Genomic DNA, 288,358 nt, shown 5'->3' with positions numbered 1-288,358 from the left:
ATAATAATACAAATGAGGAACTTGCTTCATAGTTTAGTCATGTGTATGAGTCTCAATGGGCACACCAGCCCCAAAACAAAGATAAGAAGGCAGGAAGGGACAAGAAAACGGGACAAATGGAAACAGGGAACCTGGGGTGGAGAAGTTGACACATTGCAGGGTTGGCAACCAATGTCACAAAACAATTTGTGTATTAACTATTCAATGAGAAACAAATTTGCTGTGTAAACTTTCACATAAAACACAACTTTAAAAAATTGAAAAGCTTGGCAATACATTTTGCTACCAAGGTTGTGGGAAGAACAATGGGAAGAAAGCACTCTTCTGCATTGCAGGTAGGAATACGATATGCCCCAGCTTCTACACAGTGGGAATTGGCAATATCATACAAAACTGCTTATTATCTACCCTCTGACTTAGGAGTCTCATTCCTATAAATTTATCCCAAATATATGTCTCCAACAATATGAAAATACGTGTGCAAGTGCCTATTTATTCTAGCATTGCTTATAAATGCAAATTTTCAAAACTATCTAAATATGCAAATATAGAAAGCTGGTTAAATAAGCTATGATACAAACACAATGGAATACTATGTAGCTAAAAAAAGAGAGTTACTCCATCAACTTGTTGGAAGAGGTCCGCATTTGTGCCCATTCCAAAGAATAGTGATCCAATCAAATGCAGAAATTAATGAACAATATCATTAATATCATATGCAAGTAAATTTTGCTGAAGATAATTTTTAAAAAGATTGCAGCTGTACATGGTGGGGGAACTGACAGAAATTCCAGCCTGATTCAGAAGAGAACTTGGAACAATGGATATCATTGCTGATGTCAGATCTGAAAGCAGAGAATACCAGAAAGATTTTTACCTGTGTTTTATTTACTGTGCAAAAGCATTCAACTGTGTGAATCATGACAAATTATGGATAAAATTGTGAAGAATGGGAATTCTAAAACACTTAAATGTGCTCATGTGGAACCTGTACATTAGACTAAGAGACAGTCGTTCAAACAGAACAAGGTGACACCGTATGGTTTAAAATTAGGAAATGTGTGCATCAGGGTTGTATCGTTTCACCATACTTATTTATCAGTATGCTGAGCAAATAATCCGAGAAGCTGGACTATACGAAGAAGAATGTGACATCAGGACTGGAAGAAGTCTCATTAACAACCTGCATTATGTGGATGATACAACACTGCTTGCTGAAAGTGAAAAAAAGAATTGACATCTTTGAATTATGGTGTTGGTGAAGAATATTGAATATTCCAAATTATTACTCCAAATTATTATGGATTATCATTATTATTCCAAATATTCTCCAAATTTCTTGGCATGGATGAGTGAGCACCTCTAGTGCTACATCCATTTGTTGAAACATCTCAGTTGGTATTCTGTCAATTTCTGGAGACTTATTTTTCATCATTCCCTTCAATGCAGCTGGGACTTCTTCCTTCGATATAACTGATCATATGCTACCTCCTGAAGTGGTTGTATGTTGACCAAACCTCTTTGGTAAAGGGACTCTCTATATTCCTTGCATCTTCTTTTGATGTTTTCTGGGTCCTACAATATTTTCCTTGTAGAATCCTTCATTATTGCAACTCGAGACTTGAATTCTTTCTTCAGTCCTTTCAGCTTAAGAAATGCTGAACGTATTCTTCCCTTTTGGTTTTCTAACTCCAGGTCTTTGCTTAAGTCATTATAATACTTTATTTTGTCTTCTCGAGCCCCACTTTGAAATCTTCTGTTCAGCTCTTTTACTTCATCATTTCTTCCTTTTGCTTCAGCTACTCTACATTCAAGAGCAAAGGAGTCTCTTCTGATATCCATTTTGGCCTTTTCTCTCTTTTTTTTCTTCCCCACCTTTTTAATGACCTTTTGCTTTCTTCATATATGATGTCCTTGATGTCATCCCACAACTCTTCTGGTCTTCAGTCATTAGTGTTCGGTGGATCAAATCTATTCTTGAGCTGGTTTCTAAATTTCAGTGGGATATACTCAAGGTCGTACTTCATCTCTCATGCACTTGTTTTAATTTTCTTCAGCTTCAACTTTAACTTGCATCTGAGCAATTGATGGTCGGTTCCATAGTGGTCCTTGGCCTTGTTCTAATTGATGATCTTGAGCTTCTCCATTGTCTCTTTCCACAGATGTAGTTGACTTGATTCCCGTGTATTCCATCTGTCAAGGTCCACATGTATAGTCGCCATTTATGTTGTAGAAAAAAGCTATTTGCAATAAATAAATTGCTGGTCTTGCAAAATTCCATCATAAGATCGCTAGTGTCATTTCTGTCACCAAGGCCATATTGTCTACCTACTGACCCTTTTTCTTTGTTTTCAAGTTTTGCACTGCAATCACCAGTAATTATCAATGCATCTTGACTGCATATTTGATCAATTTCAAACTGCAGAAGTTTGTAAAAATCTTCAATTTCTTCATCTTTGGCATTAGTGCTTGGTGTGTAAATTAGAATAATAGTCATATTAACTGGTCTTCCTTGTACACATGAATATTATTCTATTACTGACAGCATTGTACTTCAGGATAGCTCTTGAAATGTTCTTTTTGGTGATGAACGTGATGCCATTCCTCTTCATTTTGTCGGCATAGTAGACCATATGATAGTCTGATTCGAAATGGCCAATACCAGTCCACATCATCTCACTAATGCCTAGGACACCAATATTCAAGCATTCCATTTCATTTTTGATGATTTCCAATTTTCCTAGATTCATACTTTGTATGTTCCACATTCCAATTGTTAATGGGTATTTGCAGCTATTCCTTCTCATTTTTAGTCTAGCCACATCAGCAAATGAAAGCCCCCAAAACTCGACTCCATCCACGTCATTACTCCACTTTGAGAAGGCAGCTCTTCCCATTTGTATTTTGAGTGCCTTCCAACTTGAGTGGCTCATTTTCCAGTACTATATTAGGTAAAGTTCTGCTGCTATTCATAAGGTTTTCACTAGCCAATTTTTTAAGAAGTAGATTGCCAGGTCCTTCTTCCTACTCTGTCTTAGTCTGAAAGCTATGCTGAAACCTGTCCACCATGGGTGACCCTGCTGGTATTTGAAATACCAGTGGCATAGCTTTCAGCATCATAGCAACATGCAAGCCACCATAGTATGACAAACTGACAGATGAGTGGTGGAGATAGATGAGAGATAGATATAGACGATAAATAGATAGATAGATAGATGATGGACAGATGGATGGATGGATGGTTGAATGGTTAGAGAAAGATGGCTGCTGTTGAGCCAACTTGAGCTCATGGCAACCTTATGCACAACAAAAGGAAATGTCCAGTCCTGCATCATCTTCACAATCACCAGCATATTCAAATCCATCATTGTGGCTATCATGCCAGTGCAGCTCACTGACGGCCTCCCTCACCCTCTCTGACCCTCTCTTTCACCACACATGATATACTCCTCCAGTAACTGATTTCTTCTGATGATGTGTCCAAAGCAAGCAAGTCCAACATTGTTCTGCTGTGATCCATGAGGTTTTAATTGGCTAATTTTTGGAAGTAGAGTGTGAAACCTTTCTTCCTACTCTGTCCGTTGAAACCTGTCCACCATGGGTGACTCTACTGGTGAAATACTGGTGGCATAGCTTCCAGCATCACAGCAACACACAAGTCATCACTGTATGACAAACTGACAGATGAGCAGTGGCATGTGTACTATAGGATTGAACAAATGAGCAAACTTGTTGATGGGGTTTGGAGTCCATGTTCTTATTGTGGAAGAAAGGAGACATAGATGCATATAGATAAAGTAGTGATAGATATAGCAATAGAGGTAGAGATTTCGTAGCTCTGTGCACTGAAAGGACTTAGAAGCAATAAACATAGCTACAGCCAGGTCTTGGTTTCTAAATACCATTCCCCACTAAAAGGAAACAGAACTCCTTGGAGAAATGGCTGAATTCAGGGCTGGACATGGAAGTATAATATAAGCCAGATGTCTTGCTGCTCCAAGAAATAAGGAAATGCTGTAAAAAAAAAAAAAAAAACATAATGATGATGATGAGAACATAGCAAAAGGATGGAGAAACCATTCTGAAGGGACTCCAATTTGCCACAGACATGATAATTTGAGCATGAAAAGACATAGGCTAATAATAAACTATAACTTATTGAATAAAATAGGAATCTATGTATCAATACTAACGATAAATAGATGATAGATTGAGAGATAGATGATGATGATTGGTAGATAGATGGTAGATAGGTAGATAGACGGTAGATAGGTAGAGACAGACAGACAGACAGAGACAGAGACAGACAGACAGACAGACAGACAGACAGACAGACAGACAGATAGATAGATAGGTAGATAAAGAGAGGTCTTCCTGACAGTAGAACGCCAACTGATAAACCTGGAGGGAGTGGAGGAGTTTGAGAATCAATGGCAATAGCTACTATTCAAGGGAGTAACAATCGAATAAAATCTGGGTCCTGATCTATTAATTGCTGGGAAAAGCCCAGTAATCTCCCAGTTCCAGAAACTGTGCTGAGTGTTAAAGACATAAAAGTAGCAAGCTCTGGTGGCACAAGTGTTAAGTGCTCAACTGCTAACCAAAAAGTTAGTGGTTCAAACCCCGCTAGCAGGTCCACAGGAGAAAGTCTGAGCAAGCTGCTCCTGTAAAGATTACAGCTTCGAAAATCCTATGAGGCGGTTCTATTCTGTCACATGGGGTTGCAGTGAGTTGGAATCAACTTGACAACACCCAGCGACAACAGTGATTTATCTAAGAACTAAAGAGGGAGATGGAATATGGTTAGGAATGAAGGAACTTCTCATTTCTTTCCCAGCTTGAGAGTGAGTAGATAGTTAAGGGGTTAAGAAGGAACTAATGGCCACTCAAGGAGACCTGGTGGCACAGTGGTTAAAGCATTTGGCTGCTAACCAAAAGTTCTGTGATTCGAATCCACCACCCACTCTGTGGGAGAAAAATAAGGCAGTCTGCTTCCGTAAAGCAGCCTTGGAAACCCTATGGGAACATTTTACTCTATCCCATAGGATCAGCTATGAGTTAGGAGTCCAGACTCAGGGTGCCAGCTCCAGGGGAAGGCTTTCTGTCTGTCAGTTCTGGGGAAAGTCCTCGTCATTCAATCTTCCCTTTGCCTAGGAGCTTCTTGGCACAGGGATCTCAGGTCCAAAGACACACTTCGCTCCCGGCATGTCTTTCTCGGAAGTGTGAGGGCCTTCTCTCTGATCGCTTCTCTCTTTTATATCTCAAAAGAGATTGACTCAAAATACAACCTAATCCTGCCTCTTTGATATAACTGCTTCTAATCATGCCTCATTAACATCACGGAGGATAGGATTTACAACACAGGATAATCACATCAGATCACAAAATGGTAGACAACTGCAAGATATTGGGAATCATGGCTTAGCCAAGTTGACATACATTTTGGGGGAACACAATTCAACCCATAGCACCTGGGTTTATATAGTTCTAGAAAACCACGTCCTCCTTCCTTCATTACCCTCTTTTGACTTGATCCAGATTCTCTTCTTGTACTTACTTTGGAAGTTCAACAGGGCCACTTACATTGGATATAATTCAGCCAGTTCTTCCAATTACTTCTTTACATTACCATTATAATAAAGGAAATGGTTTGGAGTCCCATTCAGTTATATATTTGCATAGGCCTGCTTTTTTTTTTTTTTTCTTCTTGGTGGCAATCCTTAATAACCTTAAAGTCACTTGTTTTTGTCCAAGTATTTATTATACTTCATCTGTTCGAAACTACGTAACAAGTAGATAATCCTTGCGTTATATCTTGAGATGCCAACTGGCATTGAGCTATTTCTCACTGTTGGTACTTCTGTTTTAGCTTCTTGGCACAGGTCTCTTTTCTCAGATTATTTTTTATTTCAGTACTCTTGTTTCTAACGTGCTATGAGACCTACTTTTACATGTTATCTTACTTCCTTTCAAATGGGACGCACCCATGTCTTTGTTCTGTTAACACTGGGTGCTGAGGTACACCAGACACTTTATCCAATTCAAGAAACCAAAGCAGTTTGAAATCAGATAAGCTTCCAGAAGAGATTCAAAAAGGTAGACGTAAGACACACTGACAGGGCATTGTTGAACTGTACCCTAAGTTTATGCCCACCGCTTCACATACTTGAATTAAGTTTCAAGTAACCCATGATCAACCTTGCTTCTAACAAAGGCAACTGTATCACCAGAGACTGTAAAGACATGAATTGCTCCTTGACTTTCTGAACCAAGATTTCATAATTCAAATAATGCTATACATGTCAAAGAAATGTAACAGTCATAAAGTTCAGAGCCAAGACAGAAGAAATTCACATTGGTGAGAAAATATTAAACAACCTGAAGGATGATATCAAGAAGATACCTTTTAAGATGATTAATATAGCTGCTGACCCATGAAAAAAATACCACATCCAGAGGAACCACATAGAAGTAAATAATAGGAACTTCTAAAGCTCCAAGTTTTCATCCAAGATCAGAAAGATAAATATGTGAAATAAAATGGCTGTAGAATGTTAACTCTTTAACAATTGGGCTGAAATATCTTGCGTTAGAAAACAAATGATTCTGGAACAGTAAATCTCAAGGCCTCCAGATCATGTTTTTCACCTACCTATGAACAAGGGCCACATTGCCAGTTCCCTGTGAAACCATTTGTTCTAAATAGTCAAATCTTTTCCCATGATTTTTTTAGATCATCACTACTCATGTTTTTCAAGCATATTTTGCCCCCCCCAAAAATTATTCTGACTGCAGTTTTGGTTAAACATACTCCTTTCTGATAGAGATCCTTTGCAACCAAGCCCCTCGCCTTACCTGCCTATAGATTCTCCTTATCCTTAAGAACTTATTACTCGTTTTTCTCGAGTCTACAGTGCAAAGAAATGAACATGAGAAAAGTGAAGAGTATATATCACGTTAGTACCTAAGATATTTCCTAGGGTGCCTAACCATCAGAACCCCAAGTTTTCTTCCTACAACTAGATTCTACACAAATCTACCCACTATGAGCCCTTATTCTTGAACAAGTGTTCTTCACCAAATCTATCCTATCATGCCCAGGCCCTTATTTTATCTTACTATCACTAATTATATAAGAAACAGTACAAACATCCGTTCTATGGTGGCCCATACACCAAAGAAAATAAAACAAATTTCTGCTAGCTGAACCAAGCATTACTGTTGAATAGAACATCGTGTTTTGTAGGTCTAGACATCTCTAGAAAACTGCTTCTCATCTGTCAAACTCTATACCTATATCACAGGTATTTTATCATTACTCAGTGAACATATAAGGTAGCAAGGCTTATGAGATCCCCTCAAGATCCACCCCATCTCCATACCTCCTTGTTTGAGGTATACCTTTCATATCCTACCAATAGAGGACCATGCAAGAGGAAACAGAAGTTTAGCTCCAGGGTGGTCCAGAAGCATCCTGGCAATGGTACAGGTCAATACCAGAAAGTGGGTTTTGGGTCCTATGTGGCAAATTCATTATCCTTCTAACACCCCCAACCTTGATCAAATTGTAAGATTTTCATGGACAAGTTGGAAACCCATCCCTTCTATTCCTCTTTTCCTTTGTATGTTTAAAAGAAAAAAAAATTTACTAAAACAGTAAGGCCCCAACAGAGAACATAGTTGAGCTAACTCCAAGAAACAATGCTTTTTAAAACAACAATAGAGGAGAGATTGTCTCTATCCTGAGATCAACCTGATATTGTAGAAACCCACCTAATTTTTCAGGGTTTGAGGAAATATTCATCATCTTCTGCATCCTGTCTTTTTCCTTATGCCTGTCTAATGCCCCAAGTTATATTTATTCTTCCTTATGCCCACCTGCCTCACCTAGACCTCTGTGCTTGGGATCCCTCAACACAAATCTGCTTTCTCCATTCCACTAGTTTGTCTCAGACACTGAATTGTTGCCTGCACCTTCTAACCATAAATTTGCCTATAAGCTCTATAGGCATTATATAACCATCGAATATTTCACCCTCATAGATATTTTAAAACAGGTTTAAAATCTTGCTACATTCTTCCTCTAGGTTTTCTTAATACCAGCCTTAACATCAAAGGTAAAATTTCTGAACGTGTAAGACTTAGGTCTTTACATTTAGTTTTAGTAATACTTCTACACAACATCTCTAAATCACTTCTGCCTCAGGGTTCACCACTGGTCATTTACAGTGTGAATGGGGAAATATGCAGTGTTTTTGCAAATGGTACCATATTCCAGTGGAAGATGTAGTGCCCAGGGCCCCTCATTCTGTCTGCCTCTGGTTTATGTCAAGCTGACAGTCTGCAGGTCAGTTCACTCATCCTTAATACATTGTTTAAATATACAGTAAAAGCAATACTCATAGAGTGGTATAAATATCATACCCCTAAATTACAATGGTTTTATTTAAATACTTCCATCCTTTACAGAACTCATGGAGATTGCAATGTTCCAACAACTTATTTAAACAGACAAAAAGAAATGTTCTGAGATGGATGATGCAAAAAGCAAAATATGACAAGAGACATTATTACTTTTTTTTTTTTTTTTGCCTCCATTCTAGCATCACTGCCTTGCAACTTTTGGGGGAGTGGGGAGCATTATTGAGCATATAGATCATTCTAAGGCATAAAGATCTGCTTTATAAAATACTTCTATTTGTAAGGCCCTATCTCTGCCCCCATTGAGGATGTCTAAGGTGGTGTTGGCAAAGAATATTGAATATCCATGGACTGCCAAAAGAACGAACAAATCTGTCTTAGAAGAAGGACAGCCAGAATGCTCCTTAGAGGCAAGGATGGTGAGATGTGACTTACATACTTTGGACATGTTGTCAGGAGGGATCAGTCCCTGGAGAAGGACATCATGCTTGGCAGAGTACAGGGTCAGCGGAAAAGAGGAAGATCCTCAACGAGGTGGATTGACACAGTGGCTGCAAAAATAAGCTCAAGCATAACAACTATTGTAAGGATGGTGCAGGACCAGGCAGTGTTTCATTCTATTGTGCATAGGGTCGCTATGGGTTGGAACTGACCTGACGGCACCTAACAACAATAATAACAAGGTGATGAAAAGAATAGACATTGATGTCAGCAACACCAGACTACATTCATCATTAAGGCAGCTAGGCAAAGAATGATATCTCCACATGCAGAGTGAAACTACTGAGAATGTTAATTTACTGTACTAACTTCACACCTAGGTGAGTTAGTATAACACAATCAGAAAGTAATATATATTATTATTAACCACAAGTCTCGCTGATGAAAACGACTTCCTGTTTTGATTCCTTTACAGTCTGACTATGCTAGTATCAAAACAATGTGCAGTTTACATTGGCTCTAGGAAGCTCTGAAAGGAAAAAAAAATATTTTTATCCCTAAATTAACCTAATATTAGACTTAGCTCAAAAATTAGAGAATAATTTGTTGAGACTCTTCTGTTAAATGTTTATCTAAAATATTCCCCCAAAGCCAGGAGGCATTAAATATTTCCTTAGAATATGAGAGTTTCTAAAACTGATACTTGTAGTTCTGTTACAAAAATTACTACAGCACTTATCATTATACATAAAGGGTAAATTTCATATGGAGAGAAATAAGAAAATAAAAATAAATGCATATCTCAATGTTTCATTTAGTTTAGTCATTCGTACTAGATATACTACCCCTTCTCTTATGAGGATTCTGATAAAAATGGTAAAATGAACATAAATCCACAAGCTTGGTTGCAACAAGGCACATTAAAATCATTTTTCTTTTAGGAGGAATGCATGGCATATCTTACCAGATAGTTTCAGTAGACGAAGAGCTTCTGACATGAAAAATGGCCCCAGAGAGTCAATAGCATAAGGTAACAGTGAGTCATAAACCAAAACTTCGGTTGAAAGCTTCAAAAACCCAAAGAATTACCAGTGAATAACATTTAAATCCATTGATATGAAAAGAATTTTAAGTATTTTTCAAATGCAGATGTCTAGAATAATGAATTAAGTGAATTCTTGACTTTTACTGAGAACTTTTAAAAATAAAACCCAACTCCTGATGATGGTTCAACAGCAAAATGTATTGAAATTCAATTGTTGTCAAGTGGGGCCCCCATCCTCTGCTTTTTGTAATTGTGGGCAATCACTAGACACAACATTTTCCTGAAGCGTAAGCCAAAGCTCCAGATGCCTGCCCAGATTCTATCCTTTCCAATTTACTTTGACATTCTCAGTTCCTTTCATAGGAAATGAACATTAGCCTCTTGTGTATCTAGCTTCTTCAGTGATATCCCGTCCAAAAGACCACTGTCATAAACCAGCCAGTTCTTACCTGACCCAGAACGTAATTGAAATGCAGCTCTACAGGTGTTTGGCAGATAAACTAAGAGAGAAAGAAAAAAAAAAAAGAGAGAGAGAAGCTCCTGCAGTTTCCATTTTCATTCTACAACCCCATTGTCTGGTGCTTAAATAGTTTTTTCCCTTCCTCTTACTGAATTTAAGTGAATGTTAAAATAGTTAATAAAGTGAGACCCCATTGTAATTTTAGCCATTTACTAAAATCTGCCATGTTGGTTTTTCTTTTCATCATTTTGCCACCCATTCCACATTCTGGCAAGGACTTCCTTACAGTTTGACATGATGAGCTGTGGCATCATTCATGGATGCATGGCCAATGTAATACTGTGTAAGACATGGCCAAGACCTCGTCCTGAAGGCTTCAGAAAAAAAAAAAGAATTACGGTTTTGTTCCTTACACACGAGTTACCTCTGATACACTTTCTTTATGAGCTTACTGGCAATTCTAGAAACAAATGGACTATTTGTTCCTCCACGGGAGTTTTCAAAGCCACAGGATAATGGTTTCAAAGGAAGGAAGGGAGAATGATGAAATAACAATCCTATTACCCTTTCAAGGAGAACAACTACCAGCATATTTCAACTGGGTGGTCCAATTGTTACAAATGAATATCTATTTTTTATTTGCTGTTGGACATGTGATTTATTCCACAAAGAATTTTGAGACAACTTCAAAGGAAACATATAACATACAAGATAAAATAACTTTATAACACATAAGGAAAAAAAATCAAAAAGAAAAACTAAGGGGGAAAAAGTAAGAAGGAGACAGGAATTCAGTAAATAAAACTCATGAAGTCTTTTGTCTTGCTAAAGGCATGCCACAGATTATTACTACAGTAAAACCTGTGAGAGCCAGGACTCAATGGGACTGCCTTATTTTTCCTGGTCTTGCAAGTTTTCCACCTTTTGCAGGGTGCGTCTCACCACTTTCCTATCGCTTTTTATATTAGTGGAAAATAATTCAGTTTTCCTACTCTGACAGGTTTCCACCTTATACAGATTCTAGCTGTCACATATTTTATTGTATTAAAAAAAAGAAAAAAAGCATTGCTATTGAATCTATTAGACTAATAGTGATCCTACAGGACAGCGTAGAAGTGCCCCACAGAGTTTTCAAGGCTGCAGTCTTTACAGAAGCAGACTGCCACATCTTTCTTTCATGGAGCAACTGGTGGCTTCGAATCCCTTTTAACCACTGCCACCATGGTTCCTTTTTACTGTATTATGAATTATTAATTAACTATAATTAGTAAATATACAAATAACAAAAATACTGCTTCTTGAGAAAAAAATTTTTTTTTTTTTTTAGAAAAAGAAAGTAGGATTCAAGGGCTATGAGAGTTTTTGAAATAAAGACTGTAGAATTCTTTGTAGAACAGCCATTGTTGTCACTAACAGATATATTCATTTTATGTTGGAGGTAAACATACGTATGCTATGACTGAGATGACATGTTGCATCTCCAAATGCCTAAGCACTAAATCTATCTTGAAAGAATAGCTTTATTGTGAGTTTACATCTATCAACTAAGTTTCAGTATGAAAATTCCCAACACATAGAAGCATTCACTATTTGAATCCTGAAAGTTGACATCCTAGTATTTTATGCCAGCAACAGACGAGCACTGGCACTATCCAATAATACTTGTAATCTAGACCCAGTTCTCTGACCATTGACTGGAGAGCCATTTCTCGAATACCTATGGAAGGAAACTCACCATTGAAATAAGCAGAGGGGAAAAATTACTCCCTGTACCACAAGAGCAGTCAATACTCCTTTGTGGTTTTGGATGATTTATTACTGTGCACCCTGAAGTTGGCACCTAGGAAACTGACTCATGTTCGTAGAGCTGTGCTATTCAAGCCCACTGTGCATGAAGTGTTCAGACATGGCAGAGTAATTTTTCAAAATCACTCGTTGCTGTCTCTCACTTTCCCCTAAGTGGCAAAGAGTTGAGAATTGTACTGGCTCTTCCCTTGTTTCTACTTTCTCTATTATCAAACTGGACATGTAGAAAATTGGACATAAAGAGTTCAACTTATTTTAAGTGTCTCTTGAGGTTTATTTATGCTATTCTACCCTTCAATGATGACCACACAGAGAAAGAATCACGGGCCTTTCTACAATAGCCAAAACACTGGCAACATTTTAGGCTAATGTTAAAAAATCCATCTAAAGGTATAGGTGGTTTGTATTGGCCTTCTTCTCGGCACAAGTGTGGTCAGATATGACTATGTTCCAGGGCACATCAACCTATTGAGTAGTGTCCTTGGAAACATAATGCTTCATTTCACAGTCCACAGTTGAAAATTCCAAAACTTTTCAAAGATTGGCTCCAACCCAAAGGTAGAATATGTCACTAGAAATTCAGAAAATGGCCAAATTCTCCTGGTTATGGGTGAAACACCCCAGTCATTAGGAAGTTAACAAGTGCTGAAGCATACCTCCAGAACTTCTCACTTTCATCTCCAGAGTCGTCCTTGATGGATCAAGATAACAATCTACCTATGTACTCTCTCACTCTTATCCAGATTCACTCACCTCTCCTCTGTATCCATGAAAGTAGAAATAACCAACATCTTCCTAGCCAAAGCTAATCAAAACACCAATAATAGAAGGGAAAGACAACACACAATACAGGGGAGGTCAGCACAACTGGACTAAAACAAAAGCAGTTTCCTGAATAAACTGAATGCTTCGAAGGCCAGCATAGCAGGGGCAGGGGTCTGGGGACCATGATTTCAGGGGACATCTAAGTCAATTGGCATAATAAAATCTATTAAAAAAACATTCTGCATCCCACTTTGAAGAGTGGCGTCTGGAGTCTTAAACGCTAGCAAGCAGCCATCTAAGATGCATCAATTGGTCTCAACCCACCTGGATCAAAGGAGAATGAAGAACACCAAGGACACAAGGTAATTACGAGTCCAAGAGACAGAAAGGGCCACATGAACCAGAGACTACATCATCCTGAGACCAGAAGAACTAGATGGTGCCTGGCTACAACCGATGACTGCCCTGACAGGGAACACAACACAGAACTCCTGAGGGACCAGGAGATCAGTGGGATGCAGACCCCAAATTCTCATAAAAAGACCAGACTTAATGGTCTGACTGAGACTAGAAGGACCCTGGTGGTCATGGCCCCCAGACCTTCTGTTGGCCCAGGATAGGAACCATTCCCAAAGCCAACTCTTCAGACATGGATTGGACTGGACAATGGGTTGGAGAGGGATGCTGGTGAGGAGTGAGCTTCTTGAATCAGGTGGACACTTGAGACTATGTTGGCATCTCCTGCCTGGAGGGTAGATGAGAGGGTAGAGGGGGTTAGAAGCTGGCAAAATGGACACGAAAAGAGAAAGTGGAGGGAGACAGCGTGCTGTCCCATTAGGGGGAGAGTAATTGGGAGTATGTAGCAAGGTGTATATAAGTTTTTATGTGAAAGACTGACTTGATTTGTAAACTTTTGCTTAAAGCACAATAAAAATAATAAAAAAAGAAAAACCCAATAATAAAAGCAGTAGCTTCTATTTACAGGATGCCTACTATGTGCCCGGAACTGTACTAGATGTTTTATTATGTTTTTTCATTTGGTCCTCATAATAGGTTTATGAAAGTCATATTATTAACCAAAAGTCAGAGAAGGAAAGTCATTTATTCAAGATCACCCAAATAGTAAGTGGTTAGATTTTAAAAAGTTAAGTGTGAGGCTATAAAAAATTTCTTTCAACTCCCTGGAGAAAGATGCCATACAAACTGTAAATTACTTGAAACTCCTGAAAAGTTTTCCCACAGTATTTACAGAGCAACCATTAAATTATTAGGGAATATAGTTAATGAGGCATGGAAGGACACATGGAAGAGACAAGGTCTACCTCCAGCCTAGACAAGCTGAATAGCTTGGCATTGTGTTTTTGAGTCTGTTGCAAATTGTGATTTGGTAAGCCTAGACAAATTAAATAACAGCCAACTAAGTTTCAGTAATCTTCAGCTCTTTCCAGCAAGGTGGGGACCCATGGAGCATAGTCTATAGTCATTTGTTCACTCGTACTTCGAGCTAGCCCAAGCTCCCTGAAAACACTCTATTTATTCCAAGGAATCCAGCAAAACTCTATTCAACTGAGGGTTTAGTAAAAAGCCTACAACTAATCCACATGCTCTGACATTTTGGCTGTGGGTTCACTGGGAGCTAGTTTGGGAGGTCAAAGCTTACACACAAGGGAAAACAAAACATGCACAAATGTAGCTGAGTCTTCGTCCCAACGCAGTGCTGGAAACCTCATGTAAATATACAAATACACTGAGCTGAATTGTGAAAGGAGACATTTGTTTTACTAACACGAGTTGGTATGGTGCAAGATTTTTCTTGGCAAATAAACAGAACACAATAGAAAAATTTGTAAACAATGAAGTTTTCTGACAATTTTTTAAAAACTGAATGAGCAGCCTTCCCAAAAGGTTTAAAAAAAAAAAAAAAAAACTCTTCCTGTTCCTCAATTCCGCATTAGATACTACTCACATATAATCACTTTAAAAGTCGAAGCAGATGAAGAAATATGGCTCAAGGATCAGGAGATCTTGTTAGAAGGATCATTTGGTCACTATTGAGCTACACTGCCAAATGTTCAACTTGAGAAAATATGTAGGCCAACCCATACTAGCCAAAATGAGAAGCCTCTCCATGATGGTCTCTTGCTAGAGTTCAGGAGGTGAAGAAACCACTCCTCTTCCCAGAATTCTAGTGAATGTAGTCATCATCACAGTGACGGAGGTTCGAATGCAGTAATTGCTTTGATTACCAAATGTTACTATAGAGAACAAATGTTCTTGCTTAAACACAGGTTTCATAGGGAAAATGTTGGCTGAAAGTCAAAAATACCAAGGAGAAAACTCCCCAAAGAGAAACTGTATGGTGTTGACTTAAGAAATATGAGACTAGTATGGTCACACCTCTCCCCTGTGCAGACCCCAGACCAAATGGGCTAAGTCTGTCTTCTAGCAACACGTACATCTTGTTGTGCACTTGGTCATTCAAAATGGTTGGACACGCACACACACCATCATTCTGAATGTAGCTGGAACCATCTGAGTGCCTGACTCATTTCACTCCTTAACGTGCTGAGTACGTTTACATCATGTGCTGAAGGTGCAAAGAACTATGAATTCTTTTCTTAGATCAGTTTATGTTTAAGACAGTTTTTAAGTGCAAACTTCATACACTTTTCGATACTTAGTTGTATAAAACTGTATATAAAAGGGAGTCCTGGTGGCACAGTGGTTAAAGCACTCAGCTACTAACCAAAAGGTCGGCAGTTTGAACCCACCCGCCTCTCTGTGGGAGAAAGATGTGGCTGTCTGCTTCCATGACAATTTACAGCCTTGGAAACCCTACAGAGCAGCTCCACTCTGTCCTCTAGGGTTCTGTGAGTCAGAATCGACTCAAGAGTAGTAGGTTTTGGGGTTGGTATATATAAAAGATACACACAGTAGATTTTGGTATCCAACTCCAATTCCTCCTTCCGAAGAAACTGGTAATAGCCCTTAATTACTGTGACTAAGGGAATAATTCTGGTATAATCCTAGCTGCTCCCCTCTGTGACCCACACTAGGTTTACTCCAGCTATGTATCATGGAACTCCCCTCAAGTATTAACTCATTCTTTGTAATGGCCATAGTCCATGGTAAGGATTTTCCATAATTTGATTAACCATTTCTCTGTTAATAGGAATGAATTTAGTTTCCTGTCTTTTGCCGCTTAAAATGATTCTATCCATTTAGAAGTAAAGCACCAAAGAAGATACATGTAAAAGCTTAATCTGTATAAAAATCCCCAAATGGTCTTTCTACTGCTACTCCTGCCCTTTTACATTCCATTCTTCACAAGCAGCCAATGAGCTATTAAAATAATAAATCAGCTTATTACATTTCCTTGCTCAGAAACTTCCAATAGCTTCCATTCACAAACAGAATGAAATCCACAGTCAACCAAGTTCCCTGTGATCTGGTCTCTGACCACCTCTCCAACCTCATCCCCTACCGTTTGCCCCGTACTCAACCCACTATTCGCATTCACTTTCTTGCTGTCCTTCAACTGCACCAAGAACCCTCCAACTAAGAGCCTTTGTAATTGCTGTTTTCTCTGCCTGAATCCACTCTGCCCAGAAGTCACTTGGCTCCCTCCTGCGTTTGACAGAAGTTCCCTCCTCGCTGATGCCTGATCATCATACTTAAAATAACCCCTTACCTTGCTATGTTTATCTTCCAATCACAAATCGCTACCTAATATTATACTAATTATTTATTTTCCTCAATTGTAATGTAAACTTCACATTTTGTCCACCACAAAGAAACTGTTCCTAGAACAGTGCCCGGCACATGTTGTTGTTAGGTGCCATCCTGTCATTGCCAACTCATGGCAACCCTATGCACAACAGAATGAAAGGCTGCCCGGTCCTGCTGTATCCTTACAATAGTTGCTATGTTTCAGCTTGTTGTTGCAGTCACTGTGTCAATCCATCTCACTGAGCATCTTCCCCCTTTTTTGATGATCATCTACCTTTAAATTACATGAGATCAAGTCTCGCCATCCTCGATTCTAAGGAGCATTCAGGTTGTACCTCTTCCAAGAAAGAATTGTTCATTCTTCTGGCACTCCATTCAATATTCTTTGCCAACACCATAATTCAAAAGCATCAGTTCTTCAGTCCTCCTTATTCATTGTCCAGCTTTGGCATACATAGGAGGGGATTGAAAACACCATGGCTTGGGTCAGGCACACCTTAGTCCTGAAAGTGATATCTTTGCTTTTTAACACTTGAAAGAGAACTTTTGCGGCAGATTTGCCAAATGCAATGTGTCATTTGATTTCTTCACTGCTGTTTTCATGGGTGTTGATTGTGGATCCAAGTAAAATGAAATCCTTGACAACTTCAATCTTTTATCTATTTATCATGATGTTGCTTATTGGCCCAGTTGTGAGGATTTTTATTTTCTTTATGTTGAGGTGTAATCCATACTGGAGACTGTAGTCTTTGATCTTCACCAGTTATTGCTTCAAGACATCTTTGCTTTCAGCAACCAAGGTTGTGTCATCTGCATAACACAGGCTGTTAATGAATCTTCCTCCAATCCTGCTGCCCCATTCTTCTACATATACTCCAGCTTCTTGGATTAGTTTTTCAGCATACAGATTAAGTATGGTGAAAGAATACAACCCTGATGCACGTCTTTCCTGACTTTAAACTACTCAGTATCCCCTTGCTCTGTTTGAACAACTGCCTCTATGTGCAGGTTCCTCAAGAGCATAATTAAATATTCTGGAATTCCCATTCTTCCCCATGCTATCCATAATTTTTTATGATCCACACAGTCAAATGCCTTTGCGTAGTCAAGAAAACACAGGTAAACATCTTTCTGGTATCCTTTGCTTTCAGCCAGGATCCATCTGACATCAGCAATGGTATCCCTGGTTCCACAGCCTCTTCTGGATTCAGCTTGAATTTCTGGCAGGTCCCTGTCAGTGTACTGCTGCAACTGCTTTTGGATGATCTTCTGCAAAATTTTACTTGTGTGTGATATTAATGATATTGTTCAATAACTTCCACACTCTGTTGCATCATCTTTCTTTGGAATGAGCACAAATATGGATCTTTTTGAGTCAGTTGGTGTCATGGATTGAATTGTGTCCCCCAAAAATATCTGTCAACTTGGCTAGGTCATGATTCCCTGTATTGTACGATGGTCTACCATTTAGTTATCTGATGTGATTTAAATCCTATCACTATGATGTAATGAGATGGATTAGTGACAGTTAGTTATATTGAGGAGACCTACAAGATTAGATAGTGTCTTGAGCCAATCTCTTTTGAGATATAAAAGAGAGAAGCAAGCAGAGAGATATGGGGACCTCATACCACTAAGAGGGCAGAGCCAAGAGCAGAGCACGTCCTTTGTACCTGAGGTTCCTATGCCGAGATTCTCCGAAGACCAAGGGAAGACTGATATATCACAAGGACCTTCCTCCAGAGCCGATAGAGAGAGAAAGCCTTACCCTGGAGCCAGCGCCCTGAATTTGTACTTCTAGCCTACCGGACTGTAAGAAAATAAACTTCTCTTTGTTAAAGCCATTCACTTGTGGTATTTCTATTACAGCAGCATCTAGATGACCAACACAGTTAGAGTAAGCACCTCCAGCTTTTGAAACATCTCAATTGGTAATCTGTCAGTTTCTGGAGCCTTATTTTTTGACAATGCCTTCAGTGCATCTTGGACTTCTTCCATCAATACCATTGGTTCTTGATCATATGCTACCTCCTGAAATGGCTGACCAATTCTTTTTCATACAGTTACTCTGTGTAGTTCATCCATCTTCTTTTGATGCTTCCTGCATCATTTAATATTTGCCTATAGAATCTTTCAGTATTGCAGCTCGAGGCTCGAATTTTTTCTTCAGTTTGAGAAATGCCAAGCATGTTCTTTCCTTTTGGTTTTCTCACTCCAGGTTTTTAACATTTCATTATTCTTTACTTTGTCTTCTTGAGCCATCCTTTCAAATCTTCTGTTCAGCTCTTGTATTTCATTTCTTCCATTCGCTTTAGCTACTCTACATTCAAGAGAGAGCTTCAGAGTCTCGTTATATCCATTTTGGTCTTTTCTTTCTTTCCTGTCTTTTTAAAGACCTCTTGCAATCTCCGTTGCCATTTCTGTAACCAAGACCGTATTTTCCAACTACAAATCTTTCTTCTTTGTTTCCAGCTTCCACATTTCAATCACCAGTAATTATCCATGCATCTTGATTGTATGTTTGATCAGTTTCAGACTGCAGAAAAGTTGGTAAAAACTTCAGTTTCTTCATTTTTGGCGTTAGTGATTGGTACATAAATTTAAATAATAGTCGTATTAGCTGGTCTTTCTTGTGAGCGTATGGATATTATTATATCACTTTCAGCATTGTACTTCAGGACAGATCACTAAATGTTCTTTTTGAACATTTGCCAACCCCATTCCTCTTCATTTTTTCATTCCCAGCATAGTGGACCATATGATTGTCCAATTCAAAATGGCCAATACCTGTCCATTTCAGTTCACTAATGCCTAAGATTTCAATTTTTGTGTGTTCCATTTCATCTTTGATTACTTCCATTTTTCCTAGATTTATATTTCATACATTCCATGTTCTGATTATTAACGAATGTTTGCAGCTCTTTCTTCTCATTTTGAGTTGTGCCACATGAGCAAATGAAGGTCCCAAAATCTTTATTCCATCCACATCATTAAGATAGACTACTTTGTGGAGGCAGCTCTTCTCCAGTCGTTCTTTTGAGTGCCTTCCAACCTGAGGGGCTCATCTTCAGGCACTATATCAGACAATGTTTTGCTGCTATTCATAAGGTCTTTGCTGGCCAAATTTTTTCAGAAGTAGACCGCAAGCTCCTTCTTCTTTGAATGTCTTAGTCAGGAAGCTCCACTGAAACTTGTCCACCATGGGTGACCCTGCCGGTATTTGAAATACCAGTAGCATAGCTTCCAGTATCACAAAAACACGCAAACCACCACAGTATGACAAACTGACAGATGAGTGGTGGCCTGGCACATACCAAACCAGAAACCAAACCCATTGCCATCATGTCAACTCCAACTCATAATGACCCTATAAGACATAGTAGAACTGCCCCAAAGGTTTTCCAAGGTGTGGCTGGTGAATTCAGACTGCTGACCTTTTGGTTAGCAGCCAAGCTCTTAACCACTGCATCACCAGAGCTCCTGGTCTGGTATATAGCAGGAGGCAGATAAATATTTGTTGAATAAATGAATAAATAAATGGATGAAAAGGGTTAAAAAAAAAAAATAGAACACATGTAGATTTTTAATCTTTTGGAAGAGTTGTTCTTGAAGGCATTTATACCTAGATTGGCTTCAGCTTGCATTTCATTTTGTGTTAGTACTTTATGTTACTAAATCTTCTCTTCCAGCACAGACGGTTAAATTTTTCTATAAAGACTTATTATGCCATTTGTACTATTGCACCTAGTTGCATGAGTTTCCATTTAATTTCAACCTTTGTGGTCTTCCTGACCATGAACTGCAGAGTTGTTCATGATGGCTCATGACAACACTGGAGAGAAAAATACTCTCATCTAAGCCATGTTCTATTCCATTTTAGCAGGTAGTATCAAAAAGAATCTTGAAAATGAATGCTGGGTTGTATTGTCTCATTCCTTCTCATTTTCCTGTGAATCTAGTATAATTCAAACGATAGGCACTACCACGTCTCCTATTTACAATTTTTCATAATTTGCCTACAGATTTAATGAGTCCCTGGGTGGTGCAAGTTAGTGGCTTAAGTCCACCCAAAGGGGCCTTGGATGAAGGACTGACCATTTACTTCTGAAAAAAATCAGCCATTGAAAACCCTATGGAGCACAGTTCTACTCTGACACACGTGGTCACTATGTGTCAGAATAAACTCAATAGCAATTAGTTTTGTTGTTAACTGGTATGGAACAATCATTGTACGAAATGGGAAGTAGTTGAGGATTGTATTAAGCAAAATATAAATTGTTGTGTGCCATCGCATTGATTCTGACTCATAGCTACCCTATAGGACAGAGTAGAACTGCCCCACATGGTCTCTTAGGCTGTAATTTTATGGGAACAGATTGTCAGTTCTTTCCTCCTGCTGAGCGGTGGCTGATGGATTCAAACCCAAGACTTTTCAGTTAGCAGCTGAACACTTAACCACTGCACCACCAGGTTTCCTCAGAATATAAGCAGACAGGGTTGACTCTAAATATTTTTAGTGGAACAATCTATCGGCTGACTTGGCATGATTTTACTGTCATTTCTGCTCCCAGGGCTTTCCTTGAGAGGCAGCAAATTGAATTGATTGCCTGCAACTCAAGTTCTGTGGAATCCTATTTCTTAAACTGTTCAGACTCAGAGAAACCTCCTAGGGAATGTAAGGATGTAGTTCCACCAGATGGTAGAGAGAGACCTTGGATCCATATGAGAGCAACCAGCCTGTGAATCCCTTCACCATGACTAAGGCAAATAGTGGAGATGTGCCTTTCTTCGTTCGATTTCTTTCTCTCTTCACTCCTACTCTTCCTGGAGGCATCTCTGACGTTCGTTATAACTTGACTTCATCAGAATCAAGACGCTGACAAGGACAGTGAAGTGGAATACATACATTTATTTTTATTTATCAAACAGTTATGTAGCTCACTACTTGCCAGAACACGCTCAGCATTTCTCGAGCTGAAATAACAGAAGAGAAAATCCAAGCCTCGAGTTGCAATACTGAAGGATTCTACAGGGAAAATATTAAACAAAGCAAGAAGCATCAAAAAAAGATGAAAGGTCAAATGGGAAAAGAAACAGTCTTTTTAACAAATGATGCTTGTAAAACTAAATGTCCCCATACCTCACACCATACACAAAAACTAATTCAAAATGGATCAAAAAACTAAATATAAAGCCAAAAACTATGAAGTTCATAGAAGAAAAAATAAGATCAATGCTAGAGGCCCTAATACACGGCATTAACAGGATGCAAGCCATAACCAACAACTTAACAAACTCTAGAAGATAAGCTAGATAACTGGAATATTCTAAAAATTAAACACATGCTCATCAAAAGACTCCACCAAAAGAGTAAAAAGAGAACCTATAGACTGGGGGGGAAAAACTGGCTATTACAAATCAGACACAGGTCTAATCTCCAAAATCTGCAGGGAAATTCAACACCTCTACAACAAAAAGACAAATAATCCAATTAAAAAATGGGCAAAGAAAATGAACAGACACTTCGCCAAAGAAGATATTAAAGCGGCCAACAGACATATGAGGAAATGCTTGCAATCGCTAGCCATCAGAGAACTGCAAATCAAAACCACAATGAGATACCATCTCACCCCGGCATTACTGGCATGAACCAATAAAACAGGAAATAACAAATGTTGGAGAGGCTGCGGGGAGATCGGAACTCTTATGCACTGCCAGGGGGAATGAAAAATGATACAACAATTTGAAAAACGATATGGCGCTTCCTTAGAAAGCTAGAAGTAGAAATACCATATGATCCAGCAATCCCACTCCTACGAATATATCCTAGAGAAATAAGAGTGGTCACAAGAATAGCACATGCACGTCCATGTTCATTGCAGCATTGTTCACAGCAGCAAAAAGATGGAAACAACCTAGATGCCCATCAACAGATGAATGGATAAAGAAACTGTGGTACATACACACAATGGAGTATTACGCAACGATAAAGAACAATGATGAATCTGTGAAGCATCTCATAACATGGATGAATCTGGAAGCCATTACGCTGAGTGAAATAAGCCAAACACAAAGGGACAAATATTGTATGAGACCACTACTGTAAAAACTCATGAAAAAGTTTACATACAAAAAGAAACAATCTTTGACGTTTACGAGGGAGGGTAGGGGTGGGGCTGGAAAAACACGTAATAGACAATAGATAAGTGGAAACTTTGGTGAAGTGTAAGACAGTACACAATATTGGGGAAGCCAGCACAACCTGTGCAAGGCAAGGTCATGGTAGCTCCATAGACACATCCAAACTCCCTGAGGGACCAAATTGCTGGGCTTAGAACCCTCAGGACCGTGGTCTTGGGGAACATCTAGCACATTCTATTTTGGTGTGTAGCATTTGGGGTCTTAAAAGCCTATGAGCGTCCATCTAAGATACTCCACTGGTCTCACCCCTTCAGAAGCAAGAAAGAATGAAGAAAACTAAGCATACAAGGAAAAGATTAGTCCAGAGGACGAATGGACTACATCTACCATGGGCTCCATCAGACTGAGTTCAGTACAACTAGATGGTGCCCAGCTACCACCACAGACTGCTCTGACAGGGATCACAAAAAAGGGTCCCTGACAGAGCTGGAGAAAAATGTAGAACAAAATTCTAACTCATAAAAAAAGGACCAGACTTACTGGCCTGACAGAGACTGAAGAAACTCCGAGAGTATGGCCCCTGGACACCCTTTTAGCTCAGTGATGAAGTCTCTCCCGAGGTTCACCCTTCAGCCAAGTATTAGACAGGCCCATAAAACAAAACAAGACTAAAGGGGCACACCAGCCTAGGGCAAGGACTAGAAGGCAGGAGGGGACAGGTAAGCTGGTAATAAGGAACCCAAAGTCAAGAAGGGAGAGTGTTAACATGTCGTGGGGTTGTTAACCAATGTCATGAAACAATATGTGTGCTAACTGTTTAATGAGAAGCTAGTTTGTTCTGTAAACCTTCATCTAAAGTACAAGTTAAAAAAAAAAAAAATAGATGAAAGGAATACACTTAGTCACTATACCAAAAAGAACTGGTCGATATTCAGCCATTTCAGGAGAGAGCACATGGTCAAGAACCGATGGTACTGAAGGAGGAAATCCAAGCTGCACTGAAGGCATTGGTGGAAAACAAGGCTCCAGGAATTGACGGAATACCAAATTGATGTGTTTCAACAAATGGATGCAGTGCTGGAAGCACTCACTCATCTGTACCAAGAAATTTGGAAGACAGCTATTTCGCCAGCTGACTGAAAGAGATCCATATTTGTGCCCATTCCAAAGAAAGGTGATCCAAAAGAATGTAGAAATTATCATACAATATCATTAATATGACAAGCAAGTAAAATTTTGCTGAAGACCATTCACAAGAAGTTGCAGAAATACATTGACAGAGAGCTGCCAGAAATTCAAGCTGAATTCAGAAGAGGACATGGAACAAGGGATATCATTGCTGATGTCATATGGATCCTGGCTGAAAGCAGAGGATACCAGAAAGATGTTTACCTGTGTTTTCTTGACTACGCAAAGGCATTTGACTGTGTGGATCATAACAAATGATGGATAACAATGGGAATTCCAGAAACTTAATTGTGCTCATGGGGAATCGGTACACAGACCAAGAGGCAGTCTTTCAAACAGAATGAGAGGATACTTCATAGTTTAAAATCAGGAAAGATGTGTGTCAGGTTATACCCTTTCACCACACTTATTCAACCTCTATGCTGAGCAAGTAACCTGAGAAGCTGGATTACATGAAAACACCGCATCAGGATTGGAGGAAAACTTATTAACAACCTGAGTTATGCAGATGACACAACCTTGCTTGCTGAAAATGAAGAGGGCTTGAAGCACTTAACTGATGAAGATCAAAGACTATAACCTTCAGTGTGGATTACATTTTAACACAGAGAAAACAAAAATCTTCACCACTGGATCGATAAGCAATATCATGATAAACAGAGTAAATATTGAAGTTGCCAAGGATTTCATTTTACATGGACCCACACTCAAAGCCCATGGAAGCAGCAGTTGAGAAATCAAATGACATACTGCACTGGGCAAGCCTGCTACAAAAGACCTCTTTAAAGTGTTGAAAAGACTAGGATGTGCCTGACCCAAGCCATAGTGTTTTCAATCGCCTCACATGCGCACGAAAGCTGGACAATGAATAAGGAAGACTGAAGAAGTATTGATGCTTTTCAATTGTGGTGTTGGCGAAGAATATTGAATATACCACAGAGCGCCAGAAGAACGAATAAATCTGTCTTGGAAGAAGTACAGCCAGAATGTTCCTTAGAAGCAAGGATGGCAAGACTTCGTCTTACATACTTTGGACATGTTATCAGGAGGGACGGGTCCCTGAAGAAGGACATCATGCTTGGTAAATTAGACGGTCTTCAAATAGAGGAAGACTCTTAAGGAGATGGATTGACACAGTAGCTGCAGCAATGGGCTCAAGCATAGCAACGATTGTGAGGGTGGTGTAGGACTGGGCGCTGCTTTGTTCTGTTGTATATATGGTCACTATGAGTCAGAACCGACTTGACCGCACCTAACAACAACTTGTCAGACGCTGCTCTAAGCACTTTAAAATATTATCTCATTTTATCCTCACATCAGTCCTACAAAGTCAGAGCTATGATTATTATCTGAAGGAAAGAAGTAATTGATTTGTCCGAGTCACAAAGCTAGAGGCCAGCAAGCCAGGATTTGAACTCTAACAGTCAGACTCCATGTTCATAACCACAACTATGCTGCCCTATGAAATATTTGCCCCTGACAATGAGAGGAGAGAAAAGCAAGCTCTTATCCAAGCTTTTTCTAATTCAAAGAGCTATTTGCAAAAATTATCAATTAAAAAAAGAATAGCAAAAAAAGGTAACTGCTATTTTATATGTTAAAGCATGTCTGCAGCTCATTCCAACATGAGGAGAAAACTTTGTATTTGAAGAAAAAATGGGTAAAATAGTAAGGCTTAATGCCCCGGATTTGGAATACACCACAACTATTTGCCTGTAATAATTTCACTTGCACTGCTAATTAAAAAAACTTTCAGTTCCAAAGAGTAGTTTCATTTCGCAGGAACACCCATTTATAAGCCTTGTAATCTATGATTAATTCCTATAGGATTTTATTTATGCCAATTTGTCCAAACATGATTAGACTAGGTTTGTGTTGTAAACACATTTGATTGTGTTTCATTAAGAATATGAGCTCGATTTTCTTATTAGTATCTGATATTGTTTTATAGTTATTTTTTAGAATGTCCTGTACTATGGGGAATTTGTTTCATGCCATGTAATATGAGGCAGGACTTGAAAAAGGGATTGTGTGCTTAGAGAGACGAAAATGTTAAGGAGAAACTGTTTATAAAATATATAAACTATCAGTGATGAGTTGGAGAATATCATCCCACTAGCTGGCATTTTATAGTTCCTCTTCTCCCACAGTCCGAGATCTCAGACAAGATCTGCTCTTATTCCAAAAGGAAAAGTATGGTCACAGGTTAACTGGTGGATAGCCTACAGTTTTGTGGCCAGTCTGTGATACACTAAGGACTTAGATTTTCTACTATTGTAAAAATCTGTAAGAAAAGATCTCCTGCCTTGCCAAATCATACTTTTAAAGTGAGTTCGAAGAAATGTCTATATGAGAAAAACTGTAAAGTTCCCTGAAACTCACGAAAGTGGAATAAATGGAAAGATATATCATAATCTTGAAGAGGACACCACATCATATAGATGTCATTTCTCCCTACATTTATTTATAAACTGAATAAATAAATAAAAACTCTCAGTTTTTTTCAGAAGCTGTATAAGTTGGTTATAAAGTTTGGAAGAATATATGAACGACAGAAGTCAGCAAATATCTAAAAAGAAGAGCCAAGAAAGTGCTAGCCCTACCAAAAGTTAAATATATTTAAAAAAAAAAAAATATTTTAAAGCCTCTATAATTAGTGTGAGACTGAATCATGAATAAGTAAATAGACCAATGAAATAGAAAATCCAGAGATAGACTAAAGCACATATAGAAGTTTAATACATAATAAACATAACATTACAAATGATTAGGGCAAAATGAGCAGTTAATAAATGATTTGGAGATAACTGGAGACTCATATGGGGAAAAATGTATCCAGGCCTCATACCGTAAGAACAAAAACAAAGCCAGTTGCCATCAAATCACGGAGACACCGTGTGTGTCAGAGTAGAACTGTGCTCCCCAGGGTTTTCAATGGCTGATTTCTTTCAGAAGTCTATCACCAGGCCTTTATTCCTAGGTACCTCTGGTTGAACTCGAACCTCCAACCTTACAGTTAGCAGCCAAGCATTAATACCATTTGTACCACCCAGGGACTCCCCTCAAACCATATACCAGTATAAATTCCAAGCAAATTTGGATCTTCATGTCAAAACATACACCATGGAAGTGCTGGACACATAACATGACTGAATTTCTGAATAATCTGGGAGTAGGGGAAAACTTCATAACCATGACTCAAAGCCCAGAAGCAATAAAGGAAAAAAAAAAAAACCCAACACATTTGCCTTTATAAAAATAATAGTGATAATCATTTTTGCAGAAAAAACTTCATAAGAAAAGTAAAAAGACAAATGACAAACTCAGGAAAATATTTGAGAAAAAAAGGCTAATATTCCTAATACAAAAAGATTGTACCCATCAAAATAGGTTAGTTTTTGCTGTGGTAACAAATACACCGAAAGACCCAGTGATCTACAACAACATGATTTCTTACTCGCACTACATACTGATCAGCAGGAGGCTCTATAATCGCATTCCCTCAGGGACCCATACTGATGGGGGCATCTTCTCAACACATGCTTCCATGATGACAGAGGCAGGGGAAAGAGGGCATGGCTAAACATGACTGGAGATTAAAGCCTCTGCCAAGGAGTGAGGCATGTCACTCCTGTTCCCATTTCATTGGCTGAAGTAAGTTGTTTGGACACCCTGTATTCTACAGGTGGAAATATATAACTTCGTGAACAGTAATAACAAACCCCACGGAGTGTTTCTAGCAGTGAAAGCAAAGAAGGGAAGGCGGGAGGCAGAAAGGAAGGAAGGAAACCCCATGTGAGAAATAGTCAATAGATACGTTTACAGCAGGACTTTTCAACCTGGGAACTACTGACACTTTAGGCAATAAAATAAGAACAGTATAATCCTTTGTTGTGGGGCTGTCTCTTGAATTATAGGTTGTTCAGCAGCATCACTGCCATCTATGCACAAGACGACAGTAGCACTAAACCCCAGTTGTGACAACCAAAAATGTCTCCAGATGTTGCCAAATGTTCCCTGGGGGAATAAAATAACTTGGAGAAGAGAACCTCTTGTTGACAGAAAATAATATGCAAATGGCCCCTAAACACATGGGTATATGCTCAACCTCACCCATAATAAGAGAATGGCAAACCAAAACTATAAGATACCACTTAGATTTAATAATACCAAAATGATGGTCCCCATAATATCTTTGCAAGGCTATAGGGAAACAGACACTTTCATGTGTTGCTGGTTGTCTTGGTTATCTAGGGCTGCTGTAACAGAGATACCACAAGTGGATGGCTTCAACGAAATGAAATTTATTTTCTCACAGTCTGAGTCTGGTAGGCTAGAAGTCCAAATTCATGGCATCAGCTCCAGGGAAAGGCTTTTTCTCTCTGGCAGCTCGGGCGGAAGGTACTTCTCATCAATCTTCCCCTGGTCTAGGAGTTTCTCTGCACAGGAACCCTGGGATCAACAGACGTACTCTGCTCCTGGTGCTGCTTTCTTGGAGGTATGAGGTCCCCCTGTCTCTCTGCTCGTTTCTCTCTCTTTTATATTTCAAAAGAGTTTGGCTTTAGACACAATCTAATCTTGTAGATCTCATCAATATAATGCTACTAATCCATCTCATTAACAGCATAGTGATATGATTTACAACACATAGGAAAATCACATCAGATGACAAAATGATGGACAACCATACAATACTGGGAATCATGGCCCAACCAAATTGATAAACATATTTTTGGGGAATACAGTTCGATCCATGACACCAGTAGAAATGTAAAACAATACCCACGGAAGGAAATTTAGCAATATCTAGCAAAATTACATATGCATTTACCCTTTGATCCAGGAACTCCACTTTTAGGAACCTGTCCCAAAGACACACTGGCAAAAATATGACACAACATATGCACAAAACTTTTCATGGCAGTATTGTTTGTAATAGCAAAGGATTGGAAACAAAGCCAAATGTGCACCTACAACACTGGTTGAATAAGCTACGGTATATGCGTGCAACGGCATCTTATACAGCTAGGAAGAGAATGAAGAAGCTCTCTCTATACTCCTATGTGTGATCTCCAGAATATATTCAGTGGAAAAGGCAAGGTATAGAAAAGTGTTTATAGTATGCTACCTTTTATCCAGAAAAGGAGAGAACACAAGTATACGTATTTTTATTTATATATGTTTTTTAAATGAAACAATAGAAGAATAAACTAAAAAATTTAAAAGTGATTACCTATAGGCCGAAAGAAGGAACAACAGAAGGGCATAGCATTGGAAGCCAGGCCTATCTGAATGTATTTGATTTTAGGGTTTTGATTTTGGAACCATGTAAATATTTCATATAAATAAATAAAATTTTTCTAAAAAAAGTAATCCCCCAAATTTAAAAACAACTATGCATAAATGTATAACAAGTTGACAGCGTAACCACAGCCCTTGACCATCACAGTCCACCCCTTGTCAACTTGGCACCCGTACACATCTCCTTAAACCATACACAATTACAAAGTCATACTTGCACCTAACATGATAGAACTAACATGCATATAACTGAAAATGCATTAACCCTGTTTACATCTTATATTTTATAAGTGAAGAAAATAAACATATTTGATACATACATACAAGGAAGAAATACTCATAACAATTACAGTTCTTGTTTCTGCAATTGGTCACATGGTCATGATTGATATTTAGAACTACCTTCTTTTTTTTTTTTTCTTCCACCAGCCATTCCATATTCCCTTTGTCCTCAGCAAGCACCACAAGCTACTTGTGGTTCTTTGCTTGGTGGGGTGACCCAAACCTGAATGGTCTGGGCCATTAATAGTCACATTAGAATTGGGTTGCTGTAGTTTTCCATTGACTTTAATCACAGGGCCTGGCAATACTAAGAGGTGCCCTAAGAGAACCCTTATATTCCAGACACTTTTTTTCATCTCCATGAAGCAACAACACTCTGATATCCCCTTAGTAGTCAGGGTCAATCACACCAGCCAGTATGGTAACTCCCTTTTTTGCTTGTTGATCCAGAGGCATAAGGAGCCCAAAGTGGCCAGGTGGCATTCTTAACTCCCAGTTCAATGGAACCTGTGTTGTGTCTCCTGGTGGGAGCATTCTTCCATTGGAAGGAAGACCTCTAGACCAGCAGAGCATAGAATTACGGGGATAGGAAGCAGATATTTTGCTAGTGGGTCATTAGGAATAATAGTGAGTGATGCCACTCCCATCTCCACCCCCTGATTCGTGGACCCAAGAATCCTGGCTATGGGAGAAACAGCACCATCTATTGGACACTGGTTTAGAGCATATACAGTCTCCTGCAGGACATTGCCCCAACCCTGCAAAGTGTTGCCACCTAACTGGTGCCATAATTGTGTCTTTAGAAGGTCATTTCATCATTTTTTTTTTATCAAGCCTGCTGCTTCAGGAAGATGGGTAACATAGTAAGAACAATGAATTCCATTACAGTGGGCCCATTGCTGTACTTCATTTGCTGTGAAGTGAATCCCTTGATCAGAGGCAATGCTGTGTGAGATACCATGACAGTGGATTAGGCATTCTGTGAGTTCATAGATGATAGTTTTGGCAGAAGCATTGCATGCAGGGAAGGCAAATCCATATCCACAGTAAGTGTTTAACCCAGAAAGAACAAAATTCTGCCCTTTCTATGATGAAAATGGTCCAATGTAATCAACCTGCCACCAAGGTGCAGGCTGATCACCTTGAGAAATGGTGCCATGTTGGGGACTCAGTGTTAGTCTCTGCTGTTTGCAGATTGGGCATTCAGCAGTGGCTGTAGTCAAGTCAGCCTTGGTGAGTGGACGTCTGTGTTGCTGAGCCCATGCATAACCTCCATCCCTGCCACCATGGCCGCTTTGTTCATGATCCCATTGGGCAATGACATGAGTGGCTGAGAAAAGAAGATGACTGGTTTCCACAGAATATATTATCCTATCCACCTGATTGTTAAAATCCTCCTCTGCCAAGGTCACCAGTTAGTGAGCATTCACATAAGACACAAATATCTTCACTTCTTTGGCCCATTCAGAGAAGCCTGTCCACATACTTCTTTCCCGTACCTCTTTGTCACCAATTTTCCAAATGTGTTTATTCCAAATCCCTGACCATCCAGTCGAACCATTGGCCACAGCCCAGGAATTGGTATACAATTGCAAATCTGGCCATTTCTCCCAAGCAAAGTAAACACCCAGGTGCACTGCTCAAAGTTCTGCCCTTTGGGAGGATTTTCTTTCACCACTGTCCTTCAGGGAGATCCCAGAAAGGGGGTGCAGTGCTGCCAATGCCCACTTTTGAGCAGTGCCTCTATATTATGCAGAGCCATGTAAAACAGGTATGAGTTTCCTCTTCCTTGGTCAACTGATCATAAGAAACTTTCCATGAGGTCATAGATGCAGACTGGGAGAGGGCAGGTAATGTGACAGGAGTGGACACCATGCGCTTCTGAGTCACTTCCTCATGCAACTTACTTTTGCCTTCGGGTCCTGTTCAAGCCTGATCTTGTATAAAACATTTCCATTTAATGATGAAATACTGTTGTGCACATCCAACTTCATGACTCTCTGGGTCAGGCAACACCCAGTTCATAATGGGCAGCTCAGGCCACATAGTGATTTGTAGCCCATAGTTAAGTGTTCAGTCTCTACTAAGGCCCAGTAACAAGCCAAAAACTGTTTCTCAAAAGAAGACTAGTTATCTGCAAAAGATGGCAGGGCTTTATTCCAAAATCCTAAGGATCTGCACTGATTCACCAGGAAGGGCCTGCCAAAGACTCCAGACAGCAACTCCACCTGCCACTGACACTTCAAGCACCATTGGATCATTCGAATCATATGGCCCAAGTGGCAGAGTGGCTTTCACGGCAGCCTGCACCTGTTGCAGAGTCTTCTCTTGCTCTGGGCCCCACTCTAGCAGCTTTTCGAGTCACTTGATAAATAGGCCAGAGTAACACACCCAAATGATGGATATGTCGTCTCCAAAATCCAAAGAGATCCACCAAGTGTTGTGCCTCCCTTTTAGTTGTAGGAGGGACCAGATGTAACAACTTACCCTACACTTTTGAAGGAGAATTTCAACATACCCCACATAACTGGACTTACAGGAATTTCACTGAAGTGGAAGGCACCTGAGTTTTTTGTGGGATTAATTTTACCAATAAGTCCACAGTCATTGACATTTCTTTCTTACTAGGTCCAGTCAGCATAATGTCATCAATGTAATGGACCAGTGTGAAGTTTTGTGGAAGAGAAAGGCAATCAAACTCCCAGCAGACTAAAGTATGACATAGGACTGGAGAGTTGATATACCCCAGAGTTAGGACAGTGAAGGTGTATTTCTGGCCCTGCCAGCTGAATTCAAACTGCTTCTGGGGTGTTCTTCAAAACCAGAATAAAGAAAAATGTATTGGCCAGATCAATAGCTGCATACCAGGTACCAGCAGATGTATTAAAATGTTCAAGTAATGAAACCACATCTGGAACAGCAGCTGCAATTGGAGTCGCTACCTAGTTAAGTTTATGTTAATCCACTGTCCAAGATCTGTCTGTTTTTTGCACAGGCCAAATAGATGAGTTGAACGGGGATGTGGCAGGAATCACCTCCCCTGCATCCTTCAAGTCCCGAGTGGTGGCAGTAATCTCTGCAATTCCTTCAAGAATGCAATATTGCTTTTGGTTTACTATTTTCCCAGGTAGGGGCAATTCTAATGGCTTCTACTTGGCTTTGCTACCACATTAGCACCTACTCCACTTGTCAGGATCCAGTGTGGGGGTTCTGCCAGTTGCTGAGTATATCTATTCCGATTATGCATTCTGGAACCGGGGAAACCACTACAGGATGGTTTTGGGGACCCACTGGGCTTACTGTGAGACGAACCTGAGCTAAAATGCCACTAATAACCTGATCTCCGTGTGCCCCCACTCTGACTGGTGGGCCACAGTGACATTTTGGGTCTCCTGGAATTAGTGTCAGTTCAGAGCCAGTATCCAGTAGTCACCAAAAAATCTGATTATTTCCTTTTCCCCAGTGAACAGTCAGTCGCATAAAAGGCCATAGATTCCTTTGGAGAAGGCTGGGAGAAAGATTCACAGTACAAATTTTTGGCATTGTAGTTGGATCCTTCCTCATGGGGACCCAGCCTCCCCTTCATTCAAGGGGTTGTGGCTCTGTAAGCTAGCTCAAGCCTGGGAATTGAGTGAAGAACGATGACACTCTGAGAGTATGTCCAACAGGCTGAAAGGCTGTAATATCAATGGGCCAGAATTAGCGGAGATCAGTTCTTTTGGAGTGTAGCATACCTTTTCTGGGTCACACTTTGTACTCCACCTTTGGATCTGCTGGGACATAAGTCTCTTTATAGGTCTAAAAGCAAAAATGGGTGGTGGAGGTGGATCCTGGGAACATCCAGCAATGCCTTGAAACGCATCTACCTCACATGATGCCCTAAGCAATGTCCCAGGCGCCGCCCTAGGTGATATCTTAGACAAAGACTTTTCAGGCACGGCTGGTTAATCTCATCAGATGAGGGTAGAAGGGATATGGTTTTACTGGGGAGGGTGGCTTGGCAGATAAAGATGGCATGATCTTTTCAGATGGGAGTAAGTGGGCTGGTCCATCAGCACAAGTGATTCAATGAAATTTAGGGGCTCAGTGCCCTCATCTTCCTGGTTATCTGCCCTTATGTTCCCATCCCAAGTTTCAGGATCCCGTTTTTTCCCCAATCAATGCCCTCACTTTAACTTTAGATCCCATTCAAGATTGGGAATTCATTTGGCACTGTAACTCAGCCACTCTTCAGACAAGACTCTGGGCTTGGTTTTTGGCAATATCAGCTCAGTTACTACAAGAAATCAGGCTTTTTGTCACACAAGTGACAAATTTGAGATCTTTTATGTGGTGCTTGAGTTGTGACTCTAAAGCCCTAAGCTCATCTCTTTCTTTCACCACTTTGTCTAGCAAAAGTAGGACCAACTAACCAGCTTCCCTATATGCCTCATTCTTCAAAATTGTAGAAAAGTGTCAAATGCAATCACTCAGAGTCTTGCTTCTCACCAATACTTGATCTATTGGTGGTGATTTTTGTGTATTAATATTATCTCCTCATGTCATGGATTAGCAGCACCCTTTTTACTACTAGAGGCAGAGACATTAGCACCTTTAAGACTACTCAAACTTGAGAACCAATTTAGAAAAGTCATCCTTACAATTTTGTTTCTCTAGAACCACTCTTGGTACAAAATGTCTTAGGCTATGTTATCTCTAGAGAAGCAAAACCAGTGAAGCGTGTGTGTATGTATATATACAGAGAGAGAGAAAGAGAGATTTATATCAAGGAAATGGCTCACACAGTTGTAGAGGCTGGGAAATCCCAAGTCCATGTGTCAGGCATCAGGGTAGAGGCTTCTCCTGACTCACATAGCTGCAGGGGCTGACGAACCCAAGACTGGCAGGTCAGATGGCAGGCTGCCTGCTCACAGGCTGTGGAGGCCGATGAATCCCAAGATCAGCAGGCAATCTGGCAGGCAGCTGGCTGAAGTCCCAAGAACCAAAGGTCAGATGATGACAAGCCGGATGCAGGATCCAGAGCAAGCAAACAAGGTTTGCCAGAACATCCATATGTGCACGGAATGCAGGCCACACCCCCAAGGAAACTTTCCTTACAACTAATTGGTTGATCAGAACACATCACATCATGGAGGATGGCTACATCATTACATAACTACCAAATTACATCATTACAGAAATGCCAGACACTAAGATTCATGGCCCAGCCAAGTTGACACATAGCCTTAACCATCACACCAAAGAATCAGTGTTATTTTTTGTTAGGTATAATAATAGTATTGTGATTATAATTTTAATTCCATATGTGCTAGCAATACCTACTAAAGTATATATAGATAAGATTATACAAAGTCTAGGATTTGCTTCCAGTTGTAGAAGAGGAGGAAGCAAGGGATGGGGGGGAGAGATAAAATTGAAAAAATGTTGATCATTATTGAAGTTGAGTGATGGATATACTGCAGTTCAGTATACTAATTCTCTCTACTTTTATGGGTGTCTGAAAAATCCCATAACAACAACAAAAAAAAAAACTAACACCCTTGGCTGGGTTAAGAGGTGATTTTATCAATCATCCACTATACCCAGAACCTCTGCAAACTGATCTTCCCTGATATGAATATGCCTACAAAGCATATATTTCATATACTTGACACACTCATGTGAACTGTGTTCATCTCCAGTCCTCCTTACTCATTGAGTACAACCAATTCTGCACTGTCCTCAGGCCAAGGAAATAAAGGATTAAGTATAGTCATAAAAAATAATAGACAGTGCGTCAGCTGGTTCCACAGCCTGGTGACATCATAAAAGCATTTGGGGCCAGCCTGGCTTAAGGTAATATTCTTCGGATGTGAAGTGTGTTTGCCAGGGTTCTTAATGCGGATGTTCCAGAACAATGGCAATATTTAAATGTCAAAGTTGAATGAAAAATGAGACATTTTCAAGATTCATAAACTGGATTTACAATCCCTTTCTGGCACCACTGCTTTCTCTATGGACCACATCAGAGAAGGATCTCATTAGAAACATAATACCCAGACAGGGTATGTGAGGACTTTGCAATCCTCTGATGTTCCAGGGCTAGTGGGCTGGGCATGCAAACAACAACACTATCAAATGATCCCCAAACAATATCTTAAAACCCTTTAAGAAACATTTGGTACTATTGAAAAAAGATCATGACAGCTGTAAGAACACTGCCAAGCCATTTTTCAAATGACAAAAATTAAACTTTTGAAAAAATATAGTCATAGAAAGCACAGAGTTTGGAGTCAGACACACCTGCATTCAAATCCCATGTTATTCCTAGCCCAGATACATATCCCTTGTGCAGGCTGTTTAACTTCTCTGAGCCTCACTTTCCCCATCTGTTAAGTGGATAGGAAAATGTTTATTTCTCAAGGCTATTGTAATGATTAAAGAAAATTTTACGCACGCATACAAGTGCTTAATAAAACACATAATGAATACCAAATAAATAGGAGCTATTATAGTTATAGTTACAGAAACACTGGTGGCGTAGTGATTAAGTGCTATGGCTGCTAAACAAAAGGTCGGCAGTTTGAATCCACCAGGCGCTCCTTGGAAACTCTGTGGGGCAGTTCTACCCTGTCCTATAGGGTTGCTATGAGTCAGAACTGACTCAACAGCAATGGGTTTTTATTATAGTTACATGAATTGGAGTGACGAATTGTTTTAGCCAATTAAGATGGAAGGCTCTAAAACTACTTTGCTGTAAAACTAGAAAAAAGGAATTCAATATACCATTTTAAAGAGTGTTTCAGATGCATAACAAAACATGAACATTTTATGGATCGTTTATCAATGCTGAATACACACCTCCTCTTACGTGGTGAGAACAGATATCTAACTCTACAAGCAAAAGCCAGTTACATTGCTGAAAATGCCTAGGGTGAAGCTTACAATTGGTGGGTCAGTGAAAACTTCAGTTCTCTATTTCTGATGACTACTTAATGAAAATGCCATTGATCCATTTGCCACATCACCTTGATGGCTTCCCATCAATTCCTTCCCAGCCTGCTGAATAATTCCCATGGCAATGTCTGCCTTGTGTGCTCATTCTTTATCTCACCTCTAAAATACATCTGTCTTTTCTTTGTGTCACAGAAAAACTTTTATATAATTTCATAAATTATTAATATGGAAAATGCAAGCTAAGAAAACAAGTAAACTACAACTTTACAAGGCAATGTAAAAAGTGCTGTGATAAAGGTATACACTAGAAGTAATAGGAGTACATAGAAAGAGCAAGTAAACCAATCTAGGAGAGGGCAGAAGGCTAAATTCAAAAAGACAAGTAGGAGTAATCAAGATAAAGGATAGTGAGAAAGTTTTCCAAACAAGAGGAAGAGCATTACCAATCACTGCAACACCTCCATTATCTTGCTGTCCTAGTGTCCCTTTCTCCAACCAACACCTTGTATTATTCTAATTCACCCCAGCCAGTATCCTATCAACATTTTTTGACCAATACAAATTTTCCTACCCGTTGATCCTACCACTTTTACCCTGTTGCCCTCCTCCTGTCTTTCCTTTCACTTGTTGTTGGTAGCTGCCATGAAGTCATCTACAAACCATAAGTCAGCTCTTTCTCTCCCTCTTCCTCTTTCCTTTCCCTTTCTTTCCCTTCCTTAACAATTAGGCCCTAAAGGCATTACGTGAGGCAGAGTAAGGTAGGCATTTATGCCTGATTGGAGAACTATGGTAGCCCAAAGTAGGGTATCAGAGCCCTAAGTGGAGTAAGTACAGTGTACACCTAAGAAGCCTTCTTTTTGTGTTGAGTCAGAGTTCTACTGAGGGCAGAAGTAGAGTGAGGAAGTCAACCATACAGAGAAGGGCCCAGGATAAAGAATCAGGGTCCAAGTGGGGAAAAGAGGGCTTCAACATGAGAGAGCAGTCCAGCATGGAATATTGGAGCCCAAGCAGGGTGAGGAAGGAGACCACTTCGGGTGTGAGGGATGGCTAAACATGGGCTGCAAAAGCCCATATAGGAAGAGGAAGACCTTCACAAAGGAGTATGAACAGGCATAGCCCACGTGAGACAGGGAGGGTATTCACACAGGTGAGTGACCAGGTACAGAGGTCAAGGCCTAAGCAAAACGAGGAGGGTGTCAATGCAGTCAAAGCCCAAGCAAGGTGAAGAGAACATCCACGTAAGAGGGGCAGACCATCATAATTTATTGGAGCTCCAGTGTGGTCAAAAGAGCATCTATCCAGAGGAGTGCACAGCAACAGCAATGGGTATTTAGATATCTGCTAGAAGATTGATCAAATAAGGCAACATATTAAGGATATACATAAAGATAGCAGTTTTCTCACTGTTGGAGAAAGGAGTTACAATCATGGAAAGAGAAAACCAGAACCCCACGAAAATGGGGTTTGAGTTGGAAGTATTGGTGTGAACTGAAGATTTTCAGTATATATAAATGTACAAATAAATAAAATTGTAAATAAGTATATAAATGTATATGTTGTTATGGATTGAATTGTATCCCCCCAAATTGTGTGTCAACTCTGCTAGGCCATGATTCCCAGTATTGTGTGACTCTCCACCTTTTTGTCATCTGATGTGATTTTCCTATGTGTTGTAAATCCTACCTCTATGATGTTAATGAGAGAAGATTAGAGGCAGTTATGTTAATGAGGCAGGACTCAATCTACAAGATTAGGTTGTATTTTGAGTCAGTCTCTTTTGAGATATAAAAGAGAGAAGCAAAGAGAGAGGCAGAGGGACCTCATGCCACTAAGAATGAAGAACCTGGGAAGGAGCACATTCTTTGGACCCACGGTCCCTGCGCTGAGATGCTCTTAGACCAAGGGATTGATGACAAGGACATTCCCCTAGAGCTGACAAAAAGAGAAATCCTTTCCCTGGAGCTTGCACACTGAATTCAGACTTCTAGCCTCTTAGGCTGTGAAAGAATAATCTTCTGTTTGTTAAAGCCATCCACTTGTGGTGTTTCTGCTGTAGCAGCGTAGACGACTAAGACATGTGTGTATATATACATACATATGTTTGTGTGTGCAGTTGAATTTTTTAAAAAATTAAAAATCCAGCTGTACACACAAATTTTTTTAATACTTTTAAAAATTGCAAATACATTTACAAGAAACATATCAAAAACATAAGGACATAATAAAACTGAAAGTAAAATTATTGGAAAAGATATACTATGCAATTACTAAAATAAAGAAAACCAGGAACGAATTCTGAAGAGCGTTATCTGACATGTGAAAGACTTAAGATTGAGCCAGAGTGATGAGTTAGATAGTAAGAGGTAAAAACTAGTCCAGGAGCAAGACGGGTCAGGGGTAAGAGGTACAGTTCCTGTAGGGGACCCTGGGGAGTCAAAGACTGCAAAAATTGAAATTAAGAATTGTAAAAGTTTAATGAAAGCAGTACAGTTCCCTCAACTGTGATTTGGGTATTTTTTTGTCTGAGAGAGGGCAGTTGACTGCTCGTGTAATCTAGCACAAGGTGGCATTTACCTTGGTAAATTTACCAAACCCAGAATCTTTTTAATCTCAGAAATAACAGTATCCCAGAGTTTATAAGACTCAGAGAAAATTACTCTGACAAAACTCACAAAAGCCTGGTTTATAAAACCAATATGACAAAAATGCTCTGGCATTTTAGAGGCTTGGGTCAGGCTGACCAGCCTATTCTCTCCCTGTAGCTGCATTAAAAACCATTCTAGAAGACTATTTAATGAGCTTGGAATTCGTGTGTTTTTTCTCTACTCTTTTCCCTCACCCAAGATCCATTCTCCACCTTCCTTGCCTTGTCTTGTGCTCTGAGAGGTTAATCTCAATGGCCAGCATTCACCTTCCTTGCTAGAGGGTTCTGTTTGGGTTCAAGCACTGAGAGGTACCAACAGGAAATTAGAGGGTGGAAAAGAGAAAATTTGAGATGCTCCGTGTTCCTTTTTTGCTTGGTTCTACTTCTCTCACAGAAACTATGATCCTCAAGGTTACAGCTGCCACTGGGCACTTCATTAGCCCTGGCTGTCATTGGGCTCTCAGTCTGGAAACATCATTTCTTCCCTCTTGCCTCTTCAGCCTTAGAGGGGATAATACTTTCCTGCTCTTGCTAGTCATTGGAGACTACCTCAGTGCCTGTTATATGTCCCCTAAACCTGTCCATACCTTTGTAAATTTTTTCATTAGAATTATCTGGATAAAATTGTGTTTCTTGTGAACTGAACAAGTAAGTACAGTGTTTCTGAAATACTGAGCATTTCATACCCTGTTTAATGTGACCAGCCATCCCAGTTTACCCAGGACTGAGACAGTTTCTAAGATACAAGACTTTACTTTTTCAAACTGGGATGAGTTGGTCACCCTAGTCCTACTTGACTTTGACATATCTGCTTACTACACCCATATTGTTATTTACATAATAGTTTGTTAAAATGTACCTATTCATTTACTTATTACTTTTAATGGAAACTTTAAATCACTGCCTTAAATGGAAAATCAATGTAACTTGCCTTTAATAATTCAGTAAAACATATTCTAGAAATGAAAGCTAAGCAATAATATTAATTTTGGCTAGATATTGGTATTTCCCAAGGAACCTGAGCCTGAGGCCTACTCTCTTTGCTTAAAAGAAGGTTAATGGGTATAGGCATTAAACACATTGAAAAACCAAGCCAGTTGCCCTGCAAGTCAATTTCGGCTCATGGTAACCCCGTTAAAGATATACTAGCACAAAAATGAAACTTTCTGCTTGATTAAATCAGTAGGCCTGGAAAAAAAGTGTAAGTGGATAACAATCTCGTTGCCATACGAATCTCTGTTATTTGGTAATATGCATGTATCCCCTACTTCATTCTGCTTATGGCCTATGGTATATGTTCCATCCTTTGGGAAACAATGGTTGGATGGAATCGGGAATAGTTGTAAGTATGGCAGTTTGTGGTTGTTGTTAGGTGCAATCAAGTCAATTTTCAACTCATAGCAACCCCATGTGACAGACTAGAACTGCCCTATACGGTTTTCTGGCTGTAATCCCACAGAGCCGCTGGGTGGGTATGAACTGCCAACCTTTCAATTAGCAGCCAAGCATTACCAGGGCTTCTTGAGCATGGCAAAATAGGTAAGAAATCAGGAACTGGAGTCAGATTTGTGCTATAACTTCAGCTTCGGAAATTACTCTCTTAATGACCCTGGGAAACAATATTTCTAAACCTTCACCTTATCTGTAAAATGAGAAGTAATAATTTTACGAATTTCACAGAGTCAAGAGGATTAAATTAAATAATATACTTAGACCAGCTGTCAATCAGGGGCAATTTTGCCCCCCAAGGGACATTTAGCAGTCTGAAAATGTTGATTATTACAACTGGCAGGGAAATTGCTACTGGCATCTAGTGGGTAGAGGCCAGGGATTCTGCTTAATATCCTATAATGCACAGGACAATCCCACACAACAAAGACTTACTAGAACCAAAATGTCAAAAGTGCTGAGGGTGAGAAATCCTGACACAAATTAATGTCTTACTTATAGTATGCACACTATGAATACTGTATTATCCAGAGGGAGGAGGGGGAGGAGAAGGAAAAGAAGGAAGGTGAGGAGTGTGGCGAGGAGGCAGAGGAAGAATGATGTTGTATACAGGAGATGTGTTCACTGCAGCGACTTTCTGTTATGGTGGGTGCCAAGATATCAGGACCTGCTGCCATCAAGTGCACCCCTGAGCCCAGCCGCCAGCTGCCTTTTCATGTGTACAATTGTTTACAGGGTGACTCAAACAAAATTACAAGCTCGTGGGTCCTGGAAGAACAGTCAAGCACCTGACCAAAATGAAGTTTTTATAAGATAGGGAAAGTGGCCAAAGTCTTCTGTAACTCTAACCTGTGTCCACCATCCCCGTCCCATGAATATTTATCTCAGGCCTGAGAATAATAAATGTCGAGACCCAATAACCAACCATGAGGGCTGGTAGTTCAATCAGGCCACTAGCCTTGAAATAGCAAATCATCACAACTCAGGTCAAGTGGACCAGACATGCATTGAAAATGGACCATGGCACACTATTTAAACAGATTTTTCTGTAAAAGCTGGGAGGCCAAAAGACCTCTGATGATCCTTCAATCCAAAGGATGGTATGGCAAAGCTAGGGATGGCTAGGGACAAGAGAAGAGGGTGCTTTGAAGAGTATATAGCATCAGTGATGGTGCAGGCTTCTTCAAACTAAGCTTCAGCTAACCACGTTTTGGCAGAAACAAATACGGAAGCGAGGCTCTGCCAACAGAGGCTGGAGCCACAAACCAAGAACAATCTGCATGTATACATGATGTGGAAAGAACTGCTTGTCAGATGTTGGTTTTTCTCAGCCACAGCTTCACATGCAGTGGTATCATCTTCAATTATGAAGGACAGTTTGATTCTTTAACTACCCAGGCATGCAGGGAACTAATGAAGGATAATACTCTATGTTGACATATGAATGTCTCAGTGGGAAAGACCAATTAGGAAACGTGTCATTTAGGGTACTGCCTATACCTCCAGAATCAACTCAAACAATGTGTTTGTATGAACTGACATCTTGGGGTAATGGTTAAATGCTGAGACTCTGGAATCAGATAGAATTGAGTTTGAATAGTAGCTCCAGTGTCTACTGATTGTAATCTAGGAAAAGTTATTTAACTTCTCCAGGCCGCAATTCCGTCACATGTAGAATGGGGATGATGATAATAGTCACTTTGTGGATTTGTAGTGAGGATTAAATGTGATACTTCAAGTGGAATTCCTAACACCATACCTAGCACTTAGTAAATGCTGCCTGCCTTGTGGCATTTGGTGTCCATCAAAGAAATCACTTATTTCATTTTCACATGCCATCTCCTACATTTGAAAGCAAAGGACACAGGTTGTGTCAATCATATTACATGTTGCTAACCGTGAATTGGGGCACAGGGGTCCACATAAGCTAAAAATAGAACTGTAAACAAAAACAGCCACTTGCGAATTTGTTCATGATTCTACCCAGATGGGGATGGAGCCTCTCTTTAGTTTACTATATTTATTCAAATGTTTGTCTTTCTCCCGTGCTCTTTTTCACATCCACATTGCCACCATTTTGAGAAAAAAAAATTAAAATAAATACTTCTTCAGAAATATTTCTCTCTCATACACTTTTCTTTCTCTGCTTTGAAACTGGCCAGCCACTGTGGCAAGCTTCTGAAATCTCAGCAACAGAAGTTCCACTGGGAGAAGTTACTGCGGGAGCTCAGTCTCAGGAACTATAACGTGGGGAAAAAAAAAAACAAACATCTCTTCCTGGAAGTCAGAAGAGTCAGAAGATGCTGAGCTACCTCAAACATTCGAACACGACTGCCTCTACTGAAATTTGAAGGGCGCCTTGCTCCCTAAAAAAACACTCGATAAAACATAAGTCAATTTCACAGATGGGGCACAGTAGCCTAGGTTAGAATACTAGAATGAGAGAAAGGAAGGGAAGAAGCGTATAGTAGATTAGTATTTCTCCTGATTGTTTTGTGACTTGGAATGAATCAGTTTCATCAGTAAGGGAAACATAGGAGAACTGTCAGAATAACTAATACTTTTTGAGCATTTACTATGTGCCTGGCACTGATCAAAGTATTTTACATATATTAATTCACAACAATCTTATGAGGTGGTTACTACCACACCCTCATTTTGTAAGATGAGGGAAAAGAGGGTTAGAGGGATAAAAATCCCAAGGTTACACAGTTAGCAGTGGCAGATCTGGGCTATAAACTCAGGCAGTACAACTCCAGAGTTGTCCATTTTAGCCCTCACACTTACTTGTCCTGAATGAAAGTAAAGAAATAGTGTCTATTGGGCAGCATTAAAAATCTGGATAACAACCCATCTCACACAATAACATGATGAAAGACAAGAGGTATTCTCTCATCATGGTAACAATTTAAATAACTTTGCTTCTAATCAAAGATTAATGTTGTATTTCAAGGAGAGTAAAGAGGATTTTCTTAGTTCACTGGGATTGGAGAGTTAGACTACAAAACATTAAGAATTTGGTGATTATAATGGTCTTAATGGGTTTTTTTGGTGTTGTTTTTTCTTCTTCTTCTTCTAAGAGTTTAACATTTTTACCGGACAGGAAGAGGAGGTTTTCTTCAAGTAGTTTAACTTAACTATAACAGATTGTCTTAAATTGTTCTAACTTTTCATTGCCTTATTCAATTCACAAATTTCCCTTATTTCCACTGCAGTGAATAAGCCATAAACTCAATCTTTCTCATTGGCTCATAAGCGCCATCTAGTGAATAAGCAGAATAATTACAGAACTGTTCTTGATGGGGGGGGGGTCACAATTTAACCTGTAGTGATAAAGCCTAATACAGCACCCTTTTGTCATTGTTCTATAGCAGAATGAGATTTGATAAATACAAAAGTTATAGGTAAAGTTGAAAATTTATGTATTTCAAAAGCGTTATTGTTTTGAACTTTGAAGAAATTGAGAGTTAGCCTCCTTTATATTTTCAACCCCTAACTGGCCTTTCTCAATGACCTCGGGTTCCCAGACAGCATTTTAAGTGTCACATTCCACTGTACCAATATCCTAGGATGGTATTTTGAAACTTGTTGTTCTGTATCAGCCCACTATGCTCTACTGTTTTCCTCCTTTCCATTTATTAAGTATTAGCCTAACCATTCATTGAGCACGAATGACCTCTGTCCTCAAGGAGCTCACAATTCAACAGATTTAGGCTTTAGGGGAAAAAAGTATTACAGGTGTTATGATAGAGTAGAATCAATCAGTTCTAATCAGAAGGGTCCGGTAGAATTGGCTGCCATTTTGCAATTTTCTCAGAGGACAAAGAGCACGTCTGATCTATAGTAGAACCTCTCTCAGCAAACCTCCGTTTAAACAACTCACCACATTAACCGAAGCTCTCCATTCATTACCTCTGTTAAATATATTGACTCATGACTATTTTGCACAGAATGCTTAGTGCTAGATGGCTATTCTAAAACATTCATGCACTTCTGCCCTACCCGCTGAGTTGTATGCTTAACCCCAAACCCACTGCCTTACCAAAAGGCAATTGGGTTTTTTCCCAAACATGCTTGTACCAGTTTTACTTGTAGTCTCCCAATACTAATTACACAATTTAATTAAATGCCACATCAACCAGTCAAATATAAGTCCAAATACTGGTGTTAAATTAAGTGGGAGTAAGACAACTGTAGAATGCTGGGGGCAAATCATAAAAATCAAGAATGATGTTGGATTCAAATTGCTTTGAAAATGTTTTTAGGTTCTTGCTCTAATTACAAAAAAAATAAACCAGAAATCTTAGCTGATGGTTTGAGGAATGGTTATGCAAGAAAGAGCACAGCATTCCTAGGATCTCAGATTTTAAAAGGAAGTGAGCAAGAGATGATAAAGGCCCTTGTAACAAAGGACAGGAAACCCTTGGTGGCCCAAACCGCATGCTTGGCTGTTAACTGAAAGGTTAGAGATTTGAGTCCACCCAGAAGCACCTCATAAGAAAGGCTTGGTGATCTACTCCCCAAAAATCAGCCACTGAAAACCCTACGTAGAGCAATTCTACTCTGACACACACGGGGTCACCATGGATCAGAGTCGACTCCTAATAACTGACAACATGAAGAAGTGGCACAGGAAGTATAAGAATAATGTCAAAGAAAGCAAAAACATTAAACTATTTCAAGATTGTAGAAAAATGAGGATAATAAACTGGGCCTTGTAAGTTGTTTTTAGAGAAAAATGAGAGCATGAGTGGCGGGAGCCTGTGGACCATGGTAGATGGTGCCATACTCACAAGCAACAGAGAAAAAGTTGATCTCATTGAATGCTATTTTCCTTTCTTCTTTGTAAAATAGAGTGAACTTTATCTGGGAAAGGTAGAAGACAGGACGTCATAAAGGATTTCATAAGTCCTCTAAAATGTACCCAAAAGATTTGTACATGCTATTTGCAAGGGAAATTCCAAAACATTCCTTTTGACTGTTGAATCTGTTGTCAGCCATGTTTAAGGAATCAAGACAAACAGGGGAAATGCTAAAAGATAGATAGTGAGCAAGCATATTCCTGACCTTCCAAGAATGGCAAGATGTAGATACTACAAACAATTGACTGGGAAGTTGCTAATCATCCTCGGTTACATTCTAGAACAAATTATTAAAATCCCAGACTATGAACAGTTAAAAACGGAACAGTGTAGAGTGTGAATGAGAATTAGTTCACAGGAAACGAGTCCTATCAGAATTAATTCATTTTTGTTTTTGATATGTTTACTATGTTAGTCAAATATGGGGATGGTGTAGACCAGGCAGAGTTTCACTTATTATGCACGGGGTCATCATGAGCAGGAGGCCAACTAGACAGCAGCTAACAACAAGAACAACAACATTAGGTTGGTCAGCTTCTTGTTTCTGTGTGTTTTTAGAAGACATCTGACAAAGTTTCTGAAGATATCCTTCCGGACAAAAAGTGAAGAAACATGAGATTAATAGACTTATTGTTCTTTGTAAGTATATATTCCTGATTAACAGATCAAAGTCATACTGGAGAAGAGTCTGTAGCATGTTTTGTGTAGTTCTGACCTGTGTCCTACAAAATCTGGATATCTTTTTTTTTTTTTTTTTTTGCCCTCGATGTAGTCAATGAGAAAATTGATGCCATGTTGGCAAGAGTTGCAGGTGTCACAAGGTTAAAACAGACAGTCACCTGATTGGATAGTAGACTCAGGATACTAATCCAAATGGATAGAAAATAGACCAAAGTGAGCCTAGTTTAAAAAGAGGTTAAAACGTACAAGAGCATAAAATGGGAGAAAAATGTAGTATCAGTAGCACCTGTGGAAAAAGAGTTAAAAGGTTTAGTTAAGTTCAGTATAAGAAAAAGAAGTATGAAGAGAGTTAACAGGATCATGGACTATATTAATTAAGTAGTAGTACACAAGAGAAGAGATATTTTCAATAGCGTCTGGTCAATGGTGTCAAATGTTAGACAGAAATCTAAGAAAATGAGTTCTGATATTTACATTTGGTGGTAAGATGGTGATTGCTGACTTTCAAGAGAGTGATTTCAGCCAAATAATTAGGGTAGGAGCCAATGACAAAAGTGTTTGAGAAGTGAAGAGAGTGTGAGTAAAAGTAAATTAAATATTTGAGAGCTTTGGTAACGGAAAAGAAATAACTTTTAAGCAGAGAAGAGACACTAATATTGGATTAATGTTAAATTCTCCTGTTTTAAGGAAACTTTGATCATTTTATACAATTTAAAGCAAAAAAAAAAAAAACTGTAATTAAAACTCAAGAGCTATATGGTTAGTGTCCCTATATTATTATCTAGCTTTAACTATGCTTTCTTCTAATAATCAATAATTTATCTTGTACTTTACTTTAATTTTATGTTTATTTTATAAATAAGCATAGCGGAAAGATTAGTTCCGAACTAATATAGAAGAACTTGAATATGGTTTAGCAGAGTTCTTAGGCTAGTAAAAGGAAGAGGGAAGTCTACATCATGAACAGCTGCAGACAGAAAGACAATTTTCTGCAAAAACTCTTCAGATTTCACTGTCAAGAATCAACATCTCATCATAGGACAAAAAAGAGGGTCAGAAGATAATAAAGAATACAGGCAGTATAAAAAGAGGAGGACCAGAACCAAACCAGGCTAGACTACATACCTCATCATTTTCTAGCAAGAAAAGAGCAGTAATTAACACCAGAACTACAATGTGAACTTGGAGTTGAACTATTTGTAGCTTGTTGTATGGATACGCATACTTAAATACATAATAAACTCTCCAGCTACACCATTATGGAAAAAAAAAAGAAGCGGGGGCGGCGGGGGGACTCAAGCACAGCTTGCATTTAAAAATGGACAGTTCAGATCCTAGGAGTGAAGCTCATGATTTTTCTCATGGCGCAGCACCAAAATGACAGATTCTGTTTCTAAAAGGTGAAGAAATCTTTCGGAAAAATTAACTCTGCCAAACACATGCATGAAGTTAAGCAAATGTCAAATTGTTACATTAAACTGTATTTCTTTGCTTCTTTGTTTAGTATCCCAAAGAGTTCACAAATTACAAGTAGTTCCCAACTTAGCAAGAAGTTGTTTTCGAAAAGTTAGTTGGCAAATCAGTTCTATGACAGCATAGTGTTGTGGTTCAGAGAGTGGAGCCAGACCGCCCAGGATCAAATCCTGACTCCACCACCTACTTAATTAATTGGATCCTGATTCCCATATCTACAATATGCGATATCTACTCAAAGGATTGTTGTGTTGTGACTAAATGAGATATTACATGGAAAGTTTTGAGTACCATGCCTGACACTTCGTGAGTGCTCAGCAAATGTTAGCTATTATAATTAGCTCCGTGAATGTATTTCCATATAGACAGAATGCAGTAAACAATTCCTAGAAGAGGAGGATCGTATCATAGGGCTATGGTTATGGGAAAGCACAGGATGGAAATACCATGTCGCCAGGGATTTGGTAAACGTCTGTATCTCTCCATATGTATAAGAAGCATCTCCCTAGGTTACATCTCCCAAGGTGTTTGGCAAGATACATTTAAACTCCAAAAAACATGTTAAGCAAAACAAACGAACAAAAAAATCAAATTAAAAAAATTCAGTGATCAGATACAATGGGAAATGCTGTATATTATATCCTTCCTTCTTGGAGAGTCATAGTTACATATTATCATCAGTCCTGTGACTAAAAAAAAGAAAACCCTATTTAATTTTGTTTAGTCCAGCATTTGTCAAACTTCTATGACCATAGACGCCATTGTTCTCTTACCTGCTATTATCATCATACTTTAAGAAATGCTTCTCCAGGTCAATTACTTTCCAGATATTCTAAATTGGAGAATAAATAACAGTTGTCCCCAGGGAAAGAAAAGTGGAGGCTTTTGACCCACTTCTCAGAGAATTATAAAAATGCTATTCATAAGTTGAATGTTAGTTAAACCAGGATTGCCATTCTTGCCCAACCCATTCAAAGCCAGAAAAGCAATGTTAAAATAAAACCTGAAGCTCCACCACTTTCTTTTTTATCTTCATGTTGGTAAACCCACTATAAGCAACTTTTGTGTTTAAGTTAATTATTACAGATTTTAATGAAGATAGGTCTGAGAACTGCTAAGTGTGTTAAAGCATTATAGTTCTTCCTTAATAAATCTGAAATTGCTCAATTATAAAAGAAAGGGATACTTTTAAACTATTATTGCATGGAAAATAGGATTTTTTTTTTTTGAGGCTGATGTTTTTACAATGCATGCTAGTACACATATTAGCTCTACTTAGTTTTCTTGTTTCTGAGAACAGTTTTATTCATGAATTAAAATTGAAATAGGTCAGGCATTGTAAGGGAACCCACATTGCTCTGAGTCTTAGTTTCAGCACAGCATTCTTCGCTTTAATTTCTTCTGTTGAAATATCTCACGGAGCTTTTAGAATGTCAAGTGCCTGATCCTTCTGCCCAATAGTAATAAACATCATGTCCAAGCACAAGAAAGTCTACAGTGAAAAGGTAAGAGAATTGAATTGCTCAGATTCTAGGTTCATTCTTTCATTCATTTAACGAATATTTGTTGAGTACTTTGTAAGTGTCAGCATATATGCTAAGTATTAACAATACTATAGTGGGCAAAGATGGACAAGATCTCAGTCCACTTAGAGCTAACAGTCCCAGGGGTTGTAAATAGAATATAATTATATATAAACTATTTGGTACTACGAGAGCCTATGATGGGAGAATTGACTTAATTAGGGGTCAGGGAATGCTTTTCTAAGAAAGTATTGATACAGTCAAGAGCTGCAAGAAAAGCAGGAATTAATTAGGTGGAGAAACAGGTGAAGAGTCTCGAAGGCAGAAGCACACATGTAGGCATGGTTCTCTGGCAAGCAAGGCCCTGATACGCAGTCCCTCTCAGCTTGCCGTCTCCTAGGAAAGCAAACTAAGAAACTAATCCTGGCTCTATGGTGAACGACAAAGAATAGTGTTAGGTGTCCAGGGATAGTTACATATTAATTCTTGGAGATGGAAATTCTTAGCCTAGAAAAAAAAAAAAATCGTAATCTACACAATGCTGAAGTTTCACGTACAGGACAGGATGATAAGGAGGACACCCTGGGTAAGCGGGGCTCCCCAGTGTCTTCCTGCTCACACTGCCTAGAGGATCCACCATCTGTACTTCCACAGGATAAGGGGAAATGGGAATAATGGAAACAAATATGAAGGAAACTAAAGAGAAGTTGAGAAAGGGGAATAGTCAGAACTAAATTAATGGTTAAAAAATAAAAAAGAAGGAACATAGTTTGCTATTAACGTTCTGTATCATAATTGTTTCAGTGACCTATTGCTGAGTAACAAAGCCACCTTCAAACCACAATTTATTACCTCTCAGATTCTGTGTGTCAGGAATTCTGGCAAGGCACGGCTGTGACTCTCCTGTTTCATGTGATGTTGGCTGGAATCACTCATGCAGCTGCCTTCAGCTGGGAAGTTCAAGATGACCCGTAATCCGACAGGGCTCATCTCCACATTGCCTCTCATCATTCAGTCCAAGCTTCTGTACTGCTTCCAGTACATGGCAGCTGGGTTCCAAGACGGAAATTTCCAAGGGACCAACCCCAATGCACAAGCATTTACCAAGCCTCTGTATGTCCCTTGCTAATGCCTCATTGGCCAAAGCAAGTCACACGGTCAAGCCCAGCATCAAAGAAGGACTGATTGATATACGCAGGGACAGGTGCTCTTAGAGTTTCTGAAGCCAGTGTCAGCTTTTCTCTATATGTGTGCTTACACTATAAAAAAAAAAAAAATTTCCTCTTCCTTTTCTCATATCTGTAAATATTTCCACACTCCACTTCACATAGAAAATAGAGTTTACAAGTCCCTCATGGTATTACATTGTGCTCTTTGGAAAAAGCAATTGTTTATATCAAAGAGAACCAGTAACTGAATTCATCATTCAATTCATTTGTAAAAAAAGAGTGAAATGAGAGTCACCTAATTTTGATATGTGTTGCAGAAACAGTTGAAATGATTAAGTGAGATCTTTTGATCATCTCTACATTTCAATGACATGCCATCCCAATTCCTCATCACGGTGAATACCACAAATTGGCTGCATTAGCATTGGTGGTGTTAAAAGGACTGTACAAGCTAAGGCCCTATCTGGGAAGCAGAACAATTATGTGTGATAAGAAAGAAGAGGTTTACTAGAAATTAAAATTTGCAAAATTATGGCTGGTGGTGAAGAAGTCTACGGGAGGCTACTGAATGTTTCTAGTAGTAGGCCTGAATTGACTGTAGTGAGCAGAGCTGACAGTTGGGAAGAAGAGATAGACATGAACTAGGGGAGAAGAGGGACAAAGCAAAATGCATGATGACAAATTGGGACCCTTGTCTACCCCCAAATTCAATGATATAGGTGACCCACAGAAGCTGGTGATCTTCACCACACAGGTGTCCGTGAGCCTTCCTCAGGATGCATAGAAGGTGAAGGAGGAACTCAGAGGGCTCTGGTCCCAGCTGCTGCTCCAGACCAAAAAGTGAGCCAGGAGATTAGCGACAAGGTACAGCACCTGGGCCTCTAAACAAACCTTCAGAGCAAAACGGCTGCTGCTGCACTAGTCTTCAAATCCCATATAATTTCTCTTGGGGCTACTCTAACCTAGAATCAAACAGGGAAGGAAATTCAGGGAAATATACTTCTTCTAGCTCAGCTAAACTGACCCAAAACTGCAACAACAACTCTGCTTACCACTCATCAGAAATAGGGCTGCTTCTTTCTTGGAAGACTTATCTTCTGAGGTAGACACAGAAGGAAAACAAGACCCCAGACCTCAGAAGAAGGTAGAGAAACTGGTACTGTTGAATTGTTGTTGCCTGGTTTCAATTTACTCAATGTTTTCTGGGTAACTTGAGCCATGTGTAATGCAAAGAACAGAGAGTTCCTCTTCACTCAAGCTCTGACAAAGATGAGGTAAGAAATAGATTTGGAAAAATGCTGGGAATGTTACTTTTTATTTTTTACTTGAAAGGAGATTATGTAGTCAGTACCAAGATTGCCAAATGACTACTGAAAGGCAGTAAGAAAATTGTGACTATCTCAAGAGTTATGACCACAAGCCTCTTCTTACAATAACTTGAAAAATGATAAAGTCCTCCAGCACAAGAATTTTGTTTAAAACATTAATGAATATATTAATACAAAATTTATATTGCATTACATATTTGAAAGAATTGCTTTATTTGCAATTTCTTGATTTTGTGAATTTCTATGTTTTCTTCTCCATTTAAAATGCTTTTTCTTTGTCTGCCTAACAAACTCTTATCTCCCAAAACCTTCCTCAGCAAAGCCTCCCCATAATCCTCTACTCAGACACCACCTCCTACTCCAGGTAAAGATAAACATATTTTTCTATGAACTATCTCTGTAATTTGCAAATAGTTTAACTTTTGCAGTTATACAAAATTACAATTTTTGTTCTTATATGCATCCCATACTATACCATAAGCTTCTTGAGATCAGGAACCATGCTATACGTATCTATACCTGACCACAGCACGTGGCACACAACAAATAATAAATAGTAGTGCTTGTCATTGTCACTTGATTGTGTATTTTGTAGATGGGAGGCCAAACCAAATCAATAGTAGAGGGAACAGAATTCAAAGCATTAAGTACAAGCAATTTCTCACACCCCTTTAAAACCCTCCCCCCCCAAAAAACAACCCAGTGTCATCGAGTCAATTCTGACTCATGGCGACCCTATAGGAGAGAGTAGAACTCCCCCACAGAGTTTCCAAGGAGCACCTGGCGGATTCGAACTGCTGACCCTTTGGTCAGCAGCCTAGCACTTAACCACTATGCCACCAGAGTTTCCCCCTTTAAACAAGAAAATATAATTACTGCTACCATTGGCTTCTTTTGGGACCTCTTCTAGTTTGAATTACTTCTTACTCCACATACCTCCCCCAAAAAAATCTCATCTTAGAAACGCCAATGGACTCTGATTCTACTCCACCTTTGACATAGCCTACCTCCATTTTGAATCTCAAAAAACTATGCTAGTTGGGGTTTCATCTCATCTCACAAATGTGCCTTTGGTGCCTCTTCTTCCCAGGGACTTTTCACGTTCCATCTACGAAAAGTGAAAGGTCCCCCAAGCTCAGTAGTGGCCACTTTGCACTTCTCAGCCTCTATTCCACCTTGATAAGGCAGTCTCATGCCACAGGCTCAGCTACACTGAGAACACCTAGTATGCCAAATTCTACCTCATTGCTCCATGTTCTCCCTTGCAATCTATTCTATGTCAGGTGGTGTCGTGAAAATATCAAATCATGGCAATTTTAAACATGTTTATTTTCTTTGTTCCATTTGCTCAGCTTGCTTTATTTCTGCGGAGAAATTTTTTTTAATTATATATGTATATATACATTCCTGAGGAACAAAAAAGCAGATGCATAAAATAAAAACTGTGAAATTTATTGAAATGAAAAGGTGCTTGTAATTTAAGAAAAAAATGTAGTTAATTGGCAGAAGATATGATTTTTGCTCTTTCATCTGCCTCAGAATAATTATAGAAAAACTGTGATGTTTTGTGTTCCAATTTCTCCAGTGAAGATTACAATTAATAACATACACATTTTAAAAAAATTTCATGAGTAATACATTAAAAAAATTAGATGTGCTTGAAATGCTAACTTGTGCTCTAAATAAGATAATAAGTATTAAAAGGGCTGTGTTTTGACCTTTCTATCTTTGTTTCAGATGTGCTCCAGCTATGAATTAATAATTCTTTTCAACTATTTACTATAAATCTAATACCGGAGCACTGTTGATAAATTAATAGAATTAGATGATAGGGCACTTTATGTTCCTCATGGGTACAGGGAAAAATCTTCCCCCAAACAACTCAATGCCTCACTAAATTTTTTGAAAGGACAGATTTCTGAAGCAATTTAGTTTTGTGTCAGGAGATGAATTAAATGACTCTTCCTTAAAATTTCTTTGCTTGGTCTAATTCCATTTCAAATTACTTCAGTAATAGAGCACCACTTTCTTTGTGCTAATAACACTAGCATCCCATTCTCATAGAGAGGCTTTAAGAAATTGCAGCCGAAGTATAATTTGTAGTAGGAAATATTTGCCAGAATAGATTGAGGTTATCATAGCCTCCACCTTCCTTCTCATTCCATATTTCTTTAAACATCTTGGGACTTCTTTCATTTGGACTGAAGAAAAATTAGAGAATGCCAATGTGGAAGGATAACAGTGACCAAGACTAGATAGGACGATCTACAACTCAGTAGACACCAAACTGGACAGACGAAAACCAAAGACCTGACCCATCCCACCCAAACATTGACATTATGTCACTCACCTTGCTCTCTGCCCCTACTTCACCTCTGTATGAAGATGCGTCCCCAGGAGTAGGTCAAAGAGGAAATACCCTGCATTAAGGTCATGTTTCCATTGCCAGGGGAAATGAGGGCTCAAGACAGGAATTAAGTTCTGTTTTAGAAAGATAAAGTATTTTTGCACATCTCAGTTTGTGCCCTGTGAGATGTAAATCCACAACAAGAAGCTTTTGCCTGACTGGCTGTGAGATGGGAAGGTGTCAGAGGTTAGCCCAAGCAAAGAAATGCAGCAGATATGGTGCTAGAAAGCAAAACCCAGAAAGATCAAGGATCTGCTCCAAAGACTCCTTTACTCTGACTCTGAAATAGGAAGCACTCTGAGGGTTTCGCTTTTGTGTATGAGGCAAAAATGACAGCAGTTGCTGAAAGAGAAAATGGGCGGAAATGCAAGTCAACTGGGCAACTTTCATGGTGTTATATAAAAACAGCAGGCACTTGTTTGTTCTGTGAAGTTGTTAACATTTTTTCCTGCCATTTTGTAAATAGTCAGCATCTTATTGCTGAAAATATAACTGGTTTTTTAAAAAATATTTAAATAGTTTAGTATGACACGGTTCTTCCTTTTCATGAGTGCCATCCTTTCCTTGTTATGTTTTAACAGAAGTCAACAGACTGTCAAGTCTCACTCTTCCATTTTTTACTGCAGGATGCTGAAGACCCATAGGATGTGGCCTGGCACAAACTGAGTACTCATTAACTAGTAGCTATTGGGTTTGTTACTCTTACTCTCCCATTGAATGAGTGGGGAGGATCTATTCATCTACAATAGAAGAAGAAGAAGAAAAAAAAAAACCTCCTACACTCTAAGTGGACATGCATATAACCAGGAGAAGTTTGGAAAAAGTGAAGACAAACTTCCAGATGATGAGTCATAATCAAAAGTGAAGGTGGAACGCACATAAAAACAGACTCCCCCCACACCCTGCATGGCCATGTATTTATTATCTTTGTGCTTAATTTATCAAGGTACGATATATGCTAAAAATATTAAGTATGACCAAAAATGATTCATTTTGTAGAAAACATTAACACCTTTGTACTGATGCCACTACCCAGCTACTCTTCCTGGGTCCATCACAAAACTCCATCCTTTGGTGCTGCTTGTACAGACAGAAATCTGGGTAAGATGTTTTACAAAGAGGACCAGTCAGTATAGATACTCCGAAATTCTTACGTGTATAATATCCCCATAGGATTTTTCTGTTCCAGCCCTTGAATATTCTACTGATCTCATTTGCAATGATGACTTTCATCTTTAAAAAGACCATGTTTGGACTGCAGAAATGGCAGATGTTCTGTTACCTATATACTTACCATGATTAAAAAAAAATTTTTTTAAAGACCATGTTTCCAAAGTTACTAGAATCATACTCAGTGCTAACGAAGCAGATACTTCCAGACCAAGGGTGTGGACCTGATGTATCTGAGCTTCCATGCCCGTATATGTCCCAATGGAAAAAAACCCACAGAGCTAGCTATAATTTGCAAACATCCAGACCGGTCAGAGCTCATGCAGACAAAATTTTCCATGATTCAGTGAAGGTCTGAAAGCTTTAAAGGGTCCCTTTCTAGAAGGAGGGATTTCTGAATCATTGTGTTCCTGTCAACTCAGAGAATAGTGACAAAACATTCTAAAGAAAAAGCCATGATACTGTTTCATCCCTCTGGGGGAGAAAAATCTCTCTTCTGACAAAAAACACAAAGAGGTTATTTAATCACACTTTCTCCCATTTCTGTGGAGTCTTAGAGATGATCTTTCAGTTTTAACCCACTGATGTTGCTGCCTCCAAATATGTGTGTAGATAGCAACTAGAATCACAAGGTCTGAAGAAAATCAGCTAGGTGTGAGACCCTACTATATTAGTGTTAAACACCATATTCTTGTGAAAAGTGCAGTCCTTAACTGGGAGAAAGGGGGGAAGAAAAAAGACAAAGCTGGCTGATAGCCACTCATTGGCTTTGGGAAAAATCAGTTCCAGAAAGGAGCTAGTTTAGATTAAAAGTTCATTGGCTGAATCTACTGTAGAAGTTTCCAAGTTCTGCTTTTCCTATAGAAAGCTAAAGTAGAAGTAGGAGGATGTAAAAAATGGTCTTATTTCAATTTCTAAATGGCCCATTTCCATGTGTTTTACTTTTCCCTGTATCATATCACACCACTCATCTGTCAGTTTGTTGTACCGTGGTTGCTTGAGTGCTGCTATGAGGCTGGAAGCTACTCCACCAGTATTTCAAATATCAGCAGGGTCATCTATGGTAGACAGGTTTCAGGAGAGCTTCCAGACAAAGACAGACTAAGAAGAAAGGCCTAACAATCTACTTCTGAAAATAAGCCAATGAAAACCCTACGGATCACAATAGAACAGACTAAGAAGATATAGTGCTAGGAAATGAGTCCCCTAGGCTGGAAGGCACCAAAATACACAATGGCCGTAACAATGGACTTGAGCATAACAGTGGTGACAGGGACAGCACAGAACAGGGCAGTGTTTCGTTCTGTTGTACATGCGGCGTATGCTCTGACAATCAATATGACACGAATCAGAGCCAACTTGACAGCAACTAACAACAATACATCAAATCAATCACCGCTACGTGTTTTATGTTTTCCCAAATGCAACAGAATGGTGGAAGAAAAAGTGTAGTACATTTTCTTATTCCAGCTTAACAATAGGGGAAATATGAGCACCCCCAACCCCTACTCTGAATTCTCACTTCTCCTTTCACTTATCTCTATTACGGAGGAAAGGAACTGGCCACGATTGCCCCATGTGTCACCTGTATACCCCAAATCCACATCCCCTCCTCAATTTTTCTCAAAGCCCATGACAACCACATCTGCTCCCCACCATTCTATTGCTGCCATGTGTACTTCCCCTCTGCCCACAGTCACTTTGAGTAATGGGCTCACTTTTTCTGTCCTTTCCAATGCCTTCATGTCTTCGTTTTTCACAATGACCCAAACAATACAGCCCAAGCATCCAGCTCTTCAAAGGTCTAGTTTGGTCTAAGTATAAAATTTGAACTATCAAGGGCAAACTGGTCATCCATTAGGTAATCTTTCAATTAGCTTTATTTGTCACAAAGAGTTTCTGGTAAGAAATGGAAAACAAGAGTTTGAGGTTGCAATCTTCCGCATGTGCAACTACTTTACATAGAAAGAGGCAGGCATACGCTCTGACAATCAACATGAGAGAGATGTAGTATCTCCCTACCACTTAAGAGTTCAATCTTTTATGGTTCACCGTAATCATACCTATCCTGTATGATTTCCTACTATTCCCTAAAACAAACTACATATCCACTATGATACAACCATCTTTTTTCTACCACTATCTTAATCGTTATATGTAAAGGTTTCAAGTATTGGTCACTCTAATTACAGTCTTATCATCCACATCACTATTTTACCAGCATCCAAAAAATTTCCATCCAGCATTACAATGTGCATCATGTTAAATGTCTAAAATCACTTCAATGGTGAAGAAAAGTTTAATTCCTTAGCCCAACATGTAACTTCTCTTCATAAAATAGTTACTTATGATATTACTTAAGAGATAAGAGTTTAAGAATGGTAATCTTGAGTGCTTCAAAATTCAAATGTGACCATTTCTGCTGCTTTTACTAAACCAACACTTTAAAACTTTCACTTAGAAAACTTTTTTTTCCTCCTTGTTAATTAATCTAATTCTTCTTTCCCCTGAAAGTCTAAGAGCAGCTGGATTATGCAAGTTGCTGCCACTGGAGTAGAGGGTTTTTTTTGTTTTTTGTTTTTTTTTTACCATTCTGACTGAATAATATCTGTTGGCAAAGATTCTCAAAAGCTGGCAAGTGCTATAGATTAGATATTTGGACTATTCTCCTCAGCTATACAAAAGAGTTGTCCAATGTCCCAGCACTAAAATGCACAAAACTTATGCCTTAGGGAACTAGAAAATTTGCCTCCATATTAGGTGAACGTATGGGTTGTGACTTATTAATTATATAAAGCTTTGGGATCAAATTGAGCTAAGCCCTAAAACTGGCTGATATATAATATAGCCCATATTTGTGTTGGATGAGAGAACATAGCAGTATCTAAAAGTTAGAGTCATGACCTGCATGGGATTAGAAAGGCCAAGACCCTCTTTTCAGATTCATTACCAAGGTAAACCAAACCAAACCAGGTGCCATCAAGTTGATTCCAACTCACGGCAACCCCATGTTTTTCAGAGTAGAACTGTGATCCATAGCGTTTTCAACAGCTGTGATCTTTCAGAAGTAAATCACCAGGGCTCTGGTGCTCAGATGAATTCAAATAGCCAACCTTTCAGTTAGTAGCTGGCACCACCCAGGGAGTCAACTGAAATTCCCTAACTCAGTTTTCTCTTTTGCTGCATGAAAAGACTAGTGCTGTCTATGCCAATCCCTAGAAGAAAAAAAAAAAAAAGATTCTATCTAGAATGATAAAGAGGTTCTATGTACCAAAAAAATGTTTTAAAAAATTAAAATCAGGAAAAGAATACACACATACACACACACACACACATATTTGGGGCATTCTTTACTTAGATGAGTAAACACAAACTCCCAATTTAAGACAAACTGTTGTTGTTAGGTGCCGTCGAGTCGGTTCCCACTCATAGCGACCCTATGCACAACAGAATGAAACACTCTCCGGTCCTGCACCATCCTTATAATCATTGTTATGCTTGAGCTCATTGTTGCAGCCACTGTGTCAATCCACCTCGTTCAGGGTCTTCCTCTTTTCCACTGACCCTGTCCTCTGCCAAGCATGATGTCCTTCTCCAGGGACTGATCCCTCCTGACAACATGTCCAATGTATGTAAGATGCAGTCTTGCCATCCTTGCTCCTAAGGAGCATTCTAGCTGCACTTCTTCCAAGACAGATTTGTTCATTCTTTTGGCAGTCCATGGGATATTCAATAGTCTTCGCCAACACCACAATTCAAAGGCGTCAACTCTTCTTCGGTCTTCCTTATTCATTGTCCAGCTTTCACATGCATGTGATGTGATTGAAAATACCATGGCTTGGATCAGGCACACCTTAGTCTTCAGGGTGACATCTTTGCTCTTCAACACTTTGAAGAGGCCCTTTGCAGCAGATTTACCCAATACAATGTGTCTCCTGATTTCCTGACTGCTGCTTCCAAGGCTGTTGATTGTGGATCCAAGTAAAATGAAATCCTTGACAACTTCAACCTTTTCTCCGTTTATCATGATGTTGCTCATGGGTCCAGTTGTGAGGATTTTTGTTTTCTTTATGTTGAGGTGTAATCCATACTGGAGACTGTAGTCTTTGATCTTCATCAGTAATTGCTTGAAGACCTCTTTGCTTTCAGCAACCAAGGTTGTGTCATCTGCATAACGCAGGTTGTTAATGAGTCTTCCTCCAATCCTGATGCCCCGTTCTTCTTCATATAGTCCAGCTTCTCGGATTATTTGCTCAGCATACAGATTAAATAGGTATGGTGAAAGAATACAACCCTGACGCACACCTTTCCTGACTTTAAACCGATCAGTATCCCCTTGTTCTGTCCGAACAACTGCCTCTTGATCTATGTAAAGGTTCCTCATGAGCACAAGTGTTCTGGAATTCCCATTCTTCACAGTGTTATCCATAGTTTGTTATGATCCACACAGTCGAACGCCTTTGCATAGTCAATAAAACACAGACAAAATAGAAAATAAAAACTTGTTGTCATTGAGTTGATTCCAACTCATAGCAACCATATAAGACACAGTGGAACTGTCCCATAGGTTTCCAAGGCTGTTAATTTGTATAGAAGCAAACTGCCATATCTTTCTCCCACAGAGCAGCTAGCATGTTCGAACTGCCAACCTTTCAGTTAGCAGGTGAGTGCTTAACCACTGTGCCACCAGGGCTCCTTATGAGAATATAAAGGATGGTTAATAAGACTTAAAGACAAATCAACATTAGCATGTCACTATCTAAAGCATAATTCCTTTTTAGGTACCAGATTGTAGGATACAACGGTTTAAAAAAAAATTATAACTGAAGAGTAAAAAGATATAATGAATAACATAAAAATAAAAATAAGTCATATCTACCAGTTGTATGAGTTATCAAAAATGGAGAAATCAAAAAATAGGACAGATGAAAACAATTGTTTTTAAACTTTGCAATAATAAATAATCCCAAAAAACCAACATTTTGGAGTATTTTAAAAATTATGTCTCCAAAAACTCCTTTAAATATCATAGCCAATAAAGTAAAATAAAATAAATGTGAGCATAAATTTTCAATTCAATTAACACAATTGGAAGAAAGACATTATCCTAAATAGATTCATAGAAAAAATTTTTTTACTAAAACAAAAGCCAGCTAGTGAGTCCAAGTATGATTATTTTTACTTTAATTTGAATGTGGGAGCTATCGGAAGAACAACAAAAAAATTCCAAGTTACTGCTTTCCAGATATACCTACAACAACCGTGAGAGAAGGGAAAGGACATGAATAAAGATACTGCTTACCTTCTCATAATAGAACTTTCATGATAAAATTCAGTCCTGAGGTTATTAGTGACCTGAGATCCATTAACGAATTACGTGTATCACTAAAAAATTTAAAAGCAGTCTTTCTTGCTTTAAAATACACACAGGCACACACGCACACACACACATTCTGCTTTGAATCTCAGGCACAGCAAAAGAGAGTTGGTTACGAAACCAACAGATACTGAGTTGAAAATTGAGCAAAAAGGGATATTACAGTAAAAAATATTATACCAGCTATTTCTTTTTCTCGTTTAGAGATGGTCTTATTGTTATTGTTTAATTATCTTGAGAAAATTAGTACCAAATTAATTATATAGAGAGACAGATATTCTAAGTGTACATCACACATTCACCATATATAGAGAGCATATACAGAGCACAGCAGCAAAATTATGAAGAAAATCTAGACTTACTACAAAAAGGCATGATCTTTACTGGCGCTCAGATAAACAAAGAGGTAGCTAAAAAAATGCCACCATTTCTCTCAAATGTCATCAGTTACATAAGACCTCAAGATACACTCTAATTTGAAAAATCCACTCTATTTTGAAAAATCTCCTGAACAATTAAAACAGATTAATTTCATCTATTTCATAGTTGCAAGTCTTCCCCAGATGTTAATAACAGGCAGCACTATTCAATTTTAGCCTTTTGTCACCAGAGACAATTGCTACATGACTCTGTAAGTATGATGAATCATTTTATTAGTCAAATATTTGAATTCCACTCAAGTGTACTTAATAAAACAGCACTATACACATAAATTGAAATTTAAGATAAGATCTCTTATTGGAAATGGTGTTTTCAAAAAAACAACTAATAATGATTTCAAATTACATCTTTCATTGGTGTGCTAATGAAAATTCAAAGAATGATTTAATTGTTTCCAGCATCTCTGAAAGGTTATCTAGTCCTTTAATGTATTAAAATAGAAGTAATAAAATATACTCCTGAAATCTAGATTCTGAAGTACATATTTGAAACTTGAAACCAATTTGATATGATACAACTATGGTTAAATTGCAAGAAGACAGCTCAGGAGTCAAAAAAGTTTCAAATTAGCTCCATTTGGTGAAAAACCATAAACAAATGCAGGTGCATGTAATGTTTACATTGTGTTAGATTTTTCAAACCCATGTATAATCTAAGTCCTGAAATCCTGAACATTTAATTTCTGAAAACATTGCTGGCTGAGGAGAAATTAAAAAAAAAAACAAAAAACCAACTAGATTGCATCTAAAATGAGGCTGTATTTTTCTCCTTTTATAAAATATTTTTGATTCAGAGCACAGAAAGACATTGAGAACATTCAATCCCTATTTAAGACTGGGGGATCACTGATCTTGAAAAAACTCCTTTATTGGCTTTGCTTTCTTCAGACTCCTCCTATTCTTCCAAGAGTTTTCCTACAGATGCATATCAGCCATGTACACTGTATACATTATTTGGGTGTTCACACAATTGAAGAGGTGGCTTTGTTAGACAATGGCTTGGCCTTTCATAGTTATTTCTGGTAGGATTCTCTAATTTTTGACTGCAGTGCATCACATGTCTTCTTGGCATCGCCTAGAAGCATGGCGGTGTTAGGTTTGTAGAAGATTGGATTGTCTACTGCAGCATAGCCAACACCCAAAGACCTCTTCATAACAATGACCTAGGAACCAAAGAATAAGTGAGAGAATGTATTTTGCAGACCTGGTTAGGATGCGATAGGCACTCAAATACTGTGCTCACTTTGAACAAGGTAGGTACCACTCCTAATTATGTAATACAGACTTTTAAAATACACAAGGAGTATTTTTAAATGCATGTTTACACTGTATTAACTTCATTTTTTTTAAATGTGTCCATATCCTTCTATCCATTAGAGAAACAAACATGTTAACAACAGTTATCTCTAAATGATGATATTACAAGTGATTATTTTCTTCTCAGGGCCTTTCTCTAGAAAAACTATGTGTAACATTTTCTGATTTGAAAAATAAACATCTTTCTATGAATGTGCTAAAGAGAACAGACTTAATGCAAAAGCTTCCTTTTTTTTTTTTTTAAATACTAAAATATATGTAACTGCGTGGGAAAACAGGCCATGTTTCCTACTCTGTCACTTTACAAAGTGTATTATAAAGTTCCAGGACAAAAGCCCATTGGAAACAAAGAGAAATCCAGCCCCTCACAAGGACGGAGCTAATGACAAACTATATGCTCCTATAAAGCAAAACAGAAGGTATAGGTCAATCCATAATACTGATATATACACTTACAATTACACATATTACAGATATCGTTGTCATACTGACTATTAAGTCCAGCCTTAATGAAATGAAAAACCTATGATCTTCTATCCAGAAATGGAACCAGTGCAAATTCATCCCTGCCTTACACAACATTCGTAGTTATGTACTCTGTGAACTTCCAAATACTGATAAATGAGGCAATGATTTTTTATATACACGAGTTATTTCATATCTACTCCCTCACCACAAATACTGTCAGAAGTTTTAAACTCACCATATTTATAATAAAGAGAAACCAAACTAAAGGGGAAATATACATTATGTTATTATGATTTTTAAGATGTAGACACGACCTAGGAGTGGTAAAGAGATGTGCCCACTGCTGGAGCAGAGGAAAATTCACAAGCCTTCATGTTCTCTGAAATCTAGTAATTAGCTTTTTCAGAAGTAACGTGTGTGAGCAAAGCTCACTTGCCTATGCATTAAGTTATTATTTGGGTTTCTAAATCACCTTTCTGAGAGGCACTTCATAAGGACATACAAATTCCCTGTCAAAAAAATAAATGAAAGAAATACGCTCATTTTTGTATACGAAGGCGGTGATGCAGACTCACTGCCCCAGAAGGAAGCCATCAGTTTCACTGGACTGGATCTGGCATTTAGCCTTTTTTCAGCTGTGATTAAAGATTCTGTTAATCCAGTCACATAATCTTATTGGTTCTACATGTGACCAGGGCACATTCACTCAGTTTATCTGATAGCCACAGAACAGAGAGAAGCTGAACATACGGAAAAAAAAACCGTTGCCGTTGAGTAGATTCCGACTCATAGTAACCCTATAGGACAGAGTAGAACTGCCCCATAGGGTTTCCAAGGCTGTAATCTTTACGGAAGAGGACTGTCACATCTTTCTCCCATAGGCAGCTGGTGGGTTCAAACCGCCGACCTTTGGTTGGCAGTTGAACACATTAACCACTGTGCAACCAGGGATCGTTTGTACATAGGGGAACTAAGTCCTAAACATCCTTTAACTTGCTGGGCCTCCTAAAAGGCATCATAATTTCCCATCAAGTAATCAACGAAAGTTCTATGTATGTATTTTAAGTAATCTGACTATTAGAGCAAAATACAAGTCAGCAACTTTACCTGCTTGGATTTCCAGACCTCGAGGACTGGCATGCCTGCAATAATAGAGTTGGGGTCTTCTTGAGCTGCTGAATTAACAGTGTCATTAGCTCCAATTACCAGGACCAAATCAGTGTCTACACAGTAAGAGAAAAAAAGAGAAAATGTAAAACTCAAATGGATCACTTTCACTTCTTTTCAGACAAATTACAGTCATCCAACATTATAATTTTAACAACAAAAAATAATATTTATAGGACACTCACTGGTACACGGTACAAAGAGCTCTATCGAAGACAACTTAGCCAATGTCACACAGCTAAAAAGCAGTAGGTCCTACATGTGAACGTGAGCATTGTCTGTGCTATTATGCTTTCCCCCACAAGCAGATCTACCGAGTCTGAATTTACAGCTTTTATTATTCAAAAATGACCTTGCCAGTTGTACTATTTTTATGAGATTTACATCCCATTTTCAACTTTTATAATGACCACTTAAGATGCCCACCATGTTTAAAAGACAATGGTCTATGAGTCTCTACTGTCTTCAAGCTGTGTCCCTAATTCCTGGAACTGACTATTTCACACATAATTTAGCTGTGAAATTTGAAAAGGGGCACAAAATTAAATGGACTAAATCCTATCTATAAGGACTATCATATAAACTACCTTAGAGCTTTGCCAAAAATGCCATGTGAATCTAGACATGCACACGATTTCATTATTGTCTATAATAAACAATCATTTTTTTAAGTTTACAGTGGATACTTGCCAGAGGGAACAAACATGATCTTGAGCCAAACGTCATTAGCATTCAACATCTACCCAATGACAGCCATAAAGTACAGCATCTTATCTACTGATGGAAACCCTAGTGGCATAGTGGTTAAGAGTTTGGCTGCTAACCAAACGGTCCACAGTACGAATCCACCAGGTGCTCCTTGGAAACCCTATGGAGCAGTTCTGCTCTGTACTATAGGGTTGCTATGAGTCAGATTCAACTCAACGGCAATGGGTTTGGGTTTTTTGTTTTCTTTTTTAAATCTACTGAAGTCCTGTCAATTAAAAAAAAAAAACCTACTACATTGAACATGAACTGGTACAACTGGAAACCACTAAAATCTAGATACTAGCAGGTCTCAGATGCTAAATTATCAACAGAAGCAATTTTATAAATGAGGAAACTGAGGTTGAATACCAAGTTTAAGGTTACTAGCTAGTAAGAGTCAGCAGTTAGGTTCCAAATCCAGGTCTACTCAGAGTCTCAATCTCACCGTTACACTAAGCTGTACTGCACTGCTTCCCAGGAGCTCACCAGTCCTCCAGATCTTCTCAGAGAAACAAAATTTAGCCATGCTGCCTACAAATCTTTTGCACCTTATTCAATACTGTCTTTCACTTATTTAATTTTAACTGCATATTACACGATATGCAGGTATTCTTTATCTGACTGGAAGGTCTTCACTGACCCCAAGGTTTGTATCCTAAGTCTGGTATTGCTCTATTCACACTAAGAATATTTAAACTTCACCATTGCCCTCAACACTTACCTGGGAAATCATGGTTGATCTCATCCATCTCCAACACAATATCATATGGCACCCCAGCCTCAGCCAGCAGCACGTTAAGCTGACCAGGCATCCGGCCTGCAACTGGGTGAATTCCAAACCTAGACATGAAACACATGAACAGCTGGCCTTACTCGGTGGGCTGAAATGTGCAGAGACCTCAATATCACCTCCAAATCTGCACACGTTGTTCTTGGCACCTGTGTTTCTCCTGGTACTATCTGATCTCTACAGGCAGCAATAAAATTACTCCAGATACACGGTCAATCTACAAACATTAAAGTTGGAGATTCAATATCTAAGTATACAGAAACTATAACTTCCCTCAGGGGAAAAAAAATACAATTTTAGAACCACACTCTTCCACGTATACTTTAAGTGCAATAAACTTTCAACAACATTAATAAATAATGTCACCTCATATTTAATAAGCATTGTGTTCTCTCATGAAACTTCCTGATAAATCTTAAAATTTGAAAATGTATGTATGTCAACCCGGAATTAAATGTTTCCCTTGAAAAATCAACATTATTCCATGAAATGCATTTGGCTCCACATTCAACTTTAACCTTTATGTTCAAAGGTAGGAAAAAAAAAATACTGTCATATGCATGATATCAAAGGTCTGCACTCTTTCAGAGAGTAATATGAAGTAGTACTCCACAGAAGAAATGTGATGGTAAAACGCTGAAATGTTTAAAAGACAGGGCAAATAATACAAAAATCAGAGCACCATATTCTTATAAAGGCAAAGGAAACTGAAGCAAGTCAGAAATTTCAACCACAGACATAATGGAATATTTGACGTCCTTTAATCCAACCTCTCTCCCACTGTGTCGATCTCTGTCTTTTCAGCACCAGGCACAGTGGGTTCCATAAAAAGTGACTGAGCGGACTTCCAGTTTCTGGTCCAACATGTAAAGGGCCTAGAAGTTGTTACTCCTATCCTCAAAATAACAAGAACAACAACAACAACAAAAAAAACTGAACAAACTGAAAATCAGTAACTCTTCTTAGACCCAGCAGAGAACTGAGGTCACAAAGCAAACTGCCACCCCAAAAACTTGAAGGAAAGGCATTTACAGAGAATCACAGCTTACGAGGAACAGAAACAGCCACTGGAGCCAGCAACTGGTAGAAATACAGACAGTAACTGACTGGATACCAAGAGTGAAATGGCTTAAGAGAACTCCTGGGGGGTCTGCCTTAGGGGAGCCCCACACTATCTTGAGTTTTACCCTCCAGAAGCCCCATCGTGTTCTCAAAATAAAGATCGGGGTGGGGGAAATCAGCTCATGTTTCCCGGCAGGGAGAGAGAGAAGTTAACCGTTTTGAAATAACTCAGAGCATTCTGTTCTCTTTAACAAAGGCCTACCTGCACAGGAAACTACTTTACCAGAACCTAACCAACATGTGGAAACCTCGGTGGCATAGTGGTTAAGAACTACGGCTGCTAACCAATAGGTCGGCGGTTCAAACCTACCAGGCGCTCCTTGGAAACCCTATGGGGCAGTTCTACCCTGTCCTATAGGGTTGCTATGAGGCGGAATCAACTCAACAGCAACTGGTAACCAACATATGGGAAGAGAAAACTCCAAGTCCAGCCCCCGCTAGCCTTTATGTATCATCTAAAGTGGGAAAAGAAGTTGAGACGCACTAGTGAAGGTCAGAGCCCAGAGGTATAACCCACTAAAAGGCTGAGACCTAATCATAAGATTATAGAATGCTTCTCTCCCCTCATATCTTTTTTTAATTATTATTTTGTTGTTGAGAGCATACATAGTAAAACATACACCAAATGTAGTTTCTACATGTACAGTTCGGTGACATTAATTACATTCTTCAAGTTCTACAACCATTCTCGCACTACTTTTCTAAGTTGTTCCTCTGCCGTTAACATAAACTCAATGCCCCCTAAGGTTCCTATCTAATCTTTATAGTTGCTGTTGTCAGTTTGAACCCCTCTAGGTAGATCTTAAAAGAACACAATGTTCAAGGCAGACATTCTTTACTAGTTAAGCTAAACTATTGTTTGGTTTTAAAAAGACTTCAGAATATTTTGAGTTTAAGATTATCTCAGGGCAATAGATTCAGGGGTTCGTCCACCTTCCATGGCTCCAGAATGACTGGATTACATGCAAATTTGAAATTCGGTTCTACATTTCCCCCCTTTTGATTAGGATTCTTCAATAGAATCTTTGATCAAAATGTTCACTAATGGTAGCTGGGCATCATCCAGTTCTGGTCTCATGGCAAAGGAGGCAGTTGTTCATGGTGGCAATGAGCCACACATTCTATATTCTCTTCATATTCATGACTCTCCTTCTTCCTCTGTTTCTCCAGGCAAATAGAGACTAATTGTTGTACTTTGGATGGTGCTTGCAAGCTTTTAAGGCCAAAGTCACTACACAAACAAACTGGGAGGTAGAAAAGAAGCACTGAACACATTATTAGGCCAATTATACATATGTGGTCTTAGTAGCTTTTTTTTTTTTTTTTTTCGGCATTGTAAATATATCTATCAAACAACTTTTGCCAATTCAACTTTTTGTTGTTGTTAGATGTCACCAAGTTGGTTCTAACTCAAGCAACTATATGTACAACAGAACAAAAGACTGCCTGGCCCTGGGGCAGCCTCAAAATCATTGTTACGCTTGAGTCCACTGTTGCAGCCACTGTGTCAATCCATCACCTTGAGGGTCTTACTCTTTTTTGCTGACCCTCTACTTTACCAAGCATGATGTCCTTCTCCAGGAATTGGACTTTCCTGATAACATATCTAAACATAAGACAAAGTCTCACCATCTTTGCTTCTAAGGAGCATTCTGGCTGTGTTTCTTGCAAGATGGATTTGTTCGTTCTTCTGACACTCGATGGTATATTCGATATTCTTCACAAACACCATAATTCAAATGCATCAGTTCTTCAGTCTTCCTTATTAATTGCCCAGCTTCCACATGCATATAAGACTATTGAAAACACCAAGGCTTGGGTCAGCTGCACCTTCATCCTCAATGTGACAGCTTTGCTTTAAAGAGATCTTTTGCAGCAGACTTGCCCAATGCAATTCATCTTTTCATTTCTTGACTGCTGCTTCCACAGGCATTGATAGTGGATGCAAGTTAAATTAAATCTTTGACAACTTCAATGTTTTTTCTGTTTATATGGTGTTGCTTATTGGTCCAGTTGTGAGTATTTTTGTTTTATTTATGTTGAAGTACAATCCCTACTGAAGGCTGTCATCTTTGATCTTTATCAGCAAGTGCTTCAAGTCCTCTTCACATCTGGCAAGCAAAGTTACGCCATCTATATATTGCAGGTTGTTAATGAGTCTTCCTCTAACCTTGATGCCACGTTCTTTTTCATGTAGTCCAGCTTCGCGGGATTATACGCTCAGCATACAGATTGAAAGGGTATGGTAAAAAGATACAACCCTGACACACACCTTTCCTGATTTTAAATTACCCAGTATCCCCTTGTTCTGTTCAAGCAACTGCCTCTTGTTCTATGTATAGGTTCCACATGAGCACAATTAAGTGTTCTGGAATTCCCATTCTTCACAATGTTATCCATAATTTGTTATGATCCACACAGCCAAATGCCTTTGCATAGTCAAGAAAACACAGGTAAACATCTTTCTGGTATTCTCTGCTTTCAGCCAGGATCCATCTGACATCAGCAATGATATCCACGGTTCCAAGTCCTCTTCTGACTCTGACTTGAATTTCTAGCAGTTCCCTGTCAATGTACTGCTGCAGCCGCTTTTGAATGATATTCAGCAAAATTCTACTTGCATGTGATATTGTTCAATAATTTCCGCATTCTGTTGGATCGCCTATCTTTGGAATGGGAACAAATACGGATCTCTTATAGTCGGTTGGCCAGAAAGCTGTCTTCCAAATTTCATGGCATAGATGAGTAAGTGCTTCCAGCACTGCATCTGTTTATTGATATACAGCAACTGGTATTCCATCAGTTCCTGGAACCTTGTTTTTCACCAGTGCCTTCAGTGCAGCTTGGGCTTCTTCTTCAATACCATCGGTTCACGATTATATGCTATCTCCTGAAATCGTTGAACGTCGAGTAGTTCTTTTTGGTACAGTTATTCTATGTATTCCTTCCATCTTCTTTTGATGCTTCCTGCCTCATTCAATATTTTACCCATAGAATTGCTCAATATTGCAACTCAAGGCTTGAATTTTTTCTCTAGTTCTTTCAGCTTCAGAAGTGCTGAAAGGAGATCGGCAGGTCTTTCCTCTTAGTCAGTCTTAGTCTAGAAGCTCCACTGAAACTCGTCCACCATGAGTGAACCTGCTCACATTTGAATTACCAGTGGCATAGCTTCCAGCATTACAGTAACACGCAAACCACCACAGCACGACAAACTGACAGGCGAGTTGTAGACTGAACTTTTTACGAGTATACAACTTTGACAACACTTAAAATCATCAGCTGTGCCACCCTACCCTTAATCAGTGTGATTTTTCCATCATCGTTAACCCGCCTTGGACCTGTCCCTGCAATCCCTAGTAACCACTAATAAACTTTGGTCTCTATATATTTTCCTTCTGTTGTCTTTCTATATAAGTGAGGTCATACAATATTTTTCCCTTTGTGATTGACTTATTTCATTAAGCATAATGTCTTCAAGCTCCATCCATATTGTAGCATGTATCAAGATTTCATTTCTCTTACTGGTTTTGTACTATTCCATTGTATATATGTACTACATTTTGTTCATCCACTCATCTGTTGATGGGCATTTAGGTTGTTTACACCCCTTGGCTATTGTGAATAGTAGTACTGCAAAGAACATTGGTATACAAGTCTCTGTTAGAATCTCTGCTTTCAAGTTTTTGGGTATACACCTAGGAGTATAATTGTTAGGTCACATGGTAGTTCTATTTTTAGTTTTTTTGAGAGAACCACCACAGTGTTTTCCACAGCAGCTGTACAATTTTGCATTCCCACCAGCAGTGAATAAGGGTTCCAACTTCCCCACATCCTCCCCAACATTTTTTATTCTCTGTTTTGTTTTTAATCTTAGCCATCTTAGTGGGCATGGGAATTCCAGAACATTTAATCGTGCTCATGAGGAACCTGTACTTAGACCAAGAGGCAGTCATTCAAACAGAACAAGGGGATGCTGCATAGTTTAAAATCAGGAAAGGTGTGCGTCAGGGTTGCATCTTTTCAAAATACTTATTCAATTTGTATGCTGAGCATATAAATCTGTAAAGAAGGTGTGCTAAAATTTGTATAAAGGGGGCTGCTGGCATGCTTTGGCATTACCGCTAATATTATTGTTGTTGTGTTCCATCGAGTTGATTCCAACTCACAGTGATCCTAACGACAGGGTAGAACTGCTCCATAGGGTTTCCTAGGCTTTATGGGAGCAGATCACCAGGTCTTTTCTCCTGTGGAGCAGCTGTTGGGTTTGAACTGCTGACCTTTGGTTAGCAGCTGAGCACTTAACCACTGTGCCACTTTATTATGGCTAATACTGAGCCCTTAAGATGCGTTACGCAATTTGCAGAACTTTTTAAATTAAATAATGTAGCTGGGATTCAAACTTAGGTCTTTCTGCCTCAAGAGTCTGAACTCTTACCTACTATGCAATGTAGTATACTCCAGTTATTTAAGAGGTATTTTTGTGTAATTAACAGCTCAGGTTAACCAGCTGTGAGATATCGGGCAAGTTACTTAACAACTGTATCTTAGAGTAGTTGTGAGATTGAAGAAGTTATTATTTGTAAAGCATTTAGAACAATGCATGGCACATAGTAAGTGCTCAATAAATATTAGCTATTATTATAAGTCCATATCATGTCATTGCATAGGAGAGGTTTGAGAAATGCCTACTTATCTCTGCTGAATGGGTTAAATAAAGTGATAAAAAGCATATTCCATTTCAATAATCCAATTGACATTGTCTTTGAAAATAAATGAGATCCCCAAGAAGTTTCAACAACGCTACATGCTATAAAATCAGGAACGTATTAAATATCTCCATGAACAAATAGACACACAAAAAAATGCCTCTTGATGTGCACATTATCTACAAGGCAAAACCCTTATAAGTACCTTTCAAATGTAAGAAAGGTTGATTCTGCAAAATTATAAAGGTTAGTAAATGGGAGTTAATTGTATAGCATGTATTGTTAATAATTCACTGGTTGATTTTTCAGAAGTAGATCACCGTGGCTTTCTTCCTAGTCTGTCTTGGTCTGAAGTTCTGCTGAAACCTGTTCATCATCAAAGCAACACACAAGCCTCCACCGACGGACAGGTGGTAGTTGCACTTGAGGTACACTGGCCAGAAATCAAACCCAGGTCTCCCACAAGGAAGGCGAGAATTTTACCACTGAACTACCGTTTTCCCTGATACATGTAAACCATCACACATCCATGATACATATTTGGAACTTCATAATAAAGACTGGTTCGGGTAAAAATCATCAGTGGATGTTCAATCTCGGGGGTAAGGTTTGAGAAAGATCAGGGTATCTGCTTGGTCTTAAAGAGAACTCAAAGCAGTTTGCTCCCGTTCCCTTATGCTTACCTCAACAGAGAAAAAAATTTAAAGATCTTTAGTGTTTTCTCTGATAACTACTTTAATGAAGACTGGTCAATAATCAGACAGAATGTAGTTGTTAGAAATATAGCCACCTATAGAGTAGCCATCTAAGGTACTCCACTGGTCTCACACCTTCAAGAGCAAGGGAGAATGAAGAAAACCAAAGACAGAGGGAAAGATTAGTCCAAAGGACTAATGGACCACAACTACCACGGCCTCCACCAGACTCAGTCCAGCACAACTAGATGGTGCCTGGCTACCACCACAGACTGCTCTGAGCTGGAGAAAAATATAGACAAAATTCTAACTCACAAAAAAAAAGACCAGACTTACCGGCCTGACAAAGACTAGAGAAAACCCAAGAGTATGGCCCCCGGATACTCTTTAGCTCAGTAATTAAGTCACTTCTGAATTTACACTTCAGCCAAAGATTTGAGAGGCCCATAAAACAAAACAAAACTAAAGGGGCACACCAGCCCAGGGGCAAGGACTAGAAGGCATGAGGGGACAAGAAAGCTGGTAAAGGGGAACCCAAGGATGAAAAGGGAGAGTGCTGACATGTCATGGGGTTGTTACGCAATATCATAAAACAATATGTGTACTAACTGTTTAGTGAGAGACTAGTCTATCCTGTAAACCTTCATCTACAGTATAATTAAAAAAAAAAAAAGAAAGAAATATAGCCACGTGTATACTTTGACTGGAAACCCCGGTGGCGTAGTGGTTAAGTGCTACAGCTGCTAACCAAAGGGTTAGCAGTTTGAATCCGCCAGGTGCTCCTTGGAAACTCTATGGGGCAGTTCTACTCTGTCCTATAGGGTCGCTATGAGTCAGGATCGACACGACAGCACTGGGTTTGGTTTTTGGTTTGGTATACTTTGACTGGAGCCCTGGCAGCACAGTGGTTAAGAGCTCGGCTGCCAACCAAAAGGTTGACAGTTCAAATCCTATAGGGAATCCTATAGGCATTTCTACTCTGTCCTATAGGGTCACTATGAGTCAGAATCAACTTGACGGCAATGGGTTTGGTTCTTTTGGGTTTATACTTTCATTAGTAGGCGTTTGATTAAACAGATGGAATCCATATTTCTCTGTTTTCTCTCCAGCTAATACTTTCCTGAAATATCTAAAGAAATAGGTTACCAGTGTTAATGGTCCAGATCTCAGCCAAGAACACCTTAAATTGCAATTGTAATTTATTATGTATTTTAACACACTGTTAAGTGTACACATGTACTGACAGAATATTATAACTCAGTGTTCTTCTAAATACCATATGACAGAGCTAAAATCACTGAAAATATGCCCCCCAAAAAGTCCAACGGCCTATAATTAAATTCTGGGGCCCTGATGTGATTTTTTTAATAATGAGAACAAAATAATTTCTAAGAGAACTCACCTTAAAATAGAAGATTTTAGTTTGAAAAACTCATTTCACTTTACACAGATTCTTAGTAATACATCTAAGATATAAAATTGCATTATTAAGTAGCTGATTTCAACTGTATCAATTTCAAATCAACATTCCAAACTAATGCAGATGGTTTTCCCCCCATTCACTAAAAGGTACTCTTACGTGTATCACTGACTAGACCCAATGATAAAATTAAATAACTAGATTTAGTTTAGTGAGTTACAGCCTAAAATAATCAGAGGGTACTTGGACAAGATTCAAGAGAAATACAAAATACCTAACAACTTAAAAAATAACATACTCTAATTTTTAAAAAATCAACTAGTTAGAAAAAAGGCAGAACTGTGATTTTCAAGCAGATCAAAAAAAAAATGGGACCTGACCGCATATTCCTCATTTTCACAGAACAGAAGAAAAGAAAATGGTCTTCAAATGCAAAAAAAAAAAAAAAAAGAATTAGAACTAAATTGCTTTAAAAATATGCTTTCCCTTTGTCTTCTTCACTAGAATATGCCACCATTCCCAGTTCCTTTGTGTGCCTTGTTATTTTTTTCTTGAAGCTAGACATCAGAATTTTACAAGGTATTGGCTTTCTCAATTCATCCAATTACATGGTGCTTTTGACATTTTTTTTTTTTTTTTGACAGCACCAATTTCTACAAGAAACGTTTAGGAGGTCACCATCTCCAGACATTGATTGATATTGCCTCTCCCTCTCTGTGATATTTCCAGCTCAAGTCAGATCAAGGTTTCAGTTTTTCAGAGGTACCTGAACAGATCTGAAAACACACTAATCAATCAGGAAGGCACAGTCTTTAATCTTTGGGTTACCGCTCCCTCCCCTGCTCTGTACCAGGAAAGTACGGAGTGAGGACACCCTGAACAGTCTGCCTGAGAAATCTGTGCATTTAGTTTCAGAGCCAGAGACCAGTGGCCCAACCCAGTGCAAAGGAGCTCCATGTGCAGGCTGTTGGTGCAGGGTGACTCCTGGTCCACTGGGGCCATCCCTCTGCTGTGCTGGGTGGGGAGAGGTGGGGTACCCTAAACAGTCCATCCAGGAGATCTGTGCTTTTTGTCTCAGAGCCAGAGATCAGGGCCCTTCCCAGTGCACAGGAGATAGAAGAACAAAGTAGGGGGGCTGATACTTCCTGATCTCAAAACATTACAAAGTTATCAGAGTCCAAACAGTCTGGTACTGGTATAATGATAGATATAGATCAATGCAACAGAATTTAGAGTCCAGAAATAAACACAAACATCCACAGTCAAATGATTTTTGACAAGTGTGCTAAGTCCATCCAATGGGGAAATAATAGTTTCTTTAATAAATAGTGCTAGGACACCAGAATTTTCACAAACAAAAGAATGAAACTGACCCCATACATCACATCATATACAAAAACCATCTCAAAATGGATCAGATACCTAAATTTAAGAGCTAAAACCATAAAACTCTTAGAAGAAAATATGAGTAATGCTTCAGGACCTAGTTTTTAACAATAGATTCTTAGATGACACTGAAAGCATGAGCCACAAAAGACAAAATAGATAAGTAAGACCTCATCAAAATTAAAAACTTCTGCTCATCAAAGGACTTTATCAACAAAGTGAAGAGACAAGCTACAGACTGTGAGAGAAATTTTGGGAACCATATATCTAATATGTGTTTAATATTGAGAATATATAAAAAGTTGTACAACTTAACGATAAAAAGACAGATCTACCAAAAATGAGCAAAGGATATGAACAGACATTTCACCAATGAAGAAATACAAATGGCCAACAAGTACATGAAAAGATGCTCAACATCATTAAACCAAAAATACGAAATGCATTGCCATATCGAGCCGATTCCAACTCATAACAACCCTAAAAGACAGAGTAGGTTTTCTAGGCTGCAATCTTTACAAAAGCAGACTGCCACATATTTCTCCCATAGAGCAACTGGTGGGTTCAAACCACTGACTTTCTGATTAGCATCCGAGCACTTAACCACTGTGTGTCACCACGGCACCTTTTCAATGTCATTGCTGTTGTCACGTGCCATCGAGTCGGTTCCAACTCATAGCGACCCCATGCACAACAGAACAAAACACTCCCCGGTCCTGCACCATCCTTAAAATCGTTGTTATGCTTCAGCTCATTGTTGCAGCCACTGTGTCAATCCACCTCGTTCAGGGTCTTCCTCTTTTCCACTGACCCTGTCCTCTGCCAAGCATGATGTCCTTCTCCAGGGACTGATCCCTCCTGACAACAAGTCCAAGTATGTAACACGCAGTCTCGCCATCCTTGCTACTAAGGAGCATTCTGGTTGTACTTCTTCTAAGACAGATTTGTTCGTTCTTTTGGCAGTCCACAGTATATTCAATATTCTTCGCCAACAGCACAATTCAAAGGAGTCAATTCTTCTTCAGTCTTCCTTGTTCATTGTCCAGCTTTCACATGCATATGATGCGATTGAAAATATCATGGCTTGGGTCAGGCGCACCTCAGTCTTTAAAGTGACATCTTTGCTCTTCAACACTTTAAAGAGGTCCTTTGCAGCAGATTTACCCAATGCAATGCGTCTCCTGATTTCTTGACTGCTGCTTCCATGGCTGTTGATTGTGGATCCAAGTAAAATGAAATCCTTGACAACTTCAATCTTTTCTCTGTTTATCATGATGTTGCTCATTGGTCAGCAAGCAAGGTTGTGTCATCTGCATAACGCATGTTGTTAATGAGTCTTCCTCCAATCCTGATGCCTCGTTCTTCTTCATATAGTCCAGCTTCTCGTGTTATTTACTCAGCATACAGAGTGAATGGGTATGGTGAAAGAATACAACCCTGATGCACACCGTTCCTGACTTTAAAACAATCAGTATCCCCTTGTTCCGTCCAAACAACTGCCTCTTGATCTATCAATTAAGTGTTTTGGAATTCCCATTCTTTGCAATGTTATCCATAATTTGTTATGATCCATGCAGTCGAATGTCTTTGCATAGTCAATAAAACACAGGTAAACATCCTTCTGGTATTCTCTGTTTTCAGCCAGGATCCATCTGATATCAGCAATGATATCCCTGGTTGCACGTCCTCTTCTGAAACCGGCCTGAATTTCTGGTGGTTCCCTGTCGATACGCTGTTACAGCCGTTTTTGAATGATCTTCAGCAAAATTTTCCTTGCGTGTGATATTAATGATATTGTTCTATAATTTCCACACTTGGTTGAATCACCTTTCTTGGGAATAGGCATAAATATGGATCTCCGGCATTGTTTCTATCAGCAAGGTCATATTTTCCAACTACTAATCCTTCTTCTTTGTTTCTAACTTTCACATTCCAATCACCAGTAATTATCAATGCATCTTGACTACATGTTCGATCAAGTTCAGACTGCAGCAACTGATAAAAATCTTCTATTTCTTCATCTTTGGCCCTAGCGGTTGGTGCATAAATTTCAATTATAGTCGTATTAACTGGTCTTCCTTGTAGGCGTATGGATATTATCCTATCACTGACAGCGCTGTACTTCAGGATAGATCTTGAAATGTTCTTTTTGAACATTCCTCTTCAAGCTATCATTCCCAGCATTGTAGACTATATGATTGTCCAATTCAAAATGGTCAGTACCAGTCCATTTCAGCTCACTAATGCCTAGTATATCAATGTTTATGCATTCCATTTCATTTTTGATGATTTCCAATTTTCCTAGATTCATACTTCATACATTCAGGTTCCGATTATGAATGGATGTTTGCAGCCGTGTCTTCTCATTTTGAGTCGTGCCATATCAGCAAATGAAGGTCCCGAAAGCTTTACTCCATCCACGTCGCTAAGGTCAACTCTACTTTGAGGAGGCAGCTCTTCCCCAGTCATCTTTTGAGTGCCTTCCAACCTGAGGGGCTCATCTTCCAGCACTATATCAGACAATGTTCCGCTGCTATTCATAAGGTTTTCACTGGCTAATACTTTTCAGAGGTAGACTGCCACGTCCTTCTTCCTAGTCTTAGTCTGAAAACTCAGCTGAAACCTCTCCTCCATGGGTGACCCTGCTGCTGTCTGAATACCAGTGGCATAGCTTCCAGCATCACAGCAACATGCAAGCAGTGCAACAAACTGACAGACACGTGGGGGTTCAATGTCATTAACCCAACCCACCGCCATTGAGTCAAGGACAGTGCAAATCAAAACCACCATGAGATTATCACTTCACACCTAGTAAGATGGCTATAATTAAAAACACAAAAAAAACAGGTGTTGGCAAGGATGTGGTGAAATTGGAACCCTCATCCATTGCTGATGGGATTGTAAACTGGTACAGACACTGTAGAAACATTTTGGCAGTTTCTCAAAAAGTTAAACATAGAATTACAGTATGATCTAGCAATTCCACTAAGTATATACCCAAAAGAATTGAAAGTAGAAGTACAAATATGCATACTCCAGTGTTCACTACAGCACGATTCACAATACCAAAAAGTAGAAACACTCTAAATGTCCATCAACAGACAAATGGATAAATAAAATGTGGTACGTATGTACAATGGAATATTGCTCAGTCATAAAGAAAAACGAAGTTCTGATACATATGCTACAACATAGATGAATCTTGAAAACATTATACTGAATGAAATAAGTCAGTCACAAAAGGATAAAGGTTGTATGATCCCACACATATAAAATATCAGGAACAGGTGAGTGAACAGAGAATGAAGTTTGTTAGTGGTTACCAAGGGCATGCAGGAGGGGAAAAGGTGCACTCATTGTTTAGGAGACAGTAGGCTTCTGTTAAGGGAGATAGAAAAATTTGGAAACAAATAATGGTGATGGTTGAACAACATGATAAGCATAAATAATGTCACTGAATTATACATGTGAAGAGCGTTGAAATGGCAAATGTTGTTACATATATTATGCTGAGCTGTATGCTTATAATTTGTGTGCTTTACTGTTTATATGCATTATACCTCAATAAAAAAAAAATTTTTTTTTCTCTGTTAACAATTGAAAACAAATATCTTACGTAGGCAAAGTTTCAGGCTATTTTCTGTGGGTCGAGTAGACAGAGGATCATTAACAGGAGTTGATATACCAACCACCACTTCTATCCAATATGGATTCAAGAGTATTTTTACATACAACTGCAAAGGATGGATGGCAGTGAATGTGATCAAGACAGTTACAGCAGCTGAGACAGGCCTTCATTTATGGGAGGTGGAAGAGGGATCTCAACGAATGGTCTTAACCACTAGAAAGAGAGAGACACAGCTTAGGTGGAACCCAGAATTTACAGAACCACTACATAGTATTGCTTTATCTCAACCCTATAGTGCTTATTGCCACTAATAGCTCATTTGTGCTCTTTTGAGATGTCAGTAGTCTTCTTGGACACCAAAAATTTCTCCTAATCTCCCAATCCTTCTGATTAGCAATAAGTATCTCCTGCTTCCCCAAGGACCCTTCCTCTTCCCAAAACCTGGTTGGTGCTGCTTAAGAAAGACTGAGAGCTACTACTGTACTGCATGACATTTAAGGCGTATATTAGTTTCCTATGGCTGCTGTAGCAAATTACCACAAACTTAGTGGCTTAAAACAATGTTTATTATATTACAGTTCTGGAGGTCAGAAGTCTGAAATCACTTTCACTAGGCTAAAATCAAGGTGTCAGCAGAGATGCATCCCTTTTGGAGGCTCTAGGAGTGAGTCTATTCCTTGTCTTTTCCAGCTTCGAGAGGCTGCCTGCATTCCTTGGCTCATGGCCACATCACTAAGCCTCTGCTTCCATTGTTCCATTTCCTTCTCTGGCTTCAACCTTCCTGCCTCCCTCTTACAAGGACCCGTGTGATTACACTGAGCCCACCCAGATAATCCAGGGTAATCTCTCCACCTCAAAATCCTTAACTTAATCACATCTGCAAAGGTAACATATTCACAGGTTTTGGGGATTACCATGTGGGCACCTTTGGGGAGCCATTGTTCAGCCTACCACAAGCTCCGTTTCCAGTCCTAAAACCACATGAACTATTCTAAAAGATTTTTGTTTTAGCTGAATAACCCAATATACACTTTGTGATTTATTTTTAGATTGCAATTTCTGTACCACTCTTTGATTCCAGCATTTTTTTGTCTGATTTTAATTTATTTGTTTTTAATGCTAACTTAGTCTATCTTTAAATTAATATACCTGCTTATCATCTTATGGTTTAAAAACTGAAGCATCGTGGACCAATTAGAAATCACAGATCTGTAAATGTATTAGTTATTATTATAAGTATTTTGATTAATTGCAGACTGCATGAAGATAACATTTCTGTTGAGCTACTTGTGAGGGGTAATCACCAAGCTAACCAAAATGTTATACCAAATATCTCAAAGGACAGATCACTTTATGTCTGTTTGTGTAACAATTTATTAGACCAAACTTTAGACTCCAAGGTTGGAGAAAAACACATGGAAGATTAATGTAACAGAATGCCAATATTTTGAGAGAAATAACAGAACATACTCATTTGTAGAGCTATATATGTGTACACTGACGAGTCAATATGAGTTTGTAACAACTCTGGCCCATGTAACTGGCTAATCCTCAAAGTATGTATTAAAATTAATTACATCAGACATTGGTTGGCCATGATTGCCAATTTCCAAGTACTAAGGGCCAAAGCTTATCAATGTTCCATCATCACATGAAGAATATCCAGGATTCCAACAAGAAAAGCCTACCAGCCTCTTAGTTCTTCCCTTTGAACCACGAAAATTATCATTATTATGCACATGCTTAAGAAAAGAGAGTCATCTGTCCCTGACCATGACAAGATTCTACAGACGGAAAATAACTGCTAAAATGAGGTCACGGAAAGATCTTTGTTTATGTAACTCTTCCTTACCATACTGCACCATAACAAATGGTTAACATGACTGTGCTCTCCAAACTGGGAGCTCCTTGAGTACATGAATCATGCGTTATTTATCAGTTCCCATCTTACCAGACACTGTACTACAGGGTTTCAGTTAAAGGGACGGAAGGAGAGAAGAGAAGAAAGGAGTTGAAACAATATCATGTGCTTTATAAGGTATATTGACATAAACTTTGTGTCTCTTTTTAGAGAAAGAATTTAGGGAAGTTGCAGTTAAGAGCTCTAGAGTGACACTACCTGCCTTTGAACGATTTATTTCTGTGTGTAGGAGCCCTGATGGTACAATGGTTAAGCAGTGAACTGCTAACAGAGAGGGTGGCAGTTCAAATCCAACAGCCACTCATGGGAGAAAGATGTGGCAATCTACTTCCACAAAGATTTACAGCCTTGGAAACCCTGTGGGGCAGTTCTACTCTGTCCTATAGGGTCACTTGAGTCAGAATCAACTCAAGGGCAATAGGATTTCTGTGTATCTCTATTTCCTCACGTGTACAATGGAAATAATAATAAAACCTCTTCAGAAGGTTATTACAAGATTTAAATGAGATAGTTCATATAAAGGCTATTCATAAGCACTTTAGACCAATTCCTGGCACATATATGTACATACAAATAAATAAAAGCTGCAATTATACTGTTCTTTTCAAAGATATTTTTAATACAAATACTTATCTGTCTTTTTAAAATAAATATTAATTTTAATAATCATTTTATATGCCAAAAAGCATACATTTTCACATTAAAACAAATGTTGGTTTAATATCACCATTTTCTAGGTTGGTTTTCTCATTTTTACCTTGAAATCCCAGTAAGAATCAATACAGTCCAATAAAAGCCAGAATTTATTTGTACTCACAACTACATCAAATATCTAGAAAGATGCTAAGCCAAGATGGCGGAACAGACAGAAGCTTCTGGCTAGCCCTCTTTACAACAAAGACCCGAAAAAACAAGTGAAACGAGTATATTTGTGACAAGCTGGGAGCCCTGAGCATCAAAGGCAAGCTTAGACAAAGAACTGAGGGGCGGGGGAGGAAGAGACCATTCAGAAGTGGAGAGGAGTTACCGGACCTGAATCGCGAGGAACCCTCAGGCACCATTCCTGGAGCAGCGGCAGCGGCGGGCTGGTACTAGCGTTCAGCCGCAGTTTCCTCAGGGAGAAGCAGCCAGCCGCACAGCCTACTCACACCTCCGGAGCCTGAGAAAAACGGCGCTCTCGGCAAAAGCTAAGCGCTCTCGGCAAAAGCTAAGTACTTGCATATTTTTCACCGTGCCCCCCTCCCCACGCCCAAGCCGGCTTCAGCAGCTGATTCCCTGGGCCTGAGATAGGCCGTGGTGAGCACCTAGAGCCATCCTCCCAGCCTTGGGGAGGGAAAAAGTTTGCAATTGGGCGGAAAAGATAATTTGCTAGCTCCATTAACCGAGGGAGCTCAGGGCAGAAGCAGCTCCTGTCCAGGCATAAACTGTCCATGGACCTTGGGCACCTTTCCCTTCTGCATGGACCTGTGTGGGCCTATTTCAGGAGAATGGGCCCTTGTTGGCAAACTCCAACCATTTCAGCTGTACGGTGGAGAGGTGGGTGTTTGACGTTTGACATTGCTTTGCCTACTAAACAAGGTCCTCACCTATCCACAACAGGGACCTAAGGACTGGTAGCTCAACTCAGGTCATTGAGCCACCTGCAACAGGGGTCCAAAGATAACTGGTATCTCCCAGTCCTTACTACCAAAAACTTTGGATGCCCATGGTCCCTCTGCAGAACCCGCCAAGCAGCACGGTCTAGGGAACAGGGACACGTTTTCCTCAGAGACACTCAGGAGTCTGTTCTCAGCCCCCTGACTTGCTCAGAGTGTGATCCCCTGCTGCAACCAGATACCGGTATATATATCAATCACCCCTGCCCCTCTAAGACTGTAGGGCAGAGCCTGTACCACACACTTGATGATCAGCTACCTGGAAACCTGAGCTGAATTCATACAAGAAAACTGAATGGACGCCTAGACTGATATACCTAATAACAGCTCTAGCCAGCTGGGGACAGGACATCAGAGCTCCAAAGGGAAAACAATCAAGCTAGCTCACTCAAGCAACCCATAGGGGTATACCAAAACAAAACAAAGCAAGCAGCTATGACACAGTAAGCAAGCATAAACTAATACAATAACTTATAGATGGCTCAGAGATAACACTCAATATCAAGTCACATAAAGAAACAAACCATGATCACCTCAACAGGCTCTCAACACAAAGAATCCAGGGATCTTCTAGATAAAAGTGCATTCCTGGAATTACCAGATGCAGAATACAAAAGTTTAATATACAGAACCCTTCAAGACATCAGGAAGGAAATGAGGCAATATGCAAAACAAGCCAAGGAACACACAGATAAAGCAACTGAAGAAATTGGAAAGATTATTCAGGAACATAATGCAAAGTTTAAAAAGCTGGAAAAATCCATAGACAGACAGCAATTAGAAATTCAGAAGATTAACAATAAAATTACAGAATTAGACAACTCAATAGAAAGTCAGAGGAGCAGAATTGAGCAAGTAGAAGCTAGAATTTCTGAACTCGAAGATAAATCACATGACACTAACTGAAGAAAAATCAGATAAAAGAATTTAAAAAAATGAAAAAACCTTAAGAATCATGTGTGGCTCTACCAAGAGAAATAACCTACGAGTGACTGGAGTACCAGAACAAGGTGGGATAATAGAAAATACAGAGAGAATTGTTGAAGATTTGTCGGCAGAAAACTTCCCTGATATTGTGAAAGATGAAAAGATATCTATCCAAGATGCTCATCGAACTCCAAATAAGGTAGATCTTAAAAGAATGTCACCAAAACATATTATAATCAAACTTGCCAAAACCAAAGATAAAGAGAGTTATAAGAGCAGCAACAGATAAACAAAAAGTCACCTAAAAAGGAGAGCCAATAAGAATAAGCTCGGACTACTCGGCAGAAACCATGCAGGCAAGAAGTCAATGGGGTGACATATTTAAAAAATTGAAGGAAAAAAATTGCCTGCCAAGAATCATATATCCAGCAAAACTGTTTCATAAATATGAAGGTGAAATTAAGACACTTCCAGATAAACACAAGTTTAGGGAATTTGTAAAAACCAGACCAAAACTATAAGAAGTACTAAAGGGAGTTCTTTGGTTAGAAAATCAATGATATCAGGTATCAACCCAAGACTAGGACACTGGGCAGAGCAACCGGAAGTCAACCCAGACAGGGAAATCCAAAAAAACAAAGCAAGATTATAAAAAAAAAGCTCAAAACAGGGTAATAGTGGTGTTATTATATAAAAGAGGACAACATTAAAATAATAAAGAGGGACTAAGAAATGTAATCATACACCTTCCATATGGAGAGGAAGATACAGCGATACAAAAAAATAAAAGTTAGTTTTAAATTTAGAAAAATACAGGTAAATAATAAGGTAACCACAAAGGAGACAAAATATCCTACTCATCAAAATAAAATACAAGGGAAAAATAGCAACTCAGCAGAAAAAAAAACAACAACAAATGTGACCAAAGGACAATATATAAAGAAAATCTACTCAACACATAAAATCGAATGGGAAAAAGAAAATGTCAACAACACACAAAAAAAGACATCAAAATGATAGTACTAAATTCATACCAATCCATAATTACCCTGAACGTAAATGGACTAAATGCACCAATAAAGAGACAGAGAGTGGCAGAATGGATTAAACAACAAGATCCATCTATAGGCTGCCTACAAGAGACACATCTTAGACTTAAAAACACAAACAAACTAAAACTCAAAGGATGGAAAAAAATATATCAAGCAAACAAAAATCAAAAAAGAGCAGGAGTGGCAATATGAATTTCTGACAAAATAGACTTTAAAGTTAAATCCATCAGAAAGGATAAGGAAGGACTCTATATAATGATTAAAGGGACAATACCCCAAGAAGATATAACCATATTAAATATTTATGCACCCAATGACAGGGCTGCAAGATACATGAAACAAACTCTATCAGCATTGAAAAGTGAGATAGACAGCTCCACAATAATAGGAGACTTCAACACAACACTTTCGGTAAAGAACAGGACATCCAGAAAGAAGCTCAATAAAGACACGAAAGATCTAAATGCCACAATCAACCAGCTTGACCTCGTAGACATATACAGAACACCCTACCCAACAGCAACCCAGTATACTTTCTTTTCTAGTGCACATGGGACATTCTCTAGAATAGCCCACATATTAGATCATAAAGCAAGCCTTGGCAAAATCCAAAACATTAAAATATTACAAAGCATCTTCTCTGACCACATGGCCATAAAAGTGGAAATCAATAAAAGAAAAAGCAGGAAAAAGAAATGGAACACTTGGAAACTGAACAATACCCTGCTCAAAAAGACTGGATTATAGAAGACATTAAGGATGGAGTAAAGAAATTCATAGAATCCAATGAGAATGAAAACACTTCCTACCAGAACCTCTGGCACACAGCAAAAGCAGTGCTCAGAAGTAAATTTATATCAATAAATGCACACATCCAAAATGAAGAAAGGGCTAAAATCAAGGAATTATCTCCACAACTTGAACAAATAGAAAGGTAGCAACAAAAGAAACCCACAGGCACCAGAAGAAAACAAATAATAAAAATTAGTGCTGAACTAAATGAAAGAGAAAACAGAAAAACAATTGAAAGAATTAACAAGACCAAAAGCTGGTTTTCTGAAAAAACAACAAAATTGATAAACCACTGGCCAAACTAACAAAAGAAAAACAGGAGAGAAAGCAAATAACCCGAATAAGAAATGAGATGGGTGATATTACAACAGACCCAACTGAAATTAAAAGAAGCATATCAGATCACTATGGAAAACTGTACTCAAATTTGAAAACCTAGAAGAAATGGATGAATTCCTAGAAACACACTACCTACCTAAACTAATACAAACAGAGGTAGAACAACTAAATAAACCCATAAAACATGAAGAGATTGGAAAGGTAATGAAAAAACACCCCAAAAAAAAAAAGCCCTGGTCCGGACGGCTTCACTGCAGAGTTCTACCAAACTTTCAGAAAAGAGTTAACACCACTACTACGAAAGGTATTTCAGAGCATAGAAAAGGATGGAATACTACCAAACTCATTCTATGAAGCCACCATATCCCTGATACCAAAGCCAGGTAAAGACACCACAAGAAAAGAAAATTATAGACCTATATCCCTCATGAACGTAGATGCAAAAATCCTCAACAAAATTCTAGCCAATAGAATTCAACAACGTATCAAAAAATAATTCACCATGACCAAGTGGGATTCATACCAGGTATGCAGGGATGGTTCAACATTAGAAAAACAATTAATGTAATCCACCACATAAATAAAACAAAAGACAAGAATCACACGATTTTATCAATTGATGCAGAAAAGGCATTTGACAAAGTTCAACACTCATTCATGATAGAAACTCTCAGCAAAATAGGAATAGAAGGAAAATTCCTCAACATAATAAAAGGCATTTATACAAAGCCAACAGCCAACATCACCCTAAATGGAGAGAGCCTGAAAGCATTCCCATTCAGATTGGGAACCAGACATGGATGCCCTTTATCACTGCTCTTTTTCAACATTGTGTTGGAGGTCCTAGCCAGGCCAATTAGGCTAGATAAAGAAATAAAGAGTATCCAAATTGGCAAGAAAGAAGTAAAAGTATCTCTATTTGCAGATGACATGATCTTATACACAGAAAACCCTAATGAATCCTCAAGAGAACTACTGAAACTAATAAAAGAGTTCAGCAGAGTATCGGGATACAAGATAAACATACAAAAATCAGTTGGATTCCTCTACACCAACAAAAAGAACATCGAGGAGGAAATCACCAAACCAATGTCAAGAAGCCCCCAAGAAGATAAAATACTTAGGCATAAATCTTGCCAGAGATGTAAAAGACTTATACAAAGAAAACTACAGTACACTTCTGCAAGAAACCAAAAGAGACTTACCTAAGTGGAAGAACATATATTGCTCGTGGATAGGAAGACTTTACATTATAAAAATGTCTACTCTACCAAAAGCAATGTATACATTTAATGCAATTCCAATCTAAATCCCAACGACAGTCTTTAATGAGATGGAGGATCAAATCACCAACCTCATATGGAAGAGAAAGAGGCCCCGGATAAATAAGACATTACTGATAAAGAAGAACAAAGTGGGAGGCCTCACACTACCTGATTTTAGAGCCTATTATACCACCACAGTATTCGAAACAGCCTGGTACTGGTACAACAACAGACACATGGACCAATGGAACAGAATAGAGAATCCAGACATAAATCCATCCACATATGAGCAACTGATATTTGACAAAGGCCCCAAAACAGTTAAATGGGGAAAAGACAGTCTTTTTAACAAACGGTGCTGGCATAACTGGATATTCATCTGCAAAAAAATGGAACAAGACCCATACCTCACTCCACGCAAAAAAACTAACTCAAAATGGATCAAAGACCTAAATATAAAATCTAAAATGATAAAGATTATGGAAGAAAAAATAGGGGCAATGTTAGGAGCCCTAATACATGGCATAAACAGTATACAAAACATTATTATGAATGCAGAAGAAAAACTAGATAACTGGGAGCTCCTAAAAATCAAACACCTATGCTCACCCAAAGACTTCACCAAAAGAGTAAAAAGACTACCTACGGGCTGGGAAAAAGTTTTTAGCTATGACATTTCTGATCAGCACCTGATCTCTAAAACCTACATGATACTGCCAAAAATTCAACTACAAAAAGACAACCCAATTAAAAAATGGGCAAAAGATATGAATAGATACTTCACTAAAGAAGACATTCAGGTAGCTAACAGATACACGAGGAAATGTTCACGATCATTAGCCATTAGAGAAACACAGATCAAAACTACAATGAGACTTCATCTCACTCCAACAAGGCTGCCATTAATCCAAAAGGCACAAGATAATAAATGCTGAAGAGGCTGTGGAGATATTGGAACACTTATACACTGCTGGTGGGAATGTAAAATGGTACAACCACTTTGGAAACCGATTTGGCGCTTCCTTAAAAAGCTAGAAATAGAACTACCATACGATCCAGCAATCCCACTCCTTGGAATATATCCTAGAGAAATAAGAGCCTTTTACACGAACAGATATATGCACACCCATGTTTACTGCAGCACTGTTTACAATAGCAAAAGCATGGAAGCAATCAAGGTGCCCATCAACAGATGAATGGATAAATAAATTATGGTATATTCACACAATGGAATACTTCGCATCGATAAAGAACAGTGAGCAATCTGTGAAACATTTCATAACATGGAGGAACCTGGATGGCATTATGCTGAGTGAAATTAGTCAGTTGCAAAAGGACAAATATTGTATAAGACCACTATCATAAGAACTTGAGAAACAGTTTAAACCAAGAAGAAAACATTCTTTTGTGGTTACAAGAGGGGGGAGGGTGGGAGGGTGGGAGAAGGGCATTTACTAATTAGATAGTAGATAAGAACTATTTTAAGTGAAGGGAAAGACAGCACACAAAACAGGGGAGGTCAGCAAAACTGGACTAAACCAAAAGCAAAAAGAAAAGTTTCCTGAATAAACTGAATGCTTCGAAGGCCAGCATAGCAGGGGCAGGGTTCTGGGGACCATGGTTTCAGGGGACATCGAAGTCAATTGGCATAATAAAATCTATTAAGAAAACATTCTGCATCCCACTTTGAAGAGTGGCATCTGGGGTCTTAAACGCTAGCAAACAGCCATGTAAGATGCATCAATTGGTCTCAACCCACCTGGATCAAAGGAGAATAAAGAACACCAAGGACACAAGGCGATGATGAGCCCAAGAGAAATAAAGGGCCACATGAACCAGAGACTACATCATCCTGAGACCAGAAGAACTAGATGGTGCCCGGCTACAACTGATGACTGCCCTGACAGGGAACACAACAGAGAACCCCTGAGGGAGCAGGAGAGCAGTGGGACGCAGACCCCAAATTCTCATAAGACCCAACTTAATGGTCTGACTGAGACTAGAAGGACCCTGGTGGTCATGGCCCTCAGACCTTCTGCTGGCCCAGGACAGGAACCATTCTGGAGGCCAACTCTTCAGACGTGGATTGGACTGGACAATGGGTTGGAGAGGGATGCTGGTGAGGAGTGAGCTTCTTGGATCAGGTGGACATTTGAGACTACGTTGGCATCTCCTGCCTGGAGGGGAGATGAGAGGGTGGAGGGGGTCAGAAACTGGCGAAATGGACACGAAAAGAGAGAGTGGAGGGAGAGAGCGAGCTGTCTCATTAGGGAGAGAGTAATTGGGAGTGTGTAGCAAGATGTATATCGGTTTTTGTGTGAGAGACTGACTCGATTTGTGAACTTTCACTTAAAGCACAATAAAAATTATAAAAAAATATCTAGGAAAATTCTAGATAAATTATATAGAGAATGTACGCTGAGACCAATATTTGTGAATACTGGACTCACTGGGAATTTGGCCAGAACTAATATTCAAATATGCATTTACTATGATAGAGTGAAATTTCAAAAGGCCATTATCACTTTTGATGTTTCAACAGATACTATTAGTCAAAAAAGTTCTGTTTCCTCAGTTAAAAGAAAGAAATGTCATCAAGTCAGGGTAATTAGTTCAATATCTTGAAGCAAGAAAAATTTCAATGTGTTTTGCTATTTTTCTCTCTCAAATATAAAAATGATAAAGTCATGAAACATTATGTAAATAAAAAAGCTAAGGCCTCAGTCACCAATAAAGAATAGTTTCAGGCAAACGCAATATGAGAGATGAAGGAAATCCCGTTTGATGGAGGAATATCCTAGATGACTATTGTACCACAGAGTCTCTGGGTGGCACAAATGGTTATGCTGAAAGGTTGGTGGTTTGAACCCACCCAGATGCTACTCGGAAGACAGGTGGGGTAGTCTGCTTCCAGAAGGTCACAGCCTTGAAAACCCTATGGAACAGTTCTACTACAGGTTCAGAGATCAAACAGTCCAGGTTGGACATGAGGATGGAGGACTCTAGAAGTAGCCAGGAAAAATAGACTGATGGATTATATGTGTTCTGAGCATTACTGAGAGACACTTTATATGTCTATAAACATTTTGAAGAGCCCTGGTGGCACAGTAGTTAAAGCGCTCAGCTGTTAACCAAAAGGTCAGTGGTTAGAACCCACCAGGCACTCTGTGGGAGAAAGATGTGGTAGTCTGCTTCTGTAAAGATTTACAGCCTTGAAGGTCATGAAAGCTCCACAGACACATCCAAACTTCCTGAGGGACCAAATTACTGAGCTGAGGGCTGTGGGGCCCATGGTTCCAGGGAACATCTAGCTCAACTGGCATAACCTAGTTTATAAAGAAAACGTTCTACATTTGGTGAGTAGTGTCTGGGGTCTTAAAAGCTTGTAAGCAGCCATCTAAGATACAGCAATGGTCTCACCCCATCTGGAGCAAGGAAGAATGAAGGAAACCAAAGACATAAGGGAAAGATTAGTTCAAAAGACTAATGGACCACAAGTACGCCAGCCTCCACCAGACTGAGTCCAGCACAACTAGATGGTGCCCAGCTACCACCACCGACTGCTCCAATAGGGATCACAACAGAGGGTCCCAGACAGAACTGGAGAAAAATGTAGGACAAAATTCTAACTCACAAAATAAAAAAAAAAAAAGACCAGGCTTACTGGTCTGACCGAGAATGGAGAAACCCCGAGAGTATGGCCTCTGGAACCCTTACATTTCATCATTGAAGTCACTCCTGAAGTACACCCTTCAGCCAAAGATTAGACAGGCCCATAAAACGAAACAAGACTAAATGGAGACACCAGCCCAGGGGCAAGGGCAAGAAGGCAGGAGTGGACAGGAAACCTGGTAATGAGGAACCCAAGGTTAAGAAGGGGAGAGTGCTGACATGTCGTGAAAGTGACAGTGTCACAAAACAATATACGCATTGTTTAATGAGAAACTAGCTTGCTCTGTAAACTTCATCTAAACTACAATAAAATAAATTTTAAAAAAGATTTACAGCCTCGAAAACCCTACGAGGCAGTTCTACTCTCTCCTGTAGGATCACTATGAGCCAGAATTAGCTCAACAGCAGTGGGTTTGGTTTTGGTTTTTTATAGACATTTTATTCCCATACAGTGCAGGAAGAATTAATGATTGGAATATAGAAAACCAAGCAGATGGTAAAGTTAGACAATTTTAGGTTCCAGGAATAACAAAATGTTATACAAAAATAAGTAAATAAATAAATGAAATCATAGTTTAAAAAAAAAAAAGAATAGTCCCAAGCAGAGTTCTAAAAAAGTTGCATAATCTACTCAAATAAAAAATCTAGATCTTCAGAGCCTTTTAAATGAACCAGGAAAGAGTACAAATTGAATCAGAGCATATACAAGAACTATTCATGAGTACCAAGTGAACTGGACAAAATTTGGGAAAAAAGCACTTCAATGAACAACATTTTTTTAAAGCCACTTTTATGATATATGATGATATAAACCCCACTCTTACAGTTTTTCACAATCTCACACTAGATTTTAGATACCACATGTTTTGGAAGGGGATACAACAACATGAATTCCCAGGATCATGGACTAAGGAGCCAATTTATCCAGACCAGGGTGCATTACAGCAGTTGTTCATAGACGTGTTACTATTAAAAGGTATAAAACACTCACCACACGGGTCCTACTACAACTGTTCAAATAAACTCCATTTTCCTTCTTGTACTATGGAAATACTTGATTTAGTTTACCAATAAACCATGGTGAAGATCCAAGCATCCCAATTCAGCAACAAGACAACAAAACCACAGGGACAACTAGGCCCCCTTTCTAAGGTAGAGTGTTTTTCCCATTTTACAGCCTCTTCCTATTAAAAACAGTGAAAAGGAAATACAGATTTAAATTTTTTTTAAAAAGTCCTTTACAACCTTTAACTATTTGGTTATATGTTTTGGGAGTCACTGTGCAAAATTTATTTCCATACTCAAGAGACTCAAGGAGTTAATCTCCCTTAGTTTACTGTGTTTTATATTTCAAAATAAACTGTATACAGGGCAAGATATAAACCAAACCACCAAACCCAGTGCCGTTGAGTCAATTCTGACTCATAGCAACCCTACAGGACAGAGTAGACCCACCCCACAGAGTTTCCAAGGAGCACCTGGCGAATTCAAACTGCCAACCCTTTGGTTAGCAGCTGTAGCACTTAACCACTACGCCACCAGGGCTTCCGGGCAAGAAATATTGATGGTATTTTTTGGAATTCTGCCTTCCAAATACCATCATCCCACAATTTTCCTAAATATGTTATTCTAAGCTCCTAGGGAACAAATCTGTCTTGGAAGAAATACAGCCAGAACGTTCCTTAGAAGCAAGGATGGTGAGACTTCATCTGACATACTTTGGACATGTTATCAGGAGGGCTCTGTCCCTGGAGAAGGACATCATGCTTGGTAAAGTACAGGGTCTGCGAAAAAGAGGGAGACCCTCAATGAGATGGACTGATACAGTAGCTGCGACAATGGGTTCAAGCATAACAACGATTGTGAGGATGGCACAGAACCGGACAGTGTTTCATTCTATTGTATGTAGGGTCGCTGTGAGTCAGAACTGACTTGACGGCACCTAACAACAACAAGTCTAGGAAGTTGACAAATTAACCAGGAAAAAGACATAATACAGAGGAAATAAAAGAGAACTTATTTGTTAACCTGCTTATCCCTCCTGTTTTTAAGCAAATATTTATAAATCAATAGAACCTTAAGGGTTAAAATGGATCTTGAATCTGCTTTAAAAGCAAGAGTCCTTTATTTAGAATTACACCAATTATGTGTTTATGGTGTTGTCACAAAACAGGCTGAGGATTCTACTGTGGAGGTAACAAGGAGTCCCTGGTATGGGTACACCTCAAGGACCTTTGGTGTTTCTTCTATGTTTCATGGGGCAATGCTCCATTCTGAGGAGGGTCCATGGAGGTAATAAAAGGATTTGCTACTATATTCAATATCATTTAAATTAATTGTACTTTTACCTGTGAAAATATGACAGGATAACTGAAAAGGCAGGTTTCTTTGGCTTATCAATCACATCCTGATCAGAACTTCTGATTGACAGTTATAGGTCACTTATTAAAAGCTCAAGGAAAAGCTTCTGCAGTTTGGAATAAAATCTTTTAAAACATGAGGGGAGCTGGGTAAATGCTATATAAATTATCTTTGGTGGTGAAAAGGCCAGGGACCAGCTGGGTGGGGCTAGCCTATCCATCTGTAGAGAAATATGGTAAAGAAGTGGAAAAAAAATCTTCCTTACAAAATAGTTGCTATCCATAGGAACTGACTAATGGGAAAGATTGTGGAATCAACTTCTCTGGCTAGGCTTCTTAGGCACAACAATAGACACCCGGCTTTCTGAAATTGTGAAAGTCCCTCTTAGGAGCAGTGGTTCAGATGGACTCACTCAGACAATTCTGAATGGAAAAAAAATAATGTTCATTTAATTTCCTAGAACTTTTCAGCAGTCAGAATTAGAGAACATTATGTACCCTTCTTTCTTTTTTTGAAGGCAAATAAGGTCTGAACTGTTACTCTGACTCTGAAACCTGGTGCTCAGCCATGGCCTTCACTTCTTCAGACAAAGAAATTCTGAAAGTTGAAGACCTCACCAAAGTGTCTCAGGGGCACAATTTTTCTGATACAGAATGAAAGAACCTATTCTATGAATGTGAGTGATGAAAGGTCTGACAGAAGGCTAACTTTACATTTTTCATCTCTATGTGTGACCTGTGACAGAGGCCACCCAAAGAGATGATAATTCATCTAAAGAGGATCAGGTCAAAAGACTTAGGGAAAACAGCAAAGGAGTCCTCTATAGAACCAAGCCACAATACTGCCTTTTCCACTCCATGGAGATTAATTATAGGCTGTGCATAAATCAGGCTTTTCCATCACAGAACTAAATCCACCTAAACAAGTTGCCATCAAGTCGATTCTGACTCATGGTTACCCCACATGTGTCAGAGTAGAACTGAGCTCCATATGGTTTGCAATCGCTGATTTTTTAGAAGTAGATCACCAAGCCTTTCTTCCAAGGTATCTCTGGGTAGACTTGAACCTCCAACCTTTCTGTAGCAGTCAAGCATATTAACCATCTGCACCACCCAAAGACTTCTCAAATCCAGATACCAAGCCCAAATTAGAATATATGATTACTGACTTTTTTATTTCAAAATAACCAATAAGACTATAAAGAATGGTATCTGAGGAAAAACTAAAATTCTATTTGCCACTAGAAAGCAAAGATGTTACTTTGAGAGCTAAGGTTCGACTGACCCGAGCCATGATATTTTTAATCACCTCATATGTATGTGAAAGCTGGACAACGAATAAGGAAGACCAAAGAACTGAGGCCTTTAAATTATGGTGTTGGCGAAAAATATTGACTATACCATGGACTGCCAGAAGAAGGAACAAATCTGTCTTGCAAGAAGTACAGCCAGAATGCTCATCAGACGCCAGGAGGGTGAGATTTTGTCTCACATACTTCGGACATGTTATCCCTAGAGAAGGACATCATGCTTGATAAAATAGAAGGTCAGTGAAAGAGAGAAGACCTTCAATGAGATGGACTGACACAGTGGCTGCAACGATGGGCTCAAGCATAGCAATGATTGTGAGGATGGCGCAGGATTAGGTAGTGTTTTGTTCTGTTGTTCATCGGGTTGCTATGAGTCAGAATCAACTGGACGGCACCTAACAACAATAATAACTAATGTTCTAGAACATTACATTTTGGTACATTACAGAGATTAAGTAAAAATTACACATAATTTATCTTTCTGTTTGAATAACATTGCTCTTCAAATGCAATGGCTAGTGGGCTCTACAATATGAAAATCATTATAAGCAAAATAGTGACGAATTTGCACATGAAATGAGAAGACAGGTTTTATTTATTTATACTCTGCCATGTTTACAAAAACCTCACTGAAGAAACTCAGCTGGAAGAGTTTATTATAACTAATACTAGAACTAGAAATCAAAAATCACTCTGATGGTTAGAGGCACCGGTTTCATCAATATCAAGCTCCCGCAGGGCATTAGAATGTGTGTGACAAGAGTTTCCAAGGAATGCGTCCTAGAAGTTACAGCTGGAAGAGGCTTTACAAAGCACCCAAAGTACAGGCTCTTAACATAGTCCTCTGTTCTTTCCATCATACCAAGATGCTGTCTAAAGCGGCCACTATAAAGCCAAAGGTAGTCTGGTCAACAGTCAGAATCTGGGATGAAGGTGGCCACTTTCTAGGAGCATAACATACTGGCAGTTATATACAATAGTCTAAACACAAATGTGAGTGAACACACATAACTTCCTTTGATTTTCCTCTTCTCCCAAAAGTTTTACTCATTTGACCAGCCACACAAATAATACCAATCTCTCCCACCTTACAGCCACCATGTTTTTAAGAAGCCAGGTTCAGTACAAAGTGCAAAGAAACACACTATATTCTTTCAGAAAATCAGAAGCACTGGCTAATTCATCACCAAATAGCGTTGTGCCAGTTGTAACTCTGAAACTATGCTACAATAATCTATGCTATAGATGTTCTTCCCATTTCAGTAGCACTGAACTGGGGACACGATGATGTTATAATGTCTCCAATTTAAAAGATCTTGAAGCCTATTAACTAACCTCCCAGGAAACACATAAGCTTCACAGAGTTAGGAATTTTTATCTGCTATAGCCACTCATGTATCCTCAGGGCCTAGAACAGGGCCTGGCCCAAAGTAGGCACTATATAAATATTTATTCAGTGAACGAATGAAAGACTAGTCATGTCTGAAAAGAAAGAATTGCAAAGCTGACATGAAAGTGCTAAATAATGTCTATTTACTTACCCAAATACTATATTATACATTTTATCTGGCCTAATTTCTATTCTCTTCAGGAGCATGTACTTTTATTAGTTTATAATTCTGCATGCCCTTGCTATCCTCTACCCAAGAACATAACAAATCCAAAAAGGCTGATCCTTTGTTCATTAGAATCACATTTAATATGTGAAAAGCAAGGAAATCCAAGTTAGATGGACAAAATACGTCATCTTCAAGCATCTTCAAAGAATGGGTTTCACAGCAAAAACAACATGTATTTAAATGAAACCATAAAAAGTATTAAACAGCAAATATCATAAAAAGCTAGATGAGTTCAGACAGAGGATAAAAAAACATATGTATATTTATGTTTTTAAAACATAAAAAATTTCATGGTATGCGTAGTATGAAAAGCTTAAAACATCTCCTGGGCAGTTAACTCCTCTCCTTTGCATTCCTTCCCTATTTCTACTCTGTTTGTTTTACCATACCATCACATTAAGCAGGAAACCCTGGTAGCGTAATGGTTAGGTGCTATGGCTGCTAACCAAAAGGTCGGCAGTTCAAATTCACCAGGTGCTCCCTGGAAACTCTATGGGACAGTTCTGCTCTGACCTATAGGGTCCCTATGAGTCGGAATTGACTTGACGGCAATGGGTTTGCTTTTTTTTTTAAATCACATTACACAGGATTCATTCATTCATTTGTAAAAGATTTTTCTTCATAACTATAAACTCTTGAGAGTTTATGCATCTCTGTATCCTCAGCACCTAGTAATAAATTTCTATTTGATACATTAATAGAAAGATACAGTTGAACATTAACGTGAAAGCAGCACGTAACATCAGTTAGTCAAAGGAGGTGAAACATGATTTCATAAATTCAAAAGACTTCTGTGATAATCTAAGCAATAATCCTTTATAGGAAGAAAATCAAGCAGTGACCAATTATAAAGAGAAAAAAACTGCACCCATTTCTAACAATTATTCATAGGGATCATTATCTTTGCTTTATAAGAAAGCCCTATAATATAATCAACCCAAAAATAGAGAAGTAGACAAAAAACATTGTCTGTGGCCTTGCACCAAAAGAATTGTGTAATAAAGTCCTTTTAGAGACCAAGTATAAGTTAGGTAAGTTGCACATGCATTCCAGGCAATTGTGAAGCAAAATAAATCTGATCACTAAAGAAGGACTAAGTCCATGAACTTTCACGACATTCTGAAATGAGCTCTTGTCGTGAAATGTCATGTGCTTCATTACATAATCTCAGCTTTTTGTGAGCATATTATGACTATGGCCAAAGTAAAGGAAAACGGGAATGTCTCTAAATCAATCATGGGCCATGAAGCCAGACAGACTGTATGACAGATGCAATTTTTCTTGGCACCACATGGGCATAACTAATTGATGGCAATCGTATGGCCACACTGGCACATTTCCATGGGGATGTGTGTGAATATGTCACCACATCTGGACATGAGGCATGCCGGGGTCCTGAGGCACAAAGACCTACTGAAACCAGAGGGCCGGCAGCTGCACTCAATGAACACCGTGGGAGCTCTACAGAGTGATGAAAGGACTAAATTACCGCAAACTGTAAATACAGACTTATTTCATTAAAATACGAGGTAACCGCTGCAGCCATCTCTTGTTCAAACAGGCATTTGCCTCTTTAAAAAAAAAGAACAAAGCTAGCATCTATGTATATATGTATTCCTAACTTCATAAAGAAAATTTGCATTTCTCCTGTGAAAAGATGATGACACACATAAAGCAAAATCAACAAAGCTTCTATAATTCCCTTTTTAAAAAAATCCCACACAGAAGCTAGAAAGAAAAATATGATAATCTACTGTCATCATGTTAGCAAAAATAATCCTCTTTAACTATGAGATTTACATAACTGTTACAGGGTCCATGTTGAAAATTCAGTATACTACAGTAAAAAAAATTTAACAATTTCTCCATTAATATGAAATAGGCAAATGAATATAAGTTTTCCTAAACACAAAAACTAAGCTGAGCAATCATTTTATTCCAATCCTACATAAAAAAATATTTAACAATCTATGTCAAAAATTATATGAAATGATGAAAAGCTCTCTGTTCTAGTCACAAAATTACTTCAGTAAAAAACAATTTATAACTGAGAAACTATTTCTATATGTAGACTTAAATACCCCCCAATCAATCTTAAGTCAAATAATTACCTTCTCGTGCAGTGTGAAAGAAATCTTCCTACCCCGGCAGTTAATATTGTGTCCTCATGGACAAAATTCTAACTTTAATCAGGTCAGAAACTAAGGATTCACTTATCTTATCACTTTTCCTTTCAGATCTTTTTTCTCTCTCCCTCTAATTCCTTTCCTTTCACATCCTGCCCTCCTTCAAGCTGCCTAACAGTATTTTAAAGGTCTCCAACTTTGCACCCAGCCATCTAACACTGGGCAGATTTTCCAAAATATCTGCCTTAACCTCGGCCAATCAATGGATAACAAGAGAGGTATGTCAAATTCACGACTCCCTTCCCTAGGGATAACTGAGACATGAAAGCCATCATTCTCTTGATTTTATTACAATCGCCACTCATCTCCTAAACATTTATGTGGGGACAGAAGGCACTGCTAACACATCAGGCTTTTTCACATGTGGATTAAATAAAGAAAAACAATTTCTCTTTGGGAAAATCAAAAAAGGTTCTTTTACACATGCTTTCCACTTACAGGTCTGCAAATACTCTAAGTGGCAAGACTATGTCTAAAAGAGAAAAACAGTTTAATGCCCTGTGTGAAAATAAGAACAAATAATTAAAAAGGAGACTTCTTATATGAAAACTTCTTTTAAGTCAGTGACTTTTCTCATCTTCTACCTTCAGTTCATCTAAGATTATCACCAAATATAGAAACCATCTATATCACACACCTAGTAGTGTATGAGTGGTAGCATTTTGACTCCATGTATTTGAAAAACACAGGCAAACTATAGATTAGAGGAAGGGAGGGCAAGGGGAGAAGAATGAGGAAAGAGAGGAAAAATAAGAAGGAAAGGAAGGAAGGAAGAAAATGCAGCTGCATATTAATATTGCTGACACTAAAACTTTTTAGGTTTAACTATCTGATTTCATTATCTAGGCCACTTTTACAACTATTAGTAGCTGGGACATTCAAGACAAAGATCAGGATTCTGTATCCAGTTCTGGTTTAAAACTCTGCTTAGTTCTAGGCGTACTATTTAATTTATTTTCCTATCATCTGTCCCCACCTAAAATTTTAAGAGCGATGTCAAAAGGAACTTTTATTAGGAAACATTAATACAGTTTTGTTAACAGATGTCAACACCCTGGTGAACTAATTCTGTTTTATGGCAGACAAAGCATTTTGCCTCTCTGACTTGCAGTTCTGTGTCAACGGCACTGCTAGTGAACCAGCTTGCCCACGACATAAGCAGGAGGTCTGCCAGGAATAACACCAGAGGGTCTCTTTGCTGACTCCTAAGTAACATCAGCATTCAGAATGGGGAGTCAAAGGTGAGCAGGACAAATGCAAAGTGTCACAATGGTCACCAAGTTCACCACCCAATAGCCCCATTTTTATGTTCCTCAAACTCTTTATCCAAGGTGCTGTAGAAAGACCTACGAACGTAGACTCCTCAACTTTGCCAATCTGTTCAATACCCCACCCAAGAGTTGAGTCCAGCACCCAAATGTCAGGTGGTAGGAGCAGCTGCTGCTCCAATTCGTATTTCTAATAACACATATTAGAAAAAGAAAATTTCATCAGTCTTTTCCACCCTGAGAGTTTGAAAGTTAAATGACCAAAACAGTAACTAGCCCACAGGTTTACTACTGGGTCTCATTCTTTAAAGCCCTCTCATTTGAGACCTTCTGTTTTTCTTCAGTGTGAAAAACAGAAGTCAAAAAGATACAATTTGACATGGTTCAAATACTTTGTTTGACCTCCTCCTCCAAATCAAATCACAGGGAAGCAAAACTTCTGCTTTATTTCCCCTTTAATAAATATCCTGGAATTTGGTATAGTAAAATTTCCCTTTCTGAAATAAATCTGTGTTTAGTACCACTCACGCTATTAGAGAGTGACACCAAAAACTAGGTAGTAAGATTAACCCTAGAAGAGGGTTTTCTATAACTACTTAGTTTCTTTACCTAGGATTACATATGTAAAATTCCACTTTAAAAGACAGTCATCTCCTTGATCTCGGGGAACATCTAGCTCCATTGGCATAACATAGTTTATAAAGAAAATGTTCTACATTCTACTTTGGTGAGTAGTGTCTGGGGTCTTAAAAACCTGTAAGCAGCCATCTAGGATACTCCATTGGAACAAGGAAGGATGATGAAAACTAAAGATACAAGGGAAAGATTAGTCCAAAGGACTGATGGACCATATCTACCATGGCCTCTACCAGACTGAGTCCAGTACAACTAGATGGTGCCCAGCTACCACCACGGACTGCTCTGACAGAGATCACAATAGAGGTCCCGGACAGAGCTGGAGAAAGATGTAGAACAAAATTCTAACTCAAAAAGAAAGACCAGACTTGCTGGCCTGACAGAGACTGGAGAAACCTTGAGAGTATGGCCCCTGGACACCCTATCAGCTCAGTAATGAAGTCACTCCTGAGATTCATCCTTCAGCCAAAGATCAGACAGGCCCATAAAACAAAACAAGACTAAAGGGGCATACCAGCCCTGGGGCAGGGACTAGGAGGCAGGAAGGGACAAGAAAACTGGTAATAGGAAATTCAAGGTTGAGATGGAAGAGTGTTGACATGTTGTGGGGTTGTTAACCAATGTCATACAACAATGTGTGTACTAACTGTTTATTGAGAAACTAGTTTGCTCTGTAAACCCTCATCTAAAGTATAATAAAAAAAGAAAAAAATAGTCATCTACTTACTTTTATTTCATACACGCATCATTACACACATTCCAAGCCTCTTGCCGAGAGCACCTACCTGACTTTTTTTCCTTGCTCGGTGAGCATCTTCACCAAATCAGCGATGGGGTACTGAGCTTTGGCTGCACAGAGACCATAGCCTACAAGAAACATTAAAAACACAGAAGAATGTATTTTATTTTGAAATTTTATGAACTAATCTCTCCCTTATCAAAACTTATTTCTATGCCAACGTACACAAGACTAAAAATGAAAGCAAACTTTGAGTCTGGACTTTTTCAAATATTGGCCTAAATTTGAAATTCAAAACCCAATGGGCCCTCCTCAGTCTTCTGTAATGTCTGATATGGCTGGGCACCCACCCCTCCCCACACATGCACACACATACACACACACACACTCATGTATGTGTTTTTAAACTACCTTCATTCTTGGCTTTGATGACCCTGCAGTCCTCTGATTCCCCTCCTAACTTTGTTACTGCTCTTCCTGTTTCCTTGAATAGTTGTTCTTTTTCTGTTCTCCCCTTAAATGACAAAGTTACCCAGGGCTTTAGCTTTATCCCCTCATACTCTCCTTGGAAAATCTCAGCCAATTCCTGGGCTTCAACCATCATCTAATGCCTCCCAATCTGACTCCAGCTTTGACCTGTCATTTAAACTACAGTATGGCATGTCTACTGTCCCATCTCCACCTCAAATTTAATGTCTCTAAAACAGAACTTAAAATGTTCTTCTTCCACCAAAAAATGGTCTCCCAACAATTCTGACGTTATTATAGGATAACCAAAGATTTCAGTCACTTCTCCTTTAACCCCTACATTCTGTCCATTCTACCTGTACAATTAATCTCACATTTGTGTCCACTTTTCTACCTCCATTTTTCCCAAATGCCAAGTCTCTGCTCAAGCTATTCCCTCTGCCTTCCCCTACCACCACCACCATCCATCACCATCCAACACCATATTATAGTTGTCTGGGTTTTTCTGTTTTGTTTTGTTTTTTACCTGGAGTAATAATAATGCTATTAGCTTCTCGAATCATGTCAATTGCATTGTCAAGGTTGATTTCTGTATGTGTGCCAGAAATTTCCATGGGTTTTCCACCAGCTGTTGAAGTGGTGCCATAGCCTCCAAGAATCACGTTAGCCAGGGAGCGATTCATTGCCTGGAGGGCAAAATCATCAGCTCTAAGAGTTTAATCCACGTAATTTTTTGAGAATTATACATATCTTGTATGCATTATATTCAGAATCATTTAAAGAGGTTTATTTGATCGTTTAGAGCATTTTTACCAGGTAAACTTGTTATAGCTTCTAAAATTTTTTTATGAAGGTGTCTAGAAAGCAACAGTATTTTTTTCTACCAGATCAATTGCATACTGACATACTTTCAGTAAAAGAGTAAATTATGATAAAGAAATCACTGTGAAATTACCAATAAAATTAGGAAATTAATACAAAATTCAGATCTACTTATTATTGCCTGAATACTGATTGAGCAAGTTCTACCTTCGTATTTATGTCTATTTCTCCAGAGTAAAAAGAGAACTAGAGAAAATGACAGGAGTAAGAAATTTTACAACGTGATCCTAGAGAGCCCTCAGGTGAATTCTGCTACCAACTTCAAATCTGTCAAGAGGCAAATGGAAGAATCAAAATAATAGGAGTCCATTTCTTTTTTTTTTTTTTTTTTCGGTTTTATTTCATTTAGAACTCTGCTGCCCTCTGCTGTCTAGAAAAAAAAATATGGGGGTTGATACTGTCTTATTTTTCAAATCAAATACAGCTACAGGAAGTCCTATGCTTAAGTTGCAACAGAGGTGTCTGGCTTCATCATTAGTCTCCTAAAATATTTTACTTCTAAAGAGGTAGAAGAATAAGCTTATACACTGTGTCTTTAACGTTTATACCCACCCTTTTAATTAGAAAAATAACCTCAGGAGAAAATAAGAGGTAGGCATTTCTTACTGCATATTCATTTACAATCACCCAACAAGGTACCATACAAACACCACAAATGAAACAGCTGACAATATGTGATCCGGTTTTTTGAAAAGACTTCTTTTGTAGGCCTCTGGAGATACAGCAGAACCTGGCGGCGCAGTGGTTAAGAGCTTGGCTGCTAAACAAAAAGTAGGCAGTTTGAATCCACCAGCTGCTCCTTGGAAACCCTTTGGGCAGTTTTATTCTGTCCCATAGGGTCGCTATGAGTCAGAATCGACTTGACAGCAGTGGGTTTGGTTTGGTTTGGGGAGATGGAGTGTCAAAAGAGAAAGGCAAGGGGCTAGATGCTTTGAGTCATCAAATGCATGTTAGGAATTCAAATCACAATTGTATGTGATCAAAACAGTCGTTCTATAGAATTATAACTGAACTTATCACTTCTGAAAGAATTCCAAAAAATTACTAAACCTTATTTTAAATGTTGTAATAAGCATATCAGAGCGCAGTGGGGGTTCAGTGGTGGAATTCCCACCTTCCAGGTTCGATTCCCAGCTGACTGATCTCAAGCTCAGTTACCACTTGTCTTTCAGTGGAGGACTGTATGTTGCTATGATGCTGAAGAGATTTCAGCAGAACTTCCAGACTAAGACGACTAGGAAAAAAAAAAGGCCTGCCAACCTACTTCTGAAATTCAACCAATGAAAATGCTACAGTTCAAAAGGGTCCTGGATCCGGCTCTCCACGACTTGGGGCTGACTCATGACAGCTAACAAGAACAATAACCGTATCACTGACCCATTGTTTCTATCAGTTAAAAGCTACAGAAGTGACAAGCTATTAAATATTTATATATATACACTTTATTATTTAAAAAGCACTTGGAGATCTTTAGTGATAAGTACCACGTGACGGAAAAAAAAAAAAACCTGCCACCCATTCAAGGATGGCTCAGCATGTTACCACCTCACGGGAGACAATTACGTGCTCTTCTGAAGTGGGACAGAAGCAAAGGCAGGGAGGAGATGGGCACAGATGAGCAGAGAGCCACACTTTAAAGGCAGCATGATGATCAAAATGTTGTCAGAATTTTTTTTAATTGTTCTTTCTTCCCAAGCTCATTTGTCCGATACAACATTCACATTTTACAAAGCCAAAAGTCTGGTAAATTTGTCCAAGATTAACCAAAACAAAAAACTAAACCCACTACCGTCGAGTGGATTCTGACTCATAGTGACCCTATAGGACAGAGTAGAACTGCCCCACAGAGTTTCCAAGGAGTGCCTGGTGGATTTGAGCTGCCATCCTCTTGGTTAGCAGCCATAGCACTTAACCACTTTGCCACCTGGGTGTCCAAGATTATTACATATAAAATAAAGCCTGGACTATCTTTACGTATACTACTAGCAGATAGAAGTGCCAGAAAAAAATTAATGCTTTCAATTAACAGCCCTGATCTAACATGAAATTTTAAATTAGTAACTCATCCTCCCACGCTGAATAAATCCATGGTGTAATGGATTGAATTGTGTCCCCCAAAAATACGTGTCAATTTGGTTAGGCCATGTGTGGTTGTCCTCCATTTTGTGATTTTCCTATGTATTATAAATCATAATCTCTGTCTGTGGTTAAAAGGATTAGGGTGGGATGTAACACCCTTGCTCAGGCCACATCCCTGATCCAATGTAAAGGGATTTTCCCTGGTGTGTGGCCTGCACCACCTTTTATCTCTTAAGAGATAAAAGGAAAGGGAAGCAAGTAGAGGATTGGGGACCTCATACCACCAAGAAAGTAGCACCGGGAGCAGAACACATCCTTTGGACCTGAGATTCCTGCACTGAGATGCTCCCAGTCCAAAGGAAGACTGATGCATCACAAGGACCCTCCTCCAGAGCCAACGGAGACAGAAGCTTCCCCTGGAGCTGGCACCCTGAAATCGGACTTCTAGCCTACTAGACTGTGAGAGAAAAAACTTCTCTTTGTTAAAGCCATCCACTTGTGGTATTTCTGTTATAGCAGCACTAGAGGACTAAGACATATGGTATAATGAAAATCCAAACAGACATACTTGAGACCCCTCAAACACTCAACACTTGTTGATTTTGATAAACCCTTTCTGGTTTTGAATTACAAGATTCTGAAATTAAGTTACCAAAAATATGTTTTACCAAATTATTGCCCTGAAAATTTAATTCAAAGGACTGTTTCAGACATTAAGCTATTCTAATGATCTGTAGCTAAAAAAGAACAGACAAAAACATACAAAGAGGCTCCATCATCTGCATCCCACAGTACTACAGAGAGATATAACCACTTCATCCTAACTTGGCTTAAAAGAAACCATCTCCTTTTTATTATAAAAATGAATAGAGAGGAAAGAAATTTTAAGGACATGTGATTGATGCGTACCCACTTCTGCTGGCATCTTAGGGGGAAAAAGGGAAACACACGGTAGTTTAACAATCAAAGCCAACTTGTTAAACAAGTATCCACAATTATATCCCATTACACTGATTCCATGTGGACTCTTCAAAACTATTTTTCATCTCTGAATTTACCATTGCAACATCATATTTTCAATAAATGTTTAGGATTTTGTTTTCTTTTTTTTTTTTTTTGCCTGCTGAAGTGATTAATGAAACTATTCTGTGACCACGGATCCAGAGATTGAAGAGTTCCCAGCTTCCAAGACAAAGTATTTGTAACACTGTCCAAGACTGTTCCTTTTAAGCTATTAAACCTTATAATGAAAATTATATGTTAATGACCCTCTGAGTCACATAATTCTAAGCACGGTGTTAAGAAATAAATCTGAAAACAAAAGAAAGGTCTTACTACAGACAAAGCCAAAGCAATAAGAATGTATATATCATTTAGACATCATGTTTGGGAAAGGAGAGCATCAACAGAAAAGAGGAAGACCCTCAATGAGATGGACTGACACAATGGCTGCAGCAATAATTGTGAGGATGGTACAGGACCGGGCAGTGTTTCATTCTGTTGTACATAGGGTCACTATGAGTTGGAACTTACTCGATGGCACCTTACAACCACAAATTCATCTCAATGTTTTTTGGTGCTAATTAATTATACTGCAAAGCAAAAAAAAACACTTTGTTTTTGGTCTGGCTTTTGAGTCACTTTATTCTGCTCTATTTTCACTTGAATGCAAAAATCAGAAAATTTACCCTGAAAATGCTGCTCCATTTCTGCAAGCCCTCTACTTTCCAGGCAATCTGGATGCTATGTGAAGTAGAGAGACTATAAAATCATAAAGAGGTTAATACAGTGAAACCTGTGACAGCGGGAACACAATGAGACTGCCTTATTTTTCCCGATCTCACACATTTTCTGCCTTTGATAGGGTGCAGTCTTACCACTTTTCTATTGCTCTCCATTAGTGGAAAATATTTGAGCTTTCCTTCTTGACAGGTTTCCCTGGTTTCGTTGTGTATATATACACGATAACTAGATATAAAGCAAATCATTCATTTGTGCTGGTCGTTTAGACACTGTCAACATTTCTCAATTTTTATAGTATTAGGAGTTGTGTAACCACAGCATTAGGCTCAGAGGACACCCAAAAGACTTTTTTGTCAGAACAAAAATTCAATTTTAGGAATTGCAGGTTAGCCACCTGGGGTGCATCCCATTCCCCCCTCACATAATAAAACCATTTTGTTCTGGTTTAGACTTGCAAGTTTACTTCAATAACTAACAAAATAATGAAGGTCAACATACTGGTACCACATTAACCCTAGTGTTCTGCCTGCCATAACGTATCCAGGTAAGATTCCAAAATATGGACTGAGTTAACAGATAAAACATTTATCCAATGTTTGTTTCACAAACATTATATCCATTTGAATGTGCCAGGTGCTAGGTCAGGCTCCATAAACACAAAAGCGAATAACAGATGGTGTCTTGAATATCTTCTCTGTAAAATGAGAATATTTCCTACCTCCATAACTAGTATGAAGATTAAATGATGGGGCTGAGGGTTGAGTACCATAGTCTCAGGGGACTTTTAGGTCAATTGGCATAACGTAGTTCATAAAGAAAATGTTCTACATCCTACTTTGATAAGTAGCATCTGGGGTCTTGAAAGCTTGCGAGCAGCCATCTAAGATACAGCTATTGGTCCCATCTCATCTGGAGCAAAGGCACGAGAAAAATATTAGCCCAAGGGACTAAAGGACCACATGAACCACAGCCTCCAGCCTGAGCCCAGAAGAAGTAGGTGGTACCTGGCTACTACCACCAACTGCTCTGACAGGGATCACAATAGAGAGCCCCAGACAGAGCAAGAGAAAAATGTAGAACAAAACTCAAATTCACAAAGACCAGACTTACTGATCTGAAAGAGACTGGAGGAACCCCTGTGACTATGGCCCCTGGACACCCTGCTAACTCAGAACTGAAGCCACTCCCAAAGTTCACCTCTCAGTCAAAGATCAGACAGTGTATAAAACAAAAACACATAAGAGGAACGTGCTTCTTAGCTGAATCAAATATACAAGATCAAATGGTAAATTCCTGCCCAAAAGCAAGACAGGAAGGCAGGAAGGGACAGGAAAAACCGACAAACAGACAGAGGGAACCCAGAGTGGAAAGGGGGAGGCTGCTGTCACATTGCAGGGATTGCAAGCAATGTCACAAAACAATTTGTGTATAAACTTTTAAATGAGAAACTAACTTGCACTGTAAACTTTCACCTAAACCACAAAAAAAAATTAAATAAGCTGGTATTTGTAAAGTATCCAGCATAACGCTTGCAGTATTGTACTCTGCCCAGTTACACACATCTATTTTTATAAACCTCCTTGAGCTGTTGAGCACCAGCCTTGAAAAGACAATTTCCTATAATAAAGACATAAAAGCTAAGAATCAATAAAAGTTAATGTAAAAATTCAGAAATCAGGAAAATTTCTATCTTCAAAATCTAAATGTGGAGGCGGGGCCAAGATGGCGGACTAGGTGGACGCTACCGCGGATCCCTCTTGCAACAAAGACTCAGAAAAACAAGTGAATCGATCACATACATAACAATCTACGAACTCTGAACAACAAGCACAGACTTAGAGAGGAAAACGAAAAAATACGGGCAGACAGCGACCGTTTTCAGAACTAGGAGCCAGCGTACCAGGCAGGTGACCTTCGGAGCCCAATCTGGGGCAGAGCCCAGGGGGGCAGACGGCACAGACAAGGGGCCCAGCCCTAGCCCCCCAAACCCATCCCGGGAGAGAGTCTACCTGGTTGGCGTGGGCGGCGTAGCGGCGCAGCCGGAGGGAGAAGCACCCGGGAGGCAGTGACTGATCTTGGAGCGGGGAGAGCAGCGTCCCAGCCAGGGAGCCGTCCCGCCGGGAGTTTGGCGGGAAGCGGGTGGGGCGCGAGCGGGGGGGGGGTCAGCTATATTTCCCTAAAGCGACCCCGGGGCGGGGCCCACACGTTCGTGCAGGGGGACGCTCACCCAGTTCGCGCGTGTGGCGCGGCGCACCGGAGGGAGAAGTCCCCGGGAGGAAGTGACAGGTCTTGGAGTGGGGAGAGCAGCGTCCCAGCTGGGGAGCCGTCCCGCTGGGATTTTGGCGAAAGCGGGTGGGGCGTGAGCACGGGGTCCAATTATATTCCCCTGAATTGACCCAGGGGGCGGGCCCACCCGTTCGTGCGGGAAACGCCCACCCAGTTTGCACGAGCGGTGCCGCGCACCGAAGGGAGAAGTCCCTGGGAGGAAGTGACTGGTCTCGGAGCGGGGAGAGTAGCGTCCTAACCGGGGAGCCGTCCCGCCCAGATTTTAGCGGACGGGGGCGGAGCGTAAACGCGGTGATCAGCTCTATATTCTGTGGTGCTACACTCCTAGCTCTCTGATCCCTCCCCCACCCTCCCCAGGTGGCTCCATTAACATCCGAATACCCGGAGCCAGAGGGAGAATTCAGATAGGGATCTGACTGCATTTTTTTTTAGCTGATTACCTGGAAAATCTAGTTTCCCAGAGATGGCTCGGAGACAGCAGTCCATATAAAACCACATAAAGAAACAGACCATGACAGCTTCTCCAATCCCCCAAACAAAAGAATCAAAATCTTTCCCAAATGAAGATACAATCCTGGAATTATCAGATACAGAATATAAAAAATTAATTTACAGAATGCTTAAAGATATCACAAATGAAATTAGGATAAATGCAGAAAAAGCCAAGGAACACACTGATAAAACTGTTGAAGAACTCAAAAAGATTATGCAAGAATATCGTGGAAAAATTAATAAGTTGCAAGAATCCATAGAGAGACAGCATGTAGAAATCCAAAAGATTAACAATAAAATTACAGAATTTGACAATGCAATAGAAAGTCAGAGGAGCAGACTCGAGCAATTAGAATGTAGACTGGGACTTCTGGAGGACCAGGGAATCAACACCAACATAGCTGAAAAAAAATCAGATAAAAGAATTAAAAAAAATGAAGAAACCCTAAGAATCATGTGGGACTCTATCAAGAAGGATAACTTGCGAGTGATTGGAGTCCAAGAACAGGGAGGGGGGGACAGAAAACACAGAGAAAATAGTTGAAGAACTCCTGACACAAAACTTCCCTGATATCATGAAAGACGAAAAGATATCTATTCAGGATGCTCATCGAACCCCATTTAAGATTGATCCAAAAAGAAAAACACCAAGACATATTATCATCAAACTCGTCAAAACCAAAGATAAACAGAAAATTTTAAAAGCAGCCAGGGAGAAAAGAAAGGTTTCCTTCAAGGGAGAATCAATAAGAATAAGTTCAGACTACTCAGCAGAAACCATGCAGGCAAGAAGGGAATGGGACGACGTATACAGAGCACTGAAGGAGAAAAACTGCCAGCCAAGGATCATATATCCAGCAAAACTCTCTCTGAAATATGAAGGAGAAATTAAGATATTTACAGACAAACACAAGTTTAGAGAATTTGCAAAAACTAAACCAAGACTGCAAGAAATGCTAAAGGAGATTGTTTGGCCTGATGACCAATAATATCAGGTACCAGCACAATACAAGGTCACAAAACAGAACGTCCTGATATCAACGCAACTCAAATAGGGAAAGCACAAAAACAAACAAATTAAGACTAATTCTAAAAAATAAATAAATAAACAAAATAATACACATAATAGGAAATCAATAGATAAACGATCACAATAATCAAAAAGAGGGACTAAATATAGAAGGCATTGAACTGCCAGATGGAGAGTGATACAAGGCGATATGGAAGGATACAACTTAGGTTTTTACTTAGAAAAACAGGGGTAAATAATAAGGTAACCACAAAAAGGAATATCAATTCCATAACTCAAGAAAAAAGCCAAGAAAAACGTAACGACTCAACAAACACAAAATTAAACATTATGAAAATGAGGATCTCACAAGCTACCAAGAAAAACGTCTCAGCACAAAAAAGCATGTGGAAAAATGAAATGGCCAACAACACACATGAAAAGGCATCAAAATGACAGCACTAAAAACTTATTTATCTATAATTACGCTGAATGTAAATGGACTAAATGCACCAATAAAGAGACAGAGAGTCACGGACTGGATAAAGAAACACAATCCATCTATATGCTGCCTACAAGAGACACACCTTACACTTAGAGACACAAACAGACTAAAACTCAAAGGATGGAAAAAAAATATATCAAGCAAACAATAAGCAAAAAAGAAGAGGAGTAGCAATATTAATTTCTGACAAAATAGACTTCAGACTTAAATCCGCCACGAAGGATAAAGAAGGACACTATATAATGATAAAAGGGACAATTGATCAGGAAGACATAACCATACTAAATATTTACGCACCCAATGGCAGGGCTGCAAGATACATAAATCAAATTTTAACAGAATTGAAAAGTGAGATAGACACCTCCACATTTATAGTAGGAGACTTCAACACACCACTTTCGGAGAAGGACAGGACATCCAGTAAGAAGCTCAATAGAGACACGGAAGACCTACTTACAACAATCAACCAACTTGACCTCATTGACTTATACAGAACTCTCCACCCAACTGCTGCAAAATATACTTCTTTTTCTAGTGCACATGGAACATTCTCTAGAATAGACCACATATCAGGTCATAAAACAAATCTTTGCAGAATCCAAAACATCAAAATATTACAAAGCATCTTCTCAGACCACAAGGCAATGAAGCTAGAAATCAATAACAGAAAAACTAGGGAAAAGAAATCAAATACTTGGAAAATGAACAATACCCTCCTGAAAAAAGACTGGGTTATAGAAGACATCAAGGAGGGAATAAGGAAATTCTTAGAAAGCAACAAGAATGAAAATACTTCCTATCAAAACCTCTGGGACACAGCAAAAGCAGTGCTCAGAGCCCAATTTATATCGATAAATGCACACTTACAAAAAGAAGAAAGAGCCAAAATCAGAGAACTGTCCCGACAACTTGAACAAATAGAAAGTGAGCAACAAAAGAACCCATCAGGCACCAGAAGAAAACAAATAATAAAAATTAGAGCTGAACTAAATGAATTAGAGAACAGAAAAACAATTGAAAGAATTAACAAAGCCAAAAGCTGGTTCTTTGAAAAAATTAACAAAATTGATAAACCATTGGCTAGACTGACTAAAGAAAAACAGGAAAGGAAACAAATAACCCGAATAAGAAACGAGAAGGACCACATCACAACAGAGCCAAATGAAATTAAAAGAATCATTTCAGATCACTATGTAAAATTGTACTCTAACAAATTTGAAAACCTAGAAGAAATGGATAAATTCTTGGAACAATACTACCTACCTAAACTAACACATTTAGAAGTAGAACAACTAAATAGACCCATAACAAAAAAGAGATTGAAACGGTAAACAAAAAACTTCCAACAAAAAAAAGTCCTGGCCCAGACGGCTTCACTGCAGAGTTCTACCAAACCTTCAGAGAAGACTTAACACCATTACTATTGAAGGTATTTCAAAGCATAGAAAAAGATGGAATACTACCCAACTCATTCTATGAAGCTACCATCTCCCTGATACCAAAACCAGGTAAAGACATTACAAAAAAAGAAAATTTTAGACCTATATCCCTCATGAACATAGATGCAAAAATCCTCAACAAAATTCTAGCCAATAGAATCCAGCAACACATCAAAAAAATAATTCACCCTGATCAAGTGGGATTTATACCAGGTATGCAAGGCTGGTTTAATATCAGAAAAACCATTAATGTAATCCATCACATAAATAAAACAAAAGATAAAAACCACATGATCTTATCAATAGATGCAGAAAAGGCATTTGACAAAGTTCAACACCCATTTATGATAAAAACTCTTACCTAAATAGGAATTGAAGGAAAATTCCTCAACATAATAAAGGGCATCTATGCAAAGCCAACAGCCAATATCACTCTAAATGGAGAGAACCTGAAAGCATTTCCCTTGAGAACGGGAACCAGACAAGGATGCCCTTTATCACCGCTCTTATTCAACATCGTACTTGAAGTCCTAGCCAGGGTAATTAGGCTAGACAAAGAAATAAAGGGTATCCGGATTGGCAAGGAGGAAGTAAAGCTATCACTATTTGCAGATGACATGATCGTATACATGGAAAACCCTAAGGAATCCTCCAGAAAACTACTGAAACTAATAGAAGAGTTTGGAAGAGTCTCAGGTTATAAAATAAACATACAAAAATCACTTGGATTCCTCTACATCAACAAAAAGAACACCAAAAAGGAAATAACCAAATCAATACCATTCACAGTAGCCCCCAAGAAGATAAAATACTTAGGAATAAATCTTACCAAGGATGTAAAAGACCTATACAAAGAAAACTATAAAACTCTGCTACAAGAAATTCAGAAGGACATACTTAAGTGGAAAAACATACCCTGCTCATGGATAGGAAGACTTAACATAGTAAAAATGTCTATTCTACCAAAAGCCATCTATACATATAACGCACTTCCAATCCAAATACCAATGTCATATTTTAAGGGGATAGAGAAACAAATCACTACTTTCATATGGAAGGGAAAGAACCCCTGGATAAGCAAAGCATTACTGAAAAAGAAGAACAAAGTGGGAGGCCTCACTCTACCTGATTTCAGAACCTATTATACAGCTACAGTAGTCAAAACAGCCTGGTACTGGTACAAGAACAGGCACATAGACCAATGGAACAGAATTGAGAACCCAGATATAAATCCATCCACGTATGAGCAGCTGATATTTGACAAAGGACCAGTGTCAGTCAATTGGGGAAATGATAGTCTTTTTAACAAATGGTGCTGGCATAACTGGATATCCATTTGCAAAAGGATGAAACAGGACCCATACCTCACACCATGCACAAAAACTAACTACAAGTGGATCAAAGACCTAAACATAAAGACTAAAACGATAAAGATCATGGAAGAAAAAATAGGGACAACCCTAGGAGCCCTAATACAGGGCATAAACAGAATACAAAACATTACCAAAAATGATGAAGAGAAACTAGATAACTGGGAGCTCCTAAAAATCAAACACCTATGCTCATCTAAAGACTTCACCAAAAGAGTAAAAAGACCACCTACAGACTGGGAAAGAATATTCAGCTACGACATCTCAGACCAGCGCCTGATCTCTAAAATCTACATGATTCTGTCAAAACTCAACCACAAAAAGACAAAGAACCCCAATCAAGAAGTGGGCAAAGGATATGAACACACATTTCACTAAAGAAGATATTCAGGCAGCCAACAGATACATGAGAAAATGCTCCCGATCATTAGCCATTAGAGAAATGCAAAGTAAAACTACGATGAGATTCCATCTCACACCAACTAGACTGGCATTAATCCAAAAAACACAAAATAATAAATGTTGGAGAGGCTGCAGAGAGATTGGAACTCTCATACACTGCTGGTGGGATTGTAAAATGGTACAACCACTTTGGAAATCCATCTGGCGTTATCTTAAACAGTTAGAAATAGAACTACCATACAACCCAGAAATCCCACTCCTCGGAATATACCCTAGAGATACAAGAGCCTTCACACAAACAGATATATGCACACCCATGTTTATTGCAGCTCTGTTTACAATAGCAAAAAGCTGGAAGCAACCAAGATGTCCGTCAACGGATGAATGGGTAAATAAATTGTGGCATCGATAAAGAACAGTGACGAATCTCTGAAACACTTCATAACATGGAGGAATCTGGAAGGCATTATGCTGAGCGAAATGAGTCAGTTGCAAAAGGACAAATATTGTATAAGACCACTATTATAAGATCTTGAGAAATAGAAAAAACGGAGAAGAACACATACTTTTGTGGTTACAAAGTGGGGAGGGAGGGAGGGAGGGAGAGGGCTTTTTATTGATCAATCTGTAGATAAGAACTGCTTTGGGTGAAGGGAAAGACAACACTCAATACAAGGAAGGTCAGCCTAATTGGACTGGACTAAAAGCAAAGAGGTTTCCGGGATAAAATGAAAGCTTCAAAGGTCAGCGGAGCAGGGGCTGGGGTCTGGGGAACTTGGTTTGAGGGGACTTCTAAGTCATTGGGCAAAATAATTCTATTATGAAAACATTCTGCATCCCACTTTGAATTGTGGCATCTGGGGTCCTAAATGCCAACAAGTGGCCATCTAAGATACATCAATTGGTCTCAACCCACCTGGAGCAAAGGCAAAGGAAGAACACCAAGGTCACACGACAACTAAGAACCCAAGAGACAGAAAGGGCCACATGAACCAGAGACCTACATTATCCTGAGACCAGAAGAACTAGTTGGTGCCCGGCCACAATCAACGTCTGCCCTGTCAGGGAGCACAACAGACAACTCCTGAGGGAGCAGGAGACCAATGGGATACAGACCCCAAATTCTCATGAAAAGACCATACCTAATGGTATGACTGCGACTAGAGGAATCCTGGAGGCAATGCTCCCCAGACCTTCTGATGGCACAGGACAGGAACCATCCCCGAAGACAACTCATCAGGCATGAAAAGGACTGGTCAGCGGGGGGGGAGAGAGATGCTGATGAAGAGTGAGCTAATTAAATCAGGTGGACACTTGAGAGTGTGTTGGCAACTCTTGACTGGAGGGGGGATGGGAAGATAGAGAGAGAGGGAAGACGGCAAAATTGGCACGAAACGAGAGACTGAAAGGGCTGACTCAATAGGGGGAGAGCAAGTGGGAGAAGGGAGTAAGATGTATGTAAACCTACATGTGACAGACTGATTGGAATGGTAAATGTTCACTTGAAGCTTAATAAAAATTAATTAAAAAAAAAAATCTAAATGTGTGACAGGCTTGTTTTTGTTGGTTTGTTGCTTATTTGTAATAATATCTAGGGATAGAGGCTGTGCAATGAAACAAGTGCCCCCATGCATCACTAGTGAGAGCTTCAAGTGGTGAATCCTTTGGCCAACAAAAAGATCTTATCCAACATAGCCAAGTAATATCTGCCTATACAAACAACTCAAATGTCCATCAACAGCTGAATGGATAAACAAAAGGTGGTATACACATACAGGCGAATATTATTCAGCCATAGAGAGACATGAAGTTCTAATACATGCTACAACATGGACGAACCTTGAAAACATCATGTCAAGTGAAGTAAGTAGGTCACAAAAGGTCAAATACCGTATGATCCCACTTATATGAAATATCCAGAATAGGCAAATGCATCCCCCATGTGTCTGTCAGTTTGTTGTTCTGTGGGAGCTTGCATGTAATGTTGCTGTAACGCTGGAAGCTATGCCACCAGTATACAAATAACAGCAGTGTCACTCATGGCAGGCAAGTTTCAGCTGAGCTTTCAGACTAAGACAGACTAGGAAGAGCAACCTGGCAGTCTACCATCATGCTTGGTAAAGTAGCGGGTCAGGGAAAAAAAGGAAGATGCTCAATGAGATGGATTGACCCAGTGGCTGCAACAATGGGCTTAAGCATAACAACAATTGTGAGGATTCATATGCATATGTTCGAATACATTCTGTGTTTTTTTGTTTGTTTTCCTAACCAGGCAGGTAGTTTTTCGTCCTGTTGTACATAGGGACCAGGCAGTGTTTTGTTCTGTTGTACACAGGGTTGCCATGGGTCAGAATTGACACAATGGCACCTATCAACAACAGGCAAATGTATGGAGACTGGAGTTTACTAGTAGTTATGAGGGGTGGGAGGAAGGGAGAAATGGGGAGGTATTGCTTAAGGGGTACTAAGTTTCGTTTGAGGTAATATAAAATATCTGGAAATAGAAAATGATAATGGTAGCACTACATGGTAAATGTAATTAATGTCACTGAATTGCATACTTAAAAATGCTTAAAATGACAAATTTTATGTTATATATATATATCATTTATATGAAACATCCAGAATAGGCAAATGTACAGAGATCAAAGTGGATTAGAGGGCAGGTTAGGGGGAAAGGGAAAAGTTACTGTTTAAGGGACACTAAGTTTTGGGGAAGTTTCTAACTGTTGCCGAGCTGATTACAGCTTGTGGAGACTCCATGAGTTTCTATCAAAGGTGATAAAAAAAAATTGGAAATGGATAGTGGTGATGGTTGCATAACATAGCAAACGTAATCACTGTCACCGAGTTGCACACATAAAAAGAATGAAATGGGAAACGTTCTGTTATATATATTTTTATTACAAGAAATGGAAAAAATCTGATCTACGGAAATAATCAAAGAAGCACAAGGAGGAATACTGCAGCAAAAAAAAAAGCTGAAAACAACTATAAGGTCCAACATATGGATTTGGATAAATAAATTATGGTATATCTAGGTGATATAATAACACATAGATGCTAAAAATCATTAATTAGGAAAAAAATAGGATATATTCAAACATGCATATGGAAAAAAGGCTAGAAATAAGAATATTGAATGTTAACCATTAAATGGTAATGGGATTACAGATTTTTTTACTTTCTTATAGAAATCTTGTTTTATATAAAATATGACTATTTTCTTAACAGAATTCTTGGTTTTATTCCAAATTTCCTACATTAACAACCTTTTACAACTAGGATAAATTTTTTTTTAAGTATGGCTTCAACTGTCCTTGAATCCAAATTAATACCATTTCTTAGCACAGAGTATTAATCTGCCCCAATATGATATTTATGGTCTCAGACAACTATAAGAACACATTGTCTGTTACAGGAATAAACAGTATTTGTGGTATGCTGATGGCAAATGGCATGCTGCAGGTACTGGATATAGAAAAAAAGAAAAGAAAGAATTAGAGAAACAGATCAAGAAACAGGAAGAAATTAAGAAAAAAGTATATTATTACAGAAACATATGTAAAAACAGAACTTTCAACCAGTGCTTCTTACTGTCTTATTCTAGCTACTGTTATAGCCTGTTACTGTTAAGAGTTACCATACTTATTGTAAGTAACAATAATAGTAAAAGCAACTAAAATGAAGAAGGAAAAGGAGTGAAATAAATGATAGACAAGTAGTGAGGAAATGCTGCTGAAAAATGTAAGAACCTAAAGAAAACCATTTAAGAAAAAACAGGTAAAGAAGATAACCATGATGATACTCCAAGAACTAGATACAAGCTCCTTCCACCAAAATCAGTATGCCAAGGGCTTTGTTAAAACTCAAATTCTATCATTTAATTTTTTTTTCTAAATTTTATTTAGTTTGTTGTTGTTGAGAATTGTTGTTAGCTGCCGTTAAGTCAGTTCCAACTTATTGTGACCCTATGCTGAGAATATACACAGCAAAACATACGCCAATTCGACAGTTTCTACGTGTAAAATTTAGTCACACCGATTACATTCTTCGAGTTACAGAGCCATTCTCACCCTCCTTCTCTGAGTTGTTCCTTCCTCATTAACATAAACTCAGTGCCCCCTAGTGTTCCTATCTAATCATTCAAGTTGCTGCTGTCAATATGGTCTCATATAGATAGTTCTTAAAAGAGCATAATGCTCAAGGCAGATTTTTTATCAATTAAGCTCAACTAGGGCAATGAGTTTCAGGAGTTCATCTACCCTCCATGGCTACAGAAGGTCTAGAGTCCATGAGAACTTGAAATTCTGTACTACCTTTACCCCCTTTTGATCAGGATTCTTCAGTAATGGTAGCCGAGCACCATCCAGTTCTTCTGGTCTCGTGGCAAAGGAGGCAGTTGCTCAGAGAGGCAGTTAGCCACGTATTCCATATCCTCATCCTATTCCTGACTCTCCTTCTTCCTCTGTTGCTCTAGGGGAATAGAGACCAATTGTGCCTTGGATGGTCGTTTGCAAGCTTTTAAGACCCAAGTCACTACCCAGAGAATTAGGAGGTAGAACAGAAGCACTAAACATTATCAGACAAATTAACTGGGATGTCCCATGAAACTATGACCCTAAACCTCCAAACCAAGGAACCAAATCCCAGGAGGTATTTGGTTGTATATAACCTTAGCAGCTTTGTTTTTCATTGTTGTAAATATATCTATCACAACTTTTACCAATTCAACTTTTTACAGGTGTGCAACTTATTGACAGCAATTACAATAATCCGATGTGCAACCCTGCCCTTAATCAATGAAACTTTTCCATCACCATTAACCCCCTCCTTTCCCCCCTCCCTCCTGCCCCTGGTAACCACTAAGAAACTTTGGTCTCTACATACTTGCCTTTTGTCTTTTTATATAAATTAGGTCATATAATATTTGTCCTTTTGTGATTGGTTTATTTTGCTCAGCATAGTGCCTTCGAGCTCCACCCATATTGTAGCATGTATCAAGACTTCATTTCTCTTACTGGCTGAGTAGTATTCCATTGTATGTATATATCACATTTTGTTTATCTAGTCATCTGTTGATGGGCATTTAGGCCGTTTCTACCTTTGGGCTACTGTGAATAGTGCTGCAATGAACACTGGTGTACAAGTCTCTTTTTTAATCTCTGATTTCAAGTCTTTTGGGTATATACCTAGATGTGGAATTACTGGGTCATATGGTAGTTCTATTTTTAGTTTTTTGAGGAACCACCACACTGTTTTCCACACCAGCTGTACCATTTTATATTCCTACCAGCAATGGATAAGGGTTCCAATTTCCCCACATTCTTGCCAACATTTATTATTTTCTGAGTTTTTGTTTGTTTGTTTGTTTGTATCTTAGCCATTCTAGTGGGAGAGAAATGGTATCTCACTGTGCTTTTGATTTGCATCTGATGACTAATGACGCTGAACATCTTTTAATGTGTTTGGTAGCCATTTGAATGTCCTTTTTGGTGAAATGTCTATTGAAATCCTTTGCCCATTTTATGTTTGGATTATTTGTTGTCAAGCTGTCAAAGTTTTATATATATTTTGGTTATTAGATTCTTGTCGGATATATGGTTTCCAAAGATACTCTCCCAGTCAGTAGCTTCTCTTTCCACTTTATGGTAAAGTCTTTTGATGAACAAAAATTTTTAATTTTTATGAGGTCCCATTTATTTATTTTGTCTTTTGCTGTCTGTGCTTTTGTTACTATATTACATAATTCACTGTTAAAAGTTAGGCTTCACAGTGTTGCCCCTGTTTGTTCTTCTAAAAATTTTATGGTTTTAATTTGCACATATAGGTCCTTAATCCATTTTGAATTTGTTTTTATGTACAGCGTGAGACATAGATCCTGCTTCATTTTTCTGCATGTGGAAATCCAATTTTCCCAGCACCATTTACCGAAGAGACTCTTCTTTCCCCCATTGAATGGACTTAGCACCCTAATCAAAAATCAGTTGACCATTGATGTGTGGGCTCTCTCATTTAATTTAAAAATCAGTTTTCTGACAGTTTTATGACCTCATTTATACAAAAGACAAAAGGCAAATATGTAGAGACCAAAGTTTCTTAGTGGTTACCAGGGGCAGGAGGGAGGGGGGAAAGGAGGGGGTTAATGGTGATGGAAAAGTTTCATTGATTAAGGGCAGGGTTGCACATCGGATTATTGTAATTGCTGTCAATAAGTTGCACACCTGTAAAAAGTTGAATTGGTAAAAGTTGTGATAGATATATTTACAACAATGAAAAACAAAGCTGCTAAGGTTATATACAACCAAATACCTCCTGGGATTTGGTTCCTTGGTTTGGAGGTTTAGGGTCATAGTTTCATGGGACATCCCAGTTAATTTGTCTGATAATGTTTAGTGCTTCTGTTCTACCTCCTAATTCTCTGGGTAGTGACTTGGGTCTTGAGTCTAAGTACTAATGAAAATCTGCTGCCCCCTGCTGGTCATTCAAATTCACCACATGAAGCAATGTCAAACTCAAACCAAAAACCAAACTCACTACCATCGAGTTGATTCTGACTCATAGAGACCCTATAGGAGAGAGTAGAACTCTCCCACAGAGTTTCCAAGGAGTGCCTGGTGGATTCAAACTGCCGACCTTTTGGTTAGCAGCCATAGCTCTTAACCACTATGCCACCAGGCTGTAGCTCTTAACCACTACGCCACTAGGGTTTCCAAAATCAAACTGCGGGTTAAAAACTCATGTTTACACGCTAGCAAGCAGCCATCTAAGATTCATCAATTGGTCTCAACCCACCTGGATCAAAGGAGAATGAAGAACACCAAGGACACAAGGTAATTATGAGCCCAAGAGACGGAAAGGGCCACATAAACCAGAGACTACATTAGCCTGAGATCAGAAGAACTAGATTGTGCCTGGCCACAACTGATGACTGCCCTGACAGGGAACACAACAGAGAACCCCTGATGGAGCAGGAGAGCCGTGGGATGCAGACCCCAAATTCTCATAAAAAGACCAGACTTAATGGTCTGACTAAGACTAGAAGGACCCCGGTGGTCATGGCCCCCAGACCTTCTGTTGGCCCAGGACAGGAACCATTCCCAAAGCCAACTCTTCAGACAGGGAGTAGACTGGACAATGCGTTGGAGAGGGATCCTGGTGAGGAGTGAGCTTCTTGGATCAGGTGGACACTTGAGACTATGTTGGCACCTCCTGCCTGGAGGGGAGATGAGAGGGTAGAGGGGGGTAGAAGCTGGCAAAATGGATAAGAAAAGGGAGAGTGGAAGGAGGGAGTGAGCTAACTCATTAGGGCGAGACCAATTAGGAGTATGTAGCAAGGTGTATATAAGTTTTTGTGTGAGAGACTGACTTGATTTGTAAACTTTCACTTAAAGCACAATAAAAATTTTTTTTTTAATTCATGTTTACAGAAAACATTATTTCTAGTACAACTCATAGGGTCGCTATGAGTCGAAATCTACTCGACGGCAATGGCTAGTACAACTGAATAAATTTTTTTTCTTAATATTGTTTTTTAATCTTAAAGTCTGACACTTTTCAAACATGAGACACAAACCTCCAAATTTCTAAATGTCTCTGAACAACCTGAGTGATTTAATTTCTAAACCTCTTAGCTTGTTTTGAATTTACACCATCAAATCCTTTGTTTTCAAGTGTGGTCAAAGAGACAAAAAATAATTCTTTACCATAAAGAGGTAACTTCAGCGTTCCAATTATAATGAGAGTTTCAGTTAAAGCCTAATTCAAACCCCCAACCTTTCGGTTAACAACCAAGCACTTAACCACTGCGCTACCAGTGCTCCTAAGGAAAACACTGAGTTATAAAACAAGTTGGATTTTTACTAATGTAATGACAGAATGAAGGTGGACTAACTATCCTTTTTCTGCCTGAATTACTTACCAGTATAAAGTCACATACTGATGTCACTCAGTGTCATGCCTGTACTTTAGCAATCACTCAAAACTATTATTTACAGCCTAAGATCTATCATTCGAAATGTTTTCTAGTCAAACCTTTATTCTATCATTCAAAATGTTTCTAGTCAAACCTTTATTTGCAGGGTATTTTCTTGCCATCAAGAAGAAATCAGAAACAAAAAGGAAGCTAGGAAGCATCTACGTTACTTTTTTCTTTTCTTTTTTTAAAAAATCATGCTGACCATAAAACTTCAAGATAGGTACTCTCACAGATGACCAGTGGGAGTGTTAATTGGAACAAGCTTTCTGGAAACAATATGCCAATAAGCGTAAAGAGTCCATAAAAATGAGAACATCCTTTCACTTCCAGGAATCTATCCTAAGACAAAAATCAAAAAAAAAAAATCCCAAACATTTATAATGGAAAAGAGAAAAGATAAGCAAACAACCTAAAGCATATAGCAGTAGGGAAAATTAAATAAGTTTTATATATCCACATGGTGAATTAGTCTGCAGTACCTTAAAATAATATTTTAAAAAGCATTTTTAATGACAGAAAAGTATCAAAATGGTACATAAGACTTAAAAAATTGAATGTAAAACAATACACAATATGATCAGACATACAAATACATACATAATAAACTAAGGCTTTGAACCAGTACATTCCAGGTCAAACTGCTGCTAAGAATTTGCTTTTCCACCCCCAGATATACTGAATCCGAATCTACAGTTTAACAAGATTTCCAGGTGATTCTTATGTATAATTAATTTTGAGAACCCCTGCTGTACTAATGAAAACCCTGGTGGAGTAGTGGTTAAGAGCTACAGCTGCTAACCAAAAGGTCGGCAGTTCAAATCCACCAGGCACTCCTTGGAACCTCTACCGGGCTGTTCTACTCTGTTCTACAGGGTCTCTATGAGTCAGAATTGACTCGACTGTAGTGAGTTTGGTTTTGGTTTTTTGGTGCTCTACTAATGTTTCTCAGAATTGGCCCCTAACCAGGAGCATTAGTATCACCCAGGGAACTTGTTAGAAATGCAAATTCTCAGCAGCGGTTCAAACCAAGTGAACTGGTTCAAAGCCCTGTAACACACACAGGAAAAAGATGGAAGGAAATAAACCAAAATCCTAAAGGCTTATCTCCAGATGGAGGGAAGCATTAGAAGATGTTTATCTTTATACTTAATTTTCCTAATTATCTACAGTGGGTACTTTAAAAGCGGTCTTAGTAATTTATTCCAAAGAAACACTCACATTTCTGCTGAAGAGAATAAAAATTGGCATACTAATTTTTACTGCAAATGACAAGCAGCCCTTGTTTTCTGAGTATCATTTCATTTTCTTTCAAATACGTGTTTCTTACCACACACATGATGTACGACAGGATAGCACCAGAGGAGCCAATGAGGGCACCCACGATGGTCAGCAGGTTGTTGTTGAGCAGGAAGCCCTCTGCACACAGGGCCCAACCTGAGTAGCTGTTCAGCACAGTGATGACTACAGGCATGTCAGCACCCCCGATGGCGGCCGTCAAAGTCACGCCCTATGACAAAAACCAAAGCAGAACTCAAAATTAATAGCATAAAAACAAAACCTCTCATATTTAATATCTCAGTTCTTAATCATTAGAGTTTTCCAATTAACATACCACTATTTACATTTTTTTTTTATTTACATATAAGTTCCAGTTATGGTAATGGTCAAGTACCTTCTATCTGACCAATTCTCTCACAGATACAACAATTGTAAATGCTGGTTAAAAAAAAAAAAAAAAAAAAAATCCTTAAATAAAGGCAGTGACCAAAAGCAAGCAGAAACTGAGAAGGGTCTACCGCTACCACCAGCTGCTGTGAGTTGATTTCGACTCATGGTAGCCCCCTATGTTGCAGAGTAGAATTGTGCTCCATAGGATTTTCAAGGCTGTGGGCTGTGGGTCTACACTTAGAAAAAGAGTAACAGCGATAAGCAAACTTCCCAGTGTGCAGGGCTTTTAGCCTGAGAGCAAACCCCTGCTGGTGCCAAGTAGAGTGGCTAAAACTAAGATATAAGCTCACAGTGTTACTGGCTTGAAGATCCTGAGGACAAAGCATGGGGCGACTACTGCAGCTAAAGAGTAAGAAGGGAAACCATGTAAAGTTGCAAGCCAAAGAGAGAAGGCCCCAAATTCTGAGTATAAAATCTGCTTGACTCTTGAACTATGCATACATGGAATGAGCTCCAATCAATTCTGTTAAGGATAAAATAACAATGGATTTCAGCTGCCCCCACCATAGGGGAGCTGAACTTGGAACTTCAGCCTAGCCAAGATAACTGTCTACAAAAACAAACAAGCAAACAAAAATCAATACTCTTTGGAAGAATACAACAGAATCCAAAGTCTCTATTATGTATCATTCACAATGTCTAGGATGCAATCCAAAATTACTAAAGATCGGGAAGAAAAAAGGATGGTGGGGAGAAAGATTTCTGTTTTCTCTTCCACATACTCCTATATATTTTGTTTATGGCAATGTGAATGTATTCATGTATTAGTTAATTAAGCTAGAAGCAATCAAGGTAAGTCCACACCATATTTTACCTTACTTGGACGTTCTCATATGGCCAATAAGTATCTTTTAAATATCAAATACACTCTTCTCAAAAATAACAATTCTTCATGCTTTGTATTTTTGTTTTTGTTTTTAAATAATATTTTATTGCGTTTTTGGCATAAGTTTACACAGCAAATTAGGTTCTCATTCAACAATTTCTATATAAACTGTTCAGTGACATTGGTTATATTCTTTACACTTAGTCAACATTCTCATTATTTCCATTCTGGTTGGTCACTATGAGTTGGAATCAACAGTACCCAACACCACCACCAATATACTTAGAGCAAGAGTTAAAGAGGAAAAGAGGGATCAAACCTACGAATGGCGGCTTCACTGAACCTTCTCACTGAACACACAGGACTTACTAACTGCATTTCATCTTATATAATTTTTTGATTTAGTGTCATATCTTCCAAAGAAGGTAAGAGCAACTAATGGGCAAAGACCATCTTACACTTATTATATAAACCCCACAGCACTATACTGAAGGGTTTGTCTCACAGTAGCACCTAATGAATGGAATTAAAACCCTTGGTGTTTTTAAATTCCTGTTCACCAGCACAATGATCCAGTATAAAGACCCCAGTAATGGTGTCACATGTGCTCCAACTTTGAAAGAGAAATTAGATTGAGAGAAAAAGTAATTTTCTTCTCACACTTTTCTGTATTTTCCAGATTCTAAAAAGATGAATATGTAACATGATTTTAAATCATTTTTTTTTTCTACCAGGGGTGTTAAACATAGCTAGACTGTAACCCTATAACCTAGCAAAATACTCCCTGTTCCTCTCTAAGTACGTGCTTTCAGCCTCTGACTTCTTACCATGATAGCAGAGAGAGCCGACACAGAACCCAGACAGGTAATACCCATGGTAAAACTTGGATCCATCATGAATGGGATTATTCCACCCACACTAGCAGCTAGCAAGCCTGCATTGAGTAAGTGCCTTCCAGGGAGCAGAAGAGGGGCAGATTTCAGGATACCTAGAACCAAGCACATGGTATTCAGAACCTAGAATGTGTCATAAGAAACCCCCTCCACACACACCCACTCTCAAATATATGTTATTTAATTCTAAACTACCATAAGTCAATATTAGAACAGTAGCATGGAATTTAAAACATCATTTTATATCACTGCATACTGAAACACAAAAGCAAATTAGAGTTCTTACACATAACAAACATTAATGGAAATAGGAAAAGTATGGTTCAACTCAACTGTTCTTTTCATTACTTTGCCTAACAATTTTTTTACCCTTTGTCATGGAATCCGGAAAAGTGATTTTTTTCTTTTCCGTATTACCAACAGAGAAGTTGTTAAGTGTGGTTTTATTTACTTAAAACTTCAAAACAGAGTCCTAGCATATTAGCATTTCTGATTCTATCAACTGAGCCCAAGGGAGAAGAATCCTTGTTTGTTAGTTGGTTCTGAAGACAAAGCATGAGACAAGAATGTGCTAGGCTTGAAGCTGTTTTGTGATTTTTAAGTTCCATGGAAGGTCCTCACTTAATTTGAACGGCTTGATTACTGAGAGGTAAGACAAGGCTTTTAAACCATAAGGTCATCTTCTCTAGAGACTCACATTTTTGTGAAAACACTGAAATGTTTTTTTTTCCCTTCACTTCCATTTTCATGATGCTTGGCTTTAGCAGTGGCAAAAGTTGCCAAGAGAGCCCTAAATATGTATTTATTTTCAAAATAAATACTGAATACACAAGCATATTCAATAAGCGTTTTTCTATTCTAGAAAACATAAAAAGTTCATTTCTGTGAACTCTACAGAGGTATCTTGAACCAAGGATTCTAAGGATGTTATTTTGCTCGTATGCACTATCAAATGTCAACTAGTCCTTCTAGGCAAATGTCTGTGTACTAGTTTCCTCCCCTAGCTGTTTCAAAGAAAAAGCTTCAATGTTTAATGAGATTTATAAGGATAAACAAACGGAAGTCATCTTTATGGGGAAAACAAAAACTTTTATATATTTCTGAGTACCATACTAATAATACTCTTCACCTAACAGGTGAAATGGACTCCAAAAAAAAAACCCTAAATTATAAATATTTACCTCTGTTATGCTGAATCACTTACCCTGCAATTTTCCATAAGCAACAAGAGACCCACTGAACGTGACACCACCGATGTAAGTACCGAGGTAGGCCACAATCTTGGTGAGATTAGCTGCTGCATCCGTGGCAAAATGTGGATATTCTACAATGTACTCAGCTATACAAGTAAGCACAGCTGCCAAACCTACCAAACTGTGGAAAGCCGCAACTAACTGAGGTAAATCAGAAATCTGGATGCGCTTGGCAATTGTCAAGCCTGTTGAGAAACAAAGGCCAAAAAGAAATTAAAACTTGACAGATCTTTGAGAAGTAACAACAATAAAGGTCTCACTTAAAGGTTTCCACCAGTGCCACCAATAAATATTAATCTAGTTCCTAGTTTGGGCCAAATATTCTAGGGGCTCTACACAAGGTAATAAGATTGGCTATATATACCCCTTCAAAATAGTAGGTTTTCTCATCACAGCTAACCAAGGCCAAACTTAACCGAAACATACCGAATCAATGCTTCTTTCCCTTTCCCTTACAATTCTGAACACCCTCCTAGCCTAACGTTTCTTCGGATTGCTTAAAACTCCAGGTAAATCCCCTTGAGATCCCTTCACTGCACAAACAACCCACCCCTCTTCTCTATAAGCCAACACTTGCTCTTGATCACACAGGGAACAGATGGAATATGAAGAAGGCCTAGGTTTTCAGGTGCTTGAGCAGGAGCCAAGACTAGTGGTAAAGAAATACAAAAATCTGGGTAGGAAAGGTCCAAATTAGAAGACTCTAAAAAAGTTGCATGGCTATAGGTAGGTGATGCAGAAGCTGCAGCACACAGCATTTTCCTTCAAGTCCTCTCTGGGGACTGTCAAAGAGAGGACTTAAAGGGTTTCTGGGAAGTTAAAAAGAAGCTTAATATAAACGGTGTGCTGGTAACTGTTTAACAACCAGCTCCCCCGGGGGGGGGAAAAACTTGTGCATGTGTAAACACATACATGAGTTTTTACTGATAGAAAAGTGTATAGCACACAATTTTCAAGTAATAATAAAATATATGATATGCCTTATTATACATTCCATACAGCCAGTTGATTTTCATAGAATGCTTTCAAAGTACAACCTGTTTCTGTTTTTCTATATAGCACTAATTTTTAAGCTATCTTTTTCAAAAACGATTTTTGCCAAGCTTTTGTATCAGCAGGCAACCTACGTTTCCAACTGATAAATGAGTGTAGTTCTGACATGAACGCTGGTTGACGTTTTTATTCACATGAACAAGATGAATGCGAAACAAAGATCTATGTGAGAACTTCACTCATTAGTCAACGTGAGTGACTTCTTTGCTAGGCCTGGTAATAATTTGAAAAAGAAAACATTTCCTCGAATGTTTGTGCTATTAACAATGTCACAGCTACAGACACAACACATTTTTAAGCTGTGATATTAACACTTTCTCCACCACTTTCTTAGGTCTAGACAAACAACAAAACAATAAATCAAGCCCAGATTTGCACTTTTGTTGATGTATATGGTATAAATACCCACCATGGCCAATTTCAAGCTACCAGGGTGATGTCACTAAACGTGGAGGTGGGAAGAAATGTGCAGAAGCACACCATTACATAGTTTTCTACCACAGAGATACAATAGACATAAATAACATCAAGAGTACAGATGATAAAATCTAGTAAATTAATTAGAAAGTGACACATTTTTAGTATTATTACATTATTTAATATAATTTATTTAATTTTAAGTTTATATAATCTAATCTTTAGTAATGGCTATGTTTAATGACCAGCTCGAAAATTCCTAAAAATTTAACAATTAGCCCCAGCACCCCATTGAATAAGATTAAAACAGTGGTTTTTCTACAGGTATGTGTGTTTTTCAAGTTTTTAACAGGCCTATGAAGCAGAATCTTCTGCTGTTATTTACACCCAGCAGAACAAATGATGAGCCTATATCTTGCACAGACATAAATATTCCAATCCCCCATTCTATTGAAAGCTGCTGTGACAGAGCCAGTCAAGGAAAAGAAGACCTGAGTAAAGAGTGTTTTCAGCCTGCTCTTTTGGTTCAGTTGACACACTCAACATTTTAAAAAGTTTTGCATTTGTACAAGAACTATACCAACTGTGGTAGATTTTCATCAAAATAATAATCACTAGAGCAGCTGCCATTAAGGCAATTTAATTCTTTGGTCAATATGGAACTCAAACAGACATGTATATTCAGAAACAGAAGTGCTATTGAAAGGTCTTATTCCTAAGAAATTACTCAAAAATCTCTGAGCCTAACTGCCTTTAGGGCATGAGCTCAAATACAGGCAGAAGCCCATATGTGCTTACCAATGGTACCACCCAACGCCATTGCTCCAGACATCTGAGCTAACAACTCTGGGCATGGTTTTAGGCCTCCAAGGGTGGCTGCCAGACCTCCAGCAACCCCAATCATGCCCAAAGCATTGCCAAGACGAGCTGTTCCTTGGGTGGAAAGGCCAGCCAGGGCACCAACACAGCACAAACCTGAGCCCAGGTACATGATCTTTTCAAAGGAAAGGAGAGAGAGAGAGATTATCACAACCTATAGTCCATTAATGTAGGGAGAACCCCTTGTGAGGAAACATGATTCCCTAAGGACAATTTTAAATTCAGACAACAGAGAAGCCAACTGAGATCTTCTTTCAATATTTCAATACGTGTTCCTATACGCTAGCAATAGTAATGCATTAAATGCTTTAAACTGTACTTGTGATGATGCTATTTATGAAAATTGGTTTCTTCTGCATTTGATTTTCATACATGAATGCATATAAAAGTACCTAAATTTAAAAGGAGTTATTATGTACAAAAGTACAGGTAGGCTTAAGAAGCCAACTAGAGGGATCTGAAAATACTAGCACTGTCAAAATGCTGGAAAGGAGCCAGCCCTGATGCTGTAACTGCCAGGGACTGTGCCGGGACCTTTTCTCGTGTTCTAATTTAGTTTCACGAGAGTCACAGGAGGAAAGAATCATCGTTCTCATTTTACAGAACAAAGCTGAGGCTCTATTATAATTATATTTCAACCTGGAACTTTCGAAGTTCAACTTGATTGCTTCCGTTTTTCTATACAGCACTAATTTTTAAACTGAGTTGGCCTTCAACAAATGAATGGATAAACAAAATTCAGTATATGCATACAATTCAGCCACACAACGCATACAACTCATGGTACAACATGGATGAACCCTGAAAACATTACGCTCAGTAAAATACATCAGTCAGAAAAGGACAAATACTGTATGATCATGCTTTCAGGGAATACCTAGAATACAACAATGCATAGAGGCAAAAGTTTATTAGTGGTTACCAGGGGCTGGAGGGAGGTAGGAAGCGGGTAGTTATTACTTAAGGAGTACTGCTTGGGGTGATGAAAAACTTCTGGAAGTAAATAACGATGATGGTTGCACCACCTGGCAAATGTAATTAATGTCACTGAATCATACACTTAAAAATGGTTAAAATCTGGAAGAACTAGATGGTACCCAGCTACCACCAATGACAGCCCTGACAGGGGACACAACAGAGAGTCCCTGACACAGCAGGAGAAAATTGTGATGCAGAACTCAAATTCATGTAAAAAGACCAGACTTAATGGTCTGAGACTGGAGGAACCCTCGAAACCATGTTAACCCCAGATGCTCTGTTAACCCAGAACTAAAACCATTCCCAAAGCCCACTCTTCAAAGATTAGAATGGGCTATAAAACATAAAACAATACTTGTGAAGAGTTTGCTTCTTAGTTCAAGCAGATGCATGAGACCAAATGGGCAGCTCCTGTCTGGAGACAGGAGGAGAAGGCAGAAAGGGACAGGAGCTGGTTGGGTGGGCACGGGAAACCCGAGGTGGAAAACGGGAGTGTGCTGTCACATTATAGGGATTACAACTAGTGTCACATAACAATATGTGTATAAATTTTTGTATGAGAAATTAACTTGAGCTGTAAACTTTCACCTAAAGCACAATAAAGAAAAAAATGGTTAAAATGGCAAGTTTTTGTTATATATATTTTGCCACAATCAAATTAAAAAACAATAATTAATAAGTTGGCCCAATAGTAGCTCTCTAACAGAAGTTGGGGGGATAAGGTAACAAGTGATGATGCGTCGTGGGATTTGTAGAAATAAGTAGGAAAAAGATTAATAGTAGTTAATAATAAAACGCTTCAAATTTTTACGGATTATTCCATTGTACCCCTACAAAAATCCGGCAAAACTTATGGACAAAACGTAAACCTATGTTTGCACATTCAGTTAGCAGACAAATCCAGGGTCCTAATCCTTAGACCAGTGCTCTAATTCACCAAGATGTTATCAGGGTTACTGCTGTATTTGCTTAACAGAGGTTGAATTTTGGTTGACTATAATCTTAAATCTAACTGGGAAGAAATGACAGCAGCAAAAAATAAAAACTTTCAAAAGAGCCTCTTACTTGTTCAATGTTAAAGCCGCTGTACAGGGCAGCTAAATATCCTCCAACAAAGGTACCAGCAGGGATAAGATACAGGTAATTGTATTCTGGGGGATCGGTGGGACGTTTGAACATGTCCAGCATTCTCTGAGTCACCAGAAAGCCACCTGATCAAATTAAAGGAAATATAAAACTGGAAAAGGCATCTTATTGAGCAACATAATTATTTTTAAAGTGCTACAACTTTTCTATTATAAGTACATCTCTATCATCTAGGGTTAAATATAATTTTAAGTTACATTTTAGAACCATTAAAAGTGATTCCATTATTCAAGCCAGTTCCATTAGAAAGGGGAGAAGGGAAAACTCTATAAATAATTTCAGAAAGAAAACTTGTTATCAGAGTACAGAACCAACTGTTTCTGCATGACTAAAAGTAAATACCCATTCAAACAGCTTGGGAATGCAAAAGATCATAGATCATTAATTTTTTTCTAATATGCTATTCTATTTTTTAAACCCTATAATAAACGATAAAAGAATAAAATACCATATCAATAGGCACCAGGTTTCTTGGACACAGTAAAGAATTTTTAGCTACAAAATACCATCAAATGAGTTTCATACATAAGTGATGTGCTAGGCTTACAGTTTTCAAGAACAAACACTGGCTAGGGATAAGGCAAAGGGCTAAAATTTTATCTAAAATTATTCATTTCTAGATGTTACGGTGATAGCTCTAAGTCAATTTAATTTAAAACTATGCATTCAGTAACTTTCCAGTCAACTTGTAGCAAGACATCATTTTGTTTGTTTTGGGGTATGGGCGGAGTACTCTTTTATCAAAAGAGTTTCTAAAAGCTGCAGGTGGACAAAATAACTGATTTTCCCTCACCAAGAGCATTTATGGCCTAGACGAAGCATTTTTTAAAAACACGATTAAATTCTTAAAACCAGGATGTCTGTTTTGTATTGATTTTCATTCGCTTCTATATTTCCATTAAAAATAGCAACCTGGGGCCTTTCACTGAGGTTGTACCTGCAATGTTGACCGAGGATATGAATGTAGCAAGAGCAGCAAGGCCCTGAGAGGTTGTGGAAGGATACAAATGTCCTCCCATCAGCGCCAACCCACCAACTGCAGTCAACCCTAGAAAGAAAGCATCAGTATGGTGAATAACTACAGTAATGCTGCCAGGTCAACTGTCATAGCTGAAGGACCTCACATACACAGATTCATTAAAAGAAAGTTCTCAATATCAAAATGCAAGGCCGCTTTCTTATATCTTCATTAAAATGATATAAACAAATTTCCTGGTAAAAATGGTTGACAATACACCTTCACACCATTCTCACTGAAGTGCTGTTGTGGGCAAAGGATTAACATAACCCTTCCCCCGCTGCATAAGAATACGACCTGCCTTTAACTTTGTAGCTCTTTTCCCCTGGAAACCTGAAAAAGATATAAATCGTTACTAGAAAACACTGTTTATGGTAAAAAGTGACACTTGGTGGATAAATTCCATCTGAACTAGAAGGAATTATTCATAAACTATAAATACCTGATGGAAATACATTAGCTTTGGGCTTATCTGACCACAGTGACTCTTGGAACTGGACATGCTCCCTATGGAGACCTGAAAGTTAGGACTATGGAAATGTTATAAAAGACAATGAGTGGGATCATGAGGCCTCCAAGCCAGGGCAGCTCCCACACCTGTCCAATGTGGGTCTCATTCCCTCATACTTGAGCCATCACTGGGGGCCAAAGACAACAACTCTCGGGCAGCTGTGTGCAGTGATACAAAAACTCGAACCGAAGATCAACACCTGGTACTGCCCCGCTGGCACGCTGTTTCCTGTCCCACAGGCTTCACAGTGAATCTGATGCGTAGTCTTATACGACTGAATGTTTAGCTGAATTTAAGAACAGCCCCTAAGGATGTTAAAACCATGATTCTGTGAAAGACTGGTTTTCAAATTTTCCCAGTGGAATTCTTTTCTTAAAGGAACTCATAACTGAATGAAGTAACAGTAGATCTGCAGGGCTTGAAATGGGAGCCCCCCCGAAGGCCTGACGCTCCCATGGCCTCTTCTGCTTCACAGTCCCACCCCCCAACACCCTGTGGGAGCCCCTGCATCGTCCCACAAAAACCCCAGGCTCCAAGTAATACAATCGGAAAACAGAGACTTGTAAACCTCATTGAAAGCACTCTGAGAGTTGAACAAGACTATGAAAACCTAAAATGAGAAAACACAAAAGAGAAACAAACCTGAGATTGCGTTAGTCACAGACATCAGCGGCGAGTGGAGAGCAGGGGTCACTCCCCAGACGGTGTGGTAGCCCACAATGCCGGCCAAGCCAAAAGTGGTCACCATCTGAGAAAAAGCCAAATTGGGAGCAGCAATGCCCAAACCCAGTATAGAAGTGAGACCTAAAGAAAGAGAGGAAAGACTGTGAGCTGACATCCAACTACTCAATAAGATGAAAAGCACATATACACCCACACACAAACAAACATGTGGAACAGTCAATGCTTTCAAATTCTACTCTCTTGCCAACGGTGAGCAGATATTCTAGACATTTCATGATTGAGAAGTGGGGCAGGCTGCAGGGGGAGGTTCAAGGTATTTCTGGACAAAACCCAACTTCCTGACCACAACCATCCCCCTAAAACTGTAAAGATCTGGTAATATTTATGAGTCACCTTAATAACAATTTGTGCATTTTTCTCTGGGCAGCTCATTTTAACCTTCATTGACAATGCCACATGTGTTTACACAAGTATTTTTATTCCAGAATTACAGCTCTATAAAGAATCTACCAAAGCATCTTCTACTTGGGCAAGACACAACCTTTATAAGACAGGACTTCTATGAAGCCAATTTTATGTCACTCTCAGATTTGGGCAGGGAAGAAGGGTTTTAAAAGAGTAGGAAGGATTTCATTCACTCCAGCACCTCCCCAAAACATATGGCTTCCACCCACCCGGGACAGAAGTTTTGCAATTGCTCCTGAATCTGGACTGGACTAGACTGTTGGCCAGGGCAGTCAGCAAATGAGATTTTACAAAGAAAAGGGGAAAAAAAAATACAAATTAAATTAAGAATGTGCAGAATACAAACAGTCAGCTCTGAACATACATCTTTAATTATCGCCTTCCTTAATAGCTAACATGTGGATGGCCGTTCCACAGCAGAAGAAAGGGTTACCTAGTGGTCAATAAAAACGTAAGGATAGCAAGCAACCAAGGCGCTGGAACTTAACTTTCCTGAATAAGGTACCTTCCTTCCTTGGTATGAACGATCATTTTACAAGTGGAAGAGCTGGAACATCTAGGAACTGACATTAATTTTGGTTTAAACCACCAAATAGGACTGTAGTTTTAATTTATATATTCCTATCTACATTTAATATTTCCAGGACTCTAACTTGGTCAGTTACCCATCTGGAGGAGAGTTAGATAGCATATTGTTTTACCTTCCAGTTAAACATTATAGGAGCAGTATACAGTTATAACTAAAAATACGTTTTCTTAAGTCCTTCTTGATTCATATCCTGTCTCTGCTATTTGCTAGCTATGTGATCTCAGACAACTTACTTAACCTCTCTGTGTGTCAGGGTCCTCATCCAGAAAATTATTAAACCTCTCTGTCCTCATCTGTAAAAGGAAAATAATAATATACCCACCTCACTGCATTTTTCTGGGAATAAATGAGCTAATACATGTGAAGTGCATAGCACAATGCCTAGCACTGAATCAGTGTTAGCTATTATTATCACCACATTAGTCAAGAAGACTAAATTATCATAATCTGCAGTCCCTTGTGTGAGGCATCTAATACAGAAATCATACCTCAGGAGGTTTTCTTATCAACTGTTAATAAAATAATGTCTTTTCTATATCTTTAATAATATCGAATGCGATCTATCTATAGTCTCTATAACAGAAGAAGAGAAAGACAGGAAAAAAGAGAGAAAAAAGCAAGGCATTTGAAGAATGCTACTCAAACATACCCTAATGCACATATAAGAAAAATGGTTGTTTTTAATGTAAAGGAGAAAGTTCAAGGTAAAGAAAAACAAATATTAAGCCATCCTTTTATTCACTGCAACATGCCATTGTCAAAGCTACTAAAATACAATAAACCATGGCTCAACAAACATAAGAGAAACCAAGAAAAATAAATCATTACATATGCCTCGCTATATTTTCTTATAAATTTCAAAGAGAAAGGGAAATTTACAATCCCACTGATAATACTGTTCACGTACAATACAATAATCTAGTTGCCTTTTTTTTAAGTGAGTGCAAGTGGGGACACTGCCCCATCTCCTCAAAATGTTCACAACTAGAGGCTTTTTTCATCATTTTGCTGAGACTTGCTCTTTATTCAAGGAGAGCGACATATTTAGCTTTAAAACATCTGGACTCACATGGGATTTGGAGAACGCTGAGGCTACAAGAATTCTGTGCCTGGTGCTGGTCCTTAATTCTTTAAAGTTTTGTTTTGTTTTGTTTTGTTTTGGCTCTAAGCAGATCTAAACATTTTTTATTTATTCTATGAGAGAAAAACCAATTTAAAATCAAACAACCATATTTCAGACTGTAAAAATTAATAGACAGAATGACTATTTATCCCTATTTTATAATAATTCCTGAAGTGTTTTCATGAAAATTAATTAAAAACAAAAATTCCACTAAATTGTAAAAAAAGAGGTGAAAATCACAATACTGAGTATTCTTCGCTAGAATGTTAGTCAAACATTCAAAGGTTATACCTGGATCACAGTGTTTATTCTTCGAGCAAACTCTGGCTCCCCAGTCTAACCCAAATGTGCAGATAATCACAATTGATACTTTACAAACCACAAAAAAGCCATAACCACACTCATTTGCACTTGGATCAGCACATTCTGACGTACATCATTCAATATATTTGATGTAGTTAAAAATTTTAATGATGGTTTTTTAAATGTTTTCACAAAAGGAGAAGTATTAATAGCCTGTACATTGTTGCATATGCATTTATTCAGTATTTCATTAAAAAAAAAAAGAAATTTTTTTTTTTTTACGTGTACCGAAACGCTGGTGGCGTAGTAGTTAAGTGCTATGGCTGCTAACCAAAAGGTCAGCAGTTCGAATCCACCAGGTGCTCCTTGGAAACTCTGTGCGGCAGTTCTACTCTGTCCTATAGGGTCGCTATGAGTCGGAATCGACTCAACGGCAACAGGTTTGGCTTTGGTTTCTTGGTCTCTTAGATCAGGTAATCAGTTCCACAAAAGTGAGACAACTATTAGCATCTTTATAAAAATCTATCTTAACAAGCGTAATTACTAATGAAATCCAAAGGAGAACAACAGCATTCCGTTTACTAATTCTGGCAATTAACCCATTACCTTCAAATTTCAAATAATCAGGATTAAATCCTAACAAATGGGATCCTGACCTGCTGTGTACGCGGAAGCCGATGTCACTGTTTTCCTATAGGGAGTGATAGTAGCTGCTTTTTCAGCTTCCAGCTCGGCCACTGTCTTCTGTTTCACGGGAGCACCTTGAGGAATGTTCTTCGGCGTGGGAGCTGGGAAAATCACTTTGCCATCCTAACAGAAATTAGAAAATAGCATTTTTTTAAATCCAATCCCACCACTTCAAAAAACACAGAGAAGAGCTATACTACTGAAAAAAAAAAAAACTGGTCTGTCTTTTAAAAATAATTGTATGTAAATATAATAATTTACATAGTTTATAATACAAATGTATAATGTATGTGTACATAAATATGTTTGTATTACACATACATGTGTAGATGTGTAATTTGTGTGTGCATGTAACATACAAGGAAGAATACAGATCAGATCCTTAAAAGTGGGATGGGTTGGAGGAACTTATTTTTTTACTTTATTCAATCCTGTTTTATTTTGTTTTTGCTTCTGTTTTTCAAAAGCAGCATACATTCAGGGTAAGTCATGTGGGTATATAAATCTTTGTAACATTTTCCTTTAAATCCTTTTGCGTTTCTATTGGCATAAACTCAACAAATATTTTATTGGAATACATGTCAATTCCAAAACAGGATTCTGCCACACACAGAAATTCTCACACAAACTGTCACTGAATATACAGGAAGAAACAGATCTCTTTACTTACCTTCATCACTACAGTTCCTCTGATGACATGACCCATTGTACCAAAGTCAAAGTCATCTTTCACTTCAAAATAGAAATGATCTTTGTCAGGGCTGATGGCCTTCAGAAGTTTGGTGATGTTGTTGGAATACAAGGTGCTGGCCTGAGTGGCCATTCGACTGGGAAGATCTGTGTAGCCTATGTGAGTAACTCCCTAGATGAACAAAAATCCAATCAGAAAAGCCAACTACCCTATGCTCACTTTCTTTTTAGATAATTCTCAGTCAGGCTAAGTTTGAAATCATATGCCTTTATAAATATGCACACATCATGCAAACATAAACACATATTTAAAAGCGAGCTTTAAACACATCTATTTTTAATTTTGTCAGCTTCTAGCTTTTTTTCTTTATGATGAGGTGCAACCCATACTTTTGCCAATGCCTTCAGTGCAGGCTGGACTTCTATATGAAGAATGCAGCATCAGGACTGGAGGAGGACATGTTAACAACCTGTGATATGCAGATGACAAAACCTTGCTTACTGAAAGTGAAAAGGGCTTGAAGCACTTACTGATGAAGATCAAAGATAACAGCCTTCGGTATAGATTGCACCTCAGCATAAAGAATACAAAAATCCTCACAACTGGACCGATAAGCAACATTTATAAATGGTGGAAAGACTGAATTTGTGAAGGATTTCATTTTACTTGGATCCATAATCAACGCCCATGGAAACAGCAGTGAAGAAAGTAAACGATGTATTGCACTGGGCAATTCTGCTGCAAAAAAAACTCTTTAAAGTGTTAAAAAGCAAAGATGTCACCTTGAGGACTAAGGTGCACCTGACCCAAGCCATGGTATTTTCAATCGCATCATATGCATGTGAAAGCTGTACAGTGAATAAGGAAGAATGAAGAAGAATTGATGCCTTTGAATTATGGTGCTGGCGAAGAATATTGAATCGACTGCCAGAAGAAAGAACAATCTGTCTTGAAGGAAGTACAGCCAGAATGCTTTTGGAAGCAAGGATGGCAAGGCTTCGTCTCATGTACTTTGGACATGTTATCAGGAGGGATCAGTTCCTGGAGAAGGACATCATGCTTGCTAACATAGACGGTCCGCAAAAAAGAGGAAGACCCTCAACAAGATGGATTAATACAGTGGCTGCAACAATGGGCTTAAACATAGCAACAACTGTGAGGATGGCACAGGACCAGGCGATGTTTCATTCTGTTGTACACAGGGTCACTATGAGTAGGAACCAACTCAACGACACCTAACAACAACAACACTTTTAATTTTTGAAAAATTCCAAATCTCAGTTTCTCCAACTATTTCTCACGTGTCATGAAAGATGTGAGAACTGGTTCATAGATAGAAGTTTTTTGCTATACCTTGTGAACATAAAGTTCTCCTGGCTTAGTAGTTTCAAAGTTTCCGCCAGCCTCAGCAGCTAAATCCACAACAACTGAACCTTCCTTCATTGACTCAATCATCTCTTTACGAAATAAAACTGGAGCCTTTTTACCTAATAAAAACCAAAGAAAACAGTACAAATAATATTATAATTTTTTAACGCCCTATATTCTTCCAATTATTACAGTAGTCTCTGGGCATTCAGAAATGTAACATCTGAAATTTTAACTCTTTCCAAGAGACCCATAAAGTCCATAGCACAAGCGAGATGGGTCATTCTCTTAAGGAATCAATGTGATGAGTGTGTGCTGCAAAGGTGGTGTGCAGGAGAGAGCCATTTAGCTGGCGAGCAAGCCTTGCCACCTGTTCAGCATTGGCATCTCAGCACTGCTCTTCCCAATTGGTCATACAACCAGTACCATCCACGAAGAGATAAATATTTGCTTCTTTGTTTAAAAAAATGCATCACAGTAAAATATTAAGGAGCCTATGTTCTCCCAGGAAACCCTGGTAGCATTGTAGTTAAGTGCTACGGCTGCTAACCAAAGGGTCTGCAGTTCGAATCCACCAGGCACTCCTTGGAAACTCTATGGGGCAGTTCTACTCTGTCCTATAGGGTCGCTATGAGTCAGAATCGACTCGATGGCACTGGGTTTGGTTTTTTGGGGGGTATGTTCTCCCAAATCTGACAATTCATAAAGGTCACAAATGTCAAGGTCACAAATATTCAAGAGTAACTTATGAATTACAAAATAGAGTATTTCCAATCATCTTCACAAATGTCACCAAATTTTCCAAAACTTTATACCAATCTACCTTAATTGAACACAAAATAACTTCAAGCAGAAAGACAGGAAAGTACCATGAAATAAAAACAGGATACCACAACTCCAAAAGGGTTAAAAATCACTCCTATAATTTTGTTCCGCACTCAACAACTATTTTTTCTGTGCCTCTAGTGAGCCAGGCCTTATGCCTAATGCTGGAAACACAATACTAGATAAACAGAAAAGGTCCCTGTTTTCATGGTACATATTCTCCTCATGAGCTATTTCATATTTTAAGAAGTTGTTTTAAGAAGTTCACTAATTCTTACATATAAGGTAAAACCACAAACATCAGGATTTTTCAAGCTAAAATATGTTAAACCAGGGCTCACACTCTCAGTCATTATTGTACTCAAATTCCATAAAACAATCCAAATACCTTAGCCAAAAGAAGAAAACAAACTTGTGAGGTTGGCAGTATGAAAACAGAGAATTACTAGCCTGAATATTTTTATCTCTTCTTTTCAAAGTCTTCAACTCTGTATTTACAGAATCTTAGTAAAAACACTGTCAATTTGATAAATGGAAATAAGTTAAAAATAAAATTTGCACTATAATAATCAGTTTTAAATCCACTTGACTAGAATACACATGATTTATGAAAGAAAAATCATCTTTATTTGTAGCACATGTAAAAATAAAAGCTGTAAAGACGCCAAGTGGGAATTTATATAGTTCCTTCTTCTTTCTTGATTAAAGACCTTTATATTTCCAGGATAAAGTTCAAATCCCAAGTCTCCCATTACTGAAGGCTTTCATCCCTGGGTTGAAGCACTCTTTATAACATTAGTCTTCCTATTGCCCCATGGCACCTTCTGCTCCACTCACGCTGGGTTAGTTGCCACATAGTTTGTTGGATCATTTCTGGTTTTCTCTTTATGTCTTCACCAAAGAGCAAGAATCAAGAGACATTTTTCTGAAAGACAATATACCTAGCCCTGGTAGTTTCACCATTTCTCAAAATTCTTTGAAAGCATTTCTTTCCTCTATCCTGACCACTGTAGTTTAACAAAGCTACCTTGAACGCTTAACTAAATTTTACTCAAGCATGAGAATTTGAGGAAGCAAACCACGTACAACTGAGGGGTCTTCCCAAAATAAAAGTCATGTTGGTCAGCTCATCAGTGACTTAAAGCCATGATCACATGGCTGCATCCACACAAAGCGGCAAATTTAAAGTGCTAACCTACACTTGGAAACCCTAGCGGCATAGTGGTTAAGTGCTACGGCTGTTAATTCCAGGTTACTGTCATCACTCCCCTTCTGATCCAGAACCTCTTTTCTATTCCCAGCGTCTTATGCATTACAGCTTTCCCTCCACCTGACCTATTCCCTTCAGTCTTAGGTTGATGTGCCTGGAACTACTCTTGGCTATAGGCAAACTGGACCCAGATCCATACCCTTTAACTTCTGAGTGCACCAGCTTTGGTGCCATCAACCTCACAAATCTGATTTGGTATCTGATTTCTCCTGCCCTACAAATTCTGGATTCCTTTTCTTCTGAAACATCTATAGATAAAGATCAGTCCCTAGACTATAATGCTACCACCTTGTAGGACAGCAAGTGGGCAAAACCATTTAGGCTCTCTAGAAAACACTCAACATATAGCCTATTTATTTTCTTTGACTTTAATCAGTCAGCTTTCACAAAACCATTGTACAGGGGCTAATACAACTTTTAAAACATGTACATTTACATATTAACAGAGATAACTTGGGGGTTCTGTCCATATTAAAAAGAAAAAAAAAGTTGTTATTGAGTCAACTCCGACTCAAGGCGACCCCTGTGTATCACAGTAAAACTGTGCTCCGTAGGGTTTCCAATGACTGATTTTTCAGAGGAAAAACAGCATATTCTTTCACACAGAGTAAATTTATTTAGTGCACAATTAAATGACTGGAGGTGACCATTAAAAAAATTAAGTTAACAAAACTTACCTAAGTTACAGAGGAATATTTAAAGTTATGGAAAATGTTTATGATATACTTATTATAAGTAAAAAGCAGGCAACAAACAGTATTTATAGGAAGTTTCCATTCTATAATTTACATATACAGACTTATTTATATATATATTTATACACACACACAAATATGTATATGTGTATTTATATATACATATTACATATAATTAAATATAGTATATAATTTTACTTACATTTACTCTACAAGGATTTCATTTTACTTGTATCCACAATCAACACCCTGGAAGTAGCAGTCAAGAAATCAAAAGTCACATTGCATTGGGCAAATCTGCTGCAAAGGACCTCTCTAAAGTGTCGAAAACCAAAGATATCACTTTGAAAACTAAGGTGTGCCTGACTCAAGCCATGGTGTTTTCGATTGCCTCATACACACGTGAAAGCTGGACAATGAATAAGGAAGACAGGAGAACCGACACCTTTGAACTGTGGTATTGGAGAAGAATATTGAACATACCATGGACTGTCAAAAGAGAGAGCAAATCTGTCTTGGAACAAAGTACAGCTAGAATGCTCCTTAAAAGTGAGAATGGCTAGACTATGTCTCACGTACTTTGGACATGTTATCAGGAGGGATCAGTCCCTGAGAAAGGACAACACGTTTGGTAGAGTAGAGGGTCCACAAAAAAGAGGAAGACCCTCAACGCGATGGACTGACATAGTGGCTACAACAATGGGCTCAGGCATAACAATGATTTTGGGGATGGTGCAGGACCTGGCAGTGTTTCGTTCTGTTGCACATAGGGTTGCTCTGAGTTGGAACTGATTCAAAGCACCTAATGACAAGAGCCAACATAGTACATAAAAACCCATTCCCAGAATGAAGAACACCAAGGACATAAGGTGATTATGAGCCCAAGAGACAGAAAGGGCCACATAAACCAGCAACTACATCATCCTGAGACCAGAAGAACTAGATGGTGCCCAGCTACAACCGATGACTGCCCTGACAGGGAACACAATACAGAACCCCTGAGGCAGCAGGAGAGCAGTGGGATGCAGACCTCAAATTCTCATAAGACCAGACTTAATGGTCTGACTTAGACTGGAAGGACCCCAGTGGTCATGGCCCCCAGACCTTCTGTTGCCCCAGGACAGGAACCATTCCTGAAGCCAACTCTTCAGACATGGATTGGACTGGACAATGGGTTGAAGAGGGATGCTGGTGAGGAGTGAGCTTCTTGGATCAGGTGGACACTTGAGACTATGTTGGCATCTCCTGCCTGGAGGGGAGGTGAGAGGGTCGAGGGGGTTAGAAGCTGATGAAAATGACACGAAAAGAGAGGGTGGAGGGAGAGAGCAGGCTGTCTTATTAGGGGGAGAGTAATTGGGAGTGTGTAGCAAGGTGTATATGGGTTTTTGTGTGAGAGACTGACTTTATTTGTAAACTTTCACTTAACCTAGTGCCGTCGCACAATAAAAATCTTTAAAAAAAAAAAAAAATGCCATCAAGTCAATTCTAACGCACAGGGACCCCATGAGTTACAGAGTAGAACTGCTTCCTAGGGTTTCCTTAGCTGTAATCTTTTATGGAAGTAGACTGCCAGGCCTTTCCCCTGCAGCACTTCTGGGTGGGTTCGAATCACCAACTTTAGGTTAGCAGTTGAGCACAAACCATTTGTGTCACCCAGGGACTTATATACAAAAAAAAAAACCTGTTGTCATTGAGTCCATTACAACTCATAGCAAACTATACAGTTTATAGTAAATTCTATATAGCATAGTATGCAACCACACCAGGGTATCACTGAGTAGTGAGGCTGAGAATAATTAATTTTCTTCCTTGCGCTTTTCCTTATAGCCCAAATTTTCCAGAAGCGCTTGTTTTAATTTTGTAATTTTAATAAGGGCTACAGAGAATATGACAATGAATACAACAGTGCAGCTGCTTCAAGCACTCACATGTGGATCAATTTTTAATTATGGAAAGTACAGAAATAAAAATTGAAAACAGAAGGGAAATAATGGAGCCAGAGGAGAAGCAGGGTTGTAAATAAAATTCTGAATGAGCAAATCCTCAAAAGAATAGGTCAAGAGAAGGAAAGACTGAGAAGACGATTTCAAAATACTATCTTATCCTGATGGCCTAACAGGATAAAAATGTAGTATATGATAAACGTGGCATCACAAAAATGGAAGGGACAAAACAAACAGGATGATTAGTTAGGTCTCTGGGAGAAAAAATTCTACCCAACCCTGGTATCGTACTTCAAATTGAACTCTAGCTAGATAAAAATTAATTGTAAGAGAATCAACTTATACAGAAAAGAGAAAAAATAAAACTTTAGTGAATATTTCTCTAGCCTTTGTATAAAAACTATTTTGTAAATTTAAAAGCAATGAGAAAAATTATAAAGCAAAACATCAATAGACGTAAATATGAAAAATGTATATATAATCCTTAAAAAAGTTAGAAAATAAAAAGTGCATGGAAATTTAAATTAAAACACCAAGATTCTAATAGAAAAGGAACAATAAACAGGAATGGTAAATTCAAAGACAAATGGGATTATTTATAGGTGATGGCAGGTACAGGTGTGCACACAGATAGAAGTATCTACATGTACGTGTATGTACAGATATGTGTGTACACGCATATATATTCATAGAGGACACAGTTACAGATACTTCTCAGATATAACTAAACACCTTTCGAGATTGGTTTTCTGGGTTTGAAGGCTTAGGCTTTAGTCTCATGGGACAACACAGTCAACTGGCATCATACAGTTCACAAAGTATATGTTCTGCAATCTAGGGAAGTGAGAGGCTTATGGGGACTGAAAAGTTTGCAAATAGCCATCTGAGATACAACTATTGGTCTCTAATCATCCAAAGCAAAAGAGAAAGAAGGAAACCAAAGACTCAGAGAAGAAATTAGTCTACAGTGCTAAATGCCTACGTGAGCTACAGCTTCAACTACCCTGATACCAGAAGAAATAGATGGTACCCGGCTACCACCACCAGCCATTTCGATCAGGGCCACTATAGATGAACCCTGACAGAACAGGAGAAAACACAGAACAGAACTCAAATTCTTAAAAAGTCCATACTCACTGGACCTCCGGAGACTAAATGACTCCCTGAGAGTATCGCCCTGAGATAGTCTTTAAACCTAGAGCCGAAACTATCCTCTGAGGTCAGCTTTTAGCAAAATAACAGATTGGCAAACAAAATACAGGATATCACCCGTAAGTACGGTGCTCCATTAAAAAACCATCTGTACGATACCAAAAGGTCAACAATTACTCTAAAGCAAAGATGACAAGATAAGGGAGTAGGGAATCTGAGTACTGGTAAGGGAACAACAAGAACACAATTAAAGAGGGTGTTGATACATTGTGAAAAATGTTAACTAATGTCACTGAACAATTTGTATAAAAAAGGAATTTACAAATGGGAACCTAATTTGTTGTGTAAACTTTCACCAAAAACACAATAAAGTATTATTTAAAAAAAAAAACAAAGAGAAACAGGGCCATGGGTGATCTCTATTTTCTACTTTGTACTTTACTGCATTACCCACAAAGTCACACAGCATTTTTTAAATGAGAGAAAAGGTTTAGTTAGAAAAAAATTAAGTGCTCCCGCATAATCACAACCAGCTTCTCCTTAAGGCAAAGACATGGTTTAAAGAGTTGGTACTAAAAGAACTGTAATAACTGGGAAAAGGCATTAGGCCAACCGATTCACTTACCAGCTGAAAAGGCTTCACTGAAAGTTACATGCCCTCCCTGCTACAGAACATGAGGCGAAGCGGTTAGGACAGTCTTTCAGAGGGCACACCAAAATGCTTATAAAGGGAGACGGAGACATGACTCACAATGAATAATGAATAAGGAAGATGTGTCCAGAGTTTTCACAATGTATAACAAAGAAAAGAATATATGCAAGTTTACTACAAATCCTTCAAACATAAAGAGATGTTCCATATACCCCAGAGACAGCCTGGTGAAGGTCCTAGATACAAGAATCAGAGACAAGAATAAGCATGTCAGATATTTCAAGACATAACTGCAGAAAGAAACAGAAAACTTGATAAACCAAGACAGATAAATGGTATTTTTTTTTAAAGGTACAATTGAGCTTTCCCCTTTTGATTGCTCATTTCCTGTTAATTTTACCATTTACCTGCAAAGGATGGAATACACAAGTGGACGAGGACTGCTACATCTCCTCAAACCACTCCCCCCCCCCCCAAAAAAATGACCATGACAGAAAAAAAAACAAGGAGAGAAAATAAAAAATATTTCCTGGCACAATACAAAACTGCTGTTGAAAGATTTGGCATGAAATATTTCACTTCATGAAATATTTCCTGGTCCCTCTGGTTCATGGACATTAAGTTCCCCTGGTAAGGTCACTAAATTCCTCCCCACTGGGAGTTTCTAAGAGAATGGTAGGACACTCAGAAATCATCATTCAAATATTCATTCATTCATTGACTCAACTAATATTTATTTAGTGCCCACACTGTATAAGCTAAATAAACCAAAACCAAACCCAATGCCATCGAGTCGATTCCGACTCATAGCGACCCTATAGGACAGAGTAGAACTGCCCCATTGAGTTTCCAAGCAGCGCCTGGTGGATTTGAACTGCCGGCCCTTTGGTTAGCAGCTGTAGCACTTAACCACTTAACCACTGTGCCAGGGTTTCCATAGGCTAAATAGGAAAGAAAAATTTACTTACAGCTCTTAGTCATCTAGTGCTGCCATAACAGAAAAACCACAAGCAGATGGTTTAACAAAGAAAAATTTATTCTCTCACAGTCTAAGAGGCTAGAAGTCCGAATTCAGGGGGCCAGCTCCAAGGGAAGGCTTTCTCTCTCTGTCAGCTCTGGAGGACGGTCCTTGTCATCAACCTTTCCCTGGACTAGGAGCATCTCAGACCAGAAAACTCAGGTCCAAAGTGGCACTCTGCTCCCAGCATTGCTGTGTCGGTAGTATAAGGTCCCCAGCTCTGCTCAATTCTCTTTCCTTTTACCTCTTGTAAGATAAAAGGTGATGCAGGCCACACCCCAGGGAAACTCCCTTTACATTGGTTCAGGGATGCAACCTGAGTAAAGGTGTTACATCCCACCCTAATCCTCTTTAACACAACCTAATCATAGGAAAATTACATCAATCATGAAATGGAGGACAACCACACGATACGGGGAATCATGACCTAACCAAGTTGACACATATTTTGGGGGACAAAATTCAATCCATAACAAGCTCTAAAATATAGCCTAATATTTTAAAATTGCAAGAGGATATGTTCAAGGGGTAGTCAACAGTTTTACTACTACTAATAGCTTCAGCATTTAAAACATTCATCTAAAATGTTAATTACAGAGTTTCCCAACCAGTTTGCCATTATTTGGAGTGCGCACCCTGGTGGCGCAGTGGTTAAGAGCTCAGGCTGCTAACTAAAAGGTCGGCAGTCTGAATCCACCAACCACTCCTCGGAAACCCCAGGAGGCAGTTCTACGCTGTCCTATAGGGTCACTATGAGTTGGAATATGACTTGACAGCAACAGGTTCAGTGTTTTGGTTTTTTTTGTTTTTGTTTGGGGCGGGGGGGATGCCATAGGTTATTATAAAGTGTCCTTGAATCTCTATGTGCACCAAGAATTGACCACAGGTTGAATAAATGTCTCACACATGAGTACCGTTACTAGCTATATGTACATATGGTTGTATTTCAGATAAATTCATTTTTAAAGGTTACTGAATCATAGTAGCTTTTCATAATTATGTATTTTCTCAACAAATGGATACTAAAATGGAATTTAAAAAAGCATTAAAATTAGAAACTGCTAGAAAAATTACTAGTTTCTAAAAATACTTTAAACAATTTTTTGCTAGGTAGCAAAAGAATATATTGTTTGCTTCTCTACAATACTAAATTCAAAAATAATGAGTTAGCTTAAACTAAATACTAAGGGCTAAAGATTTACCACAAAAATATGCATTGCATTTTACCTCTCTAAATGAATCAGGCCTAACCTGATCATCTGAAACCAATAAATTCTGATTCTATCTCACCGGGAAAAAAAAATCAAGCCCTCATACCCACTGCCATCAAGTCAATCCCGACTCACGGCGACCCTACAGAACAGGGTAGAACTGCCCCATAGAGTTTCCAAGAAGCGCCTGGCAGATTCAAACTGCTGACCTCTTGGTTAGCAGCCATAGCACTTAACCACTACGCCGCCAGGGCTTCCCAAGCCCTCAAAGACAATTTTAATCTTACAAAAAAAAAGAAACAAAGAAATTAAGGAAACCACTAAAAATATGAAGAACAACAAAACACCAAGATGAAATGGGTTTACCACAAAATTTTATAAAGATTCCAAGGAACACTTAGCATTATTTACTAGAATTCTTCAACGGCATTTAATCAAATGGGGAAATTCCTAACTCCCTGGCCGCTAAGGCAACAAATTAGACAGAGCCTCAAGAAAAGCTTCCTGCTTTAACAAGAAGGTAATATATTTAACTACACAGTAGCAAAGAAATCAGTAATATAAATTATAGACTATATTCAAACCAAAACAGATTTCTCATGAACAAGTACTTAGAAGATAAGGCTAGTTTTTAATGTAATACAGTACATAAAAACCCAAACATACACTGACTAAATCTAAACTAGCGCAAGGAAAGACATCTTGAACTTCAATATTTACATGTTTAGGAAACTTCATTATAAAAACACAATTTTGCACTGAGCATTGCTGGCTGCTTACCCTGCATCCACTTCCTCCTCTTGTCACTACTCTAATTTCCATTTTCTCCACACAGTCCAGGAACTTCAGGAGAAAGGACCTCCGCTCCGCTTCACAGGATTCACCGGGTGGTGCAAACAGCTAACACACTCCTCTGCTAACCAAAAGGCTGAAGGTTCAATTTCACCCAGAGGCACCTTGGAAGAAAGGCCTGGACACTGACTTGGAAAAATCAGCCATCGAAAATCCTACTCTGACACACATGGGGTCACCTTGACTTGGTGCCGACTCCATGGCACCTGGTTTTGGCACATATGACAAAAGGGATCATTGATCATGTAATAGATAAGATGTGGCAAGAAGCTGCTAAACATGTGATTCAGGTTCATTACCTACTGTCTCTGATTTAGCCGGCCCTGTGGTACATAAGGAAACCCTGGTGGCGTAATGGTTAAACGTTACGGCTGCTAACCAAGAGGTCAGCAGTTCAAATCCGCCAGGCGCTCCTTGGAAACTCTTTGAGGCAGCTCTACTCTGTCCTATAGGGTCACTAGGAGTCAGAATCGACTCGTCGGCAGTGGGTTTGGTTTTTTTTTTTTTTTTTTTTGTGGTACATAAAGAACAACCCTTATGGAACTCTCTGTATTGCTAGTAAAGATACAGGCAACATGTTAATAAATATGAAGAGATTCTAACTTAAATACTCAAACAGAGTACTTTATATGTGAGTTCTATCACTGGAACTGGACAGAAACTTTCTCTTCATAATTAATTATAATTTGTATAAGAAACCAGACAGACAGACCAACAAATACTTGGCTTTCACAAATTGGACACCTTAAGATATTTCTAAATGTAACGCTTATGAAATAGGCTTAGTCAACAGCAAATTTTCGCAGATTGGACAAATCCCTAAAGGTCTATTGAAAGAAACCTAAAAACAAACTTTTACCCAATAAGTAAAGAACACATTTATAAAAAATTTGAAGGGACCATCTCAATAATTTACCTCTAAGCCAAAAAAAAAAAAAAAAAACCCATTGCCGTAGAGGTGATTCCGACTCATATCATAGAGACCCTATAGGACAGAGCAGAACTGCCCCATAGAGTTCCAAGGAGCACCTGGTAAATTTGAACCGCCAACCTTTTGGTTAGCAGTCGTAGCACTTAACCACTGCACCCCCAGGGTTTCCAATTTACCTCTAATAGCTGCAAACTTCTGTGTAGATAAAAATGAAAATTAGTAAAGATTTTACCAAAGCTTCATAACCTATAGGAACTCTCCAAAACAGAAAAACAATCCACCAAACTTAAATGTTAGCACAAATAAGGAAAAATATAGTATTCTTCTAGAAATTACAATATTTTTTCTGTTCCTTCCAACACGTTTAGATGTATATTAAATCGCTAAATATTGAAGCAACCAACATTTATTAAAAATTCTGATTTTACTATTCTGTTAAGATAAAATTAAAGTTATTTTGAAAAACATAAATCATTGTTTATTTTTTCCCCCATATCTTTTGACTTGGGTCAGAATGAGGTTAAGTAATGATAAAAGATTCTTAACAAAATGGATATCTTCAGAAAACTCAGCTCAAAGAACAATTAAGTCATGGTCCTCCCCCAGGGAAACCATACCAGATACCACCTAAGAGATGCTGGCTTTTTAATTTCACAAGTGGATTCATGAACCTGAGGATATCAGGGGCTGTCTTTATCCTTCCATTTAATCCTTGAGAACGTCTGGACTTTCTATCGCAAAATATCAGTACACTTCAGCTCTGAGTACCAGTCACAGGACCAGCCATCAACAATGGAAGAAAGGAGAATTACACTAATGCATACATTGGGTCCTATGCTGGGTTTTTTCTTCATCTCTTCCTCAAAACAACTCAGTAATGTAGAAATCTTGATCCCCATTTCAGAGATGTTCAGAGAGATAAATCAGCTATTAATCTATTCTATCTGCCTCTAAATTCACGATCATCCCACTGATTTCCAATGGATGGATTAAACACATGCAGACAGAAATTACAAAGTGGGGAAGAGGAAAGAGGCTGCTGGCTGCTCACCAAAATCCATGTCCTTTTCTTATTCCCGACCACTAACTAGGCAATGGAGCCCTGGTGGCGCAGTGGTTAAGAGCTCGACTGCTAACCAAAAGGCTGGCAGTTCGAATCCATTAGCCACTCCTTGAAAACCCTATGGAACAGTTCTAATCTGTCCTATGGGGTCACTATGAGTTTGAATTGACTCAACGGCAATGGGTATGGGTATGGCAGCTAGACATCACTTCCCAGCTCTCCCCAGAGTTAGGTTTAGCCATGTGACTGCACTTTAACAAAGGAAATGTGAGCAGGACTGATATGGGCCATTCCTTCATGCACCTGTCCATAATCACATGCATACTCCTTCATGCTCCTATGCGTTCTGGCTAGCTGAAATCAGAGACGATCCTCAGAGTGAACTGCACAGTCACATATGAATGATGGCAACTGTTGTAACCTGAGTTCCCGGATGTCCGTGTGAAGGAGCCCTGTCCCTCCAATCTTTAAACCTACCCATTACTGCTAAATGAGTAAGCGGCAAAAGTCTACTGTGTTTGAGTCATTATACTTTTGTGTCCGTTTGTTACAGCAGCTAACCTAGTCTAAGTAACACTGAAATACAAGAAAGTTTAGGGAAAGTGCCAAAGAAGGAAGTACAGAAATACATACAGTGGGAAATACCAATATGTTACCAGCAACTATATCGGATGCTGCTGTACCAGAGACAGCCTCAGCCTCCAAATCCTTTCCAACTCAGGGACAGTCAGGGAGGGGGCATCATGCTTCCCAATCCTGCAACATGCTTTTGGAGAAATAACAGACCAAACCAGAATATCATACGTGTCATAAATTTTCCTGACAGATAATTTGTTAAATTTGGCCCAGTCACTGAGTGTTCTCAAACACAACCTAAGAAGTCAAGACTAATTAATGGCAATGGAAAACTCTGCAATTCTGTCATCTTCCTCTTGATGACATGTTGCCCTGTGTTGAACGCTACCAAGAGGTGTGTACACAGCCTGTGGTTACCAACCCTTGACATTGTAACATTTAAGTATTTCTCTCTGTCCTTCACAATTCCCAAAACAAACGTGGTAAAGCAATATTAGAAAATTCCTTACAACCAATTTAAGGGAGGGAAGGATGGTAGATAAATCAGATAGTCAATAAAAAAGTTCTATCGTTCCAAAAAAGTTGGGAATCACTGATCTCCAGCACATGGTTTTGTCCTGTCAGATCCTAATGCTTACAGAAGGACCAAAAATGTAATTTGAGGAATTAACCCTTACTTTGGGGGGAAACTTTGTATAGCCATCGAAACAATATCATCTCTGTGGATTTTCACAAATGATGAATATATCGCTTGTATCAATTATTCTCTTGCCTGAAATTACAACTCTGAAAATTACTACATGAAATCATTCTTTTGTAATATATTTCTACTCCACATGAAAGACACAGGCAGTATGCGATGGAGAACCAATGTGGATGTTCCAGGAGACTGCTCACTTTCTCAGATATCACTTGTATCGATTATTCTCCTGCCTGAGATTACAAGTCTGAAAATTACTGCATGAAGTCATATTTTTGTAATATATTTCCACTCCACATGAAAGAGATAGGCAGCATCTGATGGAGAACCAATGTGGATTTTCAAGGTGACTGCTCACTTTCTCAGGTTCAGTCTCATAAGTGTAAGGCCCTACCATACCCAAGGAAAACACTCCCCTCCCAATTCTCAGGAGTCATGGGTCCTTTGAGGGGTATATTTTACAGGCCCTGATTGGTATAGAAAAAAAAAAAAACTAAGTACTGTTATCCTAGTCTGAATTGTACCTAAAAAGAGATTCAAATATACATGGCCTAGTTTTTTTTTGTTTTTTTTATAAGGAGCCCTGGTGGCTCTGTGCTTAGGCATTCAGCTGCTAAGCAAAAGGTCAGCAGTTCAAATCCACCAGCTGCTCCTTGGAAACCTTATGGGGCAGTTCTACTGTGTCCTATAGGGTCACTATGAGTCAGAATCAACTCGATGGCAACGGGTTGTTTTTGTTTTTTTCATTCATTTGTTCTTTGGTTTAAGGGGTTATAGGAGCCCTGGTGGCGCACTGGTTAAGAGCTCAGCTGCTAACCAAAAGGTCAACAGTTTGAATCCACCAGTCACTCCTTAAACACCCTATGGGGCAGGTCTACTCTGTCCTGTAGGGTCGCTATGAATCGGGATTGACTCAACAGCAAAGTGTTTAAGAGGTTATAATTTATAATCAAGCAATCAATGTCTTCCTGGCTCACAGAACACTTTCTAGTCCCCAGACATTCCACTACTTCCTAATTCTATCTCCTGGGAGGCTAGCTAAGCACCTCAAATTGCAGACTGGGCATGTGCCCTAGGTTTGAATAGTTTACGAAAGCTACATTCCTGGACTTCAGTTAGCCTCTGCAGTGCTCCTATCCAAAAGTAAGCCAACAGAGCCTTCTATCGATCTTTCCTTGAATAGATAGCACTGCAAAACAAAAGGGACTGTACCAACTGAGACCTAAGGTAGGCACTGAGATTTATTCATTCAGCAAACATTTTCTGAGTCACAACTGTGTACAAAACACTATGCTAAGCACTGGCCTAGAGAGAGATAAATCAGACCCTCCTGCTGCACTCAGAGGGAGAAAGGACAACTAACAGGTTATGGGCCTCGGCATGAATGTAGCATGAGGCACAGACAAAGCGCTAAGAGTAAAAAAATAAGTGTATTTACTCTTGAAGAAGAGATGGTGGAAACTATGCAGGACATGGTAATTGAGCTGAGTACGATTTCAAAAGGGAGGGAAGAACAGGGATAGCATTCCAAGCAGAAGGAACAATATGTGCAAAAGCATGGAAGTCTTTGGCCTGTTAATAGCAGCCAGCATTACTGAAACCAGTCCCAAAGAGTAACAAATTGAATTAACATAAGACCTGAAGGCTAATCCCAACTAGAAAATGGAAGGCTATGAATACCTTACCAAGGAAAGCAAACTTTACAGCACAGGTGATGGGGAATGATCCAACCTTCATCAACTTAGAGACCTTTATCTAATGATGCTGAGAACCCAAGTAGTCCAAGATACTATCATCATTGCTAAACAATAACCCAGGCTATTCAGTAGCCAGACAGCCCTGGTTGCACAGTGGTTAAAACAGTTGGCTGCTAACCAAAAGGCTGGCAGTTCAAACCCACCAGCCGCTCTGTGGGAGAAAAATGTGGTAGTCTCCTTCCATAAGGATACACAGCCTCGAAAACCCTAGGGAGCACTTCTCTGTCCTACAGGGTCACTATGAGTCAGAATCTACTTGATGGCAGTGGGTTTGGTTTTGGTATCCAGTAGCTATGGTTCAATTAAATTAATAGGAAAAGACCCGAGGCGAGGAAGGTGAGAGGAAGGAAGCTACATGACCATATGATGCTTTATGATTTTTTAGTTAGGTAGTCATCAGGAAAGATTTTAAATGTTGAAGGTTGTTCTGCTGGAACAGAATTCATGTGTGCTCCGTAGTACTCTTGATTTTTATTTGAATTTAGGTGTAATGTGCCTAACACACCCAAACCCGCTGCCGTCAAGTCGATTCTGACTCATAGTGGCCCTACAGGACAAAGTAGAACTGCCCCATAGAGTTTCCAAGGAGCCCCTGGTGGATTCGAACTGCTGACTTTTTGGTTAGCAGCCATAGCACTTAACCACTAGGCCACCAGGGTTTCCCGTAGTCAGTACTAAATCACTATGAAGGTAATACTAACCGGCTACAGAATTTTTTCATTCCACATAAGTACCTAGTTACCTAAGTGCAAAATATTTCATATCTACATAAATACAAGGTCATTGTTTTTTCAAGCCCGCTGACTTCTGCATACTTAGAAGGGATGAAAATTTACCACCTCCAGAAGGTTGCAACATGAAACTAGCTAAGTGCCCATGTCCTTCTCTTAAAGCTCCTGTCCATGCCAGGTCTCAGTCCAGCCTTTCTGTGGATCTCTGCCTAAGGAAGCCTAGCTTTGAGAATTTCTGACATTTGACTTAATCCTCTTTGGATCCACTCAAGGGAAACTTTTATGATAGAACAACCTCTACTCTGAGAGTCTTGTAGGAGCTAGGCACATCATCAGGTGACCCATGCAAAGCTCAGGACAGAAACCAGGTACAGTGTCAACTACACTAGCTTTCAAAGGGCATTTGTGCTTTCACTTCGTAAAATGAGACAAGCTTGTTTGTGGATCCTTATACTTGCAAAAAAAAAAAAAGTGTTTTGTTTTTTCTTTTAAATGGTCATACTTTCATTTTTCTGTCCCCTAGAGCTGGAACAGGTCTTTAAAAGATCATCTTCTTTATAATATTTTCATGAATTTTTTTTCTTTTTTAGCTTAAAAAAAACGCTGCTGTGAAAACAATCTCACAGCTCCTCAAAAAGTTAAACACAGTTACTGTCATGGATTGAATTGCGTCCTCCCAAAATATCTGTCAACTTAGCTGGGCCATGATTCTTAGTATTGTGTGACTGTCCACCATTTTATGTGATTTCCCTATATGTTGTAAATCCTACCACTATGATAAAATAAGATGGATTATTGGCAGTTACATTGATGAGGTCTACGAGATTAGGTAGTGTCTTAAGCCAACCTCTTTTGAGATATAAAAGAGAAAAGCAAGCAGAGAGACATGGAGACCTCATACCACCAAGAATGAAGCACCAGGAGCAGAGCGTCTCCTTTGGATCCAGGGTTCCTGCGCAGAGATGCTCCTGGTCCGGGGAAGATTGACGAGAACGGCCTTCTTTCAGAGCCAATAGACAGAGAATGCCTTCCCCTGGAACTGATGCCCTGAATTCGGACTTCTAGCCCACTGGACTGTGAGAGAATAAACTTCTCTTTGTTAAAGCCATCTACATGTGGTATTTTTGTTACAGCCACACTAAATGACTAAGACAGTTACCACATGATCCAGAAATTCCACTTCTAGGTAAATACCCAAGAAATATGAAAGTGTATGTCCACATAAAATTATGTACATAAATATTCAAAGCAGTATTATTCATAATAGGCAAAGGGTAGGAACAACCCAAATGTCCCTCAACTGATGAATGAATGGATAAACAAAATGTAGTATATCCATACAATGGAATATTACCCGACGATAAAAAGAAATGAAGTACCAATACATGCTACAATAAGGATGAACCTTACAAGTACTGTGCTAAGCAAAAGAGGTCAATCACAAAGGGCCACATATTACATGATTTCACTTACATGAAATGTCCAGAAGAGGCAACTTTATAGAGACAGAAAGGAGATGAGTGGCTGCCTAGAGCTGGGGGAGAATGGAGAGATTGGAGGGTGGTGGCTAAGGGGTATGGGGTTCTTTTGGGGGTAACGAAAATGTTAATTACATTGTGATGATGAAGGCAAAATTGTGAATATACTAAAAGCCACTGAATTGTACATTTTAAATGAGTGAATTAAACAGCATGTGCATTGTATCTCAATAAAGCTTAAAAAAAAAAAAGAGCACAGAAAGGTCCTTTTCTGAAACCAGTCTTCTGAGAGGGAACCCTGGAATACTTCACTAGTCAAAGGCCATATATACGTTTTATGGGCCCTGACGCAGATCACAGCTTCAGAAAAGGCTAGAAACAGGAAAGGATCAGTGAAACAAATTAATAAAAGTGAAATTTCCTTGAGACTATTGTATAATTTGACCTTTTACTAAAGTGTACATACAATAAAGTACTTAAAAAAATAAAATATTATGGTGAGGTACGCTCTAAAAGTTAATATATGTAGTACATAAGAAGTCTTGAGTTCTATCTCCCACTTCTAGCTTTATAAGCAATAATAGTTCTACATAAACAAAACCGTTGCCGTTGAGTCAATTCCAACTCATAGCGACCCTATAGGACAGAGCAGAACTGCCTCATAGGGTTTCCAAGGAGCGACTGGTGGATTCGAACTGCCAACTTTTCGGTTAGCAGCCATAGCTCTTAACCACTATGCCACCAGGGTTTCCATAGTTCTATATACTATGTTCAAATTATCCTCAATTCTTTATTAAGAGTATGAATTCTCAAATATTAACTTCACGGCCTCATTTACTTCACAAATAAATGCTTTAGCACCCTCTACTGGTCATTTTTTATATCTTGCCAGCCTTTTGGGATTAAAAAAAAAAAAATCACTCCCACTGGAAAATAGGAGATGGTTTAGTACAGGGCATTCTGAGGTTACCTGAGGGAGGGAGAAGACCAGGTAAAACTCCTCCTCTTCCCAACGTACAACTGCCTCTCCAAGGTCAGATGGTGGCTACACCCCAAGGCACACTACCCCTTCTTCAAAGCTATTTAACAGCTAAGCCTGTGCCTCAAAAGGAGGGACAAATCCTAAAATATCTCCCTGCCACTGCCTGTGTTCGAGCCTGGTGGTCAATGACGAGCACTACAAAACCTCCTCCCCTGCTCCACCGGCTGGCCAGACCTGCATCCACCTCCAGTGACCAGCCATATCTACACTCACAGATCCTTCCACAGGCTGAGCCCTGGTGACACCCCGAACCACCTCCTGCCCGTCTGCTTCACCTAGTCAGCTCTGGTGGGATGGGGGTGTCTGGAGAGACCTGCTCACCTATCACCTGGGTGAACAGGGGGAAAGAAAAAAGAGCTTAGAAGTTACTTCTTTCTCCTGTAAACTTACAGAAGGTACTGGAAGAGAACTTCTATCCCACGAGATTACAAAGCAACTTCTCCTAATTCCCCCAAGTCCCCTAGACAAAGTGAGACTCGTTTAGTAGGATCTAACAGCAGCAACCATAAACCTTTTAAGCCTTCAGTATTTCTGGATCTCTTTCTTTCTGAAAAAAAAAATTTTTTTTTTAGAGTCAATGTGGTAGCCATCATTCAATAACAGAAGGAAATAACAAGGAAGAGAAGAGGTAAGAATACAAAAAGTGAAGTTTCTTCACTCCTCAAATCTTGCCCAGATCAGGAATAAAAGCAAGCTACTGTTTTGCTTTTTTTTTTTCCTACTGTTTACTGATTAACAAATGCTTATTGACTTGGCATGTTCTTTAGAAGAGGATGTTGTAAAGGGGCTTAAAAGTAATTCCTGAGATCACATGTTTGTTTTTCACAGTAATTCCTGAAAAAAACAAACACCTCCAATAAAGTAATTAGAAACAACAAAGCATCATATCCATAAATAAAAAGTATACAGTTGAAAATCCATAAAGACACACACTTATGCTCCTCTCACATTTGGAAAAAACGATCCTCAAAATACCAATAAAATCACCTCTGGTAAAACGTCAGATGATTTGTACTTTTTTCTTCATGTATTTCAATACGGCCTGCAATTCCTTAACGTGAATATAGTATCTTTGCGAGGAGAACAGAAATAAACTAAAAATGAATTTATAAAGAGTTTAAACAGAGGAAACTACTTATAATATTATATGTAGAGTGTACTCTGTGAAGACAGCCATATAAAAATACACAGAGAAAAAAATACGTATATGAAATTCTTAATGACTTATCTCTAGGGGCTGCAACTAAGGGTGATTCCATCTGCCTTTACTGTGCTTTCTCTCTCTTTTTTGCACTTTCATAATATAAGGATAAATCTCTAAGAAGATTTAACTTACAGAATTTAACTTAAAGAAGTTAATTTAAACTTAAGGAATCTTTAAAGAAGTTAAAACATTAAACAATTTTTCACCCTAATTTTAAAAAATCACTGATAAAAGTACATTGCAGACAACATTTACTCAATAACAACATACCTGGAATAAGTGCTGTGCTGATGAGGATGTCTACCTCCTTACACTGCTGAGCAAAGAGTTTCATTTCAGCTTCAATGAACTCTTTGGACATCTCTTTTGCATATCCTCCTTGTCCCTCACCAGATTCCTTCAAGTCTACCTCCAAGGGCTCAGCACCAAGGGATTTGAACTGCTCCAAGGCGGCCGCTCTAATGGGATGTTGAAGAGAAACTAGTGGTTCAAATATAGTTTGTTTTTTAGGGCCCTGATACAGGAGCCAGGATCACTTACAGGGTTTTGTGTGTGTGTGTGTGTGTGTGTGTGTGTGTGCTTTAAGTGAAAGTTTACAATTCAAGTCAATTTCTCAGAAAACACTTATATACACATTATTATGTGACCCTAGTTGCTCTCCCTACAATATAACAGCACACTGCTTCTCTCCACCTTGCATTTCCTGTGTCCATTCAACCAGCTCCTGTCCCTCTCTGCCTTCTCATCTCGCCTCCAGACAGGAGCGGCCCACACAGTCTCAAGTGTCTACTTGAGCTAAGAAGCACACTCCTCACCAGTATCATTTTATGTCTTATAGTCCAGTCTAATCTTTATCTGAAGAGTTGGCTTCAAGCATGATTTTAGTTCAGGGATAACAGAGAGTCTGGGGGCCATGACCTCTGGGGTCCCTCCAGTCTCAATCAGACCATTACGTCTGGTCTTTTTACGAGAATTTGAGGTCTGCATCCCACTTTTCTCCTGCTCCAGCAGGGATTCTCTGCTGTGTTCCCTGTCAGGGTAGTCACTGGTGGTAACCCGGCACCATCTTGTTCTTTCGGTCTCAGGCTAGTTGAGACTCTGGTTTATGTGGCCCTTTCTATCTCTTGGGCTCATATTTTCCTTGTGTCTTTGATGTTCTTCATTCTCCTTTGTTCCAGGTGGGTTGAGACCAATCGACACGTCTTAGATGCCTGCTTGCTAGCTTTTAAGACCCGAGATGCCACTCACCAAAGTGGGATGCAGAACATTTTCTTAATATACTTTATTATGGCAACTGACCTAGATGTCCCCTGAAACTATTACATGTACATTTTTTAAAGAGAGCGAAGTGTATATAGTCAAAAGTGGACATTTTCTTCTGAAGTCTCCAGCTGGAATGTTTTTTTTTTTCTATAAGCAAGCTACACTTTTATGATCTTCCCCCCCCCCACCTTTGGTGTAAAAAAAAAAAAAAACTATGGCCAATTCAAACTTTTACTTAGGTAAGCTACAAAAGGAATTTCACTATTATCCGCTGCAATAACCAATTATGTTCCTCATGGGCCCAGTGTTGATGATGATGTGATATCTGACCCACGTTAAGATCTGATTTCATTCAAATCACTCAGGCTGAGGTTTTGTAAATGTCCATAACTTGTCCTTATTGGGAACTTTTCCCACATAAATGACTGTTTACTTAGAAATACTTTAATGAAGTGATTTTGCCCCCAGTCCTCATTAAATTGTGGTTATAAAAAAGCAATCTAAAAATGGTAAAATGTGAAAAGCCAACACACTTAAATTATGTAAAAATAAATCCAGTTTTCAAAAAATGCTAACCAAGCAGTGTATACTGGTTGGAAAAACCAGAGCCAACAAACATCTTAGCTCTGTAGTGGACAGAGTAGTTAACTCGCCAACATCCATTCCACTCCAGTGATCCCCAAACTTCCCAAACAATAATAAGTACTTAAGGTACATGTTAAAAATTCAAATTCCCAGGCTCCTTCCCAGGCCCACCGAATAACAATGTCCAACAGAGAGCCAGAAGCTGTGTTTTTAGCAAGAGCTGAAGGTCATTCTTGCCATCAGAGAAGTTTGAGAAATCATGGTTTGCCCTATCAGTGCCTGGCAAACCCTAGCCATTACCACGGTCAGGAGTGGGCATAAAAGGTAGGACATACAATCCATGGTTGGAGAAAAGGTTTTCCCTCTTCCTGCTTGCTTAAACAAGGAATCTTATAGCCCAGATTGCTCTGAGAGGTCAATTTGTGACCACGAGGAGAATCAGTCCTAGGATGAAGCCAGAGCGGAGGACAGCAGAGCAGGGAGATAGGAAGAACCTGGTTCTTGATAGCGCCAGTGAGCTGCTGAGTCTACTGTGAAAAGGGAGTGCTTCCCATGGATTTCCAATTAGGAGAGATAATACATTTTCTCATGGTTTAGCCAATGTGAGTTGGTGTTTTCTACTCCTTGAAGGCAAAGGGATCTAAGCTGAGCTATTTTTAAAAATTTTAGAAATATCTACTATTTTTATGAAATCAGATGAATTAAAAATTATATATATGTATAATATATGCATATATTCACATACAGAGATATATATTAAATGATCTCAAAAAGTACATTCATAAAAATCTAGAAGAAATTACACAAAAAATTCATTAGCAATTACATCTGGATGGTAGAATTACAAAAAGCATTTTTATTTTCATTCTTACATTCCTTTATATTTTCAATAATAAACATGTATAATTAGAAAAACATAAATGTTACTGTGGAATCTTTAGCAATTATATTCTTGTCCTCAAAATAATTTGATCTTTTAAAAATATTCTAATCTATCAAAACTTAAAATGTACATATTCTTTGAACCAGAAACTCCATTTCTAGAAAATCACCCTAAGGGAATCAGATGCTTCCAATATGTATGTTCTTTGGTATATACACAGCATTGTTCATACACACATCAACGTTCATTATATACTTGAGTTCTTATAAACTCTAAATAAAATTTGCGTTACGTAACAACAATGTCCAAGCTGCCTACTCTGTGCACAACTTAAACCAGTGAGACCAATATAACCTACTTAATTTCCAAGAGTTCGCCCAACAATCATCTCCAAGTCAAATACATACAATTTCCACCTTAATGCTATCCTCCTCTACAACGAAAACTTGAAGCAGGCCTGGAGGTCTTGAAAAGCTTCATGTCCGCAAGCATTAAAAATGAAAAGATAGAACTAATAGCATGCTTAACTCTGGATCACCTTGGATTGTGTCCTGGTTACTCTGGAAATGCCTTATTTGTCCATTTCAGCAGGACAGCTTTTCATCAGTATGTCATCTCTCTAAACTCCAGGTAAATACTGTAAACCACATTCTATTCTTGGCTCTGAGAAGTTACATTCTTCCCAAATCTGAATGGGTGCCTTTTTTTGGAGGTGGAGGGAATCATTCTATGTTCAAGGGAAGCAGTGGTATTATTCCTCTACTGCCCTCAGCTGATAAGAAAAAAACATTGCAACCTCAAAAAGGTACTGGAGCACATAAATGACAATATTCAATAAACATTTAATAAAATCCAATATCCAATGCTATCCATGAAGATTTTTAACTAAACTTCCCTTTAAAGAAATTCTAGGAACACGTTTATGTGTCTACTTCAAAGAAATATACAATGTAACATAATTAAGTGCTTTCACCTAACCAAAAACCAAACCCATTGCCTTTGAGTCAATTCCAACTCATGGCAACCCCATGTGTTACAGAGTAGAACAGCTCCATAGAGTTTCTTTGGCTATAATCTTTATGGAACCAGACTGCCAAGCTTTGCCTCCAAGTTGCCACTGGGTGGATTAGAACTACCAACCTTTATATTAGTAAATTTTAGTAGTCAAGTGAAAACTGCTTGTGCCACCCAGAGACCTAGGGGTTCTAAAATTATCAGAGAAAAATATTCAACTCTTTCTTTACTTTAAAAACAGAAGGCATTTGCATAAACAATGCAATAATAATAATTCATTTGTTGCTACTCTTAGGTTAAGTCCCCAGAGACTAACTGTTGCCTAGTCAGCTTTATCTGCTTCCACTCATTCAATGCAAGGCAACACCACCCTCAGTCTGTTCTCCAAGATGTCCCTACACCACCCCCTCTCGATACTCATAAACATCTTTGTTCGTGTCCTACCTAGTGCCTAAAAGTATTCTGAACAGAAATAGGACACAAAAGAGCAACACGCCAGGAACTCAGGACTGAGATAACTCTGGCCCCATAGCTGATCTACATAAAGAAACAGAATTGTACCCGAGTTGTTAGTTTTCGATTCTTTTGTTTATTTGTTTGTTTTTAATTATTTATGTTACACTGAGGCTTGGTCCTAACTCAAATTTTTTTTCTGCTAAATAATATACTTTTGCTTTAAGTTAACTTTTAGAAAGCAAAACATTTTTCAATGGAAAGAGTTTATCAAGCAGCTTTTAACGTCCTACATGAATTTATAAATTCTGAGAACAGCATAATGTCTCCCCAAAACGCAAAGGTTTCGCCTGAACACAAATAACTAGTAAAGCACTCACCTTGTGTCAAATCCTCGCACAATTGCACCCATCGACTTTGCTGCACCTGCAGAAGCAAGTCCAGCAACACCACCACCAACTATCAGAATCTAGGAAAGGAGACAGAACTTGTTATTATTTTTTTTTAATATCAGACATTATGAAAAATTGTAAGCTAATAGATTATGAAAAATTATAAACTATTATTATAAGCATTATAATCTGACGATCCTAAAATTATAACCCACATACATGCTGCGGCTGCTGGCAGTGACGGTGGTGGTGGTGGAGATAACGGTCAGTCCTGGATAAATGCACTGAGTGGACGGACCCTTCTTGAGTTGAACCACCACCGTTTTTAAATTGTCATCAAAAGAACAACTGCTAGTAAAGGTCAACAACTGTCATCTAAAAATAGCCTAATAATCAGCATCTCGAGGTAAAAGCTACATACGGAAAGATCAGTACTACATATACGAAAGGTTAACAGTAGTCTCTACTGTATAAACACTACTACTAAAATGTCCAGTGTGGCATTTAATTGTCTCTCCCCTCTCAAATCCTGCAGTTTTTCTATGTTCATAAAATATCAAAATAAGTTTCGAAGACAGGTACAACTCTTGAGAAACATCTACTTCAACCTCTATTTTCAGCTCAAGTGTTTCTGAAAGAAACAGCTGGTGATTAACCACATCACTTTGGACTTTTTTGAACCATCTGCACCTGAAACTGAAAGCAATGTAGCTAAACTCCATAACCATGTAAGGATCAGAGCCAAGAGAACCAAAGAATTTCTCATTAACAAAAGCCTCCTCCTCCTTCTAAGAAACAAAATAAAAACAGTGTTGTCTGCACTCTAGAAAGGGCCTTTCAGAGAAAAGCCCTGTTAAACTTCCAGTAAACAGTCAACTGAAGGCAACTCCTTGTTCCTATAGAAAATAATGCTGCCTACACAAACAGGGAAGCTTATAAATTCCCACCCACTCATCATGCCCACATCTCCTTTGCCTTGTTAAGAAGACTAGCCTAGTTAAACTGTGTTCCCAGACATTGTCTAAGAGATCTGTTAAGTTTTTGTTGATGATGATGATGGTCTGTTTGGGGGAAGGGGAAAGTCTGCAGAAGAGAGAACAAAGAAGGATGGAGAGGATGAAAGCAGGCTTAGGGCTCCAAGGCACCAACCCTGCAACCCTGCTTCACACACTGAAGCCCCACCGCTTCTGAACAAAAACAAAAACAAAAAAAAAGTTTAAAAAAAAAAAACACAGGACTAGGCCAAGTTATCCTGAATCAGCAAATAACAAAGGACTCCAAAATTTAAAAGGCAGAATCTCACAATATTAAAGCAATACAGGTCCTACAGTAGAAATCTGGGTTTTCCCTGTAGCATGGGGTAGACAAAAAGACATGGAGACAGCTTAGGTTCAAACCCTGACTCTGCTGCCAACTAGTTCTGTGTGACTTTGAGCAATCAAAATACCTTCAATGACAGAATCTAACAAAAGCACTGGCCACTGCCTGGAACATCATACACATATACTCAAAAAGAATAGGGGAAAGAGCAAGGAAAAGGAACTGCCTTTAGGAATGTTCTTGATTTCCAGTCATTGTGAACTGCTCCACCTCCTGTCATCCCTACCTCAATAAAGGGCACTAACCATGTTCGAGCCAAAACGCAGGGGTCATCTTGCATCCTCCCTGTGCCACATCTCCACCTCCAAGCCACTGGCAAATACTACTGGCTTTAACCCCAAAGATCTCCCAATCCATCCCCTTCTCTGCATCTCTGTTGCCACCATCTTCCCAAGGCGCTCCTTCCGCAATCAGTTCCTAACAGATCTTGCCTTCACTCTTCCTCCAACTATCCATTCCCCCACAGAACAGCCAGATTTTTTTTTTAATCCTAAATCAGGCATTTCCGTCACGTCCAAGAGAATCCAAACTCTACACCGTGACCTATCAGAGAGGCTCCACATGACCCTGCCCCAACCTCCTTCTCCAAAATCATCTCAGATCACGCTCCACCTTGCTCACCACACTCCAAGACCAATAACCATCCTTATTTTTCTAGAACACACTGAACTCGTTCCCACCTCAGAGCCTTTACATATGCTATTCTCTTTGCCTGAAACCCTAAATCCCTACTCATCACACTGATGTCTTCTTTCCTCCCATCCTTCAGGTCTCAGTTCAGATTTCAGAGGAGCTGTCCCCATCACCCTACCTAGAGTAGCTAGCTCTCCTTTCTCTCCTGTCATCCTTTTCCTTTATATCTTAAATTATCCTATAGACTTACTGGATTGCTTGTTTCCTGACCCTAGGTCCCACTAGAATATAAATTCTATGCAGCTGGGAGGTTGTTTGTCTTGTTAATGTCATATCCCCAGCTGTTAGAACAGTGCCTGGCATATTATAAGCTTTCCACTGATTGATTTTAGTTCATTCTAGAAAAGAACCTTCCATGTTTAAAGGAAATCCAAATAAAATACTATGCAATGCATCTTGACGAGCCCAACTAGGGTCTCGTTCTTCAATATTAGAAAAATATTTTTGACATCTAACCAAAATCCCTTAAACTGCGATTTGAATTCTCAGTAAAGACAGTTACTTTTCTACCTTTTAAAGGCTGATTGATGTCCCTTCCTTTAAGCCTGTTGTCTTTTGTTTTACTTTTTATCCTTTACATTTGCAGCTTTCCTCTCAACTTCCACATACTTCTAAAAAGAATCTAATCAAAGCCAAGTAGTGGATTTTTGCATCGAAGTACTCAGCCAGTTTAAGAACTGCAGCAAACTTTTGGCCACCACAAGTGCCAGATGTTTCCTTATGATTCTAAGAAGTCAAAATGTAATCATTTCGCATATCACATCTGTGTTGTTTGCTCTTACTTGCTAAGTATGCTGGCCCCCTCTTAAGCCAGGAGACTTTACAATCTTCATTTATACTAATTCTACAAGTTGCACTAGTTTTTTTCAAATTCAAATTCTATTCTGCATCAAATAAGCCACCCTCCAAGAACCTTTTACCACAATTTCAAGTGATAAAGTAAAAACATTTTGTAAAAATGGGGTGGTAGAGGCATCTGACCTCCTCTAACTTCACAAAGGGAAAGGAAAATCAAGATCAACAGCCCAAGGCTGACTGCTATGAGGCAAAGGTCAGACATACCTCCTCTCACCCAGCCTCTTTTACCAATTCTGACACCATCTGTCCCTCCTACGGTACACTCCACTTCTCTACTGAGTTCAGTAATTCGTTGCAATGGCCACACAGAATTCAGACAATCCTCATGATTATGGCGTTTATTAGGGAAGTAACAAGTTACAATTCAGGTTCAGGAACACTCAGGATACAGTTCTTCGATCAGGACAGCCTACAGGGCTGGCCCTTGGCCTGGCCTCTGCCCTGTTCGAGCAAGTGTTACAAATATTTTTTAGCTCTTGCCAATAAGTGCCCAGAGGCACCCCACTCTACCAGTAAGCCTTGGCCTGAAGGTGCTCAGCTCTAGCTCCATAGGTAGGCAAACCTGGCTCCAAGTATCCAGAGGCACACTACTTCGCCAGCAAGCCTCCTGCCTGAAGACACTTAGCTTTCTCGTTCTCTGGGCCAGGAAGCCCACTGCACCTGCTGGTATCCTATGGTCTCCAGGCAGTATTCTGCCTCCAGTGCCACCATTTCTCTGCCACTGCTTCTCGCTGTTTCTGGTGTTACAGCTCTCCCTCTATCTTTCATGTTACAACTCCTACTCTCTCTCAGTGTCTAGCTTTAAGCCTAGCAGGATGACAAAACTGACCAATCCCCTCATTAGGGTTCCATACACATCATTTGTATAGTCATACCCAGTCATTTTGTGGGAGTTAAAAAAAATATGACTAGAAGTGCCATATTAAGTAGTCACTGAACCTCACATCTATAAAGTAAAAAAATGCTGAATAGCCCTAGGTCTGAATCTGATGATCTACTATGTTTTGCCTAGTTACATAGCAACCCTAATAACAACATATTCTAATTTGCTACCAGTTTTGATTTATTAAATATTACTTTAAACATCTTATATCTCTTATAATGATACATTTTAGAATAAGCATGCCAAAAACTAAGTGATCTCCATCCAAAAGAAATCAGAAAATAGGACCAAAGGGTAAATGCTCCAGACAGAGCTGGGGAAAAATGCAGAACAAAATCTAAACTGCAAACCTAAAAGACTAGATTTACTGGTCTGACAGAGATTGGAGGAACACCGAGAGTATGGCCCCTGGACACCTTTTTAACTCAGTACTGAAGACACTCCTGAGGTTCACCCTTCAGCCAAAGATTAGGCAGGTCTATAAAACAAACAACACTACACGTAGCTCAGCCATGTGTGGAAACCCTGGTAGCATAGTGGTTAAAAGCTACGGCTGCTAACCAAAAGTTCAGCAGTTCAAATCCACCAGGCGCTCCTTAGAAGCCCTATGGGGCAGTTCTACTCTGTCCTATAGGGTCGCTATGAGTCGGAATCAACTCACGGCAATGGGTTTGGCTTTTGGTTTTTTAACCATGTACGTGAGGCTAAATGGGCACACCAGCCCAGGGGCAAGGACAAGAAGGCTGAGGGGACAGGAAAGCTGAAAGAACAAAAATGGAGAAGCTAAGGCAGAAAAGGGAAAAAGGTTGACACATCACAGGTTGGCAACCAATGTCACAAAACGTGTATTAATTGTTTAATGAGCAACTAATTTGCTCTGTAAACTTCCACCTAAAGCATAATTTAAAAAAAACAAAGAGTAAATGTTCTACGTCTTCATTCCTTAAAACCATATTCTTGGTGTCCTTTTTCCTCTTTCTTCTTTCCTTCCCTTGTCTCTCTTTTATACCTTTTGCTGGTTTTTTCTTGTTGTTGTTGTTAAACCTGGCCTGTTTTTCAAAGCAATATATATTTTTCAAAGCTACTATTACCTTCTTTCCATTTTTTTTAGATTTATTTTGTATGTGAACTCTAGGTTTATTTAACAAAGCAGGTAAGAGTATGAAGCACCAAGTAAGCTCATATCCTGTAGACAGAGAGGACACTAGGCAGGTAGACAGGTAGATGACATTTGAAGTCCTATTCCTGATACCAAAGGTTAAGTCCTTATATCCTTAAGTGTATTTGGTGTTGAAGGGTCACAATGCAATACTCCTGTTCTTTCACCTAACAATCCTTACCTTTGATCACTAACTGTCCCTCTCTGCTCTGAATCTACATTAAAGAAATTGCACTGTCTTCCTCAGCCAGATTCCTTAATTACCACAATCTCCCATTTTCTGCCCTCTTGAAGCAAAATTTGGCAAAAAGCAAGAAAACCAAGAAAGTCTTTTCTCTGAAACAAAATGTCGCAATGATTGGAAAACTCAAAATACGCTGAATGGCATCTCAAAGCTTTTTTAAAAAAGTAGGAAACAGGCTACACAGAACAAGTTAGTCTGATAGTCTCTAAGAATTCAAGTTAATAAGGCCAAATAGGAAAAAAAAAAATTAGAACTTCCAGAAAAGTCAAAATTCATTTTTTTTAAGCAATTTAAATGTTTAGCTTTGAGGCTCCATCATATATTTATTTGTATAAGCCACCAAAGTCATCACTATAGAGGTAACATATAACAAAAATTTTAAAAAACAGTATATTAAATCTATCCATTCTCTTGCCTTAGTTAACATTGGGATGAAACATTAAAAGTTTTGCCTACCTTAGCCGGAGGAACTTTTCCAGCAGCTGTGATCTGACCAGTGAAAAATCGTCCAAAATGATTTGCTGCTAGTACAACAGCCTTATAACTAAAAAAAAAAAGAAAATTTAAAGATTTTAGGCTCATAAGTTATCAGTTAAGCGTAGCTATCAAACAATAACAGCTAACGTTTATATAGCGCTTTCTATGTGCCAAGAACAGTTCTAAGCGCTGTATATATACACTTAACTCCTTTAATCTTCACCAACAACTTTATGGGTACAATTACTATCTTCATTTTGTAGGTGAGGAAACTGAGGCACAGAGACATGAAGAGACTTGACCAAGGTCACCCAGCTAATGGCAGAACCAGAAGTCTAACCCAGGCAATCTATCTAAGGAGGCACACTCTTATCCGTGATGCCACTGGCCCTTGATAATAAATATTTTAGAAGATCAGTTGCGATGGGGAAAAAAAAAAAAGAAGGAAAGACAAGAAAATGCTAACAGTGGTTTTCTTCAGATACTGGGACTACAGATACTTACAAACATTTTGTTTTACATTACTATATTGTCCAAATTTTCTTTAATGGCTATGTAGTACTTACATAGTGAGGGAAAAATTACTTTATAATTTAAAAGAATTGGGCTTGCTATATGCTCGCAAATACTTACATAATAAGATTGCAAGCTTAGGGAAGATAAAGTACTTTCCTTGACCTCTAATAGTTAAAAGCATGGGATTTTGAGATAGACTGACCTAGGTATCCTAGTTCTACCGCTGCCTAGCTTTACAACCTTGGGCAAACTTCTTTAACTCTCTAAATCATGGTTTCCTCATCTATAAACTAGAAACAAAAAGGATATCTATCTCTTAAAGTTGTTGTGAGGACCAAATGAGAAAATACACTTAGCATAACCCTATCACACAATGTTGCTGTTGTTAGGTGCCGTCAAGTCATTTCCGACTCATAGCGACCCTATGCACAACAGAATGAAATACTCCCCGGTCCTGCGCCATCCTTACAATCATTGTTATGCTTGAGATCATTGTTGCAGCCACTGTATCAATCCACCTCGTTGAGGGTCTTCCTCTTTTCGGCTGACCCTGTACTTTGCCAAGTATGATGTCCTTCTCCAGGGAATGATCCCTCCTGACAACATGTCCAAAGTATGTAAAACGCAGTCTTCCCATCCTTGCTTCTAAGGAGCATTCTGGTTGTCCTCCTTCTAAGACAGATTTGTTCATTCTTCTGGCAGTCCATGGTATATTCAATATTCTTTGCCAACACCACCATTCAAAGGCGTCAATTCTTCTTCGGTCTTCCTTATTCATTGTCCAGCTTTCACATGCATATGAAGCAATTGAAAATGCCATGGCTTGGGTCAGGTGCACCTTAGTCTTCAAGGTGACATCCTTGCTCTTCGACACTTTAAAGAGGTCCTTTGCAGCAGATTTACCCAATGCGATTCATCTTTCGATTTCTGGACTGCTGCTTCCATGGCTGTTGATTGTGGATCCACGTAAAATGAAATCCTTGACAACTTCAATCTTTTCTCCGTTTATCATGATGTTGCTCATTGGTCCAGGTGTGAAGATTTTTGTTTTCTTTATGTTGAGGTGCAATCCATACTGAAGGCTACGGTCTTTGATCTTCATTAGTAAGTGTTTCAAGTCTTCTTCACTTTCAGCAATGAGTCTTCCTCCAATCCTGGTGCCCCACTTGTTCTTCTTCATATACTGACTTATTAGTCACACAATAAGTACTCGATAAATATCAATGTTTTTAGTTATAGAAACAAACTCTGTAATGAAAACTAGGAAAATACACCATTTTTTCTTTAAGAAGATACTTTTGACATACCACACTAATTTAATTTCCTATCATTTTATACTTGAAAGGTACTTTTGCACATTCACATTAAGTAGTACATACTCTATCTTAATTTATAACGCAGCTTTTTAATGTTAAGGCCTATCTGCTAACAGGCCACAAAATCTTTTCCTGATCCTATTTCTATGAAATAATGCCTGATTAACAATTAATGCAAAAACATCTAACAGTCATCATTGTTATTTTGAATTAAATCATACTGAAGAAGGAAAACAATATTTTAGAGATTACGTAATTTGCTAGTCTTACTTCTGAATCCAAGTGATGCAAATTTTCAAACAGGAAATGCAATAAAGATTGAAAGGCCTCTATAAGAAATTAATTTTGGAATTAATGCTTTTAAAGATTCAGTTGCTACTTTGAAGAAAATAGCAAACATGAGATTGATTATACATGAAATAGACAAGAGAGCGTTGATGGTGAGAAAGAGTGATAGTGTCCTCATTTCTTTGGTAAGAGGAAAACAGCTCAGAACGAACATTAATGAACTAGAAGCAGCACATCTTCACTGTGATATGGCTGTGTGTATGAGCTAGATGATTTCCCACACATCGTGTTGAGTATGTATACTACATGATTCATTCAAACTATGCTCTTTGCACGTATCAGCTCAGGACATAAGATAATGATTCTTCCAATTGGGTTCCACAGACCCCCAAAGGTTCAAAGTTGAGCCCTAGTGGGTAGGCATGTTTCTGGACCACCATAACACACCCTCCCCCCAGCCAATTTCACCAAAGGCACTCTGCTCTTTTTCAATTTGTTTATACTGCCTTATAATAGTTAATTTGCTCAAAAGATTCTGGAGCTAAAACTCACTGGTTTAGAGCTAGTAGTTTTGGTACCCTTTCCCATATGTACATTTCACATGAGAGTATCAACAATACCTTAAAATCCACATTGTACGTTTTCTATATAAAATGTTAAGTCCCACATTGTTGTCATATTTATTTACTTTGCTTTTGTACCACATAAAATATATATTCAAACAAACCATTTGGCATACCAAAAGAAACCAAACCACTGCCATCGAGTTGATTCCGACTCATAGCAATCCTATAGGACAGAGTAGAACTGCCCCCATAGTTTCCAAGGAGCACCTGGTGGATTTGAACTGCCAAACCTTTGGTTAGCAGCCATAGCACTTAACCACTACACCACCAGGGTTTCCCCATTTGGCATATACCATTAAAATGTGTTTTTAAACTTGCCATTTTGGATTAGTGTATCTTATTCATATCACAAGGGAGCAACTCAGATGCAAAGTAGAATCCATGCCATAGTTAATATGCTACACCTAAAAAATAAAACCTATATCAAGCCATAAAAGGTTTTATTCATGTTGGTCTTCAGTTCTCATGCACCATTTGATTTTATAAATATTTTCTTTTGTTGGTGCCTCATTCATAACAGTAAGATGTCAACTACTAAAAGTTTTTGCGCTTAAAACCTAATTCAAATAGTTTCTTAGACAAGCTCATTTCAAAAGCATTAGCCAATGTTCACATTTTCCCCCCTCTACATGAGTGCAGCATATGTGCTGACTCTGCCTTACCCCTCAGCCATGGCCGGCATGATTACTCAATCATAGCCATGTTCCTCTGAGCAGAACAAGCCTTAGAACGCTTCTCAACATAGCGCTCCTGGCAATAAATGGGGAATGTGTTAGTGCTGGCAGGCAAATGATGCTTATTGCCCTCTCAGCCTTAAAGGTAAGAGGATATACAGTTAGTCTGACACCAGATGAATCCTGGCAGACATGTTCCCTATTCGTTAAATATTTTCTGAATTGTCCAGGCAAATCTAATTAGGATGGTAAATCTGCATGTACATGCATATGTATGTGTGTGCGTTGTGCGTGTTTGCGTGTGTGTGTGTGTGTGTGCGTGTGTGTACAGGAGCCCTGGTGGTGCACTGGTTAACCATTTGGCTGCTAATCAAAAGGCTGAAAGTTCAAACCCACCAGCCACTCCTTGGATACCCTATGGGGCAGTTTCACTCAGTCCTACAGGGTTGCTATAAGTCAGAATCGACTCTAAGGCAATAGATTTTTATTGGTATATATGTAAGTATATGCATATGTATACATCTATTAGGTTGAACCATATGAAACTACCAATATTCAACAATTTCTGACCTATAAAATGGCAATTTCAACCTAATACATATATGTATATATACACACATATGAAATACACTATATTTCTCATACAAATAATATGAGTTATTTCCTTTGATGGATAATTATATCAGTACTTCTCTTCTACCCATACAGTGCAACACACAGAATCATTTCCTGTCTGGTTATCATGAAATAATGAGTCAAAAATAATCCAAGTGCATTTTCAAAAGGCTGAAATCTCCAATTATTACAAGTAAAATCACTGCAAGAGAGAAGAGCTATAGTTAGAATGTTTCTGTAGCACTACTGTGCTTTTCTTTATACTAAAATGGAAATCAACCTACCCAGCAATGTTGGCCATGGAGCTTAGCGCGTCATATCCCTGAGCAATTGTGACTCTTGGAACCTGGTCCATTGCCAGGACGGTAGTTTTTCTTTCAGAAAGTTTACTTAGCAAGTCTGGATTTTGGGCTGGGTAAATAAAACTAATCAGTGTTCCTGATGTCTTTAAAAGGTCAGCTTCATGAACACCCAATGTGGGATTAACCATAGGAGCTCGCACCTGAAAAATAGTCACAGATGAAAAACATAAACTCTTTATTCATATTTTTTGGTAGACCGAACAATTTAGGTACTATGCCATGAACAAAATAATATTCTGGAAGTAAATCTTTCATCGATAAATTTCTAACTAAATTCTTAAGTAAGGTAAGACACACAAAGTTCTATACACTCTATCCTCTGACTGATGACTAATGGGCTGATTTAGGAGAAGAGCACACACCTGAGAAATACACAGTGTTGGACCAAACCAAACCCACTGCCATCGAGTCAATTCCAACTCATAGCAACCCTGTAGGACAGAGTAGAACCGCCCCATAGAGTTTCCAAGGAGTGCCTGGTGGATTTGAACTGCTGACCTCTTGGCTAGCAGTTGTAGCACTTCACCACTACACCATCAGGGTTTCCACAGTGTTGGACAGACTTGACAATTAATTGTAGAGCAGTGAAAAAATATATAGGTTCTACAGCAAACTTGTCCTCCCAAAACCTACTACTCTGGTAAGATTAAGAGACATTAAAATAATAGAAAATTTTTGTTATATGTTCGAGAATTTCAATTCTTGCTAATTTTGACAAGCATAAATACTCAGAGTAGTGAGGAGTTACGAACATTATAAACTAAAGTCTCCCTGGTAGTATGCATAATCAAAAACCAAACCCATTGCCATCGCATCAATTTCAACTCACAGCAACCCTATAGGGCAGAGTGGAACTGCTCCATAGGGTTTCCAAGGAATGGCTGGTGGATTTAAACTGCTGACCTTTTGGTTAATAGCTGAGCTCTTAATCACTGAGCCATCAGGGCTCCTGTATAAATTTACGTCATATCAAAATTCCAGATTAATATTTATAAAGGAACACATTTCAAACTAGTAGCCTTGCTAAATTACATTTAGGCAAAAAGCTAAAATACACTCTAGTATGTTAAGAAGTATCACATAAGCCAATGAATCATATCACATGTCAGAAAATTTCAAATGTCTACTTTTTAAAAGACAAATTTTAAAATTTCATTTTAGAAGTGTTTTATGTGCAAGTTTAAAATCAATCTTCAAGTAAAGTGTATCACTTCATTCGCTCCCAGTTTGGAGCTGTGCTTTTAGGCAAATAAACACAGAAAACAGAGGCTCTGGTATTTACATCTTAAAAGGAGATACAAATGCAGGGTCAATATTTTCCTATCACAGAATTTTACCTCAATTTACTCGTGAGACATCTTTGTTATTTCTATTTTGGTTGCTGATCAAATGATACCTGTGATTCTAAGTCGTGGACTTCAATTAAAGCTCTCTGACAAGACCTGTTTTCCTCAATGAAAATCTATAATACAGATTTAGTAAAAATTAGAGGACAACTTCGAATTGATTCTATTGGCTCCTATCAAATGCTCAGATGGGTCTATAGGCAACTGAGTGAGCCAAGCCAAAAGAATGTCTCCCTGCCTGTGTGCTTTGGATCACTAGTTCCTCGGGATATTAACAGGCTTGACTCAATAAAAGAGGCTCCAAGGTCAGGTAGTTTAGTAATGCTAGTAGTAAAGTTATACAAGTTTCTATATTACAGGATCTCTCAGTGTCTTTAACATGCTCACACATAATGTTACTCTTTAAAAGGGCACAGAGAATTTGCAAAAATTATTTGCACCCTACTAATTCTTTCTTGTGGAACATCGCAAAAGGTTTTGATCCCTAGAACATATTTAGTAATGGATTTTATTTATTCTTGTATTTTTTCTAGGCTCTTTTATGATATCGAGTTATATCACCAAGCATCTGTCAACTTAAATACTTGAAAAGCTTTATTAACTGAGTTAAATTTCTCTCTATACCATAAACTTTAATTTTTAAACACGGTTGGAAAAAAACAGTCTTGCATCTTCTGTAAAACCACTATTTAAAACCTCGTCAACTCACTCAGTGGACACTATATAAAAAAACTATGTAACTGATTCCTCTTAGAAATGAATGTAGTACAAAGCTTATCTTTCCTGACAAAGTGAGAAGCTTATTCTAATTTGACAGTTAGACTTATATAACCCGTATCTCTCTTTTTGCCTTGGTTGCAGGAGGCTCAGAATTTAATGCTCAATTCTAGCAGTCATCTTAGGCTAGATTCTTGATACAGTTCTCTCTCCATTCTCCTAGATGATTTTTTACTTTAGACTTAAATCTACTCAAGCATACGGAATTCTATGATACATCACCTTAAGGCCTTTTATTAAAGTAGGTGAGGCTACTCGCCACTCAGTCCAACGCTGCTTTCTCCAAAAGTCATGCCATCTCTAGAAACAGCATTTATGTCAGTGTAAATCACTGTGCCTCCTAGTTATCAGAAGACGACTGTACCTTCAGGTCTAAGCTGAGCTCCATGCCTTCTCTCCATTCTAACAGTAGTTTAGATGCTCACCTGTGCGTATTTTTCCTAGCCAATTAAAAGGCAATTTCCATACAGCAAATGTAAAAATGTCTGAAGATCACTTTTCCTGTTCTCATGGTTAAATATCTATCACACTGCCTGATAAAAGTCCTACTGGAACATAAAGAATATTCACAACATGTAACTGTTTCTTTAAAAAGGGCATCCTTTGAAAATATGGAAAGCTATGGCACCTATAAGAAAGTAATGTAATTTTGCCATGAAAAGATTTTGAAAAGTCAGCATGCTGTAAATGGGAGGAAGACGGGGATAATTACCTTGACCACCAAATCAGAAGCCAGCACTTCCTTCGTCCCTTGGATTTGAGCACCTGCTGCTCTATAGTGATCATCCGAGAACTTGGAAGCTTCACCTGCGCCTGATTCCACAACAACATTAAAACCCTGCTTGACCAACGCCTGAACACCTGCAGGAGACAATGCCACTCGCTTCTCATTCTGGAAAATCTCCTTGGGGACTCCAACAGTTAGTTGTTTGTATGGAATTCCTAAAAACAAAGGCAAAAAAAAATTAATTTGATAAAAATAAAAAAACAGTGTTTAATAACACTTCAGAAAACAGAAATGGCAGTCTGTTTTTCAAAATACACTGCATAGACAAACTGCTATTCAAAATGATGTTCCTGACTCATAATCAGGTTCTTTTTTTTTTTTTTTTTTTATAAATGATGGAAATTTTTTTATGCCACTCTCTTGAAAATTCTGAATATTTTATTTAACCAAATAGCCTTCTCAAGGAACATGACTAGATTGTTTTATCCTTAGGAAAAAAATGGGTTGAGAGACCGCTCGGCATGCTAACTCACCCTCTTCCAACTAACTCTCTGGGGTTATAGTCTCCCTGTCCTTACCTTTAAGGAAAACAGAATGAGCCCTTTTAAGAACACTCTGCACTAGAAATGGATGACCTGTCACACTCAAAGTCCCCTTCCTGACAATTTGGCCACAGGCGATTCCTCATAGATTTCCAAGTGTTATATCTCAAGACCTTACAAGCCCAGCTGCAACTGATTAGATCAGGGTTTAGCAGCTGGGTTAAAGATAATCATCTACAGGCCAGGCATGAGGAAAAGCAGCCCTTTAAGAAATGACCTTGCACAGGAACCCTGCCCAAGGACACTCCCTATTGACAACTGATTACTCAACCCAATCAGGTTCTCTCTTAGGGAATCTGAATGGGAGACTCACGGAAAGGGACAGGATGGGTCCCAAAAAACCCAGTGCCCTCGAGTCGATTCCGACTCATAGCGACCCTATCGGACATGCAAAAGCCAATGTAAGCAAAGCCATGAGGTCATCAAAAGGAGGCCAGCAGCAAAAGTGGCAGAAAGATCAGTAGTGGACATGCAGAGTCACAAGAATGGTGACTTGTTAGCACAGCTATGGAATCCGGAACTATACTGCACTTTTCTGAGAAGTAGATGAAGGGTTTCCGGGATTCCTAATACTTCCCAAAAATCCACACAATAAACCCTCATCACAAAATATAATATACTGGGTCTCTGTTCCTCCAACCCAAAAGACCCAGTATAACACAGGTCAGTTTTAGCTAATGGACATTAATCTTTTCTGCTGTTTTAATCAACATGTGGGCATAGATTTTTTAATAAAAAGAATCTGCTTTTCCTTAAGGTTTACTAAAGTTTAGGAAATCTACTTTTGCAACCTAAACTCCCACCAGTAGTATGGCAGTTTGTTGTACTGTGGTGGCTTGCATGTTGCTATGATAAGGAAGCTATGCTACCAGTATTTCAAATACCAGCAGCGTCAACCATGGCAGACGGGTTTCAGAGGAGCTTCCAGACTAAGACAGACTGAGAAGAAGGACCTAGCATCTACTTCTGGAAAAATTGGCCAGTGAAAACCTTATGAATAGCATCGGAACACTGTGATATAGTCCCAGAAGATGAGCCCCTCAGGTTGGAAGGCACTCAAAATACCACTGGCGAAGAGCTGCCTCTCAAGGTAGAGCCAACCTTAGTGACATGGATGGAATAAGGCTTTCAGGACGTTCATTTGCTGATGTGGCATGACTCAAAGTGAGAAGAAACAATTGCAAATATCCACTAATAATCGGAACATGGAACGTACAAAGCAGGAATCCAGGAAAACTGAAAGTCGTCAAAAATGAAATGGAACGCATGAAGATTGATATTCTAGGCATTAGTGAGCTAAAATGGACTAGTATTGGCCATTTTGAATGAGACAATCATATGGTATACCATGCCAGATGTTATGGATTGAATTATGTCCCCCAAAAATTTATGTTGTAAATCCTAACCTCTATGCCTATGGTTATAATCCCATTTGGGAATGGGTTGTCTTTGTTGTGTTAATGAGACAGAATTAGTGTAGGGCATATCTTGAGTCCATCTCTTCTGAGATATAAAAGAGATTAAACAAATAACCAGACCAGAGATGGGGGAGACAGATGCCAAGCCACATAAAGATCACCCAGGAGCAGAAGCTCAATTGCCTCATATGCATGGGAAAGCTGGACAATGAGTATGGAAGACTGAAGAATTGATGTCTTTGCATTACAGTGTTGATGAAGGATAATGAATATACCATGGACTGCCAGAAGAACAAATAAATCTGTCTTCAAAGAAGAACAGCCAGAATGCTCCTTAGAAGGGAGGATGGTGAGACTTCATCTTTCATACTTTGGACATGTTATCGGTAGGGCCAGTCCCTGGAGAAGGACACCATGCTTGCTAAAATAGAGGGTCAGCAAAAAAGGGGAACACCCTCAATGAGATGGTTTGACACAGTGGCTGCAACAACGGGCTCCAGGATAACAAAAATTGTGAGGATGGCTCAGGACCAGGCAATGTTTGTACACAGGGTCACCATGAGTCACAACCGACTTGACAGCACCTAACAACAACCTAAACTCTGAATACATTTTTTTAAAAAAGGAGTCAAATTATCTCTAGGGAGTAAGTTAATAAATGAGACCTTAGAGAGATTAAGTCAAACTAAAAATATTTGTATTTGAACATACTTAGATCCCACACTACTTAAACAAGAATAATTTATAGTAAGCCAAAGGCAAAAACATGCTGAATTTAACTCCCTATTTGACAGAGAGGAAGGAAAATAATAAGAATCTAGAAAGTATTTTGAACTGATGTACAAAGTCATGGAAACCCAGGTGGCATAGTGGTTAAGTGCTACGGCTACTAACCAAAGGGTCCGCAGTTTGAAACCACCAGGCACTCCTTGGAAACGCTATGGGGCAGTTCTACTCTGTCCTATAGGGTCGCTATGAGTCGGAATCGACTCGACAGCACTGGGGGTGCAAAGTCACATATAGTCATGCTTAACTCCTCTGGAATTCACTTATCAGACAACCCCAAATTATCTAGGCACTACATACCAGAAATCAAGGAAGCCACCAAAGACAACTGAAGTCAAAAGGCATTTAGGAGCCAACCTGAAGGGGCTCCTACTGGCCAAAGATGGGTCAATTTGAGCATCAAAAGGAATAATAATTAATTGCAGTGGAGTAAAACACATCTAAATAATTGCAATAAACACATTGAGTGCATGTTGATAAAAAATATATATTGTTTTAAACCTTCATTGTCAACGCTCGAGGAAGTAGCCTGTAGTAGACAGAATAACAGCCTCCCAGAGATGTCCACATCCGAATCCCCAGAATCTATGAATATGTCAGGTTCCCTGCAAAGGCAAATTAAGGTAGCCAGTGGAATAAAGATTGCTAATCATCTGACCTTAATATAAAGATATTCTACTGGATTACAGTGTAATCACAAAAAAAAAAGAGGGAGACAAAAGTCAGAGTCAAAAGGCTATTTAAAGGATGCTATGTTGCTGCCTTTGAAGATGGAAGAAAGGGCCACAAGCCAAGAAATGCAAGCAGCCTCCAAGGTAACTGGCAAAGGCAAGGAAACAGAGACGCCCCAGAGCCTCCAGATGGAATGCAGCCCTGCTGACACTTAATTTTGAGCAAATGAGACCATTTCAGACTTCTGGCCTTTAGGAGTATGGGATAATAAATTTCTATTGTTTTATGCCCCTAAGATTGGGGTCATTTGTTACAGCAGGAATTGGAAACTAAGATATAAGTGAAACAACTCTTTATTCCAAAAACTAGTAAATAATGGGAAAGAATCAAAACATTTATCTCGCCTTTCCAGAACTATCTCAGGACAACTAAATAAAAGAGGGAAAGTTTTTCTTTATAGAAAACTTCTAGCTAATAAATGAAGATGGAATAACAGAATGTCGCCATTTTGAAACCCATAATAAAACCTTGTATTTAATGATCCCCAAATGCCTGGCTGCTATAGCCTTTGGGTGAAAAAATGATGGAAACTTCTAAAAGATGAATCACAGTGACTGTGGCTAAACTCGTTGATCAAGTATCCTGACGCACTGCAACAGAAAGTACAGACAACCACCTATGAAGTAGTAGTGTCAAATAAAAACAAGCCTGAGTCTGTTAACACCTCCAAATCAAACTAAATGTTACAGAAAAATACAAGGGACAGAAAACCTGGCTAAACAACACCAAGAGATTCAATTAGCCAAAGCTAGAATGTAGGAAATTCTACAGGGCAACAACTAATTTCATCAACAAGTACATTAAAAGGAAAAAACGGGAGGGGAATCTGTGGATCAAAAGAGAGCTTAGAGAAAACGTAGCAACCAAGTGCTCTATGTGAGCCCTGTCTGGATCATTATTTGAACACATCAACTACTAAAAAAGAAAAAGAAACAATTGGGAAAATTTGCATACTGACTGAAATTACTTCTCATGCTTTTTAATGTGGTAATGAAATTATGGTTACAATAAGGGGGAAAAAATCTTTATCTTTGAGAGAGAGAAAATAATTATCTAGGAATTAAACAAGAACCAGAAATTAAACAAACCAAAAAAAAGGCTTATACATAGTCAACATAGAGATCTTGATGTCCATGCACTTACAAGGACACTTCTCAGGTTCTCAATGCAGTCATTTATTTTACACACAATTTTATCACACCGGATAATCTGGCTGCCCAGAGCAGTTTAACAAAAAATCTGACTATAAAGTTGGGGGCTCAGCGGGTACCTTGCCAGTAGCAACTTATCATTTGAGAACAAGAAAACAAGCTATAAAATGTATTAAAGATAGACATAAGAACTCAGAAAGCCTTAGAGTTTAGAGGTCCTCATTGCATAGACAAACAGCCTACAAGCTTAAATAATGAACGAAGGCATTATTCCATGGGGCAAAGTCCGCTGGTTGCCCTCAAAAGATTCACTCTTTTCCTCTGCCTTAGTATCAGAATTCCATTTTCAGCCAGGTAAGCTGCCATCTGGACTAAAAGGCTAAATGTCCATGCCTCCCTTACAGCTAAGTATGGCCACATGTCTTGAGTTCTGGCCAGTGAGGTGTAGACAGAAGTGTTGGGGGGTACTTTGGGTGAGACTGCTTAAAGGAAGCTGACTCAGCTTAGAAGGGCCCCCTTTTAGCCTCTGCAACCCCAGAACAGAAGCAATCAGGGGTTAAATATAAGGGGAAGGCCTTGTAGGCCACGGGAACACACTTTGGCTTTTACTCTGTATGACCTGGAAAGCTAGTGGCAAATTCTGAGTAGAGGAGTGACGAGACCTTACATTTCAAAAAGATTATTCTCACTGTTGCGCTCAGAACAGACTGTAGAGGGGCAGAAGTGAAAAGCACAGAGGACATTTAGGAGATCAATGCAATAATCCAGGTGACACATGATGGTGGCCTGGACCAGAATGATAACGATGGCAACAGTGAGAAGAGGACAGATTCTAGATATGAAGTAGGGCTGGCCTATACCTATAAAAGGATTTAGAATAACTCCAGGGTTTCTGACCTAAGCAACAAAGATGAAGTTGCCATTTACTGAACTGGGGTATTGTGGTATGGTATTACAGATCGAATAATACACTTAATTCCTAATTCCTGAGCATAGACGAGCCATACATGGAGTAATTCCCCCAATACTGACTAGGTAAGAGGAAGGGCTACTAGGAAAAACAGCTACTATGAGCAACGGGATCCCTGTACAATTCAATTGGTTTCTCTTTTTATTATCCTTTCTGTTAGCACCGGCAATCAGGAACTACTATACATGGAAAATATTTTTTAAAAAACACTCACTTGTTGATATAAAATGATCACTCACAAGCACCAGGCTTTAAAATCACATGGCTTTTCCTTCTATGTCTCATCAACGAATCTATTAGCTTGTATGACTTAAAAGTTTGACTTACTTACACTGAAGTGAGACTTTACCTGGTTTTACAGGGGCTTTACACCGCAGTGCCTGATGAGAGTGAAATGTTCGTAAAAAATTCTTCTTCCCAGGCAGAACCTTATAGGACCCCAAATTGTTAAATAATGTACATGAACAGCCAGTCACCACTGTCTTCAGTAGGTTCGCCATGTTGATATGAGCTCTCACTTTCTGAATCCCCAATTTCCTTCAAGGTAAATCACTAAGAGAAAAGAAAATAAAATGTTTATGCACTCAGCAAAAAATAATTTGCCTTTTATACATCAAAAACATAAAAAATACTAACACAAAGAGCTTGGAGTGTAAGAGTTTTACATGGACATCTACAGAGGATGTATTTAAAAAACTCTTTACTTACAGAAGATGCTTCAAAAGTTTGTTTCCAAAAGTTTTACACACAGAAAAAAATGATAATAATCTTTTAAGGTTACAAGGGAAGGAAGGGGTGGGGAACAGAAATCACTAACTAGATAGTAGGTAAGTGTTAACTTTGGTGAAAAGAAAAACAACACACAATATAGGGGAAGTCAGCACAATCTGACCAAGGCAGAGCCATAGAAGCATCCTAGACATATCCAAATACCTTGAGGGACCAAGTTACTGGGGCCGAGGACTGGGGAATATGTTCTAAAGGGACATCTAGGTCAACTGGCATAACATACATCATAAAGGAAATGCTCTACATCCTACTTTGGTGAGTGGCATCTAGGGTCTTAAAAGCTTTCAAGCAGCCATCTAAAAGACATGTATTGGTCCCATCACGTTCAGACCAAAGGAGAATGAAGAAAATCAAAGATGCAAAGAAAATATCAGTCCAAAGAACTAACAGACCACATGAACTGCAGCCTCCACCAGCCTGAGTCCAGAAGAAATAGATGGTTCCCAGCTACCACCTCCAACCCCTCTGACAGGGATCACAATAGAGGGTTCCCGATAGAGCACAACAAAAATGTAGAACAAAATTCAAACTCACAAGACCAAACCTACTGGTCTGACGGAGACTGGAGGGATCCCCGAAACTATGGCCCCCTACTAACTCAGAACAGAAGCCACTCCTGAAGTCCACCTTTCAGCCAAAGATTAGACAGGCCTATAAACAAACAATAACACACGTGAGGAATGTGCTTCTTAGTTGAATCAGTATAGGAGACCTAATGGGCAACACCTGCCCAAAAGCAAAGATGAGAAGGCAGGGACAGAAAACCCAGATGAATGGACACAGGAAACCTGGGGTGTAAGTGGAAAGGGGGAGACTGCTGACACATTGCGGGGGTTGCAACCAATGTCACAAAATGATTTGTGTATAAATTTTTGAATGAGAAACTAATTTGCACTGTAAACTTTCACCTAAAACAAAAATGCTTTTTTTAATTGCTTTCAATGCAGGTATTTAAAACTTGGAATCCATTTCCCACATAAACTGGAGTACTAAACTCACTGTTCAATTCCAAGACTAGGTCACATTAAGTCTATTTAATCCCTAATATAGCTGGAAATTTAAAAAAAAGGGGGGGGACACCATTGCAATAGAGTGGAGTCCCATCTTACATGAACGTTATCTTCTAAGCCAATGTCCAAGAAAAACTGCATATATTAAATGTTACCCTTGAATTTCCCTTAAATGGTCTAAAATACTGTACAGTACAAGTAGTAGCTTGTATCCTATCCAGTACAGCAGGATGTTCATCCTGTGAGACCCCCAGAAGTAAGGCTGACTGAGTAAACACAAGACTGATATTTGCCAAGTGCACATCTCGAGAAAATTAAACATGCATAGGATATGACTCTACTACAAAAAAATAAAGACCATAGTATCTTTATCACATTAGGCTGTGTTTGCAGATGTGGGCATAACTAAGAACTCTTCCATCAGTGGTTTTCACAAGTTGGTCAGTACCAACTTTTGCCAGCTCTATCTTACTGAATGAAAGGTCAGTGGTCTTTTCATTGTTATCAGTGGCTACCTCCATCACCCTCTTTGGCAGCTCCCCAGGAGCACCTGGTTTACAATCAAGAAACGTGTGCATCAGGGTTGTGTTCTTTCACCATAATTACTCAATCTGTATGCTGAACAAATAATCCAAAAAGCTGAACTACATGAGGAAGAACATAGACTCAGGATTGGAGGAAGACTCATTAAGAACCTGTGATATGCAGATGACACAACCTTGCTTGCTGAAAGTGAAGACTTAAAGCACTTATTAATAAAGATCAAAGACTACAACCTTCCATATGGATTACACCTCAACATAAAAAAAAACAAAAATCCTCACGACTGGACCAATAAGCAACATCATGATAAATGGAGAAAATGCTGAAGTTGTCAAGGATTTCACTTTACTTGGATCCACAGTCAATACCAACGGAAGCAGTAAGTCAAGAAATTAAACGATGCATTGCATTGGGCAAATCAGCTGCAAGAAACACAAAAACCAAAACCAAGACCTCTTCGAAGTGTTAAAAAACAAAGATGTCACCTTGAGGACTAAGGTGCACCTCACCCAAGCCATGGTGTTTTCAGTCACCTCATATGCATGCAAAAGCTGGACAAGGAATACAGAAGACCAAAGAAGAACTGACACCTTTGAACTGTGGTGTTGGCAAAGAATATTGAACATACCATGGACTGCCAGAAGAACGAACAAATCTGTCTTGGAAGAAGTACAACCAGAATGCTCCTTAGAAGCCAGGATGGTAAAACTTCATCTCATGTACTTTGTGCATGTTATCTGGAGGGATCAGTCCCTGAGAAGGACATCATGCTTGCTAAAGTAGAGGGCTAGCAAAAAAGAGGAAGACCCACAATAAGATGGATTAACACAGTGGTTGCAACAATGGGCTCAAACATAGCAATGATTGTGAGGATGGCAACGGACTGGGCAGTGTTTCGATCTGTTGTGCACGGGATCATTATGAGTTGGAACCGACTCAACGGCACCTAACAATAACAACAAGGACACATGGAAGGCATTCCCACCATCCTCATGATTCCTAATGTTCCTCCATCCTTCTCATCTTTCCTTCAAAGGTAAGAAGAAGCGGAAGACCTAGGACTCTATCAGTCAAGCTAAGCCAACACTGCCAAAGATGCCATTAGGCTTTGCCCATCTTGAGGGCCCCTGCACAACCTGCTGCAAGCAGACTCCACACTCTTCCAGCCTCCAGAGGAGAAGGATCTACTTCAGAACTGCTACCACCCCCTCCCTGAAGTAACTTCTTGCAAATAGCAGAAAGCAGTATTGGTAACAGAAATTCTCAATCCAGGTGGCGCTTATTCTTAAAATGCCTTTAATTCAACAAATAGATCAGAGGGGAGAAACTCAGAGGCACAGCTATTAGGAGCATCTAAAGAATCAAACTGGAGTAGGTCACAATACTTGGAGACAGAAAAGTCAAGGGATCAAAGAAAGAGATCACAGCCTCTGGGAGGGCTTAGAACAGGAAGAGAAAAGCATTCAAGACGGAGAAAATATGAAAAAATTATGCAAGAGTGAGCATGCAAAATGTGTTCAGGAATGCAATAAAAAAAATTATACGGCTATTTCTCTACATTCGAATAGCAAGTTTTACATTTTCAAAGTATTTCTACCCATGATATTTCATTTCAGTCCTAAAGCTTTTCTGAGTCCATAATTCAGTCACACATTCAACACATTCACTGAATTTAAGCCAAGAACTGAGGGAGATATAAAGATATATAAAAGATATTTCTTGTCTTGAGGGAACCCTTTTTCTACCATTACTGAATGCCCTAGTCCTTTCCATTCCTCCCCACTTACCCTAGTTTCTCTTCTTGGGTTATTGAAGCTCCCAACAATACAGCTCTAATGGGACTGACAAGGCTAACCCAGACATCATCAGCAAAAGAACAAAGCTAGCAATAATAGAGCCAGTGTTTTAAGTCAGCCACTCACTCACTGTTTGACCTGAACCTCTCTGAGCCTCAGTCTGCTCATCTATAAAAGGGTAGGAGAGCAGGTTTCCAGGACCCTTTCCATTCTATAAACTTTACGATTAGATGAGACATTGCAATGCTATGAAGCTCAAGTTCTAGTTCGTGGTCTGGAGTCTGGAAAACCTGCCCTCCCCACTTAAAAATTAGTAATCTGACGCTGAGCAGATCCCTGGCTCGAGCAACACACATCAGTAGGCCACAGTCTTTCAGAGACAAATTCTCACAAAAAATTCCACTTGATTCAAGCTATGAGGACAGGAGGTAGCTTACCGGCAGGAATCCACATCACTGAGCCTAAATCAAATAGAAATGGCACTGAAAGATATTTAGAGACTATCTGAACCATTTTATTGTTGGCAAGTACATGTTTACAGAAAGGATAATCCTCTATCTTAACTGTCACGTTTCCGCTATCTTCACTAACTCTTTCTGCTGTTTTATTATCCATGGGCTCCTATGCCTCTCAGCAGTAGTGGAAAACTTTGTAACTCAAAACTGAAAAAACAGAATACCATTTTTTTTCAAGTATGGCATTTATATGCCTTTAAAGTTATTTAGGTAACTAGGAAGCCCTGGGGGGAGAAATAGTTAACATCCTCAACACCTAACTGAAAGGTTGGCTGCTAACTGAAAGGATGCTGGTTCTAGCCCACCCAGAGGAACCTGGAAAGAGAGGACTGGCAATCTATTGCCAAAAAATCACCCATGGCAATCCCTATGGAGCACAGTTCTGCTCTGACACGCATGGGGTTGCCATGAGTCAGATTCGACTCCATGGCAACTGGTTTGGTTTTTGTTTTGATTTAGCTGACAATTTCTTCTATTACATATTAAAATCCTTGAGGGTAATCACCTGACCTAGAGAGGGAAGACACCACAGAAGTTGAGAGTGAACCTGGAGCCAGTTTGGGCTGGAAGCCTCTGATCTGCAACTTATTAGTTGTGTGACCTTGGCAAGTCACTTAGCTTCTGTAAACCTGATTTCCTCATCTTTAAAACGGGGTAATAACAGCACCCACCCTGTTGAAGGGTTGTTGCAAGGATGAAGATGATCACTACAGGTGAATTCTTAGAAGGGTGTAAGGCCACAATATCCTCCTTAGCTTTTATTATTTTTCACTTTGGTATCACCTCTGGCCCAGTACTTTGCACAAAGTAGAAGTCAACAAATATTTGTTGACTGAATGAATGAATAACTAGGACTAGGTAACTTTAAGTCTGGCACCTATGGAACACATTCTCCAAAGAGTTTCAGAAAATTCCCTTTGAAAAGGAAATGCCTATGTAGCCTTGTGGAAAACTGATTCCATCTGCAAAGGTGAGTGAGCAGCCTGAGCATACCTGTTGATAAGTCACGCTAAATTTTCCAATTAGAAGAAAAAAAAGATCTGAGGTTTGCAAATAAAACGGGAGCACTTTAAATAAGGGTAAGTGGACACTCACGCCCCACCGCTCCAAGCAGTCTGTCTCCTAAGACTCCTGACAGATCCCTTAAGGACTGCCCTGCACCATAGGACGAATAAAGGACGCCTGGAACCACAAATGAGTCACGCTTTCAAAGCGCGACATACCAACAAGGGCACCATACCCTACAGAAACCTAGGCTGGCAGGTGGAGTGACCTCGCCCAAAGCCACTGGTGCAACAGCCCCTGCCACCGAACTGCCACCAGGCTACCAGCAGCACGGGACCGCTATTTATAACCTTCCCCAGGAAGCCAATTTGCGGACACTGCAAAATAGTCATTCCGGCTCTGGAGTTTGAATCTGCCCTGCCCAGACCGCCCCCTCCTCTGCCTCTACCCCCTCGCCAGCCCGGGCCCCAGGGAGAAGCCTGCACCGACCACCACCACCCCACCCTGATATACACTCACAACTTTTGTTCGCCCCTGTGTCTCCAGCCGGACACTGCCCCAAACTCCCTCAGGGTTCAAGCACAATTTTCGAGGCATCCAGCTGCCCTATCTCTGAACGCACCCTCCATCTAGAGTCCTCTGTATCCCCTCCCCCCACATCTTGCAAGCTGAAAGGACCCCACACAACGCCTGGCGCCCCTCACAGCTCCAAGATCTGCACCTGCAAAGCTGCCGCCCGTTCCCCTGCCCCCTGCGGGGACCCAGTTCCCGAATCCGCCCGCCTACCCTCTTCCACGTCGCCGCAACCGGAGACAGAAAAGGGGGCCGAAGAGGTACAGTTGTCTTTCCCAGCCAACGCCTCCGGCCTGCGGCCGACCCGGACGGCGCCCCTCGGCCTCACAGGGGGCGCCGCGGTCCGCCGGACAGCGCTGCCGACCCGCCCCCTTCTGCTCCTTGACAGGTCCCCTTCCCCGTCAGCGCAAGCCCCGCGCCCCTTCCCTGGCTGCTGCCCCAGGCACGCGCCCAGGCTGCTTGCCCCGCTCACCTGGGCCGGGAGGCTGCGCTACTGTGCCCGGCACCGCGGGCCACAAGGGGACGCCGCGCTGGCAGACCCGGGCTTCGGCCCCACGGCCCTGCGCCTCCAACCCGGAAGAACAGAGCCCCAACCCCGCGGCAGTGATGTCCACGTGACCGCGGCGCAGCCCCCTACTGGGCCCGCACCCCGCTTCCCGCCGGGCCTTCTTCCCGCCGGGCCCCTTCCGCCTACCCACCGTTCCTCCGGCGAGAAAGTGACCTTGCTGAATGCCCGCCATGCACATAAAAGCCAGTTACCCCAGGGGCCCTTCACCTCTCCTCGGTGGCGGCCAAGACCTCTTTGTCTCCCGCTCGACCCGCGGCCCCCCGCCCCTCCTCGATGCTTTCCCTTGGCCCGTCCTTGTCAATCAAACCTGGTGCCAAACGCGGGATCTCGAGTTCTCAGGGATATATTTGTCCTCTCTTCCTGGAAGGCCAATTAATTACAAAGTGCGGTTTCTTTTCTTGTGTCCCACCAGAACAAGTAAGTTGGATAATAGAATTCCATTTTTGGTACCTGCCTTTCTGAGGCTTTCTAGGAAAAATCAGAACTTCTGTATCAGGAGCATACCCAAGGGAAAGAGGAGCAGGCCGGGGTGGTGGAGAGCGGGAATGGGGGAGCTGTTTTTCCATTCTGGCCAAAGAGGAGGAGTTAAATTCCTCTCAAACGATGTCAAGGCCCGAAAATTAACACACGTCTGCGTTCTTGTCTTCCAGCTTCAGAGCCGGCCTAGAGGAAGCCTTGTGCTGCTGCTGTTTATTCACATCCAGCTGCTGGAAAGCACCGTTGGTAGACATTGTTACGTTAGCTGGCTAGGCAGAGGCTGACTTCCACGACGGTATTAAAGGACCCCAAGATATAATGACTGAACTGTTCTCGTAGTTCTGTTAGTGCGCCGGTGTGTTCTGATTAAAAGTGGGAGGACGAAAATACAGAATATAAAATGGTTCATCTACCCAAAATGAGTCATCATGAAGGGTCATGATGATTTTGCTTTATATATTTAAGACAAGTAAAAAATGATGAATCTAAAAGTCAAAAGGGCAAGAAAAAGAAACGGTAGCCAGATTGCAAAAGAAGTAAAATTCTCTCTATTCCCTGATGACATGATCCTATACATAGAAAACCCCAAAGAGTCTCTAAGAAAACTTCTAGAGCCAATAGAGGAATTTAGCAAAGTCGCAGGATACAAGGTCAAAAACAAAAATCGGTTGGGTTTCTATATACTGGCAATGAGAAATCTGAAAGGGAAATTATTTCGTTTATAATAGCGTCTAAGAGAGTAAAATACCTAGGAATAAATTTAATCAGGGATGTGAGAGACTTATACAATGAAAATTATAAAACACTGCTGGAAGAGATTAAACAAGCCTTAAATAAATGGAAAGATCTTCTATGTTCATGGATTGGAAGACTTAATATTGTTAAGATGTCAATACTACCCAAAGCTATCTATAGACTCAACACAATCCTGCTCAAAATTCCAACAGCCTTCTTTACAGAAATGGAAAAACCAATCTTCAACTTTATATGGAAGGGCAAGAGGCCCAAATAGCTAAAGAAATGTTGAAAGAGAAAAACAAAGTAGGAGAACTCACACTTCCTTATTTTTAAAATGTATTACACAGCTACAGTAATCAAAACAGCCTGATACTGGTATAACAGTAGACACATGGATCAACGGAATAGAATTGAGAGTCCAAAAATAAATCCACGATCCCCTGGCCAACCTGATTTTTGACAAGGGTGCTAAGTCCATTACTGGGAAAAGAAGAGACTCTTCAATATAAGGGGTTGGGAAAGTGGAATTCTACATGCAGAAAAATGAAACAGGATCCATGCCATGTACAAAACAGGATCACAGCATACATAAAAATAATTCAAAATGGATTAAGGACCAAAATGTGCAAACTAAAACCATAAAATTGTTAGAAGAAAATGCAGGGGCAACACTGTCAGTCCTAGCTTTAGACAATGGATTATCTAATATAATCACAAAAGCACCAAAAACAAAAGACCGAATAAAACGGGACCTCATAAAATTTAAAAACTTTAATTCATCAAAAGACTTTACCAGAAAAGTAAAAAGATAAGCTGCCAACTGGGAGAATGCAGTGTGATGGATCAATTTTGTGTGGCCTTTCTAACCATTGTCTTGTAACTCCCACCCAAGTGATTGGACGGGCCTGTACAGATAGGGTAATTGTGGCCTACCAAAGGGACTGGTCAGTTTTGCCATCCCACTGGGCTTGAAGTGAGCCACCCTAAAGAAGGGGGAAAAAAAGATCCCACCACCACCAAGGAAGAAGAGCCAGCGCATCTTTTGGACCTGGCATTCCTGTACTGAGAAACTCCTAAAACCAAGAGAGAAAGAGCTGTAACACTGAAGACAGAGAGAAGCCATGGCAGAGAGCTGGCGGCAGACGACAGTGTGGTGGGCTTTCTAGCTCCTGGAGAGAGAAAGGTGAGTGCCTTTGGGCAGAGGCCAAGGGCCAGGGAGAGGTGTGACTGCAAGCACGGCTAGGAAGAGGCTGTCTTGTTGAAAACTGTATCCTGAGAGCTCCTGAGCCTGAATTGTAACTGTTACTTTCCTAATAAACCCCATAATTGCCAATTTGTCTGTGAGTTCTACGTGGCCATTATAATGAATCACCGAACCCAGCAGAAAAGTAGAGAGTATAGTGGGAGGGACGACTGGTGTCAGAATTGGTAAAGATGGTGAAGAGAGGAGGCATGTCTGACCTAGGCCTCTTAGGAATCAGCCTTGGGCTGTTGATCTTGATTCTCCTTCTCCTTTGTGAAGTTAGAGGAGGTCAGATGCTGCCCCCATGCCATTTTTACAGAGACTATCTTTGGAAACCATATATCCAGTACGATATATGGTTGCCTGGAGAAACAGAGGAAGGAGAGTCAGGAATAGGAGGAGGATATCGACGTGTGGCTAATAGCCTCCATGAACACCTGCCTCCTCTGCCATGAGACCAAAAGAACTGGATGGTGCCCAGCTACCATCACTGATCATTTTGATCAAAGAATCCTGATCAAAAGGGGGAAAATCTAGAACAAAATTTCAGATTTTCATGAGATTCTGTCATTTTGGAGCCCTGGAGGCTAGATGAACCCCTGAATCTATTGCTCTGAGATAATCTTTAATCCTTAAACCAAAAATATCCCCTGAAGACCATGGTCTCAGGGAATATCTAGCTCAATTGGCATAACATCGTTCCTAAAGAAAATGTTCTACATTCTACTTTGGTGAGTAGCATCTGGGGTCTTAAAAGCCTGTGAGGAACCATCTAAGATATTCCACTGGTCACAACCCTTCGGAAGCAGGGAAGAATGAAGAAAACTAAACGTACGAGGGAAAGATTAGTCCAAAGGACTACCGCCACTGACTGCTCTGACAGGGATCACAATAGAGGGTCTCAGACAGAGCTGGAGAGAAATGTAGAACAAAATTCTGACTCACAAAAAAAGACCAGACTTACTGGCAGGACAGAGACTGGAGAAACCGCAAGAGATAGAACCTTGGACACCCTTTTAGCGCAGTAATGAGGTCACTCCCAAGGTTCACCCTCCAGCTAAAGATTAGACAGGCCCGTGAAGCAAAATGACAAGGGGTACGACACCCCAGGGGCGGGGACTAGAAGGCAAGAGGGGACAGGAGAGCTGGTAGTAGGGAACCCAAGGTTGAGAAGGGAGTGTTGTTAACCAAGTCATAAAAAAAATGTGTACTAACTTTAATGAGAAACTAGTTCTGTAAACCTTCAACTAAAGTACAATAAATATATATATATTTATATCCTGAAGTCTTCTTAAAACCAAACAATAGTTCAGCTTAACTAGTAAAGAATGTCTGCCATGAGTATTATGCTCGTTTAAGATCTAGCTATATGGGATCAAATTGAAAACAGCAATTCAAATGTTTTCATAGGAACCTTAGTTATGTTAATGAGGGAGGAACAGCTCAGAAAAGGAGAGTGAGAATGGTTGTACAACTTGAAGAATGTAACCAATATCACCTAGTTATGCATGTAAAAACTGTTGAATTGGTGTGTGTTTTGCTCTGTATATTCTTAACAACAACAACAAAAATAAATTATAAAAAAAGAAAAGGCATAAGGGAAAATAGTAGCTCCATATCTTTAAAAAGAAATTAACCTCCTTTAAAAGTCACCTATATGAGACCAAACTGTCAACAATTACTTTAAAACAAAGATGAGACTGTAAGGGGCAGGGAAACTAGACTAATGAAAACGGAGCAACCAGAATGGAAATAATGAGACTCTTCACCCATTGTGAAGAATGTAACCAATGTCACTGAACAATATGTGTAGAAGTTGTTGAAAGCAAACCTAAATTGCTATGTAAACCTTCACTAAGAACACAATAACATTTAAGAAAGGAAGAAGAAATGAACTGCAGAGAAACCCTTACTTTGGGACTGTCTCTTGTGTTTAACCAGGACACAAGGTCATTCCATTAATTGGCTCCCACTGCAGTCCAGATGTGATGCAGACGTGGTGAAACATTGTCCCTGCCCTGAAAGAATTCACAGACAGGAAAGGAAACGGACCATTTTGTAAAATCGCAATGAGCCGTGAAAAAGTGCAACCCTACAGTCAAGTTCAAGAGACTGCAGTTGCAATGAGGCAGAAGTCATTGAAAAGGATTTAAAACTAAGCTCTTATTTTAAAACACCTTTACTTTTTTGTTGTTGTTTTTCTCTTTCGGGGCTTAAAAAATCAGTGTTTCCCAGCTGAGGACAACTTTGCCCTCCAAGTGACATTTGCAAATATCTGCAGACATCTTGGTTGTCACAACTGAAGGGAGAGGGGACATCTAGTGGGTAGAGGCCAACGATGCAGCTATACACTTTACAGTGTATATGACATCCCGTACGACAAAGAATTAACCAGCACAAAATGTCAATAGTGCTGAAGTTAAACCTTGACTTAAATAGATGCTCAATACATTATTTAATTTTATTTACTTATATCACATGAGAGCAAACCCAAAGATGACATACCACTTTTCACTTTTTCTGTTAAATAGTAAGCAGAAGTAGTAATTTATTTAATTCATTCAGCTCATTTGTCCAGCATAATTTGCTTCTGATGAAACAATTTGTCATTTGGAAGATTCTGTATTAGGCCTTAAACCCCAACACGTTGTTGCTGTCGTGCGCTGTCCAGTCAATTCCGACTCATAGAGACGCTATACGACAGAGTAGAGCTGCCCCACAGGGCTTCCTAGTCTGTAATCTTTATGGGAGCAGATCACCAGGTCTTTTCTCCCTCGGAGCAGCTGGGCTGGTTTTAAACTCCACCGTAGTAATTATATTATATTCATAGCAGGGATCCCCTAAGAAAAATGGATTAAATTCCAAAAGTTTGTTTATAAGTTGGTTACTTCTGAATTGTATATAAAATTTTTGCAAAGATTTTATCTCCACTAATAAGTTACAAGGCGTTTGTCCATTTTAATATTTGCTCCTTCATCCCTGGCTTTTTCCAGTTCCCAACTTAGAATAGTAACTTTCACATATATACAAATTTTTATTAGAGATTTTCTGTTACTGAATAATTTAAATTTGATTTAGAAATTAGAAAGCACATGAAAATATAAATGCTCTGAAATTAAGACTTTATAGTCACAAATGCTTTTAAAAAAATAGTGTTAAATATCTAGAATCCTACTCCATCAAAAAAGAGGCCTGGTGGTGCAATGGTTAAGCACTAAACTGCTAAGTGAAAGGTCAGCCATTCAAACCCACCAGGCACTCAGCAGGAGAAAAGACCTGGCAATATGCTCCTATAAAGATTTCAGCCTAGGAAACCTTATGGGGCAGTTCTACTCTGTCATATAGTATCTCTATGAGTCAGAATCGACTCAATGGCACCTAACAACAACAAGCCTATCGAAAGGAAAAAAGATGAGATCTTTGAAAGAAGGTAACACATCATTACGATCTGTTTTGAAACCTAACAACTGGAGAGATGTCCATAAATCAAAATGTAGACTGAGCCTGAGAAGGCATGGGATCAAAAACTAAACTCCAACTCCAACTTGTTATCCAAACTTAGCATCTAGTCAAAACCAGGCCAGAACACAGGTAATTTTAATGTCTTTACATTGTATTTGAGCTCTAGTGGCACAGTGGTTAAGCACTCAGCTGCTTACCGAATGGTCAGCTGTACAAACTCACCTGCCACTCTGTGGGAGAAAGACATGACAGTCTGCTTTGGTAAAGATTTGCAGCTTTGGAGATCTTGTAGGGCAATTCTACACTGTCCCACAGGGCCACTATGAGTCAAAATCAACTCAATGGCAGTTGCTTTGTTCTTGTGGTTACATTGTATTTATTATGTTAAACAGTTATCAGCAGTTTATTGTTTTAAACTTCTCTTTTGTAAGTACTTATAAAAAGTACTTGTAAAAGTACTTATTCACAAAATGAACAGCCCCAAAGAAAATTCTTGGACGCTGGTCATTTCTAAGAATGCAAACACTTGACAAGTTTTAAGGAAAACATCACTAACCTCAATCCCAACCCTCTTCTCCCAGACAGACCAGTCAAGACAATGTTTGACTTTAGGAAACAAATATTATGTAGTTAAATGTATATTATGTGATAAATGATGGTAATTGGCATCAGTTGGAAGAGGATCAAGGAGAACTGACATTAAACAACACAGTATGAATAACTGTCAACTCAATTAAGCTATGTAAGCAAAACCAGTTTGCATTTAGAATTATTGTGAGAATCTAAAAAACTGATTCTTAGCTTACCTTTGTGGATATTGTCCTCTTCATATAAAAAACAAAAAACCAAACCCAGTGCCGTCAAGTCAATTCCGACTCATAGCGACCTTATAGGACAAAGTAGAACTGCCCTATAGAGTTTCCAAGAAGCACCTGGTGGATTCAAACTGCCAACCCTTTGGTTAGCAGCCGTAGCACTAATTATGGAAAACTGTTATATTTTTTTTTAATTTATGAAGATAAAAAAATACATATTTGTATAATGTTGCCCTTTGGGGCCTGGAAAGGCGATAAGAGATAAGGGCATTCTGTGTGTTTTTTGTTGTTGTTAGTTGCTTTTGATTCAGCTTTTGATGCAGGGCCAGGCAAAGTTTAATTCTGTTATATATAAGGTCATTACGAGTTGGAGCCGAATGGCCCTGCACCATCTTCATGATCACTGGTATGTTTGAGTCCATTGTTTTGGCTATTGTGTGAATCCATCTCCTTAAGGGCTCTGTGTGTTGAAGGGTCCTAAAATGTAGATGTTTTTCTTTTTGGAGGTGAGGTTTGGGTTTACCAGTTTTTAAGTTTAAAAAATGAAATTTTGGACAATTCAGGTGAAATCTATTTTGTATCAATAATTGGAAGAATTTCCTTAATGATACACTTGTTTTGCTTTTTAAATAATGAACCTTAATCAAGTTCTCAGTTTTTCAAATATATGGTTATCACCATTATCAAACTACTTGATTATAAAGCCCCATAATAGCAGTTAGCATTCTTATAATATTTAACTTTTTAAATATTGCATTTGAGGAAACCCTCTAGCTCAAATATACTTTTTTAAAGTTTTGTGAAGCATCATCTCTGTGTAGATCTTTGTTTATGCTTGATGTTACCCATATCAAAAAAGCAAAAAATAGAATTTCTCACTTCCACTGGTTTTTGTCATACCCCCCTCCCATTCCTCCTACTTCTTTGACCATTCAGTCTCAGTTCTTCTAATACTAGTTTCTTAAATGCTCAAATGTTTCAAGTATTCCCTGGCCCCTTTTCCTTCTAACTCTAATGCTTGCTCCCTAACAATCCAACATCATTGATAACTACGACAACTTCCAAAACTCAATGTCCAGCCCAGATCTTTTTTCCTGAGTTCTAGACTCATGCAACCTGCTGGACAGTTCCATTGAGATGTCCACAGGTATGTCAAACCCAACATGAGAAAATTTCCTCCTGCTCCCTGTATTTTTAGCCTGATTGTATGAAGCTGTTTTATACCTCTTAGCCTTTTTACGTGCTTTTCCTTCAGTCTGCAATGCTCTCTCTGACATCCTTCTTTACAGATCTAGCTTTTGTTTTTTCCTCTGTGAAGCGTGTTCTTCTATTATTCCCCTGAGTTTAGCACGGTGCTTGACATATACGGTTGCTGGCTGCCACTGAGTTGGCCCTCAACTAATGACACACCATACACAGTAAAATCAGACCGTTGTGATCCATTGGGTTTTCATTAGCTGATTTTTTTTTTTTTTAAGTAAATCACTAGGACTTTCTTTGTTGTCTGTCTTAGTCTGCAAGCTCTGCTGAAACTTGTTTGGCATCATTGCAACACTCAAGCCTCCCCTAACAGATGAGTGGTAGCTGTGCTTGAGGTACATTGAGCAGAAATCAAAGACAGGTCTCCTGCATGGAAGGTGGGATTTCTACCATTCACATATGCATGTGAAAGCTGGACAATGAATAAGGAAGACCGAAGAAGAATTGATTCATTTGAACTATGGTGTTGGCAAAGGATCTTGAATATACCATGGACTGCCAGAAAAACAAACGAATTTGTCTTGGAAAAAAAGTACAGCCAGAATGCTCATTAGAAGCAAGGGTGGCAAGATTTCATCTCACATGCTTTGAACATGTTATCAGGAGGGACCAGTCCCTGAAGAAGGATATCATGCTTGGTAAAGTAGAGGGTCCGTGAAAAAAAGACCCTCAAGATAATGGGTTGACATAGTGGCTGCAACAGTGAGCTCAAGCATAACAAGGATTGTGAGGATGGTGCAGGACTAGGCAGTGTTTTCATTCTGTTGTGTATGGGGTCACTATGAGTTGGAAACGACTTGACGGCACCTAACAACACCAATGGAAGCCCTGGTGGCATAGTGTTTAAGTGCTATGGCTGCTAATCAAAGGGTCAGCAGTTCAAATCCACCAGGCACTCCTTGGAAACTCTATGGGGCAGTTCTACTCTGTCCTATAGGGTTGCTATGAGTCAGAATCGACTTGACGGCACTGGGTTTGGTTTTTGGCTTTGGAACCACACCAACAAAGCAAAAAACAAAAAACAGCCTTATGGACTCAAAGCTTATACAAAAATTAATTTGATTAACTCAAAATGGAATGTGGAATTAAATGTAAAACTATAAAATTTTTAGAATAAAAATAGCAGAAAAATTATTGGAACCTAAAAAAAAAAAACATTTTTTTAGGTTCCAATAATTTTTCTGCTATTTTTATTCTAAACATTTTTTTTTTTTAAGGCTGGGCAAAGTCTTCTTGGTTTGACACTAAAAGCACAACCTATAAAAGGAAAAATTGATAAATTGAACCTCATGAAAATTAAAAACTTTGGCCCTGCAAATAACCTGGTTAAGAGGATTAGAAAACAAGCTACAGACTGAGAGAAAATATTTGCAAACCATTTTTCTGATAAATGACATATACCTAGAATAGATAAAGAATTCTCAAAACTCAACAGTTTAAAAGCAAATGAAGAAACAACAGAAAGCGACATTCCACCAATGTCTTAGGCTGGGTTCTCTAGAGAACTAAAACCAGTAAAGCGTATAAATATAGAGAGAGACAGATTTATATCAAGGAAACAGCTCATGCAATTGCAGAGGCTGGAACATCCCAGGTCCACGGGTTAGAATAGAGGCTTCTCTTGATTCACGTAGCCTCAGGGGCTGGCGAACCCAAGATCCGAAGGTCAGAAAGCAGGGCTCCCTCTCTCAGGCTATGAAGATCAATGAATCCCAAGGTCTGCAGATAAGCTGTTAGCTCAAGTCCCAGGAGCCGGAGGTCAGACTAGCAGGAGGCAGACACAAGATCCAGAGTGAGCAAAAAAGCCAGAATGTCTGCTTATATTCGGATGCAGGTCACACCTCCAAGGAAACTCATTGGCTACTCACAGCAGATTCAATCATGGGAGTGATCACATATTAACACTGAGAATCATGGCCCAGTCAAGTTGACACACAATTCTAACCATCACAACTGAAGAGGAATATAAGTACATAAAAAGATATTCAACATCATTAGCCATTATTGTTGTTGGTAGTTGCTTTCATGTCAGCTCCAACTCATAGCAATCTTTGGAAAAACAGAGTGAAACACTGCTGTCCTCCATCATCTTTGTGATCATTGATGTGTTTGAGTCCATTGTTTCTGCTATTGTGCCAATTCACGTCATTGAGGATTTCCCTCATTTCTATTGACTCTCTACCAAACGTGATGGCCTTTCTAGCGATTGATCTTTCCTGACAAAGTGTCCTAAGCAAGTGAACCAAAGTCTCTCCATTCTCGCTTCTAAGGAGCATTGTGGTTGGATTAACCATTAGGGAAAAGAAAATTAAAAGAACAATGAGGCACAGCTATCAGAATGTCTAAAATAAAAATAACACCAATGCTGGGAAAGATGGAGAGAAACTGGGTTACTCAAACATTGCTGATGAGAAGGTAAAATGGTACTTTTTCAGTCTACAAAAGAGTTTGGCAGCTTCTTAAAAAACTAAACATGTGACTACCATACAACCAGTGATTGCACTCCTGGGCATTTATCCCAGAGAAATGAAAACTTAGATTCACACGAACACCTATACGTGAGTGTTCGTAGTATGCTCATTCTTAAGAGCCAAAAACTGGAAACTACCCAGATATTGTACATCCTTATCATGGACTACTACTCAGCAACGAAAATAAGTGAACTACTGATACAGCAACTTAGATGAATCTCCAAAGAATTATGATTAGTGAAAAAAGCCAATCTCAAAAGATTATATACTATATGACTCCATACATATAACATTCTTGAAATGACAAAATTATAGAAATGAAGAACAGATTAGTGGTCGCCATGCTTTAAGAGGGTTATGAGGGTAGGCGAGAACTGGGTATGGCTGTACAAGGGCAACATGAGGGATCCTTGTGGGGATGGAAATGTTCCTAACCTTGACTGTCAACAGCACCATCCTGGTTGTGACAGTATACTATAGTTTTGAATTATAGTGTTGTTATCACCAGGGGAAATTAGGTAAAGGGTACAGGGAATATTGCTGTATTATTTATTACAATTGCACGTGAATCTACAATTATTTCAAAATAAAACATTTACTTAAAAAAAAAATCTAGCCAGTATAGCAAAATATCAGTGGTAGAATCTAAATCGTGGGTATATAGGTGAGTGTATAAAATTCTTTCAAATTTGCTGTATTTTTTAATGTTTTCTTAATAAAACTGAAAAAAAATTGTCTTAACTATCACATCGTAAGGAAGGAGCTCTGGTGGCTCAATGGTTAACTACTCAGCTGCTAACCAAAAGGTTGGTAGTTCAAACACACTCAGCAGCTCCTCAGGAAAAAAGACCCGGCCATCTGCTCCCATAAAGATTATAACTTCGAAAACCTCATGGAGTTACTGTGAGTCTGAATAGACTCAACAGCACCTAACAACAACATCATTGTGTTATACTGACACAAAGTTCCCCTCCCCAACATCTGAAGGACGAAAGTATCATTAGATTCAACTCATTACAATCATTCCTAAGTGTCTCTTCTTCTGTGGTGTTAAGTCTGTCAAATGAGCTAGAACATGAACAAGAAATGAATTCCATGAAATGATTTCTTATCAATGAGGTTTTTCCGCAGTAGAGCATGCAAATGCTAATGGTTCAGATGGCCATCCTGAATTTGGGATAGAGGGTGTTTTTTCAAACTGCCCGTCACCTCAACCTCATTTTTATTCAGTGTTTGCAAAATTTATTTGGCCCACTAATTGGCAGCTTCCCCTTTCTGCTGATCTTTTTATCCGTGGAGTGGCTGCAGTACTCTTAAGGATTACATTGCTCAGTCTACTGACTGCTAGGTGATACTTTAGCTGCAATAGCCTCTCTGTGGTGGCATTTGAGTAGAGGACAAATTACAGTAATTTATGGCATTAACTCAAACATTTTAAGTTGCTTCAGGGAACAATTAATTTCATGGCTTAAATTTGGCAGACCTGAAAATTAACTATAAATCCATACTGATGTTTAGATTTCTTTGTTTCTTAATCTCCATTATGGGCTCAAGAGTACAAAAGCATAAGGCACACCACCTTAGCACAGTAAAAATAGCTAACATCAGCATAACATTTTCTGGCTAACAGGGCTTTCACATGTGTTACATTTGAATGCTTCAATAACGCTGAAGTACGTATTGTTATTCTTGTTCTAAAATGAAGAACCCGTGGCTTAAGGTGAACTGGTACATCTAAGGTCACACTAACAAGAGATAGAGCTGATACTTAAATGCAGAACTTCTGGTTGTAAGTTCATTGATTCCTTCCAGGGAAGAGGATCCCCTAGGAGGAGACACTAAGATGGCTGCCCTTAGGAATGGAGGTGCCAAGAGAAGCAAGGAAAACAGAGGCTCCTTCGGAAAGAGAGAGAGAAAGATGCCTCTGTGTACATCAAGAGTCTCCCTCATGTCCCCCTTCCCATTCATTTGCCTGGATAATGCCAATAAATTCTTCATTTCAGCTGAGACAAGAACTCCTCACAAAAGCCTTCCTCCCAAGGAGGAAGCCCTGGTGGTGCAGCGATCAAGTGCTCGGCTGCTAACCCAGAGGTTGGTGGTCCAAACCCACCAGCCGCTCTGTGGGAGAAAGATGTAGCAGTCTGCTTGTGTAAAGATTTACAGCCTTGGAAACCCTACAGGACAGTTCTACTCTGTCCTATAGGGGTTGCTATGAGTCGGAATTTACTCAACGGCTACTGGTTTAACAATAATCACCCAAGGTTGAGTTAGGTGCCCTCCCATAGGACTCAAGGCTTAGGGTAATTATGGTACTTACCACTCTATATTATTATTGCCTGTTTGTCTGATTCTTGCACTTCAGTGTAAGCTCCTAAGAGGGCAGGTATTTTTGTCTTATTCATGGATGTGTTATCAACACCTAACACAATACCTGGCTATATTAGTCAACGAATATTTTTTAAAAGGAAGAAAAGCATTGTGAGTACCCTGTTGGAGTTGAAACGGAAAAAAGATACTGGTTTTTTATCACATGCCAACAAAAAGGGCAATGAAGAGACTGAGCCACAGAGAAAGGAAACAAAACATGCCAGGAGCAAAAAAAAAAAAAAACCTCTTGCTTGACATTTTTACATTAAATGTTGATGCTTCTAGTTGCATTTTGTATGTGAGATTTGAACTCTGTAGGTCATCTGATGAATGATCATTTCCAGCTAGCACATTGCCTTGCTGCTGGCCAACAACCACTTCAGTTCAATTAGTTGTATTGTACAATTGATAGAATATTGCATGTTGTAATTATTCACTTATCTAAATTTTTTCATATTTAGAGTAAACCAAAAAACCAAACTCAGTGGAATAGTTATTCTAAAATCTTCAACTCTTATATCTCATGTTCTGACCACTACTTTCTTTCCTTCCAACGCACTCTCTTATTTCTCTCTTGATCCCTTTTTTCCTTCCAATCTATCACCTACTGTCTTCAACCCTTTTTCTATCTAGCAGAGGCCACAAACAGTCTCTCAGCCCCTTCTGTCTCTATCTCTTTGCTTTAGCTCTGTAACAAAATTACGCTTCCTCTAACAGGCTTCTCTTTTCCTACATCAGGTTGTCAAGAGTTTCTAGAGAAAAATCACAAAATTGTCCAGAGTATCACTCCTACAAATTCCTGGTCTCCAACCTCTGCTGGGCCTTCTGCACCACCCGGCAGTCCTCTCATGAACACATCCTCCTAGTCAGCTTCCTGTTCCAGGGCAGCTTTTGCAACCTTTGCTGCTTTTCTCCAGATCTGTCTTCTAAGTCCCTCACCATCATTCTCAGCAAAGGCATTTCCTCCTGTTTTACAGAGAGCATGGGGACCATCTTCAGTTTACAGTACTGCCTTCCTCCTACAACTCATTTGTATCTGCTTCTATTTCTTAGTGAAATAATTCATGTCCTATCCAAAGCCGTTCCTGCTGCCTGTGCTCTGACTCTGTGACCTGCCACCTCCCCTCGCCCTTTACTCCCTCACTTTTTCCTCTTTTCCCCAGTGTGTTCCTTTGCTTCATTGTCCTTTTTTTTTTTTTTTAATCTAACATACTCATGATTCTCCCGTCTTTTAAAAAAATTATAATAGCAACAAAAAATTCTTTAATATGCTTGCCGTCAAACCAGTCCCCTATCTCTCCGATTTGTTTCCCAGACAGGCTTAGGCTGTCCACACTCACTATCTGCATTTCCTAGCCACCTAGTTAATTCCTCAAGCAATTGTAATCTGTCCTAGTGTACCACCACCCCAATACCAACAAACATTTGCACCAAAAATCGCTCACAGATCTATATTCTTCCAAACACTAGTATCATTAGAGTGCTAATTTATTAACTTGTAGTGAGACATGCAACTCAAGAGATGCTTGCATCAGTATGACCACTTATTCCAGAGACAAAGTGTAGCATATCAGTTAAGCTTACCAACCCTGGACTTAACAGAACTGGGTTTGTTCATCAACTGTTTATGTGATTTTAGGCAAGTTAATTAATCTCTCTGAACTTGAGTACTTTTGTCTATAAAATTAGGGTAAATAGCAATGCCTACCTCGTAGGGTTGTTTTCAAGATTAAAGAAAATAATTAAATGAGATAATCCATGTAAGGTATTTACTTGGAACATAGTGTTAAACATTAGCTATTACTGTTGCTATTTTATTGTTCTTCTCAATATGCAAATTTAGATACTCCAATTATAATCACAAATTTATTTGGTAAATGTGGACATGGCTCTAAGAAAAAAAACAAACCAAACCAGTTGCTGTTGAGTTGATTTAGACTTGGGGCAACCCCATGTGTTTCAGAACAGAACCATGCTCCATAGAGTTTTCAAGGCTGTAATGTTTCAGAAGCAGATTGCCAGGCCTGTCTTCCAAGGTACCTCTGGGTGAGTTCAAACTGCCAACCTCTCAGTTAGTAGCCCAGCATGAGATAGTTGTTTATTCACTTGTTTAATGGCCTCAGGTAGGATATCCTTGCAGCAAGGACTGAAGTGCTCAAGTCTGTGGGCAGAGCCCCCCTTCATGGATCCTTTTGAATCCTACCTTTATTTGACATCTCTGCAACATTTGACACTCTTGGGCTCTCCCTCTTTAACCTTCTCTCCTCCACGAGCTTCTCTCAGTTTTACTCCCATTTTGGCTCCACCATCTCAGTCTGCACACACTCCTCTTTTTCAACTCAGACGTTAAATCTGGTGCTCCTCTTTTCTGCCTCTACACATTTTTCCTAAGTAATCTCATTTCTTCCTGTGGCTTCAGAGATCAAGCGTCCATCTCTAGGCAACATTCCTCTGAGCTCCAACCACATAAACTTAACTGCCTACTGAAAAATTCCATTTGGATGCTCCATGTACTAATTGAAATAGTCAAAATCCAATCAGCGAGAGTCCCTTCCTTTCCTGAACCTGCTCCACTCTGGTATTCCCAAACTTATAGATTCAGGCAACCAAATCAGAATCCTGGGAGTCAGCTTCATCTCTGGCCTCTCATTAATTGTTCACACACAATCTGTCAATTTCTTCCTAAATCTCTTACATTTGATCCTTTTCTCCAACTCTATTACCACTACTTTAGTGTTGTTAGTTGTTATTAGGTGCTATTGAGTTTGTTCCAACAAATAGCAATCCTATGTATAACAGAACGAAACACTGCCGGGTCCTATGCCATCCTCACAATCCTTGTTAGGTTTGAGTCCACTGTGTCAATCAATCTCCTTGAGGGTCTTCCTCTTTTTCACTGACTTTCTACTTTACCAAGCATGATGTCCTTCTTCAGGGACTTGTCTCTCCTAATAACATGTCCAAAGTATGTGAGACAAAGTCTTGCCAGTTTTGCTTCTAAGGAACATTCTGTCTGTACTTCTTCCAAGACAGAGTTGTTCCTTCTTCTGGCAGTCCATGGCATGTTCAATATTCTTCACAAACATCATAATCCAAAGTCATCAATTCTTCTTCATTCTTCCTTATTCATTGTCCAGCTTTCACATGCATGTGAGGCAATTGAAAATACCATGGCTTGGGTCAGGAACACTTAGTCTTCAAAGTGACGGCTTTGCTTTTTAGCACTTTAGAGAAGGCTTTTGCAACTGCTTCCATGGGCATTGATTGTGGATCCAAGTAAAATTAAATCCTTGACAACTTGAATCTTTTCTCCATTTATCATGATGTTTATTGGTACAGTTGTGAGTATGTATGTTGCAGTGTAATTCATATTGAAGGCTGTAGCCTTTGATCTTCATCAGTAAGTGCTTCAAGCACTCTTCACTTTCAGCAAGCAAGGTTGTGTCATCTGCATACTGCAGATTATTCATGCATCTTCCTCCAATCCTGATGCCTCATTCTTCTTCATACAGTCCAGCTTTTTGTGTTATTTGCTCAGCATACAGATTGAATAAGCATGGTGAAAGAATACAACCATGACACACACCTTTTCTGATTCTAAACCACTCGGTATCCCTTTGTTCTATTCAAATGACTGCCTTTTGGTTTAAGTACGGGTTCCTCATGAGCAAAATTAAGTGTTCTGGAATTCCCATTCTTTGCGATGTTATCCATAATTTGTTATGATCCACAGTTGAATGCTTTTGCATAGTCAAGAAAACACAGGTAAACCTCTTTCTGGTATTCTCTGCTCTTCAGCTAAGATTCATCTGACATCAGCAATGATATCCACCATTCCACATCCTCTTCTGAATCCAGCTTGAATTTCTAGCAGTTCCCTGTTGATGTACTGCTACAACAGTTTTTGAATTATCTTCAGCAAAATTTTACTTACCTTAGTAGCCATTAACATTTCTAATGGCTTTTCAGTAAAGGCCACCAAGCAGATCTTCCTGCTTTTACTCACATATACCTTATACCTACTGATTTCTAACTCACACATAATCTTAGCACCTAAAATGGTGTTTGGTGCCTAGTCATTTGTGTTAGTTGCTGTTGAGCTGTCGGTGACTCGTAGCAACCCCATATGTGCAGAATAGAACTTCGCTCTATAGGCTTTTCAAGGCTGCAACACTTTGGAAGCAGATCACCAGGCCTCTTGTCTGAGACATCTTTAGGAGAGGTCAAACCATCAACCTTCCAGCTAGTAATCAAGCGCTTAATCATTTACACCAATACAGGGACCCCCTAGCGTGTAAACAAAAAAAAATTTTTAGGCATTTAATAGATTTATTTATTGAATGAATGAACGAATCCCTATCTTCATGGAGTTTACAGTCCATCTTAGAGGTTAACATGAAACAGTAAGTACATTAGACTTTAGGGAAGACACATAAGATCCCAAGTGGCGTCCCCGGCTTTTCCTGACTGAAGGATGGGCTGGAGGTTGGAGTCCTGATCCAGACAGGAGTCTTAAGCGCTGACTGTTTGAGGTTACATTTCATTGTGGGCCCAAGAGACTAGAAGAGGAAGATAATTTACATAGATAAGACCCATGAGAACAACACATAAGTTAATAATCTCACTTAATGATGCCCCCACTGATTTACAATGATATATAAGTTGTCATGATGATTTAGGTAGGAAGCAATGATCTAAACTAGCCAGGAAAAAACTGGAAGTGATAGACTAATATGAAACAAGACTTATTTATGTATTTTGTTTTGGGGTTTTTTTTTTTTTTTTTGTCTGTCTTTTTTACTTTTCATCTAGGGATAATTACACATTGACTAGCAGTTGTAAGAAATAGTACAGAGAGATCTTTTATACGCTTCACCCAGTTTCCCCCAACAGTAACATCTTGTGTATTTGTAACACACTGATGCAATCCAAGAAACTTATGTTGATATGGTCCGGCAACCTTAGTTTTACATGCACGTATTTGTGTGTATGTGGTGGTGGTGGTGCTGGTGTTGGTGCTGGTGCTGGTGCTGATGTTGTTGTTGTTATTAGGAGCCATCAAGTCGGTTCTAACTCATAGCAACCTTATGTTGAAGGGAAGACCTTAATAAGATGGACTGACACAGTGGCTGCAACAATGGGTTCAAACATAGCAATGATTGTTGAGGTCTTTCCCTTTTTCCTGGACCCTCTAATTTACCAAGCATGATGTCCTTCTCCCGGGACTGGTTTCTCCTGATAACATGTCCAAAGTACGTAAGACTAAGTCTTGCCATCCTCACTTCTAAGGAGCATTCTGGCTATACTTCTTCCCAGAAAGATTGGTTCCTTCTTCTGGCACTCTGTGGTATATTCAATATTCTTCACCAACAACGTAATTCAAAGGTATCAATTCTCCAATCTTCCTTATTCATTGTCCAGCTTTAACATCCATGTGAGGCGTTTGAAAATACCATGGCTTGGGTCAGGCTCATCTTAGTCCTCAAAGTGACGGCTCTGCTTTTTAACACTTTAATGAAGGCTTTTGCAACAGATTTGCCCAATGCAACATGTCTTTTGATTTCTTGACCTCTGTTTCCATGGGCATTGATTGTGGATTCAAATAAAATGAAATCCTTCGCAACTTCAATCTTTTCTCTGTTTATCATGACATTGTTTATTGGTCCAGTTGTGAGGACTTTTGCTTTATGTGGAGGCTGTAGTCTTTGATCTTCATCAGTAAGTGCTTGAAGTCCTCTTCACTTTCAGCAAGCAAAGTTGTGTCATCTGCACGATGAAGGTTGTTAATGAGTCTTCCTCCAACCCTGATGCGGCATTCTTTATATAGCCAGTTTCTCGGATTATTTGCTCAGCATACAGATTGAATAAGTATTATGAAAGGATAAAACCCTGACACACACCTTTTTTAATTTTTAACCACATAGTATTCCCTTGTTCTGTTCTAATGACTGTCTCTTGGTCTATGTACAGGTACTGCATGAGCACAATTAAGTGTTCTAGATTTCCCATTCTTCACAATGTTATCTGTAATTTGTTGCAGTCCATACAGTTGAATGCCTTATCATACTCAATAGAACACAGAAACACATCTTTTTGTGTGTATTTAGGGCTGTGCAACTTTATCACATGTGTAGATTTTTAGGACTACCACACCTGTCAAGATACACAATAATTCTTCATCCTATCTTTTATAGCCAGACCTACTTCCCTCTCAACGCCACTCTGTCCTTCACCGGTGGCAATCATTAATCTGTTCTCTATTTTTAGAATTTTTTTCATTTCAAGGATATTATTAAGAAATGTAATCATACAGTACTTAATCTTTCGAGATTGGCTCTTTTTTCACTCACTATAATTCCCTTGAGATCCATCCAAGTTGTTGTTTCTATCAATTTGTTCCTTTTTCTTGCTGAGTAGTAGCCCATGGTATAGATGTATCACAGTGTAATCATCCATTTGAAGGACATCTGGGCTGTTTCCAGTCTTTGGATATTATGAATAAAGCTGCTATAAACGCTTGTGTATAGGTTTTTGTGTGAACCTAAATACTCCTGATAAATGCCCAGGAGTACAATCACTGGGTCATATGGTAATTGTATGTTTAGTATTTTTAAGAGGCTGCCAAACAGTTTTTCAGAGTGATAGTATCATTTTTCATCCCCACCGGCTATGTATGAGTGATCCAGTTTCTCCACATTCTTGAAATCATTTGGTGTTATTATTTTTTATTTTAGCCATTCTGATAGTTGAGTAGTGAAGTCTCATTGTGGTTTTCATTTTTATTTTCCTAATCCCTAATGATGTTAAATTTTTTTTCATGGGCTTAAATGCCACCTGTATGTTCTCTTCAGTGAAATGGTTGTTCATGTGTTTTGCCCATTTTCAAATTTAATTTTTTTTTTACTGTTGAGTTTTGAAAGTTCTTGATATGCTCCAGATATGTCCTGTTGAATATGTTGTTTGCAAATATTTTTACTCCATATTTATTGTATGAAAACTTTCTCACACCTTTTGGACTTATAAGGCTGCACTGTCTAATCCTACAAGATTTAATCCTGAAGTCACTTTAAGTTCTCCTAGGTTTCTGAAAACCAGTCTTCCTTCTACCTTCACTATACTGGTAAACCAAGTCAAGTCAGGACTTTCGCAAGTGGGTCCTACTACAGTTAAAAGCTGTTATGTTCCAAGTACTGGGCTAGGATATGAGGGCATAGAGATTAAAAGGCATTCTCTGACCTCGTTATGTAAGCCAAATATTAACAATCCAGTATACTAAGTGCTAAGACAGAGTTTGTCCAGGGTGCTAGTATCAAAAAAGAGGGAATCTAAGATTGGGCTGCTTGAGGAAAGCTTCCAGGAGGACACTTAAGTGGAGCCCGATAGGTTAAGAGGTGAAAGAGGTAAGATTTCCCAGGCAGCAAGGTGCATTTATAAAAATCATGAAGGCATGAAATAGCTACGGACATGAGGATAGTTTAGCAAGCATTGCTAAAAGGAGGTAGGGGGAGAATATGTGAGGGAGTGACACATGATTAAGCTAGAGAGAAAGGCAAAGGTCTTGTTCTGGGTGTAAGGGTTTCACTTCATTCTGAAAGCTATGGGGAGCTATTGAAAGATTTCTAGCAGTGAAGTGACATAATCAGATATGATTTGTAGAAAGATCATCCAGCAGCTGAATGGAGGATAAGTTAAAGTATTAATACTACCAGTTCTTCTCTTAAAAGTCAAAGCCTCCAGAGCGGTAAAGGCAGAGACAAATCTGGCTTCGGGAATTGGAAAATTTCATAGACCTCCTCGCGGAAGTAGGCAGAGCAACATTTCATGACCAGCTGAAAGAAGGAAATCTTTCCCATAGTTGACAGTGGTCCTGTTCCCATTTTACAATATATTTTCCGAACTCTCTGAATTTATTCTTCCTATTCACTACACATTAATAAGAAAGACATAAAGGTAGGGGAGGAGATCTTTTGATGATTCTCTTCAGGGGATTCCATACAGTGCTTATATTTTTTTAATGTGTCTGTGTGTGTGGCCTCTTGGCATTTTGCAATACCTAACACCTGCTAGTCAGCCCTATATCAGTCTGCAGGTGGATTTGAGCTTCATGATATCTTGGTACTTCTTCTGTAAAACGGGGATAATCAGAAAGTCTACTTCACAGAGTGTGAGGATTAAATGAAATAATACAAATAAAGCTCTTGGAACAGTGCCTGACACACAACAATAAACATTCAGTAAGTGGTGATTCAGTGTTAGAATTGTCGCCTTCCACGAGTAAGATCCAAGTTTGAATCCTGATAACATGTTCAAAGTACGAGAGACAACGTTTTGCCATTCTCACTTCTAAGGAGTATCAAGGCACAGTCACCACCCATCTGTCTGTGGTGGCTTGAGTGTTGTGTGATGCTCGTTTGCTCACTCTTTTTGAGCATACAGCTTGAGTCTTTCCTTTGTAACACAGAAGTCCAGGCAAGAAGAGACTGACGACCATATAAAATAATGGATGTTAAAGTACTTTGAGCATCAAGTCATGTAATTTTAAAATTGTAAGCTTGTCAGTCTAGCATTTGTAATACATGCTCAGTGCTATAAGATAGTTATTTTACAGATGGGGAAACCAGCTTACAGAAGCTAAATCCCTTACCCAAGATCACACAGCCAGTAATGGTCAAGACCCAGATTCATCTGAAGCTGCAGCAGACTTTAAAACCTACAAACCACATACTGCCTTCCTTCCCTGACTTCATTATTTTGGGCTAACATTAACAGCATGACTAATTTACTCACAATTATCCTCATTAAAGCCATTCTTCTCATTCATTTAGATCAAGACTTTAATTTTTTTTATTAGCAAGAACAGAAAGTGGTTAACATAATTTTTTGTTCCTAATTGGAATCATTGTCAAATGAAAAGACTGAAAAACATCATTCCAAAAAACCAAACCCAGCTTCTGACTCATAGCAACCCTACAGGACAGAGTAGAACTGCCCCTTAGAGTTTCCAAGGAGCACCTGGTAGATTCAAAGTGGTGACCCTTTGGTAGCAGCCATAGCACTTAACCACTACGCCACCAGGGTTTTTCTATTTCTCTTCCTAATCAATCTCTCTGTCCTGTAAAGAGTATTACAGTTTATGCTTAAAATACAAGGCAACGATTAGAATTTGTGGAGGTGGATAATCCAACAGAAGGAAAATGGATTCCCCCCCCCTTTTTTTTTGTCATTACTTAACCCTTCATTTGGCTTTAGCACCATCAGGCCTGACAAAAATATCATTTTACACTTAAATACCTAGAACTGCGCTGTTCAATGCAGTAGCCACTAGTCACGTGTTACTGAGCACTTGAAAGGACGCTAGTCCAAATACACATATGGTTTCAATTAGTAAGAACATTTCATTAGTGTTACATGTTGAAATGATAATATCTTTGATATACTGGGTTAAAATTTATTATTAAAATTAATTTCACCTGTTTGTTTTTGCTTGTTTGCTTGTGGCTTCTAGAAAATGTAAAACTACACAAATGGCTTGCATTATATGCCTATCGGACAACATTGGTAGCATATAAAAAGAAGGAAGAGTTTCATTCAACGGTAGTGTATTTTCTGAAAATTTCTGGAGGGGCAGAGAAAAGGGAAGATATTGAAGCTTGTGACAAACCAAACCAAATCCTCCGCGGCCCAATCCATTCTGGCCCTGTAAGGAAGCGGAGGCCTGCCCCGTAGGGTTTTCCAAGGCTGTAAATCTTCACAGAAGCCGACTGCTACATTTTTTTCTTCCACAGAGCGGCTGGTGGCTTCGAACCGCCCACCTTTCAGTTAGCAGCCCAGCGTTTTACCGCTGAGCCACCAGGGTTCCCTTCCGGAGGTAAGTACCTAACGGGAACTGAAAAGGGTAGGGGGCGTATTTTGAACGTACTAGTCCCCTCCCCCGCTGCTAACGAAGCAGGTGGCAGAGCTTCTTCCGGAGCTCGGCTTCCCTGCCAGTCCTGGGCTCTCGGCGGGAGCCTGGTCATTGAACACACCTGCGCGCCCACGGTGGTGCGCGTCCGCGAACCCTGGCGCCGGGGCCACACCCCCTCCCCCCGTATTTTTATTTTCCTGGCATCAACCGTCAGTCTCGCACTTGTCTCCTGAGAACCATCGAATAGATCGGGCCTAACTGGGGTAAGCGTCCCCATCTCCCCCCCGAGCCGGGCCCCGGGAGTCGAGATGCCTCCGCCCGGTCCCCGCTGCCCAGCAGGGACGTCCTGCGGCCGAGACGCCGCTGGCCGGGCAGCCTGCTGGACCGCAGCAGCCTGCCCTGCGGGACAGTAGGAATCGCAGCGGGCGCGCCCCGGGGCCTCCGGACCGCGGGGGGCCGCTGTGACCCGCCTCGCCCCCGCCGCGCCGAAGGCGGTGGCGCCGGATTTTAGGGGAGAATAAAAGCAGAGGGTAGCTCTGGGGGGCGGGCGCTGTGGAGTCGCGGGTGCTCAGCCTGCCGTCCGTTCCGCCTGAAGCGCGCAGGAGCGGAGCCGGGGCCCGCCGCCCTCCTCCTCCATGAGGCCCGAGTGAAGCGCAGCGGCAAGAGCCGGCCTGCGCTGCTTTCCCCCGCGGCCTCTTCCGAGCGCAGCGGCAGCGGCTCCGGAAGGAGGAGGAGCATGTCGGACGGTTTCGATCGGGCCCCAGGTGCTGGTCGGGGCCGGAGCCGGGGCCTGGGCCGCGGAGGGGGCGGGCCTGAGGGCGGCAGTTTCCCGAACGGAACCGGGCCTGCAGAGCGGCCGCGCCAGCAGCCGCCGCCGCAGCCCAAAGCCCCGGGCTTCCTGCAGCCGCCGCCGCTGCGCCAGCCCAGGACGGCTCCGCCGCTTGGGGCCCAGTGCGAGGGCCCCACCGGCCCCCAGCGGCCTCCCCGGCCCGGGGCGCTCCCAGGTACGGAGGAGCTCTAGGGAAACCCCGTCCTCCCGGGCCAACGCCTCCCCACGGGCCTTGCGCTCGCCGAGGGCCGGCGGACTCTCCTTCCACCCCCTCCCCCCAATTCCCCGAAAGCATCCCCCGAGGGGCCCGGGTGTTACGGGGTGGGGATGGGCGCGGGACGGGGCTTTGGAAGGTGGCCACTGGAATCCTTTGTGCGCCCCGGCTGGGGGAGGGGCCGGTGCGCGGTCTCGGAGTTCTGCCACCCAGGGGAGGAAATAAAAATTGCCTCCCCCTGCCCGGTCCTCTAAAGTAAGACGTAAGCCGAGCTACCACTGCATTTGAAACGGCTCCTAAATAAAAGAAAAACCAAAACCCTCAAGCATTCATTTGGGAGGCAGGTAACGCTCATAAATGAGCTACAGCCAAGTCTATTGTTCCTTTTTGCAGGCTCTTTGTGAGTATCCCGGAGATGACCTTACATTTCGTGATGATTTTTAAACTCTTAAAGAGTTAAAAGAGATGACTTTTTAGTATATACAAAGTCATTACACAAAAGAATGAACGAATCTAACACTCCTTTTTATCTTCTCAGAACAAGCGAGGCCCCTGAGAGCTCCACCTAGTTCACAGGATAAAATCCCACAGCAGAATTCAGAGTCAGCAATGGCCAAACCCCAGGTGGTTGTAGCTCCTGTGTTAATGTCCAAGCTGTCTGTGAACGCCCCAGAATTTTACCCATCAGGTTATTCTTCTAATTATACAGTAAGTACTCCTTTTTACTAAAACTCGGGGTTAACATTAACTGGAATAATGTGATTATTAACCGGTATGTTGGTGCTTTTTGTATTTTACGTAGCTTTATTATGAATTCATGAGGAAACAAAACTTTGTAGTTATTATATTCATGGTCTCAGAATGTAAGCTTGACAATAGGACTTTTTTGTGGTTTTGTTCAGTGCTGTTTTGCCAGCATAGGCAAGTAAACCTAATTGATGTCAAGGAAATTGTCAATCTGTAAAACTAGAATCCGTTTCCAGACTTATGGACAACTACAAGATAGTAGCCTGACAAAGTTGATTTTTAATTTGATTTTTGTAAGATAAGTGAATATTTACTAGTGGCTTTAGGATAAATTAAATAGTGGCTTTGCTTAAGTTAATTTTGAGGTAGGCTTTTGAATGTGAAGAAGTGCACATATGGGTGAGAAGTACACATCTGGGTCCTTGTTTTTAGTAATTATTATTCTGTCATCTTAAAATGGAAGTGTTTCTGGTGCTACATACCTATTGTATGCAGAAATGTCGCATGGGTTTTTGATAAAGTTTAAATAGATATAAAGAATTTTTAAACATTCAGATTAACCTTTGACAGTGTAAGAATTTTTTTACAAATGGTCAAACTTTTTCTAAACAGCAGAAGAAAGCACAAAGCCCAGTTTGGAATATGTAGAAAGGAATCCGTCATGCTAAGTAAACCAAAATGAGTAAATGAGGAGAAATTAAGTGGGGCAGGAACCATGCTCCTAAGTTGAAGAAATAATCGATAATACTATAGCATAATTCCTATTTTTCATATCTTCTTAAATTTATTGAAGTGTATAACATATAGAATGGAAACCTTGGTGGCATAGTGGTTAAGTGCTACAGCTGCTAACCAAAGGGTCAGAGTTTTTAACATATAAAACTATAGAATAGAGTGTATAGGGTATAGCTCAAAGTTTCACCAAGTGAGCACCTGGGTAACCAGCATCCAAATCATGAAGCAGAATGTTACCAGCACCTCAGAAGCCCCCTGGTAATGACTACCATTCTCCAAGTGTAACTGCTATTTTGACTTAATAGAACAGATTAGTTTTGCTGCTCTCAAACTTTACATAAATGGGAACATACAGTATATATTCTTTTTGTTACTCATTTTGTAGCATGTAATTAGGTGGTTTAGCCTCATAGCATTTTATTGAATGAATATGCCACAGTCTATCCATTTGTCTGTTGATGAACATTTAGCCAGCTTCTAGTTTGGGGGCCGTTACGATTAGTGCTGCTATTCCTACTCATGCCCTGGCGGACATATGCCCTTATTTCCATTTTTTTTTTTATATACCTAGAAGTGGAATTGCTGGGTCACGGGGTAGCACTATGCCCAGCTTTAGTTGTTAGGTGTTGTTGAGTCGATTCCAACTCATAGCGACCCTATATACAACAGAATGAATACCACCTGGCCCTGTGCCACTCTCACAATTGTTGCTATGTCTGAGCCCATTGTTGTAGCCACTGTGTCAGTCCATTTCATTGAGAATCTTTCTCTTTTTTGTTGCCCTTCTACTTACCGAGCATGATGTCCTTCTCCCGGAACTGGTCCCTCATGATAACATGTCCAAAGTATGTGAGAGGAAGTTGTGCCATCCTCGCTTCAAAGGAACTTAGAGACTACCTACCAAATACTATAGTTTTTACATAGAGATTATTCCAGTACACACTCTGAGTATGTGTGATTTGCAGTTGTTTACTTCCTCTTTAGTACTTTGAATTTTCTGTTGTTTAAGGTTAGCCATTCTGGTGGGTGTGTAGTATCTACTTGTGGTTTTAACTCAGTTTCTCTGATGATTAATGATGGCACACCTTTTTTTGTTTATTGGCTGTCTTTTCCATATCTAATAGAAAAGGTCTGGAAAGGCTGTACTCCATATTTTGGAAAATCCATGCATCTTAAAGTGCATAGGAAAACCTTTGGGGTTGGGAAGGAAAAGTATAGACATAGCAGGAAGTGCAGTTAATTTGGGGTAAGAGGGGCCATCTGCCATGTAAAGTAGAAAAGAGAGCAGCTTGGGCTCTTGCCAGAAATTTTGATTTGGCTCAGAGAGGAAAAGGAGCCATTGGAGAGCTGTGAGTAGTTGAGTAAACTTGGCCTTGTTAACAGCCACAAACAGCTCTCTATTTGTTTTTTCCCTGTGGACTTGGGCTACTTTATGATGAGGAATAAAACTCTTTTTATATAGTTCAGGTAACTCTTCACTATAGAGCAGTTATTAAGTTATGTTGATCCACTTGTTTTGAACCACTGTCATTTTTCAGGGGTTCCCTGCTGCCCTGTAATGGACCAGCTCCTTCTGTGCTCAATTCACTAGAATAGATTGCAGACTGGAAGTCTGTGGCTCACATGTGGCTTGCAGGTGTCTCTTTTTTGGCCCTCAAGGTGTTTTTTTAAAAAAAAAAAATGTTTTTAATTAAATTGGATATTACACATCTGATTTCCCTTGAAATCATAAGAACCAGCCTTTCTGTGCTGGCATTTTGGTAGAGCGAAAATTGCCTGGAGCTGAATAGAGGCAGCTGTCTTTAGATGGCACTTGTGTGCTCTAATATGCTGCCTGGCTTATTTCATTCCTTTATAACTCACCTGGATTCTGTAGGGGGAAGCCCTGGTGTGGAGTGGTTAAGAGCTACGCCTGCTAACCAAAGGGTTGGCAGTTCAAACCCACCAGGCGCTCCTTGCAAACTCTACAGGGCATTTCTACTCTGTCCTATAGGGTCGCTATGAGTTGGTATCGACTCAATGGCACCGGGTTTTTTTGGATTCTGTAGGCATTCAAGCTTGCTATCCCTGCTTTGGTACATTCTCTAGCCTTACTAGCTTACTCTAATGTTGACCGTCAGTCAGGGCTAAGTTTTTCTTAAGCCACTTAGTCACAGAACAGCTGAATCTTTGTTTTTCCCCAGATTCTTAGAATAAAATCTTGTTAGGGAAACTTACCTTATCGTAGTCATAATTCAAGGCTAGCTACATTCACTCACTCATTCCACAAATAGCTGACAATGAGTCAAGCACTGGGATACAGCATAAAAATCTATTACTTGGTATCCCTGTGCTAGGTCTGTGCTCAGGAGTATATTTTTTCTCTAACATCCTTATGGTAGTCTTTTGCTCTGCTTTCTTAATCCTTTCAAAGCCTCAAGGTTTGTATTTCCTCTAATCCCACTGCTAGAATTTCCTACTTTCCATGTCGTCTTGCCATTGAGTTGCTGTATCCCATCTCCTCATGGCCATTTGCTTCTTCTCAGACAAACCGTTGTATCTTGAGTATTTAATCATAGTTCACTTACTAGAACCAAAAATTCCACAAGTAATTGGTAAAGCATTTTATTAAGAGACAAAAGTTCTTCCTCCCTCCTCCAAAGAACTCAGTTTATTTCTAAGCATCCTCGTTTAAGTTACTGCTCGGTTTTTCTTCTGTGTTCGATAGCGACATCGTCCAAAATTATTCACAGTTCGTAGTGCTGGACCTCCCATTGACCACTCAACCTCTGTAGCATGATCTCCCAGTTGTATTGGTACTATTTTTGTGATAGTTGCTGATATTTTTCTGATTGCTAAATCTATTGTCCTCTTAACCCTCATCTTAGTAGACTTCCTCAACCATGGTACCATTTGTTCAGTTAAAACAAGTATGAGTCCCAGAAGGGCTAGGTACCAGGGACAGCTTCTTAGTCTTTCAGAAGGTCTTTATTTTTATAAGGACTAAATATTAAAAATATTGGTTTTGTTTTAATTTTTTCTTCTCTGTGCATAGACTCACCATCATCCTTTTCAGATTTTAACCTGTGGGATTATTCTATAGCATTTGATACTATGGTCATCTTTTCCCGTTTGCCTTCTTCTTTGACTTCTGTGACAGTACCCTTTCTTCATCCTCCCAACTTGCTGATCAGTCCTTCTCCCCTCAGACTGCAGTCCCCGAAGTGGTCTTTCTATTTTATGAGCTCCGTTGGTGATCCTACTTATCTCTTAGAATCTGACCATCACTTACAGGCTAATGACTCTCAAATCTAATTCTTCTGAATTCCAGGCTTGTTTTTCCATTTGTTTGACGTCTTCATAAGGGTGATCTCTCACAAACTCAAGGATAAAACAATTTGTCATCTGCAGACCTCTTTTTATATTCTAAGTAGCTGCTCAGGCTAAAAACTTGGTGATGTGTTAACTCTCCTCTCTCCTTCACATCCTTGCCCTATTTCAGTCCATTTAAGTAAAATAGTCTTGCCTGTTCATTATCCAAGTGAACTGCTCCCCTAAGCCAGGAACTCAGGGCAGGAACAGCCCCTTTGCCTAGGCACAGACATAAGGGGTCCACGGACTTTAAGTGCCATTCACCCCTGCATAGACCTGCGTGGGCCCATTTCAACAGTGTAGGTCCTCATTAGCACAGTATAACAGGGTGTATACCTGAAGCTTGTTTTCATCTGTATCTGCTCTAAGGGGAAGTGACAGAGTCATGACATTTGACACCACCCTGCCCATTAAGCAGGGTCCTCACCTACCCACATCAGAGGCCTGAGGACTGGTGGTTCCACCCACTCCACCAAGCCACCTGCAACAGTGGTCCAAGAATAAGTGATGACTCCCACCCAGTCCTTACAGCCAACAGCATTAGGTGCCTGTAGTCCGGCTACAAAATCCACCTACCTACATGCTCTAGGGAATAGGGACATGGCCTTCCTTCCAGACACTCGGGCAGCAGTCAGCCCCGTGTCTTGATCAGTGCATGTCCCCCTACTGCAGCCAGATACCTGGGCCTACTCCAATCACTTCTGCCCGTCTAGGACTGTAGTTGAGAGCCTACACCACACAGAGGGTGACTGACGACCTGGACACCTGAGCTGAGCCCATACAAAAAAAGTAAATGGACTCCTGGGGTCACATACCTAGTAACAGCTCTAGCCACCTGGAGACAGGACGTAAGAGCATCGAAGACTCAAATAATCAAAGTAGCTCGTGTGACCAGTTTGTTTGGTCAAATCAAAACAAAACAAAACAAGAAGCTAGGACACAGTAAGCAAACATAAAATAAATACACACAATAACTTATCGATGGCTCGGAGACAACCAAAAAAAAAAAAAAACCCATTGCTGTTGAGTGGATTCTGACTCATAGTGACCCTATAGGACAGAGTAGAACTGCCCTGTAGAGTTTCCAAGGAGCACCTGGTGGATTCGAACTGCCAACCTTTTTGGTTAGCAGCCATAGTACTTAACCACTATGCCAACAGGGTTTCCTTGGAGACAACAGTCAATACCAAATCACATAAAGAGGCTAGACCGTGATGGCTTCACCAAGCCACCAAAACAAAGAGTCAAGAAACCTTCCAGAAGAAGAGAACTTCTTAGAATTACCAGAGGTAGAATTTAAGACTAATATACAGAACTCAGGAGATCAGGCAAAACTCAGAACAAGCCAGGGAACACATAGACAAAGGAATAGAGGAACTTAAGAAGGTTATACAAGAGCATAATGACAAATTTAATGGGTTGCAAGAATCCATAGAGAGGCAGCAAATAGAAGTCCAAAAGATTAACAAAATTTCAGAATTAGACAAGTCAATAGAAAGTCATAGGAGCAGAATTGAGGCAATGGAAGTCACAATTAGTGAGTTTGAGTATAACGCACTTGACAGCAAATTATTTGAAGAAAAATCAGATAAAAGAATTAAAAAAAAAATAAGAAACTCTTAAGAATTATGTGGGACTCTATCAAGAGGAATAACCCATGAGCAATTGAAGTACCAGAACAGAGGGGGATAGCAGAGCATACGGAGAGAATTGTTGAAGATTTGCTGGCAGGAAACTTCTCTGATACTGTGAAAGATGAGAAGATATCTATCCAAGAAGCTCATCGAACCCTATACAAGGTAGATCCCAAAAGAAAGTCACCAAGATGTGTTAGAATCAAACTTGCCAAAACCAAAGATAAAGAGAGAATTTTAAGAACAGCCAGGGATAAAGGAAAAGTCACCTACAAAAGGGAGTCAATAAGACTAAGCTCTGACTACTCGGCAGAAACCGTGCAGGCAAGGAGGCGATAGGATGACATATATAAAGCCTTGAAGAAAAAAATTGCAAACCAGGAATTATGTATCTAGCAAAACTGCCTCTCAGGTATGATGGTGACATTAGGGCATTTCCAGATTTAAAAAATTGTAAGACAAAATTATGGTTTTAAAGTATATTTTTGCTGCAATGAATGACGCTTATAGAAACAAGGAGGAAATTAGTACCTTCAGCTGGCATCTATAGACTAAACTTCCTACCTTTCATTATCATTAATAGTTGTAGCATACTACAAGTTTGTGAAGCTCTAATCTGTATTTTAAAACTTAAGCTAGTTTTTAAATTATAAAATTCACATATGTACGTGGTTAGCATTAAGTATAGGAATCCCTAGAGTGGTGCAGAAGACTGAATGCTCTACTACTAGCTGAGGTGACCCCCCCAGAGGTGCTTTGGGAGACATACTGGTGATCTGCTTATGAAAGGTCACTGCTTTGAAAACCCTGTGGAGCAGTGCTGCACTGCACACGTGAACTCGCCGTGAGTCAGAATCTACTTGATGGCAACTCACAGTACCATCATTTAGTATCTAAGGTGTACATTTATTATGCTTAACTGCTTTCGCAATTTACAGTAAAGGTTGAACATTTATAATATGAACATTTCTTCACTCTCCAGAGGTAACCACTGTCGTCTCTGGTGTATCTTTCCAGAAACTTTCTTTGCGTGTATGAGTAAATTTCTGTTTTAAAAAGTTAAGTTTTGCTAAACTATGGCTCTGTACTGTTCTTTTCATTTAGTACACTCATATTGATTGATAAATAAAAAATAGATCTTGTTTTCTTAAGTGGCTGTTTGATATTCCATTATGTGGAGATATTGTAATGTGTTTAACCGTATCCTTGTTAATGAATTGTTAGATTTTTCTTTTGGGGGGGGCAGCGAACATCCTTGCATATATATATGTCTTAAGCTGTCAGTTATTAGGAGTATAGCATAGAGATTAAAAGCACAAACTTTATTCTGTGCTCAGTCCTTGCCTTCTAACTAGCTGTGTGGCCATGAGCAAGTCTCTTAAGTCAGTACATGGCCCCTCCTTGCCCACAACCCGCTGCCCTGTGGTTTTCTCATTGCTCTTGGAGCCAGTCTGCTTAACATGGTCCCCAAGGCTGTATGTGATCTGCCTCAGTGACCTCATTAGCTCTGCCTCATCCATGTTTCTGTGTTCTGGCCATACTGTGTTTTCTGTTTTTCAAACATGTCAAGCCAAGAACCTATCTCCTCAGAGCCTATGTGCTTCTTGTGCCACCTGCATAGAATATCATCCCTCAGATTTTTTTTTTTCCTCCCCTTTGTCTCCGTTGAGATGTTAAGCCTTCAGAATTCTTTATTAACTGTTGTTTGTTTGTTTTGGTATTTGTTTTGTTTTTTCAGTTTACTTCAGCATATGAATGTATATTCCCTCATGGAATATAAACTCCTTGAGAGGAGAGCTTTGTCTGTTTCATTCATGGTAGATATTCACAGCATGGCCCTACCCCCAGCACCTATAGAATAGTCTTCGGCACTTAGTAGGCACTCAGACAGTTTTGATGGAATAACCAGGGTGATTGAACTGCTCTGTGCCTGTTTCTTCACTCATGCAAGGATGTTCGTAATGCTTACCCCCAAGTTTTCTTTTTTAGGGTTAGATGAGATAATGCTTGCAAAGCCTTCACACTATCAGTTATTATACATGCAATTGGCAGCTATTTGCTTCTTAGAGTACTATCCTAAGTGCTAAGTTACATTGTTTTTTATCATTCTATTTTTTGGGTACTTTTTGCACTCTAGCCTCTTTATGTATGAATATAAGGCTATTGGATTATATGTTTTGGGTATGTTTCAGTGTTCTCTTAGAAATTAAAAAAATGTAACTTGCTTGAACGCTTACCGCTTTTTGCTATGTGCCAGTTACCATTCCAGAGGCATTATAAACATTAATTCGTTTGATCCTTGTAGCAACCCTATGAGATACATACTGTTATCTACATTTTACAGTCGAGGAAACTGAAGCACAGGAATTAATTCACTGAGTCACACAGCTGGTGGTGCTTCTGATTAATGAATGTGAATTTCATTTAAAATGTTAATGCCTTTAATTTACAGGGGAGTTGTTGATAACTTGGATTCAGTTGTGTGATTAGACAAAAATTTCATGTGTGAGTTTACCTGCTGATCTGCTCAGTGAACATACATGAGCATGATACGGACACATGAATCTGCTGTTTCTGCAGCTGCTCTTTTTTCCCCGAGCGCCTCTCCTGGTGCATGCAACTTGTCGTGTTAAATATGTCTTTAGGGACTAAAGATACACAAAAATTACGCAGCATGGCCTCTAAGTCATGGTCAGCTGAAGAAATAGCAGTCAGTACCAACATCGGAAGAATGACTGGCTGTGTCAGTCTGCCTGCTAAGATGGTATGTGCCTCTCCAACATGAAGCTTTTCTAAGGGTGTTTTTGACTCTGTGTGATTTATTTTTCTTTGTGCACTCACTGACTGCAGCACTTGCCCCCTTGACAAATGGTTCTATACAGTAGTGATCATTCTTTTATATGGTTTCTCATTTTGTCTTCTTTTGAAGAAGGGTAAGTTTCATCGAGCAACATAGGTATTATTAGGTCGTAACTGTTAGGTGAATTTTAAAATACTTTGGTTGGTATTCCAAGCATTGAAGGTGCAAGGGTTGGTATTCTGGTCTTATATGTTTGCAAAATCCACCCTGCTTAGCCTTCTGCCATTAATTTAAAGAGTGGGAACTACCAAAGGTGACAGTGGTAGAGATATTAGCTAGAAACTTCTGCTGCTGTTGAGGTTGATTTGAAACCTAGATGTAACAGCGAGAAGTCTCCTGTCCGCTGTACACCGTGATGAAATTTTGACACTCAGGCAGTTTATATAATCCCTGTCCTTAGGAATTAACAGACTGGTAACAGACTTAACTAGGTTTCTTTTCAACGTAGAAATTGACAGATACCTACAAGATGAGTTGGAATCGACTCGACCGCAGCGGGTTTGGTTTTGGTTTTGGTTCTACAAGAATACGGAGAATGGTGAAATGGATTTTCACGGCCTCAACGGCTACATGTAGCCATTGTTTCTACTTCCCTGTTCTAGCCCCTCCACTCCCATTTTGAGGCAAATTTTAGATCTTATACATAAATAGATCATATTCAATTTTTATATTGATATTGTAGTGAAATACTGGTTTAAACTTTATTTTTTTAGATGTCTTATAGATCTGGCAGGGATGAGAAGACCATTCCCTACCAAGCTAAATGAAGCCCCTTTGTTACATCATCACACTTTGGTTGTTGGGCAAGGAAGAAGGATAGCTCAGTGGACTTAATTTTATTAAAGAAAACAATAGCAAATTTTATATGTGAAGGATCCTTAAAATCATTTGTGCTAGAGATACTCCAGTTTAAAGCCACTCATGTTTGTTTTAAGCAGTTGAATGGGTTAATTTTTTAATTTTTTTTTTTTTTTTTTTCAATTTTTGAACTATAGGAATCCTATGAGGATGGTTGTGAGGATTATCCTACTCTATCAGAATATGTTCAGGACTTTTTGAATCATCTTACATCGCAGCCTGGCAGTTTTGAAACTGAAATCGAACAGTTTGCAGAGACCCTGAATAGCTGGGTTACAACGGATGATGCTTTGCAAGACCTTGTGGAACTTGTCTATCAACAGGTCAGCACGTGTCCATCCTCTGATAGTTTTCCTGAAGCCCCAGGATGGCGGCTACTCCTGGAGGGAGGGCAGGTGTATGTTCCTCTGCCTCTACACCTGTTAATTGTCCATGGTTCATGGGAACTTTCATGTTTCTTATGTGAAATTCCTAATAGTTAAGGATCTAGGGCTAAAGCCAGGCTGGACTGCACATTCACCTCTGTAGCCAAGGCTTTGCATGGGCACTTAGGAGGCACTTCGGGCGTTGATGAGGAGGGCTACATGAATGTCACACCTTCTTTTTTGCTTTTGTCTTATAAGGTCTAAAATAACAGTATACGGAAAAGACTGAGATTTGTTTCTCCTAGGTGTTGAATTAGGTGACGTTATTGGAGTAGAAGAGGAAAGACTCAACGGAGAACTTTCTTGCCTCATAATGAGTCTTTTTTTTAAAAAGCCAGACAACAAAACACCTTGTCTTTGAGTGTCAACATTTCTACTTGTCTTTGCTTTCTTTTGGAGTCCCTGGGTAGTGTAAACAGTTAACATGCTTAGCTGTTAGCCAAAAGATCGAAGGTTCAAGTCCACCCAGAGGTGCCTCAGAAGAAAGGCCTGGTGATCTACTTCTGAAAAACCAGCCACTGAAAACCTTTTAGAGCGCAGTTCTACTCTGACACACATGGGGTCCCCAGGAGTTGGAATTGCCTCTGTGAGGACTATTTTTAAAATGTTCTTTTCAAATTTTCAAGGATTTACATCTGAATTCCTTGAGACCTTAAATGTCTAATGTGAGTCTAGATTGTTTTTTCACAGTGAAAAGTTTTGATGCCAACATATTGGTCATTGATAGAGTAATGCTATTATAAGGGAAATAAAGTATAACAAAACTGGAGTTTGAAGACTTTTTTTTTTTTTTTTTTTTTTAATGCAAACTGTATGCAAGACTGGCCAAAAACAGGTAGAAGATGAACAGACATATAAACTGAGTGTTCTTTAAGTCATTGCTAAAAAAGGTAACTCAAATTTGAAATACATGGAAGGGTGCTTTTGACAGTGAGTTGATTTTATCTTACCTAGTATTTCATTTGGCTACTTTCCCAAGTTGTTTTGAATTGTTAACTGGACCCCAAGATTCTAGCCAACTCTCAGGTTTCAGAAAATGCCTGAGATTTTATAGGTAGGACTGCTCTATTTGTCCTGATTCCTACTTTCTACATCTAAATGGATTGGAAAGTAATGAGATAAGAAAATGGAAGAACTGTGCTTATTGTTTCTTTTCTGGTTTCTCCTCTGTTTGGTCTTAGTTCTTGAATAGGCTGCATGGTTATAGTTCTTCTGGGCTAGCCAGAATGTAACCTGACAAGTTACAACTATTCCTGTGATTGTCCCAAAGCCAGTTCTTAAATATGTAGTCTGTAATATTTAAAGTTTTTGCATTTTGAGGTGTATGGTATACAGTTATAATAGCCATGTAGCAGTCCTGGAGCAGCCAGTCTTAAAGGAATAGGTCAGAAGTTCCAGGAAAGTCTCTGGTAAGGTGAACTCAACTGTTATGTTTAAAGATATTGAGAAGTAATATACAAATTAGTGAGCTTAGGGATACATCAACGAAAAGTACGGTTACGCTCTGCATAATGTCTCTTCTGGTAGTGTCCAACCACATATACATCCATGGTCCCATAAGGTTATAGTAGAGTTCAGAAATCCCAATCAGAGAACAGGGCCAAACACAACACAAAAGGAAACTTGCTTGGTCCTTTTGGAAAGCTGGAGGGTTCGGTTGTACATAACGTCTACTGACCACACCAGGCTCCCCTGGATCCTGGGCGTTTCCATACCCTGATGTTCCGTGGACTTCACCCTCTAAGCCACCCTAGGCAGTGGGACGGCAGCCTCCAGGGGCCTAATTTGGCATGGTGTTCACACAATGTCAAAATCACATAACGTCCGGTTTCACAGAACATACTGTGTATGTTTAACGATGCATGACAATATATAAAAACAAAGTAGAAAAAATGAGTAAGTCTGGGGAGAACAATGTCACTGGAGAAAGGAAAAATCAGTATTTTACATGGTTCAGCTGTAAATGGACACACCAAACTAATTAAATCATGATATAACCATATTGTTGGAAGGAGTTGGATAGAGTAAAGCAGTATGAAAGCTGAACGCTCATCTTTCAATGTGGAGAATCAATAAGAAATAATACCTAAGCTGAAAAAACTGTGTAGCATGGAGATACAGAGGCTAAAAACCTTTTTCAGTGGAAGAATTGAAAGTGGTTGTTTAGTGAAAGTAAAATTGGAAGTAGGAAACTGTTTAATATCAACCCTTATGGAACTTTTTAAGTCTTTAACCATGTGCATGGTAATCTAAAAAGTAAAGGAAATGAGGCAATTCCAGTAAGTTTTTGTTTGTTTTAATGGTACCTGCTAAACATACATGGCATCAGGAGAAACCAGTCTTTCTCCCTTGATGAAAAACTTAACAGGATCCATTGTAAGCGAGGAAATAATTAAAAAAAAAAAACGAGGAAATAATTAAGAAATAAAAATGTAATTATGAAGCACTTACTACCTGCCAGGCACTGCTAAGCACTGGACATGTAGTTAACTCATTTAATCCTCAATGGTTGTGAGATACTGTTATCCCCATTTTATACCTGAGCAAACTGAGGCACAGGGAAGTTAAGTATCTTGCCTAAGGTCACCAGAGCTATTAAATGACACCACATAGAATGTGCGAGGCACTAGGCTATTTGTTAGATCTAGACTCTTCAGTTAACCACTTTTGTGACCTTGGCAATGTCCCCTAACCTCTTAAAATGTGTTAGCTTACCTAATAACTATGATCTCTAATTTTTTTTTTTTAACTGCACTTAAAGGGAAACTTTGAGAACTGTAGTCTTTGATAAGTACTACTTTGTCACTGTCTCATTTTTAAAAGTAAATCTGTTTTGATTTCCTCCTTACCCCCAAGTGTCTATGGAATGTTCTTTAAGTGTTAGTCTCTTGCGCCAGGTAACATTAATCACATCTTTAAGAATCAAGAAATTGAGACTCAGGGAAGTTTAGTGATGCCCAGGGTCACAAAGCAAGAGGCCTGGGAATTTTGTTCTAGACTGGTAGGCATCAAAGTCTGTTCTTTCGTGCCCAGGAGATATATCAGCTATTTGGCAAGTATTCTCTTCATTCGTAATTGTCACTGTGCAAGTGGGTGCATGTACATATTTTGTGCGGAAATGGGTTAGCATAAAGAGGCATCATCTAGTTTCTGGTACCTACGTAAATGTGGGAGAACTTGGTTAAACATTTTTTCTTTGCACTTGTGTTTCTTGGTGTAAAGTAGGAGGGAGGTTAAACTTAGTTTCCTCATGTTTTAACAATTAGACTTTCTGTACAATATGGTCAGTTTGGAGAGCAGAAATGATTTTTTCTCTTGAGAATGTGGCTGTTAAGTGTTTGCATTAATAACTTGATGTATCTGTGTCACACAAAACTTTTCTCTTTGATAGGCCACGTCTATCCCAAACTTCTCTTACATGGGAGCTCGCCTGTGTAACTACCTGTCTCATCATCTGACAATTAACCCACAGAGTGGCAACTTCCGCCAGTTGCTACTTAAAAGGTTAGTTTGAATATATAAAATTGAAGGAAATTACTTCTGAATGTGCTAGAATTTAACTATTCTTTTTCTCTAAAAGTGGTATGTTTTATAAGAGTTGCAGGGGGGTTAGGGTAGACCATTCTTATTTGTATAGCATTAGATGTTTCTAGCCAAATATGTCAGCGTTTTTTCCTATAATGTTCTCTCTCTTTGGCTTTGTGCTTAGAAAGATCTTCCCTTTCCCAAGATTTTCAAAATGATCACTTATGTATTTTCTAGCACTTTCATAGTTTTGGTTTGAGAAAGGATCTAATTTTATTTCTTGCCACACGTTTAACCACTTTCTCCTCTACCACTTTTTTGAATAATTCATTCTTTTGCTATAGATTTGAATTGCCACCTTCATCATACTGCATCCTTTGTAAATTTGGGTTTAATTCTGGACTTTGATTATATTCCATTGATTACCAGTTCTATTCCTGTTTTATTATTCTACTGTTAAATTATCTTAGCTCTAATTTATTTATATTTATTATGGTTAGTTCCCCCCCTTTCTTTTTGGTAGAATCTTTGCTATTCTTGCATGCTTCTTTTTTTTCCAATGAACTTCAGAATCAGCATATGAAATTACACAAATAATCTTGCTGGTATTTGTAGATACTTTTTGGGATAATATTGAATTCATAAGCTAATTTAGAGAAAACTAATTTTCATATTGTAGTTTGTCCATTAGTTCTTTGAAGACACTTAATGGTTGTGAAGTATTCCTTCGTGTGGTTAAACTGCAGTGGGACAGAATAAAGAATTGAAAAGTAGACCCCAAAGATATTTGAAAATTAAGCTTTTGATGAAGGTGGTACTTAAAATATATAAAATTCTGCTAGTGGCACAACTTATTATTTGGGGAAAAACCAAAAGCTGAGTTCCTGTCTTCTTATATCAAAATTCCAAGTATACAAAGACTTAAATAAAAATGAAGTGGTTAATACTAGGGAAATTGACAAAAATCCTGGGTTGGTAAAGGCTTTTTAATCAGAGGTTCCTAAAACAAAGAGATTAGTAAACTTAATTACATATGTTGTTGCTGCTGCTGCTATGTGCCATCAAGTCGGTTCTGACTCATAGCGACGCTGTAGATTATAATATTTTAGGGAGGCATAAATTTATATAAAGTAAAAGTAGGGAAATTTACACTACATGACAATGAGCTGATTTATTTAATACAAAAAGAAAGACCTCTTAGGAATGACTAAGAAAAAGTCTAGTATCTCAATATAAATATTTTGAATAGCTCTGAATAGGTACTGTTCAGAAAAGTAAGTTACAAGCTTATCAAAAGATACTTAACCTTACCTGTTATTAAAGAAATGCAGTTATAGCTTCTGGAAAGAGATACAAATGGGTACTTCTAGGAAGTCGGATGGCAGAAAGGCTCCTTATCTTATTCCCCGGTGCTGCTGCCTGTGCCTTGCCTTAGAACCACTTAGAGACTTAAAATAGGGCTCAGACCCTGGCCCCCACCTTGCAGATTTTTATGTATTTGAACTGAGGTGGTGCAGTGGTTAAGTGTTTGTTAACCAAAAAGGCTGGCAGTTCAAATCTACCAGGCACTCCTTGGAAACCCTGTGGGTTCTACTCTGCCCTATAGGGTTGCTGTAAGCCCAAATTGACTGGTCAGCAACCGGCTTGGTTTTTATTTTTTTGGACTGAGGTGGAATGTGGGCCTGGCTTTTCAAAGATCCCCAAGTGATTATCCCCAAATGCAGCCATGGTCAAAAATCATCTTTCCGGTTCTCTCACTTTTTACCTCATCTGTGCTTCTGTAGTGCAATAGCTCTGCAAAGATATTAACATGGGGAGATGTCAGTGATATAACAAGTGAAACCAAAAAATCATTGCCATCGAGTTGATTCTTACTCATAGTGACCCTAAAAGACAGAATAGAGCTGCCCTGTAGGGTTTCCAAGACTGTAATCTTTAGGAAGCAGACTACCCAGAGAGCAACTGGTAGGTTCAAACCACCGGTCTTTTGGATAGCAGCCAACAGCTTCACCACTGTACCACTAGGCTTCCTTAACAACTGAAAAGCAGGGCATAATTCTAGTATCTCTTTCAAAAATATATATACATACTTTGAAAAAACAGGAAGTAACTCACAGCCTCTATCTCTGGGTTCAGTGATAAGAACTTTTTTCTTTGTATTTTCTCTGTTTCAGCCTTCTAAAATAAGCATATATTGCTTCTACATTTGAAAATCTTTAGCTTAAAAGGTTTAGGGGTTTTCCTTCTCACTGAAACAGTAAACCATGTGCAGGGGTAGGAATTTACTTTTGCACATACATTAGCGTATGACTTGGCAACGGGTTTAACAGTGTGAATAAAACAAAAAGGAGGTCATTTCATCACAGCGCTTACTGTGCAGAGCTGGAAATGAACAAGCGGAGAAAGGAGAGCAGCCAACAAGGTGCTTGGATAACTGAGTTGGCAGTAATTAACGGAGCCTTTCCATTATTAACTAGGGTGTTCTATTTATAGATATCTCAACTTTTTTTCTGAGGATCTAATTTAATATGTACAAGGAGATAACAAATATCTTCCTGTATCTGACTTGAAGATAAACCTTTGTAAGTATTAGATACACCTTTGTAAGTATTAGAATTAGCGTTATAGGCACAATAAGCTGTACTGGGTTTATGGTTGTTTCACAAAACTGACCTAAGGTAAAATCTTGGACAAGATGTGATTTCTTGTTTTTTGTTTTAAAAATTTTTTACAAAGCCAGTCTAAATGGGGTCCTTCATGTATGGAAGTCATTTGGTCTCCCTGAACTCCTGCCTTTGCCTTTAAAAGAAAACTGTCAAAATTGGTTTTATAAAACACATTACTGTCCCAGAGTCTTCTTACCAGCTTATCAATAAGGATGAGGAAAAATACTAACAGCAAAATGATAAACTTTTGAGTCCGTTTAAAAAATTCATTTTAGTAACAGTAGCTGACACTGTCACTGACACAGGCAGTAACATAGCTTATTGTAATTATTTTAAATATCTTGTAGGAACTATATCAGTAAGACCTGAGGATTTTTTGTTGTTGTTGTCTGTATGAGGCAAATGGGCTAAGTCGGGGGAAAATAAAGCAAGGGAAAACTAGTTATTTGAAACCACACTGTCTCCACTGAAAGTAGAAACCAAATGAACCGCTTTCTATATTGTGACTTCAATTAGGAAATTTTTTCCCTGCTATAATATGTCTCTGATTTGTATAATGGAAATTATGAAGATAATGGAGTTGAGTCTAAAAAGAATTCATTTTATTTTCAGCTTAGTTGGAGGCCATGTATATCTATTTTAAAGGTCTTTTTCAAAGTTCTTATATTCAGAAAGAGTAGACAATGTTACATTGCCAAAATGAGTAAAAACACAGTGCTTTCTTAACAAAAAAACCTATAGAACAATAAATAAGGTGAGACTTTTTTTTTTCTTTTTGATGCCAATATGTTACAAACCTCGTAAAATTATGTGTCTTAAACATTTTATAAACCTGATCTGATAGTTTCACTTTCAGCTACTCCTATCAGTTTCATAAAACTAGGAGTTTTAGTACTAAAAAATAACATATATTCTGGTCTGTGTAAGAGACAGGAACACATTTTCTTTATTCTAGGTCAGGGCATTGGGGCATTGTGCCTGCCTCTGTATTGTGTCCGGACAACCAAATGAACAAATGGTCATCTTGTTTGACTATTTAAAAAACTAAGCAATGTGAGGTTATAAAAAGTGTGTCTTTATTAGATGTCGGACTGAATATGAAGCTAGAGATGAAGCTGCAAAAGGTGATGAAGCAACTCGAAAACGATTTCATGCATTTGTACTCTTCCTGGGAGAACTTTATCTTAACCTGGAGGTGAGGAGAAATATTTTTGTTAAATCCTGACAAGGGCTGAGGACATAAATTGATTTCAATAAGCAGTTTGTGTTCACATTTCCCTGTTGCCATATTAAGAGTGAAATGGGAGAGGGGTAATGGGAGAGAAAGGAACTAGTGACTTAGCACCTACCTATGATCATGCCTGTATGCTAATGGAATGTTTAAGTTTTCAAAATACCTTTTTGAGCCTTTGCATCATAAATGATTAGTATAATTAGTATGTTGACTTCAAAATGGAGGCCCAAAGCAACTGACTCTACAGAACAAGAAGAGGAGAGACAATAGAGTTTAACTTTTCACCCTAATTCATGCAGAACAGTTCTTCTTTGCCCTATTTTATGTATTAATCTTCCACATAAAATGCACTTATACAAGGTGTACAGCTGAGCATGTTTGTAAATTGGTGTTATGCTTGAGTGTAAGCTTGCTAGTAGGCAACGTAAGTGCTGAACATTGCCGTGAAAACTTTTTTTTAATGACTGGTGAATCCAGATAGAGGTTTATACCTTCTTAAACCCTGATTTGAAGAATTAATATCATAAACACCACTGAAAAGACACTTGAGTCCACTATCAAGTGTGCATCTCAGTGCATGTAAGGTTTTTATCCAATCCAAAGGCTAATTTACTATCCCTTTGTTTTTTTTTTTTTTTTACCACCAGTGGACTTAATTTTTTTTAAAAGCTCACGCCTTACTCTTTTTCAGTCTAAATTTTATATAAGCCAAAATAAGACCAATCTAAATTAAAATGTTCCTCAAATGATAAGTCATTTTAAGAATGCTACTGAGTATTTCCTATGTGGAAGTAATGATGCTAGGTCTGTAGGAATATAAAGATACGTGGCTTCTGGACCTAAAATTCCTCTGGGAGAGATAGATACGTATACCACTCTAATGCAAAATAGAGTATGTTTAAATGCTATAAGAAGTATGAATAAGATGCTACCAAAGGTGTTAGTAGCTTAATTGACTAGAGAATATTTTTTGAAGCAATAGCTTTAAAGTGGGCTTAAATTATCCTGACTATGGTATTTATGATAAATGAAAATTAAATCTTACTTGTAGTTAATAGTTTTACTAGAAGTGTAAAGTACATGTAAAGTAATTCTAGCTAATTCTGTGAAAATACCGGACTCTGTTCCTATGATTTTTGTACTTTTAACTGAAATGCTTATTTTGCCACACATTGTTAGACCATTTATGTATCTGTATTATATTTTGGCATGATTGCTTTTAATTTTCTTTTGTCCCCAAAGATCAAGGGAACAAATGGACAGCTTACAAGAGCAGATATTCTTCAGGTTGGTCTTCGGGAATTGCTGAATGCCCTCTTTTCCAACCCTGTGGATGACAACTTAATTTGTGCAGTAAAATTACTGAAAGTAGGTTTTACTTTTTTTATCCTTAAGATTTAACTGTTTTACACTTTAATGTATAATACAGAGGAAGAAGAAAAGCACGTATAGTACACAAATGAATTAAAGATAAAATTATTATTTTAAATATTGACATTTTATTTTGACTGCTTTTAAGTTTTTATGTATTGGAGAAACTGTATACTTATTGTTTAATATAAAAAACAAAAGGTAAAGTAAGAAATGGAAGTCCTTTGCCCACGCCCACCCTCCCCTTCCCATGTCTGTGTGTGTGCTCTTATGCTATCTTCTTCTGTTAAACAGCTTTCTTTTTTCCCACTTAACAATAGATCTTCCCATGGCAATATGTGCACAGATCTCCTTGTTCCTTTAGTAGCTGCTTAGTATTCCATTTTACACATGTGCATTGTTTATTTCGTCTGTCAGTGAACATTTGGGTTATTTTCTGTTTAGCCTCTGCAGCACTGTTAGTAATCTTTCATCATATCTTTGTATGTGCAGATATCTCTTTAGATTAAATCACTATGCATGTATTGGGTGGGTCAGCAAGCATGTGTACTTCAAATTGATAAGCGATGCCAAATGGCCCTCCCAAAGGCTGAGCCAGAGTGTTTATTACCTGCTTTACATTCTTAACTTTTTTTTTTTCTTGATGGTTTTTGTTGTTTAATTCAAAACTTTTGTATTTGTTACTTATTGCGTATTTCTACTTCTCATCTGTTGTTTGACCTTTTTAACTTTTTAGTATTGATATCTCTTACCCTACAGCTCTTAAGTCTGTATGTAGTTAAATCTGCCTTTTTAAAATTTTAGGCCTAATGGTTGTACTTTGGCTAAGGACAGAGTTTCCCAAACTTTTTGGTGTCAGGACACCTTTACCCTCTTAAATTGAGGATCCCAAAGACCTTTTATTTATGTGGGTTTCATCTATTGATGTTGACTGTGTTTGATCCTACCCCATCTGGATCAAGGGAAAATGAAGAAAACTAAAGACACAGGGAAAGATTTGTCCAAAGGACTAATGGACCGCAACTACCACAGCCTCCACCAGACTGAGTCCAGCACAACTAGATGGTGCCCGGCTACCACCACTGACTGCTCTGGCAGAGATCACAATAGAGGGTACCGGACCAAGCTGGAGAAAAATGCAGGATAAAATTCTAGCTCACAAAAAAAGATCAGGCTTGTTGGTCTGACAGAGACTGGAGAAACCATGAGAGTACAGCCCCCAGACGTCCTTTTAAGTTGGTACTGTAGTCACTTCTGAGATTCACCCTTTGGCCAGAGATTAGACAGGCCCCGTAAAAGAAAACAAGACTAAATGGGCACACCAACCCAGGGGCAAGGATTAGAAGGCAGGAGGGTACAGCTGGTAATGGGAGGAATCCAAGGTCAAGAAGGGGAGAGTTGACAGGTCGTGGGGTTGGCAACCAGTGTCACAAAATAATATATATTGTTTAATGAGAAACTAATTTGCCCTGTAAACCTTCATCTAAAGCACAGTTAAAAATATATATATATTTACTGTGTTTGAAATTAAAACTGAGACATTTTAAAAATTCAGTAATCTAAAAAAAAATTACATTATGAAAAATAACTGCCTCCCAAAACAAAAAAATTTAATGAGAAGAGTTGCATTATTTTACATTTCATAAACCTCTTTAATGCCTGGCTTAATAGGTCATTTCTTATGTCTGCTTTTGCAGTATTGCAATACATCATTTTGGTTGAATAGGTGAAGAAAATCTGGCTTCATACAGATTTGTAGTTGGAAAAGGGAGGAATATTTTAATAACCTTTTCAGATACTTGTGGGTAGTCTTCTTTGATACCACACCAAAACTCAAATAGCAGTTTCTAAAAGGTTAGTAGTTACAGTGTAGAATCTAAAACCATATTAGTAAACTTGTCATATTTTGTTACTTTAAAATTCTTTGGCCTGTCTTGCCCTTTAAATGAATCTATTACCTATGCATTATTTTGTAACCTCTTGCACTGATCATTTGGAAAATACTGATCCATCAAATTATGTAGATCTTTGAAATGTTGACACATTTTATTATACAATATCAGAAATCACATCATTGGTCATGGAAGCTCCATAGACACATCCAAACACCCTGAGGGACCCAGTTGCTGGGCTGAGGACTGTGGGGACCATGGCCTTGGGGAACATCTAACTCAATTGGCATAACATCGTTTATAAAGAAAATGTTCTACATTCTACTTCGGTGAGTAGGGTCTGGGGTCTTAAAAGCCTGTGAGCAGCCATCTAGGATACTCCACTGGTCTCACCCCTTCGGGAGCAAGGAAGAATGAAGAAAACTAAAGATACAAGGGAAAGATTAGTCCAAAGGACTAATGGACCACATCTACCACAGCCTCCACGAGACTGAATCCAGTACAAGTAGATGGTGCCTGGCTACCACCACTGACTCCTCTGACAGAGATCACAATAGAAGGTCCCGGACAGTGCTGGAGAAAAATGTAGAACAAAATTCTAACTCAGAAAGACCAGACTGCTAGCCTGACAGAGACTGGAGAAACACTGAGAGTATGGCCCCTGGACACCCTTTCAGCTCAGTAATGAAGTCACTCGTGAGGTTCACCCTTCAGCCAAAGATTGAACAGGCCCATAAAACAAAATGAGACTAAAGGGGCATACCAGCCCTGGGGCAAGGACTAGAAGGCAGGAGGGTACAGGAAAGCTGGTAATAGGGAACCCAAGGTTGAGAACGGAGAGTGTTGGCATGTCGTGGGGTTGTTAACTAATGTCATAAAATGATATGTGTACTGAGTCTTTAATGAGAAACTAGTTCTGTAAACCTTCATCTAAAGTACAGTTAAAAAAAAATCACATTATTAATTTCACTAATCTTGTCAGAAGAGTCTTCAGTATTGGGAAAACTGTCAAGCTCACAGTGGTAGATAAAGTTTTCCAAAACCAATTTTTCTTTGAAGGCTTGAATTTTATCATTGGCGGCAAATACTTTCTTTTGTTTTTCTCCAAGTGACAAAGCTGAGCATGTTTGGATTCACAAGGATTTTAATTTTGGCAAGATGTTACTGGAGGTACGGGAGGGGGATATAAAAAATGATGCTTAAAATTTACAGCCTATCTTAGTCTTGCAGGAAATATAACATAATTGACAAGTTATCAAATCCATGATTAAAGTTCTGCTATAGTTCTTTTTATTTGTTTCTCTTTGTCAAGAAAATCATAGAAGGTATAAAGGTGTTGAAATATTAAATGGTGGAATGTAGTTGGGAATATCCCTTCTGACTTCCTAAATTCATCTCATTCAAAGAATGCTTGAACTGCTGCTAATATCTTACTTAGAACTTCTGTACTCTTGAATTCCTGCTTTACTAACACTTGCCTTTTTAAGTTGACAGGGTCAGTTTTGGAAGATGCCTGGAAGGAAAAAGGAAAGACTGATATGGAAGAAATTATTCAGAGAATTGAAAATGTTGTCCTAGATGCAAATTGCAGCAGGTGGGAAAAGAAATGATGTAGATAGCCACTAAATCTCAAATTCTTTTTCCTCTGGTTTTTTTAATCTGCTGTACTTCATCAGAGTAATTAAAATATTATATGGATCTACAGAAATATTTTCTTTCAAGGTATATTTTACCTGTGGCTTCTGTTCACTAGCCATTTGTGTTCAGGTATGTTTATAAATTGAAAAAAATAAGATTTTTCTGAGTAAGTTGTAACATCAGTCCATTAATTCAGGCTTGTTCAACAGGTAAGTACAGTAAGATATAAAATGTTGAAGGATAGCCACTGTTTAAGGACCATGTAGTTTACAATTACATAGAAAAATTTCAAGGCTGTTACCATAGATTTATGACATTATAGAAAATATGAAAATCAAGGCATTGGATATATATGTTAAATTTTAAGTAAAGTTTTAAGAGTCTTTGAGGTATTTTAGAGCCTGACAGCACTTAACGGTGGATACATTTTAACTCCATTTTGACTTTTGTCTGCAGAGATGTGAAACAGATGCTCCTGAAGCTTGTAGAACTCCGGTCAAGTAACTGGGGTAGAGTCCATGCAACCTCTACATACAGAGAAGCAACACCTGAAAATGATCCTAACTATTTTATGGTAGGTGCCAGTGTTTACATCTTAAGTTTTGCTTGTTGCTTGAAATCAGTTTTGGAAATTTCTAGATGAATTACATAAAGCTGTTCTGAGAATTTAATGCCTGATAACTCTTTTCACTGGCTTACGGTCATATGGCAGCCAGCAGACCAGGTAAATGATGAGGAGAAAAGACCTGGAACCCTCCAGTGAGTAGGGTGGACTAAAGGAAGAGCCATCCGATGGCAAGGGTGATGATAAGGCTTGGACTCAAGTGAGCATAGGCGTGCCAGGAATAAATTTTTCTAGAGAATTCATAACCAGGGCCCTGCATCTTTTCATGTTTTAGGAAGGTAAAGTAGAAGTGATTACCAGGCTAACGATTCCCTGAAGCTCCTGGCGTGACCAAACAAAGCAACTACAGAGGAATGCTGCTGTGACCCAGATCACAGGAATTCTTTAAAAAAAAAAAAAAAGAGTGCTAAAAATGGGCTGACACTAAGTCACAGTGTACAACAGAACAATTCACCATGAGTGTGACAGACAGCAGGCCTTTAGGTCCACAAGAACTTGAGATAATAGACATTTGAAAGCTGTAATTTTTTTGTTGTTGTTGTTCCAGTGAAATAAAAATGGCTGCTAGGAAGTTACTTTTTTTTTTTTTTTAACTTGTTCTTGAATTATTAGGTACAGACAATTGACATCCACCATGCTTCATTAATTAATGTGCTTTTAAAAAATCAATTCTGAAATGATTACATATTTTTATCACTTTGATTCATCCTAGAATGAACCAACATTTTATACATCTGATGGTGTTCCTTTTACTGCAGCTGATCCAGGTATGTTGTCTCACAAATTTTTCCCCATCTTTTTGTAAGGTAGTAAATGACAGAAAACAATAAATCATATCCTCAGTAGCACAAAATCATGACTTTTGGAAGTGTTCACATCATTCTAAAATACAGGGTAAAAGTTTGCCTTATACAGAATATTCTTTACAGGGACCGTTTGAACCATTTCAAATGGAAAGTCAGACTTGGTATATATAGTCAGTCTACTTTGACAGTGAAGGATTGGAAGAATCAGTGAAATGGAACCATTTTTATATTTCCTGTAGTATCTTGTCTGTTAATTAACTTTTGAGTGGTTAGAATGGAAGGGAAAGATGGTTTTAGATCTTTGTATAGTCAGCAACTTTCATTATATGGGTTGATACCTGTAGATACTAAAAATTATAGCTAGTGGGCCAAAGATAACTAAAATCTAATCTCTGCTCAGTTCCTCATCCAAAAAGGACCATTTATTGAAAGATCACTTTAATTGTGGTGGATAGGACTGCAATGTGAGGGAAAGAGAAATTTTCTTCATTTAGTTTTAAATGCCGTTAGGTACAAACTACAACCAGTTTATCGTCTGATTTTCCCATTCGTTTCCTCGGAACAACAGGCACTGACTATCCTGTGCTTCTAATACTAAAAGAGGCAGGAGCAGGAGGTCTGCTAAACTTTCAGTTTTGAATTATGACACATTTTAAAAATAGAAGAAAATACTAACTGATCTATCTTTTCACTATCAAGATTAAAACAGTGTCTTTTGTCTAACTTGTTTTTTTCAATATTACATATTTTCGGTACTATCCATGTTGATGTGTGTGGCTTTAGTTCGCTCATTTTAAATGCCAAATAATAATCCACTCAGTAAACCAGTTTATGATCCCCTTACTTTTGGGTAGATGGTGGTTCACATGTGTTTTTTATTACAGACATCTTTATTACGTAGGCCTTGTGTACATGCAGAAGTTTCTTTAGGGCGAGGACACAGAATTAAGTTATAGGTTATGTGCATCTTCAGCTCCACTAAGTGTTGCTAAATTGCTTTCCAGGGGAGTTACACCACTTAACTTTTCCCACTAGCAGTACGCAAGTTTTCCTGCTCTGTATCCCTGACAACACTTGTTGTTACCAGACTTATTTTTGTTAGTTTGATTATATGATATTGTATCTTGCTGTTATTTTAGTTTTTATTTTCCAGACTACTAGTGATATTGAGTTTCTCTCCACCCCCCACCCTCCAATGATTATGGGGTTTATTAGGAAAGTAACAGGTTACAACTCAGGATCAGGATCAACTTGGAAGTAACAGGGACAACTCAGGATACAGTTTCTTTCATGTTTTTAACGGCCATTTGATTTCTTTAATTGTCAGTTTATACTCTGTCCATTTTTTTATTAGGTCATTTGACTTTCTTATTCATTTGTAATTCCTTAGATATTTTCGAAATTGATCCTTAGCCAAGGATTTCAGTTATCTTCTGGCATGTGATTGTCTTTCCATTTTGTTTATGGTGTCTCATATAGAAACTTTGAGTTTTTTTTTTAATGCTTTATTTTTATTGCTGTTGAGAATATACACTGCAGAACGTAACACCAAGAGTTTCTACATGTAGAATTCAGTGACATTGCTTATATTCTTTGAGTTGTGCAACCATTTTCACCCTCCTTTTTCTGAGTTGTTCCTCTCCCTTTAACATAAACTCACTGCCCCCTAAGTTTCCTGTCTAATTCTTCAAGTTGCTGTTGTCAGTTTGATCCCATATAGATAGATCTTAAAAGAGTATAATACTCAAGGGAGATGTTCTTTTTTTATATATATATAATTTTTTTATTGTTTTAAGTGAAAGTTTATAGTTCAAGTTAGTTTCTCATATAAAAATTTATACACACATTGTTATGTGACCAAAGTTACTCTCCCTATCATGTGACAGCACACTCCTGCTTTCCACCCCGGATTTTCCGTGTCCATTCAGTCAGCTTCTGTCCCTTTCTGCCTTCTCATCTTGTCTCCAAACAGGAGCTGCCCATCTAGTCTCATGTATCTGCTTGATCTAAGAAGCATACTCTTCACAAGTATCATTTTATGTCTTATAGTCCAGTCCAATCTTTGTCTGAAGAGTTGGCTTTGGGAATGGTTTCAGTTCTGGGCTAACAGAGAGTCCAGGGGCCATGTCTCCTGGGGTCCCTCCAGTCTTGTCAGACCGTTAAGTCTAGTCTTTTTACTAGAATTTGAGTTCTGCTCCTCACTTTTCTCCTGCTCCATCAGGGACTCTGTTGTGTTCCCTGTCAGGATGGTCATTGGTGGTAGCCGGGCACCGTCTAGTTTTTCTGGTCTCAGGCTGATGAAGTCTCTGATTTATGTGGACCTTTCTGTCTCTTGGGCTAATATTTTCCTTGTGTCTTTGGTGTTCTTCATTCTGCTTTGCTCCAGGTGGGTTGGGACCAATTAATGCATCATATATGGCTGCTTATTAGCTTTTAAAACCTCAGATGCCACTCTCCAAAGTGGGATGCAGAACATTTTCTTAATAAACTTTGTTATGGCAGTCGACCTAGATGTACCCTGAGACTCTGGTCCCCAGACTCCGTCCCTCAGAGTGTTTGGTTGTATTCAGGGAACTTCTTAGCTTTTGGTTTAGTCCAGTTGTGCTGACTTCACCTAAGGTAATTTTTGTCTACTATCTAGTTAGTGAATACTTCTCTCCTTCCCTGCCTCGCTCCTTCCCTCCCCACCCTCATAACCATCAAAGAATGTTTTCTTCTGTGTTTAAACCTTTTCTTGAGTTCTTGTAATAGTGGTCTCATACAATATTTGTCCTTTTGCAACTAATTTCACTCAGCATGCCTTCCAGGTTTATACATATTATGAGCTGTTTCACGGATTCATCGTTTTCTTTATTGTTGCGTAGTGTTCCATTGTGTGAATATACCATAATTTTTTTATCCATTTGTCCGTTGATGGGCACTTAGGTTTTTTCCTTCTTTTTGCTATTGTGAATAGTGCTGCACTGAACACAGATGTGTATATATCTATTCTTGTGAGTGCTCTTATTTCTCTAGGATATATTCCAAGGAGTGGGATTGCTGGATTGTATGGTAGTTCTGTTCCTAGGTTTTTAAGGAAGCGCCAAATAGATTTCCAAAATGGTTGTACCATTTTACATTCCCACCCACAGTGTATAAGTGTTCTAGTCTCTCCACAACCTCTCCAACATTTATTATTTTGTGTTTTTTTGTTTTTTTTTTTGGATTAATGCTAGCCTTGTTGGAGTGAGATGGTATCTCATTGTAGTTTTGATTGGCATTTCTCTAATGGCTAATGATCCTGAGCACTTCCTCATGTATCTGTTAGGCACCTGAATGTCTTTAGTGAAATGTCTATTCATATCCTTCCCATTTTTTAATTGGGTTATTTATCTTTGTTGTTGAGGTTTTGTAGTATCTTGTAGGTTTTAGAGCTTAGACCCTGATTGGATTTGTCGTAGCCAAAAATTTTTTCCCAGTCTGTAGATTGTCTTTTTATTCTTTTGATGAAGTCTTTTGCTGAGCATAAGTGTTTGATTTTTAGGAGCTCCCAGTTATCTGTTACTCTTCTGGTGTTTGTGCTTTGTTAATAATGTTTTATATTCTATTTCTGCCATGTATTAGGGCTCTCAGCATTGTCCCTATTTTTTCTTCCATGATCTTTATTGTTTTAGATTTTATATTTAGGTCTTTGATCCATTTTGAGTTTTCGTGCATGGTGTGTGGTATGGGTCTTGTTTCGTCAAGGCAGACATTCTTTACTAGTTAAGCTAAACTATTGTTTGGTTTTAAGAAGACTTCAGGGGATATTTTTGGTTTCAGGTTTAAAGATTATCACAGTGCAGTAGTTTCAGGGATTCATTTAGCCTTTTATGTCTCCAGAAAGTTTGGATTCCATGAGAACCTGAAATTCTGTTCTACAATTTCCCCCTTTTGGTTAGCATTCTTCTATAGAATCTTTGATAAAAATGTTCAGTAGTAGTAGCTGAGCACCACCCAGTTCTCCTGGTCTCGTAGTAAGGGAGGCAGTTGTTCGTGGAGGCAATTAGCCAGCCACACATTTCATTTCCTCCTCCTATTCATGACTCTTCTTTTTCCCCTGTTGCTCCAGGCAAATAGGGAACAATTGTTGTTGTGCCATGTGTGGCTGCTTGGAAGCTTTTAAGACCCCAGGCTTATACACAGGAAACTAGGAGGTAGAACAAGAAGCACTGAATAACTGGGATGTCCCATGAAACCATCACCTTAAACTTCCAACTGCGGAACCAAATCCCATGTTGTACATAAGCAGCCTCAGCAGCTACTTTTTTGTCATTGTTGTAAATATATTTGTCACACAGCTTTCACCAATTCAACTTTTTACAGGTGTTCAACTTACAGCAATGAACACTAATTGGCTGTGCAACTTTAATCAATGCGGTTTTTCTGTCACTGTAAACTGAAACTCAGTACACCATAAGCAATAACGCCCACACCTGGTAACCAGTAAGAAAATTTGGTCTCTGTACATTTGACTGTTGTCTTTTTATGTAAGTGAGGTCATACAATATTTGTCCTTTTGTGACTAACTTATTTTGCTCAGCGTAATGTCTTCAAGCTCCATCCATGCTGTAGCATGTATCAAGACTTCATTTTTCTTACTGGCTGAGCAGTATTCCATTGTATGTACGTACCACATTTTGTTTATCCATTCATCTGTTAGTGGGCATTTAGGTTGTTTCCACCTTTTGGCTATTGTGCATAGTGCTGCAATGAACACTGGGTGTACAAGTTTCTGTTTGAGTCTCTCTCAGGTCTTATGGGTATATACCTAGGAGTGGAATTGCTGGGTCACATGGTGGTTGTATTTTTAGTTTTTGAAGAACTGCCACACTATTTTCCACAACGGCTGTACCATTTCACATTCCCACCAGCAGTGGATAAGGGTTCCAGTTTCCCCACATCCGTGCCATTTGTTATTTTCATTTTTTTTTTTGTCATAGTCCTCCTACTGGGATTGAAATGGTATCTTATTGTTGCTTTGATTTGCATCTCCTTGGTGGCTAGTGATTGGTTTTTGGAGCGCTGGTAGTGCAGGGTTGCTACGAGTCTAATTGACTTGATGGCAATGAGTTTCGATTTGGGTTTTTTTTTTTTCATGGCTAATGACATTGAGGGAAACCCTGGTGGCGTAGTGGTTAAGTGCTACGGCTGCTAACCAAAAGGTCAGCAGTTCAAATCTGCCAGTTGGAAACTCTGTGGGGCAGTTCTACTCTGTCGTATAGGGTCGCTATGAGTCGGAATTGACTCGACAGCACTGGGTTTGGTTTTTGGTTGAGGACATTGAGCATCTTTTCCTGTGTTTGGTGGCCATTTGAATGTCCTCTTTGGTAAACTTTGAGTTTTAATGTAAGCAAAATGTATCAGTCTCATTTGTTCTTTCTGTGATTTGTTCAAGAAATCTTCCTTAACAGTATCAAAATTGTGCTTTCTTCTAAAAATCTTACTTTGTTGCTTTTCATATGTAGGTCTTTTATTCATCCGGCTAATTCTTATGGATGGATTATAATAGGAATTGAATATATTTTCCACAGCCTGTTATCTCAGCAACTAGTCATCTTCTCTTAGTTATAATGCTTACTCGTGTACCAAGTGACTCCTATATAAACTTGCGTATTTTATTCCTATATGTAGGTATGTGTATCTTTCTTTATTTCATCTCTCTACACCAGTGCCACCCTTTTAATTGTTACCTTACTGTATATTTTGCTCTATCTAGTACAACAAATCTCCCCCCAATAAACAAATGAATAAACAAATCTTCCCTCTTCCCGTATTCTTCACCTTGATTCGTCTTTGTTGTTTCTTCTTCACCTGTGTCTTATCTGCTGTTTATCCTGTGTAATTCTAGTGACTATTTTGTTTGTAGAAATGCAATTTGACTTTCAAATCTGCATTTTGCTCAACGTATTTGTTCTTAAATTTTCAAGTCCCTTTTCTCATCTTTCTGAACCTGTTTATTTTTGTTTTATTACCTGTCTTTTAATTCTAACTCTGCTGTTATTTCTGATTATCACACATGGGAAATTGTTTCCTTATGTCATGATTTTTTGGGGGGAGCTCACCTTTAGCTGTCTTTTAAACTTTTATTTAGAAATGATTTCAAATTTGCAGAAAAGTTACAAAAATAAAAAATGGTACAAAGAACATCCATCTACCCTTTCCCCAGATGTACCTTTTGTTAACAGTTTACTTCATTTGCTTTATTGTTTGTGCTCTCTCCATACACATAATCTGCCCCACCCAAGGGATGCATTACAGACCTGACGGCCTTTTATGCATGCTTCAGTGTTTTCACCATCTGTTGCTCTTCGCGAAGGCCCTTGTGTTGAACTGTAGGAACATCTGCCCGAAGTGGATTTTATGTTTGCTTCTGCCAGGAGCCACAGGAGCATCACTAGCTTGGGACAAGTTTTTATTTTCTTGTCATAGAGGTCTTTTACGCGGGTAGTAGAAATTTGAGGTGCAGGCCCATCATTACAAATTCTCTGGAGAGCCAATTTTTCCAGAGTGCTTCCGTCTCTGTTCCCAAGTATATCAGTTTTTTTTTTGCAATCTCCCTTTGCCACTGAGTTGTTTTTGTTTTTGCTTTTCCTGGTCCACCCCTTATGTGAGACATTAGCCATTTGAGGATTCTGGGTTTGTGTAGGGTGAGCTAAGATTGGGGTCTGAATTCCAGATTCCTGTTTTACTTGGGCCAAAGGCAGCCTGGCTTTCTGACCTTCCATGACTTTTAAAATCCAAGCCCCTTGGTTACAGAGACCACAGTTCTAGCCTCCCAGCTGCAGCAGTTTCAGTAATTATATATATGATTTTTAGTTCTCTGTCTCTGTCCTCTAGTATTTGATGTTCATGTATTTAAAAGAATGTCTTACCTAGTATCTTGTGTTTGTAGCAGGAAGATTTGTCAGAATTCGAAGTCAAAATGTCAACAACCCTTTAAGTTGCAGCTGTAGTTTTATAGAGACTGATAGTCTTGGAAAACATGATCTTTACCTAGTGTAAAGTAATTATCCTTTCAAAATTTGAGATGGCCGCTGTTCATAACAAGTTAATTTCTGTGATAGCTAGTTTTAATATAAACTGATCTACTTTATTATTCAGAGGTAAGAACTTCCTGAGACATGCTGATGTTAAAAGGGACTCAATAAATGGGACCCTTCTCTGCCAAGACATTTGGCAAATAGAGATCTAGATCACCCATATTACCTTGGAAGAGCTCAGCCTTGGGAAAGTTTGGGTCTGGCAGAGCTGAAACATCTACCAGGTTGGCTGTCTTTCAGCTTTCTCTAAGGGGAAGGAAGAAGAAGAAATCTCTGTGCTCAGAACCTTTGATTAGCCTCATCTAAGAACCATGAACCATTGGCTGTTAACCTGCTAACCAGATAGTTCTTTTTAGGAGTAAGGGGGGACCTGGGAGCCAGGAGCGTTTGATTAAAATCCTTCCTTCAGGAAGGAAAAGCAAGAGTAAGGAAAGGCATGCTCTTCTCAACAAGCCATATGGTCAGTTTTTAGTCTGGTGGAAAGCAGCAGTAGAGAATGTAAACAGCGTTCATACTGGCTGTGAAATGTATTCTGGTATATTCACGGTGGTTTTTCCTTCCAATTTACACTTAGAAGAATGTTACATATACTTATTTTAAGATACATGAGTATGCAGGAGGGGCAAGAGCAAGCCAATTAAAATTTAAATTTTGTAAAGCTATTTATTGCATACGTAATTGAGGGTTTACTGCTATTAAACATTGGATCTACTTAAATGAAAGTCAATATAAAAATGAGAATTTTGAGGGATAACTGGGCATTTCATGTAATTTTTTTTCTGAACATTGTAATTTATCATTTTACAGATTACCAAGAGAAATACCAAGAGTTACTTGAAAGAGAAGACTTTTTTCCAGATTATGAAGAAAATGGAACAGATTTATCAGGAGCTGGTGATCCGTAAGTTATCTGTAGCTACTAACTTTCTTTGTGAAATTTCTCTGCCCGCAGTTTGTAGATGGAGTTTAGATTAGAAAAAAGTAGGTGATGGGAGAGAATGTGCATTTTGATTTCATGGTGGTATACAGAGTCGATTCTGACTCAGCAATCCTATAGGACAGAGCAGAGCTGCCATATAGGGTTTCCAAAGAGTGGCTTGTGGATTCAAACTGCCGACCTATTGGTTAGCAGACTTAATGTTTACCACTACGCCACCAGGGCTTCCAGTGGTATACATGGTGGGTACTTATTTATCATAAATTTTCAGAAACTCATTAGAAAACTCACATAGGAAACTAAGATTCTGAAAATTTATATATATATATAGTTCATAATTTATATATATATATACACTTAAATTTTGTTTTTTTTTTAAATCTTATCATTATAACTAAGTAGCTCTAAATTTACCGTAAGATCTTGGGCAAGTTCTATGCCTGTTTCTCAATCTGTAAAATGAGAATAGTGTGACATTAACAACTGACATTTTATGAGAACTAAATGAAAATACATAAAAAAACACTTGGAGCAGCCTTCTGGCCCATAGTAAAATGCTCAAATTTTAGCTGTTAAGGATAAATTAAAATTAAAAAAGATACAGATTACTTACTGTGTAAAAATGTTTGGACTGATAGGACGATGTGAGTTACATTCCTGCTCTCATCTCTCAATTTCTTTACCTACCATTCTAAAAGAAACTTTTAATATAGTACTCACTCACCGTCAGATGGTACTATATTTTGCTACAGAAGGACCAAATACTTCTGAGGTTTGGTCCCAGCTCTGTTAACAAATGCATGAATTTGGGCAAGCTATTTATGTTTTCTTCCTAAATAGGAGGAGAATAAATATGTGGTTTCAGTTTTTTTTTATATCCCATTTTTCATGTGTGTTGTACGGTTTTTCTTTTGTTTTTTTAAAAGTGAACCACTTCTATTCTGTATCTAGTAATATTTAATTATTATTTAATTTGAGATCTAGTAAATTACTTTTTATATGCTAGTTTATTTTTTAAATAAATAATTTTTTTTAAATACAGGGAAATAAGGACCCAGGCAGGAGTAGGAAGGTTCAGCCCTGCTGGGTGTATTACTGGAAGTAAAGTTCTTGGCATGAACTTCATGTTATCTTCTAAAGTTGTGCTGGATAATCATCATATTCTTTTGCCCTAATGAACTCATGGCTATTTCAACATATTTCCTTGTACTAGAAAAGGGGGAAGGACAGAAGGAAAAAGACCCGTCAGCGATTGACAGGATAGTTTTGTCACACTTGTAGGCGCAGAGGGTATTGGTGGAAGGTTTATAACAGCATCATGTTACGGGGATAAGTGTAGAAGAGGTGAAAGATTTAGAGTTGTTTTCTGGATTTACCACGTACTTACACAGGTATTATGTTATTTAACCTCCCAAAAGTCTCTCATTTTCTTCAGCTCTAAAGTGAAGATGATAGTAGTACCCATCTTTCTAAGATGGTTATGGGAATTCAGTAAGAAGTATACATTAAACCCTTGATTGGCACTTTAAATGTACCACCCCCCTCCCCTACACACATACTCTTAACCCTAAAAAGCCTTGCTTTCGACTATTTTTAAACTACCTAGTAGTTGAAAAAAACCTGGGATAGGTGATCTCAAAAGTAGCTTCTTGTTATGAAAATGTAATTTCAGTTAAATGGGATGTGACCAAATTGTCATTGCAGGAATAACCTAGTTTGATTTCTGATTTTAAGTAGACATTAAAATAATAATGCATCATTAGAAGTAAATGGCACATCTGAAATTGTTTTAATTTTAGTATATTTATTGATAGGTAAATTTATAAAATTATCAATCTTGACCTTTGATTTAACTTTTAGATTAGGTGATAGAATTTAATACATACATCTAAAAAAGTATAGCAGAATCTTGACTTCAAACACAAGGGACTCAGAATCCAGTTGTAAAATTTAACTTTTTTGATTAAGCATTTTGTTGTCCGAGGATTAACACTTATATAACTTTTAAATAGCTAGTCCTTTGCGTTCTAACTCATTCTAGAGAAGTTATCACATACATTTTTTTCATGGCTTAGCATCTTTGACATTTTCTGAATTGAACAACATTAAACTTATCTTTGCATCTTTTACAGATACCTGGATGATATTGATGATGAGATGGACCCAGAAATAGAAGAAGCTTATGAAAAGTTTTGTTTAGAATCAGAGCGTAAGCGAAAACAGTAAATTTCAGCCTATCAGTTTTCTAAAGCAGTTTAGGTATGATGATTTAGCAGAACCCAGGAAAGCAAGAAAATGCGTCACACTTATACCAAATTAAGGATGTTGAGTTATGTTATTAATGTATGCAACTTTAATTTTAACACTATCTGCCAAAATAAACTTTATTCCCTATAACTTAAAATGTGTATATATATATAATAGTTTATTATGTACAGTTAATTCCACTGTTTTGGCTGCAATAAAATCAATTTTGAAATAAATGAAATGTTGACAGTAAATTTTGCTAGGTGGTTAGAAGCTTATCCTTTAAATCCTACTTTTCTTGGGGAACAAGTCTTAGCCTGGAAATATGTATGACTGCAAAAATGTAGCATCCTTTTTTAGATATGAGTATTAGAGCTTTCATTTGAGTTTGATATTTAGTGTCTCAGTGAGATTTCAAATAGAATCACAATCATGAAAATCTTTAGCACTAAAGTCTTGGACTATGACATTAACAACTTATGTTACTTATTGAGATACTGTTGTTACATTTGCAGGCACTATTTGATACAAAGGGCTTTAAAAATGTTATTAAAAGAAAGACAGACTTAGAACTCCCAACAAAACAACCAAGACTTCACTGAGGATTTATCCAATTCTAGAATTGTTCTTTCAGTTACTTTTATGCCTTTATAATTTTTTTCACTTGACTAACTTCATTACCCTAAGGCCTAAAACATGATTCTGCTTTATTTATAAGGCTTTCTCATTTTTATTTTGTAGCATGAGTTGCATTGACTTTTTTACTAGAGAATTTTACTAGATCTTTGTCACTCAAGTTTTCATCTGCTTTATAATTGATACACCTTGAGGATCACTTTTCTAATACTTTTACTATAATGTGGTACCACCCCTGCCCTATTTAAGTAGTTTTTACCTAATGTCAAAAATCTTTTTCCAACTAACTAAAAGTAAAACTTATGTAAAAAAAAGGACTGCTTGTAAATATGCATGTAAATAGTTCTGTTAACAATCCACTGTTCTACATTTGGTACATCTGTGTATGCTAATACAGTTAGCTTTCTTACTTTTCTGCTTGTTTGTCCAGTCTGAATTAAAAATTAGACTTTGAAAATAAAATTTAAATAGCTTTGTTTCCTCTGAGTGTTTGGAGTAGTACCCTGATATTTTAAAGAATTTACTGTTGAACATTTTTACAATGACACACAATAAAATTACCTGGAGGTCTCAAATTGGAGAAACCATACTAGAAGACATTCTATTCAATGTCTATTAAATAAGAGTTCAGTTCAACAACAAATAAGTCTATATGGAAAAAGTAGTAAATATAAAACATTAAAACCCCTAGATTCCCTTTTGTAATAGGGAAGTATGTAGGTTGTTGGGGTTTTTGAAAATTGCTTTATTCAGAATCCTTTTGTTTTTCCAAAATGGCTCCTGTAACATGATGGCTATTACCATAATCTGCAATTCTCTGGAAAGATAGTGATCACTGTAAATCTTTGGCAGGGATGGTGGAGGGAAGGGGCATTGTACATTAGACCAGGGACCAGGGGATACAGACTGTACATGCTTAAAACTTCTAGCAGTTGCTCTGTGAATAGTCACCTAGTTTTTGTGCACTAGTTGTCTCCAACTACTATTATACTCACAGTAGCCACTAACAAGATCAGTATATGTTCCAGTTACTAGTCTGCTCAAAAAACTACCCAAACTTAGTGTCTTAAAACTAACAACCATTTGGTTATGCTCATGGATTTTATGGTTCAGGAATTCAGACAGGTCACAACAGAAGAAATATTGAAGCCAGAATGAGAGCCAGTGCCAGGATGACCAGGACTGTTGATGAGAACCACCTCCACATGGCTTGGACTTCCCGCAGCATGGTAGCTGGATTCTGAGAGGGAACATTCCAAAAGAACCAGGAAGAAGCTGCATTCAGAAGTCATGCAGTAATACTTCTAGTGTCTCTTGATTCTAAGTGAGTCACAAAAGCCATATCAGATCCAGGGGAAAAGACATAGACCCCCCCACCATCACCACCACCTCTTTATGGGAAGCCATCAAGGAACCATGGTGTGTGTGTCTATAAATGGGTATTAGGATCTATTGTAGATAGAGATTTATCTCAAGAAAATCACTCTCACAGATGTAGAAGCTGGCAAGTCCTGAGTCTGGGTCAGATGTCAGGCTGGTGGCTTCTCCTGACTCAGGTAGCTACAGGGGGTAACAAACGCAAGATCAGCAGGTAAGACAGCAGGCTGCTAGTCACATGCTGTGGAGGCTGACAAATCTCAAGATGGGCAGGCAATACTGCAGGCCACTGGCTCAAGTTCCAAGAACTGGAGATCGGATGATGACAAGCTGGATGCAGGATCCACAGTGAGCTTTGCCAAAACATCCATGTATATTGGATGCAGGCCACAACCCTGAGGAAACTCTCCTTAAAACTGATTGGTTAATCACTTCAGATCATATCGTGGAGGTGATTACATTATATCACAAGATGAAGGATAATTCCATCATAACATAGCTGCCAAACCATTGAGAATCATGGCCAGCCAAATTGATACACTGCCATCACAGCTGGGTAAATTTGGAGGGTCTGAGTCCCTGGGGGAAACCCTGGTGGCATGGTGGTTAAGTGCTACAGATGCTAACCAAGAGGTCGGCAGTTCAAATCTGCCAGGCACCCCCTGGAAACTATGGGGCAGTTCTACCCTGTCCTATAGGGTCGCTATGACTCGGGATCAACTTGACGGCAGTGGGTTTGCTTTTTGGTTTGGTTCCCTGGGTGGCTGGGTTCAAATCGGTGCCAACGGTTTGTGCTCACCTACCAATTTAAAGGTTGGTTTGGACCCACCCAGCAGTGGCATGGAAAAAAGCCTTGGCAATCTGCTTCCATAAGGATTATAGCCAAGTCTATGGAGCAGTTCTACTCTAATCCATCTGTAACACGTGGGATTGCCATTAAGTTGGAGTCAATCTTACAGCAATGGGTTTGGCTTTTTTAGTTCTTACAAAACCACAGGTTCACTCTAGATTGGGTATTGTCAGGAAGCTGGGGCAATTCTGTGATTTGGTATGTCAATAAATCAATAAATCTTACCTATAGAGAGGCTAGATAAGAAAGGATAAAGCTGTAATTGTTTTAAAATGTCAGAAAGAAGACTATTTGGTATTTTGTGGGTTATACAATGACCTTGTCTAAAGTGGATGTTCTGTGAGATTGTTCATGTCCAACTTCAGATCGATTGCTGGATGTCAGGGAATTGTTAACATTTCCTGCCTATCCAGTTTAGGTTCTATGATCCATTGTTTGCATCACTCACACGTGAAAGAGTAAAAACCTGTCCAAGACTGAAATCAGCTCAGGCTGAAACAAAAAAGCCTCGTGGTTAATTAGGCTTGAAGAATAGACAGATAAATCCAGCCACAAAGTTAACAGGAAACATTGTTCGTCTCAAGATCATGGGGCAGCTGTAAAATGCCTCTCCTTGTGCTTTCTTATCAGTGATGCCCCCAGACCTACTTTGCTGATGGGTCTTTTTCTTTCTGTCCTTTCCCCTTTTCCAATATAACAATGTGTTGAAACAGCCATGAGTTAATTGTTGTTGTTAGGTGCCGTCGAGTCGGTTCCCACTCAGCGACCCTATGCACAACAGAACGAAACACTGCCCGGTCCTGCGCCATCCTTACAATTGTTGTTACACCTGAGCTCATTGTTGCAGCCACTGCATCAACCCACCTCGTTGAGGGTCTTCCTCTTTTCCGCTGACCCTGTACTCTCCCAAGCATGATGTCCTTCTCCAGGGACTGATCCCTCCTGACAACATGTCCAAAGTATGTAAGACGCAGTCTCGCCATCCTTGCTTCTAAGGAGCATTCTGGCTGCTCTTCTTCCAAGACAGATTTGTGTTTGTTCTTTTGGCAGTCCATGGGATATTCAATATTCCTCGCCAACACCACAATTCAAAGGCGTCAACTCTTCTTCGGTCGTCCTTATTTATTGTCCAGCTTTCACGTGCATATGATGTGATTGAAAATACCACGGCTTGGGTCAGGCGCACCTTAGTCCTCAGGGTGACATCTTTGCTCTTCAACACTGTGAAGAGGTCCTTTGCAGCAACGGAATATGATGCTTACCCAGCACAACTTTGGAAGTTAACCTAAAGCTCATCCTGACAATTTACACTCCCGGTGATACACCAGCAGGGCTGAGCCTTCCTACTCTTCCCTGGGTCCTTATTTCCCTGTAAATTTTTTTAAATTATTAAACTAGCATATAAAACATACAGCAACATAACTAGAGCTCAAACTAACCAATATCAATCATGAGTTGAAACCGACTAAATGGCAATGGGTTTGGTTTTGGTTTTAAATACAAGTAGACGTGGTTCATTTAAAAAAAAAAAAAGATGTGATATAAGAAAAATTGAAATTGCTAAAGCACCCTCGCCTCATGTCAGCACCCAATCCCTAGTTAATCCCTGTTTTTCTCAATCCCACCTCATATACACCCAGTCTAGACTTGATCCCTGTTTCCTTCAGAGCTTCCCCAGAATCCTTCACCAGGAACCCAAACCTTACCAAAAACATTACCCTTTCCCCCTTGTAGAAAGGCCATCATAGTTCCTCTGGAGTGTGCTCCCTTGATTGCAAGTCAGTGACCTGATTTTGCTAGACTACAAGCTGGAGCCTGGTAGTCTTTGGCTGACTGAGCTTCACCAAAAAAAAAAAAAAAAAAAAAACCGTTGCCATCGAGTCGATCCCAACTCAGTAAACCTAGAGAACAGAGTAGAACTGCCCCATAGGATTTCCAAGGAGCAACTGGTAGATTTTAACTGCTGACCTCTTGGTTAGCTAGCATATGTAAATAATTTAAGCTTGTATTTGCTACTGCCCTATTGTGTGATGCTAGCAAAACACCAAGCTTGGGTGAGCCTAACACTGCACCCATGCAGCTGGAGATCATGCTGTCTGGCAAGTTTGTATCACTGAAGTCATGACCACTATCTTCAGTTGGGCTGTCTGCACAGCCAACGATCTTACTGTATTTCTCTTTTCAATCCCTTTTTTTTTTTTTTTTTAACTATTTCAAACCCTTTCCCTTGACTTCCCCTTCATCCCTTAACTGATGACTTGCTTCACAGGAAAAAAAAAAAAAAAAGCTACCGGACAAATGTATACAAATGCATCTGTGTTCACATCATTCCTTCTCTTCCAGTACAGGAATATTTCCTCTACTGTTGCTGTGGTTGTTGTTCGACGGCATCGAGTTGGTTCCGACTCATAGCAGCCCTATATACAACAGAATGAAATGCTGTCTGGTCCTGGGCTATCCTCACAATCGTTGCTATGTTTGAACACATTATTGCAGCCACTGTGGCAATCCATCTCATTGAGGGTCTTCCTCTTTTCCTCACATTTCCTTGCAAAAACAGTCCTATCTCTGCTTCCTAGCTACACTATTCAAGTGTTGATTCATTTTTCCATTTTTTCCCCTCCTATATGCTCTTCAAATCCACTATGGCTTCTGCCCCTTTATATATCCAAAGGCCCTCACAAGTCACCAATGACCTCCATGTCACTAATTCCATTAGATGCTTTTCATTCTTTAGTTTGTCCTTTGGGCAATATCTGACACTGTCAAATGACACCAAAATTGAAAACCTTTAGGTATCTAGGACACGATAGCTTGATTTCTACATTTAAGCTGTTCTCCTGGACACTTCTGCTGGCTTCTTTTCCTTTACCTAATCTGTAAGTATTGGTGTTCCTCAAAGCTCAGTGCTATGCATTCTTCTTTTCGCAATCACAATATCCTTGGACTATTTCATCATCGCCCATAGCTTTAATTAGCAGCTATCAGCCACTGACCTCCAGATTTGTTTCTGTCTTGATTCCAGACCTTTGCTAACTTGTTATTTCCACCTGGTACCCAAAAAAACCCAGTGCCGTCGAGTCAATTCCAACTCATAGCGACCCTATAGGACAGAGTAGAACTGCCCCACAGACTCACTAAATTTAAGTCATGTTATCCCTAAATTTGCTCTTCTCTTCCATCCTCCTCTCATTGATGGTGCTGCCGCCTATCCACTTACCCAAACCAGAAACCCTGGAATTGTTTTTGACTCCTACCTCTCTCAACCCCAACGTTCAATCATCACCAAGACTATAGACTTGATCTCTGAAATATTTCTTGGAGCTATGCTCTCCATCCTCACTGCACAGTCCCTAGCCTGAGTTGCCATCACCTGTCCTGCTGCTTTTCCAAATGCTTTCTACTGGGGTTCCCCATCTCTGCTCTTGCACCCTACAAACCACTCACCATTCAACAGCTCCAGGAATCTTTCTAAAGTACAGATAGTACCACAACACCCACCTACAGGAGACAAAGTTTCTTTCTACACAGGAGGTTCTTAGACATAGAAGTGAAGGTGGGACAGCGTCTTAAGCACTGTATAATGCAGACTGATGTTATAGATCAATGAAAACATGGTTGTCAAAATGAGACTAAATGGGCACATCAGCCCAGGGGCAAGGACAAGAACACAGGAGGGGACAGGAAAGCTGGTAATGGGGAACCCAAGGTCGAAAAGGGGAGAGTGTTGACATGTTGTGGGACTGGCATCCAATGTCACAAAACAATGTGTATTGTTTAATGAGAAACTAATTTGCTCTGTAAACCTTCATTTAAAGTACAATTTAAAAAAAAAAAAGGTCGAGAATGCCTTCATTTATACTTTACATAAAATTAGATCAATTTGCATATCAGAGATTTTCGTAAAGGAAGGTGAATTTAAGGAGTTAGATTTTTCCCCATCCCTTGGTGCTGCCACCTTTGCTTAAAGCCCTTCTAATGGTTTCCCTATGCTCTTAAGATAAAGTTCATGATTCATAAATTGATCATGACCTGGCCCCTGCCACCTCCATAGCTCATTTCAGGCCTCACTCCCCTCCCTGATCATGCTTAAACCACATCCATTTTCTTTCAAACCTGTTCTGAGGTAAGATCTTTCCCTTGGACCTCAGGGCTGTTTCCTCTGCTTGAAACATTTCTTCCTCTGTATTTCACCTGGATTACCCTTTGGATTTCAACGGAAATATCGTTTCCTCAACCTAGTTTAGGTCTGCCTTTTATGTGCTCTCACAGCCCCTTTGTATTTTCTCTTACCACAACTGTGGTCAAATGATGATTTGGTCGTTTCTTTTCAGTTAGTCTCTAGCCCGCAGGAAACTGGGCCTGTTCTCTGCTTTATCCCAAGTGTGCCTAGCACATGATAGGCTCTTCACAAATACTGGTAAATGGGAATAAATGCTCATAGCAATGAATACAGCAGACGTCTTATTTGCTATTTCAGGGAAAAAAAGATGTAAATATAGTTGAAGGCATATTTTCTGACACCAAATTGGGACAGGAAGAGGTCTCTATCTTTGGCCAAGTTTTTGAATTTTTTTTAAAACAACCTTATTGGTGTATAATCGTTTAGAGTTTTTAAACAATCAAGCATCACTCCACTAAAATCTTACCACCCTTGTGATTAGTTCTTGGCCGGAAGGCTTGAATATCAGGAAGCTGGTCCTAACCAGCTTTACCACAACCAGGGTAGACCGCTTCCGGCGAGATACCGAGAGTAACGACCGAGGAAGAGCAGACAAGACCCCGGACGGGCAACACACACCCTTCCCTCCGGCTGCAGGCCCCACCCCTACCCCTTTCCCTTTCCCTTTCCGGTCCCCTCCTGTTCCTTGCTTCCGGCTCCGCACTGCTCAGGGAGTGCGACGGGGCGTGGCCTCGGGCCGGGGCGGAAGGCGCGGGCGGGGCGGGACTTCCGCTCTTTTTCTTCCGGGGAGGTGAAGCTGCTTCCCGAGGGCGCGGGAAGAGTTGAACCGCTTCTGCGCGTCTTGTGCTTTTACTCGGCCGGGTCAAAGCCCCCGTCTCCAGCTACCCGGTCTTGGCGGACGTGTTGGCCACAACACTCTCGCTGTGGCCTTACTCCTCTACGGCTGTGATTGTTTTCTCTTTGTTGGTAATTTGTCAAATTCATCGAGAATCGTCACTTGAGAAGCAGTCGTGGGCAGGCGCAGACGCTACGGCCTCCAGCGTTTTGGCAAATTAAACGCAGGTGCCGTTGATTGGCATCACTTTCACAACTTCTCAGCTTGGAATTGCTGTGAGTCCAAGGCGTTTGGGTGTTGATTTCATGAGGCTTTTTCTGTAACTAAATAACGCATTTTAGAAAATGGGTTTCCCATTGTAATCGAGAACCTGTGGCTTTTCGGTCGTTAAACATACTCTGACATAATGTGCTGAGTGATGAGAATGCAAATAGGAAGAAATCAGTAGGGACAAAGTTGGAAATACGGGTTGGAGCCCTATTATGATTTCTTGTGATATGCCAGGAACTTGAGATACGCTGTATGCAGTGCAGTGATGTAAAGCGGTAGACATTGTCTGGGTTTCGGAAAGTTAGTTATGATAGCAATACTAGACGTGGCTTGGAGAGGGAAGAAACTGGAAAAATGTTCTAGACGGTTGCAGCAGTTGAGGGGAGAGTTGATGCTATGAAAGAGAAGAGAGCCAGGTTCAAGAGAAAGACTTACAGAGGTAAGATCAATAGGATTTGTTACAGGGGCTAGGAGGAGGTTACAGGGGTGTGAAGAGAGGCAGAGAGAGAAATCAAACATTGCTAACATTAGCTACTAACATTAAGGTGCCATTAACTCAAATTGCAAATTCAGGAGGAGCAGGGATTTTAAAATTTACTTGTTCTTTCATGATTCGGTGAATATTTATTGTGCCCTTATTATTTACCAAGGGTCCCTGGGTGGTGCAGTTAATGCACTTGCTGCTAATTGAAAGCTTGGTAATTCAGTTCACCCAGAGACACCTGGAAAGAAAGGCCTGGCGGATCTACTAGGGAAAAGTCAGCCATTGAAAACTCCATGGAACACATTTCTACTCGAGCGTGTGGGGTTGCCATGAGTCTGAATCAGGCTGTATGGCAACTGGTGCTTTTTTAAAATTATTTACCAAATGCTGTTTTAGATGCCAGGGATGTAACTGAATAAGACAGATAAGGTTCCTACTCTGGCTGAATTTATATCCTAGTGGGAGAAGAAAAAGGGCAAGTAAAAAAACAGGATCAGTTTTGATAGTGATTAATGTTATGAAGAAAAAAGAGAGAATGGGATAAGAAGTTACTGAGAGAGGGTTGGAAACAGGTCAGGCCTTTGAGGAAATGACATTTGTACTGAGACATTAATGATGACAAAGAGCCACCCAAGTGATTAGCCAGAGAAGGGACATGCTAGACAGAACAGCATAAAAGTCCTGAGATGCAAAAAAATTTGTTTAAATAACAGTGAAAAGGCCAGTATGGCTGAACTGTGCTGAACAAAGTGGAAAGAATTAGGAGAGGACATTCGGGGAGGTAGGTGGGGCCAGATTGTGTGAGGTTTGTAGGCCATGGTTAGGCATTTGGGCCTTTTCTAAGTTCAAATGGAAGCTCTTGGTAGGTTTTAAGCCCAGGGATGATAGATCTGATTTTTATTTTAAAAGATCCCTTGGGCTACTGAATAGGGACTGGACTTGAAGGAGGTAAGAGTTGAAGTGTAATCTATTTAGGAGGTATTGCAAAAGTTCTCTCTTGATGGGAATGATTAAGTTCCATTTTAGTTGAGTTTGATGTATCTGTGGGACAGGCACATGGAGAGAGGTATAATAGACAGCTGGAAGCTTTGGAGAGAGGTCAGGTAGACTTGGAAGTTCTCTAGAGAAAGAAGGTTACAAACCTGTTGCCATCAAGTCAATTCCAACTCATAGCTACTCTATACGACGGAGTAGAACTAACTGCTCCATAGGGTTTCCAAGGAACAGCTGATAGATTCAAACTGCTGACTTTTTGGTTAGCAGCCAAACATTTAACCACTGCACCACCAGGGCCCCGCAATTAAAGTTATGAATATAGATAAAATCTCAGGACCGACCATATGGTTTCGTATTTACTTGTATTTAATGTTTTATTTAATGTATTAAATGTTGTTAACTTGCTCTTGAGTCAACTCCAGCCTAATGTACAATAGAGCAAAACACTGCACATTCCAACATCATCCTCACAATCGCTAGCATGTTGGAGTCCATTATTGTGTCTGTCGTGCCAGTCCATCTCACTGAGAGTCTCCAACACCCTCGTTAGCTTTCTGTTTTACCAAACATGATGTCATCCTCTAGCAATTGATCCCTCCTGATGACATGTCTAAAGCAAGGGAATTGGATGGTGTTCTTTTGTGATCCATATGGTTTTCATTGGCTAATTTTTGGAAGTAGATCATTGGACCTTTCTTCAGAGTCTCTATTGGTCTGGAAGCTCCACTGAAACTTGTCCACTATGATTGACCTTGCTTGTGTTTGAGGTACTGGTGGCATAGTGTCTTAGTCATCTAGTGCTGCTAAAACAAATACCACAAGTGGATGGCCTTAACAAATAGAAATTTATTCTCTCATAGTCTAGGAGACTAGAAGTCTGAATTCAGGGTGCCAGATCCAGGGGAAGGCTTTCTCTATCTTGTCAGCTCTGGGGGAAGGTCATTGTAATCAATCTTCACCAAGTCTCAGAGCTTCTCTGTACAGGAACCCTGAGTACAATGGATGCACCCTGCTCCTGGCGCTGCTTTCTTGATGGTATGAAGTCCCCATGTCTCTCTGCTAACTTCTGCCTTTTATATCTCAAAAGAGATTGACCTAAGACACAACCTGATTTTATAGAGTGAGTCCTGTCTCATTAACATAACTGCTGTAATCCTGCCTCATTAACATCATGTTGTTGTTAGGTGCCATCAAGTCAGTTCTGACTCATGGAGACCCTACTTATCACAGAAGGAAACACTGCCCGGTCCTGTGCCATGCTCACAATCGTTGTTATGCTTGAGCCCATTGTTGCAGCCACTGTGTCAGTCTATCTTATTGAGGGGCCACTTCTTTTCCACTGACCCTGTACTTTACCAAGGATGATGTCCTCCAGGGACTGATCCTTCCTGACAACATGTCCAGAGTACATGAGGCACAGTCTTGCCATCCTTGCTTCTAAGGATCATTCTGATTGTACTTCTTCCAAGATAGATTTGTTTATTCTTTTGGCAATCCATGGTATATTCAGTATGCTTCACTAACATCACGATTCACAGATATCAATTCTTCCATGATCTTCCTTATTCATTGTCAGCTTTCACATGCATGTGATGTGATTGAAAATACCATGGCTTGGGTCAGGTGTACCTTAGTCTCCAAGGTGACATCTTTGCTTTTCAACACTTTAAAGAGGACCTTTGCAGCAGATTTGCCCAATACAGTGCAACTTTTGATTTTTTGACTGCTGCTTCCATGGGTGTTGATTATGGATCCAGGTAAAATGAAATCTTTGACAATTTCAATCTTTTCTCCATTTATCATGATGTTGCTTATTGGTCCAGTTGTAAGGATTTTTGTTTTCTTTATGTTGAGGTGTAATCCGTACTGAAGGCTATGATCATCAACATCATAGAGGTAGGATTTACAGCATGTAGGAAAATCACATCAGATAACAAAATTGGGGACAGGCACACAATACTGGGAATCATGGCCTAGCCAAGTTGACACATATTTTTGGAGGACATAATTCAATCAGTTCCACCTTTGGCCCTCAAAAAATTCATGTCCTTGCCACATGTAAAACACATGCACCCCATCACATCATAGCAAAAGCCTTAAATCCACTCTAAGTTCAAAATCCAAAAATTCTTCATCTATGAAATCTAGAATACAAGTTATCCTACTTCTAAAGTACAATGGTAGAACAGGCACAAGGTAGACATTTCCATTACAAATGGGAGAAATCGGAGGGAAAGAAGGGATAACAGGGACCAAGCAAGACAGCAGAACACATTAGATTAGCTCTTAAGGCTTGGAAATAATCCTGTGATCTCTGAGACCATTTAGACAAAATGGCCCAGCCCTCCAGACTCTGGGCATTGGCCATAATTTCCAGATTCTGGGTGGAGGCCCCTTGGTCCTGGGATTCAGCTGTACCTTCCAGGCCCACTGCACCGGTAACTCTGCTCCCTCAGCTTTGGGCAGCCCCATTCCCCTAGTCCATCTAAGTAGTGACCCTACCTCTTTGGCCCCAGCAGGTCCAGTTCTTCTGCCCCTTGGGCCTGTTGGTCCTGCCCCCCTCAGCTTTGGGCAGTGGATCTGGCCGCATTCCACTGGCACTTGTGAATGGCAGACCCACACTCCAGAATGAAGTTGTTGAAGATCTGACTCTTTGAAACCTAGGAGGCTGTGCCTCACTCTTTGAAGCCCCAGAGGCCATTGTTCCACCCTTTGAGACCCTTGGGGTTGTGGTCCTACCCTTTGAGACTGAGGCAGCTCTGTTTCCTGTGTTCCTTGTCTCTTCAGCTTCTTCCTGGTTACTTGGCTCTTGGCCCCTTGGGCCTTATTGCTTGTGTCTGCCCTGCTGGGGCAGGTATTCCAAAGCTCTTTAGCTCCACTGATAAGTGCCTGAAGGCACCCCGCTCTGCCAGTAAATTGAGTGCTGGAGGGCACTCAGCTCTATTGCTCCATGGGTCGGCAAGCCTAGCTCTACCAATAAGTGTTCAGAGGCACCCCACTCTGCCAGGAAGCCTCTTGCCAAAGGTACTCGGCAGTCCTGTTCTGTGGGTTGGCTCCAGTGCTTTCTCGCCCTACCGCTGCCATTTCTCTCCTGCTGCTGCTTTCCATCTGCTTGATCTCCAGTGTAACAGCTGTGTTCACTTCCTTCTGAATCCTCACACCAGAATTGTCTTTGCCATCCATAATTCCACCATCAGCCTCTTCAAGGCAATCTAGGCTTTTACTATTAGGTACTTTAAAACTCTTCCAGCCTCTATCCATTCAGTTTTAAAACTGCTTCCACATTTTAGGTATCTGTTAGAGCAGCACCCCACTCTTGGTACCAAATTAAGTACTGCCAGGAGCTAAGTGTGTCCTTTGGACCCTGGGGTCCCTGCACAGAGAAACTCCTAGACCAAGGGACTATTGATGACAAGGACCTTCCTCCAGAGCTGACAGAGAGAAGGCCTTCCCCTGGAGCTGGCATCCTGAATTCAGACCTCTCGCCTCCAAGACTGTGAGAGAATAAACTTCTGTTTGCTAAAACCATCCACTTGTAGTATTTCTGTTATAGCAGCACCAGATAACTAAGACACATAGCTTCCAGCATTATAGCAACACACAAGCCACCACAATATGATAAACAGACAGTGGTGGGTATCAAATGTAGCTAGGTTATATAAGTTGAAAGGGGGCAGGATAGGAAAAAACAAGGGTGGGGTGTAGGTGCAAAAGTTGCAAGAGCGTATATAGAAAATAAGAAGAGATGAAATGAGGATTAAGGTCAGTCTTGCAGAATCTTTGATTTAAGAGAGTGATGAAGAGGTATGATTAAAATAAAAACAGATGTAGAGAGAAAAACCATGGTAACAATGGTAGAAAAAAGAGGGGGCAGGGAAGAGAAGGTTTGGTAAGAAGGGAGACAACACTGTCACACCAGGTTTCATAGGATAAAGACTAAAGTTTAGAAACACATTGGTCATCACTGTGAAACAACTTCAGTTAGACAGGTGGGGGAGGAAGCTAGATTGCAGTAGATTGAGAATTGAAGGACGAGAAAGTAGACAATGAGTAGGTGCTACACTTGAGAAAATTATCGGAGGAAATGGTGAACTGGGGAAAGTGATACGTATGGAAACTTAGTTTTTTCTGACAGGCAAAACCTGGTCACAATAATAGTGGAAAGAGAGTGATATCCCAAACCCGTTGCCTTCGAGTCAATTCCAACTCATAGCGACCCTATAAGACAGAGTAAAACTGCCCCATAGAGTTCCCAAGGAGCACCTGGTGGATTCAAACTGCTGACCTTTTGGTTAGCAGCTTGTAGCACTTAACCACTATACCACCAGGATTTCCAGTATCCTAGTAGGGAGTGGGAATTGTCTTAGAAAGGAATAAAAGCATTTCATAGGATTTATTGTGCAACATTCACAATGCTAGTTTGGACACTGTCACGTGTGCTGTCTCATTTAATCCACTTAATGATCCTAGTACTATCCCCATTTTACAAATGAGGGAGGAAAGAAGCCCCCAAAACTTACCTAAGATATAGCTAGTAAATGGTGGAGTGTGGATGAAACCTGACCCTCTAATTCCCCTTCCATCCCACCTCCGTGGAAAGCATGAGGAACCTAAGGCATTTCGAGATGAACTTGCTCAGTGGTGACATGGAACTGCTTCCTTAATGCCAGACTGGGGACTAGAATCCAGATATTTGGATTTCTTTTTCAATGTTCATTTCACTTATGCTGAATAGATACTTTTGGCCATTGCATTCTACAGGAAAGTCTCTATTCCTGAATATCATGAAGAAAAAGGCTAAGCATTGAACCACTAGTTTGTAATATGGCATATCATTCACAGAAATTGAACTTAAGGAGAAGTAAAGCTACTAAAATTGTAAAGGCTGTTACAATTTGGTGGCTATCTTCTCACATTGGAGTAAAGCCCTAGGGGTTAATCAAGGCATTCTTTTAAGGATATTAAGTTCATATCCTGTAAGTATAATCAGATATCACTTTTCCTACAACAGAAGTAAGTGCAATGCCTGCATGTTTTGGCTGTGTTCTTATTTTCATGGAACTTTCGTACGTTAAAAGAACTGTTTGTGCTCTGTTTTTCCTAACTCGTTCAGTCTCTCACTTGGAAGGACACCTTCTCTCTAGTCATAGTGATGGCAGCTGAAGTTCGAATGGTACTTTATGAAGATGATTCCGTGCAAGTACAATATGTCGATGGTTCCAAATTGCAGCTTTCTCCTTGTGGCTCTGAATTTTTATTTGAAAAGGCACCTCCTGTTTCAGCACATCCTTTAGAGCTACCGGAAAGAATTCGTCAAAGGACACAGTTTGTTATTAGCACTTACCGAGTAAGTAAAGGTGATATAAAAACTATTCTTTTTGAGGTGGGCTAGAATATGAAAAGTAGTATTCTGGATTACAATAATTGGAGGTTGATTTTCAAATCATTTTACATTTTATATTTCTTTTTGTAGGAGCAACTACAACGAGCTCTAGATTTTCGAAACTCTTCTGCCACTTTCCCTTTTCTATCTGAAAGCATCATACCTTCTGAAAGAAAAAAGGTAAGTATTTTTTAAGTCTCATTTTCATAATATTTGAAGATAAGTAATTAGAAATATTTCTTCATGACCCTTGGAAATAAAAACTTTGCTGTAGAATTCATAGGCCTGTATATTTCACCAGACAACAGTGTTTTGATATTTTGTATATTGATTGAGAACACAGAAGTTACATAGTTCGTTTCCTTGCCTTTCTTTGTAGCCAAGGATTATATTCAGAATTTTTCAGATTGGTGACTTTCATTTTCACAGTTCTCAAAATTAAGAAATTATGAGACTGTTTTCAGTAGTTTATGTGTAGTTATTTTTTAGTATATAGTAGAAGTGTAATTACTTACAGTATAAGATTTTATTCTTTTGCTTGCATTTTATTTTGAACCAGGAATAATATTAAACAGATTTAATAACACCAATATGGCATGGGTACCTGCTGGTCAAAATAGATACCTTATCAGAACAGGTATATTGGCTGGATATCAGCCCTGTTTTACAGGTGTGGAAACTAAGTCTTAGAGAGTTTAATTTGTCCATGGGCAGTTTCTAAGTGACAAAGGATATGAACCCAGTCTATCTGACTCCAAAGACTGTGTCTTTTAACCACTTTCTGTTACCTTTCTTTGCTGTTATGATGGCTGTTGAGGAATTTTCTCTTATGTTGTCGAGTGGCAAAAGACCCATCAAAAATCTTAAGCTGTGCCTTAGTCTAGAAGATTATTTTTCCATTGTCTTTTGAGTAACTTTATTCATTAAAACTGCATAGCTTGTCTCTGATCCTGCAGTTGTATTAGATAGTATAATTCTTCAAAAGAGAGAACTTTCTTAACTGACCATCCTTATAAACCAGCTTTGCTGTTAATGAATTCTGCCCTTAATTTTATCACCCTAACAAATGTATCCATAGGGCATAACCCATGGATTCAAGTAAATGGAATGACTCAGATTATACACATAGGTTATCAGTGTAAATTTGAGGATTCTTGACAATAGTTTTTTGTTTTGTTTTTTTTTTAAATAAATTTAATGTTGTATGTAATAGGAGTTGAGATGTTTAACAGTTGGGCAAAATTGATTGCTATGCAACATCTTTTTTAAAAAGTATTTTATTGGGTTTTTGGTGAAAATTAACACAGCAAGATAGGTTCCCATTTGACAAATTCCTCACAAATTGTTCAGTTACATTTTCCACAGTGTGTCAGCGTTCTCTTTAATTGTGTTCTGTTTGTACCATTTTTAGCACTGTAGTTTCCCTGCCACCTTATCTTCTCAACTTGCTTTAAAATAAATGTTGACCTTTTGGTCTCATGCAGATGATATTTTAGTAGAGCACCATTCTTATGTGTAGTATCTTTTATTTTGTGTGCCACTCTGCTATTTTGATAAAAGATGATCTCGGGATAGTTGCAGTTCAAGAACACCTGCTATTTTTTACGAAAAAATGCAGAAGACAGAGGCAGTACCTATTACGAGCCTGTTTGCTATTGGTCAGGATCAGTTTAGCTCTGAGTAATTTAATTTTTTTTAAATGTTACCCTTTAAGCCATCTGGAATTTATTTTGGTATATGGTGAGCCAGGTACTATCTGGGACAGGTACTTCGTACATGTTATCCTATTTAATCTGTATGATAATCCTCTGAGATAGCATTTCCCAAATGTTATTCAGCAATTCCAGTACCATTTATTAAATAATTCTTCCTATCTCCCTTGCTTTGCAAACTTAGTTTATCACATATAACATTTAAAGATATGATTGAGTCTTCTTCTGTGTTCTCTGAGATGTTTTATCAATGATTTTTATGTATAGCTCCATACCACTTAAGTTACATTTGTTTTGAATATAATATGCTGTAGTGCCAGTCCTCCCTCATTTCTGTTTTTTTTTTTTTTTCAGAGTAGACTTTTGGGGAGGGGCCCACAAAACTCACCGATCGCTGATTTATTGTACATATTGTACATTTTAAACCAAAATATACTTAATCTAATAAATATAATCAGTATTTTTTTGTTCTCTTCTATTTTTTTAAATCGGTACATGTGTATGTATGTTTTACTTCTCTTTTTCTGAGAGAGATAATTGTAACAATATCAAATATTCTGTAGAAAGACTACATTTAAACGGACACCTGGGTCATTTTTCACACTCTCTCAGTGGTAAAATGCAAACAGAATTTTAAGAGCTTTCTTGCACAATACTTGAACATCAAATGTATGGAAAAATTGCGCTATTCACAGAAAACGTTCACTATCTTTTTCCTGCTCAATTCAGCAAATCTTCGTTGATGTCTCAGAAGTGAGATGGCCCATTCTCAATACTGATGATGCTGTGATATGTATGGAGAGTGGCACCGTGAAGATATCATCTTTAGATGGTCATGCGTACCTTTGCCTGCCCAAAGCTCAGCATGAGTTTACAGTACATTTTTTGTGTAAAGTTAGCCAGAAACCAGACTCATCTATAGTATTGTCAGAAAAAAATAATCAAGCCAAAAGGGGCAAACTAGTTGAAAAAGCAGACAAAAACCGTACTTTTGGAAGTTTATCCAGACAGAAACTAAAGAATAAAGAAAATGAACTTTATTGCCATATCATGAAATCCAAAGAACCTTCAGAGAAGAAGAGTTGGGTAAATGGAACGGAAGGAAGGGAGGAGCTGCCTGTGCCTGGCACAAAACACACTGGTGTATACACATGGGTAAATCAGTGTTGGTCTGTGGCCTCCTGTCCAGAGGAATGGAAATACCCTTTGTCTTTAGCAATTAATTTTCGTAATAAAATCAGTGAAATGTCTAAAATAGATGCAGATACAACCCAGGATAGAGTTCTAACTCCTGCTGTTGCAGAAGAAAGAGGAGAAGAGGTGTCTGTTCTTCCCAAGGCCCTATTACTCAGCTGTCCTGTCCCACACCTGCACAGGTAATGGAAGAATGATTTATTTTTCTTAAAAAAATTTTTTTTTAATTGTGCTTTACACGAAAGCTTACAGAGCAAACTATTTTTTCATTGAACAGTTAATACACATATTTTGTGACATCGGTTACCAACTCCAGGACATGTCAACACTCTCTAATTCTTGACCTCGGGTTCCCCATTACCAGCTTTCCTGTCCCCTCCTGCCTTCTAGCCCTTGCCCTACGGTTGGTGTGCCCTTTTAGTCTCCTTTTGTTTTATGGGCCTGTCTTATCTTTGGCTGAACGATGAACCTCAGGAGTGACTTCATCACTGAGCTGTGTGTCCAGGGACCACACTCTCAGGGTTTCTCCACTCTCTGTCAGGCCAGTAAGTGTGGTCCTTTTTTTTTTTCCTTTTTGTGAGAATTTTCCTCCACCTCTGTCCGGGATCCCCTATTACGATCCCTGTCAGAGCAGTCGGTGGTATCTGGGTACCATCTAGTTGTGCTGCACTTAGTCTGGTGGAGGCTGTGGTAGTTGTGATCCGTTAGTCCTTTGGAGTAATCTTTCTGTTGTGTCTTTTGTTTTCTTCATTATCCCTTGCTCCAGAAGGAGTGAGACCTGTGGAGTATCTTAGATGGCCACTCACAGGCTTTTAAGACCCCAGACGCTACTCACCACAGTAGAATGTAGAACATTTTCTTTATAAACTGTGTTATGCCAATTGAGCTAGATGTTCCCTGAGACCATGGTCCCCACAGCCCTCAGCCCAGGACTTTGGTCCCTCAGGGAGTTTGGATGTGTCTCTGAAGCTTCCACGACCTTGCCTTGGACAAGTTGTGCTGGCTTCCCTAGCATTGTATTGTCTTACCCTTCACCAAAGTTATCACTTATCAGTTATCTATTTAGTGTTTTTTCCTCCCATCCCTCCCCTCCCTCATAACCATCAAAGATTGTTTCTTTTTGTGTGTAAATCTTTTCATGAGTTTTTACAGTAGTGGTCTCATACAATATTTGTCTTTTTGCGATTGACTTATTTCACTCAGCATAATGTTCTCCAGATTCATCCATGTTGTAAGATGCTTCACAGATTCATCATTGTTCTTTATCATTCCATAGTATTCCATTGTGTGTATTACCATAGTTTTTTTATCCATTCATCTGTTGATGGGCACCTAGGTTGTTTCCGTGAATGATTTATTTTTCATAAAGCTTTTGTCAGAGCTAGTCTTTACCTAAGAATAATTTTTCTTTCTAAATCATCTGGTGTCATTCGTATGGAAAGTTCATTCAGTTGATCCAAAACTTTGTTTATAACTAATGGAAAATAATTTCCCTAGCAGACATGTTGGTTGTGTTTCATATTCTGTGTTCACGCATTGAGTGTTTACAGAAGGCTGACTATACACTGGATACTTTGTGAGGCACAGAGATTGTAGGGATAACTAAGACATAGACTTGATGGCACTGGAGGAGAGGAGGAGTCCCTGTTTTCTAGGAGCGTAGAGTCTAGTGAGGTCACTGCCCCTGAAAAGATTATTAAAGTGTGGTGATGGCACAGGGATCTGCACAGGGTTCTGTGGGAGCGAGCACAGAGGAGCATCTGCTGCAGTTCACTGGAGCACGTTACTTTGATTTCTAGAGCATAGATCCTACAAGTTTATGGTCATGGGTTCTTCCAAACCTAGCCCCAGAGGCTGCTTTTGTCTTTGGGTAAACATGGAGAGGCTTCTAAATGGCTAGATATAAACCTTATACTACCACGAGGGTTGCTATGAGTTGGAACTGACTCAGTGGTGATGGGTAAGAGATGAATAACCTAATACAGCTTCTTCTCACTTATTGACTATCTCATCTGACATTTTGCATTTATAACAATAGTAAAAAATCTGACTATTTTGTGTATTAATGACATACATCTGGCAGTAATGAATGTCAAGGTGCGAGGTGAGAGTAATGCTGGCTGTGATGGCTAAGGTTATGTGTCAACTTGGCTGGGCCATGATTTTCAGTTGTTTGGCAGTTATGTAATGATGTGGTCCTCCATTTTGTGATCTGATGTGGTCATCCTCCATTTTCGTATAATGCCAGTTTTGCATAACAACCTGGTCTTTGGCACCTGACCATGTCGATAAGTGGGGGGGGAGGTGTAGTCATAGATTTGTAGCAGTCAGTTTCTATAAGTAATGCAGTAATAACAATAGCTGATACTTACAAAGCCCTTATTATGTGTGAGGCACTGTCATGAGTCCTTTACCTATTTCATCCTCATATTAATGCCATGAGGAAAGTCCTGTTATCCCATTTTATAGATAAGGAACTTGAGACATAAGTGTTAAATAACTTGGCCAAGATCATACAATTAGCACGTGTAGAACTAGAATTTGATCCCAGGCAGAGTCTGGGTGCATAGTTGTTGCTTAAAACAAAATATGGGGATGATTTTTAGGCTTTTGGTGCTAATTTAGTTAAAATTTGAAGTTTTGTTATTACGAGTATTCATCAAAACAAATTTATGATTCTAAATTAACAATTTTTCAGTAAGTTGTCATTGGCCTTAGGTTGAAATCCATTATCCTTAACAGGTTTCCACAATCTGGTGCCTTCTAATATCTGTAGCCCTCAACTCTCTCACCACTCTTGCCCTGCTTTCTCACTCTTGCTAAACTGGATTTCTTGCAGTTCTTTGAATGTTCCAGCTCTTCCATCACTGCACATGCTGTTTCTTCTGCCGGGAATGCTCTCACTTTATCACTCTAACTGCTGGCTTGTGTTCATTTTCAGGTCTTGGCTTAAGCCTCACTTCCTTAAGGTTGTTTTTCCAAAGTTCCTAGACAGAGTTAGGTCTTTACACAATCCCATAGCATTTAGTACTCTTCCTTTCTTACACTTGTTTTTTAATATTTAATATCTCTGCCAGATAGAAATCTCCATTGAGGACAGGGACCATGTCTGCTTTTTTGGGTATTATATCCCCAGTGCATATAGCACAGTACTGGCCCACCATAGATAATTGTAGTAAATATATATTGTTTGAATCCAAGCTGTATTTTAATGGTTAGTAAAACTGTTAATTTATAAATAATAAGATTATTGGAAATACTGAAAAATACCTGGAAAAGTAAAACTCATTTTAAAATTTTATTAATACCCTTTTGTATTAGTTTTTACTTTTTTTTTTATTAAATCAAGCTAAGCAAGAAATACATCTTGTTATAGTAGCACTCTTTTGTTGACTTTTAAAGGTAAGTATGTTGAGCAGCCAGAATTAATAGCTTGTATTTTATCCATTACAGGTGGAATTTCTGTGATTCATCTTTACAGAGACAGTTGGATGAAGAATATTCCTACCCTGAACTAGTGAAAGTGGTTTGGTATAAGGGTGTTACATATAGGTAAGACACCTGTGTCTTAGTGGGGTCACACGGGACAAGGCTAGCCTTGCAGACAGATTCTCACAAGACGACAGTTTCGTTGGGGTCACCATGGTCCTGTGATCCTGAGTTTTACATGTCTCAAAACTTTATCAGTGCACACGGGTCTTGTGACTAACTCACGTTTAACTATGTTCACAAGACTTGTGTGAAAAACAGGAAGCCAGTGAAGGATCAGTTTAACTGGTAAATGAAATATTCGTATCAGCTATTTCAGATACTCTTTCCAAGGATTATGGGATCCACCTGTCTGAATTCGTCATCAGTAACTTAGCATGGAATTAGAGAAGTCAGGGAACCTTACGGGAGATTTCAGTTTTCATTCATGCAGCAGATATTTACTGGGTGGCTGCTACGTGCCAGCGACTACTCTGTTGAATGATCCCTAACCCCCAAGAAAGTACATCTATCTAGAGTTGGCCAAATTCCGAGTTTCACTTACGTGAGTTATGCCGAAAAAGCGCATTTAACTTTTTGTTCTTTGGGCTCTCTTTTTCTTGCATGAAGACCCACTCCCTTTTGACAACATATTCTTCAGACATTTTTCAATAAAATTGATTTGTCTTAACTTTTTTTAACGTGCTGTACATACCGAATAGCTTGATTGTATCTGGTTGTTCCAGGTATAATCAGTCACCTTCTTTTAGGGGATGGCTCCTTCTACAGATGACAAATCTCTTCCACCAGATATTGATTCTACTAGTTTCATTCTCAAAGGTTAATGTTATTATTTAACCTCTCTACAATAGAAATTGCTTAGGTAACTGTTATGTGTCAGCCCTGTGATTGGCATTGGGGATACCAGGATGATAAGACAAGATGCCTGATATCCAGAAGTTTAGAGCTTAGTTGCTGAAATATATACGTAAACCAAGTCTGCGTATTCTGTTTATCTTTTGACAGAAAGTTAATTAGCTGATTAGGATATAGAGTATGAGATGATACGCTTCTCTGGATAAGCAAAAGGCCATATTTATTTGTTCTTTTTTTTTTTTTTTAATGACTGCCTTCATGCATATTTTAATCTTGAATAGAAAAAAATTTTTTTTTTAATTATTATTTTTCTTCCTTAGACTTACCCATAAAAATGTGAACTCAATAGAGATTTATCCTGGAGATGGGTCTGTTTTCAAATCAGAAGGAGCGTATTTTGGGAACTATTTTACATATTATCCCATCCAAGAAGGACCAGAAGAGGTAAGCCTACAAAGAGGTCTCAACTCAAGATTTTTTGTATATAGCTGTTTCTAAATCATTCCAAATGTATATGGGGAAATTTGGTCTTTACATATAAACATTGCTTGCTATCCCCTAGCCCGGAGAAGTAACAAAATCTTAACTGTAGCATTAGCACAGTAACTACTAACAACCTAATTTTCCCTGTATTCTCACCCTGCTGTCATCCATTTGCTAAGCAATTTCTATTTAAACAGAAGCTGAATTTCTTCTGTTGCAGAATTTCTCAATAGGACATGTGCAGACCAGCAGCATTACTTTGCATTAATATGCTGTTTTGAATTAACATATTTTTAATATTTGCCTATGAAAAAGTACACTCTTTTTTCATTACCATGTAATTGTATCTATTAAACACTTCTTAACTCTTATATCTTTACATGCAATTAGAAGATTGAATGAGATTTCTCTGTTGTTAAAACAATGAAACATGATGCGTTTATCAGACCGTAATGTAATTATGTAGATATTATCTTAATGAGTCTTAAGTTGCTTGTTCTCAGCCTGACTGTCTTAGGCTGGATTCTCTAGAGAAGCAAAACCAGTGAAGTGTATAAATATATATATAGAGAGAGAAGTTTATGTCAAGTTAACAGCTCACATGATTGTAGAGGCTGGAACATCCCAGGTCCATGAATCAGGATAGAGGCTTCTTTTAACTCACATAGCCACAGGGGCTGGTGAACTGAAGGTCAGCAGGTCAAAGAGTAGGACTCTTGCTCATAGGCTGTGAAGATTAATGAATCCTAAAATCAGCAGGCAAGACTGCAAGGCTTCTTCTGATTCATGTAGCTGCAGGGGCTAGTGAACCCAAGATGGGCAGGTTGGAGAGCAGGATTTTGCTCACAGGCCGTGAAGATCGGTGAATCCCAAGATTGGCAGGCAAGACTACAAGGCTTCTCCTGATTCACATAGCTGCAGGGGCTGGAGAACCCAGGATCGGCAGGTTGGAGAGCAGGACTTTTGCTTACAGGCTGTGAAGATTGAGAATCCCAAAATCAGCAGGTAAGCTGCTAGCTCAAGTCCCAAGAACCGAAGATCAAACTAACAAGAGGCAGCTGCAGGATCCAGAATAAGCCAAAAACCTTGGCAAGGCGAGCAGGACGGAAATAGATGGTGGAGGGCGGAGAGATGAAGGCTGAGGGGGCAGTGAGCCCCCACAGGCCTTGCCCCCACCCGTACTACTCAGCAGATTCCATCACGGGGGTGATCACATACCAGATTTCAACAAGGAAGTGATCATAACATTATACAACTGCCAAAGCACTGAGAATCATGACCCAGCCAAGTTGACACAGCCTTATCCATCACACTGACATTTGACACCCATGCTTTTATGGGGTCACCATAATGTCACACTACTTTGCAGAGTGGAACGTAATATGTTTTCTCTATTACAGAGTAAAGTGAGTGATAAAACTATCAGCTGCTAGGGAAAAGAGTTAAAAATGGAGCAGATTTTTTTTTTTTTTACTATAGAAAATTTCAAGTTTATATAAAAGTGGAGAAAGAGGCTAGTATAATGAACACCCATTTACTCATTTATATTTCCCACTGCCCCTTTTACCTCCTATTTATTTTTTAGTAAATCCCAAATCATTTCACTCATAAATATTTTGGTATATATCGGAGGAGATTCTTAACTGGAGTTTATTGGTAGGAAAGTATTCATTTATTCAATAAATATTAATTGGACACTTACCCTTAGGCAGGTGCTCTATTAAGCACTGGGGATGAGGAAGAGAAGACTTGGTCCCTTCCCTGAAGGGTTCACAGTTAAGAGGTCAGTCAGGCAAACAAGGAAATGAAATGAAAATGTGACCGGAAGTTTTATGTATTTTCTTCTAAATACATATTTGTGTGTGTGTGTTTCTAGTGTGTGAGACAAGTAAGCAGTCAAATAAAGTGGGTACGCGTGTTCACACTGCTCTCTGTCAGGGAGTTCACAGATCCACAGAATAATATACACATCTTCCGGGGGCTTCAGTTTTACTCAGGGGTGTCAGGAATAGGGGTAGTAATTTTTATACTGAGGCAGACATGGAGTGGAAGCATAAACTTTTGTTTGTTTGTTTTTAAGTATGAGCTGTTAGATAAAATGCAAAACACCAAGCTTTGCATTTGTAGTAGACTCATTTGGGCTTTACTCTCAGGCTCTGTTTACAACCCATTCAGTCTCTGGAAAGATTTAGAAACAGCTGATTTTTTGGAGATAAAAGTGTTTGCTCCTTACTTGAATACATACTCCAAAATCTGAATGAATAAAAAAAAAACTTCGTAATTATTAGAAGAAAATACAGAATAGTGTTTATAATCTTGTAAGCATGATACAAAAACCCAGAAGCTGTAACAGAAAAGTTTGATAAGTTTGAAATTTTAAAACTCATGTTAAACTTTAAACTTCTGTACAGTTTCAAAGATTTGAGAGAAAATACTGCATACTACAAATCAGTAATGAAAACACCACCCACCCCGCAAAAAAGGAAAATGAGCAGAGTATATTAATAGTTAAACCATAGAAAAAGCATTATAAATAACCCATAAATATTTGAAAATAAATTCAACTTTACTAGGTGCATCAGGGAAATGCAAATTAAAATAACAATGACAACATTTTTCACTCGAATTGACAAAAAACTAAAAAAATTCACAGTACCTAATGTTGGCAAGGATGTGGGAAAAGGGGTACTTTTCATAGTGTTGACGGAGTAAATTGGCTCAGCTTTCATGGAGGACAATCTGATAATATCAGGTAAAATTCATCAGAAATTCTGCATTTAGGTACCTGTCCTAGAAAAGTATTTGCACATGTGTGCAAAGAAGCATGGCAAGGCTGTTGATGGTGGCAATGTTTGTAATAGCAAAAAACTGGAAACAACCTAAATGTACATCAATAGTGAAATAAGCTATCATGATCAGATTATGGGAAATGCTGCAAAACAGTTAAAAAGAATAAGGACAATGTAGATGGACTGAGAAGTAGGTATTGAAAGATCTCCAAGGAATATCATAGAATGCGAAAAGCAAGCTGCATAAGAACATGTACAATGTGATATCTCTGTGTAAAGAACAACAACAAAAAAAACCCAAATATATGTATTACTACATACATACATGTAAATACACAGGGAAAAATCTGGGCAAATACACACAGAACTGAAGTGATTACCTTTGAGGAGAGGTCTGGAGTTTTGTGAGAGTGCAATCAGGGGATTACTTTTGATATTTTTAATATTTTTTACAACAAAAACATTATTATTGTATAATTTAAAAATTCAGCGAATAAGGAAGACCAAAGAAGAATTGACGCATTTAAATTATGGTATTGGTGAAGAATACTGAATATACTGTGGACTGCTAGAAGAACAAACAAATCTATTGTGGAGGAAGTACAGCCAGAATGCTCCTTAGAAGCGAGGGTAGCGAGACTTTGTCTCATGTACTTTGGACATGTTATCAGAACGGACCAGTCCTTAGAGAAGGACATCATGCTTGGTACAGTAGATGGTCAGGGAAAAAGAGGAAGACCCTTAACAAAATGGATTGACACAGTGGCTACAACAATGAGCTCAGACATAGCAACGATTGTGAAGATGGTGCAGGACCGGGCAGTATTTCATTCTGTTGTACATAGGGTCACTACAAGTCCAAGGGCACCTAACAACAACAATTTAAAAACTGAAATAGGAAAAAGGAAAAATGGAAAAACATCATAAAATACCCTTGAAATATGTAGATTTTAGATTGTTAAAAAAAACTGCTCACTTTGTCACTATGTAAGTGGATATTTTCAGAAAAAATAGCTAAGTACGGTAATGGCCAAAATTAATTACAAATGAGATATTTCATTTTGAACTAATTTTCAGAGGAAAGAGAAAACTTACTCAATAAGTAACCTTCCTCCAGATAGACCAGGAAGTCTGTTCTCCGTGTGCTCTCTACTTAAACAGGCGACAAGGTAAGTTCTTTGCATTCAACTGAATCAAGCGTAATGTGTCAGAAAACTTCTTTTTCTAAGTGGGATTCCTCATATTCATTCAAAAGTTACATTCTGATAGCCTGTAAATTACTCTCCAATTGCTCAGGAGGCACTGACTTTTTAATGGTGGTGGAATGAATGATTTGGAAAAGGATAGCAAGAACAGTTGCCCAATTTGAAAATGCATTTTCTAGTGGTTAGGGGTAAGGTTGAGAATTGATAGCTACAATAAAAATATATGTCTTTGGTAAAATTTGTTAACTCTTCTGGGTCTCAAGTTTCATTATTTATAAAACAAGGTAATTAAGAGTACTTCTGGCTTTGAAATTTAAATATGGAGAAATACCTATATGTGGAGAGCAAGTGCTGCCTGGAAATAAATACCTTTTCTCTGGATAAGTGTGACATTTCTGGTCTTTGGAATTAAGTTGGAGATTTGATGATACATTTTAAATTCAGTACTTCTTTACTATCCTCAGAGTAATAAGGATTTTTGAGAATGTACAAAGGATGAAGTATATTTTGAGTCTTTGGTTTATGTGTTTTTATTCCTCCTAATTAATTAATCTGTGGCACCTAGAAGAGTGGAAGTGGATTGTTGAATTATTTATTTTTATAATTTATGTCCAAACAACTTCCCAAGTAGAACTGAAGGAGCAGAATTTATAATTTGATTTTCGAGGGACACTTGATTCACGTCACCACTACTTTAGGCTATGCTAAACCTTTTAGGCACTGTGAATCTATCACCTCTTAAAAAGAAACCTGGAGGCGGGGCCAAGATGGCGGACTAGGTGGACGCTACCGCGGATCCCTCTTGCAACAAAGACTTGGAAAAACAAGTGAATCGATCACATACATAACAATCTACGAACTCTGAACAACAAACACAGACTTAGAGACGGAGAACGAACAAATACGGGCAGACAGCGATCGTTTTCAGAACCAGGAGCCAGCGTACCAGGCAGGTGACCTTCGGAGCCCAATCTGGGGCAGAGCCCAGGGGGCAGACGGCACAGATAAGGGGCCCAGCCCTACCCCCCGAACTCATCCCGGGAGGGAGCCTAGCCGGTTGGCGTGGGCGGCGTAGCGGCGCAGCTGGTGGGAGAAGCACCCAGGAGGCAGTGACTGATCTTGGAGCGGGGAGAGCAGCGTCCCAGCCGGGGAGCCGTCCCGCAGGGAGTTTGGCAGGAAGCGGGCGTGGCACGAGCGTGGGGATCAGCTATATTTCCCTAAAGCGACCCGGGGGGGCCCAGACGTTCGTGTGGGCAACGCCCACCCAGTTCGCACGTGTGGCGCGGCGCACCGGAGGGAGAAGTCCCCGGGAGGAAGTGACTGGTCTCAGAGCAGGGAGAGCAGCGTCCCAGCCGGGGAGCCGTCCCGCTGGGATTTTGCCGGACGCGGGCAGGGCGTGAGCGCGGGGACCAGTTATATTCCTCTGAATAGACCCCGGGGGCGGGCCCAGCCGTTCGTGCGGGCGATGCCCACCCACTTAGCGAGAGTGGTGCGGCACACCGGAGGGAGAAGTCCCCGGGAGGAAGTGACTGGTCTCGGAGCGGGGAGAGCAGCGTCCCAGCTGGGGAGCTGTCCCGCTGGGATTTTGGTGGGTGTGGGCGGGGCGTGAGCACGGGGACCAGTTATATTTCCCTGAATTGACCCCGGGGGCGGGCCCAGCCGTTCGTGCGGGCGACGTCCACCCAGTTCGCGCGAGCAGAGCGGCGCGCCGGAGGGAGAAGCCCCTGAGAGGAAGTGACTGGTCTTGGAGTGGGGAGAGCAGCATCCCAGCCGGGGAGCCGTCCCGCCGGGATTTTGGCGGGCGCGGGCGGAGCGTGAACGTGGGGATCAGCTCTATATTCTGAGGTGCTACACTCCTAGCTCTCTGATCCCTCCCCCACCCTCCCCAAGCGGCTCCATTAACATCCGAATACCCTGATCCAGAGGGAGAATTCAGATAGGGATCTGACTGCATATTTTTTTTTAGCTGATTACCTGGAAAAACTAGTTTCCCAGTGATGGCTCGGAGACAGCAGTCCATATCAAACCACATAAAGAAACAGACCATGACAGCTTCTCCAACCCCCCAAACAAAAGAATCAAAATCTTTCCCAAATGAAGATACAATCCTGGAATTATCAGATACAGAATATAAAAAACCAATTTACAGAATGCGTAAAGACATCACAAATGAAATTAGGCTAACTGCAGAAAAAGCCAAGGAACACACTGATAAAACTGTTGAAGAACTCAAAAAGATTATGCAAGAACATAGTGGAAAAACTAATAAGTTGCAAGAATCCATAGAGAGACAGCATGTAGAAATCCAAAAGATAAACAATAAAATTACAGAATTAGACAATGCAATAGGAAGTCAGAGGAGCAGACTCGAGCAATTAGAATGTAGACTGGGACTTCTGGAGGACCAGGGAATCAACACCAACATAGCTGAAAAAAAATCAGATAAAACAATTAAAAAAAGTGAAGAAACCCTAAGAATGATGTGGGACTCTATCAAGAAGGATAACTTGCGAGTGATTGGAGTCCCAGAACAGGGAGAGGGGACAGAAAACACAGAGAAAATAGTTGAAGAACTCCTGACACAAAAGCAGTGCTCAGAGGCCAATTTATATCGATAAATGCACACATACAAAAAGAAGAAAGAGCCAAAATCAGAGAACTGTCCCGACAACTTGAACAAATAGAAAGTGAGCAACAAAAGAACCCATCAGGCACCAGAAGAAAACAAATAATAAAAATTAGAGCTGAACTAAATGAATTAGAGAACAGAAAAACAATTGAAAGAATTAACAAAGCCAAAAGCTGGTTCTTTGAAAAAATTAACAAAATTGATAAACCATTGGCTAGACTGACTAAAGAAATACAGGAAAGGAAACAAATAACCCGAATAAGAAACGAGAAGGACCACATCACAACAGAGCCAAATGAAATTAAAAGAATCATTTCAGATTACTACGTAAAATTGTACTCTAACAAATTTGAAAACCTAGAAGAAATGGATAAATTCTTGGAACAATACTACCTACCTAAACTAACACATTCAGAAGTAGAACAACTAAATAGACCCATAACAAAAAAGAGATTGAAACGGTAAACAAAAAACTTCCAACAAAAAAAAGTCCTGGCCCAGACGGCTTCACTGCAGAGTTCTACCAAACCTTCAGAGAAGACTTAACACCATTACTATTGAAGGTATTTCAAAGCATAGAAAAAGACGGAATACTACCCAACTCATTCTATGAAGCTACCATCTCCCTGATACCAAAACCAGGTAAAGACATTACAAAAAAAGAAAATTTTAGACCTATATCCCTCATGAACATAGATGCAAAAATCCTCAACAAAATTCTAGCCAATAGAATCCAACAACACATCAAAAAAATAATTCACCCTGATCAAGTGGGATTTATACCAGGTATGCAAGGCTGGTTTAATATCAGAAAAACCATTAATGTAATCCATCACATAAATAAAACAAAAGATAAAAACCACATGATCTTATCAATAGATGCAGAAAAGGCATTTGACAAAGTTCAACACCCATTTGTGATAAAAACTCTTACCAAAATAGGAATTGAAGGAAAATTCCTCAACATAATAAAGGGCATCTATGCAAAGCCAACAGCCAATATCACTCTAAATGGAGAGAACCTGAAAGCATTTCCCTTGAGAACGGGAACCAGACAAGGATGCCCTTTATCACTGCTCTTATTCAACATCGTACTTGAAGTCCTAGCCAGGGTAATTAGGCTAGACAAAGAAATAAAGAGTATCCAGATTGGCAAGGAGGAAGTAAAGCTATCACTATTTGCAGATGACATGATGGTATACATGGAAAACCCTAAGGAATTCTCCAGAAAACTACTGAAACTAATAGAAGAGTTTGGAAGAGTCTCAGGTTATAAAATAAACATACAAAAATCACTTGGATTCCTCTACATCAACAAAAAGAACACCGAAGAGGAAATAACCAAATCAATACCATTCACAGTAGCCCCCAAGAAGATAAAATACTTGGGAATAAATCTTACCAAGGATGTAAACGACCTATACAAAGAAAACTATACAACTCTGCTACAAGAAATTCAAAAGGACATACTTAAGTGGAAAAACATACCCTGCTCATGGATAGGAAGACTTAACATAGTAAAAATGTCTATTCTACCAAAAGCCATCTATACATATAACGCACTTCCAATCCAAATACCAATGTCATGTTTTAAGGGGATAGAGAAAAATCACTAATTTCATATGGAAGGGAAAGAACCCCTGGATAAGCAAAGCCATTACTGAAAAAGAAGAAGAAAGTGGGAGGCCTCACTCTACCTGATTTCAGAACCTATTATACAGCTACAGTAGTCAAAACAGCCTGGTACTGGTACAACAACAGGCACATAGACCAATGGAACAGAATTGAGAACCCAGATATAAATCCATCCATGTATGAGCAGCTGATATTTGACAAAGGACCAGTGTCAGTCAATTGGGGAAATGATAGTCTTTTTAACAAATGGTGCTGGCATAACTGGATATCCATTTGCAAAAGAATGAAACAGGACCCATACCTCACACCATGCACAAAAACTAACTCCAAGTGGATCAAAGACCTAAACATAAAGACTAAAACGATAAAGATCATGGAAGAAAAAATAGGGACAACCCTAGGAGCCCTAATACAGGGCATAAACAGAATACAAAACATTACCAAAAATGATGAAGAGAAACCAGATAACTGGGAGCTCCTAAAAATCAAACACCTATGCTCATCTAAAGACTTCACCAAAAGAGTAAAAAGACCACCTACAGACTGGGAAAGAATATTCAGCTATGACATCTCCGACCAGCGCCTGATCTCTAAAATCTACATGATTCTGTCAAAACTCAACCACAAAAAGACAAACAACCCAATCAAGAAGTGGGCAAAGGATATGAACACACATTTCACTAAAGAAGATATTCAGGCAGCCAAGAGACACATGAGAAAATGCTCCCCGATCATTAGCCGTTAGAGAAATGCAAATTAAAAGTACGATGAGATTCCATCTCACACCAACTAGGGTGGCATTAATCCAAAAAACACAAAATAATAAATGTTGGAGAGGCTGCGGAGAGATTGGAACTCTCATACACTGCTGGTGGGATTGTAAAATGGTACAACCACTTTGGAAATCTATCTGGCGTTATCTTAAACAGTTAGAAATAGAACTACCGTACAACCCAGAAATCCCACTCCTTGGAATATACCCTAGAGATACAAGAGCCTTCACACAAACAGATATATGCACACCCATGTTTATTGCAGCTCTGTTTACAATAGCAAAAAGCTGGAAGCAACCAAGATGTCCGTCAACGGATGAATGGTTAAATAAATTGTGGTATATTCACACAATGGAATACTACGCATCGATAAAGAACAGTGAGGAATCTCTGAAACATTTCATAACATGGAGGAATCTGGAAGGCATTATGCTGAGTGAAATGAGTGAGAGGCAAAAGGACAAATATTGTATAAGACCACTATTATAAGATCTTGAGAAATAGAAAAAACAGAGAAGAACACATACTTTTGTGGTTACAAAGTGGGGAGGGAGGGAGAGGGTTTTTTATTGATCAGTAGATAAGAACTGCTTTGGGTGAAGGGAAAGACAATACTCAATACAAGGAAGGTCCGCCTAATTGGACTGGACTAAAAGCAAAGAGGTTTCCGGGATAAAATGAAAGCTTCAAAGGTCAGCGGAGCAGGGGCTGGGGTCTGGGGAACATGGTTTGAGGGGACTTCTAAGTCAATGGGCAAAATAATTCTACTATGAAAACATTCTGCATCCCACTTTGAAATGTGGCATCTGGGGTCCTAAATGCCAACAAGCGGCCATCTAAGATACATCAATTGGTCTCAACCCACCTGGAGCAAAGGCAAAGGAAGAACACCAAGGTCACACGACAACTAAGAACCCAAGAGACAGAAAGGGCCACATGAACCAGAGACCTACATTATCCTGAGACCAGAAGAACTAGTTGGTGCCCGGCCACAATCAGTGTCTGCCCTGTCAGGGAGCACAACAGACAACTCCTGAGGGAGCAGGAGACCAATGGGATACAGACCCCAAATTCTCATAAAAAGACCATACTTAATGGTATGACTGCGACTAGAGGAATCCCAGAGACAATGCTCCCCAGAACTTCTGATGGCACAGGACAGGAACCATCCCCGAAGACAAATCATCAGGCATGAAAAGGACTGGTCAGTGGGGGGGAGAGAGATGCTGATGAAGAGTGAGCTAATTAAATCAAGTGGACACTGGAGAGTGTGTTGGCAACTCTTGACTGGAGGGGGGATGGGAAGATAGAGAGAGAGGGAAGACGGCAAAATTGGCACAAAACGAGAGACTGAAAGGGCTGACTCAATGGGGGAGAGCAAGTGGGAGAAGGGAGTAAGATGTATGTAAACTTACATGTGACAGACTGATTGGAATGGTAAATGTTCACTTGAAGCTTAATAAAAATTAATTAAAAAAAAAAAAAGAAACACCTGAAAATCCTCTTCATTTAGTCATTTCTTTGCTAAAAATTAAGATTAGCACAAAGAGAAGCAATGGTAGTTCCCTCCTAGCAGCCTAGAAATATCTACAAGAAAAGTGGTCAGGAAAAGAAGGTGGTAGAAATGAGTTACTTGCCACCTAAAAATGTTATGTGATATTGAAAATGAGCTGCTCAAACTGGAAAATTCCATGATTTGCAAATATTTAAGCAGTGTTTTTTACGTTCACAGAATTCTTCAACATTGTGCCAGGATAAGGCTTTCTTTAAGCCATAATTATCGTATATGCTGCTGGAAAATGGTATGTTAAAAAAAATTATTTCAGAAGTAAGATTTTTTTTAATACTTCTGAGTTTAAACTGCTTTCATCTCAGTTGTGTAGGAAACTCTTTGTAACATTAATATTGGATTATTCAGAAAAATGCCTAAAAGAAGAACGCTTCAGAATCAGGCTTCTATATCACACTTTTATTATACATTTTTATTTTTGTTTCATTCTTTTGTAATGGGAGGGAAAAGGGCAGGGAAATTGATCGGATTTGTTGGATTTGTATTATGTTGTTGTTAGGTGCCCTCGACTCAGTTCCCACTCATAGCGACCCTGTGTACAACAGAACAAAACACTGCCCAGTCCTGCGCCATCCTCCCAATCGTTGCTATGTTTGAGTCCATTATTGCAGCCACTGTGTCCATTTGAGGGTCTTTGACTTTTTCGCTGACCCTGTACTTTAACAAGCATGATGTCCTTCTCCAGATACTGCTCCTTTCTGATAACGTGTCCAAAGTACATGGAACAAAGTCTTGTCATCCTTGCTTCTAAGGAGCTTTCTGACTCTACTTCTTCCAAGACAGATGTGTTCTTTCTCTGGCCCAAAAACTCATTGCTGTCGAGTAGATTCCAACTCATAGTGACCCTATAGGACGGAGTAGAACTGCCCCATACGGTTTCCAAGGAGCACCTGGTGGATTTGAACTGCCGACCTTTTGGTTAGCAGCCAAACTCTTAACCACAATGCCACCAGGGTGTCCCATTCTCTGGCAGTCCATGGTATATTCAATATTCTTTGCCAGCACCACAATTCAAATGCATCAGTTCTTCTTCAGTCTTTGTTATTCATTGTCCAGCTTCATATACATATGAGGCTATTGAAAATACTATGACTTGTGTCAGGCACACCTTAGCCTTCAAAGTGACATCTTTGCTTTTTAACACCTTTCTTTGGAATAGGTACTTATATGGATCTCTTCCAGTCGGCTGGCCGTCTTCCAAATTTCTTGGCATAGAAGAGTGAGCACTTCCAGTGTTGCATCCATTTGTTGAAACACCTTAATTGACATTCATCAGTTCCTGGAGCCTTATTTTTTGTCAGTGCCTTCAGTGCAGCTTAGACTTTTTCCTTCAGTACCATCAGTTCTTGATCATATGCTGCCTCTTAAAATGGTTGAATGTTGACCAATTCTTTTTGGTACAGTAACTGCATTCCCTTCCATCTTCTTTTGATGCTTCCTGCATCATTCAGTTTTTTGCCCATAAACCAAAAAAACAAACGCACTGCCACTGAGTCAATTCTGACTCATAGCAACCCTATAGGACAGAGTAGAACTGTCGCATATGGTTTCCAAGGAGTGCCTGGTGGATTCAAACTGCTGACCTTTTGGTTAGCAGCCAGACTCAACCACTATGCCACCAGGGTTTCCTTTTGCCCATAGAATCCTTCAATATTGTAACTTGAGGCTTGAATTTTTTCTTCAGTTCCTTCAGCTTAAGAAATTCCGAGCATGTTCTTCCCCTTTGGTTTTCTAACTTCAGGTCTTTGCACATTTCATTATAATACTTTACTTTGTCTTCTTGAGCTGCCCTTTGAAATCTTCTATTCAGCTTTTATTTCATCGTTTCTTTCATTTGCTTTAGCTAATCTATGTTCAAGAGTAAGTTTCAGAGTTTCTTCTGACATCTATTTTGGTTTTTACTTTCCCTCCTGTCTTTTTTATGACCTCATCGCACAACTAATCTGGTCTTCAGTCATTAATGTTCAGTGCATCAAGTCTGTTCTGGAGATGGTCTGTGAATTCAGGTGGGATATACTCAAGGGTCATACTTTGGCTCTTGTGGACTTGATTTAATTTTCTTCAGCTTCAACTTGAACTTGCCTATGAGCAGTTGATGGTCTGTTCCACAGTTGACCCCTGGCCTTGTTCTGACTGATGATATTGAGCTTCTCCATCATCTCTTTCCACAGATACAGTGGATTTGATTCCTGTGTATTCCATCTGGTGAGGTCCATGTGTACAGTCGCCATTTATGTTGTTGAAAAAGTATTCCCAATGAATAGGTCCTTGGTCTTGCAAAATTCTATCATGTGATATCCAGCTTTGTTTCTTTCACCAAGGCTGTATTTTCCAACTCTTGCTTATTCTTCTTGTTTCCAACTTTTACATTCCAGTCACCCGTAATTAGCATTTATTGCATGTTTGATCAATTTTAAACTGCAGAAGTTGGTAAAAATCTTCAATTTCTTCATCTTTGGCCTTAGCAGTTTGGTGTGTAAATTTGAAAAATAGTCTTATTAACTGGCCTTTCTTGGGACATATGGATATCATCCTATCACTGACAGCACTGTATTTCATGATAGACCTTGAAGTGTTCTTTTTGATGATGAATGCTATGCCATTCTTCCTCAATTTGTCATTCCCGGCATAGTAGACCATATGATTGTCTGATTCAGAATGACCAATACCAGTCCATTTCAGCTCACTAATGCCTACGATATCGATCTTCAAGAATGTCACTTCATTTTTGACAACTTCCAATTTTCCTTGATTCATACTTTGTACATTTTTTGTTCTGATTATTATTGGATGTTTGCAAATGTTTCTTCTCATTTTGAGATGTGCTATATCAGCAAATGAAGGTCCTGAAAGCTTTACTCCATCCGCGTCATTAAGGTCGACTCTACTTTGGGGAGGCAGCTCTTTCCCAGTCGTATCTTGAATGCCTTCCAACCTGAGGGATTCATATTCTGGTGCTATATCAGACAGTGTTCTACTGTTGTCCATAAGGTTTTCGCTGGCCAGTTTTTTCAGTAGTAGACTGCCAGATCCTTCTTCCTAGTCTCGCTTAGTCTGGAAGCTCCACTGAAACCTGTCCACCATGAGTGACCCTGCTGGTATTTGAGATACCCGTGGCATAGTTTTTAGCATCACAGCAACATGCAAGCCACCACAGTACCACAAACTGACAGAAGAGTGGTGGATTTGTAGTGCATAAAAAATATAGTCTTTAAAAAAAACCAAACCCATTGCCGTTGAGTCGATTCCAGCTCATAGCGACCCTACAGGACTGCCCCATAGAGTTTCCAAGGAGTGCCTGGTGGATTTGAATTGCCAGCCTTTTGGTTAGCAGCCATAGCACTTAACAACTATGCCACCAGGGTTTCTAATAGTCCTTAGAAACCATGATATTATAGTATTCTACTATATACTTTTATAACTGTAAAAATTAATCTTCTAATGCCAACCTGGAGGAAGTGATTCTCAGACTTTGATTTTTGTATCTATACTAATTTGATTACAAACCTATATGTTGCCATACTTCTAATTTTTGTCTGTGTTCTTTGTAAATTTCAGTACAGAAGAGCAACTTTACAAAGATACTAGAGGTTACTCTGTCTCTAAGTAGACTGCTTTGGGTATCTACTTCTAGAAAGTTTAAAACATACATAAAGATTCTTTAATACTCATGAATAACAATCTAAAGTTGCATCAGGGTTCATTAATATTCATTTAAATCTTGTTAGTGGATAACTCTATTTCCTGCTATGTTTATTTACTTAAATTTAGGTACCTGGGATAAATGATAGCAATATACTGCCTTTGCTTTTGAGAGAATCACACATACCCAGGGTGGGAAGATTTCTTGCATACTCTGATGACAAAGTGCATGCTGTCTTTTTAGATGGTATTACGCTAACCTTAAACTGGAATTTCAACTTTTTCACTCAAAAGGTACAGGTGAGTATACTTCAGACTGAAATCTATATTGTTTATTTATCTCTGGAAAACAGAACAAAGAAAATAAAGTATCAGACTTTTTTTTTTTTTTTTTTGAAGTATAAAATCTGTCTAGAGGCTTTATGGATCTCTGTGGATTTCCTATCAGTAATTAAAATGGTGTGGCAAATAGTTATTTTAATAAAGATAACTCGTTATATAGAGAGATGCTAGTATTTTTATTCTTCTTGATAATTATATGAGTGGTGATTATATAAATAATACCTATATACCATGTCAAATATAAATTTTATATTAGTCAAAATAAATTTTTAATGATTAGTTCTTTTGAGCCCTGGTAGCTCAGTGGTTAAAGTACTTGGCTGCTAACCAAAAGACTGGCAGTTCGAACCCACAAGCTGCATTGTGGGAGAAAGATGTGACAATCTGCTTCCATAAAGATTTACAGCCCTGGAAACTGTATGGGGCACTTCTACTCTGTCCTATAGGGTCACTATGAGGCAGAATCAATTTGACAGCAGTGGGTTTGGTTTTGGTTTTGATTCATCTGGTTCTTATTTTTTAAACTGATAATTAAGTTAGAAGAGAGTTGATTTGTTTTGTTGGTTTTTGTTTTACAGTGATAAAATTTACCTTTCTTCTTGCATCTTAAGGTAAATCAAAGTCTCAACTTAGGTTGGTGTAAGTTAACTTTCCCTGATGGACAAGATAAACTCATTCAGATTGAACACCCTGGACCATATGAAAGGTACTGAAAACAATTTTTTAAATAATTTTCATGTCAATAAATAACTTTTAATTGTCAGGGAAAAAGCATATAATTCATATTATTTAAATGTTATGTGTATTTTTAGTTTTTCCTTATGGGTAAAATGAATTAAAATCATTTCTACAAATATAGAAATATAGTTATATTGGCACCTAGCATAATTAAGTGTAAATAGATCACATCTTCTTTAACCATTTTTATTTATATTCAAGTGATTTTCGAATGAAGAATGTTATAGACATAGCTACCTTCCTATGGTGGTTGGGCTGTGGTCATCTGTGTTAACCAATTAACTAACCAATTTGAAATAAGGTTTCCAACAACAAATAACTACAGTTGTATATTTCTATAAAGTAGAAAAAAAAAATGAGCTGATTATTCTTAAAATAGAGAAGATTCTTGAAATCAGATTGTGAATATGCTTTTTCTCTTTTGGCTCACGTAATGTTTAATTATTTATAGTAATTCTAATTGTAACATCCTTGACATTTTAGTGATTTTACTTGAGAATATCACAAAGGAATTACTTTTCTACTTCTTGAATTTATTTTTCTTTTGGACTTTATTTTTGGTCTACATACTCTAGCACTTATTGCTATTTTGAATACCATAATTTGCCTCAAAAAGATACTGTTGTAGCAAATGTTCCTATTTGTTTTAACTAATCACTTCAGATCATTCATTTTATTAAAACTGATACTTGTTTTGTATATTCAATGAGTTATATATAATTTATATATGTGTATATATATGTATGTGTGTATATATATGCAATAATGATTATTTTCTGGTTTCACTTTTGGTAAGCAAATGCTCACTTAAATAATCTTATGTATAAAGACATTCATGATAAACTTAATGAAACTCATTTTACGTTGAAAAACTATAAGGAGAATTTATGTATTTGAATTTTTAGTTTGAATGATGACTACCTTTGTTTTGATTCTTAAATGTCATGTTAATTAATCATGCATATGAATAAATTATTTTTGATGAGTAATGGGAAAAACATACCTTTTCTATATTGGGTAAAAAAGATCTGGAAAATGCTAAATGCTTCACTTTAAAAATTTTCCGTTATCCTTTTCCAAAATTATCTTAATGATTTTTCCCTTTGTTTTGAATACCTATATAATCTATACAAGTTCATTTTTCAACTGTTTATTTTAACATATTCAATCTAGATATGTGACAACAGTAATATCATGGTGCAGAAAACTGACCCAGGCCAGTCTGAGAGAGATGCTTACACATCCTTCGTCTTCAGTTCTTAAAGAAAAATGGTATTTATCTTTCTTTTAAACTTAATGTGTTTAGAAGAACCAACTAATACTTAAAAATTAAGGTGTCAAATGGTAAACTCTGCGAGATTTTTACTCAGAAAACTTTCTTCCTTTTAATTAAGTATATTGAACTCCTGTAATGTTTTTGATTGCTTAAGTTTGAAAATAACATTATTATTATTTTTGATTTATTTTAGCAGTCTTCTAATTTATTATATTTCATCTTGAAGGTCAGAAACACTTTGTATTGAAAACTTCACATCAGAATGCTTATGACTCTGTGATAAATTCATTCTAAAGTTTTATGAAAAAGGTTAAAAGGATTTTAAATTTTCAGTAATATTAAAGGAAATAAATGTTGACTAGCATAATAAGCTTTCAGGAAAAGTTGATATTTAAATAATATCTATCCTATTAATTACCTACCCAAAATTAACTGGCAAATTAAAAAGTAAAGCAAGCATTTTAGTCTCTCTTGGGTGCCTTCCAATGTGCAGGGGACTAGAACTGGCTTCAAAAGAAAATTTAGGGAAAATAGGACATTTTAGGCAGGAAGCAAGGGCCAAGGTAAAATGTAAATTTTGGCCTGTGCAGATAGCAAGGAGATAGATCTTATGGAGCAGACACTATCTGTTGGGCGTCGCATGAATTTTTGCCACAGTAAAAAGAAAAGAAAGAATAATTAATGGAGGTAGCAGAGCTAGAGGGACAGAGAGTGGAGGAGCACCAAGTGGAGAGGAGAAATTTTATTTTTCTGTTTATGGGATGATCATTAAATTTTTTAAACAAATATGTTTTAATTTCATTTTAAGATATCTAATACAATTAAAAAGAAAAAAAAAAGTACTCTCAGCACCAGTGACTTCTACAAGGACTTTGCATTTCTGTTCTCTGGATACCAAATCACATAGCTAGGGATGTTTCAATTGCATTTGAGCCTACCATAGCAGTTACACATAGATTCTGAATTTAATGATTTTGAGCTGTCCACCTTCCTTTCCTGCTAAAAATCAAATGTGTTTAATAAAATCCAGAGTTAGAACAGCTTCAAGGAAATATATTTTCTCAGTATCTGTAATTTTTTTTTTTTTTCCTCTGTCATCTGGATTATTTTGTACAGATTTCAGTCTAATCAGCCCAGTTAACAACTGTCTGCCTTTGTCTGCCACCCTTCTCTCCTGAAGTAGCTGTGGTCTAGAACTAGACAAGGAACATGACATTTTGCCTCTCCAATTGAAATGTTCCACCTCTAGGTGCTTTATGCACCGTGGTCTATTCTATTATTTCCAAACAAGAAAAATAGATGTATCACACGTCAGCATGTCTCTTGAAGCATTTTAGCTCTGTGTTGCCTTTCTACGTACACCTACTCCTCACCTATGGATTATCTCATTATCCAATGTTGCACTCATGACAGTAGTAAAAAATCTACTGTCCGACTTTTTTGCACGTTGATGAGGTAGTAAACGTGGCAGCAACAGCTTTGAAGCGTCTCTTCCCTCAAGGAGGGTCTCTGGGTGGCCTCTAGGAAGCTGAGCTGTGCTGCTGCCCGGGGCCCTCTGTTCCCTCCTGCCACATGGGGTCAGCCTCCTCGGTGGCCTTGGCCTGCAGGCAGACGTGCAGGCAGCACCAAGCCAGCAGGTGCCTCTTCTGGGCTTCTAGCTCCTATGTAGCCTGAGGCCCTGGAGCTCTGCAGCTCAAAATTACTGTGGGGTGGAAAGGGAGGAAAGACAGAGGTATCAGAGAGGGTGTTTAGAAGAAATGTGTACTTGTTTAATGATGTCCCAGAGTAAGCCAAACTGGCCCTGAAGCCTCTACCTCAGTGGGGGGGGGGCCGGGTGTGTGGCCAGGCTCCTAGTGCTCTCACAGGAAGCCTTTGGTGAGTCAGCAGGCCCAGAAGGCAAAAGAGGCTCCTGGATCTTGAGCTGGGAGAGTGCATGCAGGGCTCGCAAGGGTGAGAGTGGAGCCCTTGAAGCAGCTCAGCTAGGGAAGCTCTGACCCAGCACAGGAGAAAGGTGAAGTGGTTAAGCCATGGGCCCTTCAGTCTCACAGCCTGGCTTTATTCAGCTTTGTCTTCTACAGTCCTCCTCCACAGAGGGATAATCCATAACCGGACCCCTCACAGTGATGAGCACATCAGTAAATCTTAGCCATTATTATTTCTATGATCATATTTTCTAAATTAAAAGAGAATGGATGATCTGAAAACAAAAAAATCCTCCATTTTTGCGTAGTGCCGATTTTTACGTAATAACCTGGTCTTTGGAACTTAGTCATGACGATAAGTGAGGAGTTGGGTGTACTCTTAGCAATCAGTGATTGTTCTGACAGGTCTTAAGTACTCTTCTGAAGAGATGATTGGATGATATTAAAGCTACATCAACATCTTAAAAAAAAGTGCTTAATAACTATCAATTGAGTCAAATAAATATAGCAAATATAGAGTTTTTAACTTCCAGGTTCCTCTAAGATTTTATCCCTTATGGAAAAAAAATCAAGTATGCTTACATGAAAATTTTGTGGTTATAAAAGAATCAGACAACTGTCATGAATTTAATTTTTTTTTCCTTGCACAGGTCTGTTGCTTCTGAACTTGAAAAGATACAGAAGTTTAACTGTATCCTTTAAACAGAATTTGTCCTGCATAACCACTTCTTTTCCATTCTAAGCTTAATTCATGACTGTGTACTTTATGAATATGAAATCCATACTTACATATGCTGAGCTTTATTGAATAAAACCAAAAAAACCAAACCCAGTGCCGTCGAGTCGATTCCGACTCATAGCTTTATTGAATAGCATGGGTATTTTAAGATTGTAATTTAAGATGTATCTGTTGAAGGTACATCATGTTAACATTAAATCAGACAAAAAATAGTGAAGTAGGGTTAAGGTCTTCATTGGAAACTTTTTAAATTATATAATTATATTCTAAATTGTAACTGTTTGAGATCTGTCCCTGACTACTTTTTCTCACATTCTGTACAGTCTCACCACCTTCATCGAAATTTGTTTTATCTTCTGATTTTTAATCCTATTCAAATGATAAAGTAGCTCTGCAACAGAAGACAAGTTTATTTCTCAATGTTTTTTAATTAGAAAAAATAAAAACACTACACAGATTGCTTATAATCCTTTTACCCCCTTTTGTTCCCTATCATTCCTATATCACTTCTTTGGTTAGAGAAATGTTACTGAGATTTTAATTCTTCTGTTTCCTCCCCACCACCTACCTCCATCCCAACACACATGTATTTACTCATCCTTCCTCCTCAGTAATCTAACCCACCTAACTCAATGAGCTCTGAATTCCCAACTCTAAAATATTAGAACCCAAGAGATCTTCCTCCCAATTGAGAATATTTAACAAAAAGGTCAGGCATTCTGAAAGTAAAAATACAATGAAAAATGTAGGGGAAACTCCTTAACTAATCACCTCAGTGTTACTGGAGAATTGTGGTGTCCTAAACCAGATTTCTAACAAGAAAAACCAGCAGTCTTCTGGTCATTGCAAACCAAAATCTTCTGAAACCTTGCTAGAAGTTAATGAAAAGAGCGTGTTAGTAGCATTGAAAAAAACTTCTGAAATTCTTCAAGATATTGACTGTCTTCTGTCGAAGTCAAAAAAGTGAAAAGTGGAATAATTGTACTGTTATTAAGCCTTAAGGATGTTGTTTCAAGTGATTGATAAGAAGAATCACTAGTAACCCAAGAAATTCTATACAGTATTTCTGTACAATGATCATATGAGAATTGACATTTGGAGGCAATATACCTAACTTATAAATTTTAAAATATATATTTGATTAATAAAGAACTGTTTTGAAAATTTTGAACTATTGCAGATTTATGAGAAAAAAATCCATAAAGTTTGTTTTTATCTTGTAAAACACTATTAACCTGCAATCTTTTTTTTTTTTTTTTAAATATGCAGTATTGTATGTTTGGCAATTTTCTGTTTGGTTCTACTCCAAGTATTTGATAGAACTATAAGATGAGAAATAGATCTTATTAAAAAATAAATAAAACCTCATCTAAGCAATAT

The 288,358-nt window shown here is 39.1% G+C and overlaps 3 protein-coding genes across 13 annotated transcripts; 2 read left to right on the top strand and 1 right to left on the bottom strand.

Moving 5' to 3' along the window:
• Positions 1-60,384: 60,384 nt before the first annotated feature.
• NNT (nicotinamide nucleotide transhydrogenase) lies at positions 60,385-187,125 on the bottom strand. 9 transcript variants are annotated; one of them, XM_049863273.1, is made up of 22 exons: positions 187,034-187,125; positions 180,130-180,332; positions 174,107-174,336; positions 171,194-171,411; positions 166,854-166,941; positions 161,169-161,257; positions 156,861-157,048; positions 137,476-137,609; positions 136,102-136,293; positions 135,401-135,554; positions 132,223-132,384; positions 130,989-131,099; positions 129,971-130,116; positions 127,847-128,042; positions 125,530-125,763; positions 124,260-124,420; positions 122,206-122,385; positions 101,220-101,379; positions 100,272-100,353; positions 65,459-65,577; positions 63,931-64,046; positions 60,390-62,201 (listed from the first exon to the last, which is right to left on the bottom strand). In XM_049863273.1, exons 2-22 carry the CDS (start codon positions 180,278-180,280, stop codon positions 62,052-62,054), a joined length of 3,261 nt encoding a protein of 1,086 aa, XP_049719230.1. In that variant the 5' UTR covers positions 180,281-180,332; positions 187,034-187,125; the 3' UTR covers positions 60,390-62,051. The 9 variants fall into 9 exon arrangements, with proteins under 9 accessions (XP_049719301.1, XP_049719290.1, XP_049719230.1 ...); XM_049863322.1 differs by having other exon boundaries at positions 187,084-187,107; XM_049863291.1 differs by having other exon boundaries at positions 187,030-187,090.
• A 22,282-nt stretch (positions 187,126-209,407) lies between these two features.
• PAIP1 (poly(A) binding protein interacting protein 1) lies at positions 209,408-246,078 on the top strand. 3 transcript variants are annotated; one of them, XM_049863378.1, is made up of 11 exons: positions 209,408-209,579; positions 210,898-211,067; positions 220,682-220,867; positions 224,361-224,473; positions 228,244-228,355; positions 229,637-229,762; positions 233,145-233,251; positions 233,752-233,869; positions 234,633-234,687; positions 242,595-242,688; positions 244,857-246,075. In XM_049863378.1, the coding sequence occupies exons 2-11, from the start codon at positions 210,969-210,971 to the stop codon at positions 244,948-244,950; spliced, it is 1,104 nt and encodes a 367-aa protein (XP_049719335.1). In that variant the 5' UTR covers positions 209,408-209,579; positions 210,898-210,968; the 3' UTR covers positions 244,951-246,075. The 3 variants fall into 3 exon arrangements, with proteins under 3 accessions (XP_049719335.1, XP_049719320.1, XP_049719325.1); XM_049863363.1 differs by lacking the exon at positions 209,408-209,579 and adding an exon at positions 209,804-210,320 and having other exon boundaries at positions 244,857-246,078; XM_049863368.1 differs by lacking the exon at positions 209,408-209,579 and adding an exon at positions 209,808-210,080.
• A 6,733-nt stretch (positions 246,079-252,811) lies between these two features.
• C2H5orf34 (chromosome 2 C5orf34 homolog) lies at positions 252,812-288,107 on the top strand. Its single transcript, XM_049863359.1, has 13 exons — positions 252,812-253,127; positions 259,716-259,949; positions 260,076-260,165; positions 262,427-263,073; positions 266,345-266,443; positions 267,556-267,679; positions 271,585-271,676; positions 278,482-278,551; positions 282,091-282,261; positions 282,915-283,009; positions 284,215-284,313; positions 286,890-286,930; positions 287,755-288,107. Exons 2-13 carry the CDS (start codon positions 259,755-259,757, stop codon positions 287,943-287,945), a joined length of 1,914 nt encoding a protein of 637 aa, XP_049719316.1. The 5' UTR covers positions 252,812-253,127; positions 259,716-259,754; the 3' UTR covers positions 287,946-288,107.
• Positions 288,108-288,358: the final 251 nt, after the last annotated feature.

Source organism: Elephas maximus, chromosome 2 (assembly GCF_024166365.1).
Source record: "Elephas maximus indicus isolate mEleMax1 chromosome 2, mEleMax1 primary haplotype, whole genome shotgun sequence".
Classification (NCBI taxonomy): domain Eukaryota; kingdom Metazoa; phylum Chordata; class Mammalia; order Proboscidea; family Elephantidae; genus Elephas; species Elephas maximus.
Note: the sequence above shows the minus strand (reverse complement) of the source record. Positions and strands in the feature narration are given on the sequence as shown.

Excerpts from the sequence above, each read along its gene's own strand:
- NNT (XM_049863273.1), bottom strand. The coding sequence starts at position 180,280 with ATGGCGAACCTACTGAAGACAGTGGTGACTGGCTGTTCATGTACATTA. Across the intron at positions 131,100-132,222 it reads TGTGACTAACGCAATCTCAG|GGTTGACTGCAGTTGGTGGG; the intron begins GTTTGTTTCTCT and ends CTTTCTTTCTAG. Across the intron at positions 65,578-100,271 it reads GAGCAAGGAAAAAAAGTCAG|GTTTGGAATTCACCCAGTTG; the intron begins GTAGGTGCTCTC and ends TTTCATGTCTAG.
- C2H5orf34 (XM_049863359.1), top strand. The coding sequence starts at position 259,755 with ATGGCAGCTGAAGTTCGAATGGTACTTTATGAAGATGATTCCGTGCAA. Across the intron at positions 263,074-266,344 it reads CCTGTCCCACACCTGCACAG|GTGGAATTTCTGTGATTCAT; the intron begins GTAATGGAAGAA and ends TATCCATTACAG. Across the intron at positions 284,314-286,889 it reads TCAGTTCTTAAAGAAAAATG|GTCTGTTGCTTCTGAACTTG; the intron begins GTATTTATCTTT and ends TTCCTTGCACAG.
- PAIP1 (XM_049863363.1), top strand. The coding sequence starts at position 210,053 with ATGTCGGACGGTTTCGATCGGGCCCCAGGTGCTGGTCGGGGCCGGAGC. Across the intron at positions 210,321-210,897 it reads CCGGCCCGGGGCGCTCCCAG|AACAAGCGAGGCCCCTGAGA; the intron begins GTACGGAGGAGC and ends TTATCTTCTCAG. Across the intron at positions 211,068-220,681 it reads GTTATTCTTCTAATTATACA|GAATCCTATGAGGATGGTTG; the intron begins GTAAGTACTCCT and ends TTTGAACTATAG.